This window comes from Meriones unguiculatus, chromosome 10 (assembly GCF_030254825.1).
Source record: "Meriones unguiculatus strain TT.TT164.6M chromosome 10, Bangor_MerUng_6.1, whole genome shotgun sequence".
Classification (NCBI taxonomy): Eukaryota; Metazoa; Chordata; class Mammalia; order Rodentia; family Muridae; genus Meriones; species Meriones unguiculatus.
This window is the reverse complement of record NC_083358.1, coordinates 15,983,472-16,238,190: the sequence shown is the minus strand read 5'-3', so window position 1 is coordinate 16,238,190 and position 254,719 is coordinate 15,983,472. Positions and strand designations below refer to the sequence as shown.

Below are 254,719 nucleotides of genomic sequence, written 5' to 3'. Positions count from 1 at the left end.
TTTGAGAAAGGGGAACATCAGGACGCACCAGCCTCAGGTCCTAGTTCTAGGACCGAGGAGGGGGTCCTTCTCTGCTTTGTATAGGGTCGCCCCCGGCCTCTTGAGAAGTGTTCCCAGCAAGGTATTGCTAGAAGAGGGCAGACAAGGCCACAGCAACCAGAGGGATGCCTGGGCCGACAGCTGCCATCTCCTCAAAGGCCATTCTGTGTGCGTCTGGCACACGGCCCTACCCGTGCCCACCCGCCCGCGCCCAGCTGGCACCCGGGCTTCTGAGCTGAGAGCAGCAGCTCAGCCTGGCGCCCGGGCTCCAGGCCACACGCGCCCGAGGTCTGGAAGCCCCACCCCTCGAGTTCAGGCTCCGCCTCCCTCCCTTTTCCTTTGCCCTGGCTGGGAAGTGCGCAGGCTTTTAGCTCCTCTCCTGTTTATTCTAGGTGTCCAGGCCAGAAGTCGGCGAGCAGTGGGTAAAATAATCCTCCCACACTGCAGGGGTTCAGGGAAACGGGGACTCGGGATAGCGCGTGTGGGGCCGGGCTTCGGAAGCCAGCTAGTCCTTGCCTCCAGCGTGGCGCGTAGCGAACTCAACAGGGAGAAGGCTCCCTGGCAGATCCCTTCTTTGCTTCTGGCAGAGATCAGGGACTTGGATGTGGGGTGTGAGGCAGCCAGAGGAGGCTCCCTCGGGAATCTGACTGTCCTGTATCCCCAGAGGCCATGGCTGCTCTTCCCTCACTAAGCTTTGCAGACAAATGATTCCAGAATGACTCACCAAGTTCTTCAGAGAATAGCCTGTGGGGATGTCCAGACCAGAAGCAGCTGGGCTGCCTGACTAAGGCGCCACGTTCTCGAGAAGGTCCTTGAGGGCTGACCAGGACCCCAGGGGAGGGCACTCCCTCTGGACTACAAGGAGGAGGTAACATACCCAGGTGTCCAGACACTTCTGTTTCCTGGGCCTTTCCACATCCCTAGGGACTGTGGGCTGGGAGGTGGCTTCTTCCCCTCCCACCCTTGGCCAGGAACCTCTGTGGCCAAAAGAAGCCTCTGGCCCAAGAGAATGCAACCAGTCTTTGAGGGCCCTTTTCAGACACTATGTGACAATTTTACCTTAGCAAAGTACTTTTGTCTACCATTAGCAAACCTGTATCGCATATTATTATAAACAGAAGTCCACACTGTTCAGATTGATCCCCCTGTCCTTTTCGGTTCTAGGACCCCATTCAGGATCCTAGATCATACTTGTCATGTTTTCCAAGTCCTCCAGGCTGTGACAACTTTTGACACTTCTTGTTTTGATGACCCAGAAATTTTTGAGGTGTGCTGGTCTTGGAGTTGATAGAATGCCCCTCCTTTCGTACTCATTTGACATTCTTCTCATGATTACTTTAGGGGTCACAGTCTTGATGGGGAAACTACAGAGGTAAAATGCCATTCTTATTACGTCCTATCAAGGGCACATACCGTCAGCATGGCTCACTGCTGTTGATAGTAGACTCTGATCTCCTGACGGAGGCGGTGCTTGCTGGTTCCACCAGTGTTTGGAAGGAAGCCAGAGTGCACAGAGCTTTCCTGAGGAGCGGCGGGTGTGTGCTCTGCCTCCTTTCGGAGTTCCCATTTGAGTTTACTTCCATATGAGAGAATGTACCTCCTCACTTACATATTTCAATCACTTATTTTATCATGTGGGCCCATGAGTTGCTTGAGACAGGGTCTTTTGTATCTTGGGCTGGCCCTGAACTTGCTATGTAGCCAAGGATGACCTTGAACACCTGACTGTCCTGCTGCCACCTCCCACGTGCTGGTGCAGCTGTACCACTCTAACCATCTTGTGTCTCTTCTCTTGCTTCTCTATTATTAATTCTGGGACCTCAGGTTCCAGGAGAATAGCAAGTGCTGTTAACCACTGCATCTCTCCTGCTCCTATTTTTTTAAATTTCTCTTGGATTCATTTATTATTTATGCTGGGTGTTTTTTGTTTTGTTTTGCAGTAAACTTTTTTGTTTGTTTGTTTGTGTTCGAGATAGGGTTTCTCTGTGTAGCCTTGGCTGTCCAGGACTCCCTTTGTAGACCAGGTGGCCTTGAATTCACAGTGATCTGCCTGCCTCTGCCTCCCTGAGTGCTGGGTTTAAAGGTGTTCACCACCACGCCAGGCTGGCAGTAGACACTTTTTAAATTATGGCAAAATATAAATAACCCAAAATAACCCATTTTCATCAGTGTTTGTGCTTCCGTTGAACTCATCTCAATAATTCAGGAAATTCCTCCCATCTCAGAATCCTTAGTCACATACACAAAGTGCCTTTTGCCTTCTTAGGAAACAGATTCCAGAGATTGGGATGAGGATGAATTTGAGGGTCATATTCAACTGACCACAGGGAAGCTTAGGCATTGCCCTGGCTGTTCTCAGAGATAAAGACCAATCCTCAGTGCATTACCCACATTCCACTCGGAAAATCTGTCCCAAATACAGGTCATTCTCTGCCTAAGAGGCAGACAGCTCACTCAATGCTAAGTAGCCCGAGTGGCAGGCTCAGTGGAGCCCTTTCTCCCTCACTAGGCAGCATGCCTGAACTCCTACCATGGTTTGGCCAGTGTAGAAATCCTTTGCTCAGTTTAAGTATCATCTCCCACTGCCCATAGAAACAGCTACAAAAGGGCCACAATGGGCAATCCAACAAGAGGCACACAGAACAGAGTCTTCTGACACCCAAATTCCAGGGATTTCTACATTTAAAAAAGTCTTACAGGTAGTCAACGAACAGGCTTTGAACATGGAAACTTCAGCACTTCTGTGTTCAGTAATGGGCATCGCGGTTAAGCAGGTCATGGGTGTTTCCTGCTCTAATTGGTGTCATGAACATGGGAGAGAAGGGCCTAAAAATGACCTGGTGACGCACACCTTTGATCCCAGCGCTCGGGTGGCAGAGACAGGCAGATCGAGGCCAACCTGGTCTACAAAGTGAGTTCTAGGACAGCCAAGGCCACCTAGAAATACCCTGTCTAAAACAAACAAACACAAAAAAGCAAACGCAAAAACCCAAAACCGGACAAACAAAAAACATGAGGTGGAGCGAAGTCTCACGCAGCAGCCAGCTTTATTCAGAGATTCGGACAGTTTATACTCCGAAGGCTGAGAGGAGTCACCTGAGTGGAGCGCACAGTCACAAGGGCAAGGCGAATGTGGCAAAACACGCTTTCCCACAGAGACACAGAACAAGAGCAGTTGAAAGTAACCTCACTCCTCTCCACTCCACCTGGGAGGGGCACCAAAGCACATGCCAAGAGCAACCCGTGTTGGGGACAAACAGATCACAAGACTCTTGTCAGGTTCCCTTGCAGTTTTCTCGCAAGGCTTCAGAAGTCTCCTCACGGCTTCATTCATAGATGTGTCCCGACAGCAGGAACACCACCATCTGAGTACAGAACAGACACAGCCTGGCAGGAGTATATGCTGACACTTTTCTGGGACAGGAGAAAAAGGAAATAAGCTCCCATACTCGGGTAAAGCTTGCATTCATGTCATGCATTTGTGCTGGTAAAAACGACGGGAGGGAGATGGTTACGTTGAAGGTGGGGTGGGGGGGTTATGTTTGAACACACGTACATGCCCTTTGCAAGGACAGTAAGTGCTTTCAACTGCTGAGCTAGCTCTTTAGCCTCTCAGAGTAACTGTAAAAAATTATTTTTAGCTTTTTATACATACAAAGTTTTGTTTGTCCTCTTAACCACCGAGCCACCTCTCTGCCCGGCCAACGGACTTTTTTTAAAAATGCATCTTTTATTTTTTATTTCTATTATTTTGTGTGTATGGGCATCTTGCCTGCATGAATTTCTGTGCACCTCATGTGTGCCCAGTGCCCTCGCTTCAGATCTCATTGCAAGTGGGGTTAGAGATGATTGTGAGCTGCCTTGTAGGTGCTGGGAATCAAACTACATCTGCTTGAAGAAAAGCATCTGGCCAGCCCCCAAACCTTCATATTGATAGCAGATGATGGTTTCGGTCCATTGGAGGGCCCCAAGTGTAACTTTTTTGTTTGTTTGTTTTTCTTTTCTTTTCTTTCTTTCTTTCTTTCTTTCTTTCTTTCTTTCTTTCTTTCTTCTTTCCTTTTCTTTTCTTTTTGAAACAAGGTTTCTCTGTGTAGCCTTGGCTGTTCTGGAACTCATTCTGTAGATCAGGCTGTCCTCAAACTCACAGAGATTCCCCTGCCTCTGCCTCTCCAAGTGCTGGGATTACAGGAGTACACCACTGCAGCTGACTTTTCCTTTTTCTTTTTCCTTCTTTCTTTCTCTCTCTCTCTCTCTTTTTTTTTTTTTTTTTGAGTCAGGATTGATCTTACTATATAATTCTGGTTGGCTTGGAATTTGATATGTGGACCAGGCTGGCCTTAAACTCTCAGAGATCTATCTGTCTCTGCTTTAAAGCAATTTGTTTTTCAGACATGGTCTCATGTAGCCCAGGCTAGCTTCAGATTTGCTATGTAGCTGAGGATGACCTTAAATCCCTAATCTGCCCATCTCCATTCCGTCAGTGCTAAGATTATAGAAGTGTACCGCCACACCTGGCTAATTTTGAACAAGTTCTGAGAGAAATGAAATTACTGATTTCTAAGAACTGCAAGCTGCCCCAGGAGATCCCTACTCACCCTCTGAGGGTCTGGTCTAAGGGTCATGCCAGAAGCTGACATTGAGGGAGAGCAGGGAGTGTAACTGAGCAACGAGCCACAAAATATGGACTCCACATGCCCCCCTCACTCCTAGCCAGGCAAGAGATGAAAGAATTGCTTTCACAGCTGGGCGCAGTAGTGCACGCCTGTGATCTCAGCACTCTGGGAGGCAGAGGCAGGCAGATACCTGGTCTACAAAGTAAACCAGGCCAGCCAGAGCTATACAGAAAAACCCTCTATCAAAAAACCTTAAAAAAAAAGAAAAAAGAAAATCACCTTCACTGGGCAGATCCCAGAGCACTGTCTGCTGACCTCCTATTCTTCTACAATGTTTGCAAACACCAGTGGCCACAGCCCCTTCCAGGACCGACGCTGATCTTCCGTCACCGTGACAAGCGGAATTTCATTCTTCACTGGAAACAACCCCCAGGGCATTTCGTTTCTGAACTCAGAAATGGAGCCAATGAGCTGAACAGTATTACACATTCTCTAAATAATTAAAGGGCTCAAAACAGCAGCTGCCACCTTGGGGTCATCAGTGCCAGTCCTCAAAGCCACAGTGTCGTGCTCTCACTGCGGGCAGATCCCCAGGCACCTCCTTCAGAGGCTCTGTGAAGTTGCCCAGGGCCAAGGGTCTTCTCCAGGAAGGGGGCAGGGCACTGGGAAAGTCTTGATACTCCCAAGGAGCGAGCCTGCTTTGTGAAAACAGGAAGGAACTCAATGTAGAGAACACCAGAGCGCCGTCTGCATTTTGGCAAGGACCCGTGGTGCTTGTCAGCCTTGACCTCCAGTATCAGGGCAGGATGGGGTGGGGCTGGCTTGGGTTTTAGTCCTGTGTGAACGTCTGCATGGTATCTTACTTTCAAGGGCTATTTTCTTCCCCATCTGTCAAATGAGTTTTTCATAAGTCAGCCCGGTCTCTCACCAGTGCAGGGGGCACCGTCCCCATTGTACTCTGTGATAACGCTCAATGTTTAATCAAGGGAGTGTCCGGTAGAAGATTCTAGAAAGCAGCCCATTTCCCCGGAGTGCTGGTTACTGAGCACAGCCTGCATATCAGAGGCAACACTGTGAGCTCTGAATGTGAGCTTTAGATACGAGGTAGATCCTTATGGAAGAACCAGAGGTGCCCAGGTCCAAATAAACACAGCATCTGCTTCACTAGGAGCCACATGGACATAGGGAGTATTTGCTGGGGTGGCCACAGGAAGCACAAAGTTAAATGCCAACACTATCAGGATCATGCTTGACTCCACTTTCCCTGTCTTCACACGATCCTGTAGAGCCCTGAACTGTCTACTTCCTGTGTTCTGGAAGGATGCCCTGTGTTTACTGATGGGCTAATTGAAGGGAAATTAATGAGGACACCGGAGGCATCCCCAGATGACCTCTAGCAAGGTCTTCAAATATCACTCAATGTTTAATTAAGGGAGTGTCTGGTAGAAGATTCTAGAAAGCAGCCCATTTCCCAGAGTGCTGGTTACTGAGCCCAGCCTGCATATCTGTGAGCTCTGAATATGAGCTTTAGATACGAGATAGATGCCCAATGTTTCCTCTTGGGCTGCTGGGAGTGGCAGGGGCGTCCTGAGGAGGCAGCCTTGCAATAGAGGATCATAGAGTGTATGTGAATTCAGGGGTACCACCCTGGGCAAAAAGCCACTATGGAGTGGCTCTCCTCCCAGAGTCCAGTGGCCTGAGCCCTACCGTGTGTGTTCAGAAAAGCTGAGCCTTATGGGACAGGCTCGGCCAAATCTGGCTCTGCCTGCTCTGGGGTGTGAACTGGGCAACAGGCCACACAGTCAAGCTGGTGAGGAGACCCACCCTGTTCAGTTGTCTTTGCAAAGACACAGACCTGAGCCAGGGCAGCAGATGTGTCTGGAACTCAAAACCGTATCTTCTAGTCTGCTGCCTTTATCTTCCTAAATCATTGTAGGTCTTACCCAAACCACCGGAAACACACTCAGAGACAGGCAGACAGGGTATTTTGACTTGAGGGTTGACATAAGTAGTGAGTGCCATATATGCTGAAAGAGAGGGGAAGGATGCAGTGTGGGGTGGGGCCTTCCTAGAAAAAAATTAGGCATTCTATTTCAAAGCCTTGAAAACAAACCACTTTGTAAAATTCATCTAGAAATAACTAGGGGTACAGATCAGGAGCTATTATTCAAAATAAAACATGTTTCCTAAGTAGCCAATGACAGAAGACCAATAAAACAAAATTATGGCACACAGTCCTTAAAAACCAAGTCTTCGCCACAGATTTGAGGCCAGCCTGAGCTCTATGTAGGGAGACCCTGTCTCAACAGGCCCAGAGCTGAAGATGTAGCTTGGAGGCAGAACGCTTGGTTAGCATGCCTGAGTGGCTGGGATGGGTCCCGTGCTCCACATAAAGACAAGACTGTTAAAATGGCATGAGTGGTGCAGTCTGACAGAATTCTGCTGTGACAGCTACCTCCCCACCCCAGCCACTGAGCACACGCCACCACTGGGTGCTTTCAGTCTCTGGCTTCAAAAGTGCTTTTGAGGAACTGTATTTTAAGTTTCTGTGTGGTATCTGTGTTGTGTGTGTGGCATATGTATGTGTGTTCATGTGCTATGTATGTGGATTGTGTATATGTGTGCTATGTTGGGTGTGTGTGTGTGTGTGTGTGTGTGTGTGTATTGGGGACTGAACAAAGAGCCTTACAAATAGATGCTAGGCCAGTGCTATGCCTTTGAGATACACCCGCCAACAGCCTCCACCCCTCTCAATTCCCCCTCTCCCCCAGGCCCTGGGATCACATGCATGCACTACCACACTGAAGCTGAGCTTTGTGCATGCTAAGCAGGCATTCTACCAACTGAACTACATCCCCAATTTTATTTCCAAACAGGGTCATACTATGCGGCTCTGGCAGGCCTGGAACTCGTCATGTAGCTCAGGCTGGCCTCAGACTCACAGAGATCAACCTGCACCTGCCTCCAGCATCCTGGAATTAAACACTTGCACTTGGCCAGAAGTGGTGTGCACACCTTTAGACCCAGCAGTGGGAGGCAGAGGCAGGCAGAGCTCTGTGAGTTTGAGGCCAGCTTGGTCTACAAAAAGAGTTCCAGGACAGCCAGGGCTGTTACACAGAGAAACCTTGTCTCAACACCCCCCAACAAAAAAAAAGCTAAAAAAATAAAAACTGAAACTCAGAAAATATTTTTAAATAGCCACGTGTTGGTGCCACCTGTAATCTGTCACATAAAGTACAACTCGATTATAGTAAGAGGTATGAAAAAGAGGGAAAATACCCTCAAGTCTATAGACTTTCTGTTGTTATAAGAGAATGGGAGTTCTACATTGTTTACTTTTTGTTTTCAGTTTTTCTTGGGCAGGGGAGTGGATGCTGGGGATTACACCTCGAACCCCATGAATGCTAAGCATGTGGCATGCCAGAGCTACACCCCCAGGCCCTTGTTCTCAAATTTTCAATCAACAGATTCCTTCTATTATCAGACAGCACAGCAGGGAGAGGCATGTCAGCACAGGCAGCAGGAGGAGAAAAGGTGGCAGGCTCAGGCCGGGCCCCCCACTGGCCAGGAGCAGCGGAACCTGTGCACTGCTTGTTCGGACGAGGGTGGCAGGCATCTGGTGGTTGGCTTCCTCTCCAAGTGGCAGGGTAACCTAGCGTGCGCACGGCACACACGTCAGTCTTACCATCTGTTGCCAACCTGGCAGCAAAGCGTTTCATCATCAGCTGTGTTTGTTGGGAATTTCGGTTCTGTGGATTGTATTCCTTGCCTGCTTCCCAGGCTTGACTTCTTCAAGTTCCTGAGAACTAAGGAGGCTTCGGCTTGGCTTTCTGCTGGGACTCTAAGGACGTAGGAGAGAAGGCCCAACTCTTGCCATCGAGTCTCAGCTGACACGGGAGGGACCAGGGCCGGCTGGTTCAGCTCACTGCAATTTTGCTGACGTGGCAGGAATTTAAGAATGTGAATTATTTAAAATAATAAGGATAGAGGGAGATGTAATTTTCTCAAATATATAGCTGGAAGCTTTGAAGTATTTTATACAGGCAGGAAGGCCATAAGGCCATAGTGTACCTAAAATCTAAGACAGGATGGATAACAGTAACACAAATGTGGTTTTACCTGAGGTACTTACAAAGGATGACTGGAGCCCAATAGTTCAGGGTCAGCATGAGCAGCCTAGTTAAGACCCTATCTCTCTTAAAAAAAATAATTTATTTAATTATATTTCATGTGTATTGGTGTGAGGGCATTAGATCCCCTGGAAATGAAGTTACAGACAGTTGTGAGGTGCTATGTGGGTACTAGGAATTGAACCTGAGTCCTCTGGAGGAGCAGCCAGTGCTCTTAGCCACCAAGCCACCTCTCCAGCCTCAAGACCCCATCTCTGAAAACAAAAAACAGAAACCCAAACCACAAAGCAAAACCCCACCTAGAGATTATTCAAGGCACCCTTCATGTTATAGGGGTCAAGAGAGGTAGAGGGCAGAGGTAAGCTTAGTCGAGGGGTATTTACATATGATGTAATATTTAAGTGATGAGTTACACAAAAGTGAGGTGTGTGTGAGTCTTCTCCAAACTAACCAAATCTCCCAACTGGACATCTAACAATCCAATTCAGTTCTCACATTAACTAGTCACAAAAAAAGGGTTTGGTCCCACAAGACTGTCCCAAATGGCAACCACAAATGGGATGTCACCTTCTGCCCAGCTGACTACAAATCTGGGGCTCCCAAAACCACTTTCTCTATTGTTTGATAATCTTCTGGAACTCACAGGCTCAGAAAACTACTTACCATAGAGTTTATTACAAAGAATGCAACAACGAACCAGACAAAAAAAGTAGGTAAGGGGTTAGAACATCGTGAGCATAGGAGTCTGTCCCTAAACATCCTCTTGGCACGAATATGGTCACCAACCTCCAGAACCTTGTTCATAGTTTTCCATGTTGATTTCATTACATTGTTAGGACTGATGAGATCACTGGTCCAATCATAGGAGGCTCTTTCTCTTCTGTGGAGATCAAGGAAGGACTGACAGTTCTAGCCCTCCAAACACAAGCATACAGAAGCGGGCAAATTCCAAGGTTTTCAGGAACTCTTGTTACAGGGAAGTAATAGCCAAATACTGGTTTGGTTTTGTTATGCCACCTGGGACTATTCTTTGCTGTGTGTTTTCATAAATACCATTTGCACTGAAAAGACTAAACAAGCGCCTCCAGTGGCCAGCTGTTTGCAGCTGGCTCTGGCACACAGCAGGGCCACGCTGGATGTGAGAAGGATGCAAGGGGTGTGCCCAGAATATGGGGAGTCCTTTGCTTGAATCTTACACTCAAAAAAATCCTACGATGGAGTTCAGCTGCAGGGCTGTAAGATCACAGAGACCTATGAACTGCAAAAAAAAAAAAAAAAAAAAAAGCATCGGTAGTTTGAGATGACACCTTCAGGCACCCAGAGTTTAAACGTGCCTTCTAATTAGGCATGATGACACAGACCTGAATCCCGGCATTTGGAAGGTGGATGTCAATGGATCAGGAGTTCAAAGTCATGGTGGGCTACATACAGAGTGAGTTCCAGGCCTGCAGGGGTTCTAGGAAACTGTACCTCAAAAAACAAAAGCAGGAGCTGTACCTCAGCTGGTGGAGTGCTAGCCTAGCATGCATGAAGCCCTAGGCTTGAATCCCAGCACCACATAAACTAGGCATGGTGGCACATAATTATAATTCCAGCACATGGGAGGTGGAGGCAGGGCATTAGAAGGTCAAGATCATCCTCAGCTACACAGCAAGTTCAAGGCTAGCCTGGGCTAGCTACAGGTGATTGTGTCTCAAATAAAACCCAAACAACAGCAAAAAGGAACAAAAAGTGTCTTCCATTGGTTGGTAAGAGTTTCATACAGCAAATGTGTTCAGTAGAGAGAGGAGGGTAGCGCTGGTGAGAGAAAGTTTCTTGTCCTCTTATATAGGACTGGGATAAAGGACAGACATTCCTTCATCCCCTCAGTTGGTTCAGACTTACTTCCCACTAGGTCAGGGCACTCACTGAAGGCTCATGTCATAGAGGGGGCCTAGGTGCCTGGGGACAGCTTAGGATACTGGGTAGAGTTTGACTATAGACCATTCCATATGTAACTTCCGCTAGAAAATTTGAACAGACTGATTCATGTTGCTATCTACAAAACCGAAACTCATTTATCCAGGTCAAGAACCATTTATTCTGCATCTAACAAGCCGGGGCCTGCTACAGCATTTTTCTACCATATGGGCTGTTCATAATCCATCTCCACTCATCTGTCAGGCTTGTCAGCAAGGAGAGGCCAACTCAGGAGGCTTCACGCCACCGACCAGCACAAGTCCTAACACAGCTGTTCTGGTAAGGGGCACTTGGCCTGGCCTCAGTTCCCTCAGCCAAGCCGAAACCTGCTGTGTGTGTGTGTGTGTGTGTTGGGGACTGAACCCAGAGTCTTCCTTACAAGTAAATGCTGGGTGAGTGCTGGCTCCAACTCGTTACTATATCTATCTTTTTTGTTTTTTTCAAGACAGGATTTCTCTATATAGCCCTGGCTGCCCTGGAACTTACATCCTGTAGACCACATCCGCCTCGAACTCAGAGGTCTACCTGCTTCTGCCTCTTGAGTATGCTGGGATTAAAGGCACATGCCTCCACCAACTGGCTCTTCCTTGCCTTTTACTATTTTTGGTTTTTCTCTGTGTAACCTTGGCTGTCCTGGACTCACTTTTGTAGACCAGGCTGCCCTTGAACTCACAGAGATCCGCCTGCCTCTGACTCCCCGGGTACTGGGATCACAAGTGTGCAACACCACACCTGGCACATTTTTAAAGCTTTTATAAACTGAGGTGAAGTTCAGAACAGAAAACTATTTGCTTTGTGATTCTGGGAATCAATCTGAGGCAAGTACTCTGAGCTACCCACCTATAGCACACCACTGATCACCTTAAAGTGCAGTTCCTTGTCATGGAGTACCCTCACCACGATGGACACAAACGTGTGTTTTCAATTGTCACAACTGGGATCTCCTTAAGTCTTTTCTTATCTCCTCTGTGATACACTGCCTTACACAAGGTTCCTGTATGTTGAGGTACATACATGAGGCCCTACTCATTCTATTGAATCACAGCTCACTGCTTCCTTCACCATAGGTCCATCCCATGGCTGGGCCCTGGGTAGTGGAGTTCAGAAAAGAAATTCCAAAATATGCCACTATGGCTCATGACCTATTCTCAGTCAAGGCACTGGGGCTTTCTCCTGTCCTCTCTCCCTATGTATGCATCTCTTTTCATCTTCCTGACTGCTGAGATTATAGGAAGTGCTACCACACCCAATTCTGTCCTTCTTCTTAAAAGCAGGAGTTGATGTACCCTTTCTACATCAGAAGGAAAAAACCATTCTTATCAAGGGCAGGAAGTCACGAAGGAGAGAAAGCAGTATAGACCAAAGTCTAGACAGACCTTTATCTTTCTATCACTGCTCCACCCAACTCCCTACCTAGCCCAGCCGCTCCACCTTGACACATGGCCATAATTTACTTTGAATCCTGAGAACACTTACTCTGCACAGAACTTTATAGAACACAACCAATGCTGGACACCCTATGCTACCACCTAACACTAAGAGAATTGCCATCTTGACATGACATGAGAGAAGGGTCAATTTGCTTGACTAAGATCCTCTGGCCACACAGCAGCCACAGCTACACATGGCTTTGTGGTGTCGGGTCTTCTCCCTACTAGCCTCAGCTGTGGCCTCCTTGGTCCTCTGAATCTCATGGACAAGCAGAGACATGGTCATAATTTAATATTGCTCCAGTACTTAAGCACTTGACTCTCAGTGCTTCCTTGGGTGCTCATATCTTAAAACTTTGTCATTTATTTGTGTATTTGTGTGTGCATGTGTGTGGAGGTCGGAGGACAAACTGTGGAAATCAATTCTCTCATTCCACCATGTCTCAGGCTTGGCGGCACATACCTTTACACACTGAGGCTTTATTAGCTCTGTTCACATTTCTTGTGAGGACTTCCATGTTTACATACAAACCTAAATGCACCTCAACCCGAACACACTCCCTTTTCCCCCTTAAAACTGTTCTTCAGTTTCCTAGGTTTAGCTGCAGACCTTAAGGTAGAGGAGAAAGTTCACGGATGCCAGGTTTTTGTGATTATCAATAATACTGCCTGTCTGTGCCAGTGCTGGTGCTCGTCGGGGGTTAGAAACCCCGGAGAGTCACCTGTGAAAGGCCAAGGACAGCTCTATTAGGCATCACTGAAATGTTCTTCACAGCAGTGTTAACCGACACTCCCTTAAGTCTGACTTCCTCGGGAAGGAGGGGCCACATGCACAGTTAATTGCTGGAACTTAGATGGTGTTTATCACTCAGCATAACCTCCGAGGTGGGCACAGCGGAATTAATACCCACTTCTCGAAACTTTTTGAATACAAGGACTCTAAGGCTGAGGGGTATAACACTTGTTTTTAAAACTCTACTTTGGGCTGGAGTGATAGCTCGGTGGTCAAGAGCACTGTCTGCTCTTCCAAAGGACCCAGGTTCAATTCCCAGCACCCACATGGCAGCTCACAACTTTCTGTTAATGCTGATTCCAAGCGCTCTGACTCCTTCACACTAATGCATATAAAATAAAACCAAAAAATTCATTTTAAAAAAACCCTTTACTTTATTTGGGGTGTTTAGGCCTCAACTTCCCTTCGAACCTCCCAACCGTACACAGGAGAGAAGGCTAGTGGGGAGGGAGGGCCCCTTTACTTCTCCCGGCTGTTTAGGGTCAAGGGGTTCTTTTAGGGCTCGACACCAATCTTCATCAGCAACAGATGTGGCCAGCAGTCTCTTTCAAGCCACGTTCCTGAAGCATTGCTCTCAGTCTGAACGCTCCAAATCACCACATCATCCATCTCTCTGGTCTCTCCAAACTGCTACACGCCACACGCCAATGCCACATGCCAACACTACATGCCATGCCACCTCTCTCTGGGCTCCCATATTTATATTCTCCAGGGCCCTAGACTACACCCCTCTTCCATGCTCCTCTCTATGCCACGTGTGGAAGGCCGTTACCAGCTGACAAAGATCACACCCCACATGTGACGATTAACAGCTGTAGGCAAACTATAGCCCAGCTAAAATCCCACACTTGGGACTAAAACAAGAACATATTTACCCAACGTAACTGAGTTTACAAAGAAGCCCAAACTTCCGTTACAGGGGGGCTCGGCCAGAAGGCTGGAAGCAGGATGCCGCCGCACTGAAAGATGCTCTCCTTGCTTTCTCAGCCTCATCCTCCCGACTCCGGATTAGCAGAGCAGAGCGTGGCTGTGACACCTGCTATCCCTGCTCGCCCAGGCCAAGGACGGCTGAGGAATCTTAGCAGCACGGCTCCTCAGCAGGGTCTCCCATGCTGCCCTGGCTGGGGAGGCCCCGTGGCAGTGGCCCGTGCGGCCTTGCCTTTGCGGTGCCAGCTGCCGTTTCTCTTCAGTACAGAACTTCTGTATCCAGGTTCCTGTCTCCAGACACTCTTCCTTTTCCAATAAAAAGCCCCCAACATGGACAGCATGGTGGCAGGAGCCAACAGCACTGAGAGGCTGTTCAGTGTGCTTTGAAGCCATATGATGTGCGTGTGCTCTGGCGAGTTCCCTGATGACTTCAGGCCATTTCCTCAGGCAATTTCCTTTGTAATTTCTGTAGAAAATGGGGCAATGCTAGAGGCCGCGTGCAAGCATGTGTGTGTGAGTGTGCGCAGCTGCAGACGGCTCTGAGAAATGATGTGGTAAAGGCACCACCAGGGATTTGCTGATGACCAGGCATTCCTGGTCCGCTGACCTATCACCTTCATACTCAAATCACTCTGTCTGTCCATTTCAGTGAGCAGCCAACTCTATCAGGTGTCTTACCAACACACCTAAACACTTCCAGCTCTTGTGAGGAACTGGTATCAGAAGGCAGAATACTGAATTCTGGGGTTTCTCCTGTGCCCTGCCTTGCCAGACTACAACAATCAAGCTTCACACACTCCACACTAACCACGAGGCAGCACAAGAGCTGGACAGCCTGTCATGTGGACGTCCCAGTCCTGACCTGGTGTAGGAGCACCCTGTCTCCACTTCTTTCCAAAGATGTCCTGGCCCTCCTGTGGTGCTGGCCATCTTTGGCTCACCGGCTGCATGGCAGAGCTCTCAAGTCCGACTGTACCTGGCTAAGCTGTCCTCAGTGGGTATCTCCCTCCTTAGCTCCACAGTGTACATCACACTCAAGGTTATTTCTTACTGTGTCCCTGGAAGCCCTAGAGGCCTTAGGCAGAACTCTTAATTAGGGTACTGCGTTCCTCAAGAAATAGGTGAGCAGGGTACAGAGAGGCCTGCTTTATTATTTGACCTCATACTGCTTTAGGGCAGTCTGTACCTCCCCCCCTTAATTAGAAGGTACCAGATGCTTTGGAATTCTGACACACCCATCTGGGACACAGAGAAGACAAAGGACCAACTGGACAGGACAGGGCCAAGGAGCCAACTCCAAGGAGAGTCTCTGCTACACAGGATCAGCTGGACAGTGAGTCCCCTTAGCTAGATCTCCATAGTCAAGAGGGCCATGGTGAGGACCCAGCAGAGCGCTGGACCACTCGACCCACAAAGGGCACCAATCCACCTCCAAGTATTGACTGGCTCGTTCTTCATGAGTCATCAAACATTTCTTTAACCATTCCTAATTCTTGAGTAAAGAACACCATCTAAGTTCTATTAAATGTGGACGTGAGTAGCTAGATAAAATTTTCCACACACTTTTATAAACTGTGGGTTCGACACGGTCTGCCATACTTCAAACAAACTGTCAGAAGAGAGTTTTTTTTTTTTTTTTTGGGGGGGTGCAGTTCTGGGGACTGAACCAAGGGTCCACTGGGGAAGGCCAGACATTTGTGAAGGTAGCTTAGTCTTCCCATAGTGAGGCAGGGTGTCAGGACAGCTAGCAGTGTAGTTGGGAAAGCAATTCTCACTAAGAACTCTGATGGGCTCACACAGGAGTACGTACTGACCAAGAGAAGAAAAGCTTGCCGGTGCCCATGTCTGCTCACGGGTCCCCATGGGGCCCTCCCGTGTAGGTCTCCGCCTCCATTCTGCAGTCATCACACTCAGCTCAGTGTGTGGCAAGGCAGGGCCTGGCTCCTCTGTCTGGTTTATGCCTATGAAACAGTTACTTGTTTACTGAAGAGCCATGTCCACTTCAGGCATTCTGTCTTGCTGGCAGTTCCTCTGGCCCTCCACCCTGACTCCTGCAGTCAGAAGTGGCAGTGTGGTTTCTAGCTGTTAAAGCAGATGTGGGTGTTGTGAGCAGGGAGGCCCTCCTCCCTAACAGGCAGCCTCTCTCCTGTGTTCTTGCAGGCCTGAGACTGGCTGTGTGTTGGGAGGCTGCTCACCTTTTTCTGGCTCAGCTTGAGGCACCTCAAAATCCTTCCTTACAGAACACAATTCTGTGTCTCTCGGACAACTTTTAAAAGATGCTTTATTAAGAAAAGTTGAAATCCATATCCAAGTTCAGAATAGCATACATACGGACTGTACACACTCCTCTCCAGGATGAGCAACTACCGACGCAGGGCCAGCTGCGTTCACCTCCTCCCTCCCTACTCTCCTGCGACAGCTTTAAAAACAAATAGAAGAGGCCTCCAGCTTATGACAGAGGCTGGAAACGCTATATGCACACATTTGCAGCCTCCGCTGTGAGGCCCCTTTACATCTTATGATGCAGACACACTGCAAAGTGCCTGTGTAACTGAGTCAGATGCGTCATCACCGCCTGGGTCAGAGGAGCGCAGCTGGGAGCAGATGCCCAGGAGAAAGGGACAGCCTTTTCTAGACAGAGGTGACTGAAACTGAATAGAGCCCATGTACGAAGGTCCTGCCCTAATGGGGTGCTGGCTAGTTCAGGCTGAAGGATGTCCCCCATCATCCCAAGCCTGAATAGAGACTATCTGATCTGACGCCAGCCTGAAATGTTCTCTTGTCACCTGGACAGACCTCTGCAGATGGATGTGCATAGACCAGGAGTTCACATGTAAACTCCCCTTGTGGGTAATGAGATGCTAGCCATCTGGTGCCAACAATTCAGCTTTGGCTGCTGCCAACACTGCCCACACATCTGAGGCCTAGCTGTGGAGGCCCACTGTGACCACGTGTTTCTTGTCCTTACGCTGGCATCAGCTCACTGTAGCCCTCTGAGGCACTGATGTGACTCATGCCATCCATAGGCCAGAAAATAAACCTGTGGTCAATGTCACAGAGCTATGTCTGAGCAGGAAACAGAAAGCGGTTTTTGAAGCCCACTTTCTCCTCATTCCCATGCCCCAGGAGCAGGTGACCGGATTTAATACTGTATTAGCATGCGTGGTTTGTTACTTATTTTCTTCTTCAATGCTTCCTAGGTAGGAAGTTTGGGTTTGGAATTTTCCTAAGGAGTATAAAGAACAAGAGGTCTTTAGAATACTCCCCACCCCCTTTTTTGAGACAAGATTCACTTTATGCCCAGGCTGATCTGAAACTATGTAACCCAGGTTGGCTTCAAATTTGCAACAATTCTTTCTCAGCTTCCCAAGTGCTGGGGATTCTAGGTGTGTGCCAGCACTACTGGCAAGAATATCTCTTGACAAAGAAAAAAACTATAGATCTACTGAGGTAGAGAATACATCTGAAGTAGACTTCTTTTTTATAGGAGCAAAAAGGGAGTGGGAAACAACAAAAAACCACTCAGCATTAAGTTAATTTATTCCACCTTAAACATGAGAATCTCAGGTGGGAGAAGCTGAATCAACTGAGAACAAATGCCCAGAGACACAGCGTCTGTGCACCCGGGCAGGCCCCCTGAGGGTCTCCAGGAGAGGCTGATTTTAGAGGCCTGTGGCCTCACAAACAGGTCTGAGATGCGGCAGCTGGGCCTGGGCTGGCCGTCACAGCCTCTGCAGCAGTGCACAGGGAAGGGGAGTGGCGTCTTCACTTTCACCAACCTCGCAGAGGGCTTCTATTTGTTTATTTCAAGACAAATTTTAAAAAGTAAAATGAACGAAACCAGGTGAGATTAAGATACATAAGCCAAACTGCAACGTAGAAAAAGGGCCTCGCTGAAAACATGATGAAGAACACGGGAAATATTTCACAGACACACAAGAGCTCACATTGTCAATAGGATTAAGCTGCTACTAATTTTCCCCAGAATGTCAAGGTTTCATTTTGCTCAGCCTGAGATCTCGCTCAATTTCAAACTGCCTGTGGTCCACTCGCTCCAGAAAGGCTTTTCGTTCAATGTACCTGGAAGAAGAAAAAAACAGTGTGAGTAAAATGTGACAGGAGAGGCCTCCCCTGCTCTGCCCAAGCCCAGGGATAAGTCATGCTGCTGCAAACCAGCAGGTGCACAAGGCTGGTGTCCAGGTGAGCACTCTGGGCTCTCTTATTGCATTCAAACCACCCCATTCCACAGAAGGACAGTTTTGTCCAGACAAAAACAGGCTAGCGAATTGAGTCAAGTGCAGTGGCACACGCCTTTTTATTTATTTTTTTAAAAAATTTTTATTTTATATGCATTAGTGTGAAGGTGTCAGATCCCTTGGAATTGGGGTTATAGACAGTTGTGAGCTGCCATGTAGGTGCTGGAAATTGAACCCAGATCCTGTCTGGAAGAACAGACAGTGCTCTTAACCACTGAGCCACCTCTCCAGCCCCAGTGGCACACACCTTTAATCCCAGTATTAAAGGAGGCAGAGCAGAGGCAGGAAGATCTCTGTGAGTTTGAGTCCAGTCTAGTCTACAGAGGCAGCTCCAGGATAGCCAGGGTTACACAGAGAAACAATGTGAAGGTGAAAGCAGGTATGGACTGCAGAGCTATTTAATTCTGTCTGCTCTGTTTCGCTGGGCACCTTCTACATAGTTTGGGGCCAGGCTGTTTCTGTGGCATTAAAGAAGGGGCCCTTTCCTGAATTCCTCTAAGCAGTGAGATCAAGCACCTCTGTACGCACAGACACACACAGGCTTTCCTTGGAAGCCTGGAGCTCTGCTCCTGCTCTCAGGCCAAGGTCAGAGATCTCTCTGGAGGTCTCCCTCAGTCTTCCCAGACAGGGTGGGAGGAAGGCCAGCCTACGCTGGCAGGCATGCTGGTCAGAAGGGAGCCTGGTTGCTTAATGAGACACAGCTGCATTTTAATGTACCTTTTCTTGCCATAAAGTGTGCTGCAATTTGCTTGCGGGGAGGAACTCTCTGCTGCTAATTAATCTACTGAGGAAGCAAAATTGCCATTAAAAATGGGAGACATAATTGAATCTCTGCACTAATTTTTCTGTATAGCACCATGGAAAAATGTGCATCTGTCACTACAAGGTTATTACATTCATGGTGAGCATGTAACCTGGTCCAGGGACCCGTGTTCTTCACTGAGTTCAGGCCTTGTCTTCCTGCCCTTCAGCATCCTGCAGCAAGACCCATCCCATCTGCTTGCCAGTCAGACCTGAGGCTACTAATCCTCCACATACCAATGAGGACTGGTCAGAAAACACAGTTCTGAGGCCAGAGGGAGCTGAATTAGAATCTTGTCACTCACTGGCTGTGTGGTATACACTTAGCAATTGTCAGTTCCTTACAGTATATAAAAAGGGGAGGGAACAACAACAAAGATATATATATATATATATATATATATATATATATATATATATATATATATATATATATTAATCCCAGGACTACTGGGGCTGAGGGACAAAGGCTGATGTGAATCCTACACCAGCCAGGGCTGGAGACCACTCCTGTAGTTTTATTTTTTAATTTCTGGAGTCAGAGTCGCATATAATTCAGGCTGGCTTACTACATATAGCCAAAGGATGACCACAAGCCTCCTTTATCTTTCTAATGGCTAAAACTACAGGTATGAACCTTGTGCCTGTCTTATGTGATGCCAGAACTTTGTACATACTAGGCAAACACTATACCAACTGTACTATAGCCCTGGCTCCTGAAATACTGTCTTAACAAAGTGCTAAAACCCAAAAACCTTACAGAGCCCAACCAAAAAAACCTAAAGAAAGACCAGTCCTCCTTGCTCAGATGGGTTGCTGTGAGGAGTAAATGAAATAGTGTATTATAATGCCTAACATGAAACAGGAGCTCAGCAAAGTGCTAGCTAATACTGTCACTATGATTTCAGGCAGCCAACTTCCATCAGGGTCCTGACAATGGCAGATGGCCCACATTTGGATGTGTGCTGTCTGAAACTAGTAACTACCACCTGGTCTGGATCAGGAATTAGGCTGTGGTGTCAAAACTGTCAATGAGGCCAGAACAGCTGGAACCCATGGAAAGGCTATGCTCAGGTGTGACACAAGTCCCATGGGCCAGAGCTGTCAGATTTAGTAAATGAAAATAAAGGAGACCCAGTTAAGTCTGAAATTCAGATTCCCCGGTAAAGAGAGAGCAGTGACAGATACTTCTGATAAAGGCAAAGAATGAGACCTGAGTGAGGAGGTGTGGACACACAAACAACTTAACACGGCAGCCTGAGGCCCTCACACATGGCTGCTCAGAAAACTGGGGACCCCACCTACTGCAATCAGTCCTGGCTGTCCAGGAACTGGAGAAGGGGCCACATGGGAACTGGGGACTTGGTGGTGGGCATGCTCACGGCCTCTCGGAAGAGCCAGCAGAAGAGAGGTGAACAATCGGGAGACAGTACTGTGCAACCGTCACGTGGGGGTGTTTCAGGACAGAGCTCTCATGCTATCTGCTTTGAGATCAGGAAGGAGAAGGAAGCGATCCTGACATTGGATGCTCACTGAGCATGGATCAGGGCTGGCAGCTTCACCGAAACTGTGTGTGTCCAGATGACCTGGAGATTGCTGAGAGCAAAGTCCAGAACAGATGCTCAAGGTGCAGAGCTGAGGCCAGGGGAAGCTTCAGACAGCAACAGGGCACAAGTACAGATGTACCTCAGTTTCAAGGGAAACCCATCAAAGCCATGGTAGGTCTGGCTACTGTACTCCCCTAGTCACAGCCCCTGGCAGCTGTTAAAAGGGTCATTGTGACAGCTTGGTTTACATCCAAGAGCTGACCATAAACAAGTCTTCCACTGGCCATGGACTTGCTGATGTACAGAAGCTGACATTACATTACAGATGAGAGTGACTTTGATATCTCCTATCTGTGCTTTTGATCTGACTTTTTGTGCTTGTTTCTTCCTTCTTGGGAACAGCAGGAATAATATGTCAATGGTGCCGGCCAGTGGGAGCACACATCTTTAATCCCAGCACCCAGGTGGCAGAGGCAGTGTGAGGAGTTTGAGGCCAGCATGGTCTAGAGAGTGAGTTCCAGACAGTCGGGGTTACACAGAGAAACCTTGTCTCAAAAAACCAAACCAAAATAAAAGAATGTAACAGCCCCTCTGTGGAGGCCATGAAACTGAGCTGTTTGGGGTTAGGTGCTTGCTTCTCAACAACTTAATCACGTCCACAACTGGATGGCCTCAGACTGGGACATCTGGAGTAGGCTGGAAACGCTCCGGAGGAAGGGCTGCCTCAAGGCCATCTGAGGGCTCACCTACTTCCACTGGGCCACAGGGGGTTCCAGGCACTTTAACTGGGCCATGGTTCCAGAACAGACCTGCTGGCTGTTCTGCAATGGGAATTAGGTTCTTGCTCCTTTTCTGGCCTGTGCCTAGCCCTCAATCAGACTGACTGAACCTGACCCACTAGAAACCTAGGGCTGAAGGGGTGTGTCATCCTCTCCTCCTACTATTTTTTTTTATGGCCCATTTAAGTAGCAGCAGATTTTTAATTTAATTTATTTTTAAAGACAAGCTCTCTCTGTGTGTATAGCACTGGCTGTCCAGGAACTCCCTATGTAGACCAGGCTGGCCTTGAACTCAGGGAGGTCAGCTTGCCTCTGCCTCCCTGGTGCTGGGATTAAAGGTGTGGGCCACGCCACCACATCTGGCAAAGCAAACAAATCTTTATTATATTAACAAATTATGCTAAAAGCACCAAGAACCCAGGTGATCTAGTTTTTTGTTTCAGAATCAGGTTATACACAATAGGCTCTGACAGCTGTGCGATCCCCCAACACAAACTGTTTTTCTGCCTTAGTTTTCCTGAAATACAGGACACTGGGTAGGGAAGGGTTGGGAGCACTGTCAGGAAGGATGTGGAGAGGTTGGAGGGCTGGCACTCTGCTCCTGGTGCTGCCGTGCTGGCTCCTTGTGCACCCTTGGTGCTGTACAAACGGCCCAGCGATGAGAAGCTTCAGTTCTTGGTGGACAACAGAAATGCTCAGACTCAGCACATGCCCGGGGGTAGCCCGAACAAGGCAGGATTTTTCTGCTCTGGGAAAGCAACTGAAAGATGCAAATGGCCAGGCCCACCCAAGTCAGTAATGATAATCCTTTCCTCTTCTCTGCCTTCTCATATCACCTCAAGGCTGCCATGGTCCCGGGAGATAAGACTCCTGGAAATCCTGGCGATAGATTCTTTGGAGAATGAAGTATTTCCGTGCCCTCTCCTCACTGTCTCCCAATCACCAAATACTCACTTTCCAATCACTGGGCTCCATGACCTTCAGCTTACCTGGACAGAGAGCAGCAGCTAAGACTGAGCCATGTTATGTGCATTTTATGCATCACTCCCCTCTCCTCCATCTGGGGCCTCTGCCTTAGCATTATTATTTGGGAAGCTGTGTTGTTGATGACACCCATCATCAGGAAATCTGTGCTAGAGGAAGCCATGTTCAACACCTGAACAAAGTCTGCTAATGCCTAGACTGACGGTGGGATAGCACTTCCAGGAGTCTGCTGACTGAAAACGCAGCACAAAACCCATCCTGATGTATCATGCTGGACTTTCTGAGGCTTAGTTCTGATGGTACCAGGCTGCCAAACAAAGCCAGCGGCGTCTGCTAGCCAGTGCGTTGGGCATTTAGACACTGCGGTGCTGTGGATTCTGCTCCGGGGGCTCACTGCATACTAACAAAACATGACAAAGGGCATGTGACTGAGGTGGTGCAGCTGTTCTAGGGTAGCATCTGAGCGGAGCCCTGAATGACAAACCAGAGCCTTCTTGGTGGAGGCACACTACAGAGGGAGGGTACTGAGGCTGGGCTGTGGCAAGCAGTTGGGACGTGGACAGGGGTGGGCAGGATGACCCTTTGGTTTTGAATCACTGGCAGAAAATGGTGGCTAAGTCTTAGAACTAGTGTCTACTTGGGGAGCAGGAAGAAAACAGCTACCTGGAGCCCATACTCCCAGGCTGAAGGGCCGGGGAAGGCAGAAAAGCCAGCCTGGGACACTTGGGGAGATGCCTCCAAGCTTCTCATCTCTTGGAAAATATTCCCAACACTGTGGAAAATATTCCTAAATGAATAAAGCGTCCAACTTAACAGTAAGGTCTCAGTCTGGAGGTGATCATTTAATGGCAATTGTAAGCAGAGGCCTGGGAGAAGACAGGCATTTTGCCTCTTTGTTCCATTCCCCTAACAGCCTGGGAGGCATAGGAAAAGGCTTCCACTGTACAGACAACTAAACTGGGGCTAGCACCTGTCTCCATTAGCTCTCTTGCTGTGAGGGAACACTCAACTTTCACAAGCAACTTGGGGAGGAGCAGGTCTTTCTGTTCTACAGGTGATAGTCCATTATGGAGGGAAGCCAAGGCAGGAACTAAAGGCAGGACCTGGGGGGCAGGAACTGAATGAGAGTGTGAAAATTAAGGCTGTGCATCACACCGAGGGGGTGGATGGGTGGGTGGAGCTAGTAGATGTGGTGGTTTGAAAGGCTTGGCCCCCAGAGACTCACTATGCTTGAACACTTGACCATAGGGAGTGGCACTATTAGGAGGTGTGGCCTTGCTGGAGGAATTGTGTCACTGTGGGGGTGGGCTTTGTTGCTATGTACGTTCAAGCTATGCCCAGTGTGATACACAGTCTCCTTCTGCTGCCTGGAGATCAAGATGTAGAACTCGTAGCTCCTTCTCCAGCACCGTGTCTGCCTGCACGCTGCCATGCTGATAATGGACTCCAGCTGTAAAACTGTTAATGTTTGTAAGAGAGCTGCTGTGGCATGTTGTGTCTTCACAGCAATAAAACCCTAACTGAAGACGGGCATGGTGGATCTCTTAAGTTCGAGGCCAGCCTGGTCTACAACAGCAAAGTCGAGGACAGGAAGGGCAGCACACACTTTAAACCACTGAGCCATCTTCAGTCCTACTTTCATTTTTTGTATCTCCATTAACCTCTAGTTGTTGCTATTGCTATTTTTGATTCTGACATAAATAGAATTCTCTTCTGTGTATTCTTTTGTGATTTACTACATTCAAAGCTGATCTACTCATTTTGCCTGCTTTGACCTTCATTTAAGTAGAGTCACAGCTACTTCCTCTTATATGATTTGACAATTCTGTGATTTATCTATGTTCATACCCACTGCTTGACAGTAGCCCACTGTGTAGACAGATTATATTTAACTGTAACACCCCTGACAGCCAGCGGAGTTGTTCCTTGATTTTGGATGTTGCTCACATTGTTGGAACATACCTGCGTTTCTGCCGGGAATAAAGTAGAGTGAGCTGCTGAGCTATGACCGTATCGTTATAGATACGTAAGAAGTCTGGACATCTACAGCACAGATGTTTATCTCATGCACAGACCACTTTCTTTATAACTGGTAATATTCTTGTCTTAGGGCCTACTTTGTTCTAACACAAATGTCATTTTATCAGCTTTCCTTTGGTTGGCATTTGCATAATTCATCTTTTCTATTTATTTTATTTTTCAACATTTCTTCATTCTACATTTTATATCAATCTTTTTAAAACTGCAAATTGTGGTTTGGCTTTTAAAAATTTAATCTGTTAATTTCTGACTTTTAACAGGAACACTTACCTTATTCACATTCAGTAAAAATACTGATGAATGTAGTCTTCAATCTACCATCCTGAGAGCTGAAGGGATGGCTCAGCCAGTATTGCTATTGTTGAGGACCCAAATTGTGGACTCACAACTGCCTGTAATTCCACCTCCAGGGGACCTGAAGCTTGTGCACATACCCACAGACACAGGTACACGTACCAGAGGTACAACAAATCTTAAAACCAAAAAACCTACCACCCTGTATGTGTGCTTCCTGTTCTTGTTCCCAGGTTAGGTTAGCCTAGAACTCCCTATGTGACCAAGGATGATCTTGAACTCTGAGCCTCCTGTTCCCACCTCCAAGTGTTGGGATTACAGTTATGCATTATCAATCAAGTCCAGTTTATGTGGTGCTGGAGACTGAACCCAGCAAACTAGGCAAGTGTTCTACTGAGTGAACCCCACCCCACCCCAGTTACCTGATTTCCCACTTTCTGAAAGGTTCTCACTAGGTAGACATCTTTAATTTTTTTAAATTATTATTTTATGTGTTTTACCTAAATGTATATCTGAGCACCATATGTGTGCCTGGTGCCCACGGAGGCCAGAGAGGGCATCAGATCGCCTGGGACCGGAGTTATAGCTGACTGAAAACTGCCATGTAGGAGCTGGGAAGTGAATCGGGTTTTCTGGGAGAGTAGCCAGTGCTATTAACAACTAAGCCATCTCTCCAGCCCTTGGGTGAGTGTCTTTGTATATCGTCTTTTCTCCTGCACTCTGTATTTTATTAACACTCCTTTATCTCTGATAGCAGCCCTTTACTTTTATGACATCTATCTGCTTGAACACAGTGAATGTTTCCAACCCACATAATCAATACTTAAAGAGGCACACTCTGGCCCTTCTCCTGCCATACATTAGATCTCCATACAAAACTGAATACCGTAAATAGCCTGCCCTGGATCTGGTGGCTAAGCAAGCTCATACTCTCTCTCTCTCTCTCTCTCTAAGTAAAACATATTAGATAGCATCCAGGTTAATGTACATAATGTACATATTTAGAAATACTTCCAGGGCCAAAGAAATGGCTCAATGTGTACAGGCGCTTGCTGCCAAGCCTGATGGGCCTAGGTTCAATCCCTGGGACCCACTATAGAAGGACAGACCTGAAACCCACCATGTGTGTGTTTCCCCCCAATAAATAAATGTAAAAGAAACAAAACAAACAAAAAATGAAAAACAAAAATGCTCCCAGGTTGGTTCAAATAATGTTAACATCTTATTTCGTAGTATAAGGGCTGGGTGTTGGTATGCATGCCTGTAATCTCACTCAGCACTAGGGAGGCTGAGGCAGGGAGACTGCACAGGCTAGCTTGGCCTACACAGCAGAACACTAGCTCAAGAAAAAGAGATACAATCCCTAAATTAGCTCCCCACTGGTTTTTATTCTAAGTTAGGGCGCGTCTATTCATGAACTCATTCATTCATCTGATTTTTAGGGACAGGGACTCATCATATAGCCCTGGCTGGCCTGGAACTCACTATATAGACCAGGCTGGCCTCAAACTCAGAGACCTATTTACCCCCGCCTCCCAAATGCCAAGATTAAAGGCTAATTTAGATTAATTAATAACATGAATGACTTGTACTCATGTATGTCTTCATGTGATTGGTGTTCTTCAAAGCGCTTTATGCATGTTCATTCCTGTGTCACATACATTCTGCATCATTTCATAAGCTCTGCACCACAGTGAAGGTGAAGGATTGTCCCAGTTTTCCTGGCAAAGGAGCTGAGATAACTAGTACGCTGAAGAAGACCTTACTGATGAGGGGCAGGGTGGATGAGAAGCCCAGACTGTGTAAAGGACCAGTCACTGCTTCAAGGGTAGGAGTGCTAGCCTGCTTGCTTCTTTTACACTCCCTAAACACTTAATGAGCCTCCTTTCTTTCTACGCACCAAATGAACATACATAAGAGCTGGATGTGCTGGCTTTTTCCTGTGATCCCAGAACTTGGAGGACTGAGGCAGAAGGATTGCCATGATTGGGAGGCTAGACTAGGTTATAGAGTGAGATCCTTTCTCAATACTCCCACAGAAAAAACAAAACAATAAACACTATGCTACAAGGAAATCATTTTTGGTTTATGGAATATGCTCTTTGTATTCCAGAGTGAACAGGAAACGGTACAGTAATGGCCCTCTCATGTATCATGCAGGCTGTAGCAAACAGACCTTGCTTTGGATCACAGTAACATGGTCAAACAAACTAACACCAAACCATTCGTGATAATGTGACAGAGTTCTGGCACTGGGCTGGCTTTCTTTGCTTCTGAAGCACTAACTAGGCAGCTTCTCAGAAGGCCAAGGACTCAGATTAGGACAAGTCACCGTGAGCCAGACCTGCCTTGTGATTAAGCCAGGCGACTCACAGTTCACTGAAGCAGTAACTCAGTGGACTCAGGCCTGGGGACACTGCTGCTCCCAGAGGGGATCCGCCCCATCTAAGAACAGAGCTTCAGCAGTAACCAAAGCACTCTCTGGTTAGAAACCGTCACTGCAGCGTTCTGGTACAGAGGGCTGAGCCCGCTGCTTACCCTTCTTTCCCTCGGTTGTGGAGAGCCAGTTCCTCACCGATCCCTTCTTCTTCCTTGAAGTTCTCCCAGTCCAATTTGGATTTCTCAAGGGTGCTCATTTTCTGTTTTTTGGCTCCAATTTTCCCCAAAAGGCTGCTCATGCCACTTGTTCTTTTTATCCTATGGAAAGAAAAATGATTATAAGAGTTCTGACTTCTAGATGAATAGTTTTTTGCTTTGTTTTGTTTTGCTTTTCATTTTTGGATGGACATGGATTGGCTCCCTGGATTGGAGCCATTTGTCTGAGTGGAAACCATGCTTGTACCAAGGGCATTTCCTTTTCTGTGTGGCACCTGTAGGTAGGGCAGAATCCTAATGTGCCTTTCCTGCCTAATACACATGACTGCTCAGATGCACAGCTGACAGGAAGCCCTCAGCCCTTCAGACCTCTGTGTGCCGTGTGGCAGGTCTCTGCTTGCAGGGAGGGAGGAGAACGGTAGGGTTCAGGCAAGACTCTGGAGTCACATGCATAGGTCTAAATTCCAGCTCTGCCCCAATGACTCAAGGCTAGTTGCTCAAGTACATGTTCCTTGCTTTTCCAATCTACACTGCCTGCTTACTCATGGATGGGGGGAATTGTCCATGCAAAGCGCCAAATAGCATCCGGCACAGGGTCAAGGTGCAGTGAACTGTTGGCCACTGTCCTCATCTGTGCTTTGAAGTCCCAGAGGACTCTTCCACAGAGTAAGAACCAGTTCCCAGTACATATGAGCAAGAAGTCACAGCACTGTAAAAGGGCCTTTTAAAGGCAACTGCTTTTCAACTCCTGGTTTTTCCCAAAGGTAGAGAACATCCCGAAAGTAGAGAATGTCCAGCCTGTGCTCTACTTGCTGGTGATGCTGTCTATCATGGGCTGTGGGAGAAACCCCACATGCCAAATTCAAGTCTTGGCAAGTCAACTGTTTCCAGTCCATGTGGCATGAATGAGATAAGGGAAACAGAAAGCAGCTAGAGTTTATAAGGTGATATGAGGGGAAGAAACCATAGAAAGAACATGGGATAAAAACAAACCAACACCTTGTTTTCTTTGGGTGGGGGCAGGGATGCACAGACCAGAGGACAACTTTGTGGTATTGGTTCTGTCCCTCCATCTTTATCTGGGAATCACTGTCAGGTTTGTAGGCTTGTATTGCTGGGTGCCAAAGGCCTTACCCCCAAGCCATCTTGCTAGCCTGCTTTTTGTTTCACAAAACTAAAATGAATTTTCTGCTGGAAGAAACTGGAGATTATTTTCTGCTTCACAGGGATAGGCAAGAGTTGAAATAGTCAAGCAGTACACTTTAGCATGGCAATGTTTACTTTCCTGGTGCGTTCTCAGCCTCTTTCCTGTCTGATGTGGATTTGGCCTGTTGTGGACAACCTCAGGTTTGAGCTGAAGGGAATCATTCTGGTATCATTCCAACTCATTATGAAACCATGGACTGTGAGCTATCTGTACCCTAGGACAACAGGTTAGTGCCCACACCAAACACAAGACTTGGGCATAATACATTCTCATTCTACTAACAATGGTCCAGAGGATGTGAGCTCCCACGTCTAGTTCATACCACCCAACAGGCTGGGCTTATTAGCTAATAAGATCAATTCTGAACAGCCAGGCAAGCTTCATTGTCCATGTCTTGAGTTGGATAAATAAGCAAAGTTCAGAGAGGTTAACAAAAATACACCAAAGGGGCCTGGAGAGATGGCTCAGAGGTTAAGGATGCTGGCTTCTTACAGATGTCATGAGTTCAGTTCTCAGCAACCATATGGTAGCTTACAACCATCTATAATGAGATCTGGTACCCTTTGCTGGCGTGTAGGTGTACAGGCAGACAGAACATTATGTACATAATAAATAAATCTTAAACAAAAATACAACAAAGGTCAAACAGAAAATGCAGATTCAGGACAAAGCGAGGCTCCAGGACTTGACTGTCTCCAAGGTGAGAAGCTTCGAGTTTTCTGAGAGCTATTTTCTTTTGCTTAAGATCATTAATTGTAAATTGGATCAAAATGCATTGTATGCATAAATGAAAGGACCTGGTCCTTTCTGTGTGGCAGTCCTGGCCTTCTGCAAGCATAACTACGTTCACTGCATCTGAATGGTCAATACCGTCTGTTAAGGATAGAGATGTGACATGTTCTCCTCCGCTCTGTGCCTCTCAATGGGACTTGGATTCACTGCTCTCTGTAGGAAGAATCCCGCTGCTGCTCATTTTCAGAGATGCCCTGGGCTACCATCTGTTCACAAGAGGTCTGGAAAGGAACTAAGTAAGAGGTCCTTAATGATGAGGCCGGCAGAGCTTGTCAATGGGGCTGTGAGAAGGTACAAGAAAAACCTTCATTCCCCGTGATCTTTAACACCAGGAACCCACAGAAGAGAATTTTTGGTTTGAAAAGTCATCTTCTCATCCACTAATTACAGTCATTCAACAGAGACAGCAGCTCCACTGTGCTTAAGATTAGGAACGAACACACACACACACACACACACACACACACACACACACACAACTACAAGGTCTGACCTTTGAGTATGACGAGAAAAAAAATCTATCAAAAAGGGCAGGAAATGGCAAAGTGTGACCATTTACTAAAAGACCCCAAAAGGGAAATCGCTGAGGGGCTGTTCTATTTGACTTATTTCATACATGCATTAACCAAACTGCACTTTACAGAGAATGAAACCTGTCATAGCCCACGGTGGTAGAACTGGGCCTAGTTTAGGGATCCTCACGGCAGCTGCTGCCTTCTGTTGGCCCCACAGGACAGGGACACAAATGATGTAGCTACAGGCACACTCCAATCTCTACTACTGCTCCGTTGGGGAGAAGAGAGGTCCACTTTCTCCATTGTCCTGGAGCTCACTGTGCGCAGGATCCAGGCCTTACTCGCTCCTTTTTTCTCAGTATGTAGCCCTGACTGGCCGGGAACTTGCTCTTTACACCCAGCTCACCTGGAACTCAAGAGAACTACCTGACTGTGCTAGGATTAAAGGTGTGTGCCACCACACCCTGCCATCTTACTCATACTGTCGCCCACAGTGAAGCAAACAACTCAGGGTACACGATTGTTAGATTTTTAATTGACCAAGATCCCTACTTGACAGCAGTTACTCAAACAAACTTCTCCCACAACAAAAAGACTCAACACCATGCTTCAAACGACAGTTCAGAAAAATTAATTCCAAAACTGGACCAGCAAGGACAAGGACACGTCTGAGCACTAGCGACCTTTCCTCAGAAAGTCAATATACAGGGCTGGGCTCAAGTCTACACCTCTCGCATCAAAACTGGCAGAACCACTGACATGCAAGCCGTCTGCAACAAGACTCTGGGGCAGAGGCTTGTGTACTCCTTCGAGTCCGTCACTGTTTACAAGGGAGGGGCACACACATGAACTACTTTCCAGAGCCTCGTACCAACGTGGGGAAAGTTCCAACTTCCCTGCTGAGAGCTTGGGGCTGACGTTCCTTTGGGTTTCCCTAGATTTAGCGGACATCTGTAAGAATGAAAAGTACAATCCAAATCCTGGCTGTTTTCAGGTCCCACCTGTAAGCTAATCTCCCCAAAGCCCAGGATCAGAGCTGAGCACTAAGGAAAGGACTGAAGCTGGCAGGAGGGAGATTGTCCAGACCCACCCACCTCACCACTGAGTTGAGGAAGGCAGAAACTCCAAGGAAGAAGTCCTAGGTACCTTAAGCATCTTGTGGGTTCAGACCCATCAGAGCTCTTTATAGCATGGAAGCTGATACAACGCCAGGAAAAAAGTGGCACAAATCAGTGAAAGCTGAAAATGAAAGCTGTCCAGAAGCTACAGCGGCTCAGCCTTACATGGACACACAGTTCTTCAGATAAACTGCCCTTGTGCTAAGCCAAGAGTGAGGGCATTTGCAGGCATGGTTGATTTTAGATTGAGATGACGTCTTACAATGTAGCCCAGGCTGGCTTCAGATTTTTAACACTTGTGAATGAAACATATCTGATTATTCTGAAGGCAAACACCCTGAACTTCTGTCTCTTCAGAAATGCTATGAGCCCCTTTCCATGTTAACTGTGAAGGTCTCATCTGTCCTGCTGTGGACTCTCAGCTGGCAATCACAAAGAGAACAATGCAATTACAGCTGACGGGTTCAGTTTGAACAGAGTTCCTCCTTGGTGCTACTGGCAGGTAAGTGGATCACTAACTTAATAATGGATCAATCGATTCATAGCTGAATGAGCTACTAGGAAGTGGAGCCTGGTGAGAGGAAGAGGCTCACTGGAGGCACACTCTTCACTTATTTTTTTGAAAACTTGACACACACTTGCCTCTTGTGTGCTAGAATTATAGCGGTGTGCCACATCTGGCTTCAGGCATGTCTTTGAAGGTTGTATTTTTGTCCCTGGATCTTTCCTTTTCTGTTCTGCTTTCTGGCTACTGAGGTGAACAGCTTTTCCCACCATGCCTTTCTGCCAGTGTGCTAGCATATCAACTTGATACAAGTTACAGTCATTTAGAAGAGGGAACCTAAAGCTAGAAAATGCCTCCACCAGATAGGTGTGTGGTCAAGCCTGTGGTACACTTTCTTGATTGAAGGCTGATGTGGGAGGGCCCTGCTCACTGTGGGAAGTGCCATCCCTGGGCTGGCGGTCCTGGATGGTATAAGAAAGCAGGCTGAAGCCAGCTGTGGTGGTGCATGCCTGTATTCCCACGTGCTCGCAGAGGCAGAGGCAGGTAGATCTCTACAAGTTCGAGGCCAGCTTGGTCTACAAAGGGAGTCCAGGACAGCCAAGGCTGCACGGAGGAACCCTGTCTTAGCTGTGAGGAGCAACCCAGTAAGAAGCACACCCCCATGGCTTCTGGCCAAGTTCCTGTCTGCCCTAATTTACTCCCCTGACTTCCTGTGATGAAGGACTGGGACAGAGAAGTATAAGTGAAATGAACTCTTTCCTCTCCTCCTTGTTTTTGGACATGTTGTTTTATCAGCAATAGAAAACTAAGACAGTCGATGTCACAGATCTGGAAGTAATGGGGCCAGGTGGCCACAGACTGAACTTCTGAAACCACAGTGGAGAACGCACAGTTCCGAAATTAAATAAATAAAGGGGCGGTGAGATGGCTCAGTGGGTAAAGGAGCTCACTGCCAAGGCTGATGACCTGAGTTTGACCCCTGAGCCTGTATGGTGGAAGGAGAGAACCGACTGGCACTTTGTCTACCACTGAAGTTACTGTTTTCAGTTACACCCCAGCAGCGAGAGCTGACCGACAGCATCAGAGGGGGCAGGCTTCCTTTCGGGGACAATGGAAGTTTCCCTGGGGTGTTCTGTGGGAGCTGCTGGGAGACACAGCTCACTTTCCACATTCTGGCTCTAAACTGCTGACACACACACAGTCTGAGAAGCCAGAAGCCAGCTAACTCCATTTTCAACGGGGAAGCTCTACCTCAATAAAGCTATTTTGGAAAATAAAAACATTTTTTTCTAAGCACTGAATTTTTATGTCTAATTTTTATGTCTTTTATTAAAAAAGGAAATAAAGGAAACTAGTTTTACAACAAAAATGTTAGACTCAGAAAAGCACCTTAAAATTGAACTACCATGTGGCCAATCAGAAGGCTTTTAGGCCAGCCATGGTGGTAGATGCCTTTAATTCCAGTACTTAGGAGGCAGAGGCAAGCAGGTCTCCATGACTTTAAGGATAGCCTGATCTACATAGTGAGTTCTGATCCAGCTAAGGCTACACAGTGAGATCCTGCCTTAAAAAAAAAAAAAAATCAGCCAACCAAACAAACAAAAGGCTTCTGGCACACCATTTATGATACTCAGTGACTGAAATGGGCACCATTCTATAATAAGTCCTATTTCTCTGACCTCATCAATCTTAGATGCTCAGCAGGGCTGGGCTTGGTTAGTTCTTGGAAGGAAGAAATGGAACTAGTGTGTTGCCCTCTACCCCCACATACCTACTTGTTTTTGTTTTCCCCTTAAATCAGTACTCTATTTTAAATTTTAATTAATTCTTTTTTATCATTTATTACAATTTATTCATTTGTATCCTGGCTGTGGCCTTCTCCCTCGTCTCCTCCCAATGCCACCCTCCCTCCCCTCTTCTTCCCCTATGCTCCTAGTCCACTGATAAGGGAAGGTCCTCCTCCCCTTCTATTTAACCGTAGCCTATCAGGTCTCATCAGGAGTGGTTACACTGTCTTCCTCTGTGGCCTAGGAAGGCAGCCCCCCCCCAACCCAGGGGAGGTGATCAGAGAGCCTGTCACTGAGTTGTTGCCAGAGAAAGCCCCTGCTCCACATACTAGGCACCTCACTTGGATACTGAGTCTATGGACTACATCTGAGACAGGGTTTTAGGTCCTCTCCAAGCATTGTCCTCGGTTGGCGTATCAGTTTCTGCAGGATCCCCAGGACTCAGTTTTTTGGATCTGTTGGTGTCCTTTTGGAGCTCCTGTCCCCTCCGGGTCTTTCTATCTCCCCCTTCTTTCATAAGATTCCCTGCACTCTGTCCAAAGTTTGGCTATGCATCTCAGCCTCTGCTTTGATACCTCGATCAGTAGAGTCTTTCAAAGGGCCTCTGTGGTAGGCTCCTGTCCTGTTCCCTGTCTTCTCCTGCTTCCAATGTCAATCACATTTGTCCTGAATGAGGATTGAGCATCTTCCTTAGGGTCTTCCTTGTTGTTTAGCTTCTTTAGGACTATAGATTTTAGTATGTTTATCTTATATGTCTAATATCCACTTAAGAGTGAATATATACCATGTGTGTCTTTCTGTTTCTGGGTTACCTCACTCAAGAAGATCTTTTCTAGTTCCTACCATTTGCCTGCAAATTTTACAATTTCCTTGTTTTTAATGGCTGATTAGTATTCCATTGTGTAAATGTACCACAATTTCTGTATCCATTCCTCCATTGAGGGACATCTGGGTTGTTTCCAGCTTCTGGCTATTACGAATAGTGCTGCTACAGACAGGCTTCAGCAAATGTCCTTGTTGTATAGTTGAACATATTTTGGATATATGCCTAGGAGTGGTATAGCTGGATCTGGAGGTAGAACTATTCCTAATTTTCTAAGAAAGCACCAGATTGATTTCCAAAGTGGTTGCCACTTGTTTTTATAACAATAAAAAGATAATTTAGAAAGGTCATGGGAAATTAGTATAAGATTTCAACTTTCCAGTTCAATGTCAAAGTAAAAGACACAGCACTGTCATTATCTGAATAAGCCTCACTTAGATTCACAATTAATGCCACAGATCCTTTTTTTTTCTTTAAGCATACATTTACTTGCAGGAATAGCATGGAACCTTTTTTAAGTATTTCAGACGTCATACCACGGCTCATCTTAATACGTCAGTATGTATCTCCTAAGACACTCTCCTACATAACCTCAACACCTCATAGTACACTGGAGAAACTTAATGCTGATACAGCCTCTACCAAGGCTGCCTTTGAATTCTCGCCCAAAACAGTTTAAAATGGTCTGGACAGCTACTCTCCCAGCACAGCACAATTCATCTCAGGCAGTCTTCTGCCTCCTGGCCTTGGTGTCATGATTAATTTTTTTAAGAGTCTACTCTGGCTGTCTCAGAGACTGTAGCTCACTGGATTTTCCTGTCTCTTGTGGACAGACTGAGGTTAAACGTTTTTGCCGAGCGCGGTATGTTGACAAGGCTGGGATAGGCTGCTGCACCATCATCAGCGGCGCATGATGTGGGGTCGGCACATACTGAAGATGTTAAGTGTGCTTCCTGTGGTCAGGGGATGGCTCTACGTATATATACCTTTTCCTGGCTGTCCTGGGCTCACTCACAGTGATCCACTGTCCTCTGCCTCCCAAGGGCTAGGATTACAGGCATACACCACCATGACCGGCTTAGTGCTTCATTTTGCAATGCCCACCTACGTCTAAATACAGACTCAGGACAATGGATAGTAAAGGGTCCAATTAGAAGGACAGACACCCCAGGAGGTGGTAGCTCAAGCCTTTAATCCCAGCACTTGGGAGGCAGAGGCAGATGCAGGTGCGTCTCTGAGCTCAAGGACAGCCTGGTCTACAGAGTAAGTTTCAGGACAGCCAAGGCTATACAGAGAAGCCCTGTCCTGAAAAACTGGGGCGGGGGAGGGGGGAGCACTGGGGAGGACAAACACACAGAAGATCTCCAGAGGATAATAAGCTCCGGCATGAGAAAGTCGTAAACTCAAGAGAGCAGTACTATGGAATTGCTAGCAGATCCCTAGTTTGAAAAGTACAGCAGTAAGGACAGGGCCTCTCAGGCCAACGTAAGAGAAATGCACCTAGATGCGTAAACCAGGAAGAGTAGATGGTGTGAAGCTCGTGGCAAGGCAGAGCCTCTGACTCTCAGACATGTAGGAAATTCAACTCCTGAATTTCCCTTGCACAGCCCCACTCCAGTGTAGTTTACTTATTCCCAGGGAAAGAGGTAACTCCACAGCCCCTCCTTACTCTACTCCAGCAGTTTCCTTCCTGGAGTCATTCCCAAGGTTTGGGCAGGGCAGCCTCATGGCAAACAGGGAAAGGCATGCCACTGTTTCCTTGCAGTTAGAAAGGAAGGCAACGGTGAGCTCTCTGAGAGAAAATACTGAGTTTAAGGGAAGATAATTAATTATGCATGGGGAGGGATGTTTTGTCCCTGAGGTGCAAACCGCTGTTGCTTTCATTTGTATCATCAGATTAAGCTGGGGCAATGATTTATTTACCAACACAAAAGACCATTTATACTTCTGAGATGGAATTTTTAAAAAATTATTAAGCACAGCTTCTAACAAAGGCTCTGATGACATTTTGCTTTATGCATAGCCCTGGGAGCTTGGTGGAGGAAGACACAATTCATTTTCCAGATACTGATTCCATATGGGCTCACAACCAATCTGAACCATGACGTTAAGAGAAGCCCGGATATTTAAAAGCCAATGCTCTCTCTTCAAGAGAACATTACCTAGCTTCCAGTTATGACCTTACCAAGCTCATGAAGGTCAAGCATGTGCCTGTCTGCGGGACAGAGACACATATTCCCACAATTATTACTCCTGTTAGGACCACATGGCTGGACACAAATCTCTAAACCAGCCAGGGTGAGAAGCAAAACAGAAGACTTACATGTCTCATTGATGGGTTGTGTGGCTAGCTGCTGAGTGAGGACTCGGCATATTTCCTAAACCTCAGCGTTCTGCTTTTTCTGTAATTTGCAGCATCCCTCTCTCCCCCAACTCTGTCTCCTTACAACAAACCAACCCGGAGGAGGCTATGGATATGGCTCAATTGGTACAGTGCCTGCCTAGAATGCAGAAAGCTCTGGGCGATGGCTCATGCCTATAATCTTAGCACTCAGGAAGTAGATGCAGGAAGATCAGAAGTTCAAGGTCGTCTTCAGCTACATTATAAGAGACACATGAGACCCCGTCTCAAAACAAAACAGTCAACAACCAAGCCTTGGTCAATACTTAAAAAAGCCAGGTTTGGTGGTGCATGCCCGCAATTCCAGAACTTGGGAGGCTGAGACAAGAAAGGAGAAGATCAAGATCAACTTCAGCTAGAAAGGGCTCAGGAGACCTGACTGAACTACATGTGATCCTTCTCAAAACAACAAAAAAGACAGACGTCAATATAAAATAAATTTAAAATTCACAGGCATCTCCAAGGTCGAGGTCATGTTTAAATTTCCGGACATGGTGCTTTTATTACTTGAGGCTGAAATAAGGAACCCCTGGTTCTCCTATGGGACCCAACTCCCAAGTTCCTTTCTGGTCAGCATCTACTACAGGACTTACTCAAATGCTCTAGTCTCATAGAAGCCACAATCTTGCTAAAATCTCATCGAAAAATCTTTTTTTTTTTTAATTTTTTTTTTCATCGAAAAATCTTGAAGGTCACCTCACCCTCTCCTTCTACTTCCCAGGGAGCTCCCATCTCTCCTCAGAAACCCCGATATTCCATCACTAGCTTTTCCCCGATCATGCCACCCTTGCTAATCCAGAAATTAAGAGAGCCCTTAGAAGCAAAGGTCTGCATGCAAGTGATTTCAGGAAGGTAGTTGGAATCCCAAAACTTCACTCTGCTAAGAAAATACAATGTATTTCAACAAAGAAATATCTGCTGTCATGTAGCTTGGGATTGAAAGCAGAAAATTCTTGCTCTCTCTCACTCCTCTTTCTTGGATGCAGGAAATGGTTTTCATAGAAGGTAGCCATAGCCAGGTCATCCGTAAACCACAACATTGTTTCTTTAATGGATGGAAGATTTTGACTCATTGCATCACTAACCACTAAAAAAAAAAAATAATAATAATAAAAATAATTTTAAAAAGATCCCATTTTGAAAGCAAGAGAAAATGGGTAAGGACAGTATCTTCCTACACGATGTTAAAGCAGCTTTTTCATATAGAAATATAGATGGTTCTGCAAGTCTCTGTTATGAGTCCCTATCTGCTGAGTGATGCGTGCATTTGCATGTAGGCCCCTCAGTGCATCTGCTTTTGTTTTCATGGCCACAATAGATCAAAATGAAAAGACTGGAGTCCAGACCATGGTCAAAGCATCCACTAAAGATACTAACAATCACAAGCTGTCCCTGGCTGACAGGCAATGAGAGAAACAAAGCTGGCAGCCCACCAGACATGTCAACTAAGAGGCTACTATAAACTGGCATGATACTTGTAATCCTAGTACTCAGGGTGGCAGAGGCATCTCTGTAAGTTGGAGTCCAGACAGCCAAGGCTTCACAGAGAAACCCTGTCTTGAAAAACAAAACAAAAGAGGCTACTATAAAAAAATTCAAGTGTGACTGACTGAAGAAGGGTAGAATAGGTCCAGCGGTGGTGGTGCCTACCTTTAATCTCAGTGCTCAAGAGGCAGAGGGAGGTGGATCTTTGTGAGTTCAAGGTCAGCCTGGTTGGTCTACAGAGTGAGTTCCAGGACAGTCAAGGATACACAGAGGAATCCTGTTTCAAAATAAATAAATAAATAAAAAACCTCAAAACCCAACAACAAAAACCCAAAATAAAATAAAAATAAAAGGGAAGAAAAAGGGGGAAAAAAAAACAAAAAAACAGAAGGGCAGAGCATTAAGTTCTGTCTGTCCCCATGTACCTGCCACAGGCTCTGGGAAAGCTGGCATTGTACCCCCTCACTGAGGGAGGCTCTCGTGGCTTCTCATGTCAAAGCTTCAGCGCAGCTTAGAGGATTCTCTGAATGCTGCTCTTTCCTGGGGGCCAGTGGCGCTGCACTACCTGCCCCTCCTGTCACCATGAGGCTGGGCTGGTAACCCTGCAGGGACTACATGAGCGAGCACCATCGATGTTCTCACAGTCCAGACTCAGGAAGGAGACCCAGCGCGGGCATGACAGTCTGACCTGAATGATACAGCTCAAAGGGGGGCACTCAAACCCAAACCACAGCCTCAGTCACTCTGAAAGCAAGCCAGGAAACCTAATGAGTAGTCAATTCTTATTCTCAGAGAGTACTTTTAAAATAGTTTTACTGAGATATAATTCACACAATAAAGAGTCTACTTAAGGCATGCAACTCAATGTATGTGTTTTTGAACGGGGGGGGGGAGTTTGAGACATCTTTTCCCTGTGTAGCCCTGGCTGTCCTCAGAGATCCACCTGTCTCTGCCTCCCAGGTGCTGGGATTAAAGGAGTGTACCATCATGGTCAGCACAATGGGTTTTGGTATATGATCATAATTTAATCTTAGAACAGTTTGTCATCACCACAAAAACCCTCACAGTGAGTGTGGACAGGGTGGCATGGTGCCTGAGAACTTCTTGTTTAGCACAGTTCAGGTGTAGCCAATACTACGTTGGATCTATGCTTTTAAAGCCCTGGAGTGCTCTGGACAAGTAACTTCCTTGAGTCTCAAATAACCAATTAGTAAAAGGATAGTAATGATAACCACACTGAAGGATGATAATTAAACCAGAGAAACAACACTGCTAAACCCTTATCTATGGAAGGCCTTCAATGAGCTAAACCTTTCTCGGCCACTGGAGACAGGTTTCTTCTCCTCTTTTAATTTCAGTCACAAGAGACAAATATGCAAACAAACAGTTACTTTCTTTAAAAACCGCACACAGGAAGTATAGCTAAGCAGGACAGGGAACAGTGAGATGAGGAGGACTGCGGAGAGGAAAGGGGGCAGTGTCTCAGTAGAAGGGCAAGAAGAAATGTGCCTAGAAGGAACAGCTGGGACACAGAAATCCAGGAGCTCAAAGAACAATGCTTGGCATTCTAAGGAAAATAGGTTTTCCTCAAAAAGATAAAATCCACACACATACAACTATAAAATTTTTAAATATTTATTTTTTATGTACATGTACACATATTTGCATGTATTTTGGGTAGGTTTTGAGGGTCTCTAAATGAAGTACTGGATCCCATGGACCTGGACCCTGATGTGGATGCTAGGAACCAAACTCTGGTTCTCTGGAAGCACACAGTATACTTAACTGATGAGGCATGTTTTTAGTTCCCAATTTAAACTGTTACTTCTAGAAAAATCAGTGAACTTGGGATCTAAGAGTTGCCTTTTCTGCTTTTTGAAGGTAAGTCATCTCTGGCAGCAAGGTTTATTTTACTTCCCAAGCCTTCCCAAAAATTTCAAACTAAGAAAAGCCTATCTGTTGTGTAAAAGCCCTCCAACTCTGAAAATTACTTTCTATGTGGACTTGGTCTGATTGCTAATTTCAGTGTCTTTGAAGACACCTGGACCCTTCTAAAAGTGAATTTGGACACTTTTTCCTAATACTCATTCGATGGATGATATCACTTCCAAGTGTAGTCATTTAAGTACTATTATGTTCTTTCGACATCCAAGTGTTTTATCTTCAGTCTGGGCTATTCTCCCTAACTTAGTATCACACACTCAACTGCCCACTGTAATCTCTAAGGGGATACTGTTAGACAGGCTCTACTTGAAACCTTTCACGTCTTAGCTGAAGCAAGGGATGGCCCGGTCCCACTGCCAAAGTTCTGTCTTCGGCTTCCTCGCTTCTACTTCAGGTACGAGCCCAGAGCTGGGTCTCAGCCCAAACTCCTCTCCTCTTTGGTATCCTTTTGGTTAGCTTCCTAACCTCCCCCAGTCTTTGTTCCAATCATTTCACTGAGATAAACAACGACTATCCTAGTCCACACACTAAGCATTTTCCTGCAAAGCCTACGACTCTCTTCTATTTACTGCATACTTTCTATCTCCCTTTGGAATGGAAATTCCTCAAGGGCTGAACCAACTTCTTTTGCCCACCCCCTGCTAATGATCAAATCCACACCATTAGGCACTAGAGATAAATGCTACATCAATACACCAGTCCCCAGTGAGTTTTGTTCAAATGTAACCTAAACACTTGGCACCCTGCCTGGCCTTGCTATGCACTCAATAAATATTTGTTAAAAGAATATATGAATCTTGGGAAATAAGATCAATTTTGTACACCATGCATAAATTCTCATATGTGAAATGCTGTCCATCCTTAGCAATTTCCAGTGCAGCTGTGGACTTCAAATATGCAGAGGATAAACATTTGTTTATTGTAACATGACAGACATTCTTGCATAGTTTTCAGTATCTTGGAATTTACTGTAGCATGCCTGTACCATCCTGAGGTCTGCAGAATGTTCCATCATCTTGTCATAAACTCTAATCCTACACACTTGGTTACTACCTTTTAAGTGACAATAACTAAATAGAGAGAATGGAAACGAGGCATGCTGATGAAATTTTTTCCCTCCTCTAGCAAAGAATTTGCAGAAAGTGAAAAAACAAAACAAAACAAAACAAAAAAACTAGATTCCTTTTATGTGGAAATGGAACTCTGTAATAATTGAAGCATGAAGTCAACCAAAGACTTCCTTATTGTAGTAGGTTCTTCCACTTTTACTGAACACAACACAGCTGAGCTGTGTTGTTTTGTTTTTGGTTTGAGTGAGTTTTTTGGGGGGATCCTAGTGCTTGTGTATGTGTTGGGGAGGTGGTGGTGTATGTGGTCTGTGTACAAGCATGTGTTGCTAACAACAGCACACTAGATAAGCACACTGCCGGCGGTGCGGTACCTTCCAGCCTGGGGGAAGGGAGCTGGGCTGCTTTCACAGTTACATATAACCTGATGGATATAATCGGAGCAACCAGCTAGCTCAGTATTTAGCCAACTGCAGAATTTCTTGTCAGAATCTGCCAGAGAGAATCACTCACGTTTTCAGATTTGCTAAAGGCACAAGACAGCTGCAGAAAAGTGAGCATTCCCTCCAACTATGCCCGGCCATGTCAAAGTGAAAGACTCAGGCAAACGCTTTTCAGCCCATGGGAACTTGAGCTGTATGTACAGCAGAACAAGAAAGGCAGTGACACTCGCTAGGAAGAGGTGCAAAGCCAGAACAAACAAACAAACAAACAAACAAACAAACAAAAACTGGTGTTTCTCACTGGTGGAGTTCTTGTGCTCAGTAAAGATCTCAGGGATAAAAAGACTGAACAGCTTCCAAAGATCTTGGTAGAATGACTTAGCGGCTAGGGAAGCTACACAGCCAAGACCCTGTCTCAAAAACTAACAAGCAAGCAAACAAAAACTTTCAAAGAGAGGGGGGTGAAGTGAGACCATATACGAAGACCCCAAACCTCTGAATTGCTCTGGACTTCTCTAGAGCAGCCCTGGAAGCCAGAAGGCCGACTGGAAGCGGAGAGGTCCGCTCATCACTCTGAAGGGAGGTGCTTCTCACCTGCGGTGCTGCACTAGGGACACGAAGGCAGAACAGTCACTGCAACATGCTTGAAGCTCTCACAAACCTGCTCTTAGGAAGGAACTAGGAGTTCTATCACAGCCCGGGAAGCAAACCTAGAAAGAGGAAATAGGAAAGGTCCGGAAGAGGATAAAAGGCAGTCTTAGAACAAAGCTGCTGAGAAAGTTCAGAGAACAGAGACTAAAGAGCACGAGGACGAAAGACTCTAGAAGGGACCAGAGAGGGACCGCAGAAAGATGGACACATTGGAGAATGCACAGGGGCTAGGATTACAGCTTGCTGTTAGAATGCTTGCCTAGCATTTGTGATGCTCCATCATAAAAATTATAAAAAACTAAAATATCTACTGTAGGAGAATATAAGGCTATAGCTAGTATACAATAGAAATTAGTAGAAAATGGTCTTTAGGTAGACTTTAAGCTTTCATGGAGTCTGGGGAAAAAATTGAAGCACAGAAAACCACCAAACAATAAAAAGTACATTATTTAAAGACTGTTATGAAAAAAGGTGCTGAGGGGAGGGAGTACAAGAATATTTAGCCTCTTCGTCTCAAACAGCAGGCCATACTTTTTCTACCTTGAGAATGGAATCTGTGTGCTAAATACACACTCTACCCAGTGGGCTACACCCAGCCAAGTTGGTGCTTCTTAAAAACTAGAGGAAAGTAACAGAGAATGTGTAAAACATCCAGAACAAGAAATAGTTCTAGAGAAGACATTATTTTAAAATATGGAAGAAAACAAGCAGGAAGTAAATTTTAAAAATATAGCTGAGTGACTGCTTCTGGTAAACAGAAGCCAGTTTTTGGTCAGGTGAATGGTAGAGTATATTTTGTCTTTTTAAACTATACATTTGTATGCTTTTGATTAAAAAAAAAAATTCTGCAGGAGCAGGAAAGATGGCTCTGCTGTTACGAATATTTGCTATTTTTCCCAGGTTTGGTTTTCAGTGCCCAAGTCCAGGCATTCAGCTTTACCCTGCCTCTAACTACAACTCCAGAAGATCCTATGCCTGCTAACCTCCTCAGGAATCCACACACGCAGAGTATGCGCACTCACACATGTACACACAGTGGAGTCTGAACTTCGTGGCGTAGCCTTTTAATTCTAGCACTCAAAATGCAGAGGCAGGTGGATCTCTATGAGGCCAGCCTGGTCTATTTATAGAGTTCCGGGCTAGCAGGACTATACATTAAGACCTTACCTATATTAAAAAATATAAATTAAAAAAATCATTGATAACCAATTGGGTTAACCTTATTGCTCTCTTCTGGTGGGGAAGATGTGATGTAGCTCAATGCTATAGCATACAGTTGGCATATGTGAATTCAATTTAATATCTACCTAAAGGAGAAAATCCTGGGAGTCTTCGGTCTGCTCCTATTAGTGTCTTCATCTTCGTAATTTTTGAGGCTGTCCTGTTTCCTCTTAGTAAACGCTGTGCTTAAGGATCTTGGATTCTCTCAACGACACCAAAGCTCCTGAGCGGAGCTGTCTTTGATAGCGCTCTGTGCATGTGCCACTCGCTCCCACTAGTTCATCTGCTCACTCACCATGTCCTATATTCCTTTCTACTCCTTGCCAGCAGCCGTGCTGGAGCCAGGGACGCGGTGTACCCGGGGTTCCTGTTCCTGGGAGCTCTGGAGCCTGACACTGCATGATAAATAGAATACCAAGAATCTACTGCCTGCTTCTCCCTCCACCCGCTACACACTCAGTGGTCCGCTAGCTCTGGAATCCCTCAAGTTACCGAGAATACAAATGTGGGCCCATTAGATGGCTCTGTATGTGAAGCCTGCCAAGCTTGATTCCTGGAACCCACATAGTAGGAGAGAAGTAACCCCACAAGTTGTCCTTTGACCGTCACGTGCTCATGCAAGTAGAAACATACTCAAAATGCAAACTTGAGTCCTTTTCTTGTTCCCTAAAACATATTTAAGAGGAAGGCCCCAGCATGTATACAACACTAGGAATACACTAAGGGTTAAGAACCACCATTTAAGCATGCTCTTGCTTTCTTTGGCTGAAGCACAAGTAGTCACCCAAACATCAAAGCTTGGATAGAAGCTGAACTGCTCGTAAGTGGGTGAAGTTATTAAGCCAGCAAGAGGTAGGTTTAAAAAACAATGTAGATTCAGGAGCAGGGGCCTGGCGAGATGGCTCAGCATTTAAGACCAGCTGCTCTTCCAGAGGACCTGGGTTCAATTCCCAGCACCCACATGGCATTTCACAACAGTGGGTAACTCCATTCCAGGGGATCTGACACCCTCACAGAGACCTACATACTGGCAAAACACCAATGTAAATAAAATATAAATCATTAAAAAAAGAGAAGAGAACATGCTAAACATGGTGGCACATGCCTTTAATCCCAGCACTTGGGGAGGCCAAAGCAGGTGGATCTCTGTGAGTTTGAGGACAGCCTGGTCTACAAAATAAATCCAGGACAGCTAAAGCTACAAAGAGAAGCCCTGTCTCGAAACAAACAAACAAACAAACAAACAAACAAACAAGAAATTCAGGAACAGCCAGGAGTAGCCTATTTACCACATCTGGATTTGAATTCCCTTTACGCAAAATTCACTCAATCTATTGCTCTTTCTCCATTGGAAAGTAAGTGAAATAAAATCTCACTGAGTAAACTCCTAGAATGAAGAACAGTGAGAAGCTAGAATTTTCTTTCAATACCTAAAAGAAAAGATTTTACAGAGCCCTACTTCTTAGTAGATTCACAAACTGACAACTACAGAATGAGTTTAGAGAGCTGAGAAGGAGCCTCCCTCTACGGATAGTCAGGCCCATCCCAAAGTACACTGCATTCAAACGGCACACTTTTGGTTTTACTTTGAAGGCTGCCGTTCAAGCAGACCATCCAGTCTCCAGGACAAAATGAAGCAAATTCTAGTTCTTAAAACACAATAGTTTTTTGAGACACGGTTTCTCTGTGTAGCCCTGGCTGTCCAGAACTTGCTCTGTAGACCAGGATGGCTTTGAACTCAAAGAGATCTGCCTGCCTCTGCCTCCTGAGTGCTGGTATTACAGGTGTGTGCCACAGCACCCAGCCAAAATACTTTACTACAAAATATTTTACTACTTAGCCCTTATTCAATAGGGTTACTAACGTGGGTGATGACAGGGCTTCATTCTGTAGCTATGAGGACTGCCACTGACTCTGCTCTAGGAGAATTAACTTTCCTATAAGGTCAGGAGCTTGAAAAAGAAAAACCACACTAATGATGTGATGGCTCACTCCTGTAGTACCAGCCTTTAAGAGACTGAGGTAGGATGATTAATTCTAGGCCAGCCTCAGCTCCATAGTGAAACTCTACCTCAAAATAAAATGAGAAGGATATTTCAAAGGAGCAGTTCTGTGTGTCTTTCTGCTGTTCTGTTCCAATGGAGGCCGAATTGTACCTCCAGCAGTCACATACTGAGGCAGGACAGAAGCGTGACTGATCTCTTGTATCTTTTCCTACCCTTTGCCTTTTCCTCCCTCATACTGAAATACACAGTAAAACACACTATGCTATTTGTCTTCCATGAGCCTGAGCAAATGCACACCCCTGTAGCCCTCAGTCTACCAGAGAACACTTCCATTCTAGAAAATTCTCCGATAATTTGATATTCCCAGCAATCCAAACTAACATAGAAAGACCAACAATATGGCATTTACCCTCATGTGGCTGGTGTCTTTCATGTAGCACGATGCCCTTCAGACTCACCGCTGTTACATGTACCAGTGGTTGGGTCCTCATTATTGCCACACTTTGCTAATCCATGCTCCTATCCTTGGCACCTGGGCTGTGTGCACATATACACTATTAGAAATAAAACAGTGTAAATAAAATAAAACGATTGCATGAAGTCTTTAAAAACCACATTTTCATTTCTTTTGAATGAAAACAGAAGCAGAATTGCTGAGTATGAAGAAGGTGCATATTAAACTTAACAACAATGCCTGATAGTTCTCCAAGTTGTAAGCCCTCCCAAAAGTTTGGCTCCTCTATATTCATGCCTCTTATCATCTTACAGTGTTCTTCTTATCATCTTAACTAACATGGATTATAATTTTCACTTCTTTTAAGTCTCCTTTTTGTTTGAGATAGGGTTTCTCTATGTAACCTTGGCTGTACCAGACTCACTTTGTATACCAGATTGGCTTCAAACTCCCAGAGATCTGCCTGCCTCTGCCTTCCTGAGTGTTGGTTGGACTTACAGGCATGTACCATCATGTCCAGCTCTCCTTGAAGTCTCCTAATGATGAACATATTTTCATGTACTTATTTACCTATCTTCTTTTATGAAGTCTATCAACTTGTATTTAAAACATTGTCTTATGCAGCCAAGTTACATATACATAGATATGTATACATATACTAAGATCTTTCCAGTAAATATTTCCTGTCTTTCTGTGCTTGCTCATGTTCTTAATATTGGCTCTTGATTAACAGGAGATTATGTGGCTACTGGACCAACATAAAAGAGAGAATCAATAACAAGATTACAGATTTAAAGAGCAAACTGGGGCCAGTGAGACGGCTCACTTGCTGAGCAATGCTGGCAACCTGAATTTAATCCCTAGAACCCACAGACAGGTGTAAGGAGAGAACTGCTTCTATCACACTGTGCCCTGACTGCCACAAACTCAGTGGCATGTGCCCACATACATGTATGTGCACACACAAATAAAATTTTTAAAAAGAAAAATAATATATTTTCAATTTGTTTATATTTAGAAGTAAGTTCTAGATTGCAGAAGGTATATATCTGTATATACACACTCAACAACACTCGGGGAGTTAGGAGGATCCAGGTTAGCCTGGACTATGTAGTTAAAGACTGTCTCAATGACCCACCCCCAAAAGCAAAATTGTGTCTAAGCAAACCATTATACACATCCTACTGCCTAAGCACAACCTAGTTCTAAAAAAAAAAAAAAAAAAAAAAAAAAAAAAAAAATCTATCTTTGATGGTTGCCTCTTTCAGATACATGCTTCAGGAACAAAGGAAACCAGAGATAACTACTTGGGGAAATGCCTCTCTCAGATTAGAATCAAGAAGGGAAGCCCTGAAATGCCACTGAGATTGCCACCAAACCAAAGCTGTGGGGCTTCCAAACCAAAGACGGCAAGAAAGGAAGTACAGAACCCTCCATACCACACTCTGGTTATTAACCTCAAACACTGCTATTCTCACACCCTCCACATGCTGATGATGCACAAGGAAGGAAGTTATGGTGGTTAGAGCAAGGTGTTCCTAATTCCTCTGCTGTGTCACTGGCCTGCCCTGCCTTGCCCTGGAGAAAGCACTCTTGTGTATGTTCCCTTTCAGTGACTGAGGCATCAATTTAACTTAGAAAGGCTGGGATCTTTACTAGTTATTAAGGCTCTGTGAGAACCTGTGTAAAACAGTAGGGAGTATCAGTCACCTCATGGTGCTCTGGAAGAGCCCAGGGCTGCTGGCTCAACCTTCATGTGCCCAGCACCTGTCACCTCTTTGCAGCATTTTATCCATTCAAGACTTATAAGCACTCCTCCTCCACTTCGTGTACGTGTAATTAATCCCAACAAAATCCTTTAGAACAAGAATACAAGGCCAAGAAGAGGGTGACACTGAGGACAGACCTGGCACAGTAAACTCACCTGTGCAGAGAAGCCTGCAGTTCCACGTGTTTTTCTAACAGCCCCATAACCCTGAGGCACGAGCCCCAGAGACAGTTTATGAAGTGACTAGGGTAAGCAGAGGCCAAAGTGAAGGCATTTTCCACTACTTATGCTCACCATAGGCTAGAGAGACGGCTCAGAGACTAAGAGTCCTTGCTGCTCAATCATGAGCGCCAGAGCTCGGACCTCAGCACACAGCTTAACTCCAGCTCCAAGGGATTTAATGTTCTCTTCTAGCTTTGGCAGGCACCCACACATACACATGCCTAGACACACACACACACACAAATAACATAAATCTTTTTAAAAGAGAGAGAAACACAATCTTGGTCCAACAAACTAAAGTTGAGACATAATTTTAAAATGAACAAAAAGACAACCCAGTAGAAAGTATTCTACCTGTTCCTGACAATCCACTCTCACCTAATTTTCTCACTTCTTTAAAGATTAAAATTTATGTTTATTTATTTAACTTCTTGTGTAGAAGCATGTGCGTATGTCTGAATATAGTGTTTTGTATGGAGGCTAGAGGACGTTATCAGGAGTCAGTTCTCTCCTTTACCATGTGGCTCTTAGAGATCAAACTTAGGTCAGAAGGCTTGATGACAGGTTCATTTACCAGCTAAACCATTTTGCCAGCCCCAGAATTTTGGATATGTCCACTCTGAGAATCTGAACATCCACAATCATTTACAGTTCATTTTCCATCAACGCATAAAGGACAAAAGGCCCATAATTTATCGTGGCCACCACTAATGAGAAGAAGGCAAAGTCACTGAGGAGAAGTTTCAATGTGCAGGTGGCATATAACAAACACAGACCTTGAAAAATTAGTGTTAACTGAACTTATGGTTTCTGTAAATATGGTGAAAAAATAGCATCTCCTCACCATTGGAATCTGTGGGTTTGTGCCTGGAGAGATGCCTCAGTGGACAAGAGCACCAGCTGCTCTTCCAGGGGACCTGGGTTTGATTCCCAGCACTGCTAAGGTAGCTTACAACTCTCATTAACTCCAGTTCCAGAGGACCCGACACCCTCTTCTGGGCTCCGTATGCACTGCATACACATACTCCCCACTCCCCCTTTTGCAAAGATGCCAAAATTATTTTAGAGAAAAAGGCAGTCTGTAACAAATGGTGAGGGGAAACTGGGCATCTACATGTAGATAAACTAAATTCTTATCTCTCATCCTGTGAAAAAAGCAATTTTACACAGACTACAGACCACGTGTACGATGTGAAACTCTTATACTGTTAAGAAGAAAACGAGGCAAAGGATTTTCTGACTAGGACTTCAGTCATTCAGGAAATAATGCCAATGACTGATAAGACCCATGAAATTTAAACACTTTTACATGGCAAAGGGAATAATCAAGTGAGGAGACAGCCTACAGAATGGGATAAAAATCTCTGCTAGTTATACATGTGACAAAGATTAAAAATAGCCAAAACCTATAAGAAACAAGCACACATTTGCTAATAAGCCATCTACCTGGCTGGCCCAGTTCTTACCACCTTACAATGATAATTCAGTGGCTTGTTAGTATAGCCTCAGTGTTATATTAACTCTCACTAACACTTAATTTAGAATATATTCATCTCCCCAAAAGAAATCTGGTACCTCCCACTTCCCCGACCCCTCATCCAGCTAGAAACTTCCTACATGGCCAAGGATCATCTCACACTCCTGACCCCCTTTCCAAGTGCTAGGATGGCAAGTGACAAGTGTCCACCACCATGCCTGGCTCTTTCTGTGCTGGGAAACTTTCTCCTTGTGCAGTTCCTACTCTCTCCTACAGCTCACACTGGCTGGATATAGTGACTTCTGAAATGATACTCCCTACTCTACTTCTTTTCTGATCACTCTTACCATTTCTTTATTTCTTTCTGTAGTTATTAAATTTTTAGACAAGGTCTCACGTATTCCAGATTGGCTTCAAACTTGCTAGATAGTGTGGGAAGACTCTGAACCTGATCCTTTCGCCAGCACATCCCCAGTACTAAAATTACAAACATGTGACACTACAGCAGCCTTGTTTCCTGCAGGTGATTGAAGCCAGGACTGTGTATATATATACTAGGCAAATACTCTAAAAAGTGAAGCAAATTCACAGCCTCAAACACATGGTTTTCTCTTTTTGTTGATTTTGTGTGTGCATGTACGTGCGTGTACATGTGAACGCACATACATGGAGATGAGAGGACAACCGTGAGAGTTGGTTTTGCTTTCTACCATGTGGGTTCTGGGACCTGAACTCAGGTTGTCAGACTTGGAGGCAAGTCTATCATTAATCCAGGAGTCATCTTCAACTCTTCTTGGGTTTCTACAGAACTGTAACCCAGCCTTATAAGAACTACAATCAGTTTATTAGGATATAAATGACTTGCTCTTTTTTTAACATCATGTTTCTAGACTGCAGGACTAGGAAATGACCCTATGACAGACGATGACAACAGCTCCCAGGGCCTCTGTCCTGTGACTGCAGGACAACATCAGCAGCCAATCACCAAGAGAAAAAAATGATTTGGAAAAGAAATAATTTCTGGTTACTCAAATATAACCTGATTTAAAGGAGACTGATGTTGTGTAGCAGGCCAAGGATGGGATCTGCCTCCTTTAATAAGATGCCTAGTTAATAATGTTTTCTTTTTCTCCTCTACCATACTGAATAGTCATATAAAATTCAAACCACTTCTATTGCCATATTGTAAAGTTTCTTGTCTGAGTGATGGGTACGGAAATTCTTCAACAAGACATCAGTACCCACAGGTCAGTGCACCACTTAACTAACCAACCAACTTACTTAACTAACCAACTAACCCTACAGCAGATGGTGAGTCACCCACCACACTCCAGGAGATGACCACACATCCAAGAATATTTCATGAACTGGGCGGCATGAACTGGTCTTGATTTTTTTTTTTTTCCCTTAAGGTGAGAAGTTGGGTGAGTATGTAAAGAGGGGTAGATCTAGGAGAATTGGGAGATGAGTGAATATAATAAAAATACACTGTATGAAACTCTTAAAGAACCAATAATTAAAAAAAAACCTCAGTGCCCCGGGGTAAAAGAATGATACAAGTAGAAAGCAGCTGGGACTGGGCAAAGCTCAGTGGTGGATGCTTGTCTTGGCACTGTGAAGCCTGAGGTCTGACGACCATACACAGGCCACAGCTAAAAATAAAAGTCAGTTTTATTATGGTTTTACAGTAAGAGAAAAAAATGGAATGAAAATTTTTCCTGAAATCGAGTCAAAATTCAAATAAAACCCCAAGATCCAGAAGCCCCCTCAGCAGACTTCGATTCTCTGCTACACGGGCTCTGTTCTCCCTCCTGGCTCTCATTTGCTCAGTAAGAGTTAACTGTAAATTAGAGGAATGTTGTTTCAGCTTTACAGAAAGCTTTTAAGGACAGGGTCAGTGCAAGGACCAGATTCCTCATGAACTCATTAACAAGACAGGTCACTGTGGCCTCAGAGTGCATTCAGCAGCAGGAAAAGCTTTGCTGGTTGTTTCCTGCATATCTCAAAACGCACAGCAGAGCAGCGCTCTCCATTGTGAGTCTGCTTCCTGACCGGGAAGGAAAGAAAATATTTTCATGGTGACTGTTCTTTTCTTAGGCTGGCATTACATCTGGCCAAAAGGCATCATGGGCAGGCACAGGGCTTCTCCTTCCAGGGCACATCTTCATGCTCCCATTTCCAGTAAATTGTGTTCTAATGATGCTTGTTTATTTCACTACACTTTACTGACAAGGTACCAGTTTTGCATGAATTCTGTGTACATGTGGACAGCTATAATTAGAGTTTCTGCAATAATTGCCTCCTATTCACCTGTACGGCACAGCATCAGCTACAATTCTTTGCTTGCCATTTTTGACCCTCCTATTCCTACTCCAGAGTGAGATGAAAAGCTATTAATGGAAACGCAACTGGTTTTGCTGTAACATTCAGAAATGCTGTTTTATAACGTTGAACTCCGCATCTAGCCTGAGGAAAACCATTCAGCAGTGCACAATTACCATGCTGTGAAGAGAAAACCAAGTGTCTCTCTCTGAAGTAACAGTGAGGTGGATTGACAGAGGGTTCCAAAACACAATTCCTAGACAAACCTCTTCGTGCTGGACAGATCTCAGAGTGTATTCAACATGGTGCTGACAATCACAGGCAGGGAGGCTTCTTTCGACTTTATATACATAGCAGGATTCAGCAGGAAATGGGGGACAGGAGTGGTTGTGGGAAAACCGAACAATACTTTTCATAGCTTTGGACTCAGTATTTCTGGAGAAGTCAAAGAGTTCTTTTCCTCTTCCCGCTTTTCATTTACGCTCATTTCTAAGAATCTCTCTGCATGCTTGGTTTATGTTTTTCTCAAGCAGTTAAGTAAAAAGGCAGCATGGATCCAGGGAAAACAGCTCTGTCTGGAGGAATCAAAGATTTCAATCTTTCATCTCTGCTTTGGTTCTTAGCCTTGGTTCATTTTCCCCACAAAAGAAGTCAGTTCCCAGCTGTCTCACACCTAAGGTTCTCAAGGCTTTTAACTGACCCACATTCCAGCTTGATGCTTTAGATGCACTTTATGCTTCAAAGACCCAGGCCACATCGTGCTGGTTCCACTTGCCACAATGTTGAAACATTTACTGCCAGGACCCTTCCTCTGCATCTGTGTGCTACAGATTAACACCTGAGTATTTTTCACTGTAAGATGTTGGGAACCCAGGCTGGGCAGATGGCTCCATGAATAAAGAGCTGTGGAAGTGCAAGGACTAGAGTCTGGCTCCTCAGAACCCATGTAAAAGCCTGGCAGGTGTGGCAGCCTCTTGTGTTTCAACACTTGGGAGACAGCTTACCAAGCTCTCACAGCATGCTGCCTAGCCAGACAGAATATCAGGCTCCAGGATCAACAACACATCTTGCCTTATTAAGTGGGGAGCAACTGAAGAAGCTATCTGATGCTAACTTTGTGTCACCACATGCACATGTGTGGCATGCACACACAGTTGCACACATATGCAGAAGCTTAACCTTTTTAGTTACTATTACTGGGAAAACCCCACGGCACTGTGAGAAACTGCGGTTCTCTAGGGTGACCGACCACTCTTGCTAGTGCTCCTTTTCACCTGGCATCCTTTCCTACTTTCCATCAACAGCTGAACCTCGGTGCTCAACTTTGTGGTGCGTCACTCTGAACAGCTTTAGCAGAAGCAGCTTGTTTTCACCACCAGCTGATTAAGAGAAAGAGGACTACAAAGGTTTGTCTAATTACGAAGAGAAGACCAGGGAGCTGGGTTGAAGCCTTTGTCATCATTGTTTCATCCCTGGTAGCTAAAGGCAAGAACAGGGTTAAGACTTCTGCCTAGCTCCTCCTGTACAGCACATAACCCTGCTCCACTTACATACCAAAGCAAAACATCCTTTCTCTAGGCTCTTGAGGGAAGAAGGGAAACTACATAGAGCAGTGGTTCTCAACCTTTCTATTACTGTTTAATACAGTTCCTTGTGGTGAGCTCCCAACCATAATTTTTGTTGTTATCTCATAACTGTAATTTTGCTGTTATAGACTGTAGTGCAAATATCTGTAAATATAAAATAATGTAAAATAAATACACACGACCCTGTGGAAGGGTCGTGTAACCCCCATGAAAGGGCTGTGTAACCCCCAAAGTGGTCAAAACCTACAGGCTGAGAACCACTGATCTAGAGGTAGGTAGCTGGGTTGAAAGCCTGTTCATCCTAGGACAAAAATTGCATTGTGATGCCTGTCATTTTCATACATCAATGGATCTGTCTTGTTGATAATGTTTGGATTGATTTCCTAAATATTCAAGACTTTAATTTTTGCACAGAAGAAAACCACCCCATATCCCAAGCATATAGTATGATAATAGAACAAGATCATTTTCCTATTTTGAGTGGTTTGAGGTAGAGCAACATGGATTATAGCTGGATTACAAGGAGAATAGTTCAATGAACTTGAAATAATAACTCCAGTGTGGATGTTTGGCCTTCATAATAATTTCCCATGAGGACTCTGGCTTGCTTAAAGTGTGCTACATGTTCAGGGTTTGCTAGTACAGACCTGCTGTCAGCGCTGAAAGTTCATGAGACTGTGTCCTAGATCTTGACAGGAAAGAAGCAGTGAACACAAACGCAAACAAACGCAAAATAGCCTCAGGATCAGTCAACTGACCAAACCTCTCTAAGGGAGCTCTCAACTGCACGGCATACCAGATTAAGAGATAGGATGCAGGAAGCAACAATAAACTAGATAATTGACAACAGCCATACTTTGATTTTTCAAGATAGTTCTGAAAACTTCCACTCAAAACAGTGTCAACACTTCTGCAAGAGATTCTATCATGCCAGCTCTGGAAACAAACTACCTCCCCTAGTCTTCTCTGTTCTACTACTTAAAAAAGAACTGTAAGTCTTGTCAGTCAAGAGAACTTCCCACTCCCAAAGATGACTTAGCTTCTCTTGGAAAATGCACACAGTCTCACCTCACCTTTCACCTGATAGATAAGAAGCAGTTAGAGCCCTAACTCCTTGTTAGGTGAAGTCTGAGAGCTCAAGCATATTGACCAAACCCAGCTTATTTATATATTATTTATTTATTTGTTTATTTCTCTTTGAGTTACAGTCTGACCATATTGCCCACGCTGACTTTCTTGCAGAAACCCCCTGCCTCAGTGTCCCAGGAACTGTGATTACAAACACACACTACCATATAAAGCAGTACCTTTAGTAACAAATAGAAAATCGATTTTTAAACAACAACAAAAAAGCTCATTAAGTGAGAACCTGTCACAGACTGGTGAAGACTCAGGAGATCTGACAAGTTACAACAAGACAGGGTACGCCTGTGGATCCTGGAACACAGGATGGTTCTAGAATAAAGTAGACCAGGAATGGCATGAGTGGATATCCTGTCAAGTTCTTATCTTACTGGGAAAGTACCCAGTTTCTCATAGGGAGTGTATTGGTTATGGGATTTTCCTATACAGGCCTTCAAGTTCTCTTCTGTTCCTAGGTTGTTGAAAGTTACTTCAGTCTTCTTATGGCTGAATAACATTCCATTCACGGATACACAACATTCCATTTATCGGTTGGTAATAACTGGGTTGTTTTCTACTTTTTAGCACATTTGTGTATCAAGTTTCTGTGTAGCCATTTTAATTTCTCACAGGGACAGTGAATGGAACTGCTGGGCCTCATGGTGTCTGTGCTGGCTAATTTTATGTCAACTTGACATGGGTTAGAGTCACCTAAGAGAAGGGAACCCCAAGTGAGAAAAGGCTGCCATAAGACTGAGCTGTAGGCAAGCCTGTAAGGGATTTTCTTAATCAGTGATTGTTAGGGGAGGGCTCACCCACTGAGGGGGCGGGGCACCTCTGGGCAGGTGATCTGGGGCTCTATAAGAACGCAGGCTGAACAAGCCCTAAGGAGCAAACCTCTGCATCAGCTCCTGCCTCCACGTTCCTACCATTTGAGTTCCTGTCTTGACTTCCTTCAGGTCTTGACTTCCTTCAGTGATGAGTGTGACATGGAAGTGTAAGCTGAAAGAAACCCTTTCCTCCCCAAGCTACTTTGCTCAAGGTGTTTTATCACAGCAATCGTAACCCTAACCCTAACTAGGACAGTAACTTTTTTTTTTTGAGGCACTATTAAATCCTTTCCTAAAAGGCTGTAAAATACTTACATCTAAATAGCAATACGTAAGAGTCTTGGTATTTCCATACTATAGCTAATACTTGTTCTACGTTCAGTCTCTTTTTAATTTTTGGAGAAACAGCCTCTCTTTGCAGTGCACACTGGCCTGAAACAATCCTCCCACCCAATGCTACCAAACAGTGGAACTGCAAGTGTTGAACCACCACTCCTTGTTCACCTGTTTAAAAATTATTTCATTTTTCATTTTATTTTACATGTATGGTGTTTTGTCAGCAAGCACATCTATGCACCAATAAGTACCTGTGCTTGATGAGGCCAGGAAAAGGAACAGATGTGAGTTGCTGTGTGGGTGCTGGGAATCCAAGCCAGGTCCTCTGGAAGAACAGCCAGTGCTTTTTAACCTCTGAACTATCTCTCCAACCCCCAAATTATTATTACCATCCTGGAGGTAGTGAAGTAGAATTTCACTGTAGTTTGATCTGCATTTCCCTAGTTAATTATATATAATAAGCTCTTCAAGTAAACATTAGTATCTTAAATCTATTTCAGACATTTAATTTGGCCAAAATTTAAGTAACAGATAATCTTAAATCATACTGAAATCTGTCAGAAAACCACAAGAACACACAGCATAAGTCAGTTCACTGCAGTTCCTTTGCCCTAACAGAAATGAGAAAGGGACCCAAGAAAAAAAAAGAAAGTTGACTGAAACTACAGCCACCTTGTTTGCAAAACAATGGTTAAGAAAACATTGTGAGTAGACCATTAGGTGACTCCAGGGTACAATAAGTGGAAACAAACTGGGGAAAGCTCTGTGACATAGGAAGGCTAATCTATAAAGGCAAATGCAGCCAAGCTTATATGTAAACAAAGCCATCTCTACAAGTAAAACTACAGCAAAGGAATCTAATTAGCATCCAATGGGCATATTATAAAAATAAGGAGAGAAAAGCCCTTTCAGAGTCACTGACACATCTCTAGGAAATATACTTAAAGGACAAATAGAATTGCAAAAGTAAAATACAGCAAACACTGGTCACACAGACAATGATGTTGACACTGTCACTCTGAGGTAAGTGTCATGAGATAAAAGACAAGAGCATTAGATATTCCACCTTTCCTGCTGCTTTTCCTGAGTTGGGAAGAAAGAAGCATCACACTTAAGAGTCCAAACCTGGTTTAAAAGTGCTAGACTGCTTTTAGAGTCAGGAAATAAAAACAAAGTGGGGGTGTATTTTTTCTGTCAATTGAAAAATGCTAGAAATAAAACCTACTAGGCAGTAGCTTTTTATCCCTACGATCTTGAAATTTTCCTACTAAATAGAACCAGGCTGTTCAGGTAAATGACTAACAGTGCACTAGTAAGGGTTCTCTAGAGGAACAGAACTTACAGAGAGAGAGAAGGAATTCATTAAAATGGCTTTGCAGGCGGTGGCCCACCTAGGCCAACAACTGCTGTCCACCAACAGAAGGTCAAATACAGTAGCTGTTCGGTCCACAAGGCTGTAATGTCAGCAAAGAAATGGACTTGCCAGTGAGAGCAAGCAGTCAAAGAAAGCAAGCTCCTGTCTTCCAGCTTCATCCATTTCCTTTACACAGGCTGCCACCAGAGGTGTAGCCCAGATTAAAGGTGGATCTTCCCACCTCAAAAGAAGATCGGGCTGTAGGCAAGCCTCCTATTAAAAGTGAGTCTTCTCCCTCAAATGATCTAATTAAGAAAAAAAAAAGTCCCCAGGGCTGGAGAGATGACTCAGTGGTTAAGAGCACTGGGTGTTCTTCCAGAATTCTGAGTTCAATTCCCAGCAACCATATGGTAGTAGCTCACAACCATCTATAATGAGATCTGATGCCTCTTCTGGCACGCAGGTATACATACATGCAGATAGAGCATTCATATACACTAAAAAAAAAAAAAAAAAAAAAAAAAAAAAAATCCTCTAAGGTGTACTCAGCCACATAGGTCTTGGTTAATTCAGATGTCATCAAGCTGACAACCATCATAGGCAGGGAAAATTAAAAAATGAGCCCGGATTATCTGGTCACAACAGATAAGATAGCAGCAATCAAATACAAGATATGACGTGAACTTACCTGAGGTAGTACTTGCCAATAGTCAAACAGTATGAGAATCAGTAAAGATGCTAACTATAATAAACAAAAATAGTACCAAGTATTTACATTTATGGATCAAAACCTGAAAAATAAGTTAATGGCTTTATGATATAGACACTAACTGGTCACTATTGGAAGATGTTAGTGACTAAGTCAGTTTGCAAACAAGTAAATAAATGAAAACGTATTTTTTCTATATGAAATGAAAACTAAAAAGGAGAAATGTTGTTATTCTTTAATTATTACTTATAAAACTTATAAAACAAATTTCCAATCAAGACCTCACAACATTTTTTTAAATTAAAACAAAATGGGTTTCTTAATTTATTATGTTATTCAACATTTTTAATACCAAGCATTATACACTTGTGGTAATAAAAAAAGAAACACAGCAGGCATGGTGGCACACACCTTTATTCCCAGCACTGGGAAGCAGAGTAGTCAGGCCACAAAACAAGCAAGCAAATAAACACTGCTCAGATATATACAAGCGGGATCCAATCAAGTCTCTAGATCCAAACACCAATTTGTAAGAAAGACAAAGGACAGAGGAACATATTAAATGTCACTACGAAGTCAGGTGGGTGCCACATCCCTGTAATACTAGCACTTGAAAGAGGAAGACAGGAGGACCCGAAATTCAAAGCCAGCCTGGGCTACCCAAGATCCAGTCGAACACACAAAACAGAAAAAGAATTTTTCTATGAGAATATACCCAGCAAAATTCCAGGATACAGAAGAATCCATGGGATAAACACAACCTGGTTTCTTCAACATATACAGTCTGTGCATGAATAAATATACACTAAAACTCAAGTGGCACAGAGACATATCAACAACTGCCCTTAACTGATATCATTGGGTCCAAATAACTATCGAGCCAGTGAACACCTGAAAGAAATGGGCTCTCTGCGCATGATGGATGGCTGCAGCAGTGTAAAGCCCCATGGCCCAGGCTAGCCTCACATCTGCTGTCTAGCTGAGGGTGACTGGAATAATGCCCTGACCCTTCTGACTGTTTGCCAAGTGCTGGAGCCATAGGAGTATGCCATAGCACCAAGTTAATTTTTAAGTACCAAAGCTGAGTAAAAAGAAATAAATGAATGAATAAATAAATGGGCCCCATGAAATAATGATTTAAAAAATCCTTAGGAAGCTTGTGATTTTTTTCCCCCCTTCACACCTTTGTATCTTTTCATTGAATCTCTGCTCTGTGCTTCTTTCTGAGATTAAAAAAGACTGTATGTAACTGAAATAGAATGTTTATACAGTCTGATGCCATTATTTTTATGTTTAAGAGAATTTACAGAGAAATGATCATAAAAATTCACCCTAAGGTATCTTAAGTATAGCAACCACATCTCCAGTGAAACAGGCACATCCCTTCACATTAATGTTACAACAAAAGCATAAGCGGGGCTGCTTGAATGCACAAGTGCTTTCCACTGGGGGAACATTTGCGAGCAAAGGGAAACAGGACACACCCTTCATGTAATTTTTAGTTCGCAAAATAAAGTTAAGTCCACACAGGGTGAAAGCCCTTCATTCAGAAAACTGGCAAGAATGCCCAATAACTCACATAGACGGCTCTTCCTCTTCCAACATGACAGCTGTAATCAGTTATAGGGTGCCAGGATACTTACCTGCATACTTGTGTCTGCCTTTGCTTCCCGGCTCCCATCTCCTTGGAAGAGCATCAGGATGCAGTGGGAGGAGCCCCGGTTTTGAAGCCAGACAATCTCTGCTCTTAATGCTTTGGGCAAACTAATAGGACTCTATGAAATTTGTTTGCATTTTAAAGTGGCAGTTGCTCTGTAGATCAGGCTGGCCTCATACTCACAGAGATCTAACACCTCCACCTCCCAAGTGCTAGGATGAAAGGCCTTACCACAACGTAATTTCAAAGTTCAAACTTTAAATCTATTTAGTTTGTTTTTGAGACAGTGTCTCATTACATAGCCCTGGTTGGCCTTAAATTCATAAAAATCCACCCACCTCTGCCACGGTTCTTTTTCTTTCTTTAAGATTGATTTTATTCTTATTCATGTACATATGTGAGTGAGTTCCTGTGGAAACCAGAAGAAGGTGTTGGATCCTGTGGAGCTGGACTGATTGATTACAGGTGCTTTTGAGAGGCCTGACATGGGCCTCTGGAAGAACAGCAAACACTCTTAAATACGGAGTCCTCTCTCTCTAGGCTCTAACCCCTGGTTCTTAAGTAGATACCTTTTTAACATTCTTCAATGCAAAGTAACCAAAAGGCAGTTCTGCTGGGGGCAGAGGTCTCCAAAGAGAGCATTTATGCAACTGAGATGTAGGCTGAATTACCTGCTTGGGTAACAGAGCACCATTTCATTTTCTAGAGTTGACTGGCTGATAAACTGCACTCTTTCATGCGTGGAGACTTGACAGACATCCTCTCATTTCTCAAAAGGGAACCAAGAAGTCTGTCACTTCAAGGAGAACAACTGTCAGCACTGGTTGCCAATGACAACTGCCGAGCTTTAGAATTCTGAGAAACTTGTACATACCAGGATGAGCTGGACAACCTCCCAGTACTTAAAACAGTTCTAATGAAACTGGCAGACATAGGAATCAGTGTTATTTACTGAAACCACCCAGTGAAGTCAGCCAGTGTTAGAAGAGCAGTGCAATCCGGCTCCGCGTCTTCCAAATGGTGACATGTGGTGCTGCAGACTGCACTGGGAGGCCCAGAGTGTACTCTAGCGAATCGGAGGAGACCAGCACTCTTCATATCGCAACGCAGCAGCACAGGGCAGCCAACACTATCCAAACTGCTGAGATGCTCCTTTCTCAACCACACATCTGCATAAAGCAATCTGTCAGAGCAGACCACACGCTCACACAGATGTGGGCTAGCTACGCTGTGCTAAGCCAAACACTAGAGATGTACAAAACCACAATGCTATCTTTTCTATTTAGAGATTGTATGGTTAACATATTGTTATTTAAAAAACAAACTGCAAACCGGGCATAAAAGCATATCCTTATAATCCCAGCACTTGAAAGGTAGAGGCAGGAGGATTGCTGCAAATTCAAGTGCTGCCTGGCTTACATGTGTAGTAAGTTTCAGGCCAGCCAAGGCTGCACAGTTGAGATTTTGTCACAGAAAAACCAAACAAACATCTAGTAAGAGGAACAGGGACTGTCTCTGACATGAACTCAGTGGCTGGCTCTTTGATCACTTCCCTTTGAGGGTTGCAGCCTTGCCAGGCCACAGAAGATGATACAGCCACCCTTGATGAGGCCTGATACGCTAGGGTCAGACAGAAGGGGAAGAGGTCCTCTCCTCCGGGGACAAGGGGACAAGGGAATGTGCACAGAGGAAGAAAAGGGTGGGTGGGTGGGACTGGGAGGAGACAAGGGAGGGAGCTGCAGTGCGGATACAAAGTGAATAAATTGTTTTAAATAAATATATATATATAAAAACTAAACAAAAAAGATCAACTCTTTTAATTTTCTCTCAACTCTTGTTTTATTTTTTTGTAATTGCAAAAACTCAGTCAAGGGCTGGAGAGATGGTTCAGTGGTCAAGAGCACCTGAGTTGGGTCCCCATTGCCCAGGCAGCTCATTCCTGCCTAAAACTCATGCTCCAGACACCAGTACACACGTGTGCACACCCCCACAGACATACACATAATTAAAATAATAAAAACGCAATCTATAAAACCTGCTCAATAATCCCGGGAACAGAGCACTCCCACCACTGACTTAGACCGCTGTGCACATTAGCTTCTTGCACATGCGCAGGGAAGCTGGCTCTACTAACAGGGATAACTCACACCAACAGTTCCAACACAGCACAGCTCTGCGGAAGCCGCTGCACTCTCTAAGTGTTAGAGTCCGGTCTGTGCGTCAGCACCGACCCCTGCAAAAAGACTGAGGGGAGGACAGGGAGGGGGAGAGGGGAAGGGTAAAGTGGGCATTTTGAAAATCATCCAACCAGTGTTCCCTGAAGTATCAATGCAGTTCTAGCCTGTAAGCAGTCGTCTCTCTACCAAGAATAACCACTAGTGCTCCTCTTCCATCAGATCCTCTTACAAGGGTTAACAGTCACCAAATCTAGACACTCAGGACCTTTAAAAATTATGTTTTTAGGACTGGAGAGATGGCTCAGTGGTTAAGAGCATTGGCTGGAACCCTGAATGGTGGCGCACACCTTTAGTCTCAGCACCTGGGAAACAGAGATAGGTGGATCTCTGTGAGTTCGAGGCCAGCCTGGTCTACAAAGAGTTCCAGGACAGCCAAGCTGTTAGACAGGGAAACCCTGTCTTGAAATAGACAAAAAACAAAAATCAAAGTGCACTGGCTGTCTTTGCAGAGTATCAATGTTCAAGTCTCATCATCTCCAAGGTGGCTCACAACTGTCTGTTAACTCAAGTTCTAAAAGATCCTATGCTTCTTCTGGCTGCCACAGGCGCATGGCGCACAGACATATATTCAGGCAAATAAATAAATAAATAAATAAATAGATGTCAAAAAAGAAAATTAATTTATGTTTGTTTTTCCTGACAGGATCTCACTCTAACCCACACATACAACTTTTCGGCTCTTCTTCTAGGCTTTTGTGCTTTGCATTCATAACAAAAGGGCAACAATCTCTGTGCTTGCTGTCTCCTGGACCCCAGCTGTTTGCTGAGCACCAATGTTTTTCAATGCTTTGTTTACCGTGTTATCTCAAGTCTCCTGTTTACGTTATTAAGGGATAATCTGCAAGAAAACAGTCGTCTACCTGTGCGTGCCCACAGTCTTGGCTACTCAGAAGGCTAAAGGAGGACGATTACTTGGGCCTGTGAGTTGGAAACCAGTTCAGGCAGACTACCACAGTGAGTCTGAGGCTAACCAAGGCTACAGTGAGACCCTGTCTCAAAAAAACAGCAAATAAAAATTACCCAAAATATTAAAATACTTATTTTGTGATTAAGCTGCCTCTCCCTACCGCCATGGCCCTCCCACCCCTGCCCCCTTTGGTGGTGCTGGAGATTGAACTCAGGGCTTTGTGAATTAGTCAAGTACTCCATCATAGAGTTGCACCCCCAGCTCATTCCCACGCAACTCTTATTACATGAAATATTAGGTGTTTTCTGGAAGGAGGTCATCTTAAAGAAGAAATACAAAGGACCTTGAACCAAGAGTTTCAGACAGCCAGGTGGCGGTGGCGGCACATGCCTTTAGTCTCAGCATTTGAGAGACAGAAGCAAATGGATCTCTGTGAGACCAGCCTGGTCGACAGAATGAGTTCCAGGACAGCCATGGCTACACACACTGCCTTGGAAAATCTAAAGAGCCCTCCCTGAATTCCTGAATACCCCCAGCCCAGGTAGGTACTTTCATTTCTAGCTTTCCCAAGCACCAAATGCATACTACCATTTAGTGTCCTGTAATTACTATCTCCTCAGTACGTGACCAATTAGCAATGAGGAAACTCAAACTAAACCTCTGGGAACACCTCTGCACACCTGAGAGGCTGACAACTTTTCAGCTTCTCACCGTAAGCACTGGCACTCGGGTACAGGTCCGCCTCTCTGAAAAGCAAGCCCACAATCTCCTTACTTGAACATTTACACATATTCCAAACAATGCAAAAACATTCTTAGAGTTTTTAAACTTCTAGTTGTAACTCAGTAGATCATGAATCAATTTAGGTCACAGTCAATATTTAGTTTTTTGTCATGCTATGATAAGAGATGACACTAACCCAATACAATTGTTTTATATGAAACAAACCAACCTAATAATGACGCCAGGGTACACATATAAATGGGGAGCTGGGGAGTCTGTAAGAACAGGGCTGTGTGTAGCAGTGCATGTCTGTAAGCCAGCACTTGGTAGGCTGAGGCAGGAGAACCATAAGCTTGAGGTGAAGCCTGAGGCTCCAGAGCCTCTGTGTCTCAATAAGGAAGAAGGGAGGTAAAGAGAATGACGAGGGAACAATTACACTGAGGTTACAGAAGACTACGTGCAGGAAGCAGAGTGAGAATGGGAGTGTTTTATTTCTTATCTATACGATATAAATACATTTTTGTAAGTAAGCAATGTAACAAAACAGAAAGCAAAGCTCTACTACCAAAAGTAGCTTTAATGGGTATAACAGTGCATGCTTTTGATCCCAGCACTCAGGAGGCAGAGGCAGGCGGACCTCTGTGTGTTTGAGGCCAGCCTGGTCTACACAGCAAGCCCCACAACAGCCAAGACTACAAAGACAGACTCTGCTAAGAAAACACAACTAACTAATAACTAAATAAATAAATCTTAAGATAAAAAGAACTGTTCTAGGTGCTGCTGATACAGAACCAACAAACCAAAGCAAGCAGACCAATTTCCAGTGCCTAGCGTTTACAGTCTGCTGATATCAACACGGCGTTGCACTCGCTTCCACCTGACCCTGCCCAGTAAAGCAACGTCAGAGGTGAAATGCTGGATGTAAGCCACAACTCACATCATTGTAAACAGCCCAACATTAATGGCAGGATGGATAACAGTGCTGTAAGTATCACAGAACTTCTTTGGGACAAGAGAACTATAAATCTCATTTAAAAAAATCAAATGGTAGGTCAGGTATTACAAAAATTTAGAAAGGAGTGACCTTTTCTTCTCCTTCCTATTTTGAGACAAGGACTCTTTACATAGCCCTGGCTGTCCTGGAACCCACAGAGATCTGCTTGCCTCTGCATCTTGTGTGCTGTAATCAAAGGCATGTGCCACCAACTCTGGCTAGGGATAACCTTTTAAAAGGCCCCAAAAGTAAAAACCATTTTGTTTTCTTAATACACAATAAAACCATCAGGCACCTGTGCCTCCAAAAATACAGCTTAGAAACAACTCTGAACACATGGGCTCACTCTGTTTTGTTTGGTTTCTTTTAGAATTTTTCAATGCTGTTTCCTCTTCAGTTCCAGTTTCCTTATATTTGTTTTCAGAACTTTTGTTAATTCTTTGTTCTCTTCCTTCTCCTATCCCACAGTATATAGTCATGGCATGGGCTGGAAGCATGGTGTAAGAAAACCAAGTAAAAAACAAAACAAAACAAAACAACAACAACACAAAAAACAAACCTATCTTGACCACAATTTCCATACATATAAGAAGCACAGGAAAAGTCCAAGAATTCAATGAAGTGACTGGTTTCCGGAGGTGCTTCTGTTTAGATCAAACATATACTAGTTCTTACATTACAAAAACTTTAACTGGTGCCAGTAGTCAGATGGGACAGTCCTGGGTGGGGATTGCTGGCTCCTGTTTCCACCTCTATCTCCTACAGGATTCAAGGCAAAAGAAGCTTTCAGGATAGGTGTGGTACTTTATGACTGTAATCCTAACACTTGGGAGGCTGTGGCAGGAGGACTACCATGAGTCCCAGGCCAGCGTGGGTTACAATCTGAGTTCTAGGACAACTCAGGCTATATAGCAAGACTCAGTCTCAAAAGCAAACAAACAACCCCAAATAAGAAGAAAAAATCCTTCATACTAAACAGAAGTCTCTACAGTCAAGGACTGACACAGTCTGTGGCACATTGCTTTGGGTAGAGACAGAACCAGGCTACAGCTTTAGAAGTCTTGATAACAGTAATGTGCTGAAATACCTAGAACAGAACTTTGAACACACACTTCCATTCTGAAGAATCAACTTCCTCTCCTTCAGGCACAGCTAACATTCTAACACTGAGCTACATAACTCTTTAAAAGAGTTTCTGAAGCCAAGCTGGTGGCTCATGCCTTTGACCCTGCAGTCAGGAAATAGAGGCAGGTGGATCTCTGAGTTTGAAGCCAGCCTGATCTACAGAGTAAATTCTAGGACAGCCAGGCCTACAGAGAAACCCTGTCTTGAAAAAAAAAAAATGAACAAACAAACAAACAAACAAACAAACAAACAAACAAAATAAGAGCTTTTGAGATAGAAGCTCATGAAGTAGCCCAGGCTGGCCTAAAATTTATGATCCTCTTGCTTCATCCTCCTGAGTATTAGGATTGCAAATGTATACTATCCTTCCCACTTGTTTTTTTATGTTAAAATTATTGAGAAATAAATTAACACATAAAGGTAAAGTTGGGCCAGGCGTAGTTCTGGATACCTGTGACCTCAGCTTCCTGAGGGTAAGGCAGGTGCCTCTTAAGTGAGGTCAGCTCGGGCTCAATCCTGGCATAGGAAGAAGCACTGTTAAAGCAGGAGTGGTTTTTGGTTTAGGAAAGAAGCTCAAGAAAATGTGCAGCACAACAACCAAGCCAGTCTTCACCCACAGCACAAGCCATGAGCCTGTGGGCTGCTATACCTTCTACAGACTACCTGTTGCTCTTCACTTCCTCATTTACAAGCAAACAAACCTCTATTAGTGTTTTGTCAAAAGGAGGAGAATCACTTACTATGAAACTGTAGTTTGCTGTGGACCTTTATACTTTTGTGTGTATGCGCATGCGTGTGTGTGTTTGAGGCAAGGTTTTACTATAGCCCAGGCTGCCCTCAAACTAAAGGCAATTCTCTCCTGAGAGTCCTCTTGAGAGCTGGGACTTGAGGGCCTGAGTCACTACACACAAACTCCAGTTACTCTGACAGCAAAGCTTCTGTCCCACAGGCTGTTTTGTATACAATAAGTGCTAATTGTTCTTTTAAACAATAAACCTACATGGACCCAGAGGAGAGGGCAGGCAGCTTCTCAATGGACCTCAAAGGCTGCAGATCTTGGGGCAATGGACAGTCTTGTAGTTTATGAACAAACTGCTGGCTCTGAAACCCAGCCACTCTTCTGCAATCCACTGGCATGTCAGCTAGGAATTCTCAAGAATCACAAGGAGACAGAGCATCAGGCCACCCTCACTCGGCATAAGAAAGCGTTTGGCACAATGCTCTGCATTCTGGCCCTGAGGTAAGGTTTGACAAAGCCAAGGCCTAAAGGAAGGTAGGAAGGAACAGAGGGAAGAAGAGAGGGAGGGAAGGAGGGATGATTCTGTGTTCATTCTCCACCAAATGAACACAGAATCTTTAAAACAGAAGAAAGACACCTGAAAGTCTGAGCAGAGAAGACGCTTTTCAGTTAACCCTACTAACTGCTCATCTGGGACCTGTGCAGAAACAAAGGCTGGCAGCGCCAGACGCCACAAAGGACTGGAGTCCAGCTTGGTGGTACAATGTTGCAATTTCAGCATTTGACAGGCTGAGGCAGGAAGATTCCCTTACATCTGAGGATAGCCTGAACTACAAAGTCAACTTACAGGTCAGCTTGGCCTAAAGAGTGAGATGCTGGAGCTGGAGAGATGGCTCAGAGGTTAAGAGCACTGGCTGCTCATCCAAAGGTCCTGAGTTCAATTCCCAGCAACCACATGGTGACTCACAACCATCTATAATGAGATCTGGTGTCCTTTTCTGGTGTTCAGGTGTACATGTAGACAACATTGTATACATAATAAATAAATCTTAAAAAAAAAAAGTGAGATGCTGTTTCACAAAACAACCCCCCCCACACACATAAACATCAATTTAGTAAGCATCTTTTTGCCAGAAGGAAGATAGAGGTTTTATTTAATAAGTAACCTTAAAATGGTAATTAATATATAAAACCAAAATATTCAAAGGTATTTGAAAGGGAGCCTATATTCCACTCTCTGCTGCCCCTGAAGCATCAAGGTACCCGTTGCCTGAGATGAGACCTATCAGTAAACCCACAGTTGAGTGTTACAAGGACCCAGAGACCTCTCATCTTTCCCGGGAGTTGAAAAGTTAAAATCACTTTTGTGATAACAATAAGCTAGTATTTCCTTACCTTGAACTCCTGAACCTCTACCTTCCCAGTGCTGGGATTACAGGTATCTAGCTGGAAGAATAATTCTTCAAAAAATGTTAGCTACATTTATTGTGTGCATATACATGTATACCACAGCACATACATAGAGATCAGAGGACAACTAGCAAGAGTCAGTTATCGCCTTCCACCACATGGTTCCTGACCTCAATCTTGTCAAGCACACCCCTTTACCCATTGAGCCATCTTGCTGGTTCAAAATAATAATTTTTTATTGAGCTCTTCTGAACCAGAATGTGCATTAATGTGTTTGTGTATCATTAATGTGAATGCGTATCATTTAATTCTTAATACAGCTCTATGAAGGTAGGAATCATGATTTCATCTTTTCATCTAAAAGAATGAAGCAGAGTTGAGCCAGGCAAGTCAAAGTCCAAAGCATAAAAATTATACTCTCCCTGCTTTCAAGGAAGCAGCACAATTCACAACACCATTCTCTTCCCTCTATTAAAATGTCCAAGGGGCCCAAAATAACAGCTCTAAGGTTTCGGTCTTTAGAGTAACAAGGAGCTAAGAACCCAGTGAGTACAAACTCAACACACTCCTAATGGTGGCAGAAGCTGCGTTTATCGAGGTTTCTCCTCTGTGTGGCGCGAACACACCCAGGCTACAAGATGGCTACTGATCAGCCTCAGTGAAGAGTCAGCTGGTTCTGAATGACACAGATCAGTGAAAGCTTTCCAGTTCTCTAAGGAAGCAATGCACAATTATCTACTGAAGAGCCAACCAGAACCAGAGACTCACAACAAGAGCAGATCAAGATCTGGGCATCATTTATCGTTTCATAAAGAAGGAACAGAAAACCTGAGCACTCCCCTCATACTTCAAAATCTGCACATCAGCCCATTTTCTGAATTACTGGCAAACTTCCCTTAACTTTTCCTTTTACATTTTGTTTCATAGAAGAAATCTTTGTCACTCAGAAACTTAGAATCGGTCAAGCCCTGACCCCAGACACATATATACACCTTTTGCATACCTGGTTGAAGTCTAAACAAACAAGACCTCACATTAGGAAGAATAAAAGCCCCAGCAAGAAACATTTTTATTTTCAATGTTCCACATGCAAACTGCTAACTAGAGAGGAAATGAACTTTATCAACTTAAAAGAAAGAAGACAGCTCACGGCCTCACTCACTGTTTTAAATCAGATCACAGGCTAAACTCCCCGGGCAGGACAGGCACAGTCCTGGCTTGGAGGTAAAGCAGTGCTGGTTTGCTGGGTGCACCTCTGTGAAGCAACAGCTGTCTAGTTACACTGCTCGCCCTAAAATTCATTTCAGACCTGGACTTACCCAGTTACACTTGCTGAGGGAAAAAGCAAGCACATTTCCTGAGCCATGTTCACAAAAATAAGGGCCCATTCAACACTCAGTGATCTCATTTCATTCATTCTTTTTGATTCTTTGATCATATACTAATGTGAGTGTGTGTGTGTCTCTGTGTGTCTAAGCTCAAGCTATGGAGCAAATGTGAAGGTCAGATGACAGCCTGCAGGAATCAGTTTTCTTTTTCCACCATGCACAGCCCAGATAGAGGACAGGGGTTGTCAGTTTTAGTGGCAAGAACATTTACCCATTATGCCATCTTGCCTGCCCTCACCTCATCCATTCTTGCTTATCTTTACATATTCACTCTAAGAGTCCTTCTCTGCATAAAATGACTGGCTGATTTCTTTAATATGCAGGAGAAATAAAAATAACTCATACGTAGATATCTTTACTACTGACTGCTTATAGGACAGTATCTTAGGGTTTTACTGTAGTAAAGAGACACCAAGGCAACTCTTATAAAGGGAAACATTTAATTGGAGCTGGCTTATAATTTCAGCTGTTTAGTCCATTATCATCATGGCGGGAAGCATGGCAGCATGCAGACAGACACGGTGCTGGAGAAGGAGCTGAGAGTTCTACATCTTGATCCACAGGCAGCAGAAAGAGGCTGTGTGCCACACTGGGAGTAGCTTGAACACAGGAGTCCTCAAAGCCCGCCTCTACAGTGACGCACTTCCTCCAACAAGGCCACACCTCCTAACAGTGCCATTCTCTATAGGTCAAGCATTCAAACACCTATTCAAAGTACTACAGAAGACCTAGAACAGATTAGTGCAGCTGAAATGTAACCTAGCGTTCTACAGTAGCCATGCTAACGTAACAACCTTATTTTTAATTATTATTTTTTAATTTATTTTTATTTTCTGTGCGTTGGTGTTTGACTGCATGTATGTCTGTGTGAGGGTGTTGGATCCCCTGGAACAGGAGTTACAGACAGTTGTGACCTGTCATGTGGGTGTTAAGAATTGAACCCGGGTCCTCTGGAAGCACAGTCACTGCTTTTTATTTTATTTTATTTGTTTTTTTTTTTAAGGGTTTCTCTGTAGCCTTGGATGTCCTAGACTCTCTTTGCAGACCAAGCTGCCTCAAACTCACAGAAATCCATCTGCCTCTGCCTCCCAGAGTGCTGGGATAACAGGCGTCCAGTCAATGCTCTTAAACGCTGAGCCATCTCTTCAGCCCTATTACATCTAAAATGTTACATCAACAATCATCATTATAAAAATTGAGATTTTTTTCATTTTTTTCATTATTCATTCTTCAGACTTCAGTATGTTACACTTCAAGCGTCTCTATTTCAGACTACTTGCCAATGTTTCCCAGCCACATATGGCTTAGAGACCACTGCATCAGACAGCAGAAGCCTGAAATATGGTGGCCTACAACTGTCCAGGGGACCTGTCCAAGGGCCCTGACCCCTCTTCTGACCTCTGGGGATACCAGACACGTACATAGTATATACACATACACGGAAGAAAACACTTGTACACATAAAATAAAATAGCACTGAAGTTTAATAATATTTTTTTAATATTTATTTATTTCTTTATTATGTATACAATGTTCTGCCTGCATGTACACCTGCATGCCAGAAGAGGGCACCAGATCTAATTATAGATAGTTGTAAGCCACCACGTGGTTGCTGGGAATTGAACTCAGGACCTCTGGAGGAGCAGTCAGTGCTCTTAACCTCTGAGCCATCTCTCCAGCCCCCAATAATATTTTTAAAATAAAAAAAATTAAATAAAAAGATGAGTAAGATAAAAGACATACTTTACAAATATGTACACATGCCAAATAGTCATGTGAAATGACATTATCGGTACAAAATTTCAAGGCAATGCAAACTAAAATTATAGGAAATGACATTTCATACTTCTAGAAATAAAAGACTAACCACATCAAATGTAGACAGGCTATGGGCCAGTGAGAGCTCTCTGGGTCAATGGCAGGAAGATAAAATAGGACAACTATCCTGGAGAATTGTTTTCAATTTGCTGTAACATTAAACACTTCTACCCTGACTTGGCATGCCCATTTCTAAGTATTTACCCAAAGGAAGTAAAACTGTTTGACGATGGAAGACTGGGAGACTGAGTGTGGTGATGATGCCTGGAACCGCAGGCGGAAGCAGGAAGAGTAGGAGCTTAAGAGCAAGTCAAGGCCAGGCCAGGGTTACACAAGACAACTTCCCATACCTCCAAATGTCCCCAACCCCCCTCCCCTCAAATTTATAAAATAACCATTGGCTGGTGAGATGGCTCTTTCTAGTAAGTCCGACAAACAGAGATTTGTCCCTGGAACCCATAAGGCAGAAGGACAGAACTAAATCCCTAAAGCTGTCTTCTGACTTCCACAAGTGTATACACACAAATAATTTTAAAACATTTAGAAACAAAAACAAAAATAAAAAAACCCATAAGCGCCCATCAGTAGATGGATGGACTCAGTCTGCTACATTTAGACAATGGAGATAAAACATGGACAAACTATTCATACACATACCAAGCAAATCTCAAAAGTCAAGCCTGATGCGGTGGTGCCCACTTTGTCCCCAGCATTCAGGAAGGCAGAGGCAGACAGATTGATTTGAGTTCAAGGCTAACCTGGTCAACCAGGACAGCCAAGGATACACAGAGAAAGCTTGTCTTGAAAAACCAAACACAAACAAACAAAAAACCCAAAACAAACAAACAACCCTAAGAGTCAAAGAAGAAGCTAGGATCAAAAAGCAAAATTATGTATGACTTATTTATATGGAGTTCTGAAATAGGGAGAATTAACCTAGCAAATAAAACCAATAGTTGCCAGGGACAAAGGAGCAGGGCAGAACCAAATGGGGAAAGGATATGAAGAAACTTTCTGGAATGATGATACAAAACATACTATTTGGAGCTTAGGGATATACTGATATACACAACTGTCAAAACTCACTGAGCTGAATAGTTAAGGGTCCCTATGAAAACTAACCTACTTCCTGTCTTGAAAGCTACATGCTATGAGAGCAAAAAAGCAACACTCAACAGATGCTGCTAAATCCACAATGAATAAACTTAAAGATGGAGACCAGAATATGGAGAATTCTCGCTCAAATGCTCTCCATCATTCTTTTACCATGCAGTGACACAAGCCCACACAAATCTGTAGAGGAATTTTAATCCAGAACATGGCTGCTCTATCAAGAGATCACACCCAAAGACCTTTTAGGTCTGTGTAATTTGGCTGGAATACAAACAGGCCTTTAATTCAGGAGACAGAAGCAAGCAGATCTGAGCTCAAGGCCAGCCTGGTATAGACTTAGTTTCAGGTAAAGAAAAGCTTAGGTCCAGGCCTGGTGGTACATGCCTTTACTCCCAAAAATGAAGGTAAAGTTAGTTTGCAGAAGGAAGCACCCGTGTTTGAAAGTGATGTCTAATTGAGTGTCACAAACAGTGATAAATCAGAAGATCTGACAGAATAGGATATGCCCAACTCTCACAAGAGGGAAGTTAGCTACTTAAGGGGCAATGCAGAAAGAGGCAGTTTTACCAGGGCAGTTTTACAGAGAGGGGTTTGTTGGAGGTTGGTCTAATGCTAATTACTGGCACTCAAGCTCTGGGTACTGACCATGCGGACACACCTATCCTTGTTTGTGTAAACCTGCCTAAAACATTATACCTGATTGGTTAATTAAACAGTCTATACCTGGGCAGGGCAGAACGGGGTAGGTGTGGCTAAGGTTCTCAGGCTTTGGAGAAAGGACTCCAATAATGTTGTGGATGGTGAGGATATTCAGACAGCATAGGTATATCTGCCTGGACCAAGGTAAATAGTCTGTCTTATTATTTGTGAAGGCAGATTAGATAATGCCGAGTGATAATCTTAGGGCTAATAGTAATAACAATATGTAGCCCAACAGCTCTTTAAATTTACTACAAAAGAGGCTGAATGAGAGAACGAAACAGGCACAGGTGAAGACAGAATGAACCACAAAATGAGAAGCAGCTAGGATATTAGAGCAGATTGCTGGAGTTAGTTTGAGGCCAAGCACAGCAGTAATGAGGCAGAGAGAAAAACCAGACTGAGTAAGTTGGCTGGGAGAAGAGTTGAGCCAGAGCAGCTGAGTTGAGCCAGCCCAGAGTTCAGAAAGAGCAAGAAAGGGTGAGCTTATTAAGCGATAAGTCTCAGAGGCTGAAAACATTCTAGGCCTAGGTTAGAATGTATGGAGGCTAGAAGCTTCCAGGACTAGGCCTAGGAGCAGATGGAGGCAGTTAGCCTCTGAGACAACAATTGAAACAGGTGAATAAAAGTTTCTTTTGCATAAATCCCTTCAATTTTACTAGTTGGTGATTTATAACTTATATTAATGCATACTAACCACCAACTAAGATGACATGCTTGTCTCTCTGAAATCTTATTTTCAATGAATGTCCAAATAATAAGTTTTCTGGCTAAGGTAACAAAGAAAGAAAAAAGAAAGCAGAGGAGAAATGAAGCATAAAAGAAGACACAAAAAACAGGGTTGGGGAACAAACTAGTGAGTTGAGTCCTGAACAGACAGGATAGGAGGCTGCTCAGCATGTTTCAACTGAAAAGGAAACCAGGGAGGTGGAAAAGCTATGCCTCCGAAGGCAGGGGGACTCACAACCTTAATTCCAGCACTCAGGCGGGCAGGTGGATTTCTGTGAGCTGAGGCCAGCCTGGGCTACACAGCAAGTTCCAGGCTAGCCCGGAGTAGAACAGGGAGACCTTGTTTCAAAAAGCAAAACAAACAAAAGAATTATGCCTCCACTTTCCATCTCTTCTCCATAGCTTCCCAGGAGCAGAAAGAACATTCCCCACAGCTACAAACCAGTATTTATACTACAGTGCCTTAGCCATACACACAGCATCATGGCACGTGGCAAACTGTTCTAGCTCATGTCCCTTCTATCTATACCACCCGACAACTTTGTTCACTGCCACCGGGCACAGCCCAAACACTTGCGTAATGAGGTGCATACTGCACATGGAAATCCCTTCAGCACACGTTCACCTGGAACCTGTGCTAAAAGGGAGAAAACAACTTAAGGGCTTTCCTGTTGTCCTCAAGACAGCCCAAGTTAAGCGCAGGAAAGGCTGACGGAATACCATGTGTTTCCTGGCTAGGAAACAGGGTACCAGGCACATGGCAGGGCTTCTGGGCAGTCCAGCGAGGATGTGCATTGCGCAATGTTACTGTGGAAACACTTCCACAAGGAGACAAGGCAACATGAAAGAAGGGAAACAGCAGGAATTGCAAACTAGGCCTGTGAGATGAGTAAAGAGCTCCCTACATGTCTATGCTCGAACCTCGGTGTGATTAAGCCAACCACAGTTTTGGCACTGCAGACTGTTTCAGACTTAGTTACTGGCTGGATGCAACCTACAGACCCCAAACTAACCTGCTGTTGACTAACACTAAGAGGAGAGCAGACATTCATAAGGGATGAAATGTCTTCAGAGACCAACGTTTACCTTTGCCTTTTTTAAAAAAAGATTTTATTTATTTACGCAATATGCATGTACGCCTATGCACCAGAAGAGGACATCAGGTTTCAGTATATAGGCTGTGAGCCACCATGTGGTTGGTGGGAATTGAACTCAGGACCTTTGGAAGAGCAGACAATGCTTTTGCCAGCTTATCCATCTCTCCAGCCCCCTACCTGTTGCCTTTTTGTAAACATTTTGCTTGAAGATCATGAATGTATGTATGCATACATGCATGTGCATGCACATGTGCCCACACACACACACACACACACACACACACACACTGTTTTGCTCACTTCAGATTTACCAAATGCAATTCACAGCACTGTACTAGTTGCTCAGCGTGCTGGCTAGTTTTTATGTCAACTTGGTAAAGAACTTCAATTGAGAAAATGCCCAAAGTCAGGCTGTAGGCAAGCCTGAGGGCATTTTCAATTAATGATTGGTGTGAGAGGGCCCACACCAATGTGTGGAGCCACCCCTGGGCAGGGAAGTCTGGGTCTAAAGCTGAGCAAGCCATGGAGAACAAGGCAGTAAGCAGCACTCCTCCATGACCCATGCTTCAGCAGCTCCTGCCTCCGGGTTTGTGTCATGAGTTCCTTTCCTGACTGCTTTCCATGATGAACAGTGATGTGGAAGTATAAGCAAGTAAATCCTGTCCTCCCCAAGGTGGTTTTGGTCATGTATTATTCATCACAGCAACAGAAACCTAAGACACTTAGGTACATAAAAAAAATCAACAGGGCATCTGTGATGAATGTTTAGGATACTAAACATCTGCCACATAATGACCAAGAAATAGTGTACAAAGTATATCACTATTTTAAACACCAAACAAACACACACACACACACACACACACACACACACACACAGAGAGAGAGAGAACCTCTAGATTTAAAAGGAGGAAGTGAAAAGCCACAATAGTGCTCATGACCTGGCAGAATGACTGAGCGGGCTGGGAGCAGGCTTTAATAACTTCCGGGCTTGGTTTTGTAAACCCAATCAAAACAGAACTGGTCTCTGTTACATAGACAGAGACAGAACCTAAGACCCTGTCTAGAGAGAAAGGATGGGCAGGGAAAACACCCAGCCAGTGTTACAGGAGCACACAGAAGAGCTCATCTCTGTTCAGGTTGTGAGCAGAGAGGAAAACATGTCTCATCTGAGAATTAACAGACTTGAGTTGGCAACTCATATTAATTGGGGATTCAAGACTATAATCCTGACTACAGGAACCTCCAGTCTTCCAGGGATCCCAAACCACAAATTTATATTCCAGATTAACCTAAGCCAAAGCTCAATCCAGGGCACCAAAGAGATATAAATTTATACTCAAGTTTTGATAAATGCAGGTTAACCGATGGCCTTAAGAGTACCATCATGGGTTGGAGAGCTGGCTGCTGGCTCAGAGGTTAAGAGCACTGGCTGCTCTTCCAAAGGTCCTGAGTTCCATTCCCAGCAACCACATGGTGGCTCATAACCATCTCTAATGAGATCTGGTGCCTCTTCTGGCATGAAGGTGCACATGCAGGCAGAACACTGTATACATAATAATTTTTTTAAGGAGTACAGAATAGCCTCATAACCCAAGAACCATGGGTAGAAGTCAGAAAGGAAATGCACTTAAAATGATGACACACTGAAAGCCAGACTTCAAGAATAAGATCCCAGGGAGCTGGAAAGAGGGCTCAGTGGTTAGGTATACTGACTGCTCTTCCTGAGTTCAATTTCCAGACCCCACATGGGGGGCTCACAAGTGCCTGTAACTCCAAGATCTGACACCCTCACACAGACAGACATACATGAAGGGTAAACACCAATGCACATAAAATAAAAATTATTATTTATCCAGGCATGGTTCTTTAATACCAGAACAGTCAAAACTACACAGAGAAACCCCATCTCAAACAAACAAACAAACAAACAGACAGACAGACAGATTAAGATCCCACAAAAATGAAGCAAATTTGAAAAGAAACCAGACAGGGATTTCTAAAAAATGAAGAAGTCAGTCATACTGAAATTACATTAGATAGTGTGAAAGAAAAAATGAAGATGCAGGAAACAACCAAATGGCAGTTCAAAAATAATGAAGTGGACAATATCAAAAGGAAGTTAAACAATTCAAGGCCAAAGAGGACACCTCTTACCTAACAGGAGTACCAGGAGACAGAATGCAAAAGATGCAATAGTCAGAATGCCAGAGAATTTTCCAGGCCAGATAAAAGTCATCAAACCTCAGATTTAAGAAACAAAACAAAATCTATACCAAAGTTGAAAGACAATAATGTAGGCCAAAGAGAATGAGTCCCTTTTGACTACCAAATAGAGTAACTTAGACAAAAAGAAAAGCTGGCTAGAGATAAAGGATGGAATCCTGTAACATTTGGGCAAAAGAATATGCAATCAACAGGAAGCAATAAGGGTAAAATTTGGGCAAGCAATATGATTTGAACTGAACCGCTGACTAATTCTCCCAGTAGTGGCAAGTTGGGTGGATACAGGAAGAGAAACTGTGGGTTTTAAGTAAACTTAGGAAAGGATTACAACAGTTCAAGGCTTTGGAGAGACTTCAGAATATTCTAAAGACAAATGTTTCAAAAAGCAAGGCACAGAAAAAAGGTTATAGAAGAGGAGATGAAATGGGCCACTATGTGGCAGGGGGACGTAGTGGGATAAAAGATAGGAATATGTAGGCTCCATTAAGAATTAAAAGAATTTACTGGATTGAGCACAGGGTGGGGGCAGAGGATGAAGAGGTCTGGACCCCAGCGAGCAAGAATGCAGTGTGCAGCACACTCCCCTTTCCCCTGAACACACAGCAGGGAGGAACTGCTGAACTGGAAAGAAGCTTTTGCAAGCTACTTAACATCAGGGCTCACAACGAAGGCCCGTGAAAAGGAGCGAGGGCCCTGCGTGTGGGTGACCCTGGATGACAGGTGCACACTGCAGCACCCGACACTCACCACAGTAAAGGAGACTTTCCTCAGCCCTTTGCCTATGGGGAAAACTCCTTTTTCTTCCTCCACACTTCTCAAACAGCTGGAGCGAAGGAAGGGCTCTCAGTTGAAAACAGAAGGCATGGCAAGACACAGGCTTCCCACTCATCCTCGAGTCAGCAACTGCTGAAATGGTGTCTGCTCAAGTACTGTTAACAACCAAATGGTGCTTTTATGGTCTTAAACAATCAGGCTTACTGGGTCAAGACAGATGCTTGCTTAGAATCTGTCATCTTCTCACCTTTTCCGTTTCTTTAGATCTTTCTAGCTCATCTGTTTTCAAAGTTCTACATTATTTCATCTTACATTTATAACAGCAGGGCTTTGGCAAGAACCTAGGACCATGTAACTGGATACAGCAAATGCAGACTTCAGACCAGCCTGATTTTCAATCAGCAACCAAAATAATTAAAACATAGTTGGTTGGCCTCTCCTGTAAGAAAAATCCCCAAATGAAATTAAAAATTTAATATAATGTGAATCTTGCTATATAATCTTAAAACCATCCATAAAATAGTACTAGGATTTCTTTTCTCAGAACCTTGGCCAGAACATAGGACTCACTGATTGCCATGTTCCAAATGAATGTTATTTTTCACCAACACTGCAACAGATGAGAATAGTCACTTCCACACAGAAGCATCCACTATGGGCAGCACACTGCACTCTTAAAGGATCAATATTATAATGCAGTCCCTAAAGTGGCTCACAATTTCTCTCTTTATAAAATTCAAGGTTTTTATTTATTTATTTTTATTGAGGGAGAGGGAGAAGATCATGAGTACCACATTATGTGTGTGGCCACTGGACAACTTGTGGGAGTTAGTTCTCTCATCAAGATTTGCAACAAGCGCCATTAGTGGCCCTGCCATCTGTTAGCACATCTTTATAATTAACAACAAAAATGCCTCCACAAATAAAACTTCGTATTGTAAAAATGAGAAGGGAAAATCATTTTCTAAATGAAGCAGAATTGAAAACAAAAGCAACTGTGATTTAATATATCTACAGACTGCACAACACAGAACAAAGAAACCTCATGTCAAAGATGAATCTAATTAGACAAAGAAAAATGTACAGCACCATGCCTGCATCTCAGGAACGCTTGCTTCACCTGAGAGCTTGCTTTCCTAGGGTTAACTCTGCCCTCTAGTGCATGCTCAGTGAGCACTGCTGTAACTAACCAGGAGACTAATTCCATCCCCAGGGTATCACAGTGCCCTCTTTAAGTGAAGATCTGCACCTCCTTGTTCACAAATCTGTTCCCACCACGACCCTGAGTAAAAGCTAAGTGGAATCATTCCAAGCACCTGTTCTACACATGCGGAAAGGATCTAAACCACTTCACTATTTTTCACATCATTCTGTGTGGCACAATTAAGATTGTAAGAATACAACAAAAATGGTTTATAACGGATACCTCTCCAGCTCTCTAATTTTATTTTTTGAAGATCTAACATACAGATCTTTTGTTGTGTTATTTTCTAAGACAGGGTTTGCTAATATCCCTGGTTTGCCTAGAACTTGTTATATGGATCAAGCTGACGTCAACTTGCAGCAAGCTATCTTCTTGCTCTACCTCCTAAATTCGTGGATTAAAGTCTCCAGCCACCACACCCAGGTAGAGGTTTATTTTTAGAACAGCTTAGAAGTCCCTTAAGGAGAGATGGCTCAGTGATTAAAAGCACTGGCTGTTCTTGCAGGGGACCCAGGTCCAGTTCCCAGAACCTACATAAGCATCTCTTATCTCCACTCTCTAAAGGATCTGACATCTTCTTCTGGCCTCTGAGGGCATCAGGCACACACATGATGCACAGACATACATGTAGAGAAAACAACTCCCATATACATAGAATAAAATAAAATATAGTAATTAAAGAGCTTGTTCTAGCTACTGTCTAACACACAAATTCTTGTAGGGATGTATCTGAGAGCAATAAAACACCCAATAACACAAAGTTTGTACATGAATGTCCACAGAAACAGTTGCAGTAGGCAAAGGTAAAAACCACCCGAAGTCCATTCATTAGCACCTACATAAACAAAATGCAATCTAGTCTTACTATCATAAAATTCCACAAAGGGCATAAAAAAGATTAAAGTATAGTTAAATGCTACGTAGATGAACCCTGAAGATAGGGTAAGTCAGAAAAGGCACCACAGAGGTTAAGAGGACTTGCTGCTTTTCTTTTTAAACTAAACAGGGTTTCTCTGTGTTATCCCTGGCTATCCTGGAACTCTCTGTAGACCAAGCTGGCTTTGAACTCATAGAGCTCCACCTACACTCTGCCTCCTGAGTGCTGGGATTAAAGGCGTACTCCACCACTGCCCGGCTTGACTTGCTGCTCCTGTAGAAGACCCAGGTTCTGTTCCCTCAGTACCCACATGGTAACTCCAGTTCCACGGGATCCCACAATCTGGCTCCCTCCCATAGGTACACACATTGCTGCAGGCACACATGCAGACACTCACCCACACCAAATATATAAATCATCTTAAAAAGAAAAAAAGCAAATACTGAGATTCCACTCATGAAATGCACAGATAAACAAACCTAGACCCAGAAAGTCCATGAGTGGGGTTGAGAATGCAGTTAACAGGTCCAGTGTTTCTTTTATAGGAGACAAAAAATGATTGTAGCTGCCTGTTACTATGAATATACCTTGTACGCCAGAAACTAATGAACGGTATTACTCAAATTGATAAATTACATAGTATTACATTTTGTCTCATTAAAGCACTTTTGTTGTTGTTTTTGTTTTGTTTTGGGGCCTGGTTTGGTAGCACAGACCTGCAAGCCCAACATTCAAAGGTTGAGGCAAGAGGATCACAGGCTTGAGGGCAGTCTTGCTGTATAGTAAGACCCTATATTAAAAATAACAACCATCCAATTATACATTACCAAACAGATACAGCACTGTTCATCTTCTAAAATCACTTTTGATCTCTCATACTGTCAGGGGTCATGTTTGCTAGAATATTTACTTCCTTCTATTTTTAACTACAGTAATTACCAATAAATTTTTACTCATGACATCTAGACATTTCCTTGGGACCCAGCTGGAGGTCTTCCTGCTTTCACTGAACCACTCAAAGGCCTCTCTCTGGTCCTGATGTGTATGCAGGCTTTTCCCCCCTCTCCCGCTGAAACAGGGTTTCTCTGTGTAGCCTTGGCTGTCCCAGACTCACTATATAGTCCAGGCTGGCCTCAAACTTACAGAGATCTGGCTGCCTCTGCCTCCCCGAGTGCTGAGATTACAGGCGTGTGCTGCCACGCCCAGCTTGTCGGCTTTTAAGGTACACTCAACTATAAACGCTATCACTGAGAAAAAAAATAAGCACATACCCAAACAACAAAACAAGGCAGCCCAGCCCAGCCAAAGGCTTGCAGCACTTCCTCCCGGTGCTGCGGCTACAGCTGATCTCTGCTGCTTTAGGTGAAATGCTCACCGCTCTTCATCAAAAGTCAACGACTGTGCTTATTTAAAAATAAAAATAAGCTAAATTCATAATTACCAACTTCTGAGGACTCTGGGAAAGATCACGTTAGCTGTTTAGAGAGAAAACTATTCACAGATGTTGGGTTCCTGGGATAGTCAGAGACAATGACAACTGACAAACCACTGGAGCAGGCGTTACTGTTGATCATGCAGTCCAGATGGACCACACTCACTATGTAGTCAAGGCTGGCCTTGAACCCCCAGATCCTGCTGCCTTCTTCTCTGGATATTAGGATTACAGTCATCATACCCAGCTTATCGATTTGAGATTTAATCTTCGTGTGGCTCTATGACAAATCCAATCTTCCCTGTCTTTGGGATGAACATTGCTCACTGTGGCACCACCATGTCACTTGAGATTCTACATCCAAGAGGCAAGAAAAGACAAAACCACATAGGCAAACAGTATGTTTCAACCTTGTATTTTATTGCCTTAGTTTGTTCCCAATCTGTAAGGCTACAGCTTAAAGTAGAAATGCAATAAAGTCTATAGCAAGGATTCTCAGTCTTGATGAGACTAATGGAGTAGTAAGTGTTAGAGTGGAAGAAAAGAGCAAGTCTGTGGTTGAAGCCCAGCCAGCTACCAGCTGGAAGAAGCTGAATGCAGCAAGAATCCAATGTGCAGAGGAAGAGGGAGATCAGGAAGCTTGGATGATGAAGCCATGAGAATTTAGACACACTTAGTAAGCATTGTGATTTCCTCTACCAAATGTAATAGCCCGATTCTGGCCTCTAATTAAAAGAGGGTTTGCTCTATTCCTGACACACAAACTCTTGGCTTTTTATAGCCTAAGCAGTTTGCTATTTTAAACATGTAGAGGAAATGCATTTTCAGTTACAAACATTGGCTTCTCTGCATCTGTCCTTATTTGTTACTGAAAGATGTGGGGCAGGATGTTTTACTCTTCTGTACTGGCTTTCCTGTATTGCTTAAATCTGTTTAGAGAAAAGGAAAATACACAATTTCTATAAACTGAAGCAGTTCCAAAGTGGGGGGAAGGGAATGAAAAACTTTCTACTATATTACTTTTCTCTTATATACTAGATGACTCCAGCAAATTCTTCCCTTAAAAAGACCTGCCATACACATGGAATCTGTTGCAGATTCTAACGTCTTCACTGATAAAATGAGTCCACTTTCAAACCCCAAAGCAGATATTTCCTTTGACGTTTCAAGCATTTATAACTGTAAAAGTTTTCTGAGACACAGGTCAAAAAAACAAGCAGATCACCCTTGAAGGGCCACTTGAGATTTATCAGAAATTCAAGGCCTAGTAATGTACCAAATATAGATAAATGTCCATATGGTCATGCATTTTTACTGTGATACTTAGATATTATTCTCCTACTCTGGTATATTCCATTATAGCTTTCAAAGAAGTTGATTTGGACAGACTTCATTTTTCTCCTTTTGTAGGGGAGTCAGTAGTCATTAATCTACTGAAAACTTTTTCACTAGAATAGCCCCAGTAATAGCTCCTTTTCTCAGCCATCCTCTACTCTGAGAGTTTTCCTGTAGGCACCCTGAGGGTGACTCCTTAACAAACTTGTCAGAGTCCTCTCAGCTCTTTCCTCAACTGGGCCTGGCAACTTGTCCATGTCAGGACCGTACCGCTCAGGTTTAGGAGGAATCCCTCTCCGTCAACTTAAAGAGACTGTCCTATACTGATATCCAATTAACCCAGCTGCCTTTATCAAGAGTCTGCTTAGCAGAATCTTCCTCAGCAATCAATATGGTTAACATGTAACAGAAAAGGCATCGAGCAGTGTCTGAGAAATCTCTCTTCCTTTTACTTCCCTTTCCGGGTCTCACTTCTCACATAAATGACTTACTTGCATGCAAACTTTTTTGTCTCAGATTCTGCTTCTGCGTAAGTGTACCCTATGGGACATTCCACTGGGACAGAATTATTCAGATCCAGGCTAAAAAGACGGAAATTTGCCTATACAGTTTGATAAGAAAAATTAGTTGGAGAAAAAATGTAAAATAAGACTTCCTTGCTTTGCCATGGTAACACACACCTTTAGTCTTAGGCAAAGCCAGGTCTATATAGTAAGACTATCTCAAAAACAAAAGAAAGAAAAAAAGAAAGAAAGAAAGAAAGAAAGAAAGAAACAAACAAACAAACAAAACAACTTTCCTGTTCACAACAAAGATGAGTATGTTTAATGAGGTGACAGTTCCTATCTGAAAGCCAGAGAAGGAAACTTAGGAGCCTGGCCTACCCAGAACTCTGTTGGCTGGCCAGGGATACCCATGTAATGTGGTCTGTGGTCACTTCCTTAGAGCCTACAGCCTTAGGTCTCTCTTATTTACTTCTTATGTAAATTAAGAAGACAGGAACTTTTGCTTTTTCAAAGAGAAAGAAATTTTAGTCTTTGGCTAAAAATAAAGTATGAATAGGGCAAAGGAAGTAAACTATCAAAGTTTCTTCTTTTAATCATTTTTGACTTTTTTCTTTGAAACGGGCTCTCTGATGCCTAGGCTATTCCTCAACTCCTGGGCTCAAGTGACCCACCGTTCTCAGTCTCCCGAGTAGCCGGGAGTACAGGTGCAGACTCCTGTGCCCACTTGACCTTTTTAAGTTCCTTTGCTGTCATGGGAGTGAAACGAAGTCCTCAGTTCAAACATTCATTAGAAGTTCAGATGAACTGCTAATAATCACGCAAAAATTATTTTTAGGTATACAATTTACATTTTGTGGCTTTGTGGCTAACTTTTTTCAGGCTGGGATTATTAAATAAGCAATCTATGGATGATTTTTTTAGCAAACTCCATCTGGGCAAATACTTCCAAAAAGGCAGAATTTCATCCCCTATCTCAGAAAAGGAGTGATGACAGTTGCAATTAGAAGCATGTCCTTAAACAGAAAAGTTTTCCCAGTGTGCCAACTACACCTGGGACTGATGCAAATACTCACCCAGACCCAGCAGGGAGTGGTGGTGCCGCTGAAGTGACAAGAGCCTGTGGTTTTTCTTTCTCGTTTTGCTTGAGAAAAGACTTGGCTTCCTTAGATGAAGCATCTACTTCCTTTGTCACCCTAGTTCAAGGAAAGAGAAAACAAATTTACAAGTGGGATAAGAAACAAAAACTGGGGTGCTAGAGATGGCTCTGCTGTTAAGAGCACTGGTTGCTCTTCCAGAGGACCCGAGTTCAATTGCCAGCACCCACACGGCAACTCTCCACTGTCTAACTCCAGCTCCAGAGGATCCAGTGCCCTCACACAGGCATATACGCAGGCAAAAGATCAATGCATATATTAAAAGCAAATATTGAAAAAGGAAGCAAAATTATAGCAATGGAAATTGCTTGAATACATATGGCCTCCATAGATTCATGTGGTTGAATGCTTGGCCATAGGGAGTGGCACCATTAGAAGGTGTGGCTTTACAAGAGGAGGTGGTGCCTAACTTGTGAGAGAAAGTGTCACTGTGGAGGTGGGGCTTTGCAGTCTTAAATGCTCAAGCAATGCCCAGGGTGAACCACATCCAGTCTTCTCCCGGGTCAAGATGTAGCCCTCTCAGCTCCTTCAGCACCATGTCTGTCTTCATGCTGCCATGCTTCTGGCCATGATAAGAATGAACTAAACCTCTGTACTGGAAACCAGCCCCACTTAAATGTCTTCCTTTAGAAAGCTGCCGTGTTCATGGTCTCTCTTCACAGCAATAGAACTCTCACTGAGAAAGAAGTAAATGATCTTATGTTTAAAGTTCACTCTAACAGCTCTACAAATACACATTTTTCCCAGACTGACGCTAACAAATGAAAATAACAATGTAGTTAAAAAACATCAGGCCTCCTTCATTCTATCTGACAGCATGAAGACTGCAGAAACCACCTGAATCTCAGCTTACATAGTTACTACCATGAAAGCTACAAATGGCCTTGCCTGCATTGTTTCCACTTTATATTAAGACTCAAAGGACAAGTGATAGGCGAGATGGGGCACGGGAACAAAAGCACTGTCATCGTTTCAAGAAGAAAAGCAAACAAGTGCAAATGCTCAACAGAAGGCTCCTTCTTATTCTACACCTATAACCCAAAGACAAAACACAATTTCTTAAGACTGAGCAAACTGGAACTACTGAGAGAGTAGGGAAATGCAACACAATCCTGTCTAATTTCTAATCATTTCAAATTGAGAAAGCTGCATTGGGTAAAACTGAGTTCTAAAGGATGAAATCAGGGTATTTAAGGTGCCTCATATTCCAGGTAAGAGAATATGCGATGCCTGCTTTGACATGCCAGACCAACAAAAACATTCGAGAAATTCTGTTTAAATTCCAATCTACCAGTAGGCAGATCCAAAATTATAATAGTCAGTGTATTATAAATATTCAACCAACGATTAGCCCAAGATAACAAAACAAGCCCTATAAATCCCACCTATGAGGTTATATAAGTCTTTCCCACTTTTCAGGGTAAATTTGCTAATGAACAGCCACCTTACTGCTGCGCTTAATATTGTGTGTTTTGTAAGTGGCACAGAGTTAAGCTTGAAGCCAAGATGAGACAAGGCAAATTCCAGCTAATGCAGGAACACAGCAGCAGCTCTCCAATGCTTACCGACTGCTGCTCTCAGGGGGTGGGGTGGGGGTTTGCTCTACAGTATTACTACACCAACAGGAAGCTATTTACAGTCCCAAGTGTTAAAACCGAAACCTAAGCTACTTAGTCAACTATCCAGGGACTACACAGCAATGCTAGTGAAATTCTGCCAACAAATGGCATTTTCCAAACTGGTTGTCACACATCTGTCCCACATGCTCTTCCAGAACCTTAAACAAACCCCTTCAAATTGCCTCACCTAAGGGAGTTCTGTGCAAGTGGCCCAAGAGACCTTCTGAATCCTTTCTCCTCTGAGAATACATCTTTAGAACTCCTGTCCTAAAGCCACTCTGCATCTTAGGTCACATAGACCAAACACAGAAAGATGTCTGAGGCAGCATTCCGAGCTCCCAGGAGTCCTTAGGCATTAGAATAGAAGAATGCAATCTCTAAGATGGTCCCAACCACTATCTGATTAAAGGGAGCCTGAGCCTGAGCAACTGCCTGACCGCTGGACCTAATGGCCTCTGGAATTACGAGAAACTGCAACGCAACAGCTAGCTGTTTTATGTCATCCAGTAAATTTTGGGGTGATCTGTCATACTGCCAAACCAATATCCAAAATAAACCTGCATCAAAACCTTGGTCTTGGGCTAGAGAGATGGCTCAGTGGTTAAGAGCTCTGTCTGTTCTTCCAGAGGTCCTGAGTTCAATTCCCACAATCACATGGTGGCTCACAACCATCTATACCCTCTACTGCCCTCTTCTGGCCTGCAGGTGTATATGCACATAGAACATTCAAAATAAATAAAGGAAATCTTTAAACAAACAAAACAAAACAAACAAAAAAACCTTGGTTTTAATGTGGAACTCAAAATGGTTCCTTCAGGTTTCCTGGTCCTGAACAGAATCCACTGAAGATTCAACGTGATTAATGAAGAACTAGCACATACTTTATCGTTCACTTCCTGCCAAAGTCCTATTAATAGTGACAATTAAATGTAACTGAAACTACACAGCATTAGCAAGAAGAAGGGCAACAGGAGAAATGCGGGGGTTGGTCTGGGCTGTCCTCAAGGCTGGTTCCAGTGGCTTGAGATACCCCGCCACAGGCATTGCTATGCCCGCTGAACTGTGCTGGCTCCTGCACCCCTGTGATGAGAAGGAATGTTCCCCAATTATCCCTGACTGGCTGACTAAAGGCCTACATTTGGGAGGGCAGAAGGAGCTTGGGTGGAAAGAGATAGGTAGCAGAAGAGGAGGAAGAAAGGAAAGAGCTGCCGCGGGTTACCTTGGGAGAAGCACACAGTGGGCATGGATGGGGAAGCAGCCCAGATGAGAGAAGACGCAAGGATTTATGGAATTATGAATGCCAGGTAGTCTGGGATGGGGCTGGAAGGTAAAGGTAGTTTAGAGGGTTAATATCTGCTCTGCCTCAGGTAAGATAAGGCTATTGTAAAAATTTATCAGGTCTTTTATTGATTGTGATGGCAGTTTTGATTATGCCACCATAATAATTACAGGGCTAATAATAAACATTACTAGGCCAAACCATTAAATTAACTGCAACAACAACAACAAAAAGGTATTAATCAAACTCTCAGAAAGTAACAAACATGGTGACAGATGCCTCTTTTATCTTCACTCTCAGTTGAGAAAGAGATTAGGAATTCAAAGTCATCCTCAGCTACATGAGATTCTGACTCAAAAAAGGTAGCAAATATGTAAGTCATAACTGGCTTTCCTCTAATCTACTAAGCTTGGAGCTATGTGGAAAAGATGACAAGAACGCCAATTTGTACTACAGAGCCTTAGAAAGGCTCGTTAAATTTAATGATCAGGAACCTTAAAAGGTGGAAGAGAGGCTCAGACTGCCACAACCAGCTGAAAGCTTGCATTAGGAACATCTAAGCCTTTCTTTACCTCAAAACACAGGCTATGTCCCACCACTGCTAATCCATAGGGATCCGCTGCATTTAGAGAAAATGAAAACCACAGAAGGACAGGAGTGAAATGAAAAGCCACCCTTAAAGGCTGTACATGCCAGAGGGCTGAGTGACAAAGCCAAGTGCTAAACCACCGGCATAACTTTCTTAGCACTACAAGAAACAGAGCCGGGTGTGGTGGGGCATGCCTGTAATCTCAGCACTCAGGGAGAGAGAGGCAAGGGGATTCCTATGAGTTCCAGGTCAGCCTGGTCTAGAGTCCAGGACAGCCAAGGAGGCTACACAGAGAAACCCTGTCTTGAAAAACAACAACAAAAAACAAAAACAAAAACATTTACTGTGTTACACTACTGAGGCACAGCTGTTGCCCAACTATAGCAAATACACATATCAGAAAAAGGGGAAAATACAACAAAAAAAGTCTAGAATTGAAAAATGTGTCTCAATGAAGAGCCACAGAATACTTGATTAACAAACTTTAAAGGATCAACATCAAAGCACACAGCTGAAACTTTACAACACTAGGATACGAAGAACAAGCGATCCAAGTAGCAGAGAGAGGAAAGCATCAATTCTGTAATTTACACTTGTTTTTCTTTTTATTTTTGTTGTTGTTCTTGTTTTGCCACAGGAGTAACAAGACTGATACACACTTAGGTAAACATTTCTGGAAAGCATCCCAATGGTGCTGATCCTGTTAACACTAGACACATAGAGAAATACCATAGATACGGCTTCTGCCATTAACAGCTCACAATCCAGCAGCATAGCCAACTAGGCAAGTGACATGACAATCCATGACATAGAGCAAGGGTGCCACGGAGTAGGCATGGGGAAAATCTAACTCTCAGGAATACCCTTTCTAATCTATTGTGCCAAAGCCTATCTGTACCGGCTACAACTAAGGGTATTTCTTAAGGAACTTGATAGTTGATACAAAGTAACATCAGTCTGCTCTCTGCTGATAACACTAGAACAACTCCACTCTTTCTGCCATTTGTTTTACCACCCAGGGTCTCCACATTCTTCACTCCACGGTCCAAGCTGGCTCTCTGCTTGTGCTCAGAGGTGCCAGAAAGTTCACTTCCCTTTTAGGAAGCAGTGAAGGATTTAGCTATCACAGAACTGTTAAGTAGGAGGATGGTTAACTTATAATCATCTCACACGTGAGGGGGACTCCTGATAGGAAAGGGCCTCTATTAATTCATGTGTTTTCAGAAGAAATTCCATTTTAACTTAATTTTCACTTACTTAATGTCCTATAGTCTTTATTTGGATAGAACTTTTCCATGACTGGAGTTTTCCAAAAGGTGAATCATTTTGGAAAGTCTGAGCTCACAGGGTCAGCTGGCTATGTGATAGAGAAGAGGTAGGAATTGATCATTTCTTCCCTTTCCCAAGGCTTAAAAAATTACAGTTTTCATTGAAGAATCCAAAACTTCACCATTACAACGAAGTTAGAGAAACTAAAAGATTAATTTCATGATAATACTACCTCATTTTTAAACTTAGCAATTTCTCCTACTAGCTCTTTCACATTTTAAAAATTTAATTAAATTAATTTAATTATTACAATTTATTTACTTTGTATCCCCGCTGTAGCCCCCTCCCTGGTCTCCTCCCAGTCCCACCCACCATCCTTCTTCTCTCCCTATGCCCTTTCCCTAGTCCCGATAGGGGAGAACCGCCTCCCCCTCTATCTGACCCTAGCCTATCAGGTCTCATCAGGACTGGCTGCATCATCTTCCTCTGTGCCTTGGCAAGGCTGTACCCCCCAGAGGGAGGTGATCAGAGAGCCAGCCACTGAGTTCACGTCAGAAGCAGTCCTGCTCCCCTTACTAGGGCGCCCACTTGGAGACTGAGCAGTCTCTGGGCTTCCACTTCTTTCACATTTCTTGAATGATGATGCATGGTGCCCTTAATTTTAGACAAAGACAAAAAGAAGAAACAAAATGATCATGTCGAGAGATTAAAAGATATGCTCAATCCCAAACACCAAGTTTGTGCCTGGGTAGTCAAAAGTTCAAATCTCCTAAGATCCTTCAAAAAAGTTCTTTAAATACCTTAAGTAATATTTCTTTAAAAAGTCTTGCCAACAGGCTGGAGGTTGTGGCTCACACCTTTAATCCTAGCACTTAGGAGGCAAAGGAAGGTAAATCTCTGAGTTTGAGGCCAGTCTAAGAAACCCTACCTTGAGACCCCCCCCAAAAAAAGTCTTGCCAACAGCGATTATCAACAGGTTTAAATATATGTATTCCATTATATATACAATATGTAAATACACCATGGACAGCATAATGACTGTATAATTAGATACATACATAATCATATATACGTATATACATACCCCAGGTTCCCCTTCCCAAGCGCTGGGATTACAGGAGTGCACGGACACAGCAGGCCTTAACAAGCTTATGCAATCCTTCATGAGGAAGGATTTTAAAAACACTCACTTGTTCTGTTACATATTCCAAAAATGTGTACTTTTTAAACATTAGCATGTATTACTGTGAAGTATAAATAATGTGCATGTGTGTGAATTTGTAGTTAATGAAAAGGAAGTAGCCGTCTCATGTTTATTTGACGGCCGGTGCTGCCCTCTTCTGACAAATGGTACACATGGCAGACTCCTGAGTGCTCACCAATGTTCACAACTGCCTCTACAGGGAGATCTTCAGAGAGTAACATCAGCCAAGTAACTGCTGCTCTGAGAAATCAGTGAATTTTTTATGAAATTATGAATTTCATGAATTTGTTTACAAATGTTTTCTCTTTTTCTTTTTTGACTCTCTGTAAACCAGCCTGGCTTCAACCTCACAGAGATCCACCTGCCTCTGCCTCCCGAGAGCTAGGCTCAAAGCTCACTGTTCACTTTTGAAAGTAAGTAGATGTACACATTAATATGCAGAAAGTAATCCAAGCCAACGCAGGCTTGGAGACAGGGTTCTACAGTGTTGTCCTAGCTGGAACTTGCTCTACAGACTTGGCTGGCTCACAACTTGTATTTTCTATGACACGTTAATATACTCTCTACATTTTTACTTTTTGAGAATTTAGTACAAAGCATTATAATGTGTTTTGATTAAACACCCATTCCTCTCTTCTAATTCTTCTTTGCCTCCTGTTATCCACTCAACTTCCTATGTTTCTTTTTCTTTTCTTTTTGAGCCCACTCTGGGCTGCTTCCATGTGGCTAGGTGTAGGGAATCTACTGGAACATGGGTAGTCTCTCAGGAGCCACCTCCTTAAAGAAACTGACCTTCCTTCCCTCGGCAGCCATTGCCAACAGCTTCTCAGCGAGGACCTCAACTCTGTAACCCTCTTCACATGCTGGAATTCTGTCTGCATGGTCTTATGCAGGTTGTCACAACTGCTGTGACTTATGTTCAAATGCCTTGCTGTGTCCAAACAAGTTTCGTTTCTTCTTGAGACAGGGTTTCTTTGTAAAGCCTAGGCTGTCCTGGACTCAATCTGGAGACCAGGTTGGCCTTGAACTCACAGAGATCCACCTGCCTCTGCCTCCCGAATGTTGGGATTAGTGGCGTGAGCAACTGCGTCCTGGCAGATTTGTAAATGTTGATGGTGTGCTGTCTCTGACCCGTCACTGTCTACTGGATAACTGCAGTATGATTTCGGGAGGCAAAACACATTTCGAATTCACATCATCAGTAGCCATGTGATAAAGCCCAGGGTGATTGGTTGCCAAGCGAGCCTTACAATGGAGAGTCTCACCGATGCTGCCTATGTCCTTTATCACTAATACTGGCTCCCGAAGGACAGCCAGGGCACTGCCAGTGCAGTATGTATGTCTAAGGCAGCAGTTCTCAACCTGTGGGCCGCAACGCCCTTGTGGGTGGGTCAAAGGATCCTTTCACATGGGTTGCATATCAGACATTTACATCATGATTCATAATGGGAGCAAAATTAGTTATGAGGTAGCAACAAAATAATTTTATGGTTGAGGTTACCTCAACCTGAGGCACTGTATTAAAGGGTCACGGCATTAGGAAGGTTGAGAGCCACTGGTCTAAGATGATTAACTGGAAGCTAAACATAGAAGGCAAAGCCATAATCTAAATTGAAATATGTTCTCCAATACAAACTGTCTGGATCCTTAAAAGACCAACAAACACTACTTAATCTTGAACTGGATGTTGACTGTATAAGAACAACTAGAAAGAATATCAATGGAATAACTGGGGCCTAAAAGGCTGGAACAGAATCATATATATTTATTAAAAATATGGGATGTAAAACTATCTGTTACTGGTGAAAAATGAGAAAATCTTAAAAAGCAAAAGCCACCCGCTATTGGCCTAAGACAAGAGGTACTGTAACTGTGAGTATAAAGGCACCTGTTGAACACATCACATTATTCAGACTTAGCCATTACAATTACTCCATACACATGCTGTGACAAGAATGCCCACACCCACACAATAAAGAGAGACAAAATACTGACCAGAAATGGATCTGCACGACAGAATGTGAACTGTCTGGGTGTTCACTGTAATACTATTATTATAATGCTGCCCTAAATATGTTTCACAAAAGAAAATGTTTTTGAAAAAAAATTTTCAAATGAGTGAATTTGGTACTGGAGAGACTGCTCAGAAATTAAGAGCTCTGGCTGCCCTTCTTGAGGTCCTGGGTTCTATTCCCAGCATCCACATGGTGGCTCAGAGCCATCCGTAACTCCAGTTCTAGGGGAATCTGACACCCTCTTCTGACATCTTCAGGCACTAGGCATGTACATGGCACACAGACATACACACAGGCAAAAAGACCCACATACATAAAATAATAAAAGTTTTGATGGGCATGGTAGTAGCCTCAGCACTCAGAAGGCTGAGGCAGATAGAATATCATAAGTTCATCCATCTTGGGTCACATAGTGAGTTCCAAGACAGTCTGAGCTACAATGAAACATAATCTAAAGAAATTTTAAAAAGTTGTACTGTGAGCTGGAGAGATGTCTCAGTGGTTAAGAGCACTGTTTGTTCTTCCAGAGGTCCTGAGCTCAATTCCCAGCAACCACACGGTGGCTCACAACCATCTGTAATGGAATATGATTCCCTCTTCTGCTGTGCATGAAAGCTGTGTTTTAGTGAGTTATAGTTCATGGATCAACCAATATGGACAGAAAACATTTAGGGAAAACCTATCTGCACAGAATGTATGCACATATAGTTCTCATCACCAGTGCCTTCATACCGTGCTACTTAGGTGGCATTTACATTATCAAGTATTACAAATCAGATACTTAATGTAGAAAAGAGGTTGTACATAGGTTACATACTGACACTAATACCACTTAACATACGGGATTTAAGAATCTGAGGAGGCTCAGCTCACTCCTTTAATCCCAGCACTCAGGGAGGCAGAGGCAGGCGGACCAATGTGAGTTCAAGGTCAGCCTGGTCTACAAGTGAATCTAAGACAGCCAGGGCTACACAGAGAAACCCTGTCTCGAAAACGAAACAAAGAAAAAAAGAAAAGAGAGAGAGAAAAAGAGAAAGAAAAAGAGAGGAAGAAAGAAAATGAGAGAAAGAAAGAAAAAGAGAGAAAGAGGGAAAGAGAAAGAAATTTCATCTGTTCTTATTTAGCTCTAAATTATAGAACTACTGCTTTTACATTATAAATTTAACAAATGAGGGAAGTGAAAATTCCAGGCATGTGGTTCTTAATTAAAACAGCCAGGATAACCCCAACAAAACAACCAATCAAAACAAATCAACCAAAAACCCAAAAAAGCTGTCTTAGTGGCACATGCCTTTAACCTTAGCACTCAGAAGGCAGAGGCAGGTGGATCTCTGTGAATTCGAGGCCAGCCTGGTCTAAATAGTGAATTCCAGGACAGGCAGGGCTACAAAGTGAGACCTTGTGTATGAATGAATGAATGAATGAGTGAAGAAATGAAGAAAGGAAGCAAGCCGCCAAGCAGCTGAACTACTACTCAAAAGTTCTAAAATAAACTGCTTTTATAAACTAAACTAAATAAATGCAAACCAATTCAAACAATATTAAAGTGACAAATAATACTGAAACCAATTTTTTTCCTCGTATTTCCAATTCCTGCCTGATTTAGAGATCTCACTGGGCTGCTGTCTCACAGCAATGGAAAGAAAATGCTTTACCCAAAGCACAAAACATGGCAATGAGCAAATGGAAACACAAACTTCCAAATGCACATACTCAAGCAAAGCAGTAACCTGGGCGGAGCCCAGGGCAGATGTGTAGCAGCACTTGGACGGCCACCTTGTGAGAGTTGCAAACTGTGAAAATCCTCTTACCTCACTTCTTCACCAGCAAAGTCAAACACCTTGGTAATTTTCACCTTTTCTGATTCTTTAGGTTTCTCTAGCTCATCTGCTTTAAGCAATGGTTTATTTGAACTAGTCTCTTCAGTCTCCTCTGCTGCCTAAAAAAAAGAGAAAGAAATGGAATCAGGCCCGTGGTAAGGCACACCTTTAAGCCTAGCACTCAGGAGGCAGAGACTCAAGGATCTCTGTGAGCCTGAAGCCAGCCTGGTCTACACAGTGAGTTCCAGGACAGCCAGGGCTACACAGTGAGACCCTGCCTCAAAAATCAATCAGTCAATCAATCAATCACTTTCACCAAAGTGTAAGACTGAAAAAACTACCTGAACATGTTGCTTAGGGCTGTTCTCTCATCTTTCGTCTCCAATCAGTTAAAAGATGACTGAAGAGATAGCTTAATGCTTAAGCACACTGACTGCTCTTCCAGAGCGTCCAGGTTAGATTTCCAGAACCCATAAAGAGGCTCACAGCCATCTATAACTCCAGTTCCAGAAAACTGATGCCCTCTTCTGGCCACCATGGGCACTAAAAGACATGCATGAAAGTAAATCACCTATGTACGTAAAAAATAAAATAACATAAAAGAGGTCTATTGGAGATGCTGGAGAGGTGGCTTGGCAGTTAAGACTTTTTGCTGAGGGCTGGAGAGATGGCTCAGAGGATATGAGCACTGGTTGCTCTTCCAGAGGTCTTGAGTTCAATTCCCAGCAACCACATGGTGGCTCACAACAATCTATAATGAGATCTGATGCCCTCTTCTGACCAGTAGGCATACATTGTATACAAATAAATAAGAAACAAACAAACAAACAAACATTAAATAATAATAATAATAATAACTTTTGCTGAGGCCCTGGGCTCAGTTCTTGGCACCTATATCAGGTAACTTATAACTGCCTATAACTGCAGCTCCAGGTAATCTAACACTTTTGGCCAATTTGGACACCTGTACTCACAAGCAAATACCCACACAGGCACAAACAGATACTCATAATTGAAAATAGTAGCAAATAAATCTTTTTAAATTTTTATTTATATATATGTGGGGGGTGGGACCTAAGCCACATGTATACAGGCATCTTTGGAGATCAGAAGGCATCAGATCCCCTGGAGCTAGAGTTATAAGCATATGTAAACTACCTGGTAAGTGTGCTGAAAATTAACCTCAGGACCTCTGGAAGAGCAGTAAGTACTCTTAACCACTGAGTCCTCTCTCCAGTCCAACAAATCAATCTTTATAAAGTTTATAAAGGTCTGCTAGAAATTTATCTGATTAAAACAGCTCATTTTCTCTACTGTTAAGGAATGCTTTGTGTTTCCCTTAGTGAAGACACTATCAAAAGGCATCATCTAGTTTGCTCTTCGCTTTGAGACTTAAATCTCAAGTCAGTCAGCTTGTAAATTTTAAAAAGGGAAGCTACTGAGGAACTGAGGGTGTCTCAGGTCTTAATCCCGCCAATCTCTAAGCTCACCTTAACTTGTGAGCTTGGGGCTGCTTTTGACTTTGGTCCCACATCATTGAGGAAGCTGGCCCACAGTTCATCTTCCTTCTTCTTCCTTGCATTCTCTGACCCAAGGTCCCCTTCTCGGGCCTCTTCATCTTCTTCACTACTGCTGCCTCCAGATTGCCCCTTGCCATCTTCCTCTTCATCTTCTAACAAGAGGCCACTTTGTTTTCTTTTTCTAATCACCGACAGCCACCCAGAAAAAGGAAGACAAGACAGAATACAAGATTATTCACTCCCTTTCCTCAATCCATTGACCACCTTACACTCCTGAGAGTTTAAATTTGGGATTACCAATAACACTATAGGAGAATGTAGGCTGAGATTTAACTTTTTAGAAATATTTACTCATTTAGTGTGCATGTGTGTGTTCCTGAGTGCATGTATATACACTATATACATGAAAGCCTGTGGAGATCAAGAGGGTGTTAAGTTCCCTGCCACCTTATAAGTTACAGGCAGTTGCAAGCCACCAGATAGATGCTGAGAGCTGAACCCAGGTCCTCTGCTAGAGCAGCAACTCTCTTAATTACTAAGCCATCTTGCCAGTCCTGACTAAATTTTTTTTAAGTATGTTTATTCATCAACAATGGTACAATTTAGGGGCTGGAGAGATGGCTCAGTAGTTAGTACTGTCTGTTCTTCCAAAGGTTCTGAGTTCAATTCCCAGAAGCCACATGGTGGCTCATAACCATCTATGAGATCTAGTGCCTTCTTCTGGTGTGTATGCATACATGTAGGCAGAGTAATGTATAAATAATAAATAAATAAATCTTTAAAAAAACTTTGGAATTAGACCATATGGTGAAAAAAAACACCAAGTTTCTCAGTGTTTTCAATTTCTTGGCATGTTACTCTCTGAGCCTCAAGAACAATATATCAGTATCCCAGGCATTCCCAGTTTTCAATATTTTATTTTAAACAGTTTTCTAACAATCTTCAGTCTATAATTTGGATAGCTGAAAATAAAACATATTGAGTCTAATAGTACTTACAAAGTTTAACTACATCCTGTAGATATGAATATTAATGAAAATTTAAAATTCAGGTCTCCCAGTAAGGTAACAGCCAATCATGGAATCACACAAAGACATTGGTCATGTAAGGAATTATTCTGCATTGCAAACATGCTGTACCTTGAGAGCAATGGAGGTCTTACATGACAAACAACATATACACTGTGGTGTGTGTGAACTCTTTAGTAAGCATTATATATATATATATTTTACCACCCCTTTTATTAAATAAAAAGGGAGATAGTTTGAGCTCACTTGAAACTTAAATTTAGTATCCTATGTCAAGACTGCTATTTTCACTAAGAAAACACCTGAGGCAGGCATGATGGCACACACCTTTAATCCCAGCTTTCAGGGAAGCAGAAGCTTCAGTATATCTGTGAGTTGGAGGTCAGCTTGGTCTAGTGAGTTCCAGGCCAACCAAGCTGCACAGTGAGAGCCTGTCCCCAAAACAGACAAAACAAAACAACCCAATAGCTAAAAACAGAACAAAAGAAAATAACCTAAGATCAACTCATGAGTTTAATCTGTTCAGAAAAAAAGTTCTACAAACAGGTGCTAAATACTGTTTACTCCTAAAAGCCGCTCCATTTGGAGAACAAAGTTTACTGCCTCTCAAATGTACTTTGTCATTTTCTTCCAAACACTCTACACAAGTAGCACTTTCATGAACCCATCAAAAGAAACAAATTCCAACACAGGAAAAGAGAAATGGGCCCAAGACTTATACAAGTACATGTTTAAACTGTTCTGATTCTGAGGACATTATACAGTTCACTTTCTTTTTCATAAACTACAATCTGCTTTTTGCTTCAATGCCCAAGAGAAGGACAAGAGGGACAGAAAGAGTGCTATAAAAGATGCCTTTATTGGAGTTACAACTGATCATGATTTTGTGTGGGACTGTAATTCAGAACATGGCCTGTGGGGGGTGGGCGTAAATTTAAAAGTCCAATTGAAAAAGTTTAATTTAAACAGTCTTATAACAAACAATTCTTTTTTTTTTTTTTTAAACAACTGGTTAAGTCAATTACTTAGGCGTCTGCAATAGTGACTTCAACCTCCATGCCTGACTCAATACTGATGGAAGTCATCTGCTCAACATCTCCAAAAGACTGCCGATGAGTGACTTGTGGATTCTCATTTGGAAATGATCCCATGTCCTGAAACCTTCACTACAAGGTGTTTTTCTCGTAGCGGGTCTCAGCGGCTTGGTAGGAAAGTACATATGCACTGGTCCTTTCATGTTCAGATTCTTTTCCTTTGCGCTGGTAAATCGTCACACACCTTCTGAAGCGACTTCATGTTGCGGCTGCCGGCAGGTCAACAGCCACCGCAGGTTCCACGGGCGTCTTTCTGGTATCTTTATTTTTATTTAAAGATTTTATTTATTTATTATTTGTACAATATATAGTACTCTGCCTGCATGTGTGTCTATAAGCCAGAAAGAGGGCACCAGATCACAGTGTAGATGGTTGTGAGCCACCATGTGGTTGCTGGGAATTGAACTCAGGACCTTTGGAAGAACAGCAAGTACTCTTAACCTCTGAGCCATCTCTCCAGCCCCCCTTTCTGGTATCTTTAAAAGCCATGGCTGCAGGCAGCTTCCTATGGCTGCAGGCAGCTTCCTCTGCAGGAGTAAACTGCAGTGAGTCAGGACTGGAGCAGACTGAACATAACTCCGTTGCTCGAACCAACATGTCTCAGAAAGCTAGATCAAACAACTCTACACCTTCAAATCTGACTTAGAAAAACCCTTGTACCAGTATGTAATGACATGTTCTAACCATGTTTTCTGCAGCCTTTTGCTGGAGCAAAGACCATATAATCTAATTGCTTCTCAATAAGGGGCTGCTTAAGTCAGGCGTGTCACAGAGTGTGACAGTACAGTCACTGAAAGAACAAGGTATGTCTGTGAGCTGAGGGAGAATCGTCACAGTGGTGCCTCCCTGGAATCACACTCCTATTGGGAGACTGGACAAGGGGCTTAAAAGCAGCCCAGCCTGGCAACAGAGACCTCTCCAAGGGAGTGAGAATGAGTAGTGTGCTACCATTTTCGTTTTTAAATAAAGAGAGCAGGACATACGCACCCACACTGAGGATGACAGTATCTAATGGTAACCACTTTTCTGGGTAAGAACAGAGGGTGTGTTCTATAGCAACAGGATTAGTTTTAACCACATGCACATTTTACCTAGTTATTTTTAAAATCAAGGCATAAAATTTTTTTAAACTTGTTGAAGGCCAAGATTTTAACTTTAGTATATCAACAACTATTTCCCTCATACATATTAGGGTTAAAACCCTTGGCAATATAGCTAGGAGTGATGGTTCATGCCTACAATCCTTATAATCCAGGAGGCTGATGCTAGAGGCTAGCCTAGGCTACACAGTGAGTTCCAAACCAGCTTGTGCTAGGATGAGCATGTGAATTCATATTCTCTCTCTCTCACATGCACACATAATGTTAAAAAGAAAAGAAAAGGAGGAAGGAATAGCCAGCCAGGCAGTGGTGGCGTACCTCTTTAATCCCTAGGAGGCTGAGCAGGCAGCAGATCTCAATAAGTTCAAGGCCAGCCTGTTCTACAAGAGGGAGTTCTAGAGCAGCCAACACTATACAGAAAAACTGTGTCTCAAAAAAAAAAAAAAAAAAAAGGATAGACAGACAGACACCTATCATGACAGCAATCTCAGCAATGAAGATGGCTCTATTGTAAGGTCCTGTAGGGCAGCATCACCTGGCTGGAATGCTCTGAGTCTGCCTTCTTTTCCCTTTGGTTTTCTCAGCCTGCTCTTCACCATCCACTTCATCTTCCTTCACTAATTCATTGACATCATCTTCACTGTACTCTGCACCTGAAATCATAGAACAGGGCTGTCAGACAGTTGGAACAAAGACTTTTCACAGAACATTATGAACAGAGTGAGTCTGAGCCAGGTATGGCTGCACTTCTGATGTTCAGCACTTGGGAGGTGGAGAATCAGAAGTTCAAACTTGTGCTTGGTTACAGAGTGAGGCTGAAGGCAGCCTGGGCTACATGAGACCCTCAAACAAAGACCTAACCCTAACTCACTATGTAGACTGGGCTAGCCTCAAATTCATCTCTGAGCCCATCTGCCTGCTTCCCCAAGTGCTGGGATGAGAGGCATGTGCTACCACGTCCAGCCATAGGCTACTATCCGGATTAGTGGCCCTCGACTATTTGCTTATGCTTTCTGATCCTCAGCCTTCTCATCTGAAAAATGGACAGTACAAAGGCATATGTCTTGGAGCACTGTGTGCCTGAGTAGTGAGCCCTCATTAAAGTATTTTGAAGGTATGTGCATCCAAAAGGCATTTGTGAGCAGAGAAGAGCTAAGCTCTTATTAAATGGTGAATCACTGATGTCCTTCTCTCAGCTTCCTTAAGACTGAAAGCAGAGAACTGGACAAGAACGTTCCTTTTCATCATTCCTACTCAACACCATCAAACAAATATCAAGTACTTATCATTAATAAAAGTGAGCTGGGCGGAGTGGCACACGCCTTTAACCCCAGTAATCGGGAGGCAGACTCAGGCAGATCCCTGTGAGTGTGAGACCAGACTGGTCTACAAAGCAAGTTCAGGATAGCCAGGCCTTCACACTGAAGCCCTGCCTCAAAAATGAAGAAAAGAAAGAAAGAAAAGAAATCAAAACAAACATAAAAGTATCAGAAAAAAAAAACAGCCTTGACATAATTATCTATCTGGAAAATCCATGGCATCTACAAAATCATCCAGAACTTACATATGGGTTTAACAAGTTTGAAGAATGCAACATCAGCATGCCAAAGTATTGTATTCTCATGTTCTAGCAATCAATAAGCAACTGGAAATAAAAGACCTACATAGAGACAACACCTTGTTCACAGACCAGCAGAGAAGACTGTTAAGTCATCCATTTCCCCACACTGATCTACAGATTCAGTGCAATTCCAAACAAAATGCATGTACTGTATCTGTGGAGGGACTGGCCTTGTGGTGGAGGCAAACAGCTGCGGGGAGAGGAGGGTAACTGGAACAGCGCAGGAGGTCTAACCGAGGTTCAACAGAACAATGAACATTCCAGAGAAACAAAACAAAAACTTCTGGGGAGAAGCTTCTGGAAGGCTCACTGACTGCAAAGTCATGCCAAAATGTATGATGATGGCGATGATGGCAATATAGCTTCAGGAAAACAGGAGCAAAGGGGAGATTCCTTCTGAGACAAGTAAAACAGATCCTACCCAGTAAGCAGAAAAGCAAAAGCCTGTTATCCTCTGCAGCACTGGGAATCCCACCCAATACACTGCAGATGCCAGACAAGGCCTCTATCTGTGAGCTGCATCTCCAGCCCACAAGACAGACTTACTGGCAACACTGGGATCGGGCAAGTGAAACAATGCTTTCACAATTCTAATGGAAGATTGCTCCCAACCTAGAATTCTGTTATCAGCCAACCATCAAAGAGGCCTGAGGTAACTTTCAGGCATTCCAGGCCTCAGAACGTTTCTGCCATGTATCCTTCCTCAGGAAGCCATTAAATGGTGTCTTCTCATTTTGGTGGAACAGGTCAAAAAAAAAAATTATATATACTCACACACACACATACACCAAGCATGAGGGAATCTGAGGCTGGCATGGTCACACACACACTGTGTGAGGAGAACAGGTGGAGGAAGGGATCAGAAACTCAAAGTTATACCAGTTACATATGGACTTCAAGACCAGTCTAGCATACATGACACCCTATCAGAGAGAGAGAGACAGAAAAAGAGACAGAGATAGGCAGGATGGCAGACAGAGAGACAGAGACAGAGAGATAACATGAGAATACAGAAAAGGAATAAAGGGGACCTGAAAGAGTGATAATGACAGTTAAAGACCCAAGGTTTAGCAGAGAGGGAGAAACCACACCAAAATAAAGCAAAGCCCAGGCAGAGATAAACTTCTGAAATGAAGATTTAAACAAACAAACAAACAAACAAACAAGGAATCTAAGTCTGCTGGGAGATGATTTTGACTCTGAAAGCCCAGAGTCAAATCAACAGTAAGAGCATGGGCAGCTAAATTAAAAGAGGAACAGTAAGACAGCAGAGCTTGCCACCAAAGCTGACCACTAGAGCTCCATCCGTGGTAGAAAGAGAACATCAACTCCCCAGGCTGTCCTCTAACTCTTACACGCACACTGTGGCATGTACATGGTTGGACACACAAACACACACAGTAAAATACGAGTAAAACAAAACATTAATATCCAGCCAAACTGGAAAAGGGGAAAGCAATTTCCTTAAATGAATGGACTGGGATATCTGACATATGATAAAAACATACATACAGGTAAAACCTCACATCCATAAAGAGCCCTAAAAGTTTTGTTTTGTTTTGCAAATAAATGAAAAAAAGTGTTTGGAGGAGGATGCTGAAGAGATGGGTTAGCACGTCAGCGCCCTTGCTGCTCTTACAAAAAGGATCAGGGTCCCGTTTCCAGCGCCCATGACAACTGCTTGTAACTCCAAGTCCAGGAGATCTGACATTGTCTTCTTGTTTCCTCAGGAACCCCACACACACGCACATGCAAATGCAAATGCAAATGCGCGCGCACACACACGCACATACATACACAGACATATAAAAAAATTAAAAAGTAAATCATGTAAAGTGAATAAATAAGCAAAATGTTAAGTAAATTAAATTACCTGTGATTAAAATAACAAATACATTTTTAAAAAGTAAATTTAAAAACTGTCACTGCACACCTCATGTACTCCTGTGCATGCCTTCCTGCGGATGCCGAGGCCAACCTAGAGTACCATTGAGAAAACTGTCCACCTCTTTCCAGAAAGGTCCTTCATAGTCCTGGGGCTCACAAGTTAGGCTAGGCTGACTTGCAAAAGAGCAGCCTCCGGTCTCTTCCCAGCACTGGTGGTGGAGCGTTGAACATTTACAGCAAGCATTGTACCACATGGATTCTAGAAATTGAACTCAGGTCTTCATGCTTGCAAGGTAAACATTTTACCAACTGCCGCATCTCCCCAGACTCACTTCCTCTCCCCAGCACCGGGTCTTATAACATGTTGGCTGGCCTGGAAGTCACAATATTGACCAGGCTATTGTCAAAATTAGAGAAATCCTCCTGCCTCAGCACCCACCAAGTTTCTGAGTTATAGGCTTACCCTGGCACAATATAACTTTTTGATTGATAAGAATTGATAAGAATGACTAGGAAGTGTGTGTGAGTGTGTGGACAGTGGCTAAGGTTCTCAATCTTCCTAATGCTGTGACCCTTTAATATAGCTCCTCATGTTGTGGTGACCCCCCCAACATAAAATTATTTTATTGCTACTTCATAACTGGAGTTTTGCAGCTGCAATGAATCATAATATCTGTGTTTTCTGATGGCCTTAGACCTTATTTTTTGAGGCAAGGTTTCTCACTGAACCATAACCTCACTAAGCCAGTGAGATACCAGAACTGGGCCTGTCAACACTCAAAACGACACAGTTAGAGGCACTCACAAGCTACTTCCAGCCTTTATGTGGGTGCTGGACATTAAACTCAGGACCTTGTGTTGTGGAGGGAGCCTTCCTATCCACAGCCCCTATAGTTGCTTTTCACGTAAGCAACTAGACTGGAATAAATAACGTTGAGGAAATGGCTAAGGCAGAGCGAGGTGCAAGGTAAGGAAGAGGTATGTTTTGGTATTAAGATACCCTGGACTGGAGATGTGGCTCAGTGGTTAAGAGCACTGGCTGCTTTTTCAAAGGACCCAAGTCTAATTCCTAGCCCCCATTCAATGGTTCACAACCATCTGACTAGATTTTTGCCCTCTTCTAGGCTCTGATGACATCTGATATGCATGTAACACACAGCTGTACATGTCGGCAAAACATCCATGCACATAAAATATTAAAAAATTTTAAATGATTTCACATAAACGATTCTTAACATGCTCCCCAATCCCCACCACCAAGAAATGATAGCTAAGCCTTTAAGAATGTGTGCTTTTGGCAGGGCGTGGAGGCACACGCCGGTAATCCCACCACTCAGGGAGGCAGAGGCAGGCGGATCTTTGTGAGTTCGAGGCCAGCCTGCTCTACAAAGCAAGTGAAGGACAGCCAAAGTTACACAGAGAAGCCCTGTCTCGGGGGAAGGGGAAGAGAGAGTGTGTGCTTGCGTTTCCAGAGCGCCTGACTTTGATTCCCAGCATCCACGTTGGGCGGCTCACAACTGACTGTAACTCCAGCTCCGAGGGATCCCCTCTGGCCTCTCTGGCCACCTGAACACACTGCCATACACACACAAATTAATAAGGGGCTGGCGAGATGGCTCAGCTCCACAACCACCTGTAACTCCAGTCCCAGGGGATCTGGGTAGCCTTTTCTGACCTTTAAAAGCCCCAGGCATGCCATGATGCACAGACATACAAGCAGGAAAAAACAGTGATATACATGATACAAAATTAACCCTCAGAAAGATAACTTTTAAAAAGTTTTCAAAGGAGAGCAATGAGCAGCCACTGCAAAGAGACAAAATACATTATCACGTGAACTTTTCTAACAAGCCGATCCCTTGTGAACCCCCAGGCGGACAGCTCCGACTCGGACGTGGAGGAGGCTGGCCATTCCCTGAGAACAACCTCCAGGGTTTCGGCTTGCAAGAACACTTCGGAGCGACGGCGCGCCCAGCCCGGCAGCTTCACGCGCCAGTTCCCGCGCTCCGAGGGGGCGGCGGCCCAGGACGGCGGCTGTGCAGAACCGACCCACGCGTGTTCCAGGCAGGCGGGAGGCCAGGATCCAGACGACCCGGACGCCGCAGCCCACGCGCCGCGGGGGGCTCGCAGCCATGAGGCCCACGCCCTGGGGGACCTGGAGAGCCTCGAGTGAGGCGTGCAGCGTGGGAACCACCCTCCTCTCGCCTCAAGCCGGATCGCTCACCCGACGGCACGTAGTCCTCATCCTCGTCCGACGTGGAGAAGTCTTCGGAGTCGAATTCCTCCATGCTGCTGTCAGCTGGGGCCTGCTACCCACACGACGGCGGCCACTGCCCCAAATTAGCGAAGCTCTAGGGCGAGACCATAGAGGTGCAGGACCAGCAGCTAGGGCCGCCCTGGAGGCGTGCGCACATGCGCAGACGGTGCCACGTGGTCAAGTACGACACTTCCGGCTGCTGTAGCGGGTCAATCCACACCCTGATGGTCCTAGCGGGATTCCGGACACGCCCGGGAGCGATGCATTCTGGGGTTTGTAGTCTGCAGCGCTACCTTGACTCCTCGGTGGAGAATGGCCTATCTTCGGAAAGAGTTGTCTCCCTGTATGTGTGTGTGTTTTAATCCGCTTACTCGCTAATTTAGTTTTTGTAACTCTCAGATCAGTGATTAAAATGTTACTCCCGGACATGCGCAGCGAGTAAAGACTGAGAGTCGAAGACATGTTAAGTTCCCCAGCGACTTTTGAGCAGAGTCTTCTGATTTCGAGCGCAGTTTTAGTGCCTCTTCCCCTGCGTTTTTGTCTTTTTCTGGGTGATTTTTGCAGCCTGAAATGGCTCCCAAGAATACTACTGAAACGCTGTCTAACATTCTAAGCGCAAGAAGGCTGCGACTTGCCTTACCAAGAAAAATCTGCCTTTTCAGTAAGTTACGTTCAGGCCTGGGTTACAAGTACTGTCAGCGGTGAGTTCGGCGAGTTAAAAACTCGAAATGGTAATCAACTAGAGAGAGAAGGAAATCTGCTTCTCTGCAAGTGAAGTCACTGCACAGAGTGCGCTACTGACACGTAAAGTGCATGATGAAGCAACAGGAAAGATGGAAAAGCCGTTAAATCTGGGAGTTTGTGAGGGCTGGAGAGATTGCAGCGGACCTGGATTTGCTTTCTAGCATCCCCGACGTGGTGGTTTTCAACCGCCACGAAGTCCGGCTAGGACCTCGATGGGAACGCATGCGTACACGCAAAATAAAAATCAAATTTTTAAAAAATTTGTGGAATCATGAGATGGCCTGTCAGAAAACTGTAATGTGAAACCGAAAGCCAAAGAAATTTTTGTTTTTATGCCTCAAATGTTACCTTTCTCAACCAGCCCTTTGACCAAATTGTAATTAAAGCTTTCAAGACACACTGAACTAGGAATCTTTACACCAACCTTGAGAAAGATTATTTTATTTGGGTGTTTGTTTTGTTGTTTTTCCGAGACAGGGTTTCTTTATGTAGCCCTGGCTGTCCTAGAACTCTGTTGACCAAGGCTGGCCTTGGACTCCGGGATCTGTCTACCTCTACCTTCCTAGAGCTGGGATTAAAGATGTGCGCCACCCTGCCCAGCTTATATAGGAGGGTTCTTAAGGCCAGCAGGAAAACCACCATGATGAACTACTGAACGTCACTCACTAAAAGCAAAGTTATTGATTACATTGGCATGGCTTGGGATGGTATCAAGCCAGCTACTGTCAATACCTATTAGTAAAAAAAAAAGAAAAAAGCCAGACTATAGAAGTTTTAGAAGTTGCAACAGAAAAATATGAAAAAGTAATAAAAACATGACGAATACCACACTGAAAATAACAAGTCTTTGATGATACGAAGGAGGAAGATCTGGAGGAAATTTTAACAGAAAAATCAGCAGAACCAACCAACAATCTGGAGGAGATGGGGAAATGGCCATGACAGCAATGGGAATTGGCACATGCATTCACAGCAGCCAAAATATCAGAGTGAAACACTGTCTTGAGAAAAATGGAGAATGACATAAAAGAATGTGACCCAATGCTTGACTGTGGCCTCAAATTTAAGCATGTCACCTCCTCTACATTTGGCCCTTACACCAAGATGCTTAGCAGAAAGAGGCAAAGAGCCAGGTATGGTGGTGCACACCTTTTAGCCCAGCACTCAAGGGGGAGAGGCAGTTGGATCTCTGAATTACAGGCCAGCCTCGTCTCCACAGTGTTCCAGATCAGCTAACACTACATGTGATACTCAATTTTAAAAAAGTATTAAAAATGATAAAGGAATGAGGCAGGAAGCAAAGCAGAAAATGATGCAGAATTTCAGGCCAGACTGGGAGGCAAAACTGTGCATATCAAGTGGGGAGAGGCAAACCCCTAGGGTGGAAGGGCTGGACATTGACATGTTATACTCTTCCTCTTCAGCAGAATGAGCTCCACTAATTGCTTCCTTGGTTTTCAGGAGACAACCCAAGGTTGAGCAGGCTAGCCACTTTGGGCTAGCTAACCCATTGAATCCTGCAGTTCCGACAAACTGAGCTTTTAACTTTCTTATACGTAAGTTGCTCTTGGTTTTGGTTTGGTTTTTCGAGACAGGCTTTCTCTGTGTAGCCTTGGACTCACTTTGTAGAGAAGGCTGGCCTCCAACTCACAGAGCTCTACCTGCCTCTGCCTCCCTGAGTGCTGGAATTACAGGCAAGCACCACTGTGCCTGGTTTCAGGTCTTTCTTTTTAAAAACGTATGTTTTGTTTTTTCGAGACAGGGTTTCTCTCTGTAGCCCTGGCTGTGCTGGAACTCAGAGGTCCACCTGCCTCTGCCTCCAGAGTGCTGGGATTAAAGGCATGTGTGTGCTGCCACCCACTGCTGCCATCACCATCCAAGTTTAAAACTTTATTTGGGGGGGGGTGTCCCCTTGCATCTGCTTGCATCATGAATGTGCATAAATCAGAGGACAGACTGCAGGGCTCTGGTCTCTCCTTCCACCTTGCAGGTCCTAGGGATTGAACTCAGGTCCTCAGGCTTGGTGGCAAGTGTCCTTGCCCACTGAGACATTTCGCTTGCCCTAAAGTAGACTTCTCTTATCCGAAATTTATAGAATTAACAGCAGAATTCAGACCGAGTCTTTCGAATCTCACTACTCTTGGCCTTATTTTCCTTGGCTATTGTGAATACTCCCCATGACAGAGGGTCGGGGGTAAGCCCATCAAGGAGGGAAGTCTCCAGAGAAGATCTATACTCACCAACGATCCTCCCCCAGTTCTAACACTGCACAAAAGTCAGATCCCAACTAAGTTTCCCAGCCAGTATGAAAACTGGTGTGCGGTATCAAGTAGTTATGGCAGTCTCTTTTCCCATTTATTTATTTATTTATTTATTTATTTATTTATTTTGAGAAAGGGCCTCTGTAGCCTAGACTGGCCCAAACTTACCCTTGGGACAATACTCTTGCCTCAGGATCCTAGTGCTGAGATTGCCGGCCTTAGTCACCATGCCTGGCTATTATCTGGGGAGAGCTACATGTACAGACGTGTTCACTTGTATACACACGTGCACGCGGGTGTGCATATATGTGTTTGTGTGTGCACACGTGGAGGCTAAAGTTTGGTACTACTATCTTCCCCAGTCTCGTTCTGCCTTATTTTAGACACCTGAACCCAGAGCTAGCCACCTTACCCTGGAAACCCAGTCTCCACTCCACGAGCACAAGGGTCACCAAGGGGGTGGGCTCCACACCTGCCCAGCATTTCTGTGGGTGCTGGAGACCTGAACCTGGGTCCTCATGCTCCAGCTCACTGGCTTTCGGATGCTTTGTAAATGGTGACTGGCAGGTCCACTAAAGCTCTCAAATACGCACTGGTCCATCTGGGAGAACTTTACATTCAAGTGTAGCTCACGGGCAGGAGGATGAGTCCAAGGCACTGGGTTTATCTCCAGCACCACAAATAAAAAAAAAAAGATTAAAAAAGAAAGAAAAGAAAAATTATCAGGGGGCTGGAGAGATGGCTCACAGGTTAAGAGCAGCAGTTGCTCTTCCAGAGGACCTGAGTTCAATTCCCAGCATTCACATGGTGGCCATTAACCATCTATAATGAGATCTGGTGCCCTCTTCTGGCATGCAGGTGTACATGCAGGCAGAATACTGTGTATATAATAAATAAATATATTTTTTAAAAAAGAAAAATTATCAGTACTTAAAAATGGATAGATTTCAAACAGCCTAGAGTCCCAGTTTCTCCTAAAACAAAAACAAACAAAAGGCTGATTAAATATGGCAACGCTGGGTCATCATCCCGCAGGACAAAACAAGGCTAGACCCCAGGTGATGAGGGTCCCTTCACTCGGCAATGCAGTTAGTACCGAGCCCCCAACTCTTTGTAAGGTGTTGGTTTCCCTGTTGTCTTGGCAATAATTTAAGGGATCATCCTGCTGAATTCAGCATCTTTAGGTCTTCATCTGCCAGTCTCCACTTTCAAGTGTGGACTGTCACTTTCATGGAAACGGAAAGCTCCTTTCATTAGGTCACGGGTCCAAGCAAGCATGGGGACTTCGGCTGAACCCTGGTGGTCCATGCTTGGTGCTCTGTATCCTTCCAGGATAGCGAAAACGTCACCTAAGTGCACACATATGTAAGAAACGGCCAAGATGTACAGCCAACGCCTGTGTTCGCACTATATGCTTAAAAGGAAATTAAGGCTCAGTGTGCTGGCACACACCTTGAATTCCAGCACTCAGGAGAAAGAGGCCGTCAGGTCTCAGCCTGGTCTACACAGTGAGTTCCAGGACAGCCAGAGAAAAACAGTGAGACCCTGTTTCAAAAACCCAAACCAAATAAACAAAAACTTACAAGACAGAATGAATGGTGAACTACCCCAAACTGAGTGACCCAATTTCCTTAAACAAAGTAGAGTCGTATTAGTCACTGAGGACATTAAATTATGAAAATCTGTGGGGTTTCTCTTCCAGTAGACTACTGAAGTCATTGTTTGCACACTACACAGCCACCCTACATAAAAGGATCATACAAAAGCTTTCTTCACATGAATGGTGTACATATGTGTTCAAATGTGTGTAGGCATACATTCATGTGGAGGGCAGAGGTGGACACTGTCTTTCTCGTGAGAGGGGTCTCTTGGTGAACTGTCAGGGACCCAGGCTCTCCCTCTATCGTGCTGGAATTACAGGCAGGTCTCCATGCCTGCTTAGCTTTTTCTGTGGGTGCTGGGGATCTGAACTCCGGTCCTCACGCTTGCACAGCAAATGCTTTATCCACTGAGCCATCTTCCGAGGCCCCATACAAAGCTTCCTGATATGAACACATGGCCCGATAAATAGTTAATGAGTGAAGTTCACTTTAAGCAGGGTTTAACCACATATCTGAAAAAGAATTTTATTAAAAATCATTATAAAGACGAACATAAAGGAAATACAATTAAACATATAGGTTTATTATAAAAGATTACAATAAAAATGTAACTACAGGGGCTGGCAAGATGGCTTAGTGCTTAAAAATGTCTGTTACCAAGCCTGACTGAAGTTTGATCCCATGGACCCAGGTGGATGAAGGAGAGAACTGATTCTTGAAAGCTGACCTCTACTTATATGCCATGACAAGCACATGCGCTTGCTCCCACCAATAAATAAATGAGCATGGTCAGGAGGAAAGTCCAGGCATGGTAGCACATACTTTAATCTTGGCACCTGGGAAGCTGGAGCCAGCACATCTGAGTTCCAGTATAGCCTTAAAGAAGTTTCAAGCCAGCCATGGCTGCACAGTGAGGCCTTGTCCAAAAATAAATTTTTAGAGAAAAAAGAAAAAGAAAAAGAAAGAAAGTGAGCTGAGTGACGTGCTGTGCTTGTAATCTCAGCACCTGGGAGGCAGAGACAGGAAGACTGCCACAAGTTCAAGGTCAGCTTGGGCTTCGTGAAGGCTGAAGGCTAGCCAAGGATGCATAAAACATTGCCTCAAATAAAAGCTAAAAACGAACAAACAGACAAAAAATGCTATCCCAACTCAAAAAATTTAAAGTGATTCTTTATTGATAATGAACATTTATACTAGCATTAGAAATATCAGTAGAAAAATAATATTTAAATAAATTTCTAATGTACAAAGATTTGATCATTTTGACTATAGCAGTTAAGTGCAATTACCTAATATATAAAGTTAAGCTGATTTTGGTCCTAACCAGCCTTACGCAGTACACCAGAAAGAAATACAAGTTCACAAAACCTTCTGCACATGGACCATTAATGGCACAGAGGCTTCACATTCTGGGAAACAGTTCCTTAGGGAAGGTTGGCATGTCCTGCAGTGTCACAAGAACTTAAAAACCAGAGAAGTCAGAAAGGACATTGGAATCAAAAGCCAACATACAGCTTAAAAACCCAGAAGACACAGGATGGACGCCATTATTTTCATGAAGGACTTCTCACTAGTCCCAGCATTTTCTACATAGTATCTTGATACAAAGGATGCAGTCCAGAGATACAGCTTGCTCACATAATTGTCGTTTCACTTGTGCACACAAACTTAATTGTTACCCCAAAATTCCACTAAGGGATCAAGAATTCAGCTTTTTGGTTGGAGGTTGCCTACCTATCTCAAAATTTAGAAAGAGGGGGTGAGAAGTGGAAATATAAATGCAGGAATCAGGGTCCAATAAAGTCCTTATTATTTAGGGGCACAGCCAACCACCTCTTCACTTCCGTGCTTATGTGGAAAATTATATCCCAAAGAATGTTCAGTAAGCACTCTTGTAAGAGGCACCCTTCCACTGACAACACTATCATTTCCCAGGATGCAGGGTACAAAATTCAAGTTTCTCCAAATGAAGGGCTGATTTCCAAAACCGCAGCCCCTCAGGCCAAAACTAGAAATCTTTCTTTGGAAGAAAGACCTGCTCTTTTTGCTGGGGATAGGGAGGGCCAAGTATCTGCACTCTGACTGCCCACCAAATCTCATCAGTCACTACAGTCACTCATCAGACGAGTGTGTGTGTGTGTCAAAAAAGAAAGAATCCATTATTTTTGTGACCATCCCTGCAATTTACTGGGCAAATTGATCCTCTTGGCTATTTTATCAAATTTTAAAACTACGTGCATGTGGGTGACAGGGCGTATGTGCACATGACTGCACGTGCTCCCACAGAGGTCCTCTTGGCTATTTAAAACTTTTAAAATGGCAATTATTTATTTACATGGCCGTGTGAGCAGCAGGTGGAGGCCAGAGACAACCGCAGGAGTTGGTTCTCTCCTTCCACCATGTGAGCCCTGAGACTTGCCTTACTTGCTGAACCATCTTGCTGGGCCCCTCTTGGCTATTTTTTAACCAGAAGCTGAGGGCATATTGCTTTAAGATAAATTTATGTCCTGATAGGTTGTGAGCCCTAATCTCACAATGAAAACTCTCCTTTAAAAATGTCAGAGTTAATTATCAGAAGCCACTTTGAAAACAGGTTAACAACAAGAACACTGCACTTTGTACAGAACCGTCGAAATGATGAAAGGTGCTCAATATTTGCACCCCTTTCCCTTCTGAAGGTCACAGTCTGCAGGCTTTTTTAGGGAAGAACAAGATTAGGCAGTAGAGTTAAAAATTAAAATAGCTAAAATTAAGTAAGACACTACGATTTCACTTTAGGGATATAAATTCTCTTCAACAAAAATACAAAGGACAGAGGGGCTGTATCTGGAGAGGAAGTTTTAGGCACTTTCTGGGAGTAGATGATCAAATACTGCAGGGGTGGGCAGAGGATCGTGGCTAAGTTAACACAGTGAGAGGGAAACCACCACTAACTCCTCACCGGAGCACTCGACAAGTGTGGAGCTGTCCAAGAAACTAAAACCACGACGAAAACTTGTCACAGAATCCTGCAAGTGTCTTATCTGTGACTGAATGTCCAAAGAGTGTCCTAACCTATCTGGTTTTGAAGTTCAGCTCCAGCCATGTAAGAAAGTCTGTGTTTCCAGAGAAGGTAAACAGAATAGATGGCGTTAAAAGTGATGAGCAAGGGTTCATGGAGAATCTTTGGAAAAAGAGCCTTCATTAGGCTCTTTTTTTTTTTTGATGCCTATAATCCCAGCTACTCAGGAGGCTGAGGCAGGGGGATTGCTTGAGCCCAGGAGTTTGGGCCAGCCTGGGCAACAAAGCAAAACCTCATGTCTTAAAAACAAAACAAAACAAAACCACCAAAAAAACCCTCCATTAGCTAGCTTACTTTGATCAAATGATAAATTCACATCTCTTAAAATATATCAAATAATCAGAGGTCAAGACAGTTACCCATAAAATGTCTCATTCTCAGTGGTCACCTACTTTTTACAGTGGAACCAAAGCTGTTCTTTGAATTATACTTCAGTTCTTCCTGTTACATTCCACCGGCTTGTCCTCAGAGTGACACTCAGCCCAAACCAACTTGCCTTTATTGTCACCACGAAAGCTTTTAGTACAGTGCAGCCTGCTCCCTTGAAATCAAGCAGCATTCGCCATTGCTTCTGTGAAATGGCAATGTCGCATGGTTGTGAATGATGATGCAAATTCTCGCTCGGAGGATGCAGACTTCGAGGCATTGTTGGCATAGGTGGAAGATGTGTGTTTCGGCCGAGCACAAGGGTCCACAAGGGTCTTCGCCTGCTGCAGCGTCACATGGAAGACAGGGTTGTGGTGTTCCTCACCTTCTCGTGCCTCCAAGTCGCTTCCATTTGAAGAATGAAGAAACCATGACACTGTCTATTCCTTTTGATAAGTCTATAAAATGCAGGGGTGACATCACAGTGATGTCACTCATATGCTATAGAGTGGCTAAAACCCGTAAAAAAGAGACCACCACTACACAAAACGTCTGCCCGGTGCCCAGTGTGAGGGCTTCAAAGGGGATCATCTCCTTCCCGGCTGCTCGGTAGACTCCAGCAATGGCCGCACCTGGTTCAAATGTAAGCGTGTTAAAAGAGAAAAAAAATTAATTACTACAACAAAACCTGAGCTTAATGACATCACAAAAACACAACATCTAAAACTTTCCCTATTGGGAGATAGATTTTCTACATTTAATTATGAAAGAAGAGTTCTGTGCTTCCTGTGACCAGGCTAACTTTCTGTATATGGTTTCCAACTTTTTATATATGGTTAAATAAATCTACTGAGATTTGTAGTCTCTTAGAGTATCTCACAATTCCTGAGTGATCTGAAGTGACAGGCATGATAACAAGACAAAACATCGATTCCCCTTGGTCCAATATCTTTCCTCACTCCTTGCCAATTAACTCCTCCATGCCTATCACTGAATAGTCACCAAATACATTCTTGGCAATGAATGACAATCTACTGAGACAGATCAAGAAATGTTTCCAGGCCACAGGGAGTCCCAGCTCCACTTGCTATTACACCGAGATTCCATTCAAGGAAGAAAGAAAGGAGGGAGAAATCAACACAGAGTTCTGAGCCATAACGCTATTCAAAGGGCACTGGGCAGAGAACTCAGGGTCCCATCTGTTTCCCAGGTGACAGCTTCCCTTATTATAGTCACTGCAACCTCCCAGAGGATGCCAGCACAACATAGAAACACCTGTGTCGACCCACACCCCCCATCTAATATTCTCACAAACACCTGTGTCGACCCAGACAACCCCCATCTAATATTCTCACAAACACCTTGTTGACCCAGCTATACATCTGAGAGTCACAGGAACTCATAAAACATAGTCAACCCAATCAAATATCTACAGGTAGGCTTGGGGTGTGGTTCCGTGATAAAACACATGCTTGGTATGCACAAGGCCATGGGTTCCATTCTCAGCACCCCAAAAAGAAAGGATAACCTCATACTCTCAAATTGTGACATGAGATATTATGAATGTGTTTTAACAAGCAAGCCGTGCCAGACGTTTGACTTTGCCTCCAGTGCAATCAACGTCACTAATGTCTCAGGGCACAAGTCTCCTGAGACGTGGATGATAAGGAAAGAAAGGAAAATCCTACAAAGAATAGGAAAAGGAAAAAGAAAAAAACTATCCTAAAGCCTTAAAACAGAAATGAGCATGTATTCAGTTACTATGTGCCAATGACCATGTCAGGTACTTGGTACGTAGACATTTCATCTAGTCAGCGTTCAAGGATGTGGGGTGGGTACCTTCATCCCTGCTTTACCAATAAAAGGAGATCAGCTTCAGGGGCCAGAAGTGCAGTGTGGATACTGCAGCACTAAGTGACACAGTGAGAACACAGAGAAACAAGGCTGCAGTGTCTCACAAAAAGAAAGAAAGGAAGAAAGAGAGAGAAAGAAAGGAAGGGAGGGAGGGAGGGAGGGAGGGAGGGAGGGAGGAAGCAAAGTCAAAGAGATCAATGGACATTTCTGCTCAAAGCTCAGGGTTTAAATTTACAGTGAAAATAAAATAAGGTGACAATTTAGGAATGTCACATTCCTATGTTTTACAAATATACTTATGATTATACATATTTATTTAAAAATAGCTGAGGCTAGAGACATGGCTCAGGAGTTAAGAGCACTGGATGCTCTTCTAGAGGACCTGGGTTCAATTCCCAGCACCCACATGGCAGTTCAAACTGTCTCAACTCCAGTTCCAGGGGATCTGGCACCCAACAACAGACATGTAAGCAGCCAAACACCAAATGAACATAAAAATAATTCATTTTCATCCCTCTAACTGTGTCAGTGACATGAAACAAAACACAGACAAAACAAGAAGCAGGTTTAAAAATAGTTTGCAATTTCCATGTTGCTCCAATCTCAGGTCATGAAGCAACATGGAGTCTGGGGTGGGGGAGCACGGAAGGACTGAAAAACACAGAGCAGACACCTGACATTCTTTGTGTGTGGTGCTAGGGTCACAGCCAGGGCCCCAGACACACAAGGCCAGCTCCGCCACAGAGCTTTGCATCCCTGCCCTCAGTTGGCTTTCTACACAAGAATTCTTTTCATGAGACTTGTTCTCTATCTCTCAAGAAACCACACCTAAAAGAGTGGGAGCAATTAGTGAGCCATTCTGCTCAGGTCAAGGGAAACTGGATCAGAAAGGTGCTGAGGCTTCTAAGGACAAATGCTTGTACTTTGCCAGTGCTCCATCTCAAAAAGCTTCAAAGCTGACTTGATAAGGCGAAGAGATTAGCCAGATGAGGGGCCTGAGAGCTAAAACAAACAAACAAACAAACACACACACACACACACACACACACACACAAAACAAAACCCCAAAAGGAATACATTAAAAGATAAAATCCACACTTAAGTCTTTAAAATTCACTGTGCCACACACCCACACCCCTCCTCCCAACCTCCTACCCCCCCAGTGCTAGAAACCAAACCCAGACCTCTGTGTTTGCTAGGCAAGCATTCTGCCACTGAGCTAAATTCCCAGCTTCTGCCCCATATTTTCAAAACGAGTCCTAAGGTAAGGTGACTGAGTGCATTATAAGCTTTTGACCAATATTTTAATGTCTAACATACTTGTCAAGATTCCAGCAGTAATTGGTCCCACGATGCCCATCAGCAGGATGCCTACAGACATGAACCTACCATATTTGTGATGTCTGAGGGTGAAGAGGGCCAGTAATCCAGCCGGGACATGAAAGAAGACAGAAGACACCAGTGCCCACAGGAACACGCCATACCACATCTCTGGGGGGAGGAAGAGAAAGGCAAGGCTGGAGTCACTGACTTTCCCAGGGGGCCAGTGCCAAGGAGGCCAGTCCCAGCCACTGAACCCACTGATCTCACGCTCACCAGAACTTAGTTGTTGTCTAGTGCGCTTTGCTGTTGCGGGTTTTTTGTTTTGTTTTGTTTTTAAAGTTGGGCAGAGAAACCTCTTTGATTAAGATCCATTTTATTGTCTATGTGTTTTACCTTCATGTATGTATACATACCATGTACATGCTGCCCATGGAGGTCAGAAGAGGACATTAGATCCCCTCATTGGATCCCCTAGAACTGGGGCTACAGATGGTTGTGAGTCACCAGTTGGGTGCTGGGAACTGAACCTGGGTCCTCCGCAAGGGCAACAAGTACTCTTAACCTCTGAGCCACCTCTCCAGCCCCTTGTCTTTGTTTTTGTGAGTCAGAGTCTCATCACGTGGCCCAGAATAGCCTCATACTCAATCTGTATCAGAGGCTGGCCTTGAACTCTGATCCTCCTGCCTCCCTTGGGTTGGGATTATGGGCATTTGCCACCATGCCAGGGTTTACAGATGGCTTTTACGGGGTTCACGAACTACCATTCACAGGCTATGAGCTGTTTTTATACATAAAGACTTATTTAAACTGATTAACAGGACTGTGGACACAGTAACAAGGCAGGAAGGAAGTCCTCACCTCAAACTGACTGCTGGTTAGCACCCAGATCTGACCTGCAGCCTCCAGAACAGAGGCAACAACCAGCTGTTAAGACACCCCCCCCACACTCACTCATGCTACTTTCCCTGGAGCACAGCAGCTACCCAAGCAGGTTCCCAGCATAGTCCCACACCGTTCTGAGCTCCCTCCCTCGCCCCAATCTCACCTACACCCCAATATGCAGTTATCTACTTCAGTGCTCACATGTAGTACTACTTAAAACATTTTGAGGGGGAAAAAAAGACTCCATTACATTAAGTTAGTTTATAAAAATACTCTGACAGGATGATTACAAGACTTTGAAAGCTACAGCAAACTTAGATCTATAAAACACTTAAAAAAAAAAGCTAAGTGATTTCTTTTTACTCCACTGTATCTTAAATTATCAACAGTTTAATAGCCATTTATTGATCGATAGGGAGTCCTTTTCATTTCCCTGGCTCAACACACTGTCGAAAATGTTTCCCTGTCTTCCAGCATGTCCTTGTTCACTGCTTCAAACCAAGTGAATTATCAGCTATGTTTTCCTTGGGAGCTGCATTGGCGGTTTTCTGCTGCTGTAACAATCTTTTTGGCTCGAGGTTCTGTAAGCTTCGAAGTCCAAGACTGATAATCCACATCTGTAAGGGAGGACCTTCTTTTCAATTTTTCCTGCATGTGCGTGTGTGTGTGCCATTGCTCTCTTCCTTATAGTTGGAGGCAAAGTCTCTCACTTGGATGCAAAGCAAAGCAATTCAGCTAGTCTAGCCAGCCAGCTTGTTCTGAAGATCCCTTCTTCACGTCCAGATGCCAGGATTACAAGTTGGTCACCATGTTCACACATGGTAAGCTTTTATGTTGGTATTGTACGTCCAAACTCTGGTCCTGGGTTCAATCTTGAGCAAGATACATACACATACATGAAGTCTCATGAAGAGCTGCCTCCTCCAGATGATACTGAATCAACAAAAGGACTTTGCTGATGGCCAGCTCTCTGCCTTCAACCCTCATTACTAAGTCACTTTGGCCCCAAGATCAACTCCAGTCTAAAAGAACAGCAATGGAGGAAGTGTCAGAAAAGGAGACAGCCATCTTATCAGCTGGCTCTACTCTGTCCTTATGTTCCAAGTCAAACAGGAACTCTTGTTCCTGGGGTTGTAAACTGACCAACCACACCTGTCCTCGTGGGGACCAGAGTCTTGCCCAGTACCGTGACTCCCTGCTGGAACCAGGCTGCTGGGATGCCCATCAGTCTGCATCACTCAACTGTCCATTCCTTGCTTGCCAACTGTCTCCCATCTGCCAGGAGACCCATAAGTATCCTCCCCTCCCCTCTACCAGTGACTGGCTCTCGGGGCTCCTAACTGTGGCCTGGCACCTCTGTCCTGATACTACCTGTCTTAGTCACTGTTCTATTGCCATGAGGAGACATCATGACCAAAGCAACTGTTAAAAGAGAAAGCATTTAATTGGGAACTTTTCAATTTCAGAGGGTGAGGCCATTACCATTAGGCCTCATCATCTTGACAAGCCAAGAGCTTACATGTACTTGATCCACAGGCCCAACCCAGTGACACAGCTCTTCCAATAAGGCCATACCTCCTTATCCTTCCTAAAACAGTTCCACCAACCAGGGACTAAGCATTCAAATCAATGAGTCCATGGTGGATGGCGGGTATTTGAATATTCTTATTCAAACCACCACAACAGCCAAGACTGGCCTTGGATTCAAGATGCATGTAGCTCAGGATGGTTAGCCTCAAATTCACAACCATCCCACCCCAGCCATCCAAGTGCTGTGCTTACAAGCATGTGCCACCATACCAGGCGCTGTTTATGAAAACAGCACTCCATCCCTTGACTCGCTCCAGCCACCTACTCTGCCCCCTATCTGGTCTCACAGTCACTACCAGATATTGAGTCTCTGCACTGGCATGAATGGTCCATATGGGAGGGGCTTTTGTTTTCTTCATCAAGGACCTTCTCATAGAGACCCCCAAACAACAGGAGGACTGGAGATATGACTCAGCAGTTATGAGCCACTGCTACTCTTGCAGAGAACCAGAGTTCACATTCCAAAACCCATACTGAGCAACCACTCCCGCTCCCAGAGATCCAGTGCTCTCTTCTCTTCCCTATGGACATCCATACACACAAGTAAAAATAAATCTTCTTCAAAAGGGTACACCGTAATCAGAAAATATTCATTCAGTGAATGACTGACTTGTCCAAGTTGGATCCACTCTTGACTTCAGCAACAGCACAACCAAAATGTTATTGGGTTTGCTTAAGTTGGCATTTAGTGAAATCCCATCTTCAGAGAATGAATGTCATTCCTGATTGTTACAGATAACAACTAAAAGCCAGTCATGGTGGTACAGGCCTATAATCGCAGCACCAAGAAGGCTCAGGTTCTCTGGCAACCTCAGCTACATAATGACACCTTGTCTCAAACAAACAAACAAACAAACAAACAAACACAAAGCAACAACAAAAGAAATCTGAGCAAGTTAGGAGAATTTGGCAGAATCCTAAAGGGCTAAGTTGCAAAAGCAGGTTTAAAAAAAAAAAAAATCAATTCAAAGCTTTTTAGTACAGAGAAACCACAGAATATTTTAGGGCAATGATCTGCCATGAGTTGGCATAAACTACAAGTAACTTTTCTGTGTGACCAAAATAGAAAGGAACCCAGGCTCAGGACCCTGAATAAGATTCCTACGAAGAGGACTTTAGTATCTCAAACTAGGGTCCAACTTCAAGGATTCATTATAACCAGAATTCCAGATTAAGATAGGACACTGCAGGGAAGGGACAGGTTTACTGCTGAACTCTGGTCAACGTGGGGTCAAGGGCTAAATGCATTAGCCCTTGTGATTAGCACACTGTGATCTCATCCATGCTTATACCTCCAGCCTGGAACCCACACTGGTCCAGATGGATTCCTGACCAAGGAATGAGTCCTGGTAAACAATGCTCTCAAGTCTCACATCCATAGAAGTAAAACTCAAAATACAAAATGCAGATTAGCATTTTCAGAAGAGTCTGGAGACTGGCTCAGCAGTGAAGAGCAGCTGCTGCTTTTCCAGAGGACAAACAAGTTCAGTTCCCAGCTGAGGCATTTTTACAAGTTCTTTGGCATGTAGATATATACAATAGATATACAAAACAGACGTCCGCTGACTTTAAGACAGTTCTTGCCATTATTTATTTATTTATTTTGGCTTTTCAAGACAGGGTTTGGGTTCCAGGTTAGTACCAAAAGGAAACAAACAAACACACAAAAACTGAAGTAAGCACAGAAGAGTTGCTCTAGGGTAACTGAGATTAAGAAATCAGGATGATCAATGTAATGTGTGATTCTATTATTATGTGGCTCTGGATGGCCTGGAGCACACTATGTAGACCAGGGTGACTTCCAATTCACAGATATCCGCTTGCTTCTGACTCCAGAGTCCCGGGATTAAAGTTGTGCAGCGCCACACCTGGCAATTCAGGACTCTGGATGAGCTCTTGAACTTAAGCAAGGCTTCTGACCAGCTCTCAGAAAACCAGGCCATCTGCTGCTTTTTTCTGTCTTAGTAAAATGACTCTTTCTCTCACCAAGTGAAAACAAAAACAAAATGCAAAAAAGGAGAAATGGCTCAGAGGGAAAGAGTGATGGCTGCTCTTCCAGAGGAACCAAGTTTGATTCCCGGCCACCTGCACATACCCAAACACATGCACATTTTTAAAATAATCTTTTTTTTTTTTTTTTAAAGAAGAAAGCTATTTGGTTAATTGGAGAGAAATTTAAACAAGACCTGTTTAAATAACACCACTTTATGAGTATTAAGAATTTTAAAAGCGGTATGATTTGGGGGCTGTGACAGGACACATCTCTGCTTCAGAAATTTTGAGCTGAAGAATCATAAAGCGTCATGACTTCTGCAGTACAGGAGTTAAAGATGTGATGTGCATGCATAAGCACAGAGAGAGTAAGAACCAAAATAGTCACGCTTTGCATAATGAGATTTCTACCGTCACCAGCCAAATACGCAACTCTGGCCCCATAATCTAAAGTAGCCTGCCACCTAGGCTTTGCCTAACCGTATCTATGATGTTCTTACAACTTCCCAATTTTTAAGCAGTGTGTGACTTTTACCATATACTGTGTTTCAATCCCTCAGGTTTGAAATGTTCCCGAATAGTTGGAAAGAAATTAAAAAAAAAAAAAAAAAAAAAAAAAAAAAAAAAAAAAAAAACCAGACAGACAGATTTTAATCCTTGAAGAATACGAACCCTTCATTTTTTGGAGAAGGTCTCCAGAGTGGCGGGTGTGGGTTTTGTTTATTTATTTGTAATCACTGTCAGGTGTGACACTAACACCTCTGAAACCAATCTGAACTTCTGGACCTCTATGTGTGGGCAGGATCACAAGCTAACATCTTCATGTGACCCCCCCAAAAAAACAAAAACAAAAACAAAAACATCACCTTGTCAGATACACAGGCAGGTCCCAGGTGTCCACTAAGAGGCGCCTGGCAGTGGCTGCCCAGTACATGAGGATGACAGGTGCCTGGCTTATGGCTGCAGTCAGCAATCCATTCACGATGTCTCTGGCCCAATTTCTCTTTGCTGGAGCGCCCTAAGCCCCCCTCCGTCGTCTTGCCTTCAAAACTCCAAATAATCATGACCTCCCCTGAAGGCCTTTATTAGTGATCCCAGGGGAGGCAATTCTACTCCCCACAGCTTTCTGGAGTCTGGCAGAGGGCGACGAAGCTCGGATGGGAGGTGAGAGCAAATCAGAAGTTGTGGCTAAGTTCTTCAAGATGTGGGTGGGAGAAGCCGCAACAGGTCTGAGCAAGTGATTCCTCCACACACAAGCTGGAGGGCAGGTGGGTGTAGGAGGACAGAGTCAGCACCAGGCTCTCGGAGGGAGCACTCTAGGGCAATCTCTAGGCTGGGACAGGCGTCGCCCCGAGGCACCCGGGTGCGATTCCGGGGCTGCCTCGGCCTCGCCCCGGGTGGCCGACGACAGGTGCGCAGCGCGCAGGCGCGGGGCGGGGCGTACCTGGGAAGGAGCAGAGCGAAGTGGAGTTGGGGCACAGGGTCCCGTTGCCCACCCGCGGCACGAGCTTCAGGCTGAGGATCTGCTGCAGGAGCCCGGCCGACCCGCCGCCGCCGCCGCCGCCGCCCTCGCGCTCCATCTCGCCGCCATCCACCGCCCGCAGTGCCGCGGAGCCCGGCACCTCCGCAGCCGCGGCGTCACCTCGGGCCGGCCCTCTTCTCCCGCCCACCCCAACGGCGCTGCTATAGTAATCGTCTCCCCTTCCAATCACAGGGCGCCGCAGGCGGAGGGGGCGGGGCGACTGTTGTTCCCGCCCCCCCGGAGAGGCGTTCTATTGGAGGAAAGCCCCGGCTTGCTGAGCCCCCAGTGAGAAGTAGCTTCTGTTCCGTCCGGGTGAGCTGAAGCCTTTCGCTTTCGTGACACTTGTAAGTAGGACGAGTCCGGTGAGATTGCCCAGCGGGCATGAGGGATCTGAGTTCCATCTCTAGGACCCACGTGGGGAAGGTGAGAACCAGCTCCCATGGGTTGTCCTTTCACCTTCACAACTAGATAAATATTATAAGAAGATACAGCACCAAAAACAGTAAGTAAATAATAAGTAAATGAATAAATAAGTAAGAACTAACCAATGGTGAACTCAGATTTCTGGGTAGAGCCGGGTGTGCGTTGGCAGGGAACCAGACTAGCTGCTCAAAGACCTAGATTCCAACCCCAGTCGCTTAGCATGGAAAAGGCTCTGTAGGTTCAGTTCCCAAACAATTAACAAAAGCTTGAAAGATGGCCCAGAAATTGTGTAAGTCGTTGAAGTTGAAACTTTTTCCATGTGAGCTGAAATAAAGACCTTTGTTCGCAGGATGATGGTGGCATATGCCCTTAATCCCAGCCCTCAGGAGTCAGAGGCAGGCAGATCTCTGAGGCCAGCCTGCTCTGCAAAATGAGTCCAGGACAGCCAAGGTTACACAGAAAAACTGTCTTGACAAAAACAAAACAAACAAAACCCCCACACAAAAATATTTTGCAGTCAGCAAAATGGCTCAGCGAGTAAAGGCACCTGCTGTCAAGTCTAGTGAGCTGAGTTCCATCTCAGGGGCCCATACTGTAAATGAGAACCCACACCTGCAAATCGACCTTTGTCCTTCACGTTCAATAGCATAGATTCCCACACACAAATTGTGATGGCTATTCTTGGTTGTCAACTTGACTCCTTCTGGAATTAACTAAAACCCAAAGGCTGGGCACACCTTTGAGGGATTTCTTTCTTCCTTCTTTTCTTTCTTTCTCTCTCTCTCTCTCTCTCTCTCTCTCTCTGTCTCTTTCTTTTAAAGATTTATTTATTTATTATGTAGACAGCTGTCTGCCTGCACGCCAGAAGAGGGCATTAGATCACATTATGGATGGTTGTAAGGCACCAAGTAGTTGCTGGGAATTGAACTCAGGACCTCTGTAAGAGCAGCCAGTGCTCTTAACCTTTGAGTCATCTCTCCAGCTTCGATTCTTTTTTTCTTACTTAAATGATTTAAAGTAGGAATACCCATAATCTGGATCTTTGAGCTGGGAAGACCCACCCTTATTCTGTATCTTTTGAGGTGGAAAGACGAACCTTTAATCCGGACAGCACCTTTGGCTGGCAGCCTGCATAAAGGACATAGGAGAAGGAAGCTTGCTCTCTTTGCCCGTTTGCTTTCCTCTCACTAGTGAGTCCATTTCTTCACTGGCATCAGAGCCTACTTCTTGGGGATCCCAGCGTATACTGAAGACCAGCTGAGACACTCGGCCTCGTGGACTGAACAACTACTGGATTCCCGGACCTTCCATTGGTAGACAGCCATTGTTGGATTAGCTGGACCACAGCCTGTAAGTCATTCTAATAAATCCCATATATGTATTCATATGTATATATGTGATTCATATGTGAATATGTATTCATTAAATAAGTTCAAAAATGTTAATAAATAATATATTTGTTAAATAAATATATATTTATTCTATAAGTTCTCTTCCTCTAAAGAACCCAGGCTAATATGCATATACAATAAATAAATAATTTTAAAACCTCCTGAGACAGCTGTTTTCCAGTAGATTTGGACATCTTGTCAACATTGCAGATTTTGTAGGATTTTTGTTTTTACATGATAGAGTGGGAATGCCAACAGCCTTTTCTCATAAATGTGCTATATCCAAGGAACACCTGAGTGTTGTTCATCTCCCTCCCAAAGGAAAGAAGTAGGAAAAAAAAAACACTGGGCTGGGGAAGTAGCTCTGTGACAGATGTCCTCGCCTCATATGCCTGAAGCTTTGGGTTTGATCCCCACTACTACACAAAGGTTCCTAAAAGACTTTCAGGGAGAACCTGTGGATTGCTTATAAAGAAATGAAACCTGATGCTTTGACAGCCAAGTGGAAGGGCCTAGAAGACAAAGCATCGACATTTTGGAGGAAAAAAATGTATTTTGAGCTTTTGAGCATATGCTTTTTCCTAGTCATCTAGTCCTTTCCTTTCGCTTTTTTAATAAATTACCTCTATTTCTGTTACCTTTTCGGTGTGTTTGTTTTTGTGACAAAGTCTTGCAATGTTGTCTTGGCTGGCTTGGAACTCACTGTGCAGACCATGTCTGGCTTCAAATACCTTTAGAGAGAGAGAGAGGAAGGAAGGGAGGAAGAAAGCGCTTGCTTGTATGACACATATGTAAAATTAGATTCATGCATAGATTAGCATGGCCCCTGCCCAAGGATGACATGTTAATTCATGAAGTGTTCCATATTTTTGTAAGCATAAAAAATGAATTTAAAGGAAAAGAAACAGTGCTCTGAAAGCATAAGAGTGCCAGGAATGATAATAGCACAAACTTGTAATTCTAGATCTTGAAAGAGACAGTAAGTGCAAAGCCATCTTGAACTGCGTAAATTGTGTCTCAAGGTGGGAGGGGAGAGGGGAGGCGGCTTAGTGATTAAGAGCCCTTCTGCTTCTTCCACAGGACATATTAAGAAGCTCACAGTAGCCTGTTACTCCTGTTTCAGGAGAGCCAATGCCCTCTCCTGGCCTCTGAGAGTACCTGTACCTCTCTCTCTGTCTCTCTCTCTCTCACACACTATAATTTTTTTTCAAATGGGGTATCAACTATGAGCCAATTTAAGATATAAGAGCTTAGTGTAGAGAAGAAATGACTCAATAAAATTACTTTAAAACTTACACTGTGAAAAATACTTGGCTCCTAGCTGGGCTTTTCATCCCAGCACTCAGGAGGCAGGGCAGAAAGATATTTGTGAGTGCAAGGCCAGCCAAGACTACAAACAAAACAAAACAAAAAACATGTGGTTCCTCATGGCATACATAGTAAAATAATATAGTAGTTCAGTAAGTAGATAGCAAAAGCCTAACTATACAGGGATCTGGTACCCTCTTCTGGCGTGCAGGCAAACATGCAAATAGAATAGTCATATGTATAAATAAATAAATCTTAACAAAAAGAAATGGGGGGAATTAACCACACCGTCACCACATTCTCTGTGTAAAAGTTCCAGCAGCTACCTGTCTAGATGAGGCAAGAAAGACAAAGACGTATCCTCAGAAAGAATAAAGAAATCACTTTCAACCTATCGGCGATATTACTGCAAATTTAATGGCTAGAAAAGTAAGGAAGGGAAAGAGAAGGAAAAGGAATTGTGGGACCAATTGCAGGTAGTCTCTCCTGTAATCTCATAGAACTCAGGAGACAGGAAGGCCAGCCAAGAGTTCTAGGCTTGCCTGGACTATCTCACATAAAATAAAGAAATGGGACAGTGAGATGCTTCAGTGGGTTAAGACACTTGCCACAAAAGCCTGACCAACTGAGTTTGCTCTCCAGAACCCACGTAAAGGTGAAACGCCACAGACTTGTCCTCTGACCACACAGGTGCCAATGTAAACAGGTGCCAGAGTGATAGATTGTTATGTATGCGAATGTTTTGCCTGTTTGTATGTCTGTGCACCACATGTGTGCCAGAGGCTCACTGGAGACCAGAAGAGGATCTCAGATGCCTTGGAACTGAGTTACAGGTAGCTGTGAGCCACCATGTGGGTAATGAGCTGCCAATGCAGTTCCTCTGGAAAAGCAGCTTGTGCCCCTGCGTCATCTCTCCATCCCACAAATGAAGTTGAGAGAGAGAGGAAGGACTAAACAAACCACTGAGAGAGAGTAGTACTTCAAGCTAAATCAAGTGACTTATAAGGGTAAGGCAAGCTCATCTGATTTGGGGCATACAAATCCTAAAGAGCCGGTGGTGGTGACACAAACTGGTAGGATATGCTGAAGAAACGGAGACAGGAGGATCACAAATTTGGTGCCAGCCTGTACTGTAAATAGCCAGGAATATATAGTGAGACTGTAGTTTAAATGTGTGTGTGTGTGTATCTCTATCTATCTATCTATCTATCTATCTATCTATCTATCTATCTAATTTAAACATATTGTTGGTATGTTTTTTGTTTTTTTTAATGTATACACCTTACCCTTGCTCATTTAAATACTGATTTCTCCCCCACCCCACCCCACCCAACTCTCTGGTTTCAATCCGGATATTGCATTGTGATACTCATTCTAAGCATCCTGTCTCAACTCTTGTGTAAACAGGAACAAAATAAAAGCAACTGGACACAATGTTGAGCAGGGAGAAGCCAGAGGACAGGAAAGAGGGGAGGAGCCAGAAGGCGGGGGAGGAGTGGGAGAAGAAGGAGGAGAAGGGGCTAGAGGAGAGTGAGGAGAGAGAGCTGGAGGAGAGATCTTGGAGGACGTGGAGCATGAACCAGACCTAAGATTTCACAAAAAGCAAGTATAATGTGGGAAATCTAAATGTTAGGAAACTGAGGGCTTGGAGGTTTAGGAGGGAGTAAATATTGCCCAGCATTGTGTTCTAGGTTAACTGAAAACCCAATCTCTGTGTGGTGATTTGGTTATACAGCTGTTTAAGATTAGCAGCAAGCTTTACTAGAAGATAAACCAATAGTAAATATTAATAACTCCTACAACAACGTATTTATTAGGGCCTGGAGGTGGCAGCACACGGCTTTCATTCCAACAGAGAATCTTTGAGTTTGAGGCCAGCCAGGTCTACAGAGCTAGTTCCGGGATAGCCAGGGCTACAGAGAGAAATCTTTTCTTGAAAAATAAACAGAATTTTGTTTTGTTTTTGTATTTTTTTCCTCAAGAAGTGGTCCTGTTAATCCACTTCAGTGGAGGGGATGTGCCGGCCAGGTCAATCCCAGTTCCAGCGAAATGTAAGGCACAGATCAGTCAGGAGAGGGCAGTGCGTCAAAGGCCTGCCTGACCGGTTCCGGTAACCCCGCCTCTCACTTCATTCTGGCCAGGAGTATGATTCTTTATCATTATGACTGCTGATGGGAAATGCTAAATTCAAAACCCCCGAAGGCAATCGTGAAAGCCCATTTATAATCTTGAACAGGATAAAGACTTCAGAGAGAGGCACAAAATCCAGGTGCCCTAAGGAAAGATTTCACAGGTTAACAGGGTAATTAGGTGATATTAATAGAATCTGAATGTGGCGGTTTGACTTCATATATACAAATGTGTAACCGCGGGCCTTTCCACCCGCGCCTCCTCCCCAAAATAAAAGACTGAGACTTTATTATTTATCAGTCAATGCCTTGGTCACAAGCTTTGGCTCATTCCCCGACCAGTTCATAATTTTATCAGTTTATTCTGTGTGTGCCACATGGCTGGTTACCGGTCCATCTTCCTCAGAGTCCTGGTGAATCCTTCACTCTGACTCCATCCCCGAGTTCATCTCTCTCTCTCTACTTTACCAAAACTCCCACCTCCTATTTCCCACCTCAGCTAATAGGCCAATCAGCTTTTTATCGACAGGTGATGCTTCCAATATACTACAAAAGAGATTGGCGCTACACAAATGTACAGCCCAGTCGAGTTTTTTTGTTTGTTTGGTTTTTGGTTTTTGTTTTTTTCTGGTGTGATGTTTGTGTGTGTGTGTGTGTGTGTGTGTGTGTGTGTGTGGTGTGTTTTCGAGACAGGGTTTTTTCAGTGTAGCCTTGACTGTCCTGGAACTCACTCTGTAGACCAGGCTGGCCTCGAACTCACAAGAGATTCACCTGCCTCTGCCCAAACCAGACTGCTGGAGTTAAAGGTGTGCACCACCACCGCCCAGCTACTGATCAAGTTTTATACAATAAAATGTGCAGCTAGAGCTGGTATATAACAGTTGCATCACAATAGACCATGAGAATTGCTGCTTTGGGTTTTGGTTATTTGTTTTGTTTTTACTTTTAAAATGTGTGTGTGACAAGCTTTAGTGTGAAGGCCAGAGGACAACTGACCTTTCAGGAAGATTTGGTTATCTCCTTCCACAATGTGGGTTCTGAAGAGTAAACTCTGGTCGGCAAGCTTGACAGCTTGATCCCCTGAGTGATACGACCTGCATTTTTTTCCCCCGAAGATGTATTTATCTTTACTTTATCTGTGTAGGCCTTGCCTGCGTGAATGTGTGCCACGTGTGTGGAGCCTAGAAGAGGGCATTGAATCCCCTAAAACTGGAGTATCAGATGGTTGTGAGCTGCAGTGTGGGTGCTGGTCCTGTGTAAGAGCGGCCAATGCTCTGTCCAGCCCCCTACGAGGTGATTTAAAGCCTTCTGCTAGCCAGGCTCCTAGACACCTGCTACCAAATAAGTCCGCTATTAGCATGAGTGTAGTTGAATCAAGTGTGGTTTGAACAGAAGGGCTTTTCACACCAGTCGCGCAGGTGGAACACATACAGACATGAAGGCCCTAACACATACACATGAAATAAATTAAAAATAGTTATTTAGCTGATGAGCCCATTTTGCTGTCCCTACAGATTTATTCTTTTGTGGGACGATGGGGAGGGAGTACTGGGGAGAAATCCTAGGGCCCTGTTCAGACTCTGCAAGTGTTCTGCCGATCCACAGTACCCCATTGCTAGTCTTTTCAAACATGCTACCTAGTGTTGTAAGTGTAAGACAGCGCTTTCAATTGCTCTTTTTGTCCTCTGTAATTTTTCAAGGCAATCATTAATAAACTTGTTTTCTATGTTAATCTGCTGTTTTATTTATTTGCTAGCCAGGTCTTGCTGTGTAGCCCAGGCAAGATTTAAAACTCACTATGCAGCACAGGCTGGTGTTGAACTTGAGAAAACCCTTACCTCAGCCTCCCAAGTGCCAAGATTGTGGGCATGCACACTCAGCTTGGGCTCTCTTCTTGCTGCAGAGTCCCAACTGATAACCTGTGATACCTTCTCTATAAGGTCTAGCCTAGGAACTGGTATATTATACCAGCCAAAGCAAGCCAAAGCAATAGCCCAGATTCGGGGCAGGGGGTGGGGTGTGTGGCAGGGGGTGGTTAGAGGGAGAAAGGCACATCTTTTTAGTAGCAGGAGCTATAGTCGTGTTGCAGAGTGTGAATGGATTCACTGATGATTGACATTGGTTATGCTGTCCCCAGCCATCTCACAGGGCAGTCTTCAATGATGGCTACGCTTCGGCAAAGTGACAAGACCTATGTACCCAGCAACACAAATCTCTATCCCTTCCGGGTCCCCAGACTTGTCTCTGCTGTCCCCACCAGCCAGACCACCTTCTGCCTTTATCCTGAACCCCATCTGGGGTTGATTTTGAGGCTTGCTTGAAACCTCTTGTGCCAGGAGATTCACCATAAGCCTTGCTCTGACTGCTCGGTGTGCAAGAAGTCCAGGGTTCACCCCAAGGCTTGCCTGTGGTGTTCTACATACAGAAAGCTAAGCCGCTGTCAATCGCTCCTGCCCCAGCACCTCCAGAATGAATCAGGAAGCAAGGCGTGGAACACAGATGCTGATTCATCACACCATCAATAGAACATGCGATACGAGCCATAGTAAAGGAAACTCACCGGAATCTTTTCGGTCTTAGGTCTGGCATCCCAAGCAGTTCCTTGTCTTACTGTGCCTGCACACACCATCCTAACTGGGGTGGTCTGTCCCCAGGCTCACTCTCTCACTTGACAGCAGACTCCTTTAGAGAAGGGGTGCAGCTGGTTGTTTTTATCTGCAGCGACCAGCACAAAGCAGGAAGGCCGGCTGGGGAGGAACATGCATGCAGGAAAGGGTCAAGTAGAGGGGCTGGACCTGCCCACCATACTGCTATTTTTGTTTTGGGGATATTTGCTGACAAGTGCTTGGGTGACTCTGACTTCAAGGAAGCATGTCATATCGGCACTTGGGAGGCATAGGTAGGAAGAGTGCCACAAGCTTGAGGCCAGCTTACATAGTAAGTTCCAGGGCCATCCAGGGGCCTTATTCTAATACATGACAAATTCTGGTCTCAAAAATGAAAGAGAGCTACCCTGTCCCATCTCACAGGGTAAGCAGAGAACTACAAGTGCTGTCTTTATGGAAGTGGGTAGTCTTTTCCTGTGTGTGTGGAAGGCTGTTCTGATTGTGTCTCTGATTTGTTATTTATTTAAGACTTAATTTTACTTTTAATTATCTGTATGTGCACGGAGTGCGGGTGCTCAGGGTGACCGGATCCCGTTGCTGGAGTTTCAGGTGTTTGCGAGCCAGCTGACATGAGTGCTGGAATTGAACCCTGGTCCTTTGCAAGAGCAGCACTTGCTCTTCACCACCGAGCCATCTCTCCAGCCCCCTTGCCTACCGTTTGTAAGTTACACAGACTGTATTGATGGCTCTTCATGGTCAACTTGACTGGAGTGAGATTTACCTAAGGGATTAGGAAAGCATACATTTGGGTGTGTCTGTAAAGTTCACTTGTGCATATGTCTGTGAAGGTTTTTCTGAGACCATTAGACCATGAAGGCTTTGACTTGCTGAATAAATAGCTTGAATGACCACCAGTTTGATGGAATTACTGGAAGGTAATTAGGAGCTAACTAGAAGCACACGTACTGCTTGGGACTGTATCTTGGTCTGGTCCATTGAGCTTCTCCCCTTTATTTGTTTCCCTGGTCATCATGATATGGATTGCTCTGTCCCACCATGGCCTTTCTGTCACAATGAAATGACACCTCTGAAACTCTAAGCCTAGTTCCCTCTCTTTTCAGTTGTTCTCTCTGAGGAGCTGTGAGAAAAGTAACACATACGCATTCTAAGGCATTTTGTTGCTTTTGCCTAAGTAGATGGAGGTCACTTTCTGAGCTGCCCAGTAAAATTGAGGTTTAACTGGTCTTTAATGCCAGAGCTCAGGAAGCAAAGGCAGGCCGGTCTCTTGAATTTGAAGCCAACCTGGTCTATGTGGTGAATTCCAGAATAGCCAATGAAGAGTTCCAGGACAGGCTATGTAGAGAGATCCTGTCTCAAAAAAAATAAAGAGTCTCAAAAAATAAAGAAATAATTAAAATTACCCTGGTGGTGATGGTGCATACCTTTAATCCCAGAACTCAGGAGGCAGAGACAGGCGGATCTCTGTGAGTTCAGAGGTCTGCCTGGTCTGCAAAGAAAGTCCAGGACAGCGAAGGCTACACAGAGAAACCCTGTCAAAGTAACAACAACAACAAAAAGAATTAAAATAAAATTAGGACTTTAAATATGCTTATATTGTCCAGATGTGGTGGCGCACAACTTTAATCCCAGCACTCAGGGAGGCAGAGGAAGGGCAATTGCTTTGAGTTAGAGGCCAACCTGGTCGACAAAGCTAGTTCACTATGGCCAAGGCTACACAAAGAAACCGTGTCTGGAAAAACTAAGAAAGAGAGGAAAAAAAGAGAAGGAAGGAAGAAAGAAAGAAAAAGAAAGAAAGAAAAGCTCTCATTGAAGCAGGGGCAGAAACAGGCTTTTTTATTGTTTTTACAAATATTGTTTATTTTAGTGAAGCTAGTACAGACGATGTCCTCTGAAAACCCATGTCAGGCAAAAAAACAAAAACAAAAACAAAACAAAACAAAAAAAAAAACCTACAGACAGAATCAAAAGGAGCAGTGTCTGTTTTACACACTGCATGAGTAACTTTTAAAACTACTGATGAAGGTTAGAACCCCTCTGAGATCTTCTGACAAGACTGTGGTACTCAAGATGCTGTCTTTCTCTCCAGTGAGACACCTTTGGAGTCAGTTGTCACTCTTACTGTATCTGTCATCTTGACTACAAATGTGATGTTCTTCTTTTGGTCCAGACCCTCAGATTTTAAAAGTAGCTTCAAGCTGAGGAAGGGCCACTTTCCCACAGTTCATTTCTCTGAAGAACGTCCATCTCCCACTGAAAGCCACTGTCTAGGAGTGAAGCAACCACATGCGGGAGCATCAGGGCCATTTGGAAGGTTACAGGAAATCTCACCCTGATCAGTCTTATCGTCACAAACCTGAAAGCGCGCAGTCCTAAAAAGGGCAGCCCCCCCCCCCGGCACACATGAAATTTCTTAAAGAGGACAGGCAATATTAAGGGAGCTGAGGTCTGATCACCAAAAATCAGCACAACAAAAACAACCAATAATGAATGTTGGACACTAGAATTTAGATTAGCAGACATTCTAAACACATGGAGTGCCAGTATTCAGTTTTCATTCTGAACACTACATTACAGAAGAACTATTTTTAAAAATAAAAAAGGACTGAGGGAAAAGGAAAAAAATACAAAGAATTATCTAAACAGTCAGGTGACACCCTGCCTCCCATTTTTTCCTGATGAATTTCCATCACATCTTCTTCCTCCAGTCCCAGTTCTTTTGGACTATGGTTATCAGCAATTCCCTGACCTTCAAAGACAAACCTGAGTGAATTCACTGGAACTCCTGGTCTTTGACAATATGATTCTTTGAGTTTCTTGAGATGTGTTGTCATTTTTACCTTGAAATGTATCTCACTGCTATCCTGTCCGATAACTTTGAGTTTAACGTATTTTCCTTCCTTTTCATCCTCTTAAGTCCTCAGTTGAAGGTTTTGCCTCCTGATCAGATATGGTGATGATGATGTCTTCACCTGGGGGTCTCCTCCCCACAGAGGCCTTCGTGAGGCAGAACCTCACTCTGAGGTTTACTCAGAAACAGATTTTCTTTTCTCCCCCCCCCCCCCTTTTTTTTTTCAAGACAGGGTTTCCCTGTGTAACTTTGGCTGGCATGGACGCACTTCTTTGTAGACCAGGCTGGCCTCGAACTCACAAAGATCCACTTGCCTCTACCTCCCGAGTGCTGGGATTAAAGGCTTGTACCACCACTGCCTGGTAGCCCAAAGCTTCTTAAGCTTGAAAGATGAAGAGGGGGATGTAGCTCTCACTTGGTAGCATGCTTGCCTAGCTTATCTGAAACCCTAGCACCACATAAACCAGGTGTGGAGACAAAAAGCCTTTAATCCCAGCACTCAGGAGTTGGAGGCATCGAAATGGGGCAGAGGTCCATCTTGCCTCAGCTGAAGCCATTTTGATTTCTGCTTTCTGCCCTGAAAAGTCCCATGGGAAAGCACTCAACGCTGTTCTACAAACCCGTTGCTGGGGTCTGGAGAGATGGTGATGGCTCAGAGGTTAAGACTACTGCCTGTTCTTCCAGAGATCCGGAGTTCAATTCCCAGCAACCACATGGTGGCTCACAACCATCTATAATGAGATCTGGTGCCCCCTTCTGGTGAGCAGGAATACATGCAGGCAAAATACTGTATAAATAAATAAATCTTTAAAAAAATAACAATTAAAACCTGTGGTTGGAATGAGTGATCTTGGTTCTTATTAAAACTGTTTGCTTGTGTCCCTCACAACTGCCAACCAGGATGTAGTTTTACTGTGTTCCCATCTTTAAAAACTCCCTCAATATGCATTTGGCACTGCTCTATGAAACATGTTTCTCTCCACCAGCCTGCTTAATAGATTCTCAATTCAAACTTTGCTTTATGGTCTTTGGGTCTCTACCCCATAACAGCAGGAGGCCATGTTAAGTTCTAGGCCGTGCCATGGAGATTTCTTAGTGGATAGAAGCATTTGCTGTGCTGAGGACCCACGTTCAAATCCCCAGCATCCACATAAAAGCTACAGTGAAATAACAGGTGGAATCAGGAGAATCCCCAGAAGTTCACAGACCAGCTAGTTTGCTGTGCTTTGTGGGGAAAACAACAGAGGACTGTTTCAAAGAAGAGAGAGAAGCTGGCGCTGGTGGCGCACACCTTTAATCCCAGCACTCAGGGAGGCACAGGCAGGTGGATCTCTGTGAGTTTGAGACCAGCCTGGTCTACAGAGCAAGTCCAGGACAGCCAGGGCTGCACAGAGAAACCCTGTCTCAGAAAAGAGGAGGAGGAGGAGGAGGAGAGATGGCTTGGAGGTTAAGAGCACTGGCTGCTCTTCACATGTACACACCTGCACTAACAAGTACATACAATACACACACACACACTCCAGAGCTGAGGAGAAGGTTGAAGTTTCATGGAGTAAAAGCACTTGACATAAAAGGCTTGTGACCTGAGTTTGATCCCTGGAACCCACAAAGTTGGCCTCTGACCTCCACATATGAGCTCCCACACACAGATCATGCTTACAGTACTAAGTTAGAAAAATAAGTAGAAAGAGAGGACACCCAAAGTTGTCCTTTGATGTCTACCTGCAAGCAAGCTGTGGCATACACACGCACACACCCATCCATGTGAACTGAAGTTTGAATGCAAATGGTCCTATAGGCCCAGATAGTTGATATCTTGGTGGACCTGTTTGGGAAGGATAAGGTATTGCTGTGTTGGAGGAGTGTTGGGGTTTTTGTTTTGTTTTTTTAAAGGTTTATTTATTTTGTATATAGTCTTTTGCCTGTATGTGCACCTGCACGCCAGAAGAGGGCACCAGATCTCACTATAGATAGTTGTGAGCCACCATGTGGTTGCTGGGAATTGAACTCCGGATCTCTGGAAGAGTAGCCAGTGCTCTTAACCTCTGAGCCATCTCTCCAGCTCAAGGGTTGGGTTTCTTGAGGTTCCAGAAGCCCAAGCCATTTCCCAGTTAGCGCTCTCTGTCTCAAGATGTGAGCTCTTAGCTACTACTCCAAGCTTTCTGCCATGAGGATCACAGACTCCCGTGGAAACCACAAGCTCCAAGTTAAATGCTTTCTTTCACAGTGCCGTGGCCATGTTGTCTTGTCATGGCAACAGGAAAGGAATAAGGCATGAATGTATACACACAGGCGCACACACACACCCATGTTCCAGGGCATTCTTAAATCCAGGGTCAGTCTGAAGAAAGCCTGGGCTACATGAGTCCCCCTCCCCCCACCAAAGGAAAAAAAAAAGCCTAAGCCTTCAGATCATGTATCCTATCCTTTGTCCTAAAGTCCACCACTTGTTGAAGGCCACACCTACGCCGAGAATTAGGAAGCAGCAGCCCAGACGACGACAACGTTCTGGCAACAATTAAGAGTTCCCAGATCAGTGTGTGCCACGTGATGTGAGTGCTTAACGTAGACTCGAATCCACTTCCTTGTCCTCCCCTGAGGAAGGAAGCCTGCTCTACCTTTAAACATTTACTGTACACTTGCTGGCTTTTGTTTTCTGAGGTTGGGACTAAGCTTTCTGCCTTCCCAGCATCCCTTGAATGGGCGCTTTGCTGTCAGGGCTGGGTGTGGTTTGCAGGAAGTAAACCCTCACTCATCCTGGAAGGACCAAGGCAAGACAAGAACCACCCCTTAAGTCATCCTTTTTTCTTCTAAACTCTTGGCAAGACTGAGTCCCAGACACCCCATGACCTGCCCCCATTTGCCTCCCAGACACTGCTGGCTATGTTTGGCTTGGTGCCCAGACCTCCCTGCTCTCTCCCTCCTCTTCTCTGCCTTCTTCTAGGCTCCTCCAGGGTAGGTTTTGGATTCTCTGCTCAGAATTTTCCCATTTACTGTTTGCCCTAGCTGTGTGTCTAAGGAACAAATACATCTAGGTGTCGCTGACAGGAGACAGATCTGTGCAAGCCTGACTCATTCCCTCTAGCCACTGCCACCCTCAGAGCAAAGAGCGAATCCATCTCCTTCCTTCCTCCTCCTCAAGATGTGCCCTCGCACAATCCCTGTTACTTCTTAAGATGCCTTTCAAACATGATAGGCTCTTATCTGGACCACACAGCTTATTTATGATGCTCTTCCCCACAAATCAGGCTCTTTCATCTCAGGACAAATCAAAGGCTCATTAAAAATTCATCCTCCTCAGGCTTGGGGGTGTATGCCTGGGCTCCTTCCTAGAAGCTCAGGCATAGGCTAAGGCAAAACCACCGAGGCATCCTCTCTGATTCCTCCTTGACCATGCACATAACTGTCCAAGTCTCTGATGGGCTGAGACTAAGGCTCGGGGTTGAGCAACTGCGAGGCGGGTACAGAGACTTTAGGAGCCAGCCCGTGCAGCAGCACCCTGCCAATCTTGACGGGGCCTGGGACACCATTCTCCGCTATTGCATGGTGTGACCAAAGAGGGGAGAAAGGTAAAGGAGAAGGAGGTACTTTAGTAGGAGTCTGGCTGCTTCTGTGACCAAAGGAAAAGGGAGGGGCTTCACTTTCCCTAAGGCAGTGCTTGATGGGAAACCAAATCCTAAAAGACTCAAAGGAAAACCATAACCTGGGAAGAAAGAAATGAGGAATTCGGACTCAGTCCTTTCCTAGAACAGGCCAAGTCCACCCACTCCCAGGCGCTGGTTGCTGACTGGCTTTTGGGTTCACCAAGCCCGTTCTTTATCATATTCCGCTAGACCCTACCGTCAGAGCTGGGACTCCCCACCCAAACTCTTAAGACTCCGGCTGCTTTTCGGTGGACGAAGCCCACTTGAAACTGTCCATGCCCCTTGGCAGCAGGAGGTCCAGAGAGAGGTCCCGCTGCTCGAGTTCGGAGTGCACGGGTCGGTAGCCCAGCAGCTGCAGGGCGCCGGCGCACAGCTCCTGGACTCGCCGAATCTTGGCAAAGGGCAGCGTGTGGCGCCAGGCCTGGGACACGCTGAGCGCATCCCTGGACGTGGTCTTGAAGGCCTCGCGGCGCGCGCCTGGCCCTGAGCCGTGCGTGATGTTGTGGATCCAGGTCTGGAGCTGCGGCGTGAGGCTCAGGCCCGTGAAGGCGTAGAGGCCACGGATCTCGCTGAGCGGGTCCCGGGCCAGATCCTCGTAGCGCACCAGGCGGTAGCGATCCCGCAGGAAGGGCGGTGGCTTGCGCAGGGCGGCCTCGGCGATGCGCACGTGGCTGCGGCACACCTCGCTGACCACGCGCAGCCCGGGGTCCGCCTCCACCCTCGTGCCATTGGTACCCAGGACGATGCCGTTGTCCCGGGCCAGCGCCTTGGCCGTCTGCTCCCGGGAGCGCAGCACGGCCCGCGGGTCGCGCACCAGGTGCACGATGCGCAGGTCGAGCGCTGGGTCGCTGAGCAGCGGGTACAGCACCTGCAGGTTAAAGAAGCGCACTTCCTTGAGCACCACGTGGCTGTAGGAGCTGCAGGCTTCCTGGGCCAGAGCGAAGGGCCGAGCGGCGCACAGGGGCTTGCACACCTCCTCGCTGCTGATGTTGCCGCGGGCGAAGGCGTTGCAGACGGGAGGCGAGCACAGGGCGCGGCTCACCGCCCACTGGAAGAGATCCGAGACGTTGCGGCGCCAGGGCAGGTAGGCATCGAACACGTCCAGGTCGCAGAGGAACACGGAGCGCACCAGGTCGCGCACGGCCATGTGGAGCGCGAGGGCGCTGCCCTGAGACAGGGCATCCCACACGTGCCAGGCTGGCTCCATGAGGTAGAAGACATCCGGGTGCTGGCTGAAGAGCTGGCCCACGAAAGACGAGCCCGAGCGCCAGGAGGACAGCACCAGCACGTGCACACGCCCCCCACGGCCTGCTGGGGACGACGGCATTTGGCGGGAGACCAGGAAGACCAGGATGCAGGTCTGGGTTATCAGGAGTGAGAGCACGACAGTGCTGGAGAAGCGGGGCAGCCGCATGCCTCTGGCTAGGGCCTATGGAAAGGGAGGGACGGGGTTAGCTACCTTGGCCTGAGCTCGATCCCAGGCCCAACCTCTGCCTGTTGCCGGCTGCTCTCTGTATGTCTCTACAGGAGGACCATAAACTCCTGCGCCTTCTGCCTCCGTCTCCTACCTGCCGGGATTACAGGTATGTGTTACCGCACCTGGCATATCATCTACAATTTTTTCAAACACAATTCCTGCCTTTTGCTTAAGAGTCCCTCTTACGGATCACCTTTACGAGAGGGCCATGTCTAAGTCGCCAGGCTTTTCGGCCCCCTGCCTCTTAACTTCCTGCTCTGTGACATTTAGGGCCAGGCAATCTCTCTGTAGCTCTATTTACCCATCAGCTAAAGGGGGGTAATACGGGCTTCTGGAGAGTGTAGTAATCCCCATGGCTAAAGGCTGGAACCTTTACAGTATGGTGTGCTTTCATGTTGTGTGATTTTTTTTTAATTATGATGAATAAGCAGCACAGTTTTGCTTTGTTTTTTAAATATTAAAAATAAGCAGGACATGGTGAAATGGCTCAGCGGGTAAAGGCACTTGCTGCCAAGCCTGAGAAACTGAGTTTAAATCCCTGGGATACACATGGTAGAAGGACAGAGCTGATACCCAAAAACTGTCCTTGTCCTTTGCCCTCCACATATGTACACACCCAACCCCCCCCCCATACACACACACAAAGAATGAGGGGTGGGGGAGGAATCATGTAGCTCAGTAAACCCTGCATTCAGTCTCAGGCTCAGCATAAGCCAGGTATGACAATGCACACCGGTAACCCTAGCACCTGGGAAACAAGCAACCAGGTCAACAAGGGATGACCTGTGAGGACCAGAAGTTCATGGTCACCCTCAGCTACGGAGCAAGGCTGAGGCAAGTCCACGTGACATGACTTTCAGTCAAGAAAAGAAGCAAGCACAAAGGGCTGGAGATATAGCTCAGCGGTAGAGCTCTTACCTGGCATGCCCAGGACCACAGGTTCAACACACACACACACACAAAACTAGTTAGACAATATCATTGCCATCACCTCTGTGGAGAAAGTGCTGAAGCTAAGATGGACTCTAGAAGGAGGGTGTTCTCTGGAAGCCATGTCTCAGAAGCGCCCAGGGAAGTGCTCCTGGGGAGGAGGTAGAGAAGCAGAGAGGCAGAGCGGAGGTGTGCCCTTCCCCCGCCCGCTGAGTACTCACTGCTGTCTAGGGCTGGGAGAGCTGCTGTGTTGATCACTAATCCATGGAAGGTTCTTCAAGTCTGAGAACACAGGAGGAAGACTAGTCAGAGCCCCAGAAGGGAGAGAGCCCCACACTCCCAGAAAGCTCTCCAGGAGGGGGACAGCGCAGCCCTGCAGTTTTCCAAATGAGTAGGAGCTGCTGGACTGCCCTGGTGCCTTGATTGAGTCTGCAAACTGCCAGGCAGGAGCCATAAAGCCTGATCTGAGCGTTAATACCTTCTCTAAATCTTTGGCCTCAAATTTACTCTGTGTGGAGAATGACCTTGAATGTGACCTTTTGATCCTCCTTCCATATGTGAGGAGAGGCACGCATCACCTTGCCTGGTGTATGAGGTACTGGGGTCAAACCTGAGTTGCCATACATGCTAAACCAGCACCCTAGTCACCAAGCCCTGCTCCCATGGCCTTTACCCTCTTGCCTCAGCCTCCCAAGTGCTAGGATGACATTTAACTTCTCAGGGTTGCTGTGAGGGATGACCTGTGAGGTTGGCATGGGGGTGGGGGTGTCTCTGTGAAAGTGAGCCAACCTGAGGTCACTTACATATCTTCTAGGATAGATTTTACCTCTGATGTCTAGCAAACCTTGCTCCCTTTAACAGTCACATTTGTGCAGCAGGTAAGAGCAACACTAGGCCCAGCTTCCACACCCCAAGACCCTAGACTTTCCTGTCTGTGTACCTTTGGCTTCTGCAAACATTCCCAGGCTTGCTTTCTTTGAGAGGAAAAGACTGGGACGTTCCTCCTTGCCTTTGTAGCATTCTCCTCCCACCTCACCTGCTTCTCTACGGAGACGACCACTGAGAAGACCTGAGGTCTGAGTCCTGAACCCATCCCTTCTCTTTGCCTTCCTCTCACCGGGAGGTCTTGGGAGCAGATAGAGAACACTTAAAATCTGTCTCACCTGCTGACTCTGAGGGTCTCCCTGGGTCATACACCCAACCCTAGACAACCCAGAAGACGGGGTAACTGCCTGTCTGTTCTGCATGAGTCACCAGATTTGCCAACAAGCACTGGTTGCTCTGTGTTTACACAGCGATTTAACTTAAATGCCCCTGCAGTGGCCTGTATGATCTCAGGCATTTAATTGGAGCACTCAAGGCTTGGAGAGTGTGGGGAGGCCAGGACCCTAGCTTCAGGACTCCAGTTTATAAGTTCCTGGCACTTCTAACGGCAGCCTGAAGGTCTCTCCCATTTCTGACCGCTCTCCTGCTTTCTCCCAAACCAAAGGCAGGAGCGACTTCATCCTGACCCAAGCCAAAGTGTTTGTCACCTGTGTTCTAGGAAAGCCAGAGCTCTTCTTAAGTGACTCGTGTACTAGAGGCAGTGTCATCTGACCCTGTTCCTGGAACTCAGGAACTAGGACGAACTCGAAATAGCCACACAGGGTCTCTATGAGCCCAGCAGGTCCTATGTGGCATTAGCTCATAGGGACTCCAGTGTTCCCACTCAGGTTAATTGCCAGAAGGTGGAAGCCATGTATTTTTACCTTCATGGTCAAGTTTTACCTTCTCAACATTCCTAGAAGGTGGAGATAACTATCCCTGTCTATTTTCATTGAAGCAACTAGAGTTCAGGCACAGGAATATACAGTCAGCAAAGACCAGCAAAGGGTTGTAGCTTAGTGATGGAATGTTATCTTGGTGGCGATGGTGGGTAGAAGAATAAGACATAGACAGGTCCCAGGGGTACCAGGTGATGGTGGCACATGCTTTTAATCCCAGCACTTGGGAGGCAGAGGCAGGTGGATCCCTGTGAGTTCAAGGCCAGCAGGCCAGCGTGGTCTACAGAGTGAGCTCCAGGACAGCCAAGGCTACAATGAGAAACCCTGCCTCGGAAAAACAAACAAACAAAAAATAGAAGATATGATTTTTAAAAGCAGTTGACAGCTAGAACACTCAGTGTACTTAAGAGGACATTTCCTTTTAATGAAAAAGGTTATTATCTTTGATAGTAAACCTAATAAAAGCTGTACCTATTTCCTCATGCCAGTAATCTTAGCACTTGGAGAGGAAGAGGTAGGAGGTTTGCTTGAGGGCATTCTGGGCTACACCAGACCCTGTCCTAAAAAAAAAAAAAAAAAAAAGCAAACAAAAACCATAATAAGACTGTTTTCCTTGAGAGTAGATCTCCTTCGAGCTATAAAAAGGGGAGTGAACACAATAGAAGGAATATGGGAAGCAGAATAAAAAGAGAGAACATGGAAAACAGACAGGAGAAACCGAGAGCCTCAGTGCAGAGGGCCTAATGCAGACAAGTCAATGTCCTGATGGAGTTGACAGTCTAGCTGTGGACATTAGGACTCACCCACGGGGCCTCAAGAGATGGTTCCGTTGTTAAGAGCACTTGCTGTTCTTGCCGAGGGACTGGGTTTGGTTCCCAGCACCCACATTCACAACTTACAACCACCCATAATTCTAGTTCCAGGGGATCTGGCTCCCTCTTCTGGCCTCCATGGGTACCAGACATGCCCACGGTGCACACACATGCACTCATACACATAAAACTAAATCAATCAAAAAAAAAAAAGCAGGGGAGGCTCATCTATGATCAAAAGACCAAAGACCAGAGAGATGGTGGTCCCAGTGAATGGCCCAGACACTCAAGCTTGGAAGGGTCATGTCTATTTCCTTCCTGGATTCTACTCCACCCCTTTGCTTTTGCCAGTCCATCTGTGTGTGTGTATGTGTGCATGTGTGCACATTGCCTCAGGACTATCTAAATCTGATTGTAACCATCTACTCAGCTTTCCAAATGTGCTGCTAATTCCCACCCAGAATCCTCTACACCAGGGTTCATCAAAAGAGCTTCCAGGCCCCAAGGCCCCAGATCCTCCCTCTGCTGTATAGCCCTAAGCTTGTCTCCACCTGGAATCTCAGCTTCCTCTGATGTAACTGACTGCCAGGGTCTCCCAAGGCATGCCCCTCTGCCCTATGCCATTAACCACCTTCTTCTTCTTCTAAAGATTTATTGTGCATACAATGTTCTGTCTGCAATGTGCACTTGCACTCCAGAAGAGGGCAGGAAATCTCATTATAGATAGTTGTGAGCCACGTGGTTGCTGGGAATTGAACTCAGGTCCTCTGGAAGAACAGCAGTGCTTTTAACCTCTGAACCACCTCTCCAGCCCCCATTTCTTCTTCTTGCTTGCAGGCAGCACAAGGCTTGGGGCTGTGGTTTTTCTGAAGCGTCTTTAAGTTCTCAGGGATCTGGTGTAGAGCTTGGCAATGCATGAGCTGTCTGACCATGACCACATGTACTAGGAGTGTGTTCTTTCCAAGACAGCCTCTAAGCTGGGTGTATGGTGGCGGGTACCCATAATCCCAGTATCTGAGAGGTGAGCAGGGGTATCAGGAGTTCAAGGCTAGCCTGATCTAAATGAAACTGTCTCAAAAACAATAAACAAAAAGCAACCACAAAAACCAACCAGACAAATAAACAGCCATTAGATTTTCTGTAAGGAAGCACAGCACTGCTTATTCATTCTGAAGTGCCCATGGTTTTCTAACAGGGCCCCAGCCAGACCTTAGCACAACTGACTCCATGACAGACGTACCATTCAGGCTGTAAGACTCAGCACGTAGACAGCACCACCTGCCAAACTGAAAACAAAGGCCTCATCCATCAATGTCCACGGTTCTGGGAACATCTCTAAAAGCACTAACCTTGCTTTTTGCTTTCTGTAGTTCTATTTCCGGCTAACTGTACGTGTTCAGTGAAGTATGTCAACCCAGAACTTTTTTTTTTTTTTTTTTTTTTGTGCCTAAAAGCTCACACTGAGAACGGCTCAGCCGCTGCTGTGCTGGGATCTCAAACACCCAGTGCAGTCTCCGGCTGGCTAGTGCACGCGTCTGAGCAGTCTTCTCTGGCGAATACCCCGCAACATTGCCGCAGGCACAGAGGGATCCCAGAGACCAGACCTGGAGACACAGGGGTGTCAGAGCCCCTTGCAGCAAGGAAGAAAGCATTGGTAAGAGGACGATCTAGGGATGTTCCAGGCTCCTGGGTGGATCAGTTGCCGCCTACAGCCTGGGGGGTCCCGACACCTCCATCTTCAAAGGAAACAAATTAGAAAGTTGCCTGGTCTGTCCCCTTAGGAGGTAACTCTGGTGGCGGTGCCTTCGGTTTGGACACATAGGTGAGGTATGTGTGACTGCGTGGGGGCCACCTGGCTTGTTTTTACTGTGTGTCAGTGTGCCTGTCTATCAGTTTTGTTTCCTTGTACTGACCAGTGGCTTTCCCTGCTGTGAGACCCTCCTCCCAGTTTAAGACTTGCGCCCCTCCTGCCACCGTCAACCAGAGAAACCCCCCCCAAAAAAACCTCATTGCTTGTCTCCTGCTTATTGTCAGGGTTGGTCCCTGTGTGGGGGTGGGGAGGAGCTGGGCCTCTCATCCAGGGACCCCTGCCATCTAAGCAAAATGCACACAGGGAGGGGGAAAAAGTTCCCTGGGTGAACATTTCCTCTACTTCACTGGATGCCTGCTCTAAGCAGCCCGGGGAAGGACTCCAGGCTGAACCCGAAGGAAAAGAGGTTCCACTTCTCTCTCTTTCATGATTTATGTCTCTTTTTAAACCAGTGATCCATAAGAGCCACCATTATTTAAAAAAAAAAAAAAATCACTGGGCAGGGCAGGGGGAATTGCTTCCAGACAACACAGCCTGGGCAGAACCAATTTTTCCCTTCTGTCTAACACTGACCAGGGAGACTTTAAAATTTTTTCCGCTAGGTCTTTTTAAAAAGGATTAAAGACAGCTGCTAAAAAGATTTCCTTTGTCACCTAGTCAGGCCCAGAAATCTTAGAAAAGCTGTAAAAGTTAGAACAATTTAAAGGTATAAGTAGGTCTCAGTTGCTGGAGCTGGCCGGAAGGGTGCTTAACATCAGAGAACTGATTGAGGCAAGACCTTTTGAATGAACTGAAAGCCATGGTTGCCTTCTCTGATGATGAGACAGATATGCAATAAATGCTGGTGTCTTGCCCTGGGCCCGTCAGAAGACTATCTGCTAGCTGAAAGTTCTGCCTCCAATCAAAAGACACAATTAGACTAGCTCTCAGACCGACAACAAAGATTCCCAGCGATCTAGGCAGAAACCAACTCCCCAGGACTGGTCTAATATCAAGCTCCTATAATTGTTCAACTAACTAGTTCAGCTACTCCCATCCAGATCAAACAGTGCCCAATCATCCTAAAAACAAAAAGATATATTTTATATTAAAAAGATTATATTACCTGGCTTAGAGACAGGCATACCGGTGCCCTGCCAGTCACCCTGGAATATACCTCTCCTGTCTATGAGGAAACCTGGGACCTCTAATTCTCATGAGTCTGATTCTACCAGAGAAACAGGTGTACCCTCTCTTGGACCTGTAAGGCAGTGTTCTTCAGCTGCCACAGGCTGAGGTGAGTCAATTCATGTTGGCTCTTAAATGGACAGACCCAATGGGAGGTTAAGGCAACATGCCTGGACCAGGTTGCCCCAGGATTTAGAGACAATAAATGCACACTTCCTGCCTTCCTTCCTCAAAGGATTCTTGGGAAAACAGGGTATAAAAAGGCCACTAAAGACCAGCCGGAGAGATGGTTCAGTGGTTAGGAGCACCTACTGCTCTTCCAGAGGACCTGGGGTTCAGTCCTGGGCTGCTGGTACCCACATGGCAAGCTCATAACTCTCTGTAACTTCCATTTCAGGAGCTCCAACGCCCTCACACATATATGCAGCCAAAACCCCAATGTACATAAAATAAAAATAAATTAATTTAAAACAATTTAAAGGGGCCATTGAGGGACTGCCGCCAGAGTTACAGACCCTGGGCTACAAAATGTCAGCTAAGAAGGTCCAGCTTTGTAGAAAGCTACTTATCTTGGCTACCAACCAGCTAAAGGTGGCAAAAGGAGCGTATCTCAGAGTAGGGTTGCTGTCATCCTTCATATCCCAACTCCAAAGACTGAGAAACAGTTCCTCGGTGCAGCTTGATCCTGCTGCCTCTGGATTCCAGTTTGTGGAAAGAGCAAGGCCTCTAGACACCAGCACAAGGCATTGGGGAGGGGCACTGAGCCCCTCATCTGGACGGAGACTAAATAAAAGGAGCTTGAGGCTTTAAAAACAGCTCTGACTTCAGCTCCAGCCCTGGAATTTCCAGATGTCTCAAAATCTTTTCATCTGTTTGTCCACAAAACAAAAGACAAAAGACGGGGGGGGGGGTGTTAACCCAAAGTTTGGGGCCATAAAAATGCCCTGTGACGTATGTGTCCAAACAATTGGACCCTGTAGCCACAGGATGGCTTAGCTGTCTAAGAGCTGTGTTACTGCTAGTGAAATGAAAAAAAAGCAAACAAGTTAGCTCTGGATCAAGATTTTTGTTTGTTTGTTTGTTTGCTGAGATAGGTTTTCTCTGTTTAGCCCTGGCTATTGAGGAACTCACTCTGCAGACCAGGCTGGCTTCGAACTCACAGAGGGCTGGGATTATAGTTCTGGGAAAATCTCTAAATGGACTAACTTTGCTTTTTTGGCTTTTATAGTTACACTTCTGGTTAACTGTTCTTGTTAAGTGACATATGTCAACTGGGGACAAGCTTTTTTGTGCTTAAAAGCTCACTCTGAGAAAGGATTGGGGATACGCTGGGATCCCCAACACCCAGAGTTCAGTCATCAGCTAGATAATAAAGACTTTCTATTCCTGGTGAATACTGAACAACAATTTGGAAGCAGTAGATCCAGTACACCCTGGTTGCTGAGGGGCGAATGCTGCAAGATTGGCTTATCTACATACTTACCCCCAGGCCTCACCCAGAAGTAGCTTAAGAATGGACCACCTGGGGCTGGAGAGATGGCTCAGAGGTTAAGAGCACTGGCTGCTCTTCCAAAGGTCCTGAGTTCAATTCCCAGCAACCACATGGTGGCTCATAACCATCTATAGTGAGATCTGGTGCCCTCTTCTGGTGTGTAGGCATACATGCAGGCAGAATACTGTGTAAATAATAAATAAATATATCTTTAAAAAAAAAAACAAGGATGGAACTCCTGGGCTGTTGAGGTGGCTCAGAGGTCAGGAGCACGTGCTGCTCTTGCGGAGGACCCGGGTTCCATTCCCAGCATCCACATGGAGGCCCACAGACAAGTCAGGGGGATCTGAACAACCCCCTCCCGACCTCCGCCGGAATCAGGCACACAAAATGAAATAAACATAAATCTAAAAGGTAAAAAAAAGAACAGAACACCTGCTAGTCTTCAAGGGGGAAAGAGAAATTGCCAACGCAGGAGAGAACTGCACAGAGAAATAACGAAGGTCCTAACCAAGCTGACAGCATCTTCTGAACTTCTGGATCCAGATGAGCAGATTCTCCTCTGGAGAAAGCTTTCCATTTCTTGCTTACATCCAGTGCAAGCTGAGTTTTCTGTGACAATCAGGAGTTCTGGTTAGGTGCTAGATACCAGTGGGTGCTGGCCATTTCTCCATGTGGTGCTAAATGCACGAATGTATCAGTGGCAACCCATCAGTGTGACGTGGTGTTGCGCACCCGTGGTCCTGGCAGAAAGGCCAGGGGTTCTGTGCCAGCCTGGGCTAAATGAGACCATGACTCAAACAAAACAAGACACCATCAGGCCAGCGTGGTGGTCCATGCCTGTGATCCCAACACTTGGGAGGCAGAGGCAGGAGGATCACCAGAGGTTTGAAACCAGTCTATATCCTACACTTGTTGTGTAGAGCATGCATGCTGTATCTCAGCGCATGGATGGCCATCAGGATACTTTTATGCTCTGTGTCTTTCGCTCTTTTCTGAGGTGCTACATTTCAATAAAACAACTGAACGCGACTGTGAGTCTCATGTCAGGAAAAAAAATTAAAAGGCCACATGAGAGCTAGGTATGGCCAGTCGTTCCTATAATCTCAGCCCTCTAGAGGCTGAGGCGAGAGTACTACTGTAAGTTTGAGGCCAGCCTGGGCTAAAATGAAGAGTTAAAGGGCAGCCTGGGTTGTGGGGTGAGGCCAAATGAGCACATGACCTAAAGAAAATGTTTAGTGAGTTGAAATCAGACACCTCACCATCCAGGTCTAAAAGGAGTAATTAATTAGGCTCTCGCCCTGCATTTCTTTCTGTGGTATTCCTTAGACATCCCTTCCTATTTCACGGCCTGGGAGAGATGGGGGTGGCTGTTTTCTGTCTGCTCTGCAGATGGGAAACCTGAGATCAGGGCGAGGGATGTGTGCCATCATCACAGGCGCTGAGCTGGAGCCCAGGAACTTCCAGCCAAGCTCCACTAGACAGCTCCTCTTGTCACCAGCCTGTCCCAGCCCTGGCACGCAATCTAAGAGAGTGGAACAGAATACCAGCAGGTTCAGATTTCTCTCAGTTTGGTGTCAGCTGGAGGCCATCTCTGCTCAGGAATCCCAAAGGCTGGGCACACCAGATTCTAGGTGAGGAAATCAGTAAACATCACGCCTCAAGGATGACCAGTGAAACAGAACTGCTGTGATGAGCCAGTGTGTTCCTCAGGGACAATGATGGACAGGAAAAGGGAATGAGGAGAAAAGGAAATTGAAAGAAAAAAATAAAGAGGGGAGGAATTAGTCTCATGGTAGATCAAGAGGCAGTTCAGTAGGCTGGGTGTGGTGGTGCATGCCTTTCATCCTTGCAGAGAGAGGCAGGATGGTCCACATAGTGAGCTCCAAGTCAGCCAAGACTATGTAGAAAAGAAAAAGAGGCAGCATAGAAAAGACCACTTCTTGAGGGATTCCTGCAGGTCAAGCCCTATTTTCTGAGATGAGCCTTGAAATGAGGAAGTGGGTTCCATCACTGCCCCTATCACAGGGGAGGGAAGGGAAGTTTAGGAAGATTCAGACTTCAGCTGCCGTGAAGGGTCCACAGGGCAGCGGAGTCAGAATCTGAACCCTAGCAGACCACCTGCAGAGGCTCCATGGGGACCAGTTGCCTGTTTGACCCTCATTTCTTCGTGCTGTGGGCCCTAAAGTTTCTCCAGGTAGTACCAATTATGTTAAAATGCACAGATACCAGAGGGCACCAACAGATGGGGAAGACAGCTACAAATGAGGATCTAGAGAAGGACTTACAGCTACAGTAGTAATGAGTTCCTGTGAATGGGTAAAGGATTAAGAAGACTTCCCCCTCCCCCAGAAGATACACAAATGACAAGTACATCCTTCATCACGAGCGAAATGCAAATCACCCGGTAGGCCAGCTGTTAAGAAAAAAAGAGCAGTGAAAGGGCTAGAGGATGGGTCAGAGGGTAAAGGGCAGATGCTGCCAAGCCTGACAATCTGAGTTTGATCCCTAGGGTCATAGGTCATATAGTACAAGAGAACCATCTTCTTCTTCTTCTTCTTCTTCTTCTTCTTCTTCTTCTTCTTCTTCTTCTTCTTCTTCTTCTTCTTCTTCTTCCTTCTTTCTTCTTCCTCTTCTTCTTCCTCTTCCCCCTCCTCTTCTTTTTAAAAGGTATTTTTATTTTATGTTCATTGATGTTTTGCCTAAATGTTTGTGTGAGGGTGTCAGGGCCCTGGAACTGGAGTTAGAGACAGTTGTGAGCTGCCATGTGGGTGCTGGGAATTGAACCCCGCGTCCCCTGGAAGAGCAGCCGGTGCTCTTAACTACTAAGCCAACTCTCCAGTTCTGAGAACCAGCTTCCAGGAGTTGTGCTCTGACTTCTATGGTGCACATTCCTGGCCAGAAATGTAATTTTTTAAAGGGGGAGGGGCCTGGGCATGTCTTTAATCCCAGCACTCACAGGCAGAGGCAGGTGGAACTCCATGAGTTTGAGGCCAGCTTGGTCTACATACCTCTTTCCAGTAAAGTAAAGGCTATGTAGTGAGACCGTGTCAAAACAAAACAAATCAAAAACAAACAAACACAAAACAAAACAAAACAAAAAACCCACAAAATTTTAAAAAGAGAGAGCCAGGTGTGGTGGTACATGCCTGTAATCCCAGCACTCAGGGAGGGAGAGGCAGGCAGGTGGATCTCCGTGAGTTCAAGGCCAGTGGTCAAAAAGAAAAAGTACAAGCTAGGGATGTGGGAGAGTGGTTAAGGAGCGTGTAGTACTAAGCTAGTTGGGGAGAGGAAAAAAGAAGAAGGGGGAGGGAAGGAGAAGAAGAAGGGTGGAGAGAATTTTTAGGAAAGAAATTTTTTTTTTGGAGACAGTCTCGTGCAGCCAGGCCGGCCTAGAAACTTGGTGTGTAGCCAAAGCTGACTGTGAGCTCACGGTCCACTTCTCTAGTTCTGATATGACGAGCATGAGCCAGGATTTTAAAAAGTACAGGTGTTAGTGGAAATAAGAGAAGTCAGAACCCCCATCCAGTGCTGACGAGAATGGAAACCAGCGCTGTGGAAAACAGTCTGGCAGTTCCTCAGAGGGCTAAATGGAGTCAGCTCATGATGCAGTAATTCCAGTCCAGACTATAGACCCAATAATGGTGAAAACATATGTCCACCTAAAGCTTGCTCAGGAGTTTTCATAACAGTGTTCTTTATAATAACCCCAAATCAGAAAACACCTCAGATACCTATCAGATACCTATCTGATATGCTTATCAGATAATCTTGATAAGCAAGATTATCATAGACCTCACAATAGAAAATTCCCTGCCAAGGGCGAAGGAGATGGCTCGGCAGGTAAGAGCACTTGCTGTGTAGGCCTGATAACCTGAGTTTGGTCCCCAGAACCCATTGTGGCAGGAGGGAAGTGTCTCCCCCAAAATGTCCTGCGACCTCCATACATGGGTGGTGGCATGCATGCACCTTCACCTGAACACACCACACACGTGTGCGCACACATGCACCAATAATAATAACAACAAATAATAATAACGATGATGATAATAAGTAAAGAGAATTCTCTGGCAAGGAAAAATAATGAGTTGGGGATACACATAAAATTCAATGTGGTTCTACTTGTGACTCGCAATACTAAATACATTATACACAGTGAGTTGTACATTTAAAAAGAACAAGCTTTAAGCTATGTGAACTATATCTTGAGAAAGCTGTTAATAAAAAACACAGAAGGAAGCCAGGTACGGCGATGCATCCCTGTAATCCCAGGACTCACGAGGCAGAGGCAGATGGATCTCCCTGAGTTTGAGGCCAGCTGGTCTACCAAGCTAGTCTAGGACCGCCAAGGCTACACAGAGAAACCCTGTCACAAAAAAAAAAAAAAAAAAAAAAAAAAATCAGAAAAATAAATTTAAAAAGCACAGAAGAAAATGGAAAAAAGAAGTATGGACCGAATAACATTGAATAGTAATGCTTCCTTTTCTATGGGCAAGTTACAGGTGTCTTTATTGTTTTTGAGACAGTCTCATGTAGCTCAGGCTGGCCTTAGATGGATAGATAGCTGAGGCTGACCTGAACTCCTCTTTTCCTGTTGTCTCTTCCCAGCACTGGGATTACAGGTATGCGCCACTATGCGCAGCTTGAGAGCTTTCTTTTCTAATCTCAGAATGATTATTTTTAGCTGGTTAGAGAAGTCATGGGTGGAGTTTGCCTTCATGCTTCCTTTATGCTTCCATCCTGAAGAGCTGCCTGCATGCCCATCGACCAGCTGACCCGAGTTCCCACTTGAGAAGCCTAGGGGCAGGGATGGCGGGCTCTCCTCCTATGCAGTGAAACTTTAAGACGGTCCGCCGGGCCAGGCTCTGACAGGAGATAAGTCTGCTCCGGGGCCCTGGCCAGTCTGCTGGTCCCGCTGCTGGAGGCAAGAATCCTGCTTTCTGCAATCTCGGGTCTACGGATGGGGCTCACCTGGGAGAGCTTGCCCAGCAAGCACAAGGCCCATGGCTCCATTCCCAGCACTGCCCAAAACTAGGCATGCTGACATAAGTTTGTAATCCCAGCACTTGAGAGGGGAAGACAGGAGGATCAGGAGTTGAAGGCTAGCCTGGACTACATGAGACCCTATCTATAATCACCATCTCTTGGGAAATGAATTAAAATCAGTCTGTAAAGCCAGGCTGTATTCCCAGCTGCTTGGGAAGCTGAGGCAAGAGGACCCCAGATTCACAGACCGACCTCCAAGTTTAGGCCACAGCTGGGGCTAAACCCCAGTGGGTAGATGGTTTGCAGTTAAGCACGCCTAGGTTCAATCCCAGTTACTGAAAAGATCCTCAAGATTCCATGGCTCACAGTCACTCTGAGGCATTTCCTGCCAGTCTAGATCCTTCTTGGCTTTTCTGTGCAGCATTCCTTCCTCCAGGGTATGGGGGAATAGAGCAAGACCCATCTAATTCAGAGCAGGTAGTCAGACAGTTTCTGGACAACTGGTAGCCCCAAGGCGCAGAAGGGGTGAGGAGTAGGGAGGTGGATTTGAGTTTTTATGCCCTGGCCTGGGGCGAAAAAGAAATTCTAGTTTATGATCTGCCTTGGAGGGGGTATTCTGAGCCAGGAACTATCAGTGAAAACAAAGTATACTAGATGGGCATGGTGGCACACACCTTTAATCCCAGCACTTGGGAGGCAGAGGCAGGTGGATCTGAGTTCAAGGCCAGCCTGGTCTACATAGAGAATTCCAAGACAGCAGGGCTAGACAGAGAAACCCTGTCAAAAAGGACTTGCTGCTCTTCCAGAGGACCTGGGTTTGGTTCCCAGCAAACACATTTTGGCTCAGAACTGACAATAACAACAGTTGTAAGGAACCCAACACCTCTTTTAATCTCCTGGCTCCTTCATGTATTTGGTGACCGTACATACCTTGGGAATACATACATACACATAAGATAAATATTTTAAAAATCATTAAAAGTCATAGGCTCATATAGATAGAGGGATCCTGACCCACAAGGCTCCTTCCTATAGCAACACACACAGGACATCAGGTAGGGGCTGTACTTTTAGCTTGTCCTTGTGCTTCCATGGCAGAGCATTTATAGAGAGCATCTGTTCTCTGAGTTACTAATATTTGTTTGTTTGTACTATGTAGAGTGGGCTGGCTTCAAACTGGGAACATCCTGCCTGAGTCTCTGGGATTAAAGATGTGTGCCACCTAGCACAGCCCTCTGCAGTGAGAAATCTGGAATTTTGGCATCTTTAAAAAAAACCACAGAAATATTGTAAGAAGATGTTTTCCTTTTCATCCCGGTGTGGGGACATGGGGCTGTGTCGCAGCAGCTGACTGTGATTTACCTGGTGCTGTAACAGAGGCGTGGTTTTGCCAGCTGCGATAGTTTCTGCGATTGTGCGATGTTTGGAATTCTGGGAACTTTTTTAGAGGTTCTATAAATGCTAGAGCCCCCATAGGTTGTTGTTGGTTCATGGGGGGGGAGTGTTGGTTGCAGTTAGTGGTCATGCTCAAAGAAGACACAAGAAGAAAGTCGATTCAAGGATTCCTCCCTCTCTCTCCCCTCTATCCTCCTTTCTCTCCTATCTAGTGACAGGGAGTGAAACCGGGTGGGGGGGGATAAAGGGTGGGAAAAAGAACCCACAAAGTAGCAAAAGACCAGCTACAGCCCCCCCCCCCGCCTAACATTTTAGTGACTTTATATTCAAAAGAGCAAATTATTCTCCCAAGTCAGTGACATAACTAAACAAGGATTAGTTGAGAAGAAAGAAATTCAAAACACAGAATAGTCAAATGCTACCTTAGGACATATTCTGGTTTGAAGGAAAACAAACAAACAAAAACAAACAGCTAAAAGCTAGCTTAGAGATAACAGGAGAAATTTCAATAAGGATTTGCCTTAGGGGGTGCTGAATAATGTCGTACCATCCATGGCGTCCTGTCTCTGCAGCTCTACATGGCCTGTCCCCTCCAGTGAGGCTAGAAACTGGACCTTGTTGCATCAGAGGGACCAGGTCACTTAATCTCTCTAAGCTTGTTTAAATCTACAAAACAAAGGAAATAATATCCCTAACTTATGGGCTTGGTCTGAAGTCTGGGATGCTCATATTTCTAAAACACCTAAAATAACACGAGGCATGTAATCTGTGTCATTATTATGTTCTATGAACCTAACAAAAATTCTGTGAGTAAGAAAAACCCTCGTACTGCAGCCCGGACTGACTTTGATGACCCTATGACTCTAACAAAAGATAGCAAACGGGCAGAGACAGTACAGTGAGTATAACACAGAAGACGGCAGGAAATAATGGCTGGGAGCCTGGCTTTGGAAGCCACACTGGGGTTGTATCCTGTGTCAAGCCAGTTACTAAACCACTCCGGGCCAGATTCTTTGGTAAAAGGAGACCATAACAAGTCACCTCACCCACAGGGCTCTCCCACAGCCTTCACTTCCCAGTAGCTCTGGAGCTGGCCTACACTCACTCATAGCTTCCAGTCAACCAAGCCCTCCCAGCTGTTCAAGCCTCAGTGTCCTCCTCTTTAAAAGATGGCATTTTGTTTATTTCCTTATTTATTTTATCTAAAGGCACGGCAGCACACACCTGTAATCCCAGGATTTAAGAGTTTGAGGCCAGGCCAGCCCAAGCTCCAGTGACTTCAAGGACAGCCTGGACAACACAGAGTAATCAGGCCTCAAAACCCAGAAACCTTAACCCCTCCTTTTGAAGCGTGGGGAAACTGAGTTTGCTTCCCTTAAGTGAGACTCAACTGTCTTGCTTCCTATTTAAGAGGTAAGAGAAAGGAGTCAACATTTTGGGGAGCACAGATACTGAGGGCCAAGCGAGGCTGCTGCTGTGTTCAAGGCTGAGCAGCCAGAAGCAAGCCAGCAACCCAAAATCTAGATCTGGTTCAAAACCTTTTTTTTTTTTTTTCTTATGCGTTCTGTGACAAAGATCTTGGTGAGCTTGAAAACCAACCAACCAACCAAAACCAAACAAAAACCCGTGTCTTTTGAAAAGCAAGTTTATGGAGAGATGTAGAGGTGGCCCAGTGGTTAAGAGCTCTTCCAAAGGAGCTGGGTTTAAATCTCAGCACCCACACAGCAGTTCACTGTCGTCTGTAACTCCGGTTCCAGCGGATCTGACACCCTCGCACAGACACACAAGCAGGCAAAAAACAGATGTAAATGTTAAAAAGAAAAGCAAGGTTAAATGGATGCTCCAGTAGATGGGGGAGGTAAGGCAGAGGAGGCAAAGGAGGGCTGCAGCCCCTGGCTGACCATTTACCGAGAACCCTGCAAACTTTAACTTGCTCTCCGCGGACGTGCACACGACATACACCTTTCGCTCTCGCCACCAACCCTGACTGAGCCGCCAGACTGAGGAGCACCGCCAGCTGCATCTCTAGCTCAGCCCCGGTCCCTCCTCGAGTGGACACCCACCTGGAGACCTGATTACTCCTCTACCAGAAAGAAAGCCTGATGCTCTGCCCCCGAACTGGCCCTGGTGGCCGGAGCAGGACCGATTTCTCCCCAGGCTCAACAAAGGCTCCTAAGACAGCCCACAGGCAGTGCTTCATCTTCCCCGTGAGTCCGCGGGGGACTGACTCGGTTCTTACCACCCCGCAGCGAGGGACATCCGGTGATATCAGCCCCCGACGGGGTACTAACACTGGAAATACTTGGAGAAAACTAGATGGATGTCCCAGCGAGGGATGGAAACAGAAGAGCTGTAAGAGCTAGATGTTGGGGTGCAGGGGTCCCAGGGTCACCACGGAGACCCTTGAACTCCCGGCCTGGAGCAACCCCGCTCCCCGCCCCCTGCCCGGCCCCACTCTACCTGCGCTGCGGGTTGCGCTGCTGCGCTGCTCTCCGCTGCCCGCCCGGGGCGCACACAATGAGACGCTCAGTCAGCGGTGGCTCTTCGCCTGGGGCCGCCGGCGGGAGCCAGGGCGGGAGCGCGGAGAGAAAGCAGCCAGTTGGCCCGGGGCTCCGCAATCTTCCCCAGCCGTGACAGTGTTGAGCCACGCCTGGGGGTGGAGGGCGGGTGGCGAGGGCAGGAAGAGGGAGGGCACAGGTGGGCTCTGGGAACCACACCGACAGGCCCCGGCCCCCTACCCCGCCCACGGGAGGTGTGGGGGGGGGGGAAGGATGGGTCATCAAGGGTGCTGGCAGAGGCACGGCTTGGCCCGCTAATGGACCGAAAACTCTGTCCCGAGGGGAGAGGCTTCTGGTAGGACAAAAGGCCCTTGTGCAGGAAACTGAATCTTTTATCTTGCCCCCTCCTCTTCGGGTGGCATCCTTGTAACTCTCCGAACAGACAGCTTGATGCCAGGGGGACCCGGCTGCGTCCTGAGCAACAGCGGAGTGGGGAGGGGCCAAGAGGACAGGTGGCTTTGGGAGCTGGAGCGGCAGCTGCCATCGCCTCCAGCACACGCCTCTGGCCAGAGGTGCGGGCTTGATAACAGGTCCAGATAAACACTGGACACGTCTCAACAAATAAAGCAGATTTCTCCTCTCACAAATAACAGGGCAGAGCCTAAGTACATGCAGAAGTTAGGGCTTTGTAGGAGACCTGTAAATCTGTGGTGGGGTCCACTTCTCTGGCTACTGGGAGAGCATATCAGTGTAGCCTTTCCGGGGTGCGGTTTGGCAAGATAAATTTAGGATCCTTAACCATAGCCATAAGCTTTCTGAGCTAGTAACTCCTTTCTGGATCCATCTTAAGGAAATAAACCAACAACGGTTTATATATAACTTTCAAAGGAATGGTATTTAACACAAGGGGGGAAAAGCTGCAAGGAGCCCAAGGGGAAAAAAAGATCAAAAAACTGTTCTAAGAGAATGCCAGCCATTAACTTCTAGGTAAAGGATTTAGATGGCTGTTACTTTCTTTAAAAAATGTAAACTCAGAGCCAGGCAGTGGTGGCACAGGCCTTTACTCCCAGCACTCAGGAGGGAGGCAGAGGCAGCTGGATCTCACTTGAGTTGGAGGCCAGGCTTGTCTACAGATGAGTTCCAGGACAGCCAGGACTACACAGAAAAATCCTGTCTCAAAAAAACAAAACAAAACAACAACAAAAACTTTTCAAGTCAGGTTTGGTGGGTCATTTCTGTAATTCCAACATTTGAGAAACTGAGGCAGAAGAATTACCTGAAGTATAAGGCCACCCTGGGTTTCATGCCAAGACCCTGTTTCAATAAAAATAAATAAATTTAACTAAAGCTTGTGTAATTTACACAATCTTCCAGAAGACACTTAGGATTTACCTGGTCAAAAATGTACGAATGTGGAGGGGTGGGGATTGGCACATGCCTGCAAATCCCAGAATTTGGGAGGCAGAGAAAGGCAGACCTTTGTCTACAGAGTGAGTTCCAGCATAGCCAGGGCTACACAGAGAAATTCTGTTTTGAAAGAAAGCGAGAAAGAGAGAAAGAAAAAGAGAGAAATAAAAGAAAGGGAGAAAGAAGGAAGAAAGAAAGAAGCACAAAACTTACTTTCAAATGCATGAATATGAAAAAGTGGAAGGGAATATTTAAAAAAGAGGGAAAATAAACAAAAACTAGTTAGTGAGGAAGCTTTGCTAACCCAGGCCTCACCTCATACAGACAGAAACTAAACCCACCACTGGACAAAACCAGACCTTTTTCTCTGTCCTCCTCCCACAACGAGTAATTAGCTCAAACCCTGGCTCCTCAGAGTTAAAGCTCAGTTGCAATCCTGTATATTTTCCACTATTTTTCCTCTTGCTGTTCTGTGTGAAGTAGGCCCAGAACTAACATCTGATCCCAAAACAACCTGATACCCACCAAACACAGTTGTAATTTTCCAGCCTGTGTCTTTCACTTGTGGATCCCAAGGAAAAAAACCTTCTTTACTTGGGGTTGGCCGAGGGGACTTTTGCCAGAGACCTGACAAAAGCTCCAAAATCTTTAGGCAGAGTGCTGGCAGAGCATGGCTGTTGAAGAGTCAAGTCACTCAGAATCAGGTGGACCCATGCTTCCCCACCCAAGACCCTGCATTTCAGAAACACAGGGAAGTTTCTTTCTGAATATTTTAATTATAAAGTTATAAAACACCATTGAGTTCTCTATACAAATTTTGCACAGAATAGTTTAATGTAACACAAAGTAGCCTGTGTCTTTGGTTTTCTTTTTTTCTTTTTTTTTCCAAACAACATATTCTGATGAACTGATCAGCCCTCCCCACCATTTTCTTGTTTTATTTTGAGACAGCATCTGAAGTATCCCTGGCTGGGCTCTAACTCCATGATGATTTAGAACGTCTGATCCTTCTATCTCCGCTTCTGGAGTGCTGGGGTTTCAGGGTTTATACATTGATGGGGATGGAACCCAGGACTCCAAAGAGCATGTCAGGCAGGCACTATTCCAACTGAGCCACACCCCTAACACTCCCATACCTTTCTGAAATGGAAATCAGAACATTTTTCATTTAAATCTCCAGAAAAAAAAAAAATAGAGGCATATGTGGCTGTACATTTTAAGTCAGAGAAACTAGTACTGGGGAATTTTTCTGTTGAATACTTCAAAATAGCTTTGTTTTCAAAATTCTTACTTTGCTAGGGCTGACAGAAATGTGCTCCGGAAATCAGAGCCGAGTCTCCCTCCAAAATAAACTGAGATACATAGTGTGTTTGTGGTTATGTGAGGCATGGACGGTAGGGGTAGGTATGTCCTTCCCGGGCTGAAGGCATGGTGGAGTCATAAACAGAGCCACCACTCTTTAAGACGGCACAATTGCTCAGGACAAGAAGGAGGCTATGTGAAGTAGAAGCCTGTTCTGGCCACGTTCTTCGTAGATACGTCTTTAAATTGCCAGAGGGCTATCTTGCTGGGTTGCTTGTACTCTGTTAGTAGGCAGGCTGGATTAGACGCTCTGCCTAACCTTTTCTACGCTCTCTGCTCCTCGTGCCCTCCCCAAAGCCTCCCCTCTGGTGAGTTCCCTTTTCCTTGGTCAAGGGAACTAACTGCAGGCAACTGAGCTTCCAGCTCAGCCTCTGAATAAACCCTGCGGTTGTCAGGCAATGGATGCCAACACCAACAACAAACCCCTCTGTCACCCATATCCTTTCAGAAAGGGGGAAGGCCATGGAAGAGGAGGAGTGGCAAGTGGCCAGGCTTGTTGGGTGAGGGCCAGAGAGAAAGAACCTGTTGTTAGAAGCCCAACATCCTCCACTGGCGCTGGGGGTGGGGGCACAGACCGAATGAGACAACACTTCGGACTCCAGCCGCCATCCCAGGGGCAGACAGAGGGCAAGAGACGGGGCAGAGAGCCAGCCGCAGCAGGGCAGGAACAGAGGGCTGTTCAGCTGAGCCCATGACAGACCTCCATCTATTAGCCTGAGGGCAGGTGTCTGGTCCTCCTGCCCTTAAGTTACCCACCAGCATGCGGGTAACTTAATGTTTCTGGGGCTCTTGTGTTTAGGTCCTGCCCCGCCCCCTTCAGTTCTCCAGTTAAAGTCTTCAGGTCTGGAAATCAAAGTTCTGAATGGGCACTGTGTAGACACCTAGGAGGACAAAGTACTAGGGACTTGCATATTTCTCTTTTCAGCCCTGGGAGAGGCTGAAAAGTCACTTAGGACCGGGGTGGGCGGGTGGGGAGTGGGGTGGGGGTGGGGTCCAAAAGGGATGAAGTCCTTGCTTGACCAGAAGTGGGGCTCTCTCAAAGATGTAGGAACTGGCTGCAGTCTTCTCCTAAAACTCAAGGCCAAAGCAAAACCAGAAACAAAACAAAACAAAGATCACAGGCCCCAGTAACCCCGTGACCTCCCCATGCACTCGTCCTAGCGGAGTTCCTCAGTGCTTTGAAAGCACAGGGTCTGCGCAGTACAACTCTGGAAAAACCATTCTTTGTTTCTAAGGGGGAAACATTCAGGCCTCAATGTGTCCAACAGGCTAGTTGCGGAGATGCTGCAAAAGGGCAGTTCTCAGAAGACAAGAGCGAGGTAGCCACGGTCCCTAGAGTCTCCAGATGGGGTGGTCTTCTCAAGATAAGTGCTCTTTTCCTACCTCTCCCTGGGGCATGGCCACAGGGATGGAGGTCACTACTTGATTCTGAAACACGAAGGTTTTGATTCTTTCAAACACCCAGAGGAAGATAAGCAGGATGCTGACATACTGGACCCAGGCGAACTTTATCATCTCCCAGAATCCTGGCTGGTAAGTACAAAACGTTAAGGTGGCAACAGCTACATGTAAGAAATGGTTACCCCAAAGTTCAGCTCAGATGGGAAATAGAAAGGATATTTCGAATACTCTTCAGATAAAATGGATAACCAGAGATTATTAAGATATAAATATGGATAATTCTGACTCAGAAGAATTGCTTAGAAAGAAATAGGAACAGGAAATGAAATACTCTTTCCAGTAGGAACAGCCGTCATTTGTGTTGGGGTTACAGAGCTGCAGCAATTTCCTATCTTGTAAGTCCCACATCTGTCCCTACTTGGAGTAGCTAGGGAACCCCTCTTTTCTTAGTAGGCATGAGCCACCACGGCTAACATAAAGGATATGAAATGACTTCCACAGGATATCGGATGATGGCATTGATTACAAACGGAGCTTCAGCAGCCCTGCCCACCAGCCAGATCGGGTTGGGGTTGCTCAGGACAGTGGTAACTGCAACACAAACATTAATCAATTCTTTCTTTTTCTTTCTTTCTTTCTTTCTTTCTTTCTTTCTTTCTTTCTTTCTTTCTTTCTTTCTCTCTCTCTCTCTCTTCCCTTTTTTTTTGGTTTTATTTTTCTAACAGGGTTTCTCTGTGTAGCCCTGGCTGTCCTAGACTCGCTTTGCAGACCAGGCTGGCCTGGAACTCAACAGAGATCTACCTGCCTCTGCTTCCACCAATGCTGGGGTTACAGGCCCTGCCACAAACATTAATCATGAATCCCAAACGAAGGGCTATAAGTTGTCTTTGAATATAGGAGGATATTCTGTATTTTAGAATGCAAAGAACTAAAAAGAGCAATTGAATGTGCAAAGTTGCTTATGCATTATTTGAAATACTTGTCAAAATACTTCTGTTACAATATGTCAAAAACTTGCAAAGGATCTCTGTGGTCTACCACTGCTGAAGAGCTAAGTGAAGAAATACTATATTTCTAGAAAAAAATAGTGGTTAAAATGGTGTAGCAGTGTGGGGGAAATAGTTTTATTACATAGATAAATAAATAAGAATAATTTGGATCTCAAAGTGTTTCTTTTCAGCTTCTAAGACTGTGTGTGGAGGTGGATGGGTGGGAGGGGTTGTGCATGTGGGTTTCCGTAATTGGATCCCGTGGAGTTGGTGTTACAGGCAATTTTGAGCTGCCTTACATAGCTGCTGAGAACCCCAGCAATCTGGAAGAGTAGCAAGCCCTTTTAACTGCTGGTCCATGCCCCAGCCCTGGCCTCTTTAAAGACATTTATTTACCTAATATGTGTATACTAGCGTACCAGTTCTCTCGCTTCACCAATGAGTCCTAGGGATGGAACTTGGGTCATCAGGCTTAATGGAAAATGTTCTTACCTACTGGCTCTTTCTTTTTTTGATAGATTCTCATGTAACTCAAGCTGGCCTCTGACCAGCTGTGTTGCCAAGGATGACCTTGAATTTCTGACACCTGCCTCCCAAGGGCTGGGGCTACGAGTGTGTATTACCATGCTTTTTGGCTTTATGTGGTACTGGTGACTGATTCTGACTGACTGGTACGGGGATTGTGCATACTAGGCAAGGAAAAGAGCTGATGTTCAGGCCAATGGTTGTCAGACTTATTTTTAGCAATTCTATTGCTAGCCTATTGCTGCTACTGCACTGCATAAAATTACGAAGAAGTACTGGAACTGCAAGCCTCCCACTTGTGAAATGTCTGTGGGTATCATCTATAATGTCTTGTTGTCAGAAACACCTTTGATGCTTTAGGGGAAATGCCAGACCACCAACCAGCCTGGTGTGCTGACTCAAGTGTGGGGATAGTCTCTAGGGAACAAACACCATCCCTAGTCAGAACTGTGGGAGCTTCTCCTTTCCTACCAGGCTACAAAGGCGGACTGCCTGACACACATCATTCACAGCTGTCTGGAAAGTAAGGACAATAAATTGTCACTGGCTTCTTTTATAGGTGTACTTTGGGGGATAACTCAGTTAGGAAACCAGTGAAGCCCATGATGGGATAAATGAGGCGAGTGATTGCTAACATGTTGGGCTACGGGAGAGATGGCCAAGTGGGACAGGATGTGGCTTTGGAGACAGGACACGGAGGACAAGATCTGGCAAGCCCACCCGCCTCTCATCCCCGAGCCCGTGCTGGTTTGAAATTTTAATTGTAAAAAGTGTTCCAGTTGTTTGTTTTCATGGACCCCGCAAGCTGGGAGGTCTCTGAGTGGTGGCCCGGTGGCCTCCACTGGTAACTCACCGTTCCTTTCCTGATAGGCAGCAACAATGTGAGTGAGGTCGTAGTCATGGGCAAAAGGACTAGTCCCATTGATCACGGATACCTGGCGCAAGGCAGGAGGACAGGCTGTGAGCACTCCCCTCTACCCGCTTTCCACCCAGCTGCTCCCCGAGGCTCCATGCTGGAGACCACCCTAACCCCAGGGACCACACTCTTACTCTTGTGGCCTATTTCTGTTTCAGTAATCAATTTTTTACAGTTTTATTTTAATTGTTTATAGTTATACACATATATGTGTGTGTGTGTGTCAGAGGGTGAGGGTTAATAGGTACATGTGAATACAGGTGTTCATGGAAGCCAGAGGCATTGGATCTCCCTGAAGTTAAGGGTTACAGGTGGTTGTAAGCAGCCTGATGTGGATGCTGGGAACCAAACATCCCTCTAGCCATTTCAGTAATCTTTTCTTCAAGGATAAACAAACTGTAACAATTTAAGTTGTTTTACTCTCAGTTTTATTTTTTGTAGTGATAGAAAAAAAGGGCCAATGTCCACTTACCACAGGTTTCATTTCTCTCTGTCTCTCTGACTCTCTCTCTCACACACGCACACAGAGAAAGAGAGAAAGAGAAAGAGAGAGAGAAAGGCAGGGGCTGGTTCAAAGAATAGCAGAAGGGCCCATGCATGTGGCTGAATGAAGGAAAGTGGACGAGGGAAGACCAAGAGGCTGCGGAGCTGGGACAGGGCGAGATTCCCCCCCTGTGTCTATGTTGGCTTTTATATAAAAACAATGGTTTTTATATAAAACCATGTGTCTATGTTGGCTTTTATATAAAAACAATGGTTTCCCTCCCGTTCCTGTTCTAGGAAAACAGGCTATGCTAACCACGTAGCTGTGTGTTCCCTCCACCCGGGTCCTGTTGGCATATGCCATGGCCACAGGGCTCTTGAACAAACATGGCCGGGGGTGGGGGGGAGGCTGAGCCAGCAGGTGTCTCAGGAAGTCATGCTGGTGACTGAAACCCCATGACACATAAGTAGGAATTTCTGTTAGAGATGGGTCATTGCTCAGGAACCTAGGCTAGTCTTCAATCCCTGGCGTCAGGAGATCCTCCCACCTTGGTCTCCAGAGCGGGGGCTACCAGGCAGGCAGGCCACCACACCTGCCTGTAAACTTTTTCACTCTGGGCAGGCATATGTCACCTGTTCAATAAATGGTGACTCGTATTTTTTTTTTAATGTATTTACATAGGCACTTTACCACATCATTTGGAAGATGTGACCGTCCATCTTGACTGCCCTGTTGCTTGGCTTGATCAACACCTGGGGAGGTAGAATAGAGCGCACCTCGGGGTACAGGACATCTCCAGAGAAGTTTGGGACGTGAGCGCTTAGAGCAGATTGATGGTTGGACCCACTGATGGATTCAAAACGTGATCGGACAGTGGGTGAGTTGGGGGAGTGGCGCTGCCTGCCGAAGGTGGAGGCTGGCGGGGGAAGCCAGGCACTGGGAACTTGTCCTTTCGGGCTGCATGGTGCTCTGGCCCCAGCCTGCTCCACTCTGCTTCCTGCTGGCCAGGAAGCTCTCCCACCAGGTCAGACCCGAGTAAACCAAATCTCTCCCCCGTTAGGATGTTTCCTCAGGTGTTTGGTCACAACAAACAATAAACTAACACAAGGATGGGTGGTGGTGCTCACCTTTAATCCCAGAGACTGGGAGGCAGAGGCAGGAGGATCTCTGTGAGTTTGAAGCCAGCCTGGTCTACAGAGCTAGTTCCAGGACACCTAGGGCTACACGAGGAAACCTTGTCTTGAAAAAAACAACAAACAAACAATAACAACAACAACAACAAAAAAAAAAAACTAACAGGACACATGTAGAATGTGTGTCCCTGAGAGCAACAGACAATTTAGTTCTTCAGTAAGAGTGTTTCCCTTTTCTTTCAGGGTATAAACCAAGGTGTGCCTTTTTCATATCTACAAAAAAATTATTACTTTTTATTTGTGTGTGTGTGTGTGTGTGTGCGCGCGCTTTGCCTGCATGTTTCTGTGCACCATGTGTGCCCAGTGCCTGAGGAGGCCAGAAGAGGGCGCCGGAGGGAAGTGGAACTAACTACAAGCAGCTGTGGGCTGCCAGCTGGGTGCTGGTAATCAAACTCAGGTCCTCTGGAAGAACAGCTAGTGACCTTAAGCACTGAACCAGCTCTCCAGGCCCCCTGGAATTATACATTTAGAAGGAATTCATGATGGGGCTGGAGAGACAGTTTAGAGGACCTGGGCTCTGGTCCAGGGATACACATGTCTGGTGCACCCACATACAGCCAGGCAGAACACTCACATGCATAAAAAGACTTAAATGCTATTTCTAAGCTTACATTGCTCCCCCTTCAAAGGATGTGCTAAACAGAAGAATGAAGGAGCTAGACCACAAGGAGCATCCTTACATTGTATCTGACGTCTAGGCTGCGGTAGCTCAGTGGCTGCTTCTGCTGCAGCCTCAGGTCGCCATTCACATATAACTGTGACCCAGGAACAGCAAAGGAGGACTGAAGAAATGCCATGCTCTGCATCACGAAGGTTGACATCCTCTGAAGTCATTAGAAAGGGAGACGCCACTGTCAGTTTGGAAGAACCTGGGGTTTCACAAGTCACCTGTCTGCAGCAAACCTGTGCTGGTCCAGTCAGGAACCTTTCTGCCCGGAACCCTCCGGCCTATGACTAGCTAATCAAATAACTTAATACTGCCCCAGGGAGAGGGCTATGAGAGGACTGACTCACGTGCAGTTGGTAGGAGAAAGTCAGGATAAGCTGTACACCGAGAACCTGCTCTGTGGATTGCAGGGGAAGTTCAAGTTTAAAATGTAGCACGTCCATCTTCCCATCCTGGTTCCTGTCTTCTTCTCTGCTCTGCAGAAGGCGAAGAAAGAGATTCCCTTTTTTTAAAAGTAATTGTTTGAGGCCAGCCTGGTCTATAGGGTGAGTTATAGGACAGCATGGGCTACACAGAGAAACCCTGCCTCACAACAAAAACAAAACACCCACAAAAAAACCCCACAAAGGATTGTTAATTATTTTATTTATGTGTTAATTATTTTTTATTATATTATTTATTTTATATTTATATTATTGTTTATATTATTTATTTACATGTTAGTTCTTTTATTTATATATGTGTCTGTAAATATGCATATGAACATGTGTGTTCCTGTGGAAGCCAGAAGACACATTAGATCCCATAGAGCTTGAGGTGAAGGTGAATGTGAGCTGCCTGATGAAGGTTCTGGAACTTAACGAGGGTCCCCTGCATTGAGCCATGTCTCTGGTCCCCAGAGAGAAATTTCCTTTTCATTCCTTTCCTTCTTTCTTTAGAATGCTGGGATTGACGAGGGCCTCCTCCATGCCAGACCCGTGCTTTACTGCTGTGTGATAGTGCCATCCCTAAGACAGTTTGTTCAAATGAAAACACAAAATCTAATTCTAATCATCATGTATTTATCAAACACGCTCTACAGAAACCCACCAAGCTCTACACATTCCTTTAACATTTATTTTTATTTTATGTGTATAAATGTTTGCAGGCACATATGTCTATGCCTAAGTGCATGCCAGACACCAGAAGGGTACTTCTGGAAGATGCCCTGAAAATGTTGTTACAGATGGCGGTAAGCCGGCATGCCAGTGCTGGGAACTGAACTCAGGTCCTTTGCAAGAGCAGCCGGTGTTAACCACTGACCCTTCTCTATGGCCCCTATTTGTACATCCTTAAACCACAAGTGCCTTTGCTTCAGATCCTTAAGGCTGGACTCTCCGTGTCATTATTCATGCCCAGGCCCTAAACCTTGTGTATCTTTTAGCATCAATCAATGAGATAAAAAAGGAAGCTAAGCCAGATCAATAAGATACCCAGACCACAAATACTTGACCAAAATCAGAGGAAGGTCAGAAGTCACCGCCCATAAACCATCCGTGGGCAGTTAAAAATAAGTCACCAACTGGTCCCGCCAGTATTGGTTGTATCTCGGTGACCCGCCAGTGGCCAGCAGAAAGGACAGCACTGAAATGTAAGCCCTCTGCCAGGAGTTCCTGACACACATCTATGCCTTGATGCTGAAGCATTTCCCCTCAGTTCATTTTTTTTTTTTTCCTCTCAAATGAGCAAGGCTGGGATCAAGAGAGCTGCTTTCAGGGCCTTTAAGTGATCTCTTTCCTTTAAGACAACAATGTCCTTTTCTGAGGCTCGCCATCATCTACCGTCCCCCCTCCACTGGCTGCTGCTCTCCTTGTCCTAGTTCTTCGGCTTCCTGGGGGAGGAGGGGACGCTGCCACCAGGGCCACTGATACAGTCACGGAGGTGCTTATGTGTTAGTCAGTATGAATGGCGTGGGGAGCGGCTGCCTGGTCCCCCGTGAGTGAGCTTCTTGCTATGAGGAAGACTGCTATCTTAGTGTTCTGCTGCTGTGAAGAGATGCCGTGAGCGCTGCCGTTCAGTGTTTAGTTCATTATCCTCACGGCGGGAAGCATGGCAGTGTGCTGGCAGGCATGGTGCTGGAGAGGTACCTGAGAGTTCTACATCTGGGTCTGCAGGCAGCGGAGAGAATGAGACACCAGCCTCAAAGCTGGACCCTGGGGACAAACTTCCTCCAACTAGGCCACACCCACTCCAACAAGGCCACACCTCCCAATAGTGCCACTCCCTATGGGCCTGTTGGGGGCGGGCCGTTTTGTTTTGTTTTTAAATTTCACATTTAAACTTTAATATGTAAAAAGGGACAAAATAGATCTTCTGTAACTCAATTATATAGTACTGAAATTGAGGGTATAGTAAATGTACTTTTTAAGAGACTGCACTTAACTGAAAAGAAATTGTGAACTGGAATTTGGGTTGTTTAAAAAACAAAGCAAACAAATAAACAAACAAACAAAAACCCAAACTTCTCAGTGGAGATTGGAGATGTCCAAACAGTTATAAGCATGTACCACATCAACAGCATTAGGGCTGGACAAAGATAATGACCAGCTTCTCTGTTTAGGAGAGGAGAGGGGCCAGGAGAGAAGTGCCAGGAAGATGCTAACTCCTGCCATTGGGGTGTGACAAGGAGAGGAACTCATTTCACTGGCTCTCTTACGGGACGTGCCAAGCCTCTGACAGATCAAGTGCTAACCACACAGTATAGACGGAAAATCTATACACAGGAAATCAGGATTTGTCAGAGGTCCAGCTAATAAACAGTCTAACAGGATTTAAGATGCGGTGTTTTATTGTTTCAACGGGAGATTAGGTGTTTTTACTTTTTTTTTTTTCCCCCAAAAGAGACAGGATTTCTCTGTGTAGCCTGGCTCTCCTGGACTCAAACTCACAGAGATCCACCTGCCGCTGTCTCCTTGAATGCTGGGATTAAAGGTGTACACCAGCATATCCCTAGAGATTAGGTGTTTTTAATTTAAATTTCTTTTTAATACTAAACTGCCCAGACTTGAAAAAAGACAACAAAACAAAAACAAAATGAAGCAAACAAACAAACAGCAGTCCAGTATGGTTGGGGCGAAACATAATCTGAACATTTGGGAGCCTGGGGCAGAAGGATCACCGCAAATTTGAGGCTAGCCTGGGGAGATGTGGAACGCAAGGCCTGCCTAGATTACAGAGTGAGAACTTGCCTCGAAATAAATAAATGAAAAGAGCTGGTCATGCTGGTGTACACCTGTGATCAGCAGTTTAAGATCATCCTCCACTATACATAAGTGTGAGGTTAGCCCAGGCTATGCAATACCCTGTACATCAAAAACTAATAATGAGGGAATGTTAACCCTGAGGCTTTTGAGAAGAAAAGCAAGGTCATGACTATTTGATTAAATCAAGTTATATTTTGGGGTGTACCCGGGACTGGCCAATCTAGCTGCTTCTCCCTAAATTGGGATTTTAGAAAGCAACCCCTGTTAGCTTCTTGGAGTTCCTTTTATGTGGGAGACAAAGTATCACAGGGGCAAGGGAGTTGACTCTTACACAGTGTCAGAAAAACACAATGGCTCAGAGGTTGAGAGCACTGGCTGCTCTTCCAGAGGTCCTGAGTTCAATTCCCAGCAACCACATGGGGGCTCACAGTACAATCATCTATAATGTATTCTGGTGTCTTCTTCTGGTGTGCAGGTGTACATGTATATAGTACATTTATATACATAAACCTAAAAAATAAGTCTTAAAAAATGTTTTAAAAGACTGTTAAAAAACATGTTTTGCAGTTTACATAAAATCTAAGAAACAGAAACTTATTGAACCTGAGTCCTCTGGAAGAGCAGCCAATGCTCTTAACTGCTGTGCCATCTCTCCGTCTCTACACTTTTTTTTTAAGTTTTATTTATTCTTCTGTGCATTGGTGTTGCCTACATGTCTGTCTGTGTGAGGGTGGCAGATTCTCTGGAACAGACAATCGTGAGCTGCCTTGTGGGCGGCTGGAAATTGAACTTGGGCCCTTTGGAAGGGCTGCCAATGTCCTTAATCGCTGAGCCATCTCTCCAGCCCCTATTTTAGCCATTTTTCAGCACAGCACAATTCGGGGAAAAGATTCCTGATGACAACTTAACTCAGTCTCGTGTGTAAACAGAGCTTAAGACATGATTACTTTGAAACTCTTCAGAAAGTACAATGGCCTCTTCCGTAAAGGCGGGTTCTGTTGACTCAGTGCTGAAGATGCGGGTCTCAGGAGGAAGAGTCTGGGGGACTCTGGTGTGGCCTGGCCCCACAGCTAGCACACATCACCAGGCTCCTGACTATATGTTGAACTCTTGCGTGGCCTGGAAGTTGAGTTCCTCAGGGATTCTGGACGTGCAACCACTCTATCCTGCCACCTTGGCTCTGTGGATGTCTGCACACAGGTGGGCAATGAGAACTGAAGCAGGCAGCCTCCTGGCCAACAGCGACTGTCAGGTGCCGCCAACAGAAAGGCATACCCCAGAGTTAGAGACGGGAAGAGCATGGGTGCTTAGACTCGTGGCCTCTCTGCTCGGACTCTGACATCCATCTCTAACCTCCAACCCGTATCCTTACTGAGCCATGTCATAAGGAGGAGGGCCACTTGGTTTTTCTTTTCTGATTACAAGAAACAAAAACTAGACTTTAAAACATTAAAAAAAAAAAAAAAAATAGGGACCTTGAAGACAGTATTCTAGGTGAACTGACCAGAGCAGAAGCAAGACTGTCTGTGACTTTGGAGCATTTTCCCAAATTAGCAACTACAAAACCACCTCCCAGCGTTGGTCAAACCTTGGCCTAAAAACCATGGCTTCCTTAATTCCTTGGACAGTTTCCCACACATAATGAAGCCAGCCTGGGTCTATGTTCTGAGCTAAAATAAAAGTATTTCACTGAATCTGACTAAATGTATAAAATATGGATTTTTTTTGGATCCTGTCTGCTATCCATGCTTGCTTGTTGAACTTGGTGAGCCTCCTGCGTCAGCCCTGTGAGTAGCAGACAGCACAGCCATGCTCCACTATGCCCAGCTGGACACTGAGCACATGAAATCCAGGGCAAATGACCCCTTCTGAGTCCACATCTTCCTATATCAAATGGCAGGGTGACCTCCACCTTACGGGGTTATTGTGAGAATAAACAAAGTTATACTTTGTTTTCCAAATTAATAGTTAACATTTACTGTTTATTGCAGGCCAAATACTACAGAAAGGACTTTAAATATGCTATTTGCCTATAAAGTACTTATTCTGTGTACAGGTAGTTGGGGGTAAGTAGATAAGGGATAGTAAGTCAACAGGGAGTTTTACTACCATTGCTTGTCTCACAGCAACAGTAGGCTACTGTCTGCCTGCTTTTATGAATACTGCAGGCACAAGTCACACACCATAAAACCCGCTCTTTCAGCAATGATAAAGGTGGGCTGAAGATTGTGCTTAGTTGGTAGAGTATTTTGCCAAGCATGCTTGCAATCCCAGCACACAGGCGCTAGAGGCAGGATTGGAAGTTCAAGGCTGGGCTATGTCTAATACATATAACTGTGAACAGTGCCCAGCTGGGCATAGTGGTACATGCCTATAATGCTGGCTATTAATAAGGCTGGGACAGGAGGACCACAAGCTCAACAAACCAGGAATCAATACCTAGAGAGCAAGACATCTCAAAAAAAGTCACATTTGTGTCTTACATACTTCGTCCTAGTCAGTGAAATATATGCATATATAATACATATGTATGTACACATACATGACTGGGTTCAGTGGCTGTGAAAGCATGAGGAACTGAGTTTGGATCCCAGCATCCATGTGTGCCTGTAAATCCATTGCTGTCAGAAAGATAAAGATAGAAGGCTCCCTGGGGTTTCCTGACTGGGCTCAGAAAGAAACTCTGGTCTCAAGAGAATAAGGTAGAGGGTGATAAATCAAGACACCTATGGTCTCTGTACATGCACACAGGTGTATACATATATGTGCATATACCATACAAACACCACTCACATGTATGCATATATGTGTGTGTGTATATATATATATTATGTAATAGTAGATTGTAGTTAATCTACTAAATGTTGGGTTATATGGTACTGTTAAGTTTAACTTTTAAGCTGGGTGTGGTGGTGCAGACCTCTAATCCCAGCACTCTGGGAGGCAGAGGCAGGCAGAGTTTGAGGCTAGTCTGGTCTACAAAGCAAGTCCAAGATAGCCAAGGCTACACAGAGAAACCCTATCTCCAAAAAAAAAAAGAAAAAGAAGCTTAACTTTTCAAGAATTGCTAAACTGCTTAACTGTTTTTCAGAATGACTACCACTTTATTTATATTTATATATATTTTATTTATATTTACCTGATTTTCTATGTTTTTTAATTTTTTTCCTGTTTTTATTGATACTTTCTAGATTAAAAAAATATTTTATAGAGTGTCTCCTAATTTTTTTGTCATACTGAGAGTTGTCAATTCACTTTAAAATATTTATTTTTCTTCATGTGTATGTGTCTATGTGTCTCTGTATGTGTTTGTACACGTGTGCTGATTCCTGCAGAGGCCAAGCTTGCATCAGATGCCCGGAAACTGGAACTACAGGTGGTGGTTAACAGACGGATGCTGGGAAGTGCAGAAGTACTCTCAGCCACTGAGCCATCACTCCAGGACCGGAGATCAACTTTTTTGTTTTGTTTTGCTTTGTTTTCCAGACAGGGTTTCTCTGGGTAGCCTTGGCTGTCCTGGAATTCGCTTTGTAGAACAGGCTAGCCTTGAACTCAGAGATGGGCCTGTCTCTCTCTGCCTCCCAAGTGCTGGGATTAAAGATGTACTACACCACCACTGGCACCAGTGATGAATTTTTAAGTACATTTTAAAAACTATTCCCAAGCCAAGCACTCAACCAGAAAGGAAGCAAATAATTTACTGAACGAGATTATGAATAAGTGATGAAAAGAGATGGGGGAGGGAACCTAGAGAGACGGCTTATTGGTTAAGAGCACTGGCTGCTCTTCCAGAGGATTTGATCTCCAGCACACGGTGGCCTACAATCATCTATAAACTCCTGTTCCAGGGATCCAAAACCCTTTTTTAGCTTCCATGGGCACCGCATCCACATGGTACACAACCAGGCAAAACAAAATACAGACACAAAAAAAATAATAATTTTTGAAAATTGATTTGAAAGAGAGATTTAGGAAAAGGAGTTGTGTTTTACTTCTTTTAAGGCAGGGTCTCACTTTAGCCCTACCTGAACTGTAACTTACTGCGAAGCCCAAGCTAGCCTTAAACTTATGATGACCTTCATACTTCAGCCCACCAAGTATTGTGATTACAGATATCAGCCATCACCTAGTAGTTTTTGGAGTGAAGTGTGTGTGTGTGTGTGTGTGAGAGAGTGTGAGTGTGTGAACAATACCCCTAGCCTAGGCCCTCTGTTTTCCTAGCTGTGTACATTTATCCAGGCTGCGGCTGTAGTGGCAGGGTGCTTGCCTAGCACATTTAAGGCCTTAGGGGAGAGCCCCACCACTGCAAACAAAACAACAACACAAAACACAGCTCATCTGCCCAGCATTAAAGAATTAGTTTTGGTGTCTTAAGTTTGAAAAATAGAGCCACATACCAAAGCGGAGGAAGGCGATGAGCACTGCTGGCTCTCTCTCGAGCGGCTTCTGTTCCTGGAGATAAGACGCTAACTGCAGCCCACTGAGGCACCGACCAGTGGGAGTGAACAAGTGAAAGGAATGAAAGAATGAAGCCTACCTAATATTTATTCTTGCTTTGGGGGTCTATTTAACTTTCTGTTACTTTTTAGACTCAAATGTCCAGAAGTATATGAGTGAATAATGGAGATGTAAAGGGAAAAAATATAAAGAAAAAAACCTTCCACCAAAAATTCAAGGCATGCCTGGTGGCAGTGGCATACATCTTTTATCCCAGCACTTGGGAGGCAGAGCTAGGCAGATCACGGTGAGTTCCAGGCCAGCCTGGTCTATAGAGTGAGTTCCAGGAAAGCCAGGGCTATGAAGAGAAACCCTGTCTTGAAACAAACAAACAAACAAAAACTCAAGACATAAACATACTGTTTGCCAAGTGTGGTGGCACTTGCCTGCAAAACCAATACTTTTGGGGTGGAAGCAAGTGGATCTTCAGTCTGCGGCTAGCCTGTGTGGCATGTAGCCTAGGGTGGCTTGGAACTGGATCTCTGGCCAAGGATGATGACCTTAAAGACTGAGCTCCTGCTCTTCCTGCTTGTACCTGCCAGGAGCTGAGACTGCAGTCAGTCATGGACTCACAGTTACAAAGCGAGTTAAGAGTTTGGTCTAGGCTATGTAGTGAGACCCTGTCTCAAAAAACAAACAAACAAACAAATCACCATCTTAAAGTAAAACTGGGATTTATTTTGTTTAGAGTTAAAATTGAAGTTTGGATTGAATCCAGGAATTTGTTCAAGACAGGGTTTCTCTGTGTAGCTTGGCTGTCCTGGACTCACTTTGTAGCCCAGGCTGGCCTCGAACTCATAGATATGCCTGCCTCTGCCTCCTGAGTGCTGGGATTATAGTTGTGCACCACCATGCCCGGCTTGTGAGCTATTCTTATAGCCTGAAAAAAAAATCTGTTTTCACTTTCGGGAAGAAAACACAAGAAGTATGGAGTTCAGTGAGTACACAGCAAAAGGCAGGCATTCCTTTATCCTGGCCTCTCACCCAATTACTATCTCCACAGGCAAAGAGATATGGTTCTCAATTGGTTCTCAACCTGTGGGTCATGACCACTTTGGGAGGGTGGAACAACCCTTTCACAGGGGTCACATATCAGACATCCTACACGCCAGATATTTACATTACAATTAATAACAGTAGCAAAATTACAGTTATAAAGTAGCAACAAAATAATTTTATGGTTGGGGGATCATCATAACAGGAGGAACTGTATTAAAGGGTCACGGCTTAGGAAGGTTGAGAACCATTGCACTAAAGATTCAAGAATTAAAAAATGGGGCCAGGCATTGTCATCCTTGCTTATCATCCCAGTACTTAAGAGGCGGGAGGATCACTAGTTCATGGCCAATGTGGGCCATATCTGGGGTATACTCAAAAAACCCTGTCTTAGGGAAAGACAAACCAACAAATGTATGTCTGTCTGTATGTATGTATTTATGTATGTATGTATGTAGAGAGCTGGGAGTGGTCCTGAGTTCAATTCCCAGCAACCACATGGTGGCTCACAACCATCCATAGTAAGATCTGGTGTGCAGGCAGAATGCTGTATAAATAATACATTAAAGCTTTAAAAAAAAAAAAAAGGAAAGAAAGAAGATATAAAAAACAGGCATGTCATCTTATTGCTTCAGCCAAAGCTGGCTTGGGCAGGCAACAAAGCAATACCCTAACTGAAAAAGAATTAAAAAGTAGCCAGGCAGTGGTGGGGCACATCTTTGATCCCAGCACTCAGGAGGCAGAGGCAGGCAGATTACTGTGAGTTCGAGGCCAGCCTGGTCTGCAAAGCCAATCCAGGACAGCCAAGGCCACAAAGTGAAACTGAAACCCTGTCTCAGAAAAACAACAACAAAAAGAATTAAAAAGCTATAGGATTCAGTCAAATATTAATCCTAGTTAGTGAAAAAATTGAGCAACTAAAAACAGTCAAGGAGTGGCAGTGGGATAGCTCAGCAGTAAAGACACTAGCGGCCAACCCTGGGAATCCGAGCTGGACCCTGGGGTGTGGAAGGAAAGAACTGAACCCTCTGAGCTGTCCTCTTGACTTCCACCCTGTGCCACTGCTTGCTGTGTAGCCCAGGGAGGGGGGGGGCAATCCTGCCGCAGCTGGGATGGCAGGTGTAGCTTAGAAACAAAATATTTACTAACAAAAACAAAAGGTTAAGTCCATCACTCTGCCCATGACATTAAATAAACGGTAGACTGTAAAACTAATAAGGTTGGCTAACAAGTACTGATCCATGTGTCAACCACAGTGAACCTTTACTTTTCTGTCATCATGCATAACCTGTACCTGTTTAATATTTCACAATGAACATACAGTTTTGAGATCAGAAAATATATATATATTTTATATATATATTTTTTCATATATATATATGAAAAACTAAAGGGCAAAGTAATATGAATTAAATTGTGTATTGCTAGTCACATGACCAACAAGACTTTAATATTTTAAAGTTCTTATTTAGCCGTTGGGGGGAAAGTGTGATTTTTCTCCCCCATCAGCTACGAAAGCTTGCCTTCCAGGCTAATAACCAGCCGTGTCCGAAAGGATCCACGTTTGAAAATAGGGAAGCCAGATGTTCTATGTGTCTAAAGGAAAGTGTTTTCAGAATATGAACGGAAAAGGATGACTGTAAGGAAGCACTGGACTTATGTGAAAGTAAACACTAAACTTCGGACAGTAAAATGTTTCATTTTCATAGGGGACAGCTGCAGTGTGGAGCAAAGTGGGGGGAAGCCTAACCCCGGGAGGCGTGGCTTGGCCAGAGCGCGAGCCGAGAGCTCAACCAATCAGCGCTTGCCCCCGCGCCCAGTCTGCATAAAAGCGCAGGCACTCTCCGTCCTTACAGGGTGGTAATGCTCTAACCCGGCCACATCCTAGGGTTTACAAAGCTCGGCCTTCAAGCCCCGAAGAGGGCTTTCGCAGACACCTCTCCATTCAGAAGTGACTGACTAGCCCCAGAGGCAGGCAACGCTCTGGCTCCTGCACCCTTGCAGACAAACACACCGACTGCATGGCTGGCTTTCTAGGGATGCCTGGAGAAGCGGAGTAAAACACACCTATTATCTAGAAAGTTAAACATGCGCAGGCCAAAAAGTCTGTTCCCAACCCCTGGGGCCAGTTGAGCTATGCGCTGTGGGGCTGAGACTGTGGCTCAGTGGTAAAGTGCTCGCATGGAAGCACACAAGGTCCTGGGTTTGGTTCCCAGCACCCTACAAACCCGAACACGGCCTTGCGCTGGAAGGTGGAGGCCGGAGGATCAGATGTTGAAGGCCTGCCTGGGATACATGAGACTCTGTCTCCTCTTCCTCCCCCCTCCCCAATGATCCATGCTGGGGTCCCCTGGAACTCGCCCCATCCTGACCCCCAGGGCCCCGGCGGAACCACGCACCGACACGAGCGGGACGCGCAGGTGAGCCCCCTGCAGCCGGTTGAAGGTGGGGAACGTGCTCCAGGCGAGGAAGGCTCCGGGCTCCGGCCCCAGCAGGGCCACGAGCAGCACCTGGTGCTGGAAGCGCACGTTCGGCTGCTCCTCGTAGCTGCTCCGCTTCAGCCAAAACCCTGCGGGAGACAAGGCGGGTTGGGGCGCCAGCTCAGAAGAGCGCGCCGGGGCGAGTGGGCCGCGCCGAGCCGCGTGGCCCTCCAGGCCCGGGCAGGCTCACCGTGGCTCCGGAAGGCCACCAGCAGCGGGGGGATGTAGGTGAGCGCGGTGGCCAACAGCAGGAAGAGCGCGGCCTTGGAGCAGAGCCCCGCGCGGTAGCCGCGCTCGACCGGGTGCGAGAAGAGCTGGTACAGCGCCATGAGCGCAGGGCCGCAGCGCCGAGTCTCCACGGCAACCGACGGCGGCACAGGAGCCAATAGCAAGCACGGAGGGGTGGGGCTAGCGGGAGGCGGTTCTTGGATTAGATAGATGCATTTTGTGCGGCGCCTGCGGGCCCCTTCAAGGAAACAACCGTACGGGCGGTTGAGAAGGCTCAGAGGTTAAGAGCTCTGGCTGTTCTTCCTAAGGTCCCGAGTTCAATGAGAGTGGTGGATGTAGCTTAGTTGGTGGAGGGCTGGCCTACCATGCAGGAAACCCTGAGTTCATCCCCGGCCCTTCATTAAACCACGCACGATCTACTCAGCCTGGATACACGATGTAAAAACTCCAATGTGGTTCATACTTAAGTTCAGCAGCCAGTCATATAACAAAGCCACAGTTCTGTGAGCGCTTCTTCCACTATGCCCCATAGAAGGAAAGACAGAAAACAGGGCACAAATTCCCTGGATGTTCAAAGGTTACAGGGTAATTTACCATGTACTCCTTTGATGAACTTTGTTAAGTGTAAGTGTAGGTATTATCCTCACCGAAGTTAGCATTTGCTGATCACTTAGGTGAATACTTACTAACGCCAATATTTCAACATGGAAGAAAGAGTGTCTGTTTTGAAGTAGGGTCTTACTATGTAGCCTGGGTTGGCCCCCGAGCCTCCTTCCTCTGGGTCCTCTGCAAGAGCAATCAGTGCTCTTAACAACTGGATTGAAAGAATCAGACTAACTTTGTAGCCTATGTTTCTTTTAATTGCCTTATAACTTATATTTGCAAGTTTTAGGCCCATGTTAATTAAAGCCTCTTAGGACTTCTCCAGAGAACCAAAGAATGTAAAAGTTCCTGACATTAGCCATCTGTGAGGGCAGAGATAAGGAAGAGAACAAGCAGAGATCTCTACTAAATGGAGAAAAAATCACCGGCTGGCACCTGTGAGATGGGCTTTATTTGGAAACTGGGCCAAATGGCCCCAATCCTTCTCCTGACCTTTGATCCAAAGCCTGTAACCCCCACTCCTCAGAACAGACATGGGATGAGTTAATCACCCTCCCACATTTAACTGTGGATGGCAGGAAATTCCAAACTGACTTGACGATCAGATATTTACAACCGGGCTGACTGGACCTGAGGGTGACCAGAACTGACCAATTATTTAAAAGTTAAACACTTCCTCCAACCCTAAATCGCCAAGAAGGCAACCCCAGGAGATTCCTGCCTTGTGTCTTTTAAAAACCCAAAGTCTCTGGGGGCCACTCCTAGGTGACCAGCAGGGGTGACCCCATTGTGCAATGGTCAAGAAGAGTCTCTTGCGTTTTTGCATCGATGGATGATTAGTTTCCTGAGTTCTCTTTATACCTTCTTATATTTAGGCTCTTGCTGGGCCTAACAGGATCATCTCTCCAGCCCCTACCAATAATATATCTTAATTCTGAGAAGGTTGTCCTCTGACCTCCACATGTGTGTACACACGGTACTCATCTGCATACATATACAAACAAAAAAATGTGACAAAACAGGTAAGGAAGGAGCTGGAGAGGCTGCTCTTCCACTGGATCTATTTGATTCTCAGCAGCCACATGGTGGCTCACAGCCATCTGTAACTCCAGTCACAGGGGATCCAACAACCTCTGTGGGCATCAAATACACATGGTCCATAGACATACATGTAGGCAAAACACCCGCACACATAAAGTTAAGAATAAGGGGTCAGGCTTTAATCCTACTACTCAGGAGGCAGAACTCAGGGTCTCAGAGTTCCAGGCCAGCCTGATCTACAGAGCAAGTTCTGGGACAGCTAGGGCTACACAGAGAAAACTTTTCTCAGAAAACCAAAATAAGGGGCAGGAGAGCTGGCTCAGTGGTGAAGAGCACTGTCTGCTCTTCCCAAGGGACCCAGGTTCAATTCCCAGCACCCACGTGGCAGCTCACAGCTGTCTGTAATTCCAGCTCCAAGGCATCTGACACCTTCACACATAAAATAAGTTATTAAAAAAAGAAAACCAAAACAAACAAACAAACAAATAAATGAGGGAAAATATAAGTCTTTTTTTTTAAATAAAAAAGTAAAAAAAAAAAAAACACTAAAATGATCATTTTGGAATCATGGGATGTAATGTAGATTCCTTGGGGTGGTTGTTTTGTGAGTAAAGAATGTTTGCTTCCAAAGTTTCAACAGAAGCAAACACATACTGTAGCTAAGTCTCCGGTGAGAAAGAGGGCGGTGACTACTAGGAATGTCGGTGTAGCTGGGCTTGGAGCTAGCCTTTAATCCCAGCAACTCAGGAAGCAGAGGCTGTTGGATGTCTGAGAGTTCAAGGCTAACCTTATCTATAGAAGAGTTCAGGCCAGCCAGGGCTGTTACACAGAGAAATCCTGTGTGTGTGTTGGAGGGGGGAGGATTTAAAAGTATAAAATGGTTCAGCCTTAGCTGGGTGTGGTGGTGTATACCTTTATTCCCAGCACTGGTAAGGCTGAAACAGAGGCAGAGGCAGAGGCAGGTAGATTTCTGTGAGTTCCAGGCCAGCCTGATCTTCATTGTGTCCTATTGTCCTTGCAGTTTGCCTCAAAAGAAAATAAAGTCATTTCCTCCTATCTGTATATTTTAGATAGGAATGGTAGCTCATGACTGGAATCTCAGCACTTGGAAGGCTGAGACAGGAGGATCCAGAGTTTAAAGCCAACAAGTAGAAAACAGACAAAAACCTGAGTGAACCACTTAATTCTTTTCTACCCATCATAGGAGTATTTCCTTGGAGTCTTGGATCAGGTTCGCACTCCTGCTTCATGGCTGGTGAGCATTTCTATTACCTAGTCAGTTTTTAGTTCTCTCCTTCAACCTTAGGGACACCTATACATTTTTTCTCATTCTTTCAGCTCCACCTGCTTTGTGCCTGCTGCCTTGCACTGCCCATGCTTGCCTCTGTCTCTAGGATCTTAAGCCCAGCCTGTCTGTTTTATAGGTCTGCTGATGTGAGGTTGGATCTATTCATTATCTGCTGCTCCTCCCAACTCACCTTCTCAGCTCTCCACCCCCCTCTACAAGGCAACGAGTGCACTTAGAATATTCTAGAAAGCTAAACACAATGACTGACACATGGACGCATAGAATGATGACCTGAAAAAAAATCAAGTGAGCAAGTAAGACAAAAAGATATTGCTTGTCATCATAGCTGTCAGGGAACATGCCTGTAAGCTGATGGACAGTGGATCCCTACCCCCGCCCCCACAGAAGTATACATAGCTCTTTTTTTTTCCTGGGTTTTCAAGATGGGGTTTCTCTGTGTCACCCTGGCTGTCCTGGAACTCCCTCTGTAGACCAGGCTGAACTTGAACTCACAGAGAGCTGCCTGCCTCCTGAATGCTGGGATTAAAGACATATGTCACCACTGCCTGGCTCAGTTCTTTTCATCACATGGGTCCCAGGGACCAAGCGCAGGTCATCAATCTTGGTAGCAAATATGTTTACCTGCTGAGTCATCTAACCAGCCCATGACAGATATATTAGAGACAGGGTCTCTACCCCAGGCTTGTTTCCAACCCAGTGTGTAACTGAAGATGATCATGAATTTCTGACTCTCCTACCTCTACCTATGTACTGACAGAATAGGTGAACTGTGTGCACAACTTTAATCCTAGCACAGAGGCAAGTGAATCTCTGTGAGTTCAAGGCCAGTCTGGTCTACAAAGGGAGTTCCAGGACAGCTAGGGCTGTTACACAGAATAACCCGGTCTCACAATAAAAACAAAACCACAAACAAACAACAAAAAAAGGGAGATTCTGGGTATAAATTTGTTTATGTGTTTCTGGGGAATGAACCCAAGGCTTTGTGCAGGACGTTCTCAACCAATGGAACTCAGTCCCCAGCCCAATGAATTTTTTTCTGTCTCTTTTTCTTTCTTGTGCTGGAGATTAAGTTTGGGCCTGCACGTGATCCGTCACTGAACTGCACTTGCTGGTTAGCCTTATTTAAAAAACAAAAAAGTCTGAATGAGCCTGGCGAGGTGACAAATGCCTTTAGTTCCCGCACTCTGGAGGCAGAGGCAAGTAGATCTCTGAGTTCAAGGTCACTTTGGTCCATAGAGCAAGTTTCAGGACAGCCAGGACTGTATAGAGAGAGCTCGAGGCCAGCCTGGTCTACAAAGCAAGTCCAGGACAGCCAAAACTACAAAGTGAAACCCTGTCTCAACAAAACAAAAAAGAAAAGAAAAAAAAAGTCCGAATGTATCTTCTTAAAATCCATACTTATGCTGGGTGGAGGTGGTGAATGCCTGTAATGTCAGCACTCTGGGAGGCAGAGGCTGGCGAATCTCTGTGAGTTCAAGGCTAGCCTGGTCTACAAAGTGAGTCCAGGACAGCCAAGGCTACACAGAGAAACCATGTCTTGAAACAAAACAAAACACACTTACTTCTCATCACACTCTGGTAAGCCCAAAGTTGTCAGCTTGCAATTCAAAGCACCATTCCATTTGTTCCAGGTCTTTCTGATGTGTCTCCTAGCACCCCCCTTTGTTTAGCTCTAGCCACAGGGGGTCCTCTGTGTCCCTAGTGTATGACAATTTGTCTAATGATCATTCCATCCCACCAGTGCATCATGCTCTAGTCATCCACTGTTTTATTTTTCTAAATACCACCTGTCATTACCTGGCATTTAGTTCCTTGTCTTTTTTCCATGAGAATGTGAACTCTGCTACAGCATGGGTGTTCTCTGCTTTGCTCACAGATCTCTCCCAGTTTCCAGAACAGCATTCTTGTATGAGACATAATAGTCAAAGGAGTTTTCATTTCATAGAAGAGAAACACCTAGTTGCTCAGACACACCATCTTTGATTTTTTTTTAAGTTACATTTTGTTTAGATTTACATTATTTCGTGTGTCCCTGGGTGTGTATGTGTCCACAGACTTGTCACAGTGCACACACTGAGGCTAGAGGCTGACCTTCATTTGTAAGCTCTCTTTTCCTAACACTTGGGTCCCGGGGACTGAGCTCAGTTTGTCAGCAAGCACCTTTACCTGCTGAGATGTCTCCCCTTCCCCAATTTAAAATAGCAAAAATAGTTTCAGAATGAAGCTACAGCCGCAGCATCTGTCAGGAATCCCAGCTGTAGGAAATGATGGATGACGACGTTCAAACACAGGCTCTACAGATGCGGCAGAATCACAAGCACGTGGGCAGGTGCCCAATTAACTGCATATTCGTGTTCTGTGTTCACCAGGGCATAAACAGATGGTGACCCAGAGCGCACTGCCAGGATGACTCGGCGACGGCTTGGCTGAGGGTGAACCTCATGGCAGAGGCCTAGGCAGGTGACACCAGCACTTCAGGCCGTGCGTGCCGGCCACTCCCACTGTCGGCTCCCCGTCCTAGGCGGTCTTGTGACTAGCTCTGGGGGTAGGGTGAGGGTGGGGGTGGGGCGGGGCGGGGTGGGCGGGAATGCTCGGTGCTTGACAGTCACGTTTAGCCTCTGATAGTTTCTGGGAAAGAATCTCTGTGATCCGGGATATTCCGTTGACTAGATGCATACCTGTGATACTTGTTCAGAGAAGTTTACGAACGTTTAAATAGGTATTCGTGAGGGGAGGAAAATCAGAATTTGTTTAAGTCAGATTTTAGGTGCGACAACTCCGACTTTGGACCTCTAGGTTGTTACCAGCACTCACTGCCACACAGTGCTTGGAATTCGTCATCCCTCGATACCGAGCTCCCGCCCTGTCACCCGGCCAAACCTTAATGTTCCTATCTCCCCGAAGCCCCACACTTCCCCTCCCGGAGGCCTTTACTTATAAGCGCTCTAAGCGACGGCCCCAACCTGCCCGTCACGCACAGTCCTGAAACCCTCAGACTCCCCAGCACCTACGTCAGTTTCCGTTCTCAGGAGAGCCCCTGGGGGAGGGTGGGTTCTCCTCTTAGGACCCGCCCCCTCACGTACGCGCAGGCCCTCGGTGCGTTTGCCAGGCCCGCCGGAAGCCCCGCCCCGGGCGGTTGCTAGGCTCCGGCAGCCGGAAGTCCCGCCTGCCGAGTAGTCGTCGCTGCGGCCGCCGCCTCCGTTGTTGTTGTGGTCGTCTCGCCGAAGACCGCGGCTCCGAGAGCCGGCTCCGTCGCCTCCCGCCGCCATGAAGTGGATGTTTAAGGAGGACCACTCGCTGGGTAAGCGCCGTTGGTGTGGCCGGGCCCCGGGCCGCGGCCCCTCCCCCACTCCCGCCGCCCCGCCGGGCCGCTGGGGCGCCGAGGCCGCGCGAGCCCGGGCGCTCCCCGCGGACCCGGGTCGCCTTCCGCGGACCTCGCCGGGAGTCCGAGAAGGGGTCTGCGGCCGGGGACCCGGGGAAGGGGGCTAGGACTCGGGGCGTACGCACGCAGGTTGAGGGCGGCGAAGGGCGGACAGGAAGATGGGGTTCCGGGAACTGGGGCCCCGGCTGGCGGGTAGGTGCGACTGTCAGCCTGGTGTACTTCTCTCCCAGAACACAGATGCGTGGAATCCGCGAAGATCAGAGCGAAGTACCCCGACCGGGTTCCGGTGAGTGTGGACTCCCCGCCCCCTCGCCCCGCTGTCACCCTAACAGTCTTGGAGCGGTGTCGGGCGGGCGCGCCAGGCCGTGCAACAGTTGAGAAGTTAAGGAAGGTGTCAAGGTGTAGCCGGAGACCAGACCGGCTGGGCTGGGGGCCGGCCCAAGCTTGGGGCGGAAGGGGCTGGTGCTGTTCAGGGGCATCGGTGCTGAATCTTCCGATCTAGGGCAGCAAGCTGCTTGCAGCCTCTAGGCTCCCTCGCCAATTATGTAAGGAACCGTGTTCTAGGACAGGGCAACAGGTCACTGCCACTTTGGGGAACGTGGTAGAGGAAGACTGTCACCAAGTCTTGGATAAGGTAACATTGTCTTAGGACATTCATCTTTAACTTTGAGCCCTTAACTTCTAGTTTCTGCTCACCCTGATTCTGTCATCCTTGCTTGACCAATAAATCTGAAATGCTACCATTTTGTCTCTAATCAATAAGTATGTTGCTATATTTTTGCTTTTTGCCCTAGTTGGAGAGACGGGTTTCTGATGTCATTATTGATTTTTGAAGGACATGAAGTCTTATTATTGTACCTCTTTGCTTGTAAACAGTTCCTTTGAGGAGAGAATTAGGAGGACAAATGTTAACCTGTTTAGAGAGACGCAACAGGCCAAGTGGAAACCTTGGTTCTTGGGTTGCTGGGATTGTATTTTTGTAGAGCATTGTCATTAGTTTAACCATTCTGCTTTCCCGTGTTGCTTGGCATTTTAATTCTCTAGCAGCATGGGTCTTTCCTGAGATCCTGGATCGACAGACCGCAGATGAAATCCTAGTGAGATAATCTGTCAAGATAAAATGTTAGAAAGCTAGCAGTGGTGGTACATGTCTTTAATAACAGAACTCAGGAGGCAGAGACAGGGAAATCTCTGAGTTTGAGGCTAGCCTGGTTTACAGAATAAGTTCCAGGACAGCCAGGACTACACAGAGAAACCCTGTCCAGCAGCAATACCCTCTTTCCCCCCAAAAAAGGAAGCTCTGTGGCCATTTTTTTCTTACAAATGCTGAAATTAGAGATTGATAACATTCTTAGCAGTTCTGGACCTTCAGAGTGTGTCATATTAAGCTATAGTTATATTTACTCATACTGTGCTGTTTCCCACACACTTCCTTGCCCACACTAACCTCCTCAGACTGTGTGAGGTCAGAGCTTTACGTAAGGCAATCCAGTCCTGTGCTTAAGTTCGCTGGAGCTTTCCTCCTCCTTCCTCCTCATGTAGTCACAGTGCTGGGAATCAAGCCCAGGCCCTGTGCCCGCCGGGCAAGTGCAGTTCTGCTGCTGACCTATCTTAACTTTCCCAGGTGATCGTGGAAAAGGTCTCAGGCTCTCAGATTGTTGACATTGACAAAAGGAAGTACTTGGTTCCATCTGACATCACTGTGGCTCAGTTCATGTGGATCATCAGGAAAAGGATCCAGCTTCCTTCTGAGAAGGCCATCTTCCTGTTTGTGGACAAGACAGTCCCACAGTCCAGGTAAGAGGTGTTTACTAGATGGACCTTTGGCTTAAAAGTACATTTGCTGCTTATAAACTCAAACCTTGGGAGCTAGAAAAACCGTTTTTAGAGCTCTGACTGCTATTCTTCCCCTCCCCCGCTTTGGTTTTTCAAGATAGAGTTTTGCTGTGTATCTCTAGCTATCCTGGAACTCACTTTCTAGACCAGGCTGACCTTGAATTCCAGGAGTTTATTCCTCCCTGGTTTTCAAGGCCTATGCTACCATGTCCAGCTGTGATGAAACTCTTAATTTGTATATCAATAGCTTTAGGAAAAGACACTAGGTACAAAATTTATGTACTTAAGAGAATGGAACAATAGAGTTTATATAATTTGTATGAATGTGTGCTTGTGTGTATGTATTTACGTTTTCAGACTCATGCTTATTTTTTGTTCACTTTTTAAAAAATAGTGTGTGAGTGTATGCATTTAGGTGACACTGTGTAGAAGTCAGAGGACAACTTTTAGAGTCGATTCTTTCCTTCTTTCTACCATTGGCACTCAGGTTGTAAGGCCTGCTGACTAGTGCTTTTACCTTATTAAGCCTTCCAGCATACATTTGGAGACAGGCTCTCTCATATAACCTGGAGCTTAACTCAAGTCCTCATGCTCACATAGCAAACGCTTTACTGAGTTACCTTCCTAGACCCCAATACTGGACTTTAACAGGCAACCATTATAACCTCCTCCCAGGATTGACTAAGGTACCCCATGTTGACCTCTGGCCTCTCCATACACACTTGCGCAAAACCCATACCCTAAATAAATGTCAGTAATTCTTTAAAACAGTTCAGAACTTTCTTGGGCTTAAACCATAAGTAGAACTGAGGCCTGCAATAAGGTTCTCAATGTAAACTGGTCCCATTTCTCTCTACCAGGAAAGTGTAGGGCCTGATGAGGCTCATTTCTAACTCATCATCTGCCCAGTTACTTCTAAACTAGTCAGCCTTTGCTCTTCTAAAAGTCCGTATTTACCTAATCCATTAGTCTGATAAGTGACTACTGTCAGCAGTCTAAAACTATAAAGACCTGGACCTCCCTTGATACCACTTGCTCTAACTGTTGGTAAGGCTAATGCTGCCTAGAAACGATCTTTGTTTTTTGTTTTTGTTGTTCTGTTTTGTTTCTTTTTTCTTTTCCAGACAGGGTTTTTCTGTGTAACCCTTGCTGTCCTGGAACTCTGTAGACCAGGCTGGCTTCACACAGAGATACACAGGCCTTTGTTCCAAGTGCTAGAATTAAAGGCATGTGCTACCATGCTGTATCTTTTTAGTCTGAATTCCTTGTCCCATCTTATTTTAAAACTAGGTTTGGGAACTAGCCTAGTTTGTAGAAACATTCACTGAAAACTGCAAAAGATGCCAGGTATAGTGACACATACCTGTAATCCTAGCTCTTAGTTTGAGGTAGAAGGGTTTAGATTTAAAGGATAGCCTGGGCTATACAGCAACCCTGTCTAAAAAAAAAAAAAAAGAAGAGACCTAAGTCAAATCTTAGACTTTATTTCTATTGAAGGTGAAATGTTCTGGCTTTTCTTGTCCCGATTTCTTTGCATATCTCTTTTGCTTATCTCTGGTGTCTGGTTGAGAGGTAGTACAGGAGAATAGTAGAAGCTTCTTCAAGGCCAGTACTTGCCTGAGGAAATAGGAGAAAAGCTGGAGCCTGCCCACGGGGTGCTACTGGTCTGTTAGCATTTAGAGCTTTAGTGGTCTTGTCTTCTGTGGGCCTCTTAGTCTTCATTCACGAGCTTTTGGGTAGTGTGTTGATGGGTATGCATTTTCCCAGGGGAGGCAGCCAAGGGATCTGTGGGGTACTCTGCTCTCCTTAAGGAAATAGAGGAAGCAAATCTTCCTTTATAGCTTCTAGGCCTAGTATAGCACTTTGGTGATTCTATTTTCTCCTTTCTGGAGATGGTGGCTTACTGGGAGGAAGTAGGAAATAGTTCCAGTGGCACTGGGTTTATTTCCTTAATGCTGATCCTCTGGCACAGTTGTCAGTGGTGGTGATCCAACTCAGTGCCTTGTCTTGCTAAGCAGATATTCTACTAAACCACAATCCTTGGGCTTCTGGTACTTGTAGAAGGAAATGGAGTGCGCTTCTGAAGATTGCTCTGAGGGAGCCACAGTATTTAGTAATTGGAATGGCTTATAGGTCTCATTACTTGTTTCCTCCCTGTTATCTCTGAAGTATAAATCAAGTTGGAAGTGAAAAGTGCTTCTTAGGGCAGCAGAGACTACTTCAGAGCCATTTTCACTCCATCTGCTTTCCAGAAACACGCACACACACAAACCCATTTTTATTTCTCCCATTTGCTTTTCTAGTCTGGTGAGACTACCCTAAAGCTGATTACATTTGAGGGAAGTAATCCAGGACTGTGTGATCAGAACCCCAGAAACCAAATTCTGAGTCTTCAGGGCAGAGGACACCAAGCCCTTAGTACTTAGAGTTCCAGTTAATTACTTCTTGCCCTACAGGCTAATCTGTATTCATTTGGGAGCTTTATTAAAAACTTAATATTTGTATTTGTTGCTGGGTGGTTTTAGCATATGCAGGTGGATCTCTGAGTTTGAGGAGAGCCTGGTCTACACCGTGAGTTCCAGGACAGCCAGGGCTATTTAGAAAGACCCTGTCTGAAACTAACAAAATTAAAAGGATTTAGGGCCGGGCAGTGATGACTGTACTTTTAATCCCAGCACTTGGGATGTAGAGGCAGATGGATCTACATGCCAGCCTGGTCCACATAGTAAATTCCAGGACAACTAAAGGCTACACAGGGAAACCAAAACAAATTAAAACAAACAAACCAAACAGGAATTTGGTAACAAGTTTGGGTGATACATACTTGTAGGTACTGCTCTTAGGAGGCTAAGGTAGAAGGAGACCATCTTGGGGAATACAGTGAGGCCCTATCTCAAACAAAAACCAAAACTCAAATTTGTCTATAAACAAAGGTGTCATGAGACATCATCACACCCATGCAAATGCAAACACCCTTGGTAGCTAAAAGGAAAGTACCACAGGGTCTAAAGCTGATGCTGAGTCAGCTTCACCATCTCCTCAGAGTCAGTGTAGCAGTTTCCTTAGGGAAACCCGGGGCCTCCTTTAACCTTCATGCAGTGCTTGCAGCTTCCCGAGTGGCTCGGAAATGAGTAGGGAGGAAGAATGAATCCTTGTTTGCAGGAGCCCTGGCCCTTCCATACTGAGGTTGAACAGATACATTGGTTATATGTAAAGCTGAACCCAGGGATAAGCATGTTAGTGTTAATAGAGATGCAGCATGTACACAGAGGTAAACCCGAGAGTCTTATTTCCTTTGTTTTTGAGTTCCTGTTTCAGAAAGAAAGAAAGAAAGGAAGAAAAGGGACTCTTTCCTGTTACTTTTGTTTTGTTTTACGTGTTTGTGTTTTGAGACAGGGTTTCTCTATGTAGCCTTTGCTTGGCCTAGAACTCACTCTGTAGACCAGGCTGGTCTCAAACCCATTGAGATCCACCCACCTCTGGGTTTTGGATTGCACCACCACCGCCCTGGCCTTTTTTTTTTTTTTTTTTTTTTTGATGATCTATATATTTTTTTCTAAATTTTATGCACATTGGTATTCTGCCTGCTTGCATGTGTGAGGGTGTCAGATCCCCTGGAACTGGAGTTACAGGCAGCAGTGAGTTGCCATGTGGGTGCTGGGAACTGAACCTAGGTGTCCTGGAAGAACAGCCAGTGCTCCCAGTCACCAAGCCATCGCTCCAGCCCTTTTTTTGTTTTTGAGCAGGGTTTCTTTATATACCTCTTGGCTGTTGGTAGAACTTACCATGTAGACCAGGCAGGCCTCAAACTTAGAGATCTGCCTAACTTTGCCTCCTGCACCCACAGGCGTGCACCATCATGCCACTACCTGTTTTATGTAGCATTAGAATGTTGAATTCTCTGCCTAAATGCTTACATCAAGAATCTGGCTCAACACAGAAGAGGAACTATGCCTTGGTGCAGACAGAACTGAGAAAGACATTGGTTTAAAAGTTTCCCAGTTATGGCAGTAGAGGGGAACCCAAGCCTGGTAATAGTCTTTGTTCTTTGTTTAGAGCACAGACAAAAGGGTTCTTAATTCCCTGTTTAAAATAGAAACAGAAAGCTGGGTGTTGTGGTGTACACCATTAATCCCAGGCAGGCAGATTTCTAAGTTCAAGGCCAGCCTGGTCTACATAGAAAGACTCTGTGTCAAAACAAAACAACAATAAAAAATAGAAACGGGTGTGTTATTGAATAAATATCTCCTTCTTGTTTGGTTTGGAGAGACCAGTGCTGTGGAAGATGGTTGGCTGGTTCTTTCTCAGTCTTAAAAGGATGGTGAGATGTCTTAGGGTCCATCGTGTGTTGAGAAATGTGCTTAAACTTAACAAGTGTGATCATTTCTGGGTAAATACTTCTCTCAGACAAGGCTGTTGGTCTGGTGACGGAGCTAAGCAGGTAAAAGTGCTTGTCTCAAGCTTGATGGCCTGAGTTTGGTCTCTGGAATCAACATGGTTTAAGGAGAGAACTCTGTCATACAGGTTGTTCTGACCTGTACACACAGAAATAATTATTTTAAAAGGTGTAAGTTGGGTACTGTGGCGCATGCCTGTAATCCCAGCACTCTGGGAGGCAGAGGCAGCTGGATCGCTGTGAGTTCCAGGTCAGCCAAGGCTACACAGAGAAACCCTGTCTTGAAAATACCAAAAAAAGAGAAAAAAAAAGGGGGGGGGGCTTGGGAATGGCAGAGATTGTATCAAACATCTGACATGAAGGTCTAGTCAGCCTGAGTATTGTTGGTTTGGGTCCTGTTAAACTTTCACTTTATAACCTGTATCTTTGAGGTTCCACAGTGGTGGTGATTTCTACCTCGCCCCACCGTCCTGCCTTGCTGAAAGACAGGGAAGCACATGAGCTGCACAGCAGATGGCTGGCCAGGTGGTCATCACTCCAGCCTATTTCTGACTCAGGGCCTCCATACCCTGCCTTTGGTTAAGTTGAAGGCAATTGCACTGGAATTGGGTGTCCACATGAGCTCAATTCACAGGGTTATTGAGAAGCAGAAAGCTAAAGTTTGCCTTTCATTGTCACACCAAATCCTGGGCTAGGTTCTTTCTGAGATTCATCTTTCCACTGGAGAAATGACCAGTATAGGCATAGGGAGCAGCCTTCAGAGAACAGCTGGGGTTCATTTCACTCAGCACTTGAGAAATTCATCTCACCTTAGGGTTGGCTCCATGGCTTGCTTTTGCCATTGGCATTTTTCGGGTCTTAATTGATCAGCGTCAAGAGTTTAGAAGGCGGCAGCGCCCTTCCCACGGCAGCATTCTTTCTTGGTGCCTTCATGTAGTGCTGGATGCCACAGCACCAGGCTGCACTGTACTCCGGGCTGTGGGTGTCTTCTGCATACGCTCAGGTAGGAAGCCTTGGAGTTGTGGTGGGGCTTACTTGACCTAACCCTCCAGGTCCGGGCAGCTTGCCTGTCAGGTGTGTTAGCGCTGCCTCTGTGCTTTAGGACTCCTAACTTCTGACAGGGCCAGCTCAGTGCAGGTGCTCAGGCCTTGATGATTCTGAGAGGGAAGATCATCTTCCCTGAGGTTTATAGAACATGTCCTAACCAACATATGCCTGCTTCTGCTACAAGCTATCTCCTGCACAGGGTCAGTTTTGCCTGCCTGTGCTTCACTGGAGTAAACTCTTCAACGGAACGTTTGTTGGTATCTATGAGGAGCACTGTTATGAGGAAGATTCTTGCCAAACTACAAGGATCTGATGTTAGGTCATTGGGAGAGGCCTATGACTTGGAGGTGATAGGTTGTCGATAAGAATGTTTTCTAGCTGGGTGGTAGTGGTGCACACCTTTAATCTCAGCACTTGGGAGGCAGAGAGGCAGGTAGATCTAAAAAAAAAAGCCTTGGTCCCACAACAGATCTGATTTCACTGAATTCCTGGAGATGCTTATAAAGCTCTGCAGAGCTGAAGGCAGTCCCAGTTGGAAATTAACACAGTAAGTGTTTTCACGAGCCAGCTTCCTTCTACATTGTGATTGTCAGTGGAAACAGCATGCAAACTTCATGTGGGTTTAAAAAATTCTAGTATCTCTTTAATACTCAGCAAGTTAGAAAAACAGGTAAAATTGCCAGGTGTGGCGTATATGCCTTTAATCCAACACTCAGGCAGAAGCAAGAGGATCTCTGAGTTCAAGGCAATCATGATTTACATGAATTGTCATTCAGCATGTAACTAAAGGTGATGTTTCATTTCTCTGAAGCTGTGTTTTCCCACTTAGCACGTCTCAGTTCTGATGCCATACTTGAGCTGCTGAGTAGAGCTGCTGATACCTGTTTTAGAAGTAGCCATATAGGGTTTTCTTCCCTTAACAGCGGCCAGTTTGCTTAACAGTGCTTTTCAGAGAGGTTGTTTTCTTTTTGTGGTTTAGATTTCTTTATGTGCATGAAAGTTTTATGGGAATGTATATCTGTGTACCGTGTCTGTGTCTGCTGTCCATGGAGGTCAGAAGAGGTTATCAGATCCCCTGGAACTGGAGTTATGGATGGTTGTGAGCTGTCTTTAGGTGCTGGGAACCGAGGTCCTTTGCAGGTTCAGCAAATGCTCTTGATCTCTCCAACCCATTCAGAGAGTTGTTTCACAAATTCCAAATTAAGAGAGCCTCAGCCAGGTACATGCCTTTAATCCCAGCACTCAGGAGGCAGAGGCAAGTGGACCTCTTGAGGCCAGCATGGTCTATAAAGAGTCCAGGACAGCCAAGGTTATACAGAAAAAACCCTGTCTTGAAAAACAAAACAAACAACAAAAAGCCTCATGTCGAGAGCTGTTGTGATTGGAGAAGATGACAGGCTTTTTCTTATTCATATTCATCTCCCACATTATTGCTTAATAATTACCCACACAGCCATCCACGCCAATGGGGTGGAACGTGAAACAAGAAAGCAAAAACTCCACTTTGATAAATGTGGCCTGTGTATGTATTGGTCTTAGTCAAGGAACATCAGCCAAGCCAAGGAGGAATATAGGGCTTCACAAAGTTGAGGATCCCTTTTATTTCCCCCATTGGTCCTTGGTTTGCTATATATTTATTTATTTTTGAGACAAGGTCTTATGTAGCCAGACTAGCCTAGAATTTGATAGGTAGCTACAGGTGACCTTGAACTTCTGATCCTCCTGTCAGTGCTGGGATTACCTAGGCCACTATATGAGCCACTGTCCCTAGGCTTTTTTTATGCAGTGCAGGGTGGGGTGGGGTGGGGTTCTGAAACCATGTTGTGGGAATGCCGTGCAAGCACCAGCTGAGTTGTGTCCACATTTAAACGACTGTTCTTAGACCAGCATCCTACTGCTGGTTGTGTTGACCCACTGCTGTGGTCATACTTGGTCGTTATGGTCACGTGGCCAGAGCTTGTGTGAGGTGGCAGTAGGTGTTACTACTCTCATTGAGACAACTCAGTTTCCTGGCAGAACTACATTCGTTTTCCACTGTAATGTTTCACAGCATAAGGAAAGCTGATTTTTCCACCCACATGTTTAGTTTAAGGAATACTATTTTTGGAGGCTCTTTGGAAGTTTGAACGGTCTTTTATTTATTCTTTTGAAATAAGGGGATCACACCTAGGCTTCACCCCTCCTGGGCAAGCCCTCTACCACTGAAGTACATTCCTGACCTAGGGAAGGTTTCTTTGGATCATAGATACCTTGAGAGCTTTGTGTATTCTGCGTAAGGGTCTCTGCTCACACTGTGGGGGCTCAGAGATTGTGGCCTGGGAGTATTGGTAGGAAGTTTCCACCTGAACCTTTGATGTTCTTTGATGTTGAGTCTAAACTGTAATTACCCAAATAGCTATTCTGAAGAAGATAACCCAACATGTTCTTTCTTACAAGGGTTTTTTACAATGTGGGGTAGTCCTTCCATGTTTTGCTTACTTTGCTCATCATTCTTGTCACTTACTCATCAGATGCCTTTTCAAGGAGATGGCTTGTTCAGGCTGTGGGGATTGCAGGCCTGTGCCTGCCACTGTACCTGGTTCTAATTTGTTGTACTCTCTGCCCTCTTTGTGCTGCTGGAGATTCAGCCTGGGCCCTGTGCTTGATAGGTTAGGGTTGTACCACTGAGCCACCCCTCAGCCCTTCTTCATTTTTTCCAGACCTCTGTTTTCCTTCAGTAGAACAGATTGCAGGTCACAGCAGGTACCTGAATTATTTTTACCTACCAACTGCCAACCACAAAGTTCCTTAATCTTAGGCCTCATTTTTCCACTTGATATCTGGACTGGATTTTCAATGATTTTGTTTTTTCTCTTTCAAGCCTAACTATGGGACAGCTTTACGAGAAGGAAAAAGATGAAGATGGATTCTTGTATGTGGCCTACAGCGGAGAGAACACTTTTGGCTTCTGAGGGCCAGTGCTGGGCTAGGTGCACCGTTCCTGCTTGTGTATCTTGTAAATAACCGGCTGTTTTCAGTTACTCTACCAGAGCCTTCACATAGACCCACTAGTGCATTTGTAACTGGATTTATTTCTTAATATATTGGAAGGTTTTGTCTCCTTAGATTAGTAAATTATCATACAGAGTTTTATTTTCAGTTTTCTTTTGTGCACTGTCCTCATGGCTATATGCTCCAGGGAACCAGTACTCTGGGAATGATATTTAATGAAGATATTTCTACAATGAAGGGAGGTAGGTGTGGTTTTAAAGTGAAAAGGAGAGGATGATGCACTGTTTTGGATTATGTTCGAAGTGTTAGATGGCTAAGTATTAAGAGCACCCAAATTAAATCCTTAGCAATCAGAACACTTGCTTCACTAGATTTTGCCAACTGCAAATCATGTTGGACTGAGCTAGTATCTGTTCTTCTTTCTGAGACTATTAAGGTAAATAATTAACAATAAAATTTCCTCTTATAAAGGCATTACAGTGTGACTGTGTCCTTTATTCACCTCCTTTTTGATGAGTCAGAAACGCTTCCTGTTTGTCAGGCTTGGAGAAGGGCTTATGGGCCATATCAGTGTAGCCTTTGGTGGGAAGTAGTGGCTGGTATAAAAAGGGATTTTTTTCCCCCCACTTGTTAAAATAGTCAAGAGGTTCAGATTAAAGGACTATGTAAAAAGGTATACACTGGGTTTGGAGAGATGGCTCAGAGGTTAAGGGCAACAGCTGCTCTTCCAAAGGTCCTGAGTTGAAGTCCCAGCAACCACATGGTGGCTCACAACCATCTATAATGAGATCTGGTGCCCCCTCCTGGCCTGCAGGTGGACATGCAGGCAGAACACTGTATACATAATAAATAAATTAATTTATTTAAAAAAAAAGGGAAAGGTATATACTGCAAAGCATCACTTCTACCACTTTCTTATCTCAGTTGTTTATGGAAAATTTCCTTCCATAGAAAAGCAGCCAGTGATCTCAGATGCAGAGTCTTTCTAGCACCATGAATACATACCTTTTTGTTTATATAAAGTAAAACATATTTATACATTGCATGTTCTGTTTTGTTTGAGACAGGGTTTCACTTTATGGTTCAGGCTGGCCTCCAACCTGTGGTCCACCTCAGCTTTCTGAGCATCTGATGACATGCGTGAGCCACTATGCCTGGTTTATGTTACTTTATTTACCATTATAGCCTGATCGTCTCATAATCTGACATATACATCCTTTATATGCATTTGTTCTTTTGAGACAGGATCTCTCTCTATAGTCCTAGGGCTCGCTGTGGGACCAGGCTGGCCTCAAACTCACAGATTTTCCTGTCTCTGCCTCCTGAATGTTGGAATCAAAGGTGTGCACTAAATGCCTGGCTTGTACCTTTGTTCTGTTTTTGTTTTTGTTTGCTTTTTGGAGACAGGCTTTCTCTGTGTAGCCTTGGCTGTCCTGGACTCCTGAGGCCAGCCTCAAACTCACAGAGGCCCACCCGCCTCTGCCTCCCTGAGCATTGGGATTACACTCGTGTGCTACCACTCTCAGGTTTTGTACCTTAGTTCTTGAAGGTGCTTCTCTCAAGTCCCTTAAAGCAAGATTAGATTTCTCTTGACTGAGTTTCATAGTTTCTCCCAAATTAGTATAGATGTGTATGCTTCTCAGTAAACCTTCCACCGATGGACTGTGTTGGTGACTGGAGCCTTATGTCATCATCAGAATAAAGAAACCAAGTATCACCCAGTGATATAAGGATATTTAGTTAAAATGAGTCAAACAAATTATTTGATGTGTGTGGATGTTTTGCCCGCATGTATGTCTGTGTACCACTTATGCCTGGTGCCCGTGGTGGCCAGAAGGTGTCAGATTCCTCAGAACTGGAGTTACACATGGTTGTGAACGGCCATGTGGGTGTTGGGGACTAGTCCAGGGTCCTCTGGAGGCCGTCTCTTAGTTGCTAAGCCCTCTCTTCAGCTCCTCCTCCTCGTTGTCAGTGTATCACTTGTAGCCCTTGCTGGCCTGGGACGGAAGAGATCCGCTTGCCTCTGCCTCTGAGTGTTGGGACGAAAGTCGTATGCCACCACAACTGCCAAGATTTTTAGTTTTATCTCTACCAGAATATAGGCAGGCTGACACAGCTCCCTATTGATGAGTTTCTCAATTGGAATTGGGAGAAACATTCTTGTCACAGGTATCTTGCAGATTTTTTTTTCTCAAACTTGCCTGAATAAAATGGATGTTTGTCTTTGATAGTTTCAAGCTAGAAGGAAGAGGAAAACCGGCCTTGGATGAGCAATGGAAAGGGAAAAGCAAACTCTTTGTTATGGAGGAATATTGGTCTTGGTCACAGGGAGTTAACTACTTGAGATTGACCTAAGCAATAAAAAGAAACTGTAGGTATTACACGATTACGTCAAAACCACATTTCTTGGTTTTGTTTTCCTATGTGTTAATTTTCATTCTCAAGGAGATTCTTTGCATGTGATGCCAAAGATGCTTTTTATCAGCTTAATATCTCTAGTGAGGAAAGAACATTTTTTGTTTATTTTTTGTAGGCTAGGCTTGTTGGGATAATCTCTTGTGTGCTGTGTAAAGGTTTTCTTTTTATTATTAGATGCTGATTTCTGTAGGCAGAGGCCCAAACTTTGGTATTGTTTTTTGTTTTTTTTTCTGTGTAGCCTGTTTTTTTTTTGTTGTTGTTTGTTTGTTTGTTTTTTTGTTTTTTTCTGTGTAGCCTTGGCTGTCCTGGACTTCTTTGTAGACCAGGCTGGCCTTGAACTCAGAGATCCACCTCCTGCTGCCTCCGAAGCTGCTGGGACTAAAGGCATGCACTACCACCAAAACTCCATCTGGTATTGTCATTTTATGGAACATCACCTGTTTCAATGTTGTGTAAACATTCTCCATCTTCCTCTGATTGGATTAATAAAGATCTGAATAGCCTATAGGGAAGAAGAAGAGGATAGGTGGGAACTCTGGGAAAGAATGAGGCCAGCCAGACACAGAGTAAGAAGCAGAGGTCGTAAGCCAGGAGGTAGAATGTAGATTAGTGTTAACAGGTTAATTAAAGTATACGAGGCAGTCATAGGAGCAATGAGCCTAAGCTAAGGCCAAGCTTTCATAATTAGTAAAAAGTCTCCATGTCTTACTTGCGTGGCTGGTGGGTAAAGACTGTCCAGTGATACAGGCTGCCCTCAAAGGCATATGCCATTATTGCCCTTCTAGTATAGACAAACACTTCTAGTATAAACAAAAGTCCCTTGGATTGGGTGTGGTAGCACACACCTTTAATCCTAGAAGCAGAGATAGACAGATCCCTGAGTCGAAGGCCAGCTAAGTCTATATATCTTTGAGGCCAGGTTAGAGCAAGAGACTGTTTCTCAAAACAAAAGTCCTTTGAAGGACTCTGACCTTGGGCCACAAACAGCTCTGCTTGGGATGGTGAAGAGAACAAGATCAAACAGAAAGGAGAGGTAGCTTTCCACCAGCATTTTTATCTATTTTTGTTCATGACCACAAACCCACAAATGCACCAGAGAAGAAACAGCAAGAAAAACCTCCAAAGCTGACTGCAGGTTTTTTGTTTTTGTTTTTCGAGACAGGGTTCCTGCCGTGGATGCCCTGGACTTGCTTTGTAGACCAGGCTGGCCCTGAACTCAGAGATCCCCCTGCCTCTGCTTTCTAGAGTGCTGGGATTACAGGCATGTACCACCACACCCATGACCATGGGTTTTTTAAAGACAGTCTCATATCCCAGGTTGGTCTCCAACTCACTACGTAGCCAAGGACAACCATGAGTTCTGATCTTTTGGTTCCTCCTGAGTGCTGGAATATGAGTATGCAGGATCATGCCTGGTTGTGTGACTTGGAGCCCAGGGCTTACACATGGGGCAAGCAGTCTTCCAATTTAGCTACATCCCTAACCCTGACTTTATTTCTAAGTAGTTCATGGCCAGCATTTATGGAACACCTATTGGATACCACATGACTGACAGTTTTTCCAAAAGTCCTGTAAGGTAAGTAGTGTAGTTTTCATAGACATTGCTACAGGTCACAGAACTGAGACACCACATGAAATTTAGGAAGGACATGGTTGACAGTGTTCAGTCATTTCATAAGTGTTTCTATTACACTGCTGGACACTGGGACACACAATGAATAAAGGATTGCCCCATCCTGTTTCAGCTTACACACGGTTGTCAGTGCTATCATAAAAAGTGTTGAAATGGGCTGAAAAGGCGGCTCAGTGGTTGAGAGTGTACCTCAGAGGACCCAAGTTTGATTCACAACTATCTAACTCCAGCTTTCCACACCTCTGGACTCCCAAGCCACCTGCACACACACATATACATAAAATGTTTAAAAATTATATCTATAAAGTAAAAATCTAGTACTCTCACAGGGCAGCTCATAACTGCTTGTAGCTAGCCCCAGGGGACCGAATGTCCTCTTCTGGCTTCTAAAGGCACGTGTACTCACATGTACACCCCCCCCCCAATAAACACAAAATAAAATCTATAGGAGCAGAAGAGATGGCTCAGCAGTAAAGAGCTTTGGCTGAAGACCTGGGCTTGGTTCTCAGAACCCAGGTGGTAGCTCATAATCATCTCTAATTCCTGTTTCAGAGCCTGCAAAGTCCCCTTGCCACTGAACATTCAAGGTGCAAAACGCCAATACACACAACATAATTTAAAAAAATCCAGGCTGTAGCGGGCTGGGGGGTGGCGGGGGGGGCTCATGCTTGTAATTCCAGCACTTGGGTAGGCAGATGCAGGTGTATTTCTTAGTTCAAGGCTACATAGAGAAACCCTGTCTCTGGGCTGTATCTAGTGCCTAGGGCCTGTAACAATTCCAGCTACTTGGGAGGCTAGGACAGAGGATCACAAGTTCAGCCTGTGCCCATGCAGTGAAGTTTTGTCTCAACTATTTTTTAAAATATAGTTCTGGGGATACAACTCAGCTGTAGAATACATCCAAGCATTAAAGACAACAACAAACAACAAAAAACTTTGCAATTACCACTATTCAATATTGTTCTGATAGTAAAATCAATAGAATAGTTAAGGCTGGGGAGAAGGCTCAATGTTTACTGCTCTTGCAGAAGATCTAGGCTTGGTTTGTCTCAGAGCCATCTATACATCTAAAGTAGCAGGCACCTATGAAATGCACATACATACATGTAGGCAAAAAGTTTTTTTTGTTTTGTTTAAGACAGGGTTTTACTGTGTAACCCTGGCTGTTCTGGAACTCATTCTGTAGGCCAGGCTGGCCTGGAATTTAGAGATCTGCCTTCTGAATCCTGGATTAAAGGCCTTTGCCACCATCGTCTTGGCCCATAAAAAGTTTAAAAAAAAAAAAATGAAAAGTGTGTATGGGCAAGTTGAGGTGGATAGGCTCAAGAAACACTGTATACATGTGGGAAGCTGAAAGTAAGTAAAAGATACTTTAAAAAAAAAGCCTGGTGTCAACAAAGATTGACACCAATATTCCCATCACTCAGGCTGAGGCAGGAGGACTGCCCTAAATTGAAGCCAGTTTGAGCTAGAGTAGAAACAAAAAAGAACAAAACACCCATTAACAACAAAAGGGAAGATGATAAGTGAAAGACTTCAGCTCTAATGTGGAGCTTGCTTCCACAGCCCATACAATAGAGCTAGAAAAACAGCCCACATTCCCATGCAAGTCTGGGAAGCTGCCACTTCATACGGGAAATAGAAAGATAAAACACAGATAAAGAGCAAACCTTAATCACATGCATACCACAACTGCCTCTTTCTTTAACAAAGTGGAGTGTGATTGCTGAACAGCAGCTAAGTCTGTGTGGTGCTGGGAGCAAACCCAGGGCCTCACTTGCTTCACAGGCACTCTTCACAGAGCCAGCCCCAGCCCACAGTTAGGAATCTGATGTGTTTATGTAGCAGTTATAGCCAACTAGAGAATAGAGGAGGAAAAAATGTCTGTTGCTAACAGGAGCAAAATCTAGAAACAGAATAAATTTAACAGATTCCCAAGACCTTTGGGGAGAAAAATGAGAAACAGTATTGAAAGGAGGTTAAAGCAGATCCAGATTAAAGGATACAGCAGTGTACACTGTAAAGATGCCATCAACAGATCATGAGTCACTGATACCATTTCAATAAAAATCCCAAGAAAGGCCAAGAATAACAAGGGATGTAAGGAAAAGAAGCCGGAGAGACACGACAGTATCATTAGTCACAGTAATTAAGAGCACTGCCATCGATCCGGCACTCAGGAGCTGAGACAGGAGTCTGAATCTGAGGCCAGCCTGGGCTCTTGAGAACAAAATGACCCAGTGGTGATACAGAGCAGAACACAAGAGAAACTGACCATGTTTACAATGTAAATTGCACAGAAGCTGGCTGTTGTGGTCCATGCCTGAAAGCCTAATCGTCCATACAGTGACCTGTATCACCTTTGTCTTGCTTGTTAGATGTGTATTTGAATTGTGTGTGTGTGTTCGTGTGGAGGTGCACATGGGTGTGGGTGTTGTTTCTCAGGAACTTGTAGGTTTTTGGGGACAGGGTGTTTCACTGGGACCTGGGCTGCACCGTTAGGAATGCCGCATAGCCTGACAGCCCCAGTGGCCCCCCTGTCTCTACTCCTCTTTGCTGTGGTTACTGGTGTGCACACTCACACCTAGCGTTATCATGGTTGGCCTTTTTATGTGGGTTCTGGAGACTGAACTCAGGTCTTCATGCTTGTGTGGCAAGGACTTTATAGGCTCCGGGCATAAATGCTAACATTTAAATTTCTTACTTCATTGGGTTAAAAATACAGCCATTTTATTATGCAGGTGTATAAAGTACTCTGGGTGTCTCCTCCCCATTTTCTAAAACCCTTCCTCTTTAGTCTCTTTGTTCTCCCAGTTTTGCTTCTACTTTGTCTTCTGCACACACCCACACACATATACAGCCGTGTGTGTGTGTGTCTCTCTGTGTGTGATCTTATGTATCTATATACCATCCAAGGCCCACAAATGGGAGAAAATACTAAATTCATTTATTAAGATTATTTCTATTTGTACCAATCATACTACAAATGACATAACTTGGGCTTTTTGTTTGTTTGTTTTTATGGCTGAAAAAAATGGACGCTACTGTTGGTATAACTCTGCTGCTCTACTACTGTAATAAACTGATGGCAAGTACCTCTGATACGCTGACTTGGAGTCTTTCTTGGTGAACTTGTCAGTTCCCTCAAGCCACCACTGTCCGTGTCTCACTGGTTGTCTTCCAATTATTGCTCTATCTGCAACCCCCCCCCCCAAAAAAAAATCATGTCCTCCTGGCTGTCATCCTGTCCTATAGTCCATGTCCTTGTTACAGAGGACAGTGAACTCCCTAGATGTCGTTTCTATCTTATGACCTTTCCCCAAGTCTCCAAAGTGCCGAGTTGTCAGGATAAAGCCATTCTTCTTTGCAGGACATCCTCACTGGGATCCAAATGCATGGTCAGCATTCTCCCAAACTAGCCTGGGTTCTGCCAGTCTAGACATGCTCTGTCCTCATCTCTACCCTTAGGAATGAGGCCCTCTGCCTAAAATGCCAGCCCTCAAAAACACTCCCATATGTGCTACTTGCTAGGTCACTGTGTCCTTTTCTTAGGCTGGCTACTGGCTTCCATCACAGTCACCTCCAACTGTGCTCTCTGTTGTCTGTGGAGTCACTTGACATCTTCCCTAGAGTTAAGGAGCATCATGAGGTCAGAGTCTTGTATCAGATGTGGAGCTTCCCCCATTCCATTCCTCTCCTCCCCATCCTATCCTTCTGAGGGTTTCTTTCAAGCAGCATTTGGAGTGTTCCTGTTCTAAGGACTCTACCTTGGACTGATATTGAAAGTTTTAAAAAAATGCAGCCTGGTTCTCCTTTCACATCTTTATTTCTCAGGGAGTAAGAAACTGAGAAAACAAAAAGTCCCTGCTGGTGGCTCTGAGGCAAAGCCACAGTTAAGTAGGAGGATACACCCACTGTGATAAGCAGCTTCTCCGGTCCTGGAGGGAAGCATGTGCCTGCAAGCTTGTCTAGTAGGCTTCCACTGAGGGGAAGCTTTTAGATCTGACAGTGAGACCTCTGCAAGCCTAGACAGCAGATTGGATCCAGTTGCTTCCGAGCTGAAGGGCAGACCCAGTCTGGAAGCTTCCATGTGTAAGTCACCATCAGTGCAGTGGGCAGCCCTCCTCTCCACCTCATCCTGTGCTGTGTAAGATCCCACCTCATCCCCGCAGCCCCAGTGCCAGTGGGTGAGGACACTGACACTCTGAGGATCATTTATTACCTTCCTAGGATCAGCAGCTAGTACATCCTGGGGCCACATCCAGCTCTAGGCCAGTGCCAACTCACCCTGTTTCTTCTACGTCTGATGGTAAGGAGGCCTGCGCTTGTATGTATTCCACAGAAATGTACGCGTGTTTCTTAGGATCTAGCATGTAGTCAGCTGGGACAACATGGCTCTGCTTTGGACATACTTTGTACATTCTAGTCTGTTTAATATGAGGTTTGCTTTCTTGAAAATGTGGGTTTGTGAGCCTTGCACCAGTTTTATACTTCATTAAGAATTCCTCTTAACCTTTTTTGTTGTTGTTGTTTTTTTTTTTTTTTTTGTTTCTTTGTTTTGAGAGGTAGGGTTTCTCTGTGTAACAGAGCTCTGGGCTGTCCTGGACTCAACTCACTTTGTAGACCAGGCTGGCCTCCAACTCACAGAGAACCACCTGCCTCTGCCTCCCAGATTACAGGCTTATTTATTTGAGATGGTGTTTTTGTTTTTTTCTTTTGTGTAGTACTAGCTGGCTGTCTTGGAACTCTGTAGACCAGGCTGGCCTTGAATTTAAGAGATTGACTGCTTATGCCTTCCTAGTGCTGGGATTAAAGGCATGAACCACAGGCTATGGCCCTTATCTTTTATTTGTTTTGTTGTTGTTATTTTTTTTTTTTTTGAGACAAGGTTTTTCTGTGCAGCCTTGGCTGGCCTGGACTCACTTTATAGACCAGGGTGGCTTTTGAACTCACAGAGAGCGGGCCACCTCTACCTCCCCAAGTGCTAGGATTACAGGTGTGTGCCACCTTTATGGCCCTTATCTTAATCTGGTTGGCTGTTAAACTGGCAAGGCAGGTGGTTCATAAACAACCGATTGAGCCCTTATCGGTCTGGAAGCTGGGAAGGACAGATTAATATGAGTAGACTTAGTGAGGCACAGTGCCTCAGTGCCCCCTTCTCACTGGTCTAAAATGGCCGGACAGAGTCTTGTGTGACTCAGGCTGCCCTTGAACAGGGCAGGTCCTGGAGGTCCTCCTGCCTCGCCTCCCGAGTGTTGTTTTATGCTAGGTGCCTCACACCTAGCTTTGGGAGTTCTTTTGTTTGTTTGTTTTTGTTTTTTTAAATAATGGCACCAATCCCATTCCCGACGGCCCTGCCTGATCACCCTCAAAGATGCAGTCATGTGCTACCCCCATCATATTGGGAGTTTGGATTTCAGCATAAGACCTGGAGAAGGAGACAGACACACGGACCAAGGCAGAGTTGGGCTTTCGAGTATAATTTGGAAGGCAATAGGAATGAGCCTAGCAGGGCGCTTCTGGAGCTGGAAACAGTCTGTTCTGTTCTCTCACACACTCCATCACCCCCTGCCTGCCAGTATCTGAATGCAGACGTTACTGCTATGCTAATAGAGAGGGACATTCCTAGTAGCACTGGGTGAGCCCAACATTATCACTACAGGAAAACACCATGGGAAGGTCATTCCCCAGAGGACGAGAAACAGTCTACTGGGGGCAAAGCCAAAACAAGGAAGTTGCTGAAACCTCACCCAGGAGGAATGATATGTGCAGACTGCAGAGGTAGCAGGGTCCCAGGACATCAAGAACACTTTTCTTTCTCAACAAAACCTAATTCAATGCATGGGCAACCAAGACTGACCGGGCATCTATTGTTGGTGAAGCTTGAGTCGCTCATGGCATCCTCTCAGGTTCCCTGGGACGCTGATATAAAGGCCTGTTGTTGAGCTGAAGACAGAAGCTGAGAAAGGGCTCTGGGATCCTCCTCCGTTGTCAGGTTGGTTTCGACGTGGCTGAGGGGCCCACCGTGCCTCTCCCTTGGAGACGCTGCTGGGCTTCAATGCCCTTTTCATCCTCTTGGCTGCCTGTGCACATGGCCTCACTGTTTCCATTGTGAGCTCTTTCCCTTGGAATGGGGCCAATTTCAAGGAGCGCGTACTTGAGACCAACATTTGGCAGTTTGGGTTCCTGCCTGGACTGACTTTCTGCCTCTGCCGTTTCCCCCTCCGGGACTCTGCCACACTTGAACACCTAAAAGCAGTGCCAGACAGACTTGTTTGCAGTGTTGGTTTCTAACCCCGCTGCCCATTTGGATAAGGTCAAAATTCTAGATCCAGACTCAGAGCCCCCAGGTTGCTAGAGTGATACAAAGTTCCCCTCCACCTACCACCACTGTAACTGAGGCTATATGCAACATTAATTGAAGAAAATTTCTCATTGCTTTATACATCCAATTATGAGGTTCAATTTTTTCTTTGTTTTTGAGACAGGGACTCACTATGTAGCTCTGGCTGGACTGGAACTCACTGTATAGACCAAGCTTGCTCTGAATTCAGATTATCTGCCTACCTCTGCCTCCCATGCTGGGATCAAAGGTATGTGCTACCACACCCACCCAATTTTTAAGTTTTTAAAAATGGGGCTGGGGGAATAGCTCAGAGCTATTGCTTAGCATGTGCAAGATGCTAAGTTTGATTCCCAGCACCACACACACACATATACACACTTTTTGTTGTTGTTTTTTTGTTTTTGTTTTTTTGAGACAGGGTTTCTCTGTGTAGCCTTGGCTGTCCTGGACTTGCTTTATAGACCAGACTGGCCTCAAACTCATAGAGATCCATCTGCCTCTGCCTCCCCAAGTGCTGGGATTACAGGCATGTGCCACTAAGCCCAGCTCTTATAATTTAAAAAAAAAAAAAATCCTACTTAATACTTAAAAAAAAAAAATTGAGCATCCTAATTGTTAGAATTTCATTTTGTAGAACAGAACGGAGGTCAGAAGTCTAAGATTAGCTGGGGAGGTGGCTCAGAAGTTAAGAGCACTGGCTGCTCTTCCAAGGGTCCTGAGTTCAATTCCCAGCAATCACATGGTGGCTCACAACCATCTATAACAAGATATGGTGCCCTCTTCTGGCATGCAGGTGTATATGCAAGCAGAATAATATATATATATATATATATATATATATATATATATATATATATATATTAAATCTTAAAAAAAAAGTCCAAGGTTAAAAACTTTCCCTACATACAATTGACTGTTGGTGGCAGAGCTGGTACTATAATGTAATTGTTTCAAAGGCCATACTCAAGTTTTCTGCTATCTCAAGTAATTCTTAAGGACTTTTTTCTTTCACATTCTAAATTGAGGTATAATTACATTAAAAAAAGAGCACAGAACATGATTGTAGACCTTACAAATTTCCACCAGACCTGTATTCCTGTATTTAACACCTCAATTAAAACATGGACTGTTAGCCTGGCATGGCAGCACACATCTGTAATAGCAGCATCTGGAAACCTGGGAACTTCAGGAGATCCAGGCCAGCCTGGATCTACACTCAGAAAGTTACCAGCCAAAGAGATGAACAGCCAGTCTACCCTGTGGCGTTCTCTTGAGCCTCTTTACATCAGCCGCCACCCCTGGCCCGACCACAGCGGCTCCGATTTATATTCCTTTCCATTTGGTCTGAAGACCCTTGCACATGTTCGCAAGTGCTGTATCCTGCACACGCGTCCCAGTGCCTAGAAATGAACACTGAATTCAAAGGTTCACTTACTTACACCTCTGAAGCAGCTCCAGTTTTCTTCTCTCCTTTGGGCTATAGACCTACCTAAAAATTGTTTTGGATCTACCTGGACAGCTTTACAGGGAAACAGCTTGGCTCAATTACAGACATAATTTAATTTTAGTTTTGTTGTTGTTTTTCAAGACACTGTTTCTCTGTGTAACCCTGGGTGTCCTGGAACTAGCTCAGCAGGCCAGGCTGACCTTCAGCTCAAGAGATCTGGCCTTCAACTTTAATCTGCTGGGATTAAAGGCCTGTCCCACAACGCCCAGCTTTTTTTTTTTTTTTAAACAATTACTTTTAAGATTCACATGTATAGGAAGTCAAGGCCTATGATTCCTTAAAATGGGGTATAAAATGAACTATTCTGTTCAGAAAATAAAGACACTTTCCCCAAGATACCTGCCTCCACACACACACACACACACACACACACACACAAAAGCATAAAAACACACGTATTCTGTCTGTTTGGAGGCCACTTCCTGCTTCTGTGATCTTTGTGCTGCTGTGGGTTCCCAGCAGCTCTGGCTTTCTCACCAGCACAGGAGGCAAGTGGTACTTGAAAACTTAACCAGCCAAAAGAGAGTTCATGTTTAGAAACTGGAAAACTCTGGCGTTAGAACATTGTTTTAAAGCCAAAAATATGAAGATCTGGATGGGGCACCTTTCCAGCAGCCACAGACACAAGCAAATCAGACAGAGTCTGCACTTCTCCAGTGAGGCAGTGGTGGCCAGGGCAGGCCATTTTCTCCACAGTCACTTCATTGCCTCAGACGGTGAGCTCATGCTTGGCAGTGGTGAACCCCATAAAACACAGCATTTAACACGGCATTCCTCCATCCTAAAGGAAGAACCACATGAACATATACACTGCAAGGCTAAATCAAAGTAAGTTCTTTTTTTTTTTTAATTTTTTTCTGAGACAGGGTTTATCTGTGTAGATTGGCTTTTCTGGACTCACTTTGTAGACCAGGCTGGCCTTGAACTCACAGCAATCTGCCTGCCTTTGCCTCCGGAGTGCTGGGATTAAAGGCCTGCGCCACCATGCCAGGCTTCAAACTAAGTTCTTAAAATCCCGAGGAAAAGAAAATTTACACCAGCCTTGCCAGGCCACAGAGGAAAAGGATCCTGGCAGTCCTGATGAGACTTGATAGGCTAGAGTCAGATGGTAGTGGAGAAGAGCTCCCCTTTCTGTGGTCTGGGAGAGGGGAAAGGGGGAGGCGGTGGGAAAAGAGGAAGGGGAGGAGATGAAGGAGGAGGCTACAATCAGGATATAAAGTGATTAAGTTATAAAAAATAAAGTGAAAACACACACATACACACGGTTATAACATTAGACCCTACTTAGGAATGCAGCTTCACTTCTGAAGGGCATCTGTTTCAACAGTTTAAAATACAAAATCCTTTTCACTAATTAAAAAACAAAACCAAAAACCTGGGTGGGGCGTGGCTAAGTGGTGGACACTGGCCCAGCATGTCAGGCCCTTGGTTTCTTCTGCCTATCCTACTTTCTCTGATGATTATGGCAAACTGTCCTGCTGGTTGGCCTGTCCCTGGCGTTGCTCTGTGAGCCCTGATGGGGTGGGTGGCGGGGACATGCATGAATGTCCTGTGACTCATAGCCCCTGACTTCACCGAGGAAAGCAGGCTTTCTGCAGCCAGAGCCTGGAGAGGACCATAGGATGCTAGGCAAATGAAGCCACTTTGGCTCTAGATCATCAAGCTGGCACATGCTCAGATCTGATAATGTTGCTGGTGGCAGAAAACGGACAAGGATAAGTAGGATAACTCTATGGAGAGGACAGTTTTCTGGCTTGGGATTTTAGGAAAAGAAGGAGTTCAAAGGCAGCCTAGCTTTCATGAGACATAGTCTGAAAGCAAGCAAGCATCTGCCAGTATTACAGAAAGGTGACTTTAGGGTATACATTCAATTATAAAATTTGTTTTTTGAGACAGGGTGTCTCTATGTAGCCTTGGCTGTCCTGGACTTTCTTTGCAGACCAGGCTGGCCTTGAACTCACAGAGATCCTCCTGCCTCTGCCTCCCTGAGTGCGCCACTGTGCCTGGCTGGTGATAAAGGGTTTCTTTGTGTGGCCCCAGCTGGCTTGGAACTAGAGACCTGCCTGCCTCTACCTTCCAAGTGCTGGGATTAAAGGAGGGCACCCCACTGGCTGGCACAAACTTGGGTTTTAAGAGCATAAAATAGAATGCACACTGTTAGATGTTTAAGTACCACCCTTAGCTCTTCAGAAAACAGGTGCAGGTCAAGATGAAGCTGCCTTCAGTGTCTAGCCTTCGGTTCTTTCAGCCCATTCCCCAGTGTCTAAGGTTTTTAGTTCATATTGAACTTTTTTGTGTGTGAGAGAAAATTTGGCAGATTATAACTTTAGGAATAAAAATATATTATTCCTTCACATTTTTATTCAAGTCTTCATAATATAAAAATCTCATAAAAGATACAAGTGGTGGTGGTGCACACCTTTAATCCCAGGGGACACAGAGGCAGGTGGATCTCTGAGGCCAGCTTAGACTATAGAGTGAGTCCCAGGAAAACGAGGGCTATAAGAAGAACCTTGTCTCTAAAAACAAAAATCCAAAACCAAACCAAAAGGAAAAGCTATAAAAAAGTAGTGACCCTGAGTTACAAGAAGGGGAGCTATTTTCATCCAGTTATTCAAGGCAGGAGTAAACTGAGAGCTATGTCTGGGATGATGATAGTTAAACAGGGCTAGTTTCTGGGTCTGCCGCTGACTTACTTAGGAATTTAAGGCACTTTGGAACTAAGTTAAAAAGAAAATAACTCTAATAGGTGAAATCAAAACAATAGAGACCTGATGAGGTTGCTCAGCTGATAAGGTACTTACCACACACATGCACTATAGCATATGTGGGCCCCATAAATAAATAAATAAATTAGAAACAAACAAAACAGGCATTTGTCTCATAGTTTGGGCGTAGGGTGGATACTAGGCCTTTGATTGTTCTGGCTGTTTCCTCTTTTGCTGCCTTCATTCTCAGCTGGCTGTCTCTATGTCTCCACAAGATTATTGTGGGCCTCAGAACACTGATCAGAAGAGAATCTTGGAAGGCAAGTATGGTGTTGCAGTTGGAGGCAGAGGCAGGAAGATCAGAGCCCAAGGTCATCTTTGGCTGCATAGTAGTTCAATGCCAGCCAGGGCTACAGAGGTCTCTTCTTGTCTCAAGAAGAAAAGGTAGAAGAAAGAGGAAGGAGAGGGAGAGAAGGGACTAATGGGAGAGAGGAGAAGAGAATATTTTGAGCTATAGCTTATGCCTGTAATTTTGCCACTTGGAAGGCTGAATGAAGCAGGACTGAAAGTCAAGGACAGTGTATCTACAAAGTGAGACTTTTAAAATGGCATCTGCAGGTGCTTTGCCTGCATGTCTGTGTGAGGACGTCTGAGTCCCTGGAACTGGAGTTACAGACAGTTGTGAGCTGCCATGTGGGTGCTGGGAATTGAACCCAGGTCCTCTGGAAGAGCAGCCAATGCTCTTAACTACTGAGCCATCTCTCCAGCCCCAAATAAACCTTTACTGATAGGTCTGAACAGCACTTTCAAAGGCTAGTCCAGTGCTGAGCCTAAGAGTAAAGTCAACTTCAACCACATCTGATTGCTGAGGACTGGGAAATGAAATAATGGTTTCCAAAGGAAGGCTAGAAATATGAAATGCATGTTACCACTCCAGGAGAAGCTGTAAAATGTCCAGACATTCTAATGTAATTCCAGCCCAATATATACTTGCCAAATCAATGGAAGAAGACAAAGCAAGAGCTACTGCAGATTACATTAAATGCATCATTTTCCAGACTCTGATGTTATGTTTTAAAAAACCAATAAAACACAATTGAAGGCAGATACCAAGGTCATTACTGAGAGGCCATTTTAGCAAGGAGCTGCTCTAATCAAGTAAACTTGATGAGGTCCTAAGCTCCAACTGTGTGACACCAAGAGGTGCACGTCTCTGGGAGAAGGCGTTTCTTTCTTCTCTTAACCACCAGAAAAGCAGAGGTTTGTTCAGCCTGAAGAGAGGCCAACATGAAGGGTCCTGATACCAGCAAGAGTTCATTTAAATTGGTGGTATTCGGGTGAGTTTCTGATCCAGGATGCAAACGGCTGTGCCCTCCGGAGTGCGCTCCAGGCTTCCTGGTAGGCAGACGCGGCGTCCTTGTACTCCTGGTAGGTGTCCAGCTTCCGTACCCTAATGCACACATGCCGTCAAGCACAGTTCTCACCGGGGTGCTCGCCCTTAGAACAACGGGAAAGACCCAAACAGCAGAGCAGGGGCAGAGGGAGCACTGTCTCCTTGAAAGGGAATTCACGTTAAAGCAATACGTGCTGAAGCCAGTTAGAATCACAGAACACTAGCTGGGTGTGCTGGCGCATGCCTTTAATCCCAGCACCGGAGGCAGAGACAGGCAGATCTCTGCGATTCCAGGGCAGCCTGGACTATGTACAGGCTACGTACAATCAGATAAAAGTTTTCTCTGTGGTGTGGAAGATCATACAGAGCTTCAAGTATGCTAGACAGTCTCCTCCTACTATCACGAGCTGTCTTCTCCAGTCCTGACTTAAAGTTTCCACCCAAGGATCTAGAGATTAAGAACTTCCTTGGCTCTGTTTTTTCTTTTAAGAACATTCTGTAACATCTACATTCTACTATATGCTGCTAATTGACACCCCTTTAGCCTCTCTGACTAGTTGTAATTCTTGGGAGATTTTCTTCGGATAAAGACTAGGTCTAAAATGTGAGTCGGGTCCTCTGACTCCTCCTCTTGACTTGGCCTTGGGTTCCGCCCAGGCTTTCTAAGTCCAGTTTCAACTAGAGTTCTCCTGAGTCAGTTTAACAAACGTTCCCACCCCTTGCCCTCTGATCACTTTCAATACTGACCCAATTCTTCACGCTGGGCAGGGATAGCTTGGGCAGTAGACTGCTCGCTTAGCATGCCCGAACCCCTGTGTTTGTCCCTTTGAACTGAACAGAGCAGGGGTGGTGGCATCCTTGTGATCCTAGCACATTGGAGGCAGAAGCAGGAGGACTGGAATGTTCAAGGTCATCGCTGGCTCTACAGCAAGTTTGAGGCTAGTCTGCGTCATATAAGATACTAAAAAAAAGGTTTGTTTTTTTTTAATTGTACCCTATCTCATCACCTTGCTTGCCTTCAGCAAGAATCCTGTTTAGCTCACACCTGTTTTCCCAGCAATCTGGGAGCCAGAGGTAGGTGGATCTCTGTGAGTTCAAGGCCAGCCTGGCCTACAAAACAAATCCAGGACTGCCAAAGCTACACAGAGAAACCATGCTGCAAAAACCAAAAAAAAGAAAAAAAAAAATACTTTAGCTTAGTTTTAAATCAGCTTAGAAATTTTCTAGCCACAGACTCCCCCAACCCATTCTGCTCCTTCCTGGTCTAAGTCTCCAGTTGAGCTCAGTTTCTTTCCCCTGTAACATCTCCTGAATAGTCTTCTCTACCATGGGACAAATGTCTGAAGAAGTCTTTCTTTAACACTAGTGCAGCACACACATCTCATTCACAGAATAAATTTTTAATTATAACTTGATGTGCTAGGATGGCTTGGTGGAGGGGGGAACCCCTTTTCTGAGGAGTAGGGGAGGAGGGAGGGTGGGGCAGGGAGAAGAGGGAGGGGCTACGATTGGGATGTAAAATGAATAAATAAATTAATAAAAAGTTTATTGTATGTATGAGTGTTTTGTCTGCATATATGTCTGTGCAGCATGGCTGTGGCTGTGTTCACAGTGCTCAGAAGAGGGTGTCAGATTCTCTAGAACGAGAGTGAGCCACCTGACATGGGTCCTGGGTTCTGAGCTTTGTTCCTTTTGAGGCCGAACAAGTGATTTTAACCACTGAGTCAGCTCTTCAGGGACACCCCCATAGATTTTTTTTCTTTGTTTTGTTTTTTTTTTTTTTTTTTTTTTTTTTTTGAGACAGGGTTTCTCTGTGTAGCTGTGGCTGTCCTGGAGCTCATTCTGTAGACCAGGCTGGTCTTGAACTCACAGAGATCCGCCTACTTCTGCCTCCCAAATGCTGGGATTAAAGGTGTGTGCCACCACTGCCTGGCCCCCATGGATTTTTATAACTAAAATTACTTACTGGTTGCCATCAGCAAGTATAAACCATGCCTGGATCAAGCACTTTGACATGAAATATTTTTTCTTATGTTTTTCTCAGTGATCTTATGACGTGGCTAATGTTATTATTCTTACCATCGACTAAACCAAGACTGTGAGGATTAATCTTCATTATCGATGAGAGTGGAGTTACAGTTAGAATCACCAGGGAAATCAACCTCTGGGCATGTCCACGAGGGTGCTTTCCAGGAAGGTTTGACTGAGGTGGGAGAGCCACCATGGATGGGGCAGAGCCAAACATGGGCTGGGGGCCCAGAGTGACCACCCAAGGAACTGAGATCGCCCCCCAAGTTCCTCTCTCCGCTTCCTAACCTTTTTGTTTGTTTGTTTTAGACAGTCTTCTTCCCAATTTTTGATGCCGTGTAAGCAGCCACCATAGATGGTACCCTCCAACTGTGAACCAAAATAAATTCTTCCTTCCTTGTGTTCACCAGGTTTTTTTTTACCTAATAGCGACTTGTCTTACTAATTCAATTTTATCCTGTTTTCACTACTACTATTATTATTACTATTACTTTAATTTAAGGTCATTTATCTTGCCTGTGTCTCATGTGTATGCAGTGCCTGTGGAGGCCTGAGGAACATGTCAGAGTCCCTGGGACTGGAGGTACAGATGGTTATGAGCCACCATGTGGGTGCTGGGAGTTGAACCTGGTCCTCAGCAAGAGCAGCCAGTGCTCTTAGGCTCTGAGCCATCTCTCTAGCCTCTATTTTTATTATTTTTAAGTGTGTGTGCGTGTGTGCACATGTTCCCAAGAGTGAGGAAGAATGCAAGGAGGAGGCTACAGTTGTACAGACAATGCTTGTTGCGGTAAATACTGAATAAGTTTTATTTTAATCAATTATTTGTTAGCAAAGAGGCAGGATCCATGAACTTGATAATTTCTAACTGACCTTTGAGTCCTGGGCTCCAGGAAAACAAGTGTAGCTTATCAACAGAGGCCCTGGCTCCCACTGCCAGTACCATAAAGTCAGCCAACGAGTCAGATGACAAAATGAAAAAACACCAAGATCAGTCCTGTGATCCTAGTGTTTGGGAGGCTGAAGCAGGAGAACTGCTGTGGCTCCAGCTTAAGCTGTCCCATATGGTGACTTTCAGTTTCAGGCCTCTGGGCAGTGACAGCCTCCCTCAAGATAAATGTGTAAGTATGAGGTAAGTAGCACTGAGCATAAGCCTTCCTCTCACCCTTCGAAAGCACGGCTTCTCTGTCTTAGGTGCGATGCGGACACAAACCTGACACGCTCCCTTCTCTGTGAGTATGCGATAAGTGTCCCCTGGCTCGCCGAGCCTAGTGCCTGCCACAGGCGTCACCATGCACGAGCCAGAAGCAGAGCAGCAGCCTTTAGAGACAGGACGGCAGGGGGAGGGAGAGGATCACCTGATGGAGTCTGGCTGCTTGTCTCCTGCAATGCTGTTCAGCAGCTTCTGGAATGATCTGAAGAGTTCCACCTTGCTGATCCGGGATCTGTTCAGAAAGGGAAAGTACAGCTCACTGACTGCTAACTATGTGGCAGGCCACCATCAGAGACACCAGCCTCTTCAGCATGCTCAGGTGTGAATATGCCAGATCCTCCATCCCTCCGTATCTCAAGGGGAAATGTAGGCCGAACTGAAATGGCCCATCAGTCTCTCTTCTCCTGCTCCCCCTCTTTCTCTTCCCTCCTCCCCTAGCCCTGACAAAAAGGCTTGCTATATTATATTGTGTTACATACATTGTCTAGGCTGGTTTTGAATCATGAGCCCCCTGCCTCAGTTTCCCAAGGGCTAGGATTACAGACATGGATCACCACACTTTGCCTCTCTAGAGAGATCTGTGTTGTGAGGAACTGAAATTCCCTGCTGGCAGTGACAGTGACCTGCTGTCACACAACTGAGCATTTTTAGAATTAAATCCCCCCAACCCCATTCCCACTTCCAGGGGATATAACTGACCTCTCAAATCTCAAGGCACAATCACCTATTAAATTCATTTTTATTCCAAATCAGCAGAAACTCGGAAGACTAAGGTTTATTGTTATTTAAAGGTGCTATTTTGTAGATAACTTCCTATACATCAACAGATAACTAACACAGCTTCATAGAATAAATATAATGGCAATGTGAAAGACTTATATAAAAGAATTATAAAACATAAACTAATTAAAAATAAATAAATAAAAATAATAAAATGAAACCATGAAAGTTGATTGAGGGCTTAGATTATCGCTCAAGGTTAGAGCAGTTACCTTGGACATGCATAAAGGTTCAATATTCAGTACTGCTAAAAAAAAAAAAAGAAAAAGAAAAAGAAAAAAACTGTGGCTAGGTGACAGCTCAGCTCAGTTCTTGGGAACATGTGCTTCTCTTACAGAGGATCTGAGTTTAGTTCCCAGCATCCATAGTGGCTCACGAATGCTACGGCATGAGTGTTTCCAAGCACACAGATGCATAGACACAACATAAATAAATGTGATAAAAACTTTAAGAAGTCCTGAGTAAGTGGGTACTCTAAACTCTGTCATAAATCTGGGAAGAACAAACTGCTGACCTGGCAGGAGAGTTACGGAAAGACAGTCCATGTCCTGTGGGCCTTTAGTGGCGCAGTGGTGAGTGGAGCTGCCTTCCACATTCCTGGTCTGAGAGACAATGCTGAAAGATGTCTATTTTTCTCAACTTGATCTTTAGATTTAGAATCCAAGAATGGCCAAGACAAGACACTCTTGAAAGACAGGGCGACAGGACATTCTCTGACCAATATAATCTATTTAAAGCTATTGAGTGTGATTTTTCATCAGGAGTAGTGGTACACACACCACTCCAGTACTCAGCAGGCTGAGCAGAAAGACTGTGAGTTCAAGAACAACTGAGGACAGGGAGAGAGAAGGGGTGGAGAGAGCAAAAGGGAGAAACTTGATCTAAAACCATAATGAGTGTGGTTTTGTAATAGATAAAAGAGAACAGAACAGGTGTAGGGGTGTGTGTGTGTGTGTGTGTGTGTGTGTGTGTGTGTGTATAACCATATATATGGTTCTTGAATTTGACACAAATATCTCACTTAAAGCCAGGCAGTGGTGGTATATGCCTTTAATCCCAGCACTTGGGAGACAGAGGCAGGTGATTCTTGGAGTTCAAGGCGAGCTTGGTCTACAGAGTGAGTTCCAGGACAGCCAGGGCTACACAGAAAAATCCTATTTTGAACACCCCCCTCAAAAAAAAAAAAAACCACTTAAAAATGTGGGTTTCCAAAAGTCAGTATTTTATATTGCCATAAAGAATACAAGCTGAGTTTGTCTGGCAGAAGTTGATACTGAAAATAGTTTCTATAAATGACTAAATGCTGAGTGACTGCAGGTGTACCAGAGAAGCACATCCCAAACTACCTATAGCTCAAAAGGCTTACTTCTTCCCACTTGAACAAAGTGGCCTAGAAGAATCTATGCACCAACAGTTAAGACAGTTAAAACCGAAGAGCTGCAGCTGTGACAGTCTCCTGGGACTGCAACAAGTTATGTAACTAAATACTGGGCACATGGTAATTTAATGGTGTTCGTGAACCCCAGGTTAATTAATTACTACTCAGAAAATTATTACTCAAGGACAAAGTCACCCCGAGGCTTTTTGCATAAATGCTACATATATGTAGCTTGGTCTTCTTGTGGGACTTGTAACTCTGGGAGCAGGGGCTGTCTCTGATTCTTCTGCCTGGATTTGGGACCCTTTATACTGGGTTGCCTTGTCCAGCTTTATACGAGGGGAGGTGTCTAGTCTCACTGCAACTCGATATAGACCATGTCTGGCTGATATCCATAGGAGGCCTGCCCTTTTCTGAGTAAAAACAGAGGAGGATGGATGGTGGTTGGAGGCAGATAGAGGTACAGAGGGGAGAGGTACTGGGAGGAGAGAAAAGAGGGGGCATTTCAGTTGGGTTTAAAAAAGAAAAAAAAAAAAGGAAGAATAAAAATTAAAATAGAAAAAGAACAAAGTCAAGTGCCAGGCTTGGTGGTGCACACCTGTAACCCCAGTACTCTGGGAGGCAGAGACAGGAGACAGATGAATCTCTGAGTTCGAGGCCATCTTGGTCTACAAAGTGAATCCAGAACAGCCAAGGTGACACAGAGAAACCCCATCTCGGAAAAAAAACAAAACAAAACAAAACAAAAAAACAAAAAACAGGAAAAAAAAAAAAGAACAAAGTTATCTTTTAAATATTGGAGAGAACATATTCAAAGGGTGAGCACCAAAGGCAACAAAAACACTCATTGTTTCGTGTATCTAGCAATTTTATTGTAAATATAATTTTATCATTTGGCTGTATGTATTGACTAATAAAATAAGTAATCTTAGTCAAGACTTCTGCCTATTTCTGCCTCTTGAGTGCTGGATTCAAAGCATGTACCACCAAGCCTGGTTTATTACTGAGGATTAAGGAAGCATATTGGAACATTTCATTTACCAGAACAAGAAACTCTATGTCATACTCTACAGCCTGGAGGATGAGCCACATCAAGGCTCAACATGTCACCCACTTCATTGGCAGGAGGCCTGCTGGGATCTGTTTACCACCCTCACAGTAGCACAGCACAGAGGCTGGTGCGGAAAGCCCAACACCCTCTTGGGAACACAGCTGTAAAGGTTCTCAGCAGTCTGTTCCCTGGAGAACCAAGAGGAAGTTGAAATGTTCTCTGCTTCAGCCACCTCATTAGTAATGGTAAGATGCTGCACATACACACTCAGCACTCAGCTGAGGCAGGATCTAGAGCAAACCTTGTCGAGCTATTTTTTTTTTTTTTAGCTCCTTCCTCACTCCAAAAAAAGAGGCATGCCTACAAAGCAAATCAGAGCCTTGGAGTGTAGCTCAGTGGTAGGCAATTGCTAGCAAGTACATGGCCCTGGCTTGGATAGGGTAGATGGCTAGAGACATATTCTCTGTTTGGGAACTTGCTCCAGTGACGCAAGCCTGCTTTCCTTTCTGCCTTCCTTTCTGCCTTCCTTTCTGCCTTCCTTTCTGCCTGCCTTCCTTCCTTCCTTCCTTCCTTCCTTCCTTCCTTCCTTCCTTCCTTCCTTCCTGCCTGCCTGCCTGCCTGCCTTCTTTCCTGCCTTGGCTGTCCTGAAAAGCACCTGGCTGCAAGCCTTAAGTCTTATTCCACAGTAGATCACAGGGACCACATGAGTAACAAATGCCCTATCAGGGAGAGGCATGTGCTGTAGAAACTACTGAATTATCTGAGGATCATAAGACTTTTCTAGGTAGCTACTGCTGGCAGATGCTTTCCAAGAGCACTGGGTCCCTCTTGGTAGAGAGGACCACATAGTACAATGGTGGGTCCTTCCTTGTGAGCTGGTGAACAAGAGAAAGCACAGGAGCTTTTAGATTAGTTTATTTCCTTTGTTTTTATTTCTTTTTAAAAATCCTTCATCTGGGAGTTGAGAGAGAAAGGTAATTTGATCAAAATACACTGTATGAAATTCTCAAATAATTAATAAAGAAACACTATTTAAAAAAAAATCAAGCTGGGCATGGTAGTGCATGCCTGTAATCCCAGCACTCTGGGAGACAGAGGCAGGTGGATCTCTGTGAGGCCAGCCTGTTCTACAAGCAACAGCCAAGGCTACACAGAGAAACCTTGTCTCAACAAACAAACAAACAAACAAACAAACAAACAGGGTGTGGTGACTCAAGCCTTTAATCCCAGGCTGAGGCAGGCAGATTTCTGAATTCAAGGGCAGCCTGGTCTATAGAGCAAGTTCTAGAATTGTCAGGGCCACACAGAGAAACCCTATCTCTAACAAAAAAAATTTCTCACCTGACAGTCATACTTGACTAGCTCAAAACAAAACAAAACAAAAACCTGGGATGACGAGAGATACTCAGTGGGAAAGGTGCTTGCTGCTCAGACTGATGACTCAAGTTTGATCCTTGGCCCCTGTACATGTACTATGGCATGTGCAAATGTGCGTGCATGTGTGTGCCATGGGATACACAAAACAAACAAACAAACAAACAATGTATGAATGTAATTAAGACCTCTCATCCTGGGCTGGTGAGATGGCGCAGCAGTCAAGAGTGCATACAAGTTTTCTAGAGGACCCACGCTCAGTTTCCAGTGGCTCACAACTGCCTCAGAGACTGAACACCCCCTTCTTACTTCTGTGGAATCTTCACCCACGTGTACAGACTTACATAAAGACACACACGTAGGTAAAAGCCAACAAAAAACCCTGTTCATCTTTTTAATTTAGTGAGCTTTTTCATGACCTTCCCAAGATATTCTAGTATCTCAAATGGCACAGATTATTATTATTTTTTTTCTTCAGGATAAAGAAAATTAGCCTGTGAGGCAGAGTAAAAATCAAGGTTCTTAAAATGAGCATCTTTCTTGTGATTCCTGTCATTACCCCATTGCTTGTAGACACTCCCTTCTTGCACCTCCATCAATGCCATCTGAGATTCCCTGGGGTTTCCCAGAGGTGGCCTCACAACGCAGCCGCTCAGGGATGAGCAGGGAGGGGCCTGGCTCTCCCAGCAGCTGCAGGTCTTAGGATAAAGCAGAGCTATTCCTGCACACAACGAAGTTACAAAGATCACTAGATGGCTAAGAGGGCTATCAATCTTAGCAAATGCCATTTGGAGCCATATCTACCTCACCTGGTTCTCACACTGGTCAATCTTGCTTTGTGGTTGTCAAGTAAACTCAGAGAAGGTTGAGTGATTTGCCTGGGATCCCTAGAAGGACTGATGCCAGGACCTAAATACTGGCCCCTTCAATCCCCAGGCTTTTGCTAGCCTGCAGAATCTGCCTTCTAATGCATAGTCTCTCTCTCTCTAGCTCTCAGCCTGCCTATTGCCATGCTCCCCACCATGATGGTCATAGACTCACCCTCTGAAAGCCTCCGTTAAATGCTTCCTTCTATAAGTTGCCTTGGTCATGGTGCTTTGTCAAAGCAGAAGAGCTGTAACTAAGACACTGTGCGTCCCTGAACCTCCATTATACAGACAGAAGTACATTGTTGACCGCAGAGCAGCTGGCCTTACCCCCAGGCCACACAGACATGGAGACAGAGCTAGGATCAGAATGTGAGGCTTTCCGGATCACACAGGAACACTGACATACTGGACAGGCTGCAGAACAGTAGCACAGGAAACTACAAAGATGGTCCTCTTGATTCAGGAGGTGGTGTGCTGAATTGGGCTTTACAAGTATGAGGGTGAAGACTAAGCAAAGATACCCTCCTATCTGAGCAAAGCAGCAAATGGAAGCCAGTTGGCCGAGGGACCCAGATGAGGAGCTTGAGTCTGTCATTCAAACAGAGCCTGAGAGTCCTGAAACCTGCAGGCCTGACCTTTCCTGCTCCGCTCTGCTCATACATCCCGCTGTCAGGCCTCTGACAAGTACAGATGGCAGCTGGGAACAAAACAAATCAAAAACACTGAGTAAATGTTTGTTAACTCTGAATTACATAGGATTCCTTAGAGTCGGGGGCGGGTGCAGAGTTTGAGGCCAGCCTGGTCTACGGAGTGAGTTCCAGGACAGCCAGGGTTACACAGAGAAACCCTGTCTCAAAAACAAACAAACAAACAAACAAACCAAAATCTTAAAAAAAAAAAAAAAAGTAAAAACAACCAGGTATGGGAGCACATACGTAGGTGGGAGGATCTCCGTGAGTTCAAGGCCAGCCAGGGCCATACAGACCTGAGTTTGGCCCTTGGTGGAAGGAGAGAACTGAATCTCACAAAGTGTACTCTGACCTCCACATGGTCCCCCAAATACAAGAATGTGATTTAATAACTAAAAATAAAGACAAACCAATCACAAAACGGGCAAGGGATGAGAACAGATACTTCTCAATGGCTAGTAAGCACATAACAGGGTACGCATTTTAGTGGTCACTGGAGATGCAGAGCCAGCACTTCATACCTAACAGACAGCAAATACAAGTGTTGGACAGGATGCAAGGCAACTGGAGATCCTCTACAAGGATGTGGGAATGGTCCATGGCAGAGCTGCTGGGAAAATGGTTCACTCATTTCTAAAACTGTCCATGAGGTTACCATACCACCCAGCAACTCCACTCCTGTGTACATTCCTAAGAGAAAGTATTAAGAAACACGCATCCAGCTGTTCACCACGGCACTTTCATAGTAGCCTGTTGCAGAATATTTGATCCCATTACGAACCCCCAAATTATAAACTGTAAAACCCTGTTTTGTTTGCTGTGGTTGAGCCCTATCACACACCTTTAACCCAAGAGCTTTTTGTACACAGGATTTAATAGTTAACCCTAGGTCAAGAGGCAGAGCAAGAAACCAGTTGACAGGGATTAAAGAGTAGGAGGAACTTTGAGTGGAGGGGCATTTTAGACTGTGTGGAGAAGTAGAAAAAGCTTTTAGCTTAAGCTCCGACTTTAGCTTTGGCTTCAGCAGCTCAGGTCCCTGGCTTTTTTTGGGCTTTGAGCTAACAAGCCTTTGGCCTTGGATTTTCTGGCCTTTTCTTCCTGGGCGGTCAGTTGAGCTAGTGAGCCTTTGGGCTTTTTCCATCCGGACCTGAGCTGAGAAGGAAGGTCAGCTGGGTGCTTTCTCTGCCTCTCTGAGCTAGCAGGTTTCACCCCAGCATCTGGCTCCCCAGTCTTTATTGGTAAAATAGAAAGGTTATTATTCTCATTTTTGTTTATAACAACAACAGCCCAAAGCAAAACATCCCCAAAGACCATCACTGAGGGGAATAAACCAAGTGAGGCATGGCAATATAGTGGATACTACTTAGCCATACATGAAGGAAGTACCAAGCCACACCACATGTGTGAGCTGTAGAGACATGTTAAGTGGATCAGGCAGACACAAAGGACCACAAAGGAAATGATTTCATTTACAGGAAGTATCCAGAAGACAGGAATACTTGGAGAAAATGAGTGGAGCAGATGAGGGAATTACAAGGGCTAGGGAAAAGGAGGAGCAGGTAGTTTCCTTTTGTGTGAAATGAAAAAGACTCAGAATTGGATAGGGAAAAAAAATGAGTTCAGGAAGCTGTACCTGGCCCGAGGGCTTCCAATTTCTTTCTTTGTTGTTCCCTGTGGAAAACCATTGGCTGTAACATCCAAAGGCTGCTCAGGAACAGCACTCCAGCTGATAGCTATGAAGAGAACAATTCTGGAGTGAAAACATTTTCTACCAAGCTGGGTGTGGTGGGTGGCGCATGTCTGTAACCCCAGCACTCGGGAGGCAGAGGCAAGTGGATCACTCAGTTCGAGGCCAGGCTGGTCTACAAAATGAGTCCAGGACAGCCAAGGCTACACAGAGAAACCCTGTCTCAGAAAAAAGAAAAAACAAAAAACAAACTTTCTACCCACAAATTAGTGCTGCCCTCAAATTTGCCCAGAGTTTTCTCTGTGCTGTGGACAGTAGTTAATATAGACTCATAACTAAGTATTGACCGAGTGCTCATCCCTAAATGGGACAATCGTATCAGACTCCCAAAGCCCAGGAGGATCACAGAAGAGGTAGAGTGAGTGACAAAGCTGGAGGATAGGGAGGAGTGCTGTGAAATGCTCTTTGGACATTTTATGGCTGCTGCACAACTGTAGCTATGGTTACCTGCAAAAGCTCCAGCCAAGATGAGTCATCACTTCAGCAGACAGCACTAACTGTATTCAGTAGGATCCAAAAAAATAAAAAAATAAAAAAGCAAGCAAATCCAAATGGAAAACCAAACAACAACCGGAGAGAGAAAGAGAGATGGAGGGAGAGAGAGAGAGAGAGAGCAAACATAAATAAAAAAGGGAGGGTGACATGTTAGGAGTGCCTGGGGAGAGCTGGAGTCAAAATACAAGATAAAAATATTTGATAAAGGGCTGAAGAGATAGCTCAGAGGTTAAGGGCACCGGCTGCTCTTCCAGAGGTCCTGAGTTCAATCCCCAGTTATGACATGGTGGGTCATAACCATCTTTAATGAGATCTGGTGCCCTCTTCTGGCCTGCAGGCAGAACACTGTATGCATAATTTAAAAATATTTGTTAAAAATAAAAGATAAAAATTGTCCAATATTTCACAAAAATGTTCTCTGACTCAACAGCACCATGAAAGTTAGGTATGACATCAAAACAAGTTGGGTCTGATCCTTGGTTCCTCAGGGTTCAATGATATCAAATAGTTCATAATTATTATTATAGCTTATAATTCCTTTAAAGATTTATTCTTTATACAGTGACCTGCCTGCATGCCAGAAGAGACACACCAGATCTCATTATAGATGGTTGTGAGCCACCATGTGGTTGCTGGGAATTGAACTCATGACCTTTGGAGGACCAGACAGTGCTCTTAATTGCTGAGCCATCTATGAATTATATGCTAGATACAGAAATATATATATATACATATATAGTTAAATAGAATTTCTTAACTCTCAGGCATGTGGAGCAATATTCTTCTAACCTGAATACAAAGAAGGCCCAGACCCTGTCAGGATCTCACAGGGCATCTTCCAAGGACACACTGGAGTTACAGTGTCTTTGGGACAGACTGTCCCAGGGCAGTCTGTCAGAGAAGTTACTGCAGGGAAAGTCAGCCTGAACGCCTTACCTGCACCACAAGGCACGAGTCGGCCCGGACCATCAGCTCTTTTCACTTGCACTGCACAGCGGCTCTGTTCAAACAGTAAACCTGACTGCTGTATTTTCAGTTCCTGAACTCCAAAGCCTCGGGGTAAAGCCAAGACTTCCTGACACCTAAGTATAAGAGAAAAGGCATTCAGCTTGTGGCCTAGAGAGACTCTCATCTAACAGCAGCTCAGCATGTCAGAGGCCCTAGTAGTTGAGTGAATCTACTTGTTTACTTACTGAGGTGGGAAGTGAAACATGCCAGAATAGAATCTGTACATTGAGAAGTTTTAGATTAAGCCAGGTGGTGGTAACACACGCCTTTAATCCCAGCACTCAGGAGGCAGAGGCAGGTGGATCTCTGTCAGTTTGAGGCCATCCTGGTCTACAGAGTGAGTTCCGTCCAGGACAGGCAAGGCTATGCAGAGAAACCCTATCTCAAAAAGCAAACTAACAAACAGCAACAACAAATGACTCTAAAAATGTATTATTTATTTATTTGATATAGGATCCGTGTAGTCTTGGACTGTCCTGAACCTGAATTACAGGAGAGGAGGACCTTGAAGCTCTGATTCTCCTGATTCCGACTCCCGAGTGCTGGGATTACAGATGTACACCACAACCCAACTTGTTTTATGAGGTGCTGGGGATCAAACAGAGAGCCTTATATGGCTGCCAGCAAGCAGTCTGCCAACTGTGCTATATCCCCAAGCCCAGCAGGAACTTTATGGCTTGAAAAAGTTCCCATCCTACTGGTCTGAGGCATAACTAAAAACTGTTAATATCCTTAGGGGTGCCAGAGATCTCAAACTTCATTCTTCATTTGAGAAACTTACACGTTACCTTGTTCACATAGACTTCCTAGGAAATCCTTCATACAGAACCCACACTAAAATTATCCCATACTATAAAAGTTGTTGGGCCTGAGAGATGGTTCAGAGGTAAAGAGCACTGGTTGCTTTTCCAGAGGTTCTGAGTTCAGTTCCCAGCAACCATATATAATATATGTAAGCATATAAGCACAGATCAGCTGTTCACAACCATCTATAACGAGACCTGGTGCCCTCTTCTGGAATGCAGGTGTACATGCAGGCAGAACACTGTATACATAATAAATAAATAAATCTTTTTAAGTTTTTTTTTCTCCTTTTCTAAATAAGCCAGGTGCTCACATGATGCAACTCAAATGCACAGATGGAAACTTCAAATCTCAGAAACATTATAGCCATTAGCAGCCGCCATCACTCCATTCCAGGTCCTCTCCAGCCCAGTAACCACCAACCTACCATTGATCACTATAGACTTGCCTTTGGTGGTTATTTCACATCAGTGGAATCAAACTTGTATGGCTTATTTCATTAGCACGGTATGTATTTTAACGGTTCATTCATTTTTTTTTTTTTCTCCCCAGAGGCTGGATCTCACGTAGCCCAGGTTAGCCTTGAACTTAATGTAATTTCTGGTCTTCCAGTCCAAGTGCTGGGATTGCAGGCTGGGTGCCACCATGTTTGGTACTTGAGTTCTTTCTGACAGCGAATGGTATTTGCTTGTTTAAATACACTACTTTTTGCTTGTTTGCTTTTAAAGACAGGGTCTCACTGTGCAGCCCCGGCTGTCCTGGGACTCACTGTGTGGACCAGGCTGGCCTCAGAGCTCACAGAGATCCACCTGCCTCTGTCTCTCTGCCCAGATATACACAGTATCTTATCCATTTACCCACTGATAGGCATTTGGGCTGCTTCCATTTGTGGCTATTACATGCTGCTATATACAACTGTGTGTATGTTTTAGTGGGAATGTACATTTCCACTTCTTTTGGGTGCATGCCTAGGACTGGGAACGCTAGGTTCTGTCTTACTTTTGGAATCTGCTTCCCAGGCTGTATGTCCCCACGATGCCTCTCTTTACTACAGCACACACTAGGGTGTATAGGCTTATTTATTTATTTATTTATTTATTTTGAGACAGGGTCTTTGTTTATTTTGCAAAGATTTAGAATCTTGCTATGTAGCCCAGACTGGCTTTGAACCTGGATCCCTCTATTTTAGTTTCCAGAGTACTGGATACACACACACACACACACACACACACACACACACACACACATTTTAAAGTATAATGACAATTATATTGTTTCTGTTTGTTTGCCTGCTTTTTTTCTTTTTGAGACTGGATCTCATGTAGCCTAGGCTGGCCTCACACTCGCTATGCAGCTAAGGGTAACCCTGAATTTCTGATCTTCCTGCTCCCCCGACCCAATGCTATGACTAGAAGTCTGTGTCTTCATGCCCAGTTCCACGCGGTGGTGAGAGTCAACCTAGGGCTTCATTTAAATTAGGCAAGCACTCCTCCATCCAACGAGATGCATTCTCCAGCCCTGGCAACTGTCCTGCTTGCTGCAGAAGCACACAGTGGAAAAATGATAATGCACAGCAGTAACAAAGAGGAAAACAACCCACAACACCATGACTCAGAGATAATTATCGACAAACAGCCTCCTACAGCTCTCTGTGCACATCCATATTTTAAGACCAAGATGGAGCTCACTTCATCTTCTAAATTGCTCTTTAAACATCATAAACATCTTTCTACATTAAGTATTCATCAATACTATTTTTAACAAAATAAATCACTTCGTTTCTAACTGTAGAGCATTACTGGTTTCCCTTCCTTTTTAAGTTACTGCATATACAATGCATACCTAAGACTTATACTTTCTTAATTATTTCTTTAGAAAAACTGTCAAGATGTGCAACTGCTGAGTCTACCAGTGGAGACTCTTCTGGGTCCTTGCACACCTTCCCCTGCCCTCCCCACTGCCTCTCACCTCTCAATCAATGCTCTCCTCATGGCTTCCTGGCTGTATGGGCACTTCCCAATGACCACAGCTGACAGGTAGATGGGCTTCTCCAGGAAATGCATTAGCAGTGCACCCTGGCATCCAAGGACATTCCACCTTGCTATCTTGTCACTGCAGGACATGGAGCATGTCCTATCTCCCCTGCCGGGCTTTACTCGAAGCAGCCCCACCTGGTGGTAGGCAGCGCCTGGCTGTCTCAAGTCTCCAGTTTCTCCAGGAACACACTTGGCTCCCGTTCTATATACATCCACCACCTTGAAGCTACCTGGAGCTATTCCATTGACAGTGTCCAGTTCTTCCTTGGTGAGATCAGAGCTGCTGACATCTGGTTTGACTGGACCACTTTCCTGTGTCCCATGGCGATCTACACAATTGGAGAGTGACCTGGCAGGTGTTCCGGGCCTCATTTTCTTGGCTGCAGGACTCTCAGGGTCTTCACAACTCCTTTTATTTTTAGAATCCCCTAGATTATCACTCCCTTTTACAGGTGAGTTGTTGGCCCAATTTCTGATGACAGGACAGCAAGGTTGTTCTTCAAACTCAAGCATTGGAATGATGGAGGCATCCCCACCTGCACGAGAAGAAACCCCTTACCCAAGAATTCTCAGGATGAGTCTCCCAGACCAGTGACACTGATGTCCCTTAGGAATTAGAAATACAAATTGTGAGGCTGGAGAGCAGCGGTAGAGTGATAGCCTAGCATAAAGGAGATCCCAATTTCAGTCCCCAACACTGTGTGTGTGTGTGTGGGGGGTGTGAATTACTGGGACCTAATATACATGCTGAATCAGAAACTCTGAAGGTGGAGCCCAGAAGTCTGCTGTAATAAGCTGAGTAGACCATTCTGATGGAAGCTGAAGGAATCATGGCCTTGAACCAAAGTCGATTTGTTTTCCCTGCTGAGCTGAGGGGGAGGAAGAGGTGGGCAGGTGGTAAAGAAGTAGGCAGTTGGCAGAGCACAGGCCTAATGAGCAGAGGCCTGCTCTTGTTGCATCCACCATGAAAAGAGGAAGAAATATAAAATCAAAACCACATGTGCACACGCACGGATGCACATGTGTGGGTCAGAGGGTAACTGCAGGTGTGCAGGTGTCAGTCCTCACCTTCCGCTTTGTTTGAGACAGGAGCTTGTTCCCTGCTGCATATGTCCCAGGAGTGCTGGGACATGTTACAGACATGTGCTAGTGTGCGTGGCCTTACGTGGGTTCTAGGGATTCAAACTCAGGCTCAGTGCTTGATGACAAGCACTTTACACATGGAGACCTCCACAGACACCCTTCTTTCCTCAATAATAAATTAATATTAGGGCTGGAGAGAAGGCTCAGGGGTTAAGAGCGCTTGCTGTTCACCTATGGGCCCAGGTTGGGTTCCCAGCACCCACGTTGAGGGGGTTCATAACTTCCTGTAATTCCAGTTCCAGGCGGCCTGATGCCCTCAGGTCTCTGCTGGCACTTGTATGCAAATGGTCCACATAAGCACACACATGTTCATGACATCAGGAACAATAAGCAAGCATAACGATAGGCAAATAAATCTTTTTATAAACTAACTATATATACACATATAAATAAACAAACAAGAAACACTGCATGTACTAAAGTCTTAATAAAAATCTCTGAATTCTTGATGAAGGCTCTCTCCTAGATCCTGCAAGTCAAAACTTCTCCATGAGAGACTTATGGGAAACTGAATATTTAAACAAAGGTCTCAAGTAATTTCTACCACAGGGAAAGTTTGGACCAGAGTGTCTCACTCTCCACATTACTCAGGACATTTGTTTGTTTTCTCTTTTGAGATAAAGGCCTTTTGTAACTCAGACTGGCCTCAGTTCCCTATTAGCTGTAGGTGCCCCTGAATTCCTAAACCGCCTGCCCCTGCCTCTTCTGTGCTGGGATTGGTAGGGTGTCACCACGCCTGGGCTGAAGGAAACTGTGAGTAATGGAGGTGCTCCTGTATGTTAGCTATTAGACAGCCTCTATCCATTAGATGCTGATAGTCCTCCAGTCTGATAATCAAAAAATTTTCCAGAGCCAGCCTGGCTGATACACATGTAATTCCAATACTTAGGAGGCAGAAGCAGAACTGTGATAAGAATATTTTAGACTACACAGCCAGACTGTCACACACGCATGCACGCACACACACACACACACGCACACACACACGTGCACACACACACACACACGCACACACACACGTGCACACACACGCACACACACACGTCTCCAGATGTTGCCAAGTATCTTTCGGAGAAAGTATCCTGAGCTGAGAACTACAGCTTTAAGGGTAGTCTTAAGGGGTGCAGGTACGGGTGAGGGGATGGGGGAGACATTTTAAAAAAGTGTGTGCATGTGTGTGTCTCACATGTGTGCAGGTGCCTGCTGAGGCCAGAAGTGGGACTTGAATCCCATGAAACTGGACGTACAGGCAGTTGTGGGCTGTGCAACATGGGTGTTGGGAACTGAACTCGTGTTCTCTAGAACAGTGTCCTTAACCACTGAGCAACCTTGACTGCCTTAGGGAAAGACTTTTGTTTTGCGATGCTGGAGATCACAACTGAGTCTTGTGGCTACTGCGCAAGCACTCTGCCACCGAGTTACACCCCCAAGCCTGACGACTACTGATTTTTAATGAGCAAGGTTTCCCAAGGGCATTTTTTGGACTGGGAGCCTGTAAGATGCCTTAGGAAACAGTAGAGGCTTATTTCATGGTTGAGCAAATTTGATGAACATTATTCAAAATATCATCTTGATATTATGATGTGTATTCATCAGAAAATACCCACAATAAACTGCAAAGTCAAGTCCACACCAGTATTTCTGAAAGCTGTAGTGTTTCCCTGTGCTGGTTTACAGATTTTTCATCTGTTCTGTGCCCACAAAAACCAAAGAAAACCTGAGGTCGGGAGAAAGCACAGCACTCCCTTGAGAAGGGAGCTATTTCTACAAACGCCAACCTAATGGGAAAAGTACTCTAGCAGTCTTTATGAGCCGAGAGTGGCAAAGGCAAGAGAGATACCGAAGGAGAAATGTCAGGACACAATTTCTGGCTGGCTGACTTCCAGGGACCTGGCAAGGTGACCGCCACTCTGGAGAACTCATGGGGTCCACCTCCTACTCTGTACACTCAGAGATGTGATTGTGACAGAACGCCTGGATACAAGAGACTGACTCACACTAATAGAACACAAAAGCAGGAGTCTAAAGTAGCTAACCAAGACACCAAATTATTAATTAGTAATGAGAAGTAAATGTCAAGGCAGCCAGGGAGTCACATTTGCTAGGCAGTGTGCTACCTTCTTGCAGCCAAACCATGGGTGGGGGAGCAGCACACTGGAAGAGATTACTCATGAACCAAGGGGGTTATATCAGTGGTTGAAGATTTTTTTTTTCCAGCAAAACAATTTCCAGAGTTTTAAAGATCAACAGAGGGCTGCCAATTTCTTACTTAAGATCTTAAAAACAAGACAAACCAAAATCCAATTACCACAATTAACAAAAGAGAGAGAGAACCTAACCCACGCTACAGCTATTGTTTCTCCCGCTTGCTTCTCAGTACACTGTCATCATTCCTCCAGGGCCCTGAGAAACCTGGAAGTCATCTTTGCCTCTTCCCCCTCCTTCACATACAATCATGGCATCTGAGCCACTGTCTTAAATCTCTCTCGCACTTATTCAGTTGTCTACCTCTCACTAATGACCTCTGCCCTCCTCAAACCACCACACTGTCAGTTAAAAACAGAAGACTGTCACGGCCTTTACTTTCGAAATACCTACTAGACAGTCTTGAGTTTTCTTGCTTTGCACAGATGCTCACAGAGCAGTGTGCCCGAGCACGCTGGTCTGTGTAGTTTGTTAGCAGGCTGACATCCTGGATAGATCCTCCGGGTCTCTCCTCACGCTAAGCAAGCATCACCACTGCGTTCTCTCCCCAGACCCTTGTTTACTGCTTTCTACTTAGTATCCCTCTGTGTCTGAGTAATAGAGAATACCGGTTCATGACAGGCATGTGGCACACTCCCGTACCTTCAGTTCAAGGGAAGGCGGACTGAGAGCAGGACTGTCTCAAAAAACAAAAACACTGGCTGTGTGGAGCACGCCTGCGTTCCCAGCCCTTGGGAGACAGAGGCAGGAAGATAGCTGAAGTTCAAGGCCAACATGGGCCTACATATTGAGATCAAGGCCAGCCAGGACAACTTAACATAAAACCTGTCTCATGCCAGTGAGATGGCTCAGTATGTAAAGGTGCTTGCTGCTAGCCTGATGAACTGAGTTTTATCTTCAGAGCCCACCTAGTAGAAGCAGAGAATTAATTACTACAAGTTGTCTGACTTCCATGTACGTACAGTGGCGTATGCGCCCCCCATGCACGAGTGTTTTTAACTATATATATATATAAAAAAAGCTTGTCTCAAAAAAAAAAAGAGAAAAATATCTATTTGTTCAATGAAGAGATAAATGAATGAAATGAGCTTTAGGATAAGTTACTGTAGTAAGACTTTGGGCTTTTGAGCCCCAGTAACTATATTATACTTTGTAGGAGCACAGCTTGAAGCTGCCCCCTCCTGACTTTGAGAACTAACAGTCTAAGAACGCCACACTGCCCCATTTCTGCCTTCTGCTTTCCCTCAGTAGAAATGTGACTGTGTATATACGTCACTGCCATTAGCTGTACCTTTGGGAGAAACATCCCTATGAGCAAGACAAGCATAAGGAGGAAGCCAGTGCAACGTTAGAAGGCTTGGTGATACTTACAGGGTGTGTGGCTAGAGAAAAACACGAAGGACAGGTCAGGTCTGAGCCTCCAACGTCCTCTCTGAGTTCCTGGAACAAAGATACTATCCTCTTGCAGGACAGCTGCCAAATGGAGCTGATGGAGAAGGTATCTGAGGGTTGAAGATATCAGAATGAACGAGCAGGCTGGGGGTGGCTCAGGGTGCCTTACGGGCATGCTGAGGGCCTGGCAGAGGCAGCACCCTTGGCTTGATTCCCAGAACTACAGAATCAGCAAAGTGGAGGGGAAAAAAAAGCATAAACAACACACCCCTGTGGTCAAGAGAGCTCCCTGGCTGGGTGACTGCTGCAGAACACTGAGGCTGGCAGGGATCTGGCACTGTGAGAATGATGGTGGCGAGTGCTTCTCAAAGGTTCTCAGGCCTCACCCTGGATCTACTGAAGTCAGGATCCCTGGAGAGGCTAGCCGTCTTCTCCACTCCTGTCCCTGTGCTGGGTTTGAACCCTGAGGCCTGATACACTAGCCATGTGCTCCATCACTACGTTTATACCCCAGACTCAGAAACTTGGGTGTTAGCAGTTGATTCTGAGGTCTGGACCCTGGTAGTTCAGAGTGACATGATCTGCATTAGCTTCGAGCTTGTGAGAAATGCAAACCCCACCCCCAAGACATGGTCAACCAAGACTGTTTGGGGAGTGTGGCTTTACCTCTGGAAGCTCCTTCTGGCTATGATCTCAGCGTGGCTGTCATTGAGGATGTCTCCTGTGGCAAAGACAGGAAACATGGAGTAAATGAAGACATGAGATCTGGAGCGGTTGGCAGAGTATACAGCAGTGCCCTGTGCCAGCACTCAGCATGGCCATGTTACCTCCTGGGGAGGGGGGTTGTGAGAAAGTGTCACAGTCATTGGTGACAATGTACTTGCAGCTTGAGTTTCTCAACATATGTGGCCATAAAAGCCTTCGTATAGAAGGAAAGCCTATAAAATAGAGGATGAAATGGGTGTGGTGGTACATGTCTTTTATCCCAGCACTTGGGAAGCAGAAGCTGGTGGCTCTCTGTGACTCTTGAGGCCAACCTGGTCTACACAAGGAGTTCTAGGCCAGTCAGGGCTATACAGAGAGACCTTGTCTCAAACAAACAAACAAGCAAACAAACAAAAATATATAGGATCCTTTACCCACAAGATGCTAAGAATACCACTCCCCAAGTGCTGATGGCCAAAAATACTTCTGGACAATGCCAAAAAAGTACCGTGGGTACAAAATTGCCACTGGTTGCTGGGTCCATGGTGCTGGATGTAATCCCTGGCTTAGGCAGGGATACCACGAGTTTGAGGCCACTCTGAACAACACAGGAAGTTCTTGATACGCCTGGGCTATATAGTAAGATCTTATTTCAAAATACTAAACAAACAACAAACAAACAAAAACATCCCAAAAAAACCAAACCAAACAAAAACTACCTCTAGTTGAGAACCACTGATTTATAGAAACAAAATTCTCAAGTGCTTGAGGACTGAATCTAAGGTCTTATGCAGCTAAGGCAAGTGCACTGCCCCTGAGCTATGTCCCCAGAGTCTTTACGTTTTTGTACAGATATCTATAAGATATTACATGTAAATAAGATAGTAATTCTACTTTCCTTATTTTGTATATATGTGCTATGATGTGTGTGCACATGATATAATATGCATGTAGAGGTCGGAGGACAGGTCTAAGCAGTTGGTTTTCTCCTTCTACTACATGGATTCTGGGGATGAAAGTTACCTTGTGGCCTGGTAGCAGACAGGGTTTCACCGTGAAGCTCTGGCTGGCCTGGGGCTCACTAGAACTCCACAGAAATCCACTAGTCTCTGCTTCCTGAGTATTAGGCTTACTGGCATGTGCCAGCACCCCTGACCCTCTATTTTTTTTTTTTTTTTGACATGGGGTTTCACTATGCTGGTTAAGCACTTCTTCAAATCCACCTTTAGCACAAGCAGGCCTTGAAATTTAGATGCTCCTCCTTGCCTTATCTTTCCAAGTCACTTGTGCCATCTGGCTACAGAAATCCTGTATCTCTAAATCAGGGATAGAGATCTCTTATACCATGGTGTCATTTTCTCGCTCACAATGACACATTTCTGTAGTGGGCCTGAGCTCGTTCTCTCATACACAGAAGACATGGCTAGGGGGAGGGACTTCCACATTCTTGTTGATGCCAAGGGTCTGTTTAATTCAAGACTGCTTTCTGGGACTCCAGAAGCCACTCCGGCTGCTTCCTCCACCTACTAGTAAGCCTGGACGCCTTCCCCACACAACGCGAGGAACCTTTGGTTTAAACCTGAACGTACTGACTGAGTTTTAGAAGCATGTTCCTGGTGATTTTTGCTCTGCTTCGGATTTATTCTTTTCTTTTATTCCCTTGAGCCACGGAGTATTTACTATGCTTGTCTTGGTGTTCTTGCCACAGCCCCTGGAGTGTTAGGATTACAGGAACACACCACCATGTTTGGCCTTGAATTCGAATTAAAAAAACAAACAAACAAAAACAGTCTCCCAAGGTGGGGGTGGGGGTGAGGAGGGCTGGAGTCAGTAGTAATCAAGGGGTCAGGCACTCCAACCAGCACGGCCTCTCTTCCTTGACAAGGAGACTACAGGTCAGCATGGGCTCACACAGAGACAGCAACTGTCTGGAGCCCCATCTTTGCTTACCGCTCTTCCTCATCTTGGACTGGCCGATGCACTTTGTTCCTGTTCCCATCGAGACCACTTCCTTTGTCGCTGAGAGAAAAACAAACAAACAAACAAACAAACAAACAAACAAACCCAAATCATTAAGTAAGTGAACCCTCAGAGGCTTCGCTTCCTCATGTTCAGGCTTAATACGTCCACATTTCTCTGTTCTCAGGGGGGTTCCCACGGGTGGACTCTCCAGGACCGCAGTACCCTTGGGGTGGTTTGCCGCCACCAGAAGTACTGCGCCACCTGGTGGAGAGCATGGGAAAACAGAAACGCTGCAGCTCACATCCAGCCCAGCTCTGGACAGCAGGTCCGCTCACAGAGAGAGAAGGTCTCACCTGGCACTTGCTTCTCAGTGCTATCCCAGGCTTGGTCAGCTGGAGACTGTATCTTCACCACGGCTGCCAACAAAGTCCACTCACGGTTTGGCTCAGGCTTCCCCTGCTTGGGCAGTTTGACATTATAGTGTGCATAGCACAGCTGAGCAATCTCATCTGGGGTCCACATGGGTGGAGCTGGAGCTGAGGCCCTGACAAAGAGCCAAACCATTAGAAAGCAAGCTTAAGACGACAGAGACGCACTGGGGTGCTTCAGCAGTCTCTAAAGTAGCCCAACAGTGCTCAGACTAAGGTTCGTGTTTTCCTGCTAATCTCCCTCCGCTCCCGTCTCTAATAAAGCGTGAAGCCACCAATTCCATAAGTTATTTCTTCAAGCTTATAATTTATAAGCTTATAATAGCTTGTAATTTCTTCAGAAATTTATAAGCTAAGGAACGTGGATTTACTTTGTTTTATACCGTCCTTTTCAGATTTCAGCTTGCTCTGGGCAGATCGTCACCCTACAAGGTTTCTTTCTGGATAGATGTTCTTATTTTATCCTCCTTCTTCCCAACAGAAGAGTAAATCTGCCTCACTCTAGCAAATTTCCAAAGTCTCTCACTGAATGGTTTTCTAACAGTTGTGCTTCAGCGTGTGGGCATGGAGCTGTACTTTCTAGGTTTCAATTCCAGCTTTATCACGGATTAACTGTGTGATCATTGGGTAGATTATTTTAGTTTTCACATCTGTTAAAGCATGAATAGTATTTAACATTTTTTTTTTCGAGACAGGGTTTCTCTGTGTAACAGCCCTGGCTGGAACTTGATCTGTAGACCACTGTGGCTTTGAACTCAGAGATCCACTTGCCTCTGCCTCCTAAGTGTTGAGATTAAAGGCATGTGTCACCACTGTCTGGCTAGCATTAACATACTTTGACTTCATGTGATTATATGAAAAGCTTCTTAAATGAGCTCATACAATGGCTAGACACAGCGGAGCATTTGTAGAAAAACAACCAAATAGTTTTTACTGAGGTCAGAGGCGATGTTTCGGCAAGGTATTTCTAAGACTTGTGCAAAATACAGGCTCCTTTTTGCAGTAAATGGTAATGGTTATTCTGGCAGGGATTGACAGAGTCTGTTACATTGAAGTCTAAGGCATTCGAGAAGTCTTGTATTTCTAGGAGCACGGGCGATCCTAGAATCCTGTTAGTTCCAGGAAGGTATCACAGAAAATTTTAAGGAGGTTGACACCTGCCATCAACCTGAAATTAAACTAGAGGTATATATTACAAACTACCAAAGCCAAGGGGACGAGGCAGCCCAAACTACATCACGTCAGCCGGGCAGCTGACTGAAGGACCTCGCAGTTGCTGAGTGTTTCGATATTTTGGGTCCGCTGTGATTCGTGTCTACAACCCCTAACGACCTCGGAGAACTCCTTCATTAGAAGAAGCTCACACATGCATTTGTGTGACCACAAATAAGAGTCGCAAAAAGCTGAAAAACCCACTTCTTTTCCTACCCCGAAGTGGGGCTCCGCAGGGTTGGAGCGCCTAGCTGGGTCCCTCCCCGCGGGAGCAGTGAACACGGGTCCTCACAGCCTTCTCGCACACAAGGCCAGTTGTGTAGAGCTGGCCCTGAGACCCTGTTACCCCCGCGCCGCGCCCTCCACCACTCCCGCCACGCGATCCTGCTCTCCCGCCACGCTCGCCGCAGAGCCTGGTTGCGAGAGGAAGTGACGCTGAAGGACAGCTTAGCGCAACTCCGCCGCAAAGCACGCTGGTCCTTGTAGTCCTTAGGTGGGAGCAGAGCAGAGGCTGCTCAGTTCTGCCTAGGAGGAAAGTGCGTGGCCAATGCAGAGGTTAAGGTTTCAAAACGGATGTACCTTGCAATTCATCTTAACTTTCAACAGGACTATGAGCAGATCCTCTGACAGTTTCCCACCTCAGTCATCAGTGCATGACTATCATGGACTTGGATGGCCAGGACCCTCCTCTCCAGGGCTAACAGACACCTTGTTAAATCTTCAAATGTACATACATTTAAAAATATTCATGTGCACGTGTCAATTGTCACTGTATGCACCCATGTGCGTGCAAATGCCCAAGGCGGCTAGAAAAGGGTATTGGGGTGCAGGATTGAAAGTGGCCTGACATGGGCGCTGAACCCTGGTCCTCTGTAAGGGCAGTAACCCCTTGCAGCCAGAACCCGGTCTCCTACTCCTTGTTTATTGTATGTAAAATTGCACTGCAGGCCTCTTACTCAAATGCGTTTGAGGTTTTTCTTAGTGTGTGCCTCCACCAAAAACAAACATGCACTTGATTTGATCTGGATCTTCCTGGAAATTTCACTCAACCCTAAAAAAAAAAAAAAAAAAAAAAAAGCCATACAAGTAATTTCCATGGAAATAGTGATTTGGCTTTCGTTCCCCGCTGTTTTCAGTATTTAGAACAATGACTGATATTGTACAGACATGACTGCAGATGGTGCTGGAGAGTTGGCTCAGGAGTTAAGAGCACACCCTGCTCTTGTAGGGTTGCCTTTGGTTCTGAGCATCCATGTTGGGCAGCTTACAATTGCCTGTAACCCTGGTCACACAGGGCACCCGTGCTCCAATGTGCGTGCATGCACACACACACACACACAATTAATAATAAAGCAGATGTGGTGGCACACACCTTTAATTCCAGCACTTTAGCAGAGGCAGGTGGATTTCTATGAGTTCAAGGACAGCTTGGTCTACAAAGGGAGTCCAGAGCAGCCAGGGCTCTACACAAAGAAACCCTGAATCCCCTCCCCAACAAACAAAGTAAATAAACAAACAAATATAATGACAGAAGTCTAAACATTCATTAGACCAACACTCTGGGAAAAAAAATTGCACAGGTAAAGAGAGAAATGGTTTATTTGGTAACAAGGAATAAAAAGATGTTCTTTAATTCTCTCTTGTGGTGGCTGGCTGGCAGTGGCCAGATGGACGGCACTACACTGAAGCCCTCAGACCAGATCTGCTGAAATTCGGAGAGCCAGAGTTTTATGTATCTTCTAGGCAGATGGGCCAGCTGCTGTGCTTTCTGGTGTTTCAGTTGAAGTTTCCTTCTTGTCTTCAGGCTTCATGGCAGGAAACAGAAGTACTTCCTGTATAAGAGCAAAGTATATTTTGAAGTTAAGAAGCACCATGAGCTGGGCATATTGGCACTCACCTTTAATCACAGCATTCAGGAGGCAGGAGCAGGCAGACCTCTGTGGTCTACATAGTAAGTTCGAGAACAACCAAAACACAGTGAGACCCTATCTTAAAAAAAAAAAAAAGAAAGCAGTACAAATATTTTTACAGCTATCCTATTATTGCTTTTGCCTCTATTGTTACTAACCAAATCCAGAAGTCAAGTGCACAAAACCTCCTAGGGTCCATGTCAAAACGAATCAACACAGGTTCTAGTAGAGTTGAGTTTCAGGGGCTAGAAAGATGGTATACCAGTCAAGAGCACTTGCCATGGTGGCTTAGAGACATGTGTAAACTTGTTTAACTGGATCTGACAATCTCTTCTGGCCTCTGCAGGCACAAGGGATGTTTGTGCAAAACAGCCACATGTATAATTTTTTAAAAAATATTATTTTGTTTTAAAAGTGAACTTCTGCTGGGCAGTGGTGGCACACGCCTTTAATTCCAGCATCAGGAGGCAGAGGCAGAGGGATCTCTGTGAGTTTGAGGCCAGCCTGGTCTATAGAACGAGTTCTAGGACAGCCAGGACTACACAGAGAAACCCTGTCTTGAAAAACAAAAACAAAAAAGCAAACCAAAACAAAAGTGAACTTCCTCGTAGGCACACATCAATACAATATCAGTGTTGTCGAGGTGGAGGCAGGAACCTCAGGAGTTCAAGGCCAATGTAAACTACAGGTGGAATTCCAAGAGGGTTCAGGCTGCATGAGAGCCTCTCTCAGAAACAGTAACAAAGCAACAAACTGATATCCTTCCCTATGCAATAAAAATAATAAAGTTTTTACACCTTACAGAACTGACTGATATCAGGCAATAAATGTAGAGGGAGCTTAGCATTTCCCTGGGTATTAAAGTAAAGCAAACTGTCTCAAGTAGAAACAACTAACCCCTATAAGGTTAGCTAGCCCTCAGTCTTCTTCTGTACAGTAGTATGGAACTCCTTCAGCCTTTCCTATGTGTTCCAGGGAAGCGTGTACTGGGAGGGCTGTGCATACCTTAATATTGTTGGAATCTGTGAGAAACATGGTGAGCCGGTCGATCCCCATGCCCCAGCCCGCTGTCGGGGGCAGCCCATACTCCAGGGCAGTACAGAAGTTCTCATCTATGAACATAGCTTCATCATCGCCAGCAGCCTTTGCCTAGAATACATAGTCAAAACGTAATGTTCTTCTAAGTCAGTGGTCCTCAACTTCCCTAATGCTGGGATCTTTCAATACAGTTCCTCAGGTTGTGGTGACCCCACACGTAAGATTGTTTCATTGATACTTCATAAGTAATTTTGCTACTATTATAAATCATAATGTAAATATCTGATGACACCCCCAAAGTGGTCAAAACCCACAGGTTGAGAAGCACTGTTCTAGGTCATCTAAGTATCCACATGAACACATTAAAACCTTTAAAAGGGGTACCAAAAATGCTCCTGACACTCAAGACCCGCTGGAATTTAATTTCCCAGTAATTCTAAGATTTAGCCATTTCTTTCAGAGACCTGGAGGTTAGGACTGATGAAACCTACCTCAGAGATGATTGCATGGTTCCAATACTTGAGAAGCTAAAGCACAAGGACTGTCAAGAGTAAAAGGCTAGCCTGGTCTCCATAACTAGTTTCAGGCCAGCCTTGATGGTATACCAGTTAAGATCTTGAGTCAACGGAAGCAGGTAGTCCTCATCACAGAATAATTTTTAAAAAGACAAAATCTGTCTCAGGATGTAGGCAAATTTCTCTGAAAAATGTTCCTCTGCTTGGGATTTGGGACTGTAAATAGACTAGTTCTCAGCTACTGCAGGCTTTCTCATTTCTTGAAAGTACCCATCAGTGTGGAGGCTGTAGTGACAGCCTTTGGGGAGGGTACTGCCTTCCTTACATCTTCATGTGCTGCTCATCCTCAAACTACCTCAACAAAGGTACATTTAGAACATGTGTGGGGGTGCATTTGGGAGGCAGAGGCAGGGGCAAGGGCATCTCTCTGGGTTTCAAAACCAGCCAGGACTATCCAGAGAGATTCTGTTTCAAAAAATAAAGGAAAATAAGCTCCTACCCCAGTAGAGGCATACAGTTTAAGAAAAAGTCTATCTTTGTTAAATGTATTTGCAAAAGGAGTGTTATTCTCCATACAGGGTTCTTAAACTCATTTTACATTCAGCATAATGAAAGCCATTCTCACTTGGGTAAGTAGTGTAGCCCCGTAAACCCAGCCCTTAGGGACAAGAGGACAGAACTGCAGAGACTGCCTCAAAGACAAAAAGAAGAGCTCCACTTTAAATGTGACTTCCTCCTAAGCCTCTTAATGGGGCTGGAGAACTGGCTCAGTGGTTAGGAGATGCTCTTCCAAAAAACCCAAATTCAATTCCCAGCACCCACATGGTGGCTCACAACTATCTATAACTCCAGTTACTGGGGACCAAGGCCCTTTTCTGCCCTCCTTGAGCACTGTGTGCAGGTGGTACACTAATACAAGTGCAGGCAAGAAGACCCACATACATAAAACAAAATTAGCAAAGTTAAAAAGCCTCCTTGGCTTTGGTTAGGTCACCAACAAAGTGTATACCAACACAGGCTAAGGCGGGTGTTCCTCTGAGCTCAGTGGTGAAACAGGTGTCATTATTCATTCTCCTTCCTTACCTTGGCCTGTTCTTCAAACAGCTGTCGCTGCCGCATGGGATCATTCAGCTCGGTATAGGCATTGCATATTTCCTTCTTCATGACAAACAGCTCAAAGCGCTCAGTTAGACCCTCTTTGGAGCGATGCCTGGGAACGTGAGAACACAAAGGATGAATTCAGGGCTCTCCTGATAAAATATATAACGGATTGATGCTCAGCACCAATCACTGCATCAGCGTGAAGGTGAGAGAGACTAGAAGACTTGATTTTATTCCTAACAAGCAGTGGGACAGCCCGAGTCCATGCCCTCCTGCTTTCCTCTCTGGGCTGCCCACTTGCTTTGGCCAAGGAGGTATCAGCAAAGGTCTGGTAGATATTCGTTAGCTGAGGCGTGTTCCTTAGGGATGTCTGCTTTGGGAACCCAACCACCATGCCGACAAAAGCCAGACTACTGCCAGAGAGATCAGGTGAAAAGGCCCTGACGGAATTCCAACCATATCAATACATGGTGCAGAAAGACCACCAAGTCAACACAGGACATCAAAACAAACTGTCCCTTAAACCATTAATCTTTTTTGGAGATAGAGTTTCTCTGTACAGCCTTGGCTGTCCTGGACTCACTTGGTAGGCCAGGCTGACCTTGAACTCAGAGATCTGCCTGCCTCTGCCTCCCAGGATGCTGGGATTACAGGCTTGTGCCATGACACCCCGCTTGTTTTTGTTTTTTTAAAAGCAGTACTAAAGACTGAACCTACAGTAGGGCCTAGATTTGTGTTAGGTAAATGTTCTACTACAGAGATACAGCCACAGCAGCCACGGGCCCTATTCTAGGGGTTTTTATGCAGTAACAAATTGTGTCTTACCATTTGGCCAAAGGGCTCATAATCTGTGGGTGATCACAGATGAATGTAGGACTGATGCATGTCACTTCAAGGAACTCGCCAACAAGCTTAATGAAAAAACAAAGCAGAATAGATATGGCTTCTGAGTCTCACAGACAGTTTTCCCCAACTGGAGGCTTTAACTCCCGGACAGACAGGTTCATCTTGGAACTTTGTGCAGAGAGCATTAACTAAGAGAGTATACAAGAACTAACTGGCCCAGAGTGTGACATTACAGTCCAGAGCTTCTTTTTGCTTCTATTTCATGGGGCTGGGATTGGGCTACCCCCGTTCCCTGGCACTGACTTGCTGAGTGAGTACTTTACTATGAGTTACCCTTCCCAACCCCAGTTCGAAGTTTGAATTTTCCTGTTCCTCTGTAGATTTTCATGTGAAGCTGCAGGAAGGAATTCTCCCAGTGGGGTCCATGTCCTAGGGACCACGGTGCTGGTCAGCCCTGGATGAGTGCAAGTGTGGCGTCTCACCTTATCAAGGAGCCTGGCTGTGGTCCGAGGTGGAGGGCATTCAACAGCTTTTGCAACACAAATATCATCAAGAATTTTCCGAGTTTCTGTGACAGAAATGTACAAGTTAGGACAGGGAACATAACTGTCATCAAGGAAAACTGTCCATAAATACAAGCTCAGAGCTGAACAGGAAGGAAGCGGAGTGTAGGTTACCTTCAGTTTCAAAGAGACTGGTTTCTGGAAGCTTCACGCCTAGGGCTTTCTCAAGCTCTTCTACCATGCTGATTCTTCGGAAAGGTGGGGTGAAGTCAATCTCATAGGCTTGGCCTTCCGGCCCGTCTGGGTGATAGGTGACCTTGTAACTGCCTGTAATGCTTTTCACCATCCCTGGGGGGAAAAGCAGCCAGCTCAGGGATGGGAACAAGAAGCTGTCTTCTGAAAGCAGCATAGCAGCCTCCCAGCGTGAGCTGAAGGCAGCAGGACTCACCTGACAGCATCTTCTCTGTGATCTCCATGAGGTCGTGATAGTCTGCGTAGGCCATGTAGAACTCACACGTGGTGAACTCAGGATTGTGAGTCAAATCAATTCCCTCATTCCGGAACTGCCGCCCAATTTCATAAACCCGGTCAATGCCACCAACCACCAGCATCTACAAAAAGCCACAGTCATGGGTTAGCAGCCCTGATAAGCTAAATGGTTTTTATAGCTTTCATATGCTCTCCACTCAAAATGTCTAGAACTCTGCTGACTTTTGACACCTTAGCACACGTCATTTCATTTCTTGTTTTTATTTGGCTGTGCAGGCCTCTGGAGTCTCTTCTTGTGTCTTCGCTATTTCTTATGTGCTGGGTCTGAGTTTTTCTAAAACCTTTCTGGGGTTAGGCTACAGGCAAATGACCCAGCTCCACCTTGCCAGACACATTAGTGACCTGTCAGCAGAGAAGCTACTAAAGGAAGGTGTAGGTATCACATAGAAATCACTACGGTAAAGAGAGCCAGAGGTAGCCATCTTTAACAGGCTACAGAGACCCTGGTGCAGCGACTTGTACCCACCAGGAGACAGTGTTCTTTGTGACACCAGCCGAGTGATATGATTCAGGGTTACTCCCAGTTGTGGTTTCCAGGCACGACATCCTGGCCTTCAAGGTCATTGTTACTCCCTTCTACAGCTGAATACATTTGGGTCTTGCTTTAACTTGTTATATGTCTGCAACTAAGAATCTTGACTGAAAGTCTTTGGTATTTATACGGCTAATTTTCTAGAAAGAAGTTAAGATCAATGAAAATTCTGTTACAAAAGACTTAACTCAGAAGGACTAGGATGCAGTTCAGTGGTAATTTCTTTTTAGACAGGGTCTCACTGTGTAACCTTGGCTGGCCTAGAACTCACTGCATAGACCAAGTGTTTGCCATTATTCCTGGGGGAGAGGCGGAGGAGGAGGAGCTTTTAAGGCAACTGAAACAGGAATGTGTGGACACCTGTATAACACAATGCCTTCAATCCTCAGCTGCTTACAAGGAAATTCTGTAAGAATCACAACTAGCAAACCTGAAGAGTTAGAGCGCTCTCCTGGCTGCTCTATCTTTATTGTTCCTTAATTCTGACCAGTCTAGCCGGCAATTGTTCCAGGCTCCAGCTACTTGAAGGAAATAGGGTGTGTGATTATTGATTACCTTATGGTAGAGCTCTGGAGCAATTCTCATATATAGGTTCATGTCCAGCTCATTGTGGTAGGTGATGAAAGGCTTGGCGACAGCTCCCCCTGGAATGACGTTCATCATGGGAGTTTCGATCTAAAACAGACAGAAACAGTTCACAGACAGCTAGAGGCCTCAGGACAGCTCATTCCTTGTGTGTAACATGGTCTAGGCCTGTCATATAACAAAGAAAAACTGTATAATGTAAGTGCTTGATGAAGAACAGACTGCCTGACTCCCTAGAACTGCTTGTCCATGTCTATTGATAACACAGCACCATAAACTCTGACAAGCTGTAAATGGAACTCTGAATGGATGCTGCAACTTCTATGTCTAACCTACTGTCCGTGGTTTGAACGAGAATGGCCCCATAGGCTGATATATTTAAATGCCTGGTCCCCAGTTGGTGGGACTGCTTGGGAAGGGGGTGTGGCCCTGGGAGTAGGTGTGGCCTTTTTGGAAGAGGTGTGTCACTGGGGTTGGGTTTTGAGGTTTAAAAAGACTATGCCAGGCCCAGTGTTTGTCTGAATCTCTCTGCCTGCAATGTGTGGATTAGAATATAAGCTTTCAATCCCAAGCCTGCCTGCCTGCTGCCATACTTCCTGCCATGATGATATTGGCGCAACCTTCTGAAACTATAAGCAGTCCACTAATCAACTACTTTCTTTTATAAGAGTTGCCTTGGGAGCTGGAGAGATGGCTCAGAGGTTAAGAGCACTGGTTCTTCTTCCAAAGGTCCTGAATTCAATTCCCAGCAACCACTGGTGGCTCCTAATCATCTATCATGAGATTTGGTGCCCTCTTCCAGCATGCAGGCACACATACAGACAGAATTCTGTATAAATAATAAATAAATAAATCTTAAAAAAAAGTTGCCTTCGTCATAGTGTCTCTTCACAGCAATAGGACAGTAACTAAGACATTTACAGTATTTACTATTTACTATTTACATCCTTTAACTTATTCCATTTTTAGAAATTCAAATTACAAGCCAGGTGTTGTTGGTACTCGCCCAGTACTCAGGGGGCAGAGGCCATTAGATATCTTTGAGTTCATGGCAAGCCTGATCTACATAGTGAGTTCCAGGACACCCAGGGATATACAGAAAGACCCTGCCTCACACACATACACACAAAATCTAAATTAAAAAATATCAGCCCACACGTATGCCTTTTACTGAAACATTACAAAAGAGAACCAGAAACAACCCGCAGTATCAATACAGGAAAAAGAGATATGCTCTTAAGCAGCAGAGGGCTGGAGAGATGTTCAGCTGTCAAGGAAGCTCACAACCATCTGAAAATGCAGCTCCATGGGGACCCGAGTCCTCTGGCTTCCAAAGGCACTGGCATTCACATGCACACAGCCACACATACATGCAATTAAAAACATGCCAAGAGTTATAGAGGACACTGGGCATCTTCCTCAGTCCTTTGCTCATGCAAATAGGATGCATGTGCCTGCACACGCATACATAACACACACACACACACACACACACACACACACACACACACACACAAAAGCAGGTTTATCAAGGTACACATGATTACAATTTGTACTTGAACCAAAAAAATCAAACTCTAAAACATTTAGGCGTACTCCATATGTAGCAAGCATACTAATGTGTTTAGTGTATTTGTATGTGCATATATATGCCTGCTTATGCCTCCTGAGTGCTTTGATTAAGGGTGTTTGTCATCACACCTGGCTTCTAACGACTATTTTTAATGCTATGGACCCTCCAAAATGACTGAGACGGCATCACTTGCAGACGGATGGTGCATTAGTTTGCAAGTCAGGTCCTGCTTTCCTAATGAGCACTAAACAGGGGGAACAAGGACACTTGGCAAGGGGTTGTTCTCCTTAGGCCTGAAGGACCCTGGCAGGATAAGCAATGTAAAAGAAAGACAGGAGAGTGAGAGACAAGCATGGCAAGGCAGGCACCAAAACCCTTCACCCTTGGTCACCTCTAGGAATCCCAGCTCATCCAAGAAACTTCTTATATATGTGATGATCTTCGAGCGGATGATAAATTTCTGCCTCACAAAATCATTCAGTATCAAGTCCAAGTATCTCTGTCGATACCTTGTTTCCTAAACCAAAAGCAGCAGTTAGACTGATGTTTTAGGTGACGGCACGGTACAAGTGGCCAGCAAAACTGCAGAACTTACCTTGTCTTTGAGGCCGAAGTGAAGATGAGGCAGCATGTGCAGGCAGGGGGACAGGAGTGTGATTTCATAGGGGATGATACTCAGCTCACCCTTCTTGGTTTTCCCGGGATTCCCCTGAACTCCAATTATGTCTCCCCGCCGCAGTTTGTTATTGATACGTACAAATTCTTCCTCAGATTTATAGTTCCTGAGTGAAAGGAAAAGTAATTTAATGTACGGACTACCGCTTACTTGAGAAACCATCACTAACTGCTACTATGAGCCCAAGAGGAGCCCTGCTCCAGGGACAGCTGCGGAGATAGATTCTGTTATGTCTGCCGTCCTGTAAGTAAGAGCAGTCATTCGTGTCTAGGCCTGGTCACCTTCTACAACTGCACTAGTCAGATCCCATTCCCTGCTGCACTAATTCTTTTTACTTTTTCAAGACAAGATTTCTTTGGGTAACCCTGACTGTCCTAAAACTTACTGGCCTCCAACTCAGAGACCTACCTGCCTCTGCATCCCAAGTGCTGGAGGCCTGTGCCACCGCTGCCCTTTGACACAGATCTTTAACTGGTTACTTCTACGCACCTGGAGTTGGCCATGACTTGTAACTTGACCCCTTCTCCTCGAAGGTCATAGAAGATGAGCTTTCCCCCAGAGGCTCTCTTGGCATGGATACGACCTAGAAAGCAAACAGCAAAGATACTGAGAAAAAGAGAAACCCTTTAAGCTCCCTGTGCAACACTGATCATAGCAATTTGAATGTGGCGCAGGGCCTGTGGCCTGCCCTCTTCTTCATGTCAGTGATTGCCATTAAATCGGTCAAGGCTGTACACGAAGAGCTCACTTTAAAGATGGCCAGTGGACTCTTGGATGATGGCAGTGCTAGTGATGAGTCAGGTTTTGGTACTTCCTAAATCTTTCCATAAAAATTAAAAGTACAACCAGATAGGAACTAGATAGGCTAAGCCAAACCCATTATTAAAAGTTATGCGGGGAAAGGCCAGGCACATTAGCACAGTTCTTTCCTTCCAGCACTTAGGGGGCAGAAGCTGGACAATCTTTGTGAGTGCAGAGTGAAACTTTGATCCCCTACCCCAAAAAGTTATAGAAGAAGCTATTCCTAAGAACCCCCAAATATAAGCAATGTGCTGTAAGAGCTCCATATGTAGGGAAAAAAGCACTTTAGCCTAGGTGGAGAGCAGCAGCAGAGACTAGGCGAGGATAAACCTATACTCAATACAAGCGAAAACCATATTAAGATACCTAGAGGGGATGGAACAGTAAGCCCATGAAACTCTCTAAGCTCAACAGGGAGGCTCCTTCCCAGGGCAGGGCCCTATAAGGCCCTATAAAGCAAGGAAGAGGAAGAGACCTAGGAAACCCAAGAATTGTAACCAGCTACTATGCTGATGAACACTACCCCACACCCAGAGTACAGTGAAGTTGTGGCTTAGTGGTTAAGAGCATTGTCTGATCTTCCAGAGGACCGAGGTTCAATTTCCGACACCCACATGGCAGCTCACAACTGTCTGTAACTCTAGTTCCAAGGGATCTGACACCCTCACACTAATGTTCATAAAATAAACTAAAAATAAAAAAAACAAAATTACAACAACAACAAAAAACAACTAACAAAACAAAACCAATCTTCCTTTAAACATACCAGAAAAATGAGGACTGGGTGTATAGCTCAGTAGAGTACTTGCCTTGCAAGCACAAAGCTTAGCTTAGTCCTCTGGACCACATAAGCCATCTGTGGTGGCACATGCCTGTAATCCCAGAGGCAACAGGGTCAGGAGTTCAAAGTCATCTTGAATACTTAGTGAGGTCAAGACCAACCCCCAAACAAACAAGCAAACAAACCAGGACAAGTTTCACATAAAAATTAAGCAACAAAGAAGGATTTTGTGGACTGGGGAGTATGCCAAAGTACTCGCCAGACAAAGGTGGTGATATGAATTCCAACCCAGGCCCCTACATAAAAAGCTGGATTTGGTGGCTCAATGGGAGACAGCAGAGTTTGGAGAATCTTTCAGAAGCCTCGGGCTAGCTACCTTGGAGTACACAGTATAGTGGAACAAAAGAGGCACTGCCTCAAAACATGGGGGAGGAGAGAACAGACTCCAGAAAAGGTTTCTCTGATGCTATGAGCACAGTTGCATTCTCACACATATGAAATAAAGTGTAATTTAAAAAAAAGATAAAAAGGATTTAATAATCACAATTACTTTAAAGAACTGACAATCTACCATCTCCAAAGAGTCTCAAAGGCAATCTAAAGCAAGAATCAAAAACAATAACAACAACAAAAAAACCAGAAAACAAAACAAAACCCCTCCAAAAATTACCCAAGAAAAACATCCAAAATAAAAAGGGGTGAATACACAGGGAATGCTAGAGATGGAACAGCAATTAAGAGCACTTGTTGCTCTTACAGAAGATCTAGGTTAGGTTCCCAGCACCTACATGGTGGTTTGCAACCACCTTTAACTCCAGTTCCAGGGGAATTGACTCCCTCTTCCGGCCTCTGCAGGCACCAGGCATGCGCCACTGCCTGGCTTTAAGTGAGATATTTGTGTCAAATTCAGGAACCACATATATAGTTTTATGCACGCACGCGCGCACACAGACAAAACACTCAATCACTAAAAATAAACCTAAAAACAAACAAAAGAGTTTGAAGATCTTCTAACTAAAATATATATACTGAACCAGAACAACTGACATAAGTTTTAGTGGGTATGATGGTGACATCCGTAATCCCAGCACTGGCAGGAGTTAAAAACTAGCTTGAGCTACGAGACCCTGTTTCAAAAACCAAAACATAATATTAGAGGCGAGAGAGAGAGAGAGTGCTTCAACTACAAAGTGCTTGGCTTACAAGCATGAGGACCTGAATTCAATACCTAGAAATCACATTAAGGGGGAGAAGGGGAGAAGGAGTTCACTAGAGAGATGGCTCAGCAGTTAAGAAGACTTAACTGCTCTTCCAGAGGACCCGAGTTCGATTCTCAGCACCCGTTTTGGCTGACAACTGCATGTATACCAGCTGCAGGGGGTCACTTACTCTTTTTGGGTTCTGTGAGCACCAGTACACACATTTGGCACACACACACACAGATACATAAATAAAACATAAATCCTAAAAATTAATTTAAAAAATATTGATGTGGTGTGCACTTGTAACCCCAGTGCTTGAGGAGGTAGATTCAGGAGTAGCCCTGGGGCTTGCTAGACAGCCAGACAACCAGCTTAGCCTATTCCACAAGCTTTAGCCAGCGAGAGGCCTTACCCCAATACAAATGTAACGGCAGCAGAGCCTGAGGAATGACACTGGAAGTTGTACCCTGACCTCTGCATACATGTGCACATATGACTGAATACAAAAAGGATGGAGACACAGACACACACATAGTCTCTCTCTTGGTATTGCAAAGGTATGTGATAGGATTATGGGTATTTTTTTTCCTCTTTCTATGAAATGTCCTACATTTTCTCCAACTAGTAGTTTTACTATTTTGGGGGTTAGACAAAAAAAAAAAAAAAAAAAAAAGACAATTTAAAAATATCTCACAAAGCTGAGCACAGTGATGCATGCCTGCAATCCCAGCACTGGGAGGCAGAGACAGGTGGATCTCTGAATTCGAGGTCACCCTGATCTACAAATTGAGTGGAGGACACCCATGTCTATACAGAGAAACCCTGTCTCTAAAAACCAAAACCAAAACAAACAAACAAAAACCCTCACAAATCTATAAATAATAAGTGTTATAGAAATAACTATAAGAGGATTGGAGAGCTGGCTCAGTGGTTAAGAGCACTGTCTGTTCTTCCAGAGGTCCTGAGTTCAATTCCCAGCAAGCACATGGTGGCTGGCAACCATCTTGACTGGGGTCTGATGCACTCTTCTGGTATGCAGGTGTACATGTAGCCAGAGCACTCATTTATAGTAAATAAATAAATAAATCTTAACAACAACTACAACAACAAAAACCTACCTGAGAGCAGAGACTGAAGATGAAATTAAGCGACTGGGCCCACAGTCTGGATATAAGGGAAATTCTTCTAGGATTATAAAGTAGGAGCAGTATCTGGCCAGGCAGTTCCTCAGAGAACAGCCCTTCCCCAGAAGTATCGCCTTATCTAGAACTGGACCCATGCCTCAGGGCGGCTCTACTTCCTTCTGTGAGGAGATATAGAGGCACCGCCTCCAGTTAAGTAGCTTCAACACTGGCTGCAAAGTGCACCATGGGATCTTAAGTTTGAGGCCAGTCTAGAGTATGCAGAAAAGGGGCAGAGGAGAAGAACCAGCCCAGGCCACCCTTTGTGTTAGTGCTGAAGCCGGCCTGCCGTGAGATGAGAGGCAAGCGAACTGTCAGAGAACCTTCCTACCTGCCACTTTTAAGGTGATGTCAGTCAGGTGGTCCCCAGGCTGCAGGTGACTGTATTCCTGGATGAACTGAGTGAGTGAGATGTCCACGTGGAACTTGTGTGGGTACGGGTCCTCCCCACTGACCTTCAGCTGGTGGACCGCTTGACTACGGATCTTGTAGTATTGCTGTTAAAAAAGAGCCAGTCCTTCAGAAGGGAACCCTGCAGGTGTGGCGTCTCCAGCAGAGGATCAATAGTTCCGTCCTTGCTGCTGTGACAGAATGCCTTACAGGGTTATTCTAGTTCAAGAGGACACAGATATGGCAGGGAAGGCCCGGCAGCTGGAGCGGCTTAATCAGGCCATCGGAGGCTTATGGAACAACTCTATCTCTGCAGATCAGGCAACACAAATATGCATGTGAAGATGAATGGGGATGAACTATAACCCATTAAGACCAACCAGCAGCAGGCCCAGCAGTGGTGGTGCATGTCTTTAATCCCAGCATTTGGAGGGCAGAGGCAGGTGGATCTCTGAGTTCGGGACCAGCCAAGCCAGGTTACAAAGCAAGTTCCAGGACAGCCAAGGTTCCACAGAGAAACCCTGTCTCAAAAATAAAATAAAACAAAAGACCCACCACCAGCAATCTACTTCTTCAAGCAGACTCAACCTCCTAAAGCTTCCACAACCTTCTAAAACAGCAACACCATCTGGGGACCAAGAGGACACACGAGCCTGCGGAGGGCATAACCACAACACTAACCAAGCCCTCATTGGGACTATGGGATGAGATTTGTATTAAACATATGTAGATCCACAGAAAGAATTCAAAATACAAGATTGAACAGAATGAAAAAAATAGAGTTGATCTAAATAACAAAATGTAATCGCTGCAGGCCTCTTTTGTGGACTGCATTTGCCGGGAGCAGTCACTTAAGTACTCTTCTGGCCACACGCTAGCCTCCTCCCTTGGGCAGGCTCAGGAAACCTGTAGGGAGGCAAACATGGGGTATTCTACCACAGGGGTTGGCAATCTTTTCCTTTTAAAAGGTTCATTTTTAATCATGTGTATGTGTGTGTAGGTGTAGGTGTGTAGGTGTGCGTGTGTGTGTGTGCGTGTATGCGTGTACATGCCTGTGGGTGCTGTGGAGGCCAGAAGAGAAAGTTGGATCCTCTGGAGCTGGAGTAATAGGGGGTTGTGGACAGCCTGCGGTGGGTGTCCTGGAGCAGCAGCATACCCCCTTAACCGCCGAGGCACCTCTCTATCCCCTGGCAACCTTTTTCTCGACGCAACTTTCCAACCCTACTGTTAACAGTGGAAAATTATCCTTAGAGAGATACAAACAAACGAACATGGCTGTGTTTATGTACAAAGCCAGGAAGGGAGGATGAAGTGGGAGAGTGGGAAGGTGGCCTTGGCATGTGGAATGTATTTTGCCAACTATTAGGAGTTCTAGTCTATCTTGAGAGAAGACACCTCCGCTGATGCTGCTACAGGCCCAGCTACGTCCAAGGAAGCAGTTACTCAGGAGACTGCTCCCTTGAAACCGCCCATTTGGAGTTGATATTAAAAATTCAGGGGGCTAGCGAGATGGCTCAGCGGTTAGGAGTACTGGTTGCTTTTCCAGAGGACCCGGGTACAGTTCCCAGCACCAAAAGGTGGCTCACAACCGTCTGTAACGGCATCCAATTCCCTCTTCTGGTGTGCAGATGTACATGAAGACACAGCACTCAGCTACATGAGATAGCTAAACAAATGTTTAAAAACAAAATAAAATAAATTAAGCAAATAATAATGTCTTTCTTAAAAAAGAAAAAAAAAAAAAGAGCCCATCTTGTTAACCAAATAAGACAGTCTTCCCCAACCCACTGGTTCAAGTTCTTATTTCTCTTGTCTGCTGTCTGTCTGGCACACCTCTCAGAAGCTCTCCTGTGTCCCGTCAGACGCATGGCCCAGGGGAACTCACGTTTGGGTCCAGTGTCTCCTCCTCAGTGCCCACACCATTGTCAGCAGTGTGATTGGTGGCAGCGGGGGTGGCAGCGGGGGTGGCAGCAGCCTGGCTTTGCTGTTTCTCACTGAGCTCCTTCTGCTTGGCCTCTTTCTCTGCCACTTTCTTCTCAGCTTTCAGACGCCTCTTTAGCTCACTGTTGGGGAGACAACAGCACCCAATGTGAAAGTTGCCCGAAGAGCCCCCTACCAGAAGCTCCACCCCCACTTTTCAAAAGTATGAATAGCCTTCGGAAAATGTTCCTGCTCTGTCCTACACCCCGAAGTATTTTACTCCCCAGCTCTGTTAGTCACTATTTCTGGGGACAAAAAGAAAATCTAGGCTTTGAGAAAAGATGCACCAGGTCATTTCCAGTCTCCAGTTGGCATCCCAGAACACAACTAGAACTAAGATACACAAGGTGAAGAAGCCGACATGTACCAGTTTACATAAGTTCTGGAACAGAGATTTCCCAGAAAATCTGCAGGATAAACTTTTGAGCTCCCTGGAAGAAGATGAAGTCCCCACAGTACCGCTTAAAGGTGTGATAAAGTAATACCAGCCCTGTCAGCTCACGGCTCTCCCCTAACAGTGAGCTAGGCTGCGGAGAGAGCTAATCTTCAGAGCTTGAAGACTCCCCAGTGCCGATGTCACTCAGAACAGCTGTTGGCGGCTGGTGTGGAGTGTGGCTCGATTGGCAGAGTGCTTGCCCAGCATGCAGGAAGCCCTGGGTTTGACCTGAGCACTGCAGATGCGATGCTATAGTTGGAGGCAGTACTTAGAGGCAGGAGACAAGTTTAAGGTCATCTGCAGCTACAGGGGAACCCGAGGCCAGCCTGAGACCCAGCTCAGAACAAAACCGTTATAACTTTAACCAGGACAGAATACTATACAAAGCAGCAAAATACAGGAAATGTCATGCTATGTTTGTAGTCAAACTGCCTAGTGCTAACTTAACTTCTAAAACAATAACCATCTGAGTGGTCTTGAGCAAATAACTTCTCATTATCTAGAAAAAGGAAATAAGACACTCTCTTACCATCTGTGAGGACTGAGATGTTAAAAAGAAGTGATCAGGTCCCAGAGTGCAGTTAGTGCTCAAAAGCGAATTCTAGGTATCTCACTACTTAACTCTTCCCATTCTGCCTGCAGGACAAAAATGCAGACAACTCTGGATACATTTCTAGCCCAGTCTCTCACTATCTAAACTTCATGTGTGTTACTTGAAACTCAAAACCAAAACAATGGGGGCAACTTTGTAGCCTTCATGATCTGAACTCAGGAAAAATAAACTGACTTAGATGGAATATCTCCATTATTCAAAGAGAATTTAAGGATCATTCTTTCCAACTGATAACTCTTCAATAGCAAATCATGGCAAAAGCCTCTAAGTCATGCTTGCATATTGTCTGGTTTTAAAATGCAGCCTTCACTTTCTTTTGTTTGTTTTGTAGTATTGGAGGTTGGACCCAGGATACAAGTGTGCTAGGCAAGGGGTCTAACACTGAATTACCCCCAAGCTCCTTTCTTATTCTGAAATGGGATTGCTAAATTTTTCAATCTAATTTGAAAAAATTTCAAGCTAAATTGAGCTTGCAATCCTGTTCCCTCAGCCTCCTGAGTGGCTGAGATTATAGTTATGTAGCATTGTTCTTTGTGTAGTCTTAATTTTCAATATGAATTTAGTGAAATTTTAAAAAAGATAATTGTGATGGCTTTAAAATAGACAAGCCTTCCTAAATACAATTTGTCTTGTATTCACCTTTCTAACAGTCTGCTAGGTCTATCATTCTGTAATTCAGTAAGCAAGCTTTTCAGGCTATCTGGTACCATTTTCCCACCCCATCTTACCTCCCTGACCCATTATAAAGATACATCTGTTTTCTGCTTCACTCAGGTTTTGCTCTTGTAGATCTTAAAGACAGTCCAAAAAAGGCCCTAATGCTGGCACCAAAAGTACAACAAAGATGCTAAATCCCAGAAAGACCAAAAAAAAAAAAAAAAAAAAAAAAAAAAAAAAAAAGAATAAGGACAGCTTGGTCTGTATAGCAAGTTCCTGACTAGTCAAAAGAGGCAAGAAAGAAAAAGAGAAAAAAAAAGGGACTGCGAGGAGAAGGGCTCTGAACTTAGAGAGTAAGAAGGGACCCTTGGCTTAACCTGTCCAAAGACTTAGCCAGCTAACAGACACCAAGGGAAGATTCTGCTCCCAGAACAATAAAGAAGGGAATGGGCACCAACCTTCTTCTATCAGAAAGTGGCTTGTCCTTGTGGAGCGTTGTGAAAGGAGCAAGTTGGCCCAGTCGAAGTTCCCTCTGACCCCATTCTGCCCATGAGGTTTGGCGCAGGGACCCCCTAACAAGCCTGACAGCAGCTTGCATCAACATGGCAGAACACCCCGGAACTAATGATTACCACCACCTAGCAGGAAACAGAGATGTGCGGTCAGAGGGGACAAATAGCACAATCAACCTGCACTCCTGAGGAGGGGAGCTGGGATTTGTATTGATGTGCAGTGTCTCTCTGGACTTCAGTCCCTCCTGACTAACATCTGCAGTATTCTCAGTCCTGACTATAAAGAAGCTTCACATCTGGGATTGAAAACTCAAATGCAAGTCAATCAACAGCTTGTATGTAGAAATGCTCACAATATCCTAAAGTACAGAAAGCAAAATGTGGGGCTCTGAACTGTCGTTTCTCCTTGAAGATGGAATACTGGCTGCAGGGTGGCGATGAAAACATCAAATGCAAATTTTACACAGTCCCAGATCCCTAGGAGGGTGAGAAGGATCATTTGAGCCTAGGAATTTGAGAATAACCTATGACCACAGTGAAACCCTGTCTCAGAAAATAAACCACACAGGAGCCGGCTACACGAAAGCCTCTCTGTATCAAAGAAGGGACCAGTGTGGAGTTTTAGGACCAAAGAGGAAAGATGTTCTCAGACATCACCATGTCTATGTGTCATTAACACAATGGCATCAGATGCACCAGAACCACACTCTGCTGTGCTTAAGTAAATTGTGGAGGAACCTTTCATTTGAGAATGAGTGATTTGATCAGACAGCCCACCAGTTTTTAACTTTGGGGACATTATCAGGCATAAAGTGGTCCTTAGCAAAGATTTTAGACCAAGAAATTCCAAGAACAATTAAAAAAAAAAAAAAAAAAAAAGGAAACGTCAATCATAAAAAAATTATTTTAGCCAGGAACATACTTCAAAACTGGCTTATCTTAAAGCCCGGTGGCAGTGGTGCATGCCTTTAATCCTGAGCACTTGGGAGGCAGAGTTCCAGGATAGCCAGAACTACACAGAAAAAAACCTGCCTCAAAAAAAAAAAAAAAAAAAAACAAAAAAAATAAATAAAAAAACAGTGAACTCCCCCCACACCGAAAAAAAAAAAGCCCACCTGATTTATTTTAGACAATAAGGGATCACAAACTTGATGTAAACTTCACAGATCTGTGTCCCAGTGTTTCAGATCTGTGCTAGAAGATACATCAGGAATGTATGCTTTTACTATTAATACTCAAAACGCCGGAAATGAAGAGCCTTGTACACGAAGCCACATTTCCAACTCCTAGGAACACCCATTTTCACATTAAAAAATAATCACCCAGGGCTATAGTTTGTGAACTTAAAAAGTGGACATTAATATTTCTCTTGCAAGATGACTACTGAGATTAGATAAAGTTTGTATAATGCCAGCATGGTGTTTAACGGGTAAATGTTGCTTTAAAAAAAGTGGTAGGTGTTTTCAACTACTGATTTAATAAACTCACCCAATTTCCTCCAAGGAAAGACAACCAATTACAGAGCTAGCAACCCATAAATTTAAACATTTCCTTTAAAAACCCTCCTAAAACACACAAAGTAGAGGCCTAGACATAAAACGAGAAATTAGTTCTTATCTAGAACATCTCTACTATGAGCCTCAGGGTTCAACAAGAGGATTGAATGCTAGTGTACTAACTAAAGCAGCCATGGTATGTAATGGCTCAAGCTTTTTATTTCCTACAGCTCTGGAGGGCACTAACTGTGCAGTTCCAGGCGTTGAGAAGACATTCAAGCCATTGCTCGCGTTCCTGGTTCAAATAAGAAGCCCTGGACTGGAGTATAGTATGTAGACGGTATGAAACAGCCAGTTAAAGGGAGGCTAATTCACCTACACAATTCTCGGATTTGGAGTGTTTTACACAGATACAGCCAGCAGCGCAAGGACAGCCTGGTGTGTCCCGCTAAATAAGACCATTTGCTCACTCTTTACAGATCCTTTGAGTGACACATATGGGTAAGCGCACCACAGTTTTCAGAACGTAGCCTCTTAGTGCAGAATAACCTTGGATAGGCCAATGAAAATAAAAAGATTCTTCTTTGAAGAGGTAAGATATTTAACCTTTTTCTAATCTATTATTATACATTGGGGAGTGCCTCAATTTTTTTTTCTTTTAAAGCATTTATCAGAAGGTAAGGGAAATGTTAGTTTCACTTTTCTTTCCTGTCACCTCCCGGTTTCTGTGCTGGCTTCCCCTCCGCATGCTCGTCACTACGGTTAGGGCCAGGGAACCCAGCAGCCACGGCAGTTGACCCCGGGGCATCCCGGGGACTGTAGGTGCCAGGACCCTGCATCTCTGTCCCAGCATGTGCTCGGCCACCGGAGAGGCCCGGGCACAGTCGCCCTGGCGGGAAGACTCCAGGTACTTCCCATCAGGCCACAGCCACAAGAGACACTCAGCGACCATCAGCGACACTTACTTCTTGCTTAGTTTCGGCTCGCCATCCACTTTGACTCCACTCTCCTGCAGCGTGGCCATCTTCCCCACTGGCACGACCCAAAAAAAAAGTGGCTAGTGTAGAGCTAGTACTTCCAGGTCAGAGCCCGAAGCCCCGCCTCTTCCGGTTTGAGAGGGCGGGCGCTCGGCTCGGCTCTCGCTGCGCAGGCGTAGTGCTGGGCTTCGCCACCCGAGCGTCCGGCGTCCCCGACTTCCCGGAGCGCCGGCCTGGGACGGGCTTCTGTGCGGCGGAGCGGCCGGTATGGCGGAGGCGATGGATCTGGGTAAGGACCCCAATGGGCCCACCCACTCCTCCACTCTGTTCGTGCGGGAGGACGGCAGCGCCATGTCGTTTTACGTGCGGCCCAGCCAGGCCAAGCGGCGGCTGTCGACGCTCATCCTGCACGGCGGCGGCACCGTGTGCCGGGTGCAGGAGCCCGGGGCCGTGCTGCTGGCCCAGCCCGGGGAGGCCCTGGCCGAGGCTTCGGGCGACTTCATCTCCACGCAGTACATCCTAGACTGCGTGGAGCGCAACGAGAGGCTGGAGCTGGAGGACTACCGCCTGGGCCTGGCTGAGCAGGCTGCGGACACCGAGGGCTCCGCGGAGCCGGAGCCGCAGCCCCTGACCGGGCGCGTGGCCTACACCGACGCGGACGACGTGGCCATCCTGACCTACGTGAAGGAGAACGCCCGCTCGCCCAGCTCGGTCACGGGCAACGCCTTGTGGAAAGCGATGGAGAAGAGCTCGCTCACGCAGCACTCCTGGCAGTCGCTCAAGGACCGCTACCTCAAGCACCTGCGGGGCCAGGAGCACAAGTACCTGCTCGGGGACGCCCCGGTCAGCCCGTCCTCCCAGAAGCTCAAGCGCAAGGCGGAGCAGGACCCCGAGGCCGCGGACAGCGGAGGTGAGGCTTGCTCCTCCGGAGCTCCGGGGGTGGGCTGCCTGTCTGTCCGTCAGCATCCGTTTCATAGCTCAGCCCTTCGCATCTGAGAGCCGAGTCCGCGTGCACCGTTTCCTCTTTTCTTTTGCTCTCTGGTTTTAATTTATCTTCTTATTAACTTTTCCTTCCTATTGACTGTATGTGTGTTTTGATTGGTTGGGGTTGGGAAGGTGTTGGCGTACTTTTAAAAAATACTTCTATGTTTGTTACCTCTTTCTACCTACTCCACCTCAATCTTCCAACACCAGGTAGGAGAGTAAGGGTTAGTGGGAGAGGGCTCGCAGTTCTCCTGGCTGCTTCCTGCTGGTTAGAATGATGGGGTTCCTTGGAGCCTCCTTTCGGGAGATCCCCAACTTCTCGTCTCACTGCATCAACAGCAGCCGCAGCCTTGTTCTTTTTCAGTGTTTCTCCACACTCTCTGGGCTCTGGCATTTATTCTCTCTCTCGAGTCCTCAGATTTAAACTACCTGCAGCTGGCAAGGAGCTCCTCTTAGAGCCCGCGCGAAGCAAATAGTCTGCTGCTGTGGACCATCTGAATCAGTCCCACCTCCCACACCTGAGATTAAGACAAAAACATGTTTATATCCACAGCAGAAGGGCGGGGAAGCTGAGGTCTTGCTACATTGTCCAGGCTATCCCGGAACATTGTGGCTTAAATGATCTTGATGGCTCAGCCTCTGGAGTGGCTGGGACTACAGGACAGTAACTAGTTTATAATAACGGTTCTGTGTTCCTTTTGAACACGGTATACATGAAAATCTTCTACCCTTCCTACCCACCAGCTACCCAGTTTACCTGTTGCTGTTTTCTCTCTTTCTCACCTTTCTTCTTCCTCTTGCTCTTCCTCCTCTCTTCTTGCTCCTCCTTACCTTTTTTTTTTTAAGAAAGGGTCTTACTATGTAGCCTGCCTGTTTTTTTTAAGATGTTGTCCACATTCTGTTCTATTCAGAATATAGAAAGGCATGGCAGACCAGTTTATTTCCATGCTTTGGTTTAATTGAATGTTTAATTGAATGGTTTCATTGAATAATTTAATTCCGTATAGGAAGGAAGGATTACTTTGTGATCTAAATTGATGTTTAAGCAGAGACTGAAGAGTGAAAAAATAACCCAGGAGGACCTCTGAGAAGAGTGTTTCAAGCAAAAGAAATACCAGGTGCAAGAGCCCTGAGGTGGAAGTATGGCTGGACCACAAAGAGTGTTAAGGAGCTTGGCTAGAGTGAATTAAGAGATATTTCTAGTTATGAGGTCAGGGCCATATGTGTGGTTGGGCATCATTTACTACCCTTTTATTAAAATTCATTGATCTTATCTGGGTGGCTGTGGTGCACGACTTTAATCCCAGTGCTTAGGAGGTAGAGAAAGTCAGTTCTCTGAGTTTGAGGTCAGTCTGGTGCACAGAGCAAGTCCCAGGACAGCCAGGGCTACACAGAGAAACCCTAGTGGCTCTCCTCCTTCCTGAGGCGCAGTTGGTCACCAGCCCACGAAGGCAGGAGGAACAAAGGGCAAGGTGCAGAGCTTGGAAGGCCAGTGAGCACGGTGGCACTCTGGGAACCACTTCAGGGAGCTAGTTCAACTTTAATTCCAGAGAACAAAGGCTACATACCCCTTGGGGAGTGGGTGGAGGACTCCAAAGATAGGTGTACATAATTGGGTAGAACTAGGCACTTCAAGGATTTACATTAAACTACACACTCTTATTATTTGAACAGGAACACAGTACCTAATTATC

At 45.0% G+C, this 254,719-nt stretch overlaps 8 protein-coding genes, 1 long non-coding RNA gene, 1 other non-coding gene and 1 pseudogene across 21 annotated transcripts in view; 4 read left to right on the top strand and 7 right to left on the bottom strand.

The window, feature by feature from the left end:
• Positions 1-16,155: 16,155 nt before the first annotated feature.
• On the bottom strand, positions 16,156-103,945 carry Cfdp1 (craniofacial development protein 1). The gene is made up of 7 exons (XM_021647574.2): positions 103,746-103,945; positions 98,549-98,666; positions 94,762-94,972; positions 93,263-93,390; positions 83,396-83,515; positions 27,131-27,289; positions 16,156-17,971 (listed from the first exon to the last, which is right to left on the bottom strand). Exons 1-7 carry the CDS (start codon positions 103,807-103,809, stop codon positions 17,881-17,883), a joined length of 891 nt encoding a protein of 296 aa, XP_021503249.1. The 5' UTR covers positions 103,810-103,945; the 3' UTR covers positions 16,156-17,880.
• Positions 103,946-109,541: 5,596 nt separating this feature from the next.
• Tmem170a (transmembrane protein 170A) lies at positions 109,542-121,132 on the bottom strand. Of its 4 annotated transcripts, none has more exons than XM_021647582.2 (3): positions 120,897-121,132; positions 115,055-115,156; positions 109,542-112,443 (listed from the first exon to the last, which is right to left on the bottom strand). In XM_021647582.2, exons 1-3 carry the CDS (start codon positions 121,030-121,032, stop codon positions 112,313-112,315), a joined length of 369 nt encoding a protein of 122 aa, XP_021503257.1. In that variant the 5' UTR covers positions 121,033-121,132; the 3' UTR covers positions 109,542-112,312. The 4 variants fall into 4 exon arrangements, with proteins under 4 accessions (XP_021503257.1, XP_021503256.1, XP_060247923.1 ...); XM_021647581.2 differs by having other exon boundaries at positions 114,986-115,156; positions 120,897-121,129; XM_060391940.1 differs by lacking the exon at positions 120,897-121,132 and adding an exon at positions 120,319-120,884.
• Positions 121,133-121,167: 35 nt separating this feature from the next.
• LOC132656807 (uncharacterized) lies at positions 121,168-123,425 on the top strand. Of its 2 annotated transcripts, XR_009594544.1 has the most exons (3): positions 121,168-121,476; positions 122,480-122,747; positions 123,110-123,425. It is a non-coding gene; the product is annotated as an uncharacterized LOC132656807 (long non-coding RNA). The 2 variants fall into 2 exon arrangements; XR_009594543.1 differs by having other exon boundaries at positions 122,480-123,425.
• Positions 123,426-123,556: 131 nt separating this feature from the next.
• Positions 123,557-123,659, top strand: LOC132646142 (U6 spliceosomal RNA). Its single transcript, XR_009584268.1, has one exon. It is a non-coding gene; the product is annotated as a U6 spliceosomal RNA (small nuclear RNA).
• A 6,974-nt stretch (positions 123,660-130,633) lies between these two features.
• LOC110554742 (small ubiquitin-related modifier 1-like) lies at positions 130,634-135,523 on the bottom strand (annotated as a pseudogene).
• Positions 131,865-153,975, bottom strand: LOC110554751 (carbohydrate sulfotransferase 5). Of its 3 annotated transcripts, XM_060391937.1 has the most exons (3): positions 153,637-153,975; positions 137,973-138,033; positions 131,865-136,773 (listed from the first exon to the last, which is right to left on the bottom strand). In XM_060391937.1, the coding sequence occupies exon 3, from the start codon at positions 136,756-136,758 to the stop codon at positions 135,571-135,573; it is 1,188 nt and encodes a 395-aa protein (XP_060247920.1). In that variant the 5' UTR covers positions 136,759-136,773; positions 137,973-138,033; positions 153,637-153,975; the 3' UTR covers positions 131,865-135,570. The 3 variants fall into 3 exon arrangements, with proteins under 3 accessions (XP_060247920.1, XP_060247921.1, XP_060247919.1); XM_060391938.1 differs by lacking the exon at positions 137,973-138,033; XM_060391936.1 differs by lacking the exons at positions 137,973-138,033; positions 153,637-153,975 and adding an exon at positions 137,813-137,966.
• A 1,854-nt stretch (positions 153,976-155,829) lies between these two features.
• Positions 155,830-174,197, bottom strand: Tmem231 (transmembrane protein 231). 2 transcript variants are annotated; one of them, XM_021647570.2, is made up of 7 exons: positions 174,024-174,197; positions 173,753-173,922; positions 162,966-163,094; positions 162,632-162,775; positions 160,212-160,293; positions 158,330-158,435; positions 155,830-157,980 (listed from the first exon to the last, which is right to left on the bottom strand). In XM_021647570.2, the coding sequence occupies exons 1-7, from the start codon at positions 174,160-174,162 to the stop codon at positions 157,803-157,805; spliced, it is 948 nt and encodes a 315-aa protein (XP_021503245.1). In that variant the 5' UTR covers positions 174,163-174,197; the 3' UTR covers positions 155,830-157,802. The 2 variants fall into 2 exon arrangements, with proteins under 2 accessions (XP_021503245.1, XP_060247918.1); XM_060391935.1 differs by lacking the exons at positions 173,753-173,922; positions 174,024-174,197 and adding an exon at positions 167,610-167,686 and having other exon boundaries at positions 162,966-163,089.
• A 5,959-nt stretch (positions 174,198-180,156) lies between these two features.
• Positions 180,157-191,140, top strand: Gabarapl2 (GABA type A receptor associated protein like 2). The gene is made up of 4 exons (XM_021647576.2): positions 180,157-180,315; positions 180,627-180,682; positions 182,021-182,193; positions 190,536-191,140. Exons 1-4 carry the CDS (start codon positions 180,282-180,284, stop codon positions 190,624-190,626), a joined length of 354 nt encoding a protein of 117 aa, XP_021503251.1. The 5' UTR covers positions 180,157-180,281; the 3' UTR covers positions 190,627-191,140.
• A 10,849-nt stretch (positions 191,141-201,989) lies between these two features.
• Positions 201,990-231,590, bottom strand: Adat1 (adenosine deaminase tRNA specific 1). Of its 4 annotated transcripts, none has more exons than XM_060391931.1 (10): positions 231,392-231,590; positions 229,901-230,091; positions 229,536-229,604; positions 227,547-227,601; positions 226,860-226,990; positions 222,073-222,676; positions 219,229-219,374; positions 217,684-217,783; positions 210,055-210,141; positions 201,990-206,728 (listed from the first exon to the last, which is right to left on the bottom strand). In XM_060391931.1, exons 2-10 carry the CDS (start codon positions 230,067-230,069, stop codon positions 206,593-206,595), a joined length of 1,497 nt encoding a protein of 498 aa, XP_060247914.1. In that variant the 5' UTR covers positions 230,070-230,091; positions 231,392-231,590; the 3' UTR covers positions 201,990-206,592. The 4 variants fall into 4 exon arrangements, with proteins under 4 accessions (XP_060247914.1, XP_021503248.1, XP_060247916.1 ...); XM_021647573.2 differs by having other exon boundaries at positions 231,404-231,590; XM_060391933.1 differs by lacking the exon at positions 217,684-217,783 and having other exon boundaries at positions 206,594-206,728.
• A 1,178-nt stretch (positions 231,591-232,768) lies between these two features.
• On the bottom strand, positions 232,769-252,179 carry Kars1 (lysyl-tRNA synthetase 1). Of its 2 annotated transcripts, XM_021647577.2 has the most exons (15): positions 252,030-252,166; positions 249,515-249,694; positions 247,256-247,433; positions 245,312-245,477; positions 241,505-241,598; positions 240,935-241,121; positions 240,731-240,856; positions 238,737-238,856; positions 237,549-237,711; positions 237,275-237,448; positions 237,080-237,165; positions 236,577-236,662; positions 235,734-235,860; positions 234,103-234,246; positions 232,769-233,019 (listed from the first exon to the last, which is right to left on the bottom strand). In XM_021647577.2, exons 2-15 carry the CDS (start codon positions 249,658-249,660, stop codon positions 232,927-232,929), a joined length of 1,890 nt encoding a protein of 629 aa, XP_021503252.1. In that variant the 5' UTR covers positions 249,661-249,694; positions 252,030-252,166; the 3' UTR covers positions 232,769-232,926. The 2 variants fall into 2 exon arrangements, with proteins under 2 accessions (XP_021503252.1, XP_021503253.1); XM_021647578.2 differs by lacking the exon at positions 249,515-249,694 and having other exon boundaries at positions 252,030-252,179.
• Positions 252,180-252,199: 20 nt separating this feature from the next.
• Terf2ip (TERF2 interacting protein) overlaps positions 252,200-254,719 on the top strand; it is a 7,462-nt gene continuing 4,942 nt past the window's right edge. Inside the window, exon 1 of the mRNA XM_021647583.2 lies at positions 252,200-252,951. Within this exon, the coding sequence (XP_021503258.1) occupies positions 252,309-252,951 (643 nt within the window). The 5' untranslated portion in view covers positions 252,200-252,308. The remainder of the gene's footprint in view (positions 252,952-254,719) is intronic.

Bases quoted from the DNA above. Each gene is read 5' to 3' on its own strand.
- Tmem170a (XM_021647581.2), bottom strand. From the start codon at position 121,032: ATGGAGCGCGAGGGCGGCGGCGGCGGCGGCGGCGGGTCGGCCGGGCTC. The intron at 115,157-120,896 runs GTACGCCCCGCC...TCCTCCCCCCAG, and splicing joins TTCGCTCTGCTCCTTCCCAG to AGATGTGGTATGGCGTGTTC. The intron at 112,444-114,985 runs GTATGTTAGACA...CATTTGAACCAG, and splicing joins TACTGCTGGAATCTTGACAA to GTGCGGCCATTGCTGGAGTC.
- Cfdp1 (XM_021647574.2), bottom strand. From the start codon at position 103,809: ATGGAGGAATTCGACTCCGAAGACTTCTCCACGTCGGACGAGGATGAG. The intron at 98,667-103,745 runs GTGAGCGATCCG...CTATGATTTCAG, and splicing joins TGAGGACTACGTGCCGTCGG to GTGCAGAGTACAGTGAAGAT. The intron at 94,973-98,548 runs GTGATGCTGCCC...GTCGGTGATTAG, and splicing joins ACTCAGAGCATTCCAGCCAG to AAAAAGAAAACAAAGTGGCC.
- LOC110554751 (XM_060391936.1), bottom strand. From the start codon at position 137,875: ATGGCTTCCAGAGAACACCCTCCTTCTAGAGTCCATCTTAGCTTCAGC. The intron at 136,774-137,812 runs GTGATGGCAATG...CCCTTTCCATAG, and splicing joins TCAGCACTTTCTCCACAGAG to GCCCTAGCCAGAGGCATGCG.
- Kars1 (XM_021647577.2), bottom strand. From the start codon at position 249,660: ATGTTGATGCAAGCTGCTGTCAGGCTTGTTAGGGGGTCCCTGCGCCAA. The intron at 241,122-241,504 runs GTGCGTAGAAGT...CCTTTCACTCAG, and splicing joins CAAGTCATGGCCAACTCCAG to GAACTATAAATCTGAGGAAG. The intron at 235,861-236,576 runs GTAAGACACAAT...TCACGTTCCCAG, and splicing joins ATGAGCCCTTTGGCCAAATG to GCATCGCTCCAAAGAGGGTC.
- Adat1 (XM_060391931.1), bottom strand. From the start codon at position 230,069: ATGTGGACCCCAGATGAGATTGCTCAGCTGTGCTATGCACACTATAAT. The intron at 229,605-229,900 runs GTGAGACCTTCT...TTTTTCTCTCAG, and splicing joins CACTGAGAAGCAAGTGCCAG to CGACAAAGGAAGTGGTCTCG. The intron at 210,142-217,683 runs GTACAGCTTCCT...CTTTCTGAACAG, and splicing joins ATTGGAAGCCCTCGGGCCAG to ATCCCGGATCAGCAAGGTGG.
- Tmem231 (XM_021647570.2), bottom strand. From the start codon at position 174,162: ATGGCGCTGTACCAGCTCTTCTCGCACCCGGTCGAGCGCGGCTACCGC. The intron at 163,095-173,752 runs GTGCGTGGTTCC...CGCCTTCTGCAG, and splicing joins TGCGCGTCCCGCTCGTGTCG to AGCAGAGAAGAAGACAGGAA. The intron at 162,776-162,965 runs GTGAGTCAGTCC...TAATGACTTCAG, and splicing joins CTTTCTCCTACCAACTGCAC to AGGATGTCAACCTTCGTGAT.
- Gabarapl2 (XM_021647576.2), top strand. From the start codon at position 180,282: ATGAAGTGGATGTTTAAGGAGGACCACTCGCTGG. The intron at 180,316-180,626 runs GTAAGCGCCGTT...CTTCTCTCCCAG, and splicing joins TAAGGAGGACCACTCGCTGG to AACACAGATGCGTGGAATCC. The intron at 182,194-190,535 runs GTAAGAGGTGTT...TTCTCTTTCAAG, and splicing joins AAGACAGTCCCACAGTCCAG to CCTAACTATGGGACAGCTTT.